We start from the raw sequence: 277,539 nt of genomic DNA on the forward strand, positions 1-277,539 counted from the left end.
AGCCAACGCAGGGCGCCTTGGGAGCACATGAGCGGGAGAGCGAGTATGGGGCCGAGGCTGCTACCAGCTGGGATCAGGAAAGCTCTTCTAGAGTAGCTCCGGTTGATCATACACACTTACTCAGGTTTCCTTGAGGAACGGGCACCTTTTAAAAGTTGCATAGAGGTGGCCTAAGGGATGCCAAAACCTAAGAAAAAAGAAATGACACGTAAGATGTAATATTTGGTTTCAATTACAGGCTTGTCTGGTACAAAACACACTTGCTATATAGCATATTTGTAAATGCATTGTTTAAACTGTACTGAAATGGGAATTCCCTGGCAGTCTAGTGGTTGGGACTCTGCACTTCCACTGCAGGGGGCATGGGTTCAATCCCTGGTTGGGGAACTAAGATCCCACATGCCGCATGGCACGGCCAAAAACAACAACAACAAAAACAAAAACAAACTGTACTGAAAAGGCTAAAGTTAAAAAAAAAAAAAAACTTGATCACAAACAATACTCCATAATGGCCAGGCTGATAAAGCGCCATTGATAAAAAAGGCCACAACACAGATGCGACACTGTCGGTAGACTACAAACGTGCAGTTATGCAATTTCCACGGGCAAAGAAGCCATTCCTATTCCTCACTAAAGCAGCCAGGCCCACAAATGCAATTATATTTCTTCTGTGACATGTTCGTTTCTCTCAAGAAGGAATAAGAGCTAAACTGATTCTATAAACATAAGCAACTATTTCTCTGTTTTCACTGATTGAGCAAGTAGCTTATTTCTCAAATTTTGTATTGTTATAAGCAGTATATGAAATACAGAGAAAAATTATACTTTGAAGATGCTGAGATCAAATATTCTTTTTAAAAACTGAATTATAAGTTATCAAGCTATGCAAAGACATAGAGGAACCTTAAATGTATATTACCAAGTGAAGGAGTCCAATCTGAAATGGCTACTTATTAAATGATTCCAGCTATATGACATTCTGGAAAAGGCAAAACTATGGAGACAGTAAAAAAGATCAGTGATTGGGGGTGAGAAGGGATGAATAGGCTGGCTGGTCACAGAGGATTTTTAGGGCAGTAAAACTATTCTGCATGATGCAATAATGTAGGATACATGTCATTACACATTTGTCCAAAACCATAGAATGTACGCCAAGAGTGAACAGTTATGTAAACCATGGACTTCGGGTAATAATGATGTGTCAGTGTAGGTTCATCCATCGTAACAAATGTACTGCTCTGGTGGGAGATGCTGAGGGCCGGGGAGGCTATGCATGTGTGGGCAGGGGGTATGTGGGAAATCTCTGCATCTTCTGCTCAATTTTGCTGTGAACCTAAAGACCTAACCTAAAGAATAAAGTCTCTTTTTAAAAGTGGATTTACAAGTATCTGGGAGAATCTTAGTACTCACTCCAGAGAAGGGTGGTTATTTTATGCATCAAATTAAATATCCTTGAGTTTAAAATCTTGAACAAAAGACTACTTATACAAGGATAACTTCCGTACCATATGCACTAGCACCAAACTTTAATGCCTAACTTATTTTATCAAGTCCATTCTTAGGATCACTGAATAAATCAAAATTGTAAGTACCTGTTTACTCTTAAGATAACTGTACTCATTTATTTACTTATTTATTTGGGGGAAAATGTCTGATAGCCAATGGTCAACCCAGCTTTTCTTCATTTTACTCTTTATTCACTTTTACCCCCATTTCTCTCTCTCTCATTCTCCTGCGCCCACCCTCTAAGGCAACCATATTGGTCCCTATATGGACTCTTATAAAATATGAAGTATTATTATAAGTTTAGGTACTTCGAATTCACATAAGCTAGATTTCATCCTGCCTCTTACTTTGTTCACTTGCTAGTAATGTTTTGAAGATCTGTTTCTACTTCTATGTCCATAAGTCCAGAGCTTCTAGCTGCTACACAGGATTCTACTATGTGAGCAACCACGGCTCACTTCACCATTTCCGGGGAGATGGACACCCAGGTTGGCTCCAAGCCCACCTCCACATCACACTGCCACGAAAATCCTCAGAGGCTCCCATTATGGGCTTGGGAATGTATTCCCCAGGGCAATACTGCCAGCTGCAGTAACACACGGTCACAGGAGAAACACATTCTTAATTAAACTAAGTGTTACAGGATAACTTGCTTTTTAAATCAACATACAGATATTTCATTTTGTCCCAGAAACTGAAACTGACTTTTCATTGATTCTATCTCCCTGTTCCAGGATAGACATCAATCGTATCCACGCCTCATCCAAGAATAATACACATAACATTCCCACTGTTAGATATTGAATTTGATTTATTGAATTCAATTTTATCTTGAACATGAAGACAACACTGCTAATCGATTTGTACCAGAGTTAGCATTTTTCTTTTAAATGTGATTTTTTAAAAGGTTAGCTATAACAGAAATTCTATGCAAGTGTGCATTTTAGCTGAATTGAAAAATAAAATTTACTGCCCTGTTACTCTATTCCTGGCTCTAGAGCAGATTTCTCACCTTCAGATATACCAGGCTTGTGCCAGGATTGGGGAAATGTGGAGAAGCTGTTTTGTTCAAGAAAGCAATTCTGATGGACCTTTTTAGAACTATGATGAGACCTCAGTGTATTTTTCCCAGAAATGAACCAAAACGTAGCTTCGACTGGTCAGTTCTGAAAGTCTGTCCCAGAAGTGAGAACAAACAGCAGAGTGGGCTATGAATCTGGATGACACCTGTGTTCCATAATAAGATGGTGAGGAAACCTCAGACATCGTGACTTACAAGGCTTATACTGAGGGTATTTCAGATTCTATAAAACACTAGAATGTAAATGTCAGAGAGGCAGGGGTTTTAATAATTTTAAATCATTTTTTAAAACACCTTTATTGGAATATAATTACTTTACAATGTTGTGTTAGTTTCTGCTGTATAACAAAATGAATCAGCTATATGCATACGCATATCCCCATATCCCCTCCCTCTTGCATCTCCTTCCCACCCTCCTTATCCCACCCCTCTAGGTGGTCACAAAGCACCAAGCTGATCTCCCTGTGCTATGCGGTTGCTTCCCACTAGCTATCTATTTTACATTTGGTAGTGTATATATGTCAATGTTACTCTCTCACTTTGTCCCAGCTTACCCTTCCCCCTTCCCGTGTCCTAAAGTCCATTCTCTACGTCTGTGTCTTTATTCCTGTCCTGCCCCTAGGTTCATCAGAACCACAGTTTTTTTTAGATTCCATATATATGTGTTAGCATACAGTATTTGTTTTTCTCTTTCTGACTTACTTCACTCTGTATGACAGACTCTAGGTCCATCCACCTCACTACAAATAGTTCAATTTCGTTTCGTTTTATGGCTAATACTCCATTGTATATATGTGCCACATTTTCTTTATCCATTCATCTGTTGATGGACACTTAGGTTGCTTCCATGTCCTGGCTATTGTAAATAGAGCTGCAATGAACATTGTGGTACATGTCTCTTTTTGAATTATAGTTTTCTCAGGGTATATGCCCAGCAGTGGGATTGCTGGGTCATATGGTAGTCCTATTTTTAGTTTTTTAAGGAACCTCCATACCGTTCTCCATAGTGGCTGTATCAATTTACATTCCCACCAACAGTGCAAGAGGGTTCCCTTTTCTCCACACCCTCTCCAGCATTTATTGTTTTTAGATTTTTTAATGATGGCCATTCTGACTGGTGTGATAACTCATTGTAGTTTTGATTTGCATTTCTCTAATGATTACGGATGTTGAGCATCCTTTCATGTGTTTGTAGGCAATCTGTATATCTTCTTTGGAGAAATGTTGATTTAGGTCTTCTGCCCATTTTTGGGTTGGGTTGTTTGTTTTTTTGATATTGAGCTTCATGAGCTGCTTGTATATTTTGGAGATTAATCCTTTGATTGTTGTTTCATGTGCAAATATCTTCTCCCATTCTGAGGACTGTCTTTTCATCTTGTTTATGGTTTCCTTTGCTGTGCAAAAGCTTTTAAGTTTCATTAGATCTCATTTGTTTATTTTTATTTCCATTTCTCTAGGAGGAGGGTCAAAAAGGATCTTGCTGTGATTTATGTCATAGAGTGTTCTGCCTATGTTTTCCCCTAAGAGTTTTATAAGCTGGTTTGGTGGTGCTGAATTCTCTTACCTTTCGCTTGTCTGTAAAGGTTTTAATTTCTCCATTGAATCTGAGTGAGATCCTTGCTGGGTAGAATAATCTTTGTTGTAGGTTTTTCCATTTCATCACTTTAAATATGTCCTGCCACTCCCTTCTGGCTTGCAGAGTTTCTGCTGAAAGATCAGCTGTTAACCTTATGGGGATTCCCTTGTATGTTATTTGTTGCTTTTCCCTTGCTGCTTTTAATATTTTTTCTTTGTATTTAATTTTTGATAGTTTGATTACTATGTGTCTCGGTGTATTTCTCTTTGGGTTTATCCTGTATGGGACTCTCTGTGCTTCCTGGACTTAGTTGACTATTTCCTTTCCCGTATTAGGGCAGTTTTCGATTATAATCTCTTCAGATATTTCCTCACACCCTTTCTTTTTCTCTCCTTCTTCTGGGACCCCTATAATTCGAATGTTGGTGCATTTAATGTTGTCCCAGAGGTCTCTGAGACTGTCCTCAATTCTTTTCATTCTTTTTTCTTTATTCTGCTCCCTGGCCATTATTTCCACAATTTTATTTTCCAGCTCACTTATCTGTTCTTCTGCCTCAGTTATTCTGCTATTGATTCCTTCTAGAGTAATGTTAATTTCAGTAATTGTGTTGTTCATCACTGTTTGCTCTTTAGTTCTTCTAGATCCTTGTTAAAGGTTTCTTGTATTTTCTCCATGCTGTTTCCAAGATTTTGGATCATCTTTACTATCATTACTCTGAATTCTTTTTCAGGTAGGTTGCCTATGTCGTCTTGATTTATTTGGTCTTTTTACCTTGCTACTTTGTCTGCAACATATTTTTTTGTCGTTTCTTTTTTTTTCTTTTTTTTTTCTTTTTTGATGGGTGGTGCTGTATTCCTATCTTACTGGTTGTCTGGCCTGAGAAGTCCAGCACTGGAGTTTGCAGGCAGTTGGATAGAGCTGGGTCTTGGTGCTGAGATGAGGACCTCTGGGAGGCCTCACTCTGATTAATATTCCCTAGGATCTGAGGTTCTCTGTTAGTCCAGCAGTTTGGACTCAGAGCTCCCACCACAGGAGCTCAGGCCCGACTTCCAGTTAGGGGACCAAGATCCCACAAGCTTCGTGGCACGGAAAAAGAAAAAAGAAAGAAAGAAAGAAAGAAAAAAGGAGCAGTACAATATCAAAGAATAAGAAAGAAAATAAAATTAGAAAGATAAAAAATATATTAGGAAAATGAAACTATAGAAACAACTGCAACAAGGTAAAATAAAAACACAACAGAAAAAAGAGAAAAAAAGGTAGGGGGGAACAAGCCAAAAGGAGAGAGAACTAACAAAGTATAAAGAATAAAATAAAATTAGAAAAATAAAAGATTTATTAGGAAAAAAATATAAAAGAATCAACAACAATGAATCAACAAGTTAAAACAGAACCCCAATCTAAAAGAGGAAAAAAGAAAGAAAAAAAAAGTGCCTTGGCTATGGGGGCGGAGTTTAGGCAGGGGTGGAACTTAGGCAGGGGCAGGGTTTAGGGTGGGGTGGGACCTAGGCAGGTGCAGGGAGTGACGTTTCAGCGTGGGTGGGGCCTAGGCTCAGGACCCACGTAGATGTAAAAGGCCCTGGGTGGGGTGACGTTCAAGCATGGGGTGGGGCCTAGGCTCAGGACCTGTGCAGAAGGGGAGAGGCAGCAGGTGGAAAGGAGGGCCTCTGTAGTGTGGAGTTCTGGAGTTTGAAGGTAGGGCCCTGAGTGAGGGTGTGTGGGTGGGGTTTAGGCCCAGCAGGTTGGAGGGGGTCTCAGAGGGGGTCTCCGAGTGTAGAGGTAGTGCCCTAGGTGGGGTGTAGGGGCGGGGCTTGGGCTCTATGTGGCAGGAGGGAGCTCCGAGGGCAGAGGAGTAGGCCCCAGAGCCCAATAGGCTTCCCCAGTGCCTAAGTGGACAGGGAAAGGCTGGCCCCATTCCCTTCTGTTCCTTTGCACCCCTCCCCCACCATCTCCCCCAGGGTCTCCCCTTAACCTTGGGTGGGTCCCGCTGGGTGTAGGAACTCCTCCCCTCCCCCAGCCGCCCCTCAGGGGTGCTGTCCTAGAGGTCCAGCCTTTACTTTTGCTCCCCCTTCCCTCTCTCCTACTCCCTCAGGACCCACACGGCTGGAGAGGGCCTTGGTGGGCAGAGGATCAGGCCCGGGATCTCAGCAGGTTCCTGGGGGCCCCAGTGGGCAGGGGAAACCTGGCTATGCTCCCTTTTGATCCTTTGCCCTCCCAGCGGTTCCCCAATTTCCTCCTTTGGGTGTGGGATCCCTTCTGCTCCCCCAGCCACCCCTCAGGGGCGCCAGTCCCGTCCCACCTCCACTTCTCCTCCCCCTTCACTCCCCCCATACCCCACATCTTACCTGGTCGCTGGGGATTCCTCCCATCCCCTTAGGTGTCCGTGGTCCCCCACTGGTGCCTGCTAGGTGCCCTAATTGTGAGGAGACGTGAATTCTGGGTCCTCCTAGTACACCATCTTGACTCTGCCCCTTAAGAATCATTTTTAATATATTAAAATAATTTCCACAGACTTGATATACCACGGCAAGAGTTAAATTTTCCAGGGGACAGACAGAACCTCCCAGGGTACCCCAACATCTCCAATTTGCACTCAGAGTTGTCAGCCTTCCAGCCCATCTCTGGATAAAGCCATGTGGAAGGCAGCCAGCTCAATAGGAGCAAACAAACCTCTCACTTTCAGCTTCCCAAGGGCAATTCCCTTTGAAGAACCCTGGGGGTGAGAGGTTAGGGTGGGGTTGGCAGGGAGCCAGGTGGATAAGATCTGTGCGATGGGAGGAATTTGCATGTAAGGCAAATCAGACCTCCATGATGGTCTGAGGATGGTAACATTTTTTTCAGCTTCCTTGAGGTATAATTGACAAAATTTGTATATATTTAAGGTGTACAATGTGACAATATTTAAAAATTTTTTGCCCAGAGATGTTTAGCTCACCATTTAATGTTATCTACATAAATTATTTTTATGGGCATCTGTGGGTTTCAGTGAAACTCAAGGAGATAATGTAAGCTGACCAAAGTCACATCACTCTAAGTAGCTCAGCTTGGATTAAAAATATTAATAATAATAAATCTGATCTTCTCCAGGCTTGGAATTCTCTGCTTTAAGTCCTCATCAGCAAGACTGCCTGGGATACTGGGACAATGTAATGAGTCGCAGAATCGGAGTTGGAAGGGACCTTAGAGGCCAACAGATTTTACCTCCTCTTTCTCTCACACACACACACATGCATTTAACCATACCTCAAGAAAGATGACCTCTCTGCTTGGTGACCTCCAGGAAATGATGTTCATTGCATTATGAAAGAGCCCCTTAGGACTCCCCTGGTGGCACAGTGGTTAAGAATTGCCTGCCAATGCAGGGGACACGTGTTCAATCCCTGGCCTGGGAAGATCCCACATGTCGCAAAGCAACTAAGCCTGTGCGCCACAACTACTGAGCCTGTGCTCTAGAGCCCACGAGCCACAACTACTGAGCCCTGTGCTGCAACTACTGAAGCCCACGCCCCTAAAGCCCGTGCTCCCCAACAAGAGAAGCCACTATGAGAAGCCCACGCACCAAAACGAAGAGTAGCCCCTGCTTGCCACAACTAGAGAAAGCCCACAAACTGCAATACCCAACGCAGTCAAAAATAAATAAAATTTTTTAAAAAAAGAAAGAAAGAGCCCCTTAAAATCCATGTATATTGAAAACATAATAATTCAAAGGAAAAAAAAGCTTAGGAAATAATCTGGGAAAGTAGTAGTTGTGTAATGGAACCTACTGAGAAAAGAATACTAAATATCAAAGAACAAGGTCAAGGAAAGATAATTTGACTATGGAATATTATATAGATGTAAAATGATAACTATGAAAAGTATGTGAAAAATTTTTATTGGTCAAATTATAAAATATTAAGTATATATAAAAATACTCTATTACTCAATGCTGGTGAGGGTACAATGAAATGTATTCTCAAAGTGGACCTTGGGGATATAAATTGGTCCAGGATTTCTGAAAAATAATTGATAATATGGAATAAGACCCTTTAAATCTGTTCAGACCATTCACCTCAGTGATTTCACCTCTAGGAATTTATTCTAAGGAAAGGATCTGAAAATTAGACAGTTTATACACAAAGATATTTAGCACACCATTATGTACAAGAGAGAAACATTAGAAATAACCAAATGTTAAACACTGGGGGAATGGTTAAATTATGGTAGATGCAAAGAGAGGAATATTATGTAAATAAATAAATAAGTGTGTGTGTGTGTGTGTGTGTGTGTATCCCTTTTTGTCATGTGTGAGGATACAATGAGAAATCTGCAACCGAGAAGAGGTGCCTCACCCCAGTAGGCTGACACACTGATCTCTATGAGTTCCACCTCCATAACTAATTACACTTTTCATATTTAAGCAAGAATGGTGAAGGAGCCAGGAATTCTTCTGTTGAAGAGTCAAAGGGAATGCAAGTGACAACCACAAAACTTTACAAAGGAACAAATACAATCAAGTTGCTAAAGGAAAAAATGTTTTTAGTAAAGAAATTAACTCAGATACATGGAAGCTATAAGACAATGAATTATACAAGAATTTGGGGGAAAATGTCTATTTAGACATAAAATGATGGGTAAAAATAGGTCTTCAGTGACATGGGAAAATGTTTATGACAATGCTTAAGAAAGAAAACAGGATAAAAAATTGTATATAGAGTATATCCCTCAACTAGGTAAAATAGGAGGCATATGGAAAAGTCTGGAAGGAATCTCACCCAAACGTTGAGAGCTGCTTGAATAAGCTGCATAGTAACCTCAGGCAACAAAATACAGGGGAATATGTATGTCTGGGTAGCACGTGTATATGTGTTTAATTGTGAATTAAATACCACCATGTCTTCCAGCTTCAGTAAAACTTGTGAAGAGCTGAAACTCTGTTATAAGGTACTTGTATCACCTGTGAAGCAGTATAGTGTCATTTGCAAGTGGACCTGGATGAGTCATAAATATGTATTGCAAACTCTAAGGCAATTTCTTAAAAGAATAAAAATAGAAGAAAAATTGAAATGTTAGAGGAGAGAAATGGAATGATATAAAATGTTCATAAAACTAGAGAAGGCAGAAAAAAACAAAAAAAAAAACACAGAAACAACACAATCAATGAATGAAAACAGTAACAAATATGGCAAACATGTCCACAATCACTTTAAATGTGAATGGCCTTGACATGTATATACTGATGTGTATAAAATTGATGACTAATAAGAACTTGCTGTATAAAAAAATAAAATAAAATTCAAAAAAAATGTGAATGGCCTAAATAAACCAATTAAAAGAATATCAAAATAGATAGTAGAAAAAAAACAAGACCCAACTATACATTGTCTACAAGAAACCCACTTTAAATATAAAGACATACATAGATTAATGTAAAGGGATGGAGAAAGATATACCACGCTAGCACTAATCGAAAGAAAGTTGGCATAGTTGTTTATTTTAGAGCAGAATTCAGAGAAGGAAATTTATCAGGGATAAAGAGAAGCATTATAAAATGATAAAGGGGCCAATTTTCCAAGAAGATATAACAACCCTTAATGTGTATACTCCTAACAACAGAGCAACAAAATATGTGAGGCAAAAACTGATAGAACAGCAGGGAGAAACAGATGAATCTACTATTATAGCTGGAGACTTCAACATCCCTCTATCAGTAACTGACAAACCCATCAGGCAGAAAATCAGTAAGGACATAGTTAAACAGAACAGCCCCATCAATCAACTGAATTTAATTGACATTTATAGACTACTCCATCCAACCACAGCAGATTACACATTCTTCTTAAACTCACATGGAATATTCACCAAGACAGACTATATTCTGGGCCATAACAAAGAGAAGAAATAGCTCCGTGTCACTCAGTCATTATGTTACCCCAAAAAACAGACACTATTAATTTGAATGTATCTTTCTAGCCACGGAAAATGAAGCAGAGTTCGTCTTTTAAAAAGCACAAAATTATACAATCTACCATGAAATAATATTTTTGCTGCCTATTAAAAAAACCCCTAAGCTAATAAGTCTAAAGAAATGGTAACATATTAACTTGAAATCAATTTTTCTCAGAAAAAGAAAGGTTGTCAGTTTTTGCATCTCTACAGACTGACATGAATCTGGGCTGTGTTGTTTTCCCTCCTTGCACAATGGGAAACATCCCTGCTCCTCCGAACACCAATTCCCCCATTATGCTCTGAATCCCAGCCCTTCTCACTCTCCTGTCTTCACTCCATGGGCCACCCCCATCAGTGCACAACATGTCTGATATCCATGATTTTAAGGTTGCCATATTTAGCAAATAAAAATACAGACACAGGGCTTCCCTGGTGGCGCAGTGGTTGAGAGTCCGCAGGCCAATGCAGGGGAAACGGGTTTGTGCCCCAGTCCTGGAAGATCCCACATGCTGTGGAGCGGCTGGGCCCGTGAACCATGGCCGCTGAGCCTGCACGTCCAGAGCCTGTGCTCCGTGACGGGAGAGGCCACAACAGTAAGAGGCCCACGTACAGCAAAAAAAAAAAAAAAAAAAAAACAGACACGTAGGTAAATTTAGTAGGAATAAATGAAACTTTGTTGATGTTCTTTGCCTGTGTTTTAGCTTATCAATATCATTTGTAATTCTGACTGCCACCCATCACAATACCTTCCTTCTACATTTTGAGGCATATCAAATTCAGTAAGTTACTCTGAACTCATTGATGTGAAGAGCATACAAACCCTAACTTCTGAGGTCCAGGGGACAGTAACCTCAGAAGACAGAAACCTTAATTATCCAGAAAGGGGTTGAGACACAGAGGACTTTGTCATAGGCCAAAGCAGACTTTTGACCCTGCAGAAATACTTGAGATATTACTCCTGGTGGGGGAGAAAGAGGTAGGCAGCCTGGGCAGGAAATGCGTTATGGAAAGTTGATGTGTGTGCCAGTGAAGGGAAAGACACCGAAGCAAACACTTTTCACAACGGTCCCCCCAAGGCAGTGTGCAGAAGCTTTTAAGTTACCTGCATTAAAGCCGAGGCTAGAAATGGAATATGGCTTTCTGGACCCAGCCTCCCTGTCCATGAACTCCTCTATCTCAGCTACAAGCACTGGGAAGTCCCTGCAAAATGCCATGAAATATGTCAGGAGGTCAATGGGCCAGTGCCCCCCAGTGGAGCACAGAATTAGCCACAAAGGGGTGGGGTTCTCAAGGTCATGGTGCCACTTCCCTCCAGCAGCTGAAGAACCCCAGACACATTCCCCCACCCTTCTTCCCAGATTACATCCTGTACCAGTTCTAATCCTTTTGCCCTCTTCCTGACCTAATCTATTTAATTATAAGATCAATTAGAAAGCAAATCATCATGATCAGTCCCAATCAACAAACAAGATTAAATTAGCTGTCTGGATGGGAGGGAAGTTTGGGGGAGAATGGATACCTGTATATGTATGGCTGAGTCCCTTTGCTGTGCACATGAAACTATCACAACATTGTTAATCAGCTATACTTCTATATAAAATAAAAAGTTTTAAAAAAGATTAAATTGGCTGAGATTAAAATTTTTTTTAAATTTTGATTGCAGTATCTCTGATGCTGGAGTTATAGTGGTTTTTATTTCCTTTTTTGCTAATCTGAATTCTTCCAGAAAGGGTAAAATTAAATAGATTAGGTTTAATGGGCTACCTATAGTATTGGGTTGACCAAAAGGTTCATTCGTTTTTTTCCATAAGATGGCTCTAGTAGCACTTAGTTGTCTTTTTCATTCAAAACAATTTTGTTAGAGTGTATGTGACAGCTGTCATATGAACATGCATTTAAAAAAAGACTTATCAAAATTGGTGAATATTTGTGTAGCCATTTGAATATTGAAGATGAAAGAAAAAAGCAACATTTTTGACGTATTATGCTTTATCATTTCAAGAAAGGTAAAAACGCAACTGAAACACACAAAAAGATTTGTGCAGTGTATGGAGAAGGTGCTGTGACTGATCGAACATGTCAAAAGTGGTTTGCAAAGTTTCGTGCTGGAGATTTCTCACTGGACGATGTTCCAAGGTCGGGCAGACCAGCTGAAGTTGAGAGCCATCAAATCAAGACATTAACTGAGAACGTTATACCACATGGGAGTTAGCCGACAGACTCAGAATATCCAAATCAAGCGTTGAAAATCATTTGCGCCAGCTTGGTTACGTTAATCGCTTTGATGTTTGGGTTCCACGTAAGTTAAGCGAAAAACACCTTCTTGACTGTATTTCCACATGTGATTCTCCTTAAATGTGACGAAAACTTTCCATTTTTAAAATAAATTGTGACAGACGATGAAAAGTGGATACTATACAACAATGTGGAATGGAAGAGATTGTGGGGCAAGTGAAATGAACTACCACCAACCACACCAAAGGCCGGTCTTCATCCAAAGAAAGTGATATTGTGTATACAGTGGGATTGGAACGGAGTCCTCTATTACGAGCTTCTTCCAGAAAACCAAATGATTAATTCCAACAAGTACTACTCCCAATCAGACCAACTGAAAGCAGCACTCGATGAAAAGCGTCCAGAATTAGTCAACAGAAAACGCATAATCTTCCATCAGAATAACACAAGACTGCATGTTTCTTTGATGACCAGGCAAAAACTGTTACAGCTTGGCTGGGAAGTTCTGATTCATCTGCTGTATTCACCAGGCATTTCACCTTCAGATTTCCGTTTATTTAGGTCTTTACAAAATTATCTTAATGGAAAAAATTTCAATTCCCTGGAAGACTGTAAAGGCACCTGGAACAGTTCTCTGCTCAAAAAGATAAAAAGTTTTAAGATGGAATTATGAAGTTGCCTGAAAAATGGCAGAAGGTAGTGGAACAAAAGGGTGAATACGTTGTTCAATAAAATTGTTGTTCAATAAAATACGTTGTTCAATAAAATTTTCTCGGTGAAAATGAAAAACGTGTTTTATTTTTACTTAAAAACCGAAGGCACTTTTTGGCCAACCCCAAAATATGATGTTCTGATTTAAATTTGGTTAATTACATTTTTCAAGAACTTTACTCCTAAACTTGTCTTGCAAGGAATCCAGAAAGAACAGTAGCAGGGAAATGTAAAACAGCATTCTAAACACATACCGGTTCTTGGACCTCAAATCCAGGCAGTGATTACTCTCTCTCTCTCTCTCACTTAAGCTTTAGGAATTTCTAAAGGGAATAGCTACTTCTGAATTCTGCTACAAATAGAACATCCCGGCCTTTCTTCAAAAGCAGCCACAACGCCGAATTACTCTGGGGGAAAAAGACCAACATTCATTTGTACTAAAATGCAGCAACTCCATTTTAGCTTTTAAGCCATTATTTAAAAAACAAAAACAAAAACCCCCAACTCTTTGTACTCTTTAGAACAATCTCAGCATTGTAAAATGATGAATGAAAGACACCACTGATTTGAGGCATATCATCACATCACAGAATCAAAGTCTAAATACTTACACTAATGCGTATTTTCAGGGTACTGATGTAACCACCTAGGAACCAGTCACTCTAAAACTTTACAATAGCTTTCCAGATATGTTCTGTCTCATGCTTCTGTAATGCTATCCTTTGGCACAAATATGACACATAGTAGTTTAACTACACGAATATGGGCTACCTAAAATTGTGACTACAATTTTACAGTCTCCCAACACCAGAGACATCCAACACACACCACCTCTAATTATTCCCCCAGGTGGGTGTAGCAAGGAAGGTGTGGGAGATGTTTAGGGGAAGAAAGTTACTGGATAAATAGTGCACGGTCCAACAACAATAAAAACATTTCATTAATTATCTAACCCAGGCAGTGGACCAAAGGATCTCTCTTATTTGTTATTGTTTCTTGTTTGCTTTTTACCTTAAACCGTGCTTGGCAGGTGCAATGTGGAAGAGGAGAAAGAGGGACAAGAAATGCCAACTATGGTTTAGTTCACATTCACGTCAACCCAGTGGTCAGGCTCTGGGTGTGGAACCAGCCTGACCTTCCTCCTAAGCCTTAGCTGCTTCTCCTAACTCCTTGTTCTTCCACCATTCTGAACCTTTTTACATTCCGAGCATGTAAAATCTCTTAGGGAAACGAGGTGTACCAAGTAGCCCACACTGTGTTTTTGTTTTAATCTGAAGTAAAGTTATTAAAACATAATATAAAGATATATTAAAACTATGTTTCTTCAGCTATGTCTAAAATATTGGAGTATCTGACACCATTGTGTGAATATATGTATGTTTTTAAATCCCTTTTTCTTTCAAGGATTTTTGGTTTTCTCAAATGTGCTTAAACTTTCCTGATATCCTGTCCTTCTGTTTTGTTGTTTTTTTTAACCTCTGTAAACAGCTGTAACACACATTAGTTTCTTCATAGTGGTGGGAAGTTCTGATTCATCTGCTGTATTCACCAGACATTTCACCTTCGGATTCCCATTTATTTAGGTCTTTACAAAATTCTCTTGATGGAAAAAATTTCAATTCCCTGGAAGACTATAAAGGCACCTGGAACAGTTCTCTGCTCAAAAAGATAAAAAGTGGAATTTTTAGGTTCAAATTCTCCTTTTGGTTGATCCTGTGAACTCTCCTTCATGAAGGCTTATTTTCTGCCAAGACTTGCAACTGTTAACTGTGGTTTCCACTTCAGCAGGAGCTGACTGCCTTGAGAAGCAAGGCAAGTTCTGGGTCATGGATGCCTACAGCAGGCTCTTATTAGCCTCTGCAGGGGCCTATGGGCTTTATCTGTACCAGATTAGTATTTAAATTTTCAATTAATTTTAGATTTAGAGAAAAATTGCAAAAATAGAGTGTTTCTGTATACCTTTTACATAGCTTCCCCTAATATTAAAGTTAGCAGAATCAATAAATGAACCTCTGTACAATACTGCTAAGTACACTATAGACTGTATTCGGATTTCACCATTTCTTCCACTGCTAACTTTTGTTGTTCTAGAATCCTATCCAGGTTTCCACATTTCACTCCTTTGTTGTGTTCCACTGTGTTTTGTAGTTCCTCTTGTTGTTCTCAGTTTCAAGGGGTTTTTATTTTCTTTCCATAAACAACTCCAGGTTTACCCTATTACGTTTCAAGATTATACAAACTTCGATCTTCTCAGTTATCTTTCTAGACTGTAGTCCTAATCTTTTAATTCCAAAATGAATCTGCTCTTAATGGAAGCATCAATTTGATTAGCGGGGAGCCGTAAAGCAAAACAGTTGAGTAGAAAGGAGAGGCACCGACCAATGTGACAATTCTGCAAATTCCACACACTGAATAGACTGCTTTCAACTTAATTCTTTGGAAAATGAAAGTACTAGGTGTTCTCATGAGGGACACGAAAATTAGAGAAAAACATCTCACGCAACTTTCACACTTTGCAAATGAATTATCATGTTGCAAAGGAAATAAACAGAAAATATCACTTGACACCAATTCATAGCATTTATTGACATTTCCATTTAAAATGCTAGGAAAGCTGTATAAATTGTAAACATGGAAACCAAACACTTGCATAAATTATCTCAAAAACTCTACAGCACATTAGAAAACAGTGCAGCTAATTGAAGGGTAGAAACATAACCAGCAAAGGGAGGGTTCGATGACTAAATCATATACCCATACTGAAATTTAAGGGCCCGTTTGAGACCAGCAAACCATGATTGTCAAGTTCAAACTGCAGTATTGAGCCCACGAGTGTCCTCAACTTACTCTGCATATTTTCGTACATTAATATTCATAATCTAGGAATGAGGGTGCAGGAAAAGTCATAAGAACATGGACCTTGACAACGTTGGAGGAGACAAGTAGGCATCTCACAGAGGCTCGGCTAAGCAGCCTTTCCCGTAAGGGCGAGGCTCGCCTGATCCCCAGACTGTGCCCCGGAGGAGGGCAAAGTGGAGAGTTTCTACTCCCCTTTTCTGAAATTAACCCTCTGTTGCTTAGAGCAACCGAGCCCATTGGTGGAGCCTCTGTTCCCCCTAGTGCCCCCTCCTCCTTCCCCACATCTGCAGGAGTAACAGTACAGGGAGGCTGGCTATAAGTTGGCCCTGTACTATTCCGACCTTGCACACTTAGGGAGTCAAGCTATGGATGCTGGAAATCTGCTGGACATGAGAAGGGGCTATTCATGATGTTCCAAATTGTCCAGAAAGATTCCGTGGAATCAGGGACCTCGAGATGCAAATCACTTCAATTTTCGCTGTCCCTTCTACTTAATCCACTCTTTCTTTAAATGTGAAGTGGCCCCAGAGCAGAAAAACAGAGGAAGAAAGAAAAGCAAAGAGCCTGCATGATTATCTACCCTGTGGGAAAGGAATTTGGACAGAGTGCCTCAGAGGGAGACATTCCTTCCTTCTTTCACTTGCTCACTGGTTCCCAACTTTGTTTCATGTTTCCAAGGCATCTGATATTCTTTTCCTAAATGTCGATGCTGCTGCGTGTTAAGATAAATTGTCAAGTGTTCTGTTACACACACAGCGTGGAATGAGGATCGTACCGTGAGGTTTCGGTTTTCAAGTCTTCTTCATAAAATTAGAGAAAGGAGTCCTAGTTTAAACACTGAACATCACCAAGGATATCAAAAGAAACCTGAAATGCACACACTCCTTGTACGCTAGGTAACAAGTGTAAGCCTAATAATACAGTTTATGAGTGTGTTACAGCAGTTGCTCAGAGAAACCCCTCTCACCTGTTACGAGAATATCCATGACGGTGCAGGATGAAACGTAAAAATGAAGTTCAAGTTACCATCCCATAAAAACGTGCTTAAAAAAAAAAAAAAAAACCCCAAAACGTGGTTTGTGTTCAAATGGTCTACATGCAGGTGCAGAAGTAGACTTCTTCACGCTCCTGCCTGGAACAAAGGTGGGTAAGTGGGCTCTGGAGACTGGCTTTGGGGACTTGCTCTGGAGGTAGAAATGAAATGGCTAAAACATCTACAGTGAAAGCGGGCATGGTACTTAACACTGGAGCCCCCTGCCCACCCACCCAGAACCTTAACCAGCTCTCCTTCCAACCAACAGATTCATTCATGTCTAGGAATCTCGTATGAAGGAGATAGAGAAGTGTATTTAATGATTAACTCCTGAAGTACTGCAAATGCAAATCAGTGTCCAAGTGACTGGTTTGGTCACTGGAGCACTAAGTTGTGCAAACACAGTAAACACTGACCCTGTACACAGTTCAACAGGAGGCTCATAAAGCACAGAATTACCTGTTTCAGCCCGAAGCCTCCAGGTGTCCCTTCACCTGTGCCCTGCATCACAGGCCTCATGCCCTGAAAAATCTGGTTGGCAAAAAAACAGCTTAGTCTGCTGCTCAAAAGCCACGTACCACCAAAATGAAAACACACTCTGAAATTAAGTATAATCTGGAGGAAAATATGTAGGCAGCTGTATAGAAGTCAAATATATTTATTTATAACCTACTATGCTCCACAAAGGATTAAATGTGGCCGAATGGCTGACCCTTGAGATCTGCTCTAAGCAGTAGACCTCGGTGGAAGTCTCACTATTTTCACACTTGACATTGGTCATCCAGGAGTTCCCGGGACTCTCCCCTCCCCTTCAGAATGGATCTCTTCCTCCGCCGACCTTCTTCCCAAGCCTGGTCATTTTCTCGCTGTATTCCTGCAAGTGTATCCTCATAGCATCACTTCCTCCTCTTATAAAACTCCCTCGACCGCGCAGTTAGGGATTTTGTCCCCATATTGGAGCAGATCAGGATCAAGGTTATTTTCAGTGGCAGCTTCACCCACTTTGTCCATCCGGCTCTTCCCACACCACCTCATCATGCGCCTGGGAAGCTCCTGTCTTCCTTAAAGTAGCTTCTGACATTGAGTTCTCCCCAAGATCCCACTGTTTCCCTATGTGCAACTTCCATTCCTCCTTCTGAGTGCCTAATGCACTTGTGTACTTTCAGTGAATCTTACTGATGTTTAAACCACGTTATTTTTCCTTTTCTTCCATCTTTTATAGCCATGGGTATTGTTTGATTCAGATTCTAACATCTCAGAAGGCAGGGCTCCTATTGACTTATTTGGTGCCAGCAACAGCAGAAAATCAGGAGCAGAAAGATGCATGATAATTGAAAGTTAACGGTGAAGGAAGTGAATTTAAAGCAAAGCAGGAGAGAGGAAGCGGAGTCACACGGGGCCTCTAGTTTTGCTTTGGTTCCCTCCACGGGAACTCGCTCGCTGGGAGGCCACAGCAGATCAGATCACCCATCCCACCGCAATCACACAGATAGTCTACATTCTCAGTGCTTTGTGCTCCCTCCTCAAGGGACGTTTGCACATGTGACCACATCTGATTCTCTCAATGAGAAATTTCCTGGGAGGAGGGCAGGGGAGGCCTGTTCTCGTTTGGCTGATGGGGAAAATGAGGCTCAGAGACCTGACACAGCCAGTTAGTGACTGTGTAGATTCTGAAAATGATCATTTCTCCAAACAATCTTCTCTAAAATTCTGACTCAAATTTATAGCTCTCGTTATTACCACTAGAACTTTTCAAAGAGGAAAAAAGAACACACGTAAAGTTTAACTTTTCATTTTGTGGTGTTTCAATAAATGGAACTCCAGAGCCACGCATGACTGCCATGAGGACCTTTCGTTACGTAGATCCCATTCACTGAGTGGTGCTCCCCACGACGGCTAGTCTGTTCTGAGTCTCACGATGGTAAAACTGAGTGCAAACTGAGTATGCCTTACGGCCAACACAAAAGTGCCAGGGATCCCACCGGCCTGCTCACACCCACCACACATCACCGTTTGTTTATTCCACGTCATCTTTGGTCTTGACGTCGGTTTAAAAGTGTATCGGTTCTAAGAAGAAAAATATAGGTAGAATCCCCTTATGCTAGTTTGAAAGGCATCAAAACTGCTACTGCAGCCCCGTTTAAAACAGAGGCCCATTCCTGCCATGTTCTAAGGAGGTAATCACGTTCGTACAATCTGCGTGTTAACACTTAGGACGATGAGCAGAATGGGAGGAGAGGGGCCAGCACTTACCCCATCAGCTGGCACTCAATCTGAATTCACCGTAAGGTGTCCGTAATAAAATGCTGCTTGGATCTCTGAAATTCTTAATTACACATTCAAGAAACCTGATATTTTTGAATGACATGCAAGGAGAATCTCCGCTCTGGGCAAGTCTGGTATTAAACCAAGACCAAGAGGTAAGAAATCAAGCCCAGATCAGGGTCTTCTCTCCCCCGCTCTTTGGAGCCTGTGGGGGTCGCCTAAAAAGGAGTTCCCATTCCTTTATTTAGCATCCTCAAGAGACTTGTCCTCCTGCACTCCCCCTTTTTCAGAGGTGCAAAGATGAAAATGGCTACATTTTAATTTCCCAGAACCAACTTTCCCTGGATTGTGAGACTCTGAGTCTATACAACAGGCTTAATTAAGGAAGGGCTGAAACATGACTCTGAAACCCGATGATTACACTTTAGGAACCTATTTTAGCTGCTTCAGGGTTCTTAAAACTTGACACAGATACACAGATATTGACCAGTCAGAACCCCGTGTTCTGCCCATTTATCTGTTATTTAATTAAAGATATTAGTTGATCTACTAAAAAAGGATTCATGGAAATTTGTTATCTTTCTTCTTCATTTCACTCAGGTCCCAGAAAACAGAACAGCCCCTGTTACTTTATTCCTTACTCCACTTTGGGAAGGGGAGAAATGTTTCCTTCAGGGGTCAATCTCAAGTGGGAGGACCCCTCTGTTGGGCCCAAAGACGGTTTTAACAGTCACTAGACGGAATCAGGGACAATAAAATCAGAAATTAGAAGCAACATTTTTTCTCCCTCGTGGTCTCAAAGCTCTTCTTTCCTTTCTTGACTCATTACGAAGAGGCTGAACAGAACTCAGTTTCATTTCCAGGTCTTGAACACAGGAAATGTGATTACCATGAATGCATCCACGGATAACCAACCATTCAGTGGTCCTAGGAATTTTGACAGATCATTTTTGCTTATGTAAGATTTCTCATTCAAACATAATTTGGGAGCAACTCATCAGCAAAGTGCAAGGATTCATGAGGACCTCCTGAAAGCCTCATTCTTTAGGCCTGGCCTGGATGAAGACATGTACTCAAATGAGATGCAATGGGCAGTTACATGTGTCCGATCCACAAACCACAAATACAATTAAGAATGTAAATCTAAACTTTGATATGTATTTTGAATAACCAAATAAATATTAAGCTTCTTCCATTTTGGGAGGCTTTTTTTCTTCCCCTTTCTAGAACAAAATGAAACCTTCCACATATCCTTCCATTGAGAAAGCCAAAGTTGCATTTCACAGACAAGGTGAAGGGCTCTTGGAGCTGTAGCACCAGAAGTAGAAGGAAAATGCAGTTGATGGCTTCGTTTGGAATCACCAGGCTCTACAATCTATCATTTGGTTTCTCACTAGTAGCTTTTTAAATTCCCAAACAGTCTTAGTATTCATGTTGTTAATATTACTATCAAAATAAGTTCCTATGGAGGAAAAGAGGGAAATTAAGTTGTTAATGTCTTCAAATCTCTGTTCTCAGAAAACAAAGCAGCAGGTTCATTGTACAAACCAGTCTGAATCACATCTTCCCACGGAAATACTAGATTCCTTTAATCCCTACACCATCTACGTTTTCATCTTTCACCTTTAAAAAAGAGACTTAGTCATTTCATTAGCTTAGAATTGTGGTTTGTCTTTCGTTAAGTGCTGCTGGCTTTTGGCCAAAAGTACATAAATTTCAACTGAACCTAGGTGGTCACAAAATTGCCAACGTATTAAAAGCATCATGAGCTGTCACGTGACTTATGGCATCTTTTACGATTGCAACTTGTTCCCTCACTTGGGCCCTTAGCCCAGGAGATGCTTGTCCTCTTCCAAACACCTGCTCAGTTGATCTCCTTTTAGTCTTGCTTCCATGGGAAGCGGATACTTGGCAAATCTGCAAGGTGAGGCCAATCAGCTGTGGAAGTTCTGCACGGTGGTCTGCTTCTGGGAGAGCCGGAGCAGTTCTTCGCGGATAGCTTTGATGAGAGAGGCTGAGGAGTGGCTGGGCTGGAGGTCTTCCGTGGAGCTGGCAGGGTAGGCCAGCCCAGAGCCCGGCAGCCCCCTGTGCGGGAGGTTCCCAGGAGGAGCCGAGGGCTCCCGACCTGAAGTCCTTGGCACCTGGAACAGCGGTGACGAATACTCCTGATGTCCGAGCACGTGTGTCTGAAAAACATGGCAAACGTTACTATACTTCCCACGTGAAAACAGGAGGGAAGATCAGATGCAAACTGGCACTGGACGTGCTCCGACCATCTCCCACCCGACAACTCAGCCTCCCAGGACAGGAATGGAGAGAAGTAACTGCAGACAAATTGCTCGAGGGAGAGCAGTACAGTAAAGAAGCCCATGAGCTTAACAAGGGCCTAGGGACTTCCCTGGTGGTCCAGTGGGTAAGACTCCGTGCTCCCAATGCAGGGGGCCCTGGTTCGATCCCTGGCTGGGGAACAAGATCCCACATGCATGCCACAACTAAGAGTTCACATGCCACAACTAAGAAGTCCACATGCCACAACTAAGAGTCTGTATGCCACAACTAAGACCCGGCCCAGCCTAAATAAATAAATAAATTTTTTAAAAAAAAAAGAAAACAAGGGGCTATAAGCACTTGCTTAAAGACAGACAGAAAGAATGAATGTGCAGTCGGCCCCACTGGCTAATCCCTACGCTGCCGTGTGTGGAAGTGAGTGGGCTGCTGGGGAAACAGGAAGGGCCCTAAAGAGCTGGAAAGAGAGGGAGGCCAGAGCAGCCCATGGATGGGAAGGTCGGATGAAGATGTCTGCTCAAAGCGATAAGCACATACTGGCAGACAGACCGACGGGAACAGCAACTGCCTTTGCTCAGAGTCCAGAGCCCAAGGAAGGTATGATGAGAACACAGATTGGGCCCATGGGACAGCAACGAGATCACAAAGTCATCTTCCATCCTATCTGTCCGTGTGTCTGTATATCAGTGCTCCATAGAGCCTTTTCTTTAAAAAGTTATCTGTGCTAAAACATACAATAGTTTTGCTGACGTTGGCAAAATTTAGACTGAGCATTCCTTTGACAAGAATTATACTTTTCAGTGATTTTTTTCCGTATTTTTTCAGTGAAAAATCTGTTTACACACACACACACACACACTACATCTGTGGTTTCACTTGTGCAAAGAGCAACCTGATAGCCTGGTAAACATGACAGTCAAGCCCTAGAAAAACTTCTACATTTCACTTCTCCAAATCATGACCAAGAGGCCCTCTAAAAGTGCCTGTCAGATTTGACGGGAAAACCCAGAACACCTCATGAAACTAAGCTGGGCACAGAAAGAGCAAAATGTCAGCAAATGTAAAGCAGAGACCTGAGGCTATAAGGATAGCCATGTATCTTTCAGGGGAACATTATATTCTAAAGTTAATTTCTTTCCACTGAGTAAAAGCATCCAGTCACAAAGGGAATTTAGTGTATCTGCTGGAAAAGCATGTAAGTGCAACGAAAGTTGAGGCAGAGTGATAAGGATCAAACAAAAAATATTATTTTGGTTTGTGTTTTCAAATTCATTAATTTAATCCCCTTCGGTATAAAATTCTTGAGAAAAATGAAAGCATTTGTAGAAATTACCGGTGCCCATATTGATTCCACTCCTATCAAGGAGTGACCACAGTGATAAGAAGCCTCCAAAAGATGACTTATGTATTGCGATGCCCCATACAGTTTGCTTATGGCAAAGGCACCTACTCACGGTGGTTATAATGGAAATGACATTAACAAACCCACAATAAAGCTCAAATGGAGAGCAAGGAGGTATGAGAGATCATGAATATTTATATAGTGATCACACCAAAGATCAAGTCCAGATTTTATAGGTTCAAACACACTCCTTAAAGGTCAAAATTATAGAGACAGAAAGTAGGATGGTGGTTGCCTGGAGTTGGGGGGAGCGGCGAATGGGGAGTTTGGGTTTAATGGGTATAGAGTTTCAGTTTTTCAGATGAAATGAGCTATGGAGATGGATGGTGGGATTGTTGCATAATATTACGAACGTATTTAAAACCACTGAGGTGTACACTTAAAAATGGTTCAAACGGTAAATTTTATGTTCTGTGTATTTTACCATAATTGAAGAAAATGGTAGGAAAAGTAACTGTTTCTTAGGCCTCTTGCAGATTTTCCATAATGAATATTGCTTTTATTATTTTTAAGTTTTTTTAATGGATCTTTATTGGAATATAATTGCTTCACAACACAGTTTCTGTTGTACAACAAAGTGAATCAGCCATACACATACATATATCCCCATATCCCCTCTCTCTTGAGCCTCCCTTCCATCCTACCTCTCTCACCCCTCTAGGTCATCGCAAAGCACCAAGCTGATCTCCCTGTGCTATGCTGCTGCTTCCCACTAGCTAACTATTTTACATTCGGTAGTGTATATATGTCAATGCCACTCTCACTTTGCCCCAGCTTTGCCCTCCCACCCCGTGTCCTCAAGTCCATCCTCTATGTCTACATCTTCATTCCTGCCCTGCGACTAGGTTCATCAGCATCATTTTTTTTGATTCTATATATGTGCGTTAGCATACAGTATTTGTTTTTCTCTTTTTGACATACTTCACTCTGTATGACAGACTCTAGGTCCATCCACCTCACTACAAATAACTCAATTTCGTTTCTTTTTATGGCTGAGTAATATTCCATTGTATATATGTGCCACATCTTCTTTATCCACTCATCTGTCGATGGACACTTAGGTTGCTTCCATGTCCTGGCTATTGTAAATAGTGTTGCAATGAACACTGTGGTACATGTCTCTTTTTGAATTATGGTTTTCTCAGGGTATATGCCCAGTAGTGGGATTGCTGGGTCATATGGTAGTTCTATTTTTAGTTTTTTAAGGAACCTCCATACTGTTCTCCATAGTGGCTGTATCAATTTACATTCCCACCAACAATGCAAGTGGGTTCCCTTTTCTCCACACCCTCTCCAGCATTTATTGTTGGTAGATTTTTTGATGATGGCCATTCTGACTGGTGTGAAGTGATACTTCATTGTAGTTTTGATTTGCATTTCTCTAATGATTAGTGATGTTGAGCACCTTTTCACATGCCTCTTGGCCATCTGTATGTCTTCCTTGGTGAAATGTCTATTTAGGTCTTCCACCCATTTTTTTAATTGGATTGTTTGTATTTTGATATTGAGCTCCATGAACTATTTGTATATTTTGGAAATTAATCCTTGGTCTGTTGTTTCATTTGCAAATATTTTCTCCCATTCTGAGGGTTGTCTTTTCATCTTGTTTATGGTTTCCTTTGCTGTGCAAAAGCTTTTACGTTTAATTAAGTCCCATTTGTTTATTTCTGGGTTTTTTTTTGCGGTACACGGGCCTCTCACTGTTGTGGCCTCTCCCGTTGTGGAGCACAGGCTCCAGACGCGCAGGCTCAGCAGCCATGGCTCACGGGACCAGCCGCTCCGCGGCATGTGGGATCTTCCCGGACCGAGGCACGAACCTGTGTCCCCTGCATCAGCAGGCAGACTCTCAACCACTGTGCCACCAGGGAAGCCCTATTTCTGTTTTTATTTCCATTTCTCTAAGAGGTGGGTCAAAAAAGATCTTGCTGTGGTTTATGTCAAAGAGTGTTTTTCCTATGTTTTCTTCTAAGAGTTTTATAGTGTCTGGTCTTACATTTAGGTCTTTAATCCATTTGGAGTTTATTTTTGTGTATGGTGTCAGGTGATGTTCTAATTTCATTCTTTTACATATAGCTGTCCAGTTTTCCCAGCATCACTTATTGAAGAGGCTGTACTTTCTCCACTGTTATGTTCTTGCCTCCCTTGTCATAAATTAGGTGCCCATATGTGCATGGGTTTAACTCTGGGCATTCTATCCTGTACCGTTGATCTATATTTCTGTTTTTGTACGAGTACCACACTGTCTTGATTACTGTAGCTTTGTGGTATTGTTTGAAGTCAAGGAGCCTGATTTCTCCAACTCCATTTTTCTTTCTCAAGATTGCTTTGGCTACTCGGGGTCTTTTATGTTTCCATACAAATTGTAAAATTTTTTGTTCTAATTCTGTGAAGAATGCCATTGGTAGTTTGATAGGGACTGAACTGAATCTGTAGATTGGTTTGGGTAGTATAGTCGTTTTCACAATATTAATTCTTCCAATGCAAGAACATGGTATATTTCTCCATCTGTTTATGTCGTTTTTGATTTCTTTCATCAGTGTTTTATAGTTTTATGAGTACAAGTCTTTCACCTCCTTAGGGAGGTTTATTCCTAGGTATTTTTTTTTGTTGCGATGGTAAATGGGATTGTTTCCTTAATTTCTCTTTCGGATTTTTCATTGTTGGTGTATAGGAATGCCAGAGATTTCTATGCATTAATTTTGTATCCTGCAACCTTACCAAATTCATTGATTAGTTCTAGTAGTCTTCTGGTGGCATCTTTGGGATTTTCTATGTATAGTATCATGTCATCGGCAAACAGTGACAGTTTTACTTCTTCTTTTCCAATTTGTATTCCTTTTTCCTTCTCTGATGGCTGTGGCTAGGACTTCCAAAACTATGTTGAATAAGAGTGGCGAGAGTGGTCATCCTTATCTTGTTCCAGATCTTAGTGGAAATGCTTTCAGTTTTTCACCACTGAGTATGATGCTTGCTGTGGGTTTGTCATATATGGCCTTTATTATGTTGAGGTAGGTTCCCTCTACACCCATTTTCTGGAGAGTTTTTTTTATCATAAATGAATTTTGAACTGAATTTTGTCAAAAGCTTTTTCTGCATCTATTGAGAGGATCATATGGTTTTCATTCCTTAATTTGTTAATGTGGTGTATCACATTGATTGATCTGCGTATACTGAAGAATCCTTGCATCCCTGGGATAAATCCTACTTGATCATGGTGCAAGATCCTTTTAATGTGTTGTTGCATTCTGTTTGCTGGTATTTTGTTCAGGATTTTTGCATCTGTGTTCATCACTGATACTGGTCTATAATTTTTTTGTGTGATATCTTTTTCTGGTTTTGGTATCAGGGTGATGGTGGCTTCATAGGATGAATTTGGGAGTGTTTCTCCCTCTGCAATTTTTTGGAAGAGTTTGAGAAGGATCAGTGTTAGCTCTTCTCTAAACGTTTGATAGCATTTGCCCGTGAAGCCATCTGGTCCTGGACCTTTGTTTGCTGGAAGATTTTTAATTACATTTTCAATTTCATTATTTGTGATAGGTCTGTTTATATTTTCTAATTCTTCCTGGTTCAGTCTTGGAAAATTGTATCTTTCCAAGAATTTGTCCATTTCCTCATGGTTGTCCATTTTACTGGCTTATAGTTGTTTGTAGTAGTAGTCTCTTATAATCCTTTGTATTTCTACAGTGTCAGTTGTGATTTCTCCTTTTTTGTTTCTAAGTTTATTGATTTGCATCCTCTCCCTTTTTTCTTGATAAGTATCTTCTCAAAGAACCAGATTTTAGTTTTATTGATCTTTCCTGCTATTTTCTTTGTTTCTATTTATTTCTGCTCTGATTTTTATGATTTCTTTCCTTCTACTGACTTTGGGTTTTCTTTGTTCTTCCTCTAGTTGTTTTAAGTGTAGGGGTGGATTGTTTGAGATTTTTCTTGTTTCTTGACGTGAGACTGAATTGCTATAAACTTCCCTCTTAGAACTGCTTTTGCTATATCCCATAGGTTTTGGGTCATCATGTTTTTGTTGTCATTTGTTTCTATGTATTTTTATATTTCTTCTTTGATTTCTTCAGTGATCTCTTGGTTACTTAGTAGAGCACTGTTTAGCCTCCATGTATTTGTGCTTTTTACAGATTTTTCCCTGTAATTGATTTCCAATCCCATAGCATTGTGGTCAGAAAAGATGCCTGATATGATTTCAGTTTTCTTAAATTTTCCAATGCTTGATTTGTGACCCAAGATGTGATCTATCCTGAGAATGTTCCATGTGCACTTGAGAAGAAAGTGTATTCTGCCACTTTGGGGTGGAATGTTCTATAAATATCAATTAAATCTATCTGGTCTATTGTGTCATTTAAAGCTTGTGTTTCCTTATTTTCTGTTTGGATGATCTGTCCATTGGTGTTAAGTGGAATGTTAAAGTCCCCTACTATTATTGTGCTACTGTTGGTTTCTCCTTTCATGGTTGTTAGCATTTGCCTTATGTATTGAGGTGCTCCTATATTGGGTGCATAAACATTTATAATTGTTATATCTTCTTCTTGCACTGATCCTACGATCATTATGTAGTGTCCTTCTCTGTCTTGTAATAGTCTTTATTTTAAAGTCTATTTTATCAGATACGAGTATTGTTACTCTAGCTTTCTTTTGATTTCCATTTGCATGGAATATCTTTTTCCATCCCTTCACCTTCAGTCTGTATGTGTCCCGAAGTCTGAAGTGGATGTCTTATAGACAGCATATATATAGGTCTTGTTTTTGTATCCATTCAGACCCACTTTATATGGGTCTTATTTTTGTATCTGTGTCTTTTGGTTGGGGCATTTAATCCATTTACTTTCAAGGTTATTATTGATATGTATATTCTTATTACCATTTTCTTGTTTTGGGTTTGGTTTTGTAGGTCCTTTTCTTGTGTTTCCCACCTAGAGAAGTTTCTTTAGCATCTGTTGTAAAGCTGGTTTGGTGGTGCTGAATTCTCTTAGCTTTTGCTTGTCTGAAAAGCTTTTGCTTCATCGAATCTCAAGGAGATCCTTGCTGGGTAGAGTAATCTTGATTGTAGGTTTTTCTCTTTCATCACTTTAAGTATATCCTGCCACTCCCTTCTAGCCTGCATAGTTTCTGCTGAAAAATCAGCTGATAACCTTATGGGGGTTCCTTCATATGTTATTTTTTGTTTTTCCCTTGCTGCTTTTAATATTTTTTCTTTGAATTTAATTTTTGTTACTTTGATTAATATGTGTCTTGGTACGTTTTTCCTAGGGTTTATCCTGTATGGGACTCTGTGCTTCCTGGACTTGGGTGACTATTTCCTTCCCCATGTTAGGGAAGTTTTCGACTATAATCTCTTCAAATATTTTCTGGTGACCCTTCCTTTTTCTCTTCTTCTTCTGGGACCCCTATAATTCAAATGTTGGTGCGTTTAGTGTTGTTCCAGAGGTCTCTGAGAATGTCTTCTTTCCATTCTTTTTTCCTTATTCTGCTCCTCAGCAGTTATTTCCACCATTTGTCTTCCAGCTCACTTACCGTTCTTCTGCCTCAGTTATTCTGTTATGGATTCCTTCTAATGTATTTTTCATTTCAGTTATTGTGTTGCTCATCTGTTTCTTTGTTCTTTAGTTCTTCCAGATCTTTAACATTTCTCCTATCTTCTCAATCTGTGCCTCCATTCTATTTCCGAGATTCTGGATCATCTTTACTATCATTACTGTGAATTCTTTTTCAGGTAGATTGTCTACTTCCTCTTCATTTATTTGGTCTTGTAGGTTTTTACGTTGCTCCTTCATCTGTGACATATTTTTTTGCTGTCTTTTTTTTTTTTTTAATGAGTGGGATTGTGATCCATTCTTACTGGTTGTTTAGCCTGAGCCTTCCAACACTGGAGTTTGTAGGCTATTGGGTAGAGCTGGGTCTTGGTGCTGAGATGAGGAACTCTGTGAGACCTCACTCCAATGAATATTCCCTGGGGTCTGAGGTTATTTGTTAGTCCAGTGGTTCTGACATGGAGCTCCCACCGCAGGAGCTTCGGCCCAGTCCCCGGCTCATGAACCAAGATCCCGCAAGCCACGTGGGGTGGCAAAAAAAAAAAAAAAGAGAGAGAGAGAACAATAACAAAGTAAAAATAAAATTAGACTAGGAAACTAACAGATATGTTAGAAAGAATATAAAAATAAAAATAGATGAATCATCAACCAGAAGGTACAATGGAACCACAATAGTAAAAAAGAGGAGGAGAGAGAAGAGAAAAAAAAAAAAGAAAGAAAAAAAAAAGAAAAAATGGGGAAAAGGCCTTGGCTGTGGAGGGCGGGGCCTAAGCAAGGGCTTGGTTTGGGCAGTGGGCAGGGCCTATGCTGAGGACCCACAGTGCTGGAAAAGGCCCTGGGGGTTGTGGGGGGGCAGGGCTTAGGCTCAAGGAACAAAAGGGGCCCAGGCATGCCCCCCAACCCTGTTCTCAGAGGGCAGGGGACCTCACCTGGGATCCCAGCAGGCTCCCCATGCCCGAGTGGGCAGGGCAATTGTCCTCCGCTCCTCTCCCGCACCTCCTAGAGGGCCCCTCCCGCCTGCCCCTCCTGATCTCCCCAGCCTCAGGGGCACCAATCCTGCCTGGCCTCCACTTCTCCTCCCCTCTCTGTCCCTCCACATCCTACCGGTTCACTTGGGGGTTCCTCCCGTCTCCTTGGACGTCAGGGTCCCCACCAGCAGCCAGCAGGTGCCCTAGTTGTGGGGAGACGCTAACTTGGTGTCTTCCCACACCACCATGTTGACTCCGCCCTCTTAAGTTATTTTTTAAGACTCACTACTTCAAGCCTAAAAGCTACCTCAAGAAAAATTATATACTTTCCCAAATTTCAATGCCAATACTCTCCCACTCTGGTCAGAGGGAATTTACCATCTAAAAACTGCAAGAAAAAAACACATTCAAGGGGGAAAAAAGTGAGGGGAGTTAAAACTTTATGTAGGTTTTAAAAAGAGATCCCCCGAGCAGAAGCAGCAGCAGCTACACTAAGTGATCATGTCTGAATTCTCAACAATGATCCCAACACAAGGTACTCACAGCCTCTCTCCGGCCGGCTTCATCCTCCCCGTACGAAGGCCAGCCTGGTCCCCCATACTGGCTGCCTCTGCCTGGTTGGATTTCCACTGGCTGAGCTCCAATTCTGCTGGCAATTCCCACCTGTGTCAGGTGCTGGATCTGGGAGCCTGGAGGAACACAATGAGTGGCCCAGTGAACACTGGTAGGGGGGTGAGGCTGCCCAGTAAGACACTTCGGTTCTGACCACAGCACACCCCGGGGATATGAGCATTGCTCAAACATGGCACCAATTCTACCCCAGAGAAGACATTTCCTAAGAAAAACAGACCATGAGTTTCTGGGTTTGCAGGCTTTTACTTCCTTTCAATACACTGGCTAATAGTGATGTTCATATTTTCCCGGGCAGACATCAAAGGACTGGGAATAAAGGGCATAACAGAGGGCCCTTCCATTCATTTCTGTAGCGGCTACAAGTAAGGATGACCTTATCTATTAGGAGTGAAAGGTTTTGGAGCCACAAAGAAGCTGAAACCTGGTTCTTGCTTATGGCTTTGAGACTCACAAGGAGCTGAAAACACAATATGCTTTTGTTTCCTTAACAGGCAGAGTGTGAATTCAGAATGTTAAAGTACATTTTTGTTATACTCACATTGTTTTCATAACTTAGTCATATCATAATTAAAAATTTAACACCACCCACACAGCCTTCTCATTGAGGTATACTGATAGCAAAGACAGATGATCTCTAGCACTCATTCTACACTCAGACTCGCCATGGCCTTGTGTGGCTGTGAAAGCCAGGCTTTCAACAACATATTTTTCTCCCCCATCAACTTCGGCATACGGAAATATCTCTTTTCAACAGGTGGAGGGAGGAAAAACAGATCTTTAAACACTGTGAAATAAAATACCAATTTCCAAATGCTCCTAGGATCATCTAATTCATCTGTGATGCTCAGACTGGTCCCACAAAGGTTGAGGGTTTTCACAGAGATAAGGGAGGCGGCCCCCTCTGTCTTCAAGTCTACTCCTACTCTAGTTGCCTAATTAACAGCCTCCGTTAATCAAATACATTTTTAAAAACGTACTCTGCAGGAGTGCTTGTCAGTTACTGAAGATTCATAACAGTATTAAAATTATTAGAACTATCAGTACTGTTTGCCCAACAGACATTGTTTGAGCAAATCTTGCAAAGAACAGAAATGCAGCACAGTGTTCCCCATCACTTATAAAGGTTCAGACAGCTGCACAGGGAGAAAAGCATACCTTTGTGTTAAAACTGTAACAGTAGTTGAGGTCATAGTTCAGACAGGATTCTGTATCTTGCTTTGTTCATTTAACGAGACAGCACAAGCTCCCCCATGATTCAAGTGGCCCATCACCCCGAGCAAGCCTGGGTTTGCATTGCAGCTCAACCACTGACAAGTCCCGCGACCTTGGACACCCAGTAATCACTCCAACTGAGCCTCAATGCCTCACTTTTCAAATGAAGTTAAAAAGTCTACCTCACAGTGTTATTTCAAGGATTAAAAGAGATAAAATAGGTCAAGTACCAAATGCATAGGAGGCAACCAGGAAATCTTAAATTCCCTTCTTCTGGCTCTATCTGAGCTCTTCATTTTAAATAGCTGTACAGTTTACAACTGATGCCCTTATAACTGGGTATTGAGGGAGCTCACAGTTGTTTGCTATTCTGAATAATGCTCCAATAAACATCTTTGTACATGTAGTTTTTCTCCAGTATTTTGCATTTCTTCAGTGAGGGGAGCCTATATTCCCAAATTTACCAAATCAAAGGCTCATGAAGTTACATTGCCAAGCTGCTTTCCAAAAGTTTAACGATTTACACCATCACCGGAAATAATAGTAATAATAATGGCAGCTAATATTTATTAAAATTTGTTATATGCCACGCACTATTTTAAGCACTTTACATTTGTATCTTCTTCAATCATCAAATAACCATAAGAGGTAAGTACTAATGTTATCCCCATTGTACAGATAAAGAAACCGAATGCTAATTTTACCACATCACATTATTATAAAAACAATTTCATGATTGAAATGGTGGCTCATCATGGTTTTAATTTGCATTTCTTTAATCATTTTCAAAACTGGACATTTTTCATGTTTACTTTCATATGATATATACCCATTTCTTTTGTGCATTCCTTCTTTCTGTCCTTTGCCTGTTTATCTTTTGCAGTTTGCCCATTTATCAATTTATGAGCCATTCTCTATAATAAGACTACCTCTTGGTCATATCTGCTGTAAATCTTCCTAGGTACTACTTTCCTTTTGCTTTTGGTAATTTTTAGACATATACATATTTGATAATTTTACATAGTCAGAAAAGTAACTTTTCTAGTATATCTTAGTATTTTTTCCATTTCAAATTTTTACACAATTTAATCTCTTATGGCAAATTATTAGAAAATAACTTCTTCAAATATTTCATACGTATAATTTCTATATTCCTCCAGATTAAAAATGAATATGTCTGAATATTCTGTTTGGTATGAGTGCTATACAACAAGGTTCAAATACAAAACAATTAATAAGGGAAACAAGACCCACTGCAAAGCACAGCACCTGCAAGGTATGGGAAATCATGTAGGCTATCAGGATACATTCTTTGTTTTGCTGATTGACTGACAGACAATGCAAAATACAAGAAAAGACCACACTGGATAATTATCCATCAATTATTGCAAATATGGAATTGGCCTAAACTAGTTACTTGATGACATTATAAAACTGTGTATTCTCCAGAAAATGAGAAAATAAATTATTTAACATGTAATGGCTCCTCTTATTAAAGCATCAGCCTCCAAAAGGAAGGAAATGAACTAGGAAAATAAAAGATGGGCTCTGAGCCCTAGTAAGAAAATGCAGTACGACAGAATAATAATGAACTTTGAGGAAAGAAAGAAATGGAAAGAGCTCGGGGAACACTGAGTGATATGCACAAATCAGTGTTCATAGTATCAACTATTCATGAGATGAAGTTGCATGACATGCAACAGTGATTTGTAATCTGGGGCACAAGACTGGGTCTCAGGCAACCTGGTGGAGGCTAACCAGCCAACTGCCTTGTCAGAATATCAGCTCAGCCATGCTGGGTGCTGTGTGTCAACGACCAGCAGTGTCTCTCATTATGGGTCTGGAAAGGGTCTCTTAGCTGGTCCACTTACGGTTCTGTTGGACTGATTAGGGAAATCAACTATGAGGTCTAGCAGTGTTTGAAAATTTTGGGATTTACAAAGATCTCAGAAAGAATCCCTCATAAACGTCAAGCATCTACTGAACTTGGTGAGGATTTGTTGTGGGTTCAACTATTATCACAAAATTCCCAGGAGACTCTGAGACAAATGTATTTTTTTCTTTTCTTCTCATTTTCTGAAAATAAATTTATTCCTAATCTGGATATAATTATTGAGGATACTCAATTCAGAAACCATTATACCTTTTCTGCTTCACCAAAATTCTAAGGGCTCTTCCTTTCCTCAAATCTCTACATGCATCTCAAAAACTGTCAAAAAAGATTGTTAAAATACTGGTATTTATAGCTTTTTTTTCTAAAAAGGCAAAACTGAATATATGAAAAAATTTTAATCCCTAAATTTTAATTTTGGTCTGAAAAAAAATTCCCTGTATCTTTACACTGAATATACTAAATATTGTAGTTTTACAAGTAAACCACATTATGTGTAATATTTCTCAAACAACTAATTAAAATATATTTTAGAATCCTTTAAAAATAAAACATGTTTTCTCTCCGGCTTCAAGAGCTCCAGAAATTGGGCACTTTATGTTCTTTCAAGAACATAAACTGAGAACTTTTATTTCCTATGTGGAGATAATCTGGTATAGATTTTTATTTGAATTCCAACAGATAATTAAAGCAAACCTAAATACTATGAAAAGCAGTGTGCAAAGACTTAAAAGTTTAGTAATGAATTAGAAGACAACTTCAGAAAATGTGACCTCTCTCACTGTTGAATTACCAAGTAAAGGACTGCACTGGTTACTCACAAATGACACTAAGATTGTTCTTTTAATGATGACTTGAAAGAGGAGGTGGAAAAAAACCTAGAACAGTTCCATGTGGCCACCAGCTTCCCCAGGCCCTCCACTGCCGACTCTGCTCATGTGTGACAGCAGGGAAGGGACAGGCATAGAGGAATGGGAAAATGACAAGGACGTTTTAGAACGAGAAAAAGATGATTATTAATAAAGGTAGAAGGGAAAAAATGAGGGAGGTAAGGCTCAAGGAGAAAACAGTGGTTATACCCTCCCAGAAATGACCAAATAAAACACAAATCTCCCTCTGGTCACTTTCCATCAACTTTTAGGGTGCTTATTACAAACTGGAAAAGTGCCTTCTTTAAAATAAACGCTTGTTTTCGTGCCATTGCAAGCACTCAGAAATAGGTCTTTCAGTTCACTGTAAGACTTCAGAAACGTTTTCCCTGGAAGAGGTGTGGGTGTGAATTCCATGTGAAGGGACTGTTTTCGAGACACTTACTCAGGAATAAATCAGAGGCCATCAGTCCTGGGATCTCAGCCACTCTCTCCTTTCCTACCTCCCCAACCCTACATCTTTACCGAGATCCGAGGGCATGCGGCTCTTACCGGCGGAAGAGGCCAGTAACAGGATGCTGATACTCTGGGAAGTCGAAAATGATTTCTGCAGAAGTTAGCTAAAAAGAAATGCAAGGTAAATAGCCACATGTACCTGTGGTGCCCCCGACAGGCCGAGGCCGGGCCACCGATGGCACCTCCTCAGAGTAGATCCCTCGGGCAGCACACGAGGTGGCTTCAGACGAGGCCTGGGCCTGCTGGGGCTCAGCAGGCAGCAGCTCCGCAGACTGCAGCAAACTGGGGCCAAAACCTGGTCTGAAAGTGAAGCGCACCCAAGCGTCAGAACCACACTTGCCTGACTCTGGCACTTTATTAGGTCCACCCTCAGCCCTTAAGGAAAAATAAGATCTATTTGTCTGTTGGCTTATTATCCATCTCCTCTCCCAGAAGACAGGCTCCCTGAGGGCAGGGACTCTATTTGCTCACTGACAAATCTCCAGTGCTATGAAAAGTATATATACCATCCAGTATACATGCTGGAACACAGCTGATGCTTGTCCAATCTGCTGGATGACTGAAGAAGAAATGCTCTAGTTTACAGACCCAAAGAGGGTGTGGCTCAAGCTCCAGGGCCCGTTCACCTCCAGCGCCCAACTAAAGGGGTGGTTCTCAACCTTGGCTGCATGGTAGCGTTAACTGGGAAGCCCATGCTGCCCCCGAGACCTATGAAAACAGACTCTTTAGACGTGAGACCCAGACACTGGTAGTTTTTAAAGCTCCATTGATGATCCTGAGCTTCATCAAGGCTAAAAACCAGTGCTCTAAAGCAGTGGTTCTCAAACTATTTACTTCTAGGACCCGTTTGCACTCATAAAAATGAGGACTCCCAAGAGCTTTTGTTTATGTGGATTGTATCTATAGATAGTTTTCATGTTCAAAATTAAAACTGAAAAAATTAAAAATTCATTTAAAAATAACAATATTAAACCTATTACATGTCAACGTTTTTCATAAAATTAACTATATTTTCCACTCCCCCCCCAAAAAAAATTAAATGAGAAGAATTCTACATTTAAAAAAAATGTCCTTGGGCTTCCCTGGTGGCGCAATGGTTGGGAGTCTGCCTGCCGATGCGGGGGACACAGGTTTGTGCCCCAGGCCGGGAGGATCCCACATGCCGCGGAGCAGCTGGGCCCGTGAGCCATGGCCGCTAAGCCTGCACGTCCGGAGCCTGTGCTCCGCAGTGGGAGGCCGCAGCAGTGAGAGGCCCGTGTACCACACACACACACACAGCAAAAAAAGTCCTTAAGAGAAGACATCTGGATTCTCATAAACTTTGTATTCAATCAGTTGCCATCAGTTATTTTAAGAAGAAAAGTTCACCTCACATAAATATGTAGTTGGGAAAAGGAGGAAGATTTTAACAGCCTTTCCAGATAATATTCAAATAGTATTTTGGTTAAATATTCTTCTTTGAAACCACATCAGAACTCAACAATATTTCCTTAAGGGTGAGTGGCAATACAGACCCTGAAACAGTATCAATGAACTTTTCATCTCTGTTACATTAAAACCACTGGTCTTTCTTGCACTTTGAATAGAACTATGCATGGTTTTATGACATTGGTCATTTGGAAAATATTGGTTCAATGAGTTATGCAGACTTTTATTTTATTGGCACATTTTATTTTACAGTAACCCCAAATCACATTCATTAATATCACCACTGAGCTCATCAGAGAAGGCTTTAAGTACTAGGAAGCTGTCAATTGCACGGTGGCAGACAAGTTTCCAAAATTCTAATTTTCACCTGAAAGCTCAATTTTATTATTGGCAACAAATGCTGTCAGTTGTTTTCCTTGAAGTAACAGGTTCATTTTCGAGGTCAAACACCCAAGTCCGCTGGCTGTTTGTTCAAGCAAAAACATGGCACCAGTTAGTTCAATTCTCAACTCAAACAACTGAACAAGTGCTTTTCTTCAAAAGGCCATATTCAGCAGAAGTGCTTTACATGCATCTCTTCTTTTGTCACCCAGACTGTTAGAGACTCAAGGGTCTAGGTTTAATAAAATTAATTTTTACTACTTCATCAATGATATACTAACATAAAACTGGCATTTAAAAAAAAACTCTGGGGCTTCCCTGGTGGCGCAGTGGTTGAGAGTCCGCCTGCCGATGCAGGGGATACGGGTTCATGCCCCGGTCCGGGAGGATCCCATATGCCGCGGAGCGGCTGGGCCCGTGAGCCATGGCCGCTGGGCCTGCGCGTCCGGAGCCTGTGCTCCGCAACGGGAGAGGCCACAGCAGTGAGAGGCCCGCGTACCGCAAAAAAAAAAAAAAAAAAAAGCTGTGATTGCCCAGCAGTGAAGAACACTGGAGCGAGTCCTTCAACAGCTGGGTGCCACCGTCTGGATTCATGCTAAGGCACCACAGTTTCACCCACCATTGCTTTCGCACCTTGGTGCAAGGGTCAACGGAATGAGAGAAGTCAGATAACAATATTATTATAAAAATAGTTTCGACCTGACAGACCTCCCTGAACGGTTCTCAAGGGCCTTCTAGGGATCTAAGAATCTCACCCTGAGAACCACTCTTCTAAAGAAATTTAAGAATAAAAAAAAGATGATAATTTAATTACAGTTTCTTGCAAATGACAGTTAACTAGTAATTAATAGATTATACCTGTTCGATGAGAAAGTACACTAACTTGCCCTTATTCTATACTGTGATTTCTGGAGTACAGCTCATAAACTGAAACTCAGGCTACCTATATTAATCTCTTTAAATAACTGCTGCTGTTTTAGATTGACCTCAGAAGCAGATGTCTGACCTCTCTGGCCTTACATATCTAAGAGCTTAGCCAATGCACAATGCACACTCCTTCTTCCAGATCTGTAAACTGGAGCTCACCTAACCTAATCATAATCTCTGGACCATCCACCCAGGAACTATCTCTTGTCCTTTACTTATTTCTGCTTTACCCAGTCAATTAGCACCCTCCTGCCTACATTTGCATCCTTTTAATCCTAAATTGTGTGCTCAGATAGTTCAGTGCACTCCAAATACTCTAGTATCTTTTATCTTGGGTGACAGTAAAATTTATCATCCAAACCAGAACACTTTTGAGAGTGAAATTTATTAATAATTATGCTGAACAACAGCTGTAAATTAGGACTGAACTGGGCAAATCAGATCACCTGGTCCCCCTATCATTAGCTTCTGCCCGGGATCACCTAATCTCCACCTGTTCCCTTTACTTTGTTGCCTTTGGACCACAAAGCACTGCCTTGGTGGGGGAGGAGAGTTGGGGAAAAATAAGAGAAACCCTGCTGAAAATGAGGGCAAATAAAGAAAAAGTGGGTTTCCCTGGTGGCGCAGTGGTTAAGAACCCGCCTGCCAATGCAGGGGATACAGGTTTGAGCCCTGGTCCGGGAAGATCCCACATGCCACGGAGCAGCTAAGCCCGTGTGCCACAACTACTGAGCCTGTGCTCTAGAGTGTGCGAGCCACAACTACAGAGCCTGCGTGCCACAACTACTGAAGCCCGGGCACCTAGAGCTCGTGCTCCCCAACAAGAGAAGCCACTGCAGTGAGAAGCCGCACACCGCAACGAAGAGTAGCCCCCGCTCGCCACAACTAGAGAGAGCCCGCACACAGCAACAAAGACCCAATGCAACCAAAAATAAATAAATAATAAATAAATTTTTTAAAAAAGAAAAAGTAAGGAGGAAGCAGATAACATTCCTACTTCTGTGTGACTTCCGATCATTAAAGGGATAGTTGAATATGATTTCTGAGACTGTTTATCTACAATTCCTTCATTGAAATAAAGCAACTGTCTATTCACATGTGGGTCTGAATTACCAACCCTCTCTTCTGTTCTAATGGTCTATTTGTCTTGCTTTATAACAATACCACACTCTTAATTCCCTGACAGTAATTTATAACATTTAGAACAATCCTAGCATCTTATTCTTCTTTCTCAAAGTGTCTTGGCTGTTCTTGGCCCTTTGCATTTCCACATACATTTCAGAGTGAGTTTGTCAATTTCCACGTATTAAAAAACTCAACAAACTACTGGGATTGTGAATGGGACTGCAATAAATCTATAGATCACTTGGGGAGAATTGACATTTAAAAAATACTGAGCTGCACAATCCATGAATATCTTTCTTTAGAAGGCTTGAATATCTTCAGTTAGATTTATCCTGAGGTATTTTATATTTTTGAATGCTATTTTATATAGTATCTTTAAAATTTTTTATTTTCTGTAACTGCTCATAAACAGATTTTTGTATACCGGTCTTATAATGCTGTATACTGATCTTTGTAATCTTCGTATCCAGCTACCTTGTAATTTAACTATCTTGCTATTTAGCCATCTTGCTAAAGTCGCTTACTTCTAACAATTCATGTGTTCGACATTTTAGTTTTTTCTGCTACAAAATTATATCATCTGTGAATAATAACAGTATTATTTCTCTCTTTGAATTCCTTAATCCTTTTGTTTGTTTTTCTTGCCTTATTATACTGGCTAGGACCCCACAGGGCAATGCCGAATAGAAGTAATGCAAGCAGGCATCTTTGTCTTGCTCTTGCTCTCAAGAGGAAAGCTTTTAACATTTCACCATTAAGCAATATTTGCCAAGATACCTTTTTATCAGATTACTATCAGTCTGCTTCTATCCTGAGTTTGCTAAGATTTTTACCATGTATGGATGTTGAACTTTATCAAATGTTGTATCTATTGAAATGAAAACATTTTCCTCCTTTATTCACTGCAAACTGGAGAATTACAATGATTTTAAAAAATTTTAAATTACTCTTGCACTGCTGGAAAAAATCCAATTTGATTATGATATGATAGATATCCTATTGATTATATTGCTGGATATTCTTGCTAATATATAGTTTCAAATTTTTGGCATCTATGTTCAGGAGTGAAACTGGCCCTTAATGTTTCCTTTCTTGCAATGTCCTTGTCCTTCCCGTCTTTGCTATCAAGGTTATGCTGGTCTCATAAAACGAGTTGAGGAGTGTTTTCTCTTTTTTCTGTTCTTTAGAAGAGTTTGTATGACATTGGTATCTTTTATTCCTTCAGTGTTTGGTAGAATTCCCTGTTGAAGCCACCTGGCCCTGAAGTTTCCTTTGTGGGAAGAATTTTAATAATGACTTCAGTCTCAATAGTTATAGGACTATTCAGCTTTTCTCTTTCTAGGAATTTTTCAAAGAACTAACTTTCAGCTTTGTTGGTCTTCTCTAGTATGGTATTTGTTTTCTACTTCCCTAGGTTTATTAGGTCTTTTTTTAACATTGAGACAGACACTTAGATTATTGATTTTCAGCCATTTTTCTTTTCAAATATATTTTGAGTCTTTCAAGGCATCTAAGTGCCCCAATAGGGCTTCCCTGGTGGCGCAGTGGTTGAGAGTCCGCCTGCCGATGCAGGGGACGTGGGTTCGTGCCCTGGTCTGGGAGGATCCCACATGCTGCGGAGCGGCTGGGCCCGTGAGCCATGGCCGCTGAGCCTGCGCGTCCGGAGCCTGTGCTCCGCAACGGGAGAGGCCACAACAGTGAGAGGCCCACATACCGCAAAAAAAAAAAAAAAAAAAAGGGCCCCAATAACATGGCTTTAGATGTAACACACAACTTTTGATACGGTGCATTTTCAAGACTCCAAGCCTCATGAATCTGTCAAAAGTTTTGCTCAGCTTCTCAGTCACCTCCTCTGGAATCAGCAGGTATCCATGGGAGAAAGGCAGGGCTCATCTCTCTGAATTTGCTGGATCTTGGCCCCATACTGCTTCACCGCCCTGTTAGCCACCTGGTTTTTTGTTTTTATTTTTAAATCTTGTCTAGCTTTTCCAGTTATCATCAGCAAATTATCTAGTCTGTCACTATTGGAAGCAGGACTTAAAGTCCAACTTTTTTCCTCCTCTTCTGGTTAGATCAAGATAACACACAACTCAAGAGTTTTTCATCTGCTCACATTAGCTAGAAGAAACAAATTTGCAAAATTTAAGAAACAGCATATGTGAGAAAGTTCTGATACATTTTCTCCTGAAAACCTTACCTTGGTAATGGGCCTGATGGGGGAGCCATTCCATAGTCTTCATATCTCTGGAAGAAATTCAAAAGAAGATGAAGATTAACATTCAGGGCTTCCCTGGTGGCGCAGTGGTTGAGAGTCCGCCTGCTGATGCAGGGGACACGGGTTCGTGCCCCGGTCTGGGAAGATCCCACATGCCGCGGAGAGGCTGGGCCTGTGAGCCATGGCCGCTGAGCCTGCGCGTCCGGAGCCTGTGCCCCGCAACGGGAGAGGCCACAACAGTGAGAGGCCCGCGTACCGCAAAAAAAAAAAAAAAAAAAAAAAAAAAAAAAAAAAAAGATTAACATTCAATACTTATTATAAAGTGACAACAGCAAACTTACAAACTCAGATTTGCAGGATCAACTTCCAAGAGAATTATTTTCTCATAAAAAGTTAGCATGCTATCAGGGCATTCTGCCATCAAGTAATGCTAGAAGTTTCAGTTTGGGGAACTGGGCTAATAAACACACAACTAGTTTCTAGACCTTTCTTTCTTTTGTGAAAATATTAGTAACAGACAGGGTTTCGGCACCTGCTCTTCTCTGTAGGCTTATCCTCTACAAACCTGTATCTTCTGCTAAAAAGGTGGGGCTTAAATGGCCACATTTAGTACAAATGACTCTATCAACATGGGCCACAGTGGTCACCAGATCTAGCGGGTGCCCAATGCAATTCAAATACACTCAAGAAACTAAACAATGCAAATGCTGTACCATGTTGTAGAATGCTATAAAAAGAGAACGAATATAAAGAGAACCATAAATTAGACCCTAAAAGGTGCAGTGAACACCTTCAGTTTCTGACAGTTTTCTAGTACCAAGGAGGCCCAGCCAATACTCCCCGCTCTTAAATTCCATAAGGTGTCCATGTATCCTTCAATCAACTATTTTTACTTGAACTAACTTGCACTAACCAAGTGCTCTTTGACTGAAACAAGATGGCACCAGAATTTTTGTTTGATTTTTTGGGCTGTGTTGGGTCTTCGTTGTTCTGCGCAGGCTTTCTCTAGTTGGGGCGAGCGGGGGCTACTCTTCGTTGTGGTGCTTGGCCTTCTCATTGTGGTGGCTTCTCTTGCTGCAGAGCACAGGCTCTAGGCATGCAGGCTTCAGTAGTTGTAGCAAATGGGCTCAGTAGTTGCGGCACGTGGGCCCTAGGGCACACAGGCTTCAGCAGTTGTGGCGTGTGGGCTCAGTAGTTGTGGCTCTTGGGCTCTAGAGAGCAGGCTCAGTAGTTGCGGCGCCCGGGCTTAGTTGCTCCGTGGCATGTGGGATCTTCCCCGACCAGGGATCGAACCCCTGTCCCCTGCATCGACAGGCAGATTCTTAACCACTGTGCCACCAAGGAAGTCTCCCAGATTTAAAGAAACCTAGACCTATGTTGCAATCCTCATGAAATCAACATATCTTAACCCTAGCATACATGGGACTCGGATTTTAACACTTCTTTTCAACAACTATGAATCATTATTTTGGAATCAGGTATTTTAGCAGGACAGTAACTCTGGACAGCATCCATCCAACTCCAGTCAGTTTAAACCAACAGGTTGTCCAGGATCAGGAGCTCCAAGTTAAGTTAGTAAGTCAGCCTTGCTTCTGGACCTGCTCTAATATTAGATCTTTATTTTTCTAAGCTGCCATTTACTGAATTATTATTTCGTTATGCACTGTATGAACACTAACTGAGGCCCACAGCAACCCAAAAAAGTGCTCACTATCTCTGTTTACAGATGAAACCAACACACAAGGAAGTTAAACAATTTCCTAATTTATCTTTCTGACATGCTTTTAACCACTGGGCTGCACCACCCATAATTCCTAAAACCAGACTTTCCCTCTTGAATAAATCACTACTTTGCGGGGTCTGGGGGGGAGTAGGAGTTTTGGAGTCAGACACACTGACCAAACTACTCCACTTCCCTTGGTATATTTCCTTAGGCCAAGAAGTACAGAACAATCTCTGTACCTCACAGAGTTCTGAAGGGATTATTAGACATGAAACTGCGCTCAAATTACTTCACCTCTGGCCCTCACTGCTTCCCTTCCCTTGGCAAAGGGAGAGAGATTAGAACCCTGTAGAGTTCCTCAACTGAGGTAAAAAAGCCAAAGGGGATTATGGAAGAAGAGAGAAATAGGAGGAAAAGGAGTGTCAATTTCTTTTCCAAATAATTAAACAGAAATCTGAGACTGGATAAAGATTATTTACATAGTGGCCCTTGTGCTTTCAGCACAGTTTGGACTTTTTAAACATAGTCACATGCAAAATAAAACCAAAAACAAGGATCAAGGCTTAATAGTTTACCTATCAGGATTTCAAAAGATCTAATAAGTGATAAACTAAAAGAAAATCAATGCAAAGTAGCTATCTACTCTTTAACTGTTTTATTATTATAGTGCTAGGCATTTCCAATCTATTGTAGTCAGAAAAAGGATACTATTTTTCTAGAGACTACATGCCCCCAGTGGAAAGGTTTTAAAAAAAATCACAGACAGATGGCAGGCATTTCCTTTAAGTGGGGACGTGTAAAAAAGTTTGGAGGACAAAAGAGAACTTTAAGGTTTCAATCAGCTAGGCGAATAAAAATCCCATTTTAATGCATCCTTTCTTTCTGTACAGTATAAAACAAGCCAACAGAGCAAGAAAGGCAAGTGGTGAGTGGAGTCTGGAGGGGCTGAGGTAAAGCAACCAGACAGTAAGGTCTGCTCGTAAAATATCTTAGCTCAGGTATTCACACCTGCTACTTAGAGGACAACTCCACAGAGGTTAACTTTACTCAGGAAAGCAGAAATACCTATTAAGTGGCCTGACTCACCAACGTATAACTAACATCTTTACGCTGGCAAAAAAGAAATAAAAATGTCATCAGATGGTAAATAAAGGTTCATGGGGTAACTGAAGGCACCTTGAAATCCACATTCCTGTGGTTTTTCACCGTAGTCAGCAGGAGCAAATAAAAGGTGATCAGGTTCCTCCTGCCAACAAACGGTAACTTTACAACCAATTTATAAACACGTTAAAGTTACATTAGATATGCCCAAATACAGCCAATGATTCTGATTTTCCACTAGATTAAGTTGCTACCACTCCCATCAAAATATGAAGGGTAACATCAAAAGTTCACATCAAAATCACTCAATAAGAGTATTTATAAAAATCTTGCCATGGGTCTGCGTTCTTGGTTAAGATGGAGGAGTAAGGCATTATCACTGAATCGTTAATCTGCAACACGCATGAACAATGAGGAAAGAATTAAAATAGTAATACAAATCTGTCAAAAATTACTGTTCCACTTGATCAGCAGAAACCAAACAAGTAAATAAATGGGTAAAATATGCCACAAACTGAGAAAAGCAGTAGCCAAGGGGGGAAAGAAAGATTCTGGCAGCACAATGTGGCCCCTAACTTAATAAGAATAGCCATTCCTCTTTTTAACTTCAAAGATGTGGTAATAAAACAACAAAATGAGAGACCACAGAACTATGGAAATAATGTGAGGACCAAAATAATGCCAGTATGAATTTAAGAAATCAACTAATGGGGAAAAGAACAGATACGGTTTAAAAGCAAATCAATGCCACAGAGAAAAGGCCCAAGATAACCATAATTGAAGGCAGAGAAAAAAGAACAAAGTAGCTAAAGCAACTAGAGATAAATGATAGATACAGAAAAGAGACAAAGATGAGCCAACATAAAATAATTGGTAACTTCAGCTCCAATAAATAGAACACAGTAAGACAATTATTTCAGAAATAAAAGAAAGTTTCCCTGAGGTGAACGAAAGAATTGAATCCAAAGATAAAATGGACGTTGGTTATTAAGGGCGGAAAATGATTCAGAAAAACTGGTTGAATGCCGAGAACTATTTACGCTTCCTAGAGGATATGACATATACATCTTCTATCAGAAAGGGAGAAATTAAGATGGCCACAAATTTCTGCACTGAACAATTCAAGGAGCAAAGAGAAGCAACACGTAGATGCCAGTAGCGAACAAGTTCAGGTCGGGAAGTGAGATGAGGGCTCTCCTTTTGGAAAAACGCGACTAAGCAAAAAGCTCCTGGAAGGTCTCCCTCTTCACTCCAAGTCCTCCTGTCACCCATAGGATGCATCTACTGTGTTAGCCTCTCAGCTTCTTGGTCTGCTCAACACCAATAAACGGCATTTTACTTGTCAGCCACCACCCTGACATCCTACTATCAAGACCACAGGCAGGGAGATGATTAGGACATCTTCCAATAATCTTGGTGAGAGATGATGATGGCTCCAACCAGTGTAATGCAGTGGGTAGATTTGAGAGGAAGAATCTACAAAGCTCCAGCATGTTTAATTGCCCACTACTTTCCCTTTCAGTGTATCGTCTGTCATCACTTCAAATGCACTCTCTGATCTGCACATCTCTTCCCAATTGTCCTTTCATCACATATGCCTGATAAAGCCCCAGCTCCAGATCAGTCCAACTGCCTGTTTTCTCCTTGTCTACACCTGGGTATCTGAATGCTGATAAACAAAACTACAGAACTTTAATTTGTGCCACTATAATTTCACGATCGTCAGTCTGAATAGCGGCCTCAATGCTAAGTAATTACTCCCACGTCCCTAATCTGTTTTCTCTCATTCTCCACAATAAGTGTTTCAAGTTTCTACTCTCCCTCAACCCTGCCTTGCCACACTTGTCTCATTCTCAACAGATGACTCTGCTTTCCCTACTATGAGAACAGAAACCATGAGATGGGTGGTCCTGCAATGTACTGCCACCCAACTACAAACCTGATTGTACTTGCACCCAATTCTTTCTCCCTCCCATCAAACTGGAAGAAATATATCCCTTCATTTCTAAAGATAATTCCTCCACCAGTACTCTGGATCCCCTTTCCTGTATCAGCAAGCTCTCCTCCTACGCTGGCTCAGTGCCATCAGCAATTAAACATGCTGAAGCCATGTTGACTCTTCCTCTCTTGCACTGTGACAAACCACTCTCCAGTGTAAAATGAGAGCAATCTTTCCAAAAGGCACACCTAATGATGTCTCTAGCCTGCTCAAAACCCTTCAGTATCCAGGCACTACCCTCAGGATGAGGTCTAGGCTCCTAACCTCTCTGCTTCTTCCTTTCCCTCTCCTCCCTCACATCTCACCACTTTTACTTCCCACTTCCCATTAGTTCCCCAGAACTAATTTCAAGGGTTGACTGCAACCCTGCTACCAATTACTGAAAGAGGAGTGTTGAAATCTCTGACCAGAGTTGTAGATTTGCTTATACATGCATGCAGTTCTGTCAGTTTTTGCTTCACATGTTTTGAAGCTCTATTACTAGGCACATAAACATTTAAGATTTTTATGACTTCTTTTTTGTTTTGTTTAAAAAGATCCATTTATTCTAAAATTCTTTTTATTTATACTTTTTAAAAAACATCTTTATTGGAGTATAATTACTTTACAATGTTGTGTTAGTTTCTGCTGTATAACAAAGTGAATCAGCTATATGTATACATATATCCCCATATCCCCTCCCTCTTGCATCTCCCTCCCACTCTCCCTATCCCATCCCCCTAGGTGGTCACAAAGCACCGAGCTGATCTCCCTGTGCTACGTGGCTGCTTCCCACTAGCTATCACTTTTACATTTGGTAGTGTATATATGTCCATGTTACTCTCTCACTTCGTCCCAGCTTACCCTTCCCCCTCCCCGTGCCCTCAAGTCCATTCTCTATGTCTGCATGTTTATTCCTGTCCTGCCCCTAGGTTCATCACAACCTTTTTTTTTTTATTCTATATATATATATGTGTGTGTTAGCATACAGTATTTGGTTTTCTCTTTCTGACTTACTTCACTCTGTATGACAGACTCTAGGTCCATCCACCTCACTACAAATAACTCAATTTTGTTTCTTTTTATGGCTGAGTCATATTCCATTGTATATATGTGCCACATCTTCTTTATCCATTCATCTGTCGATGGACACTTAGGTTGCTTCCAGGTCCTGGCTATTGTAAATAGTGCTGCAATGAACTGTCTCTTTTTGAATTATGGTTTTCTCAGGGTATATGCCCAGGAGTGGGATTGCTGGGTCATATGGTAGTTCTATTTTTAGTTTTTTAAGGAACCTCCATACTGTTCTCCATAGTGGCTGTATCAATTTACATTCCCACCAACAGTGCAAGAGGGGTTCCCTTTTCTCCACACCCTCTCCAGCATTTACTGTTTGTAGATTTTTTGATGATGGCCATTCTGACCGGTGTGAGGTGATACCTCATTGTAGTTTTGATTTGCATTTCTCTAATAATTAGTGATGTTGAGCATCCTTTCATGTGTTTGTTGGCAATCTGTATGTCTTCTTTGGAGAAATGTTTATTTAGGTCTTCCACCCATTTTTGGATTGGGTTTATTTTTTTGATATTGAGCTGCCTGTATATTTTGGAGAGTAATCCTTTGTCATTTGCAAATATTTTCCCCCATTCTGAGGGTTGTCTTTTCCAAGATTTTTATGATTTCTTGATGAGTTGGTCACTTTATTATTATGAAATAATCCTCTTTATCCTTGTTAATATTCTTTACTATGAGAACTATTTTGGCTAATATTAGTATAGCCACTCCAGGTTTTGTGATTAGCGTTAGCAATGGTATATCCTTCTTCATACTTTTAACCTACTTGTGCCTTTATATTTAATGTGGGTGTCTTGTAAGCAGCGGATAAGTGGATCTTGCTTTTTATCCAGTCTGACAATCTCTGCCCTTTAATAGGGATGTTAAACTGTTCACATTTAATGATTACCGACAGGTCTGGATTTAAATCTACCATCTTGGTATCTGCTTTCTATTTGTCCCATCTGTTCCTTGTTCCCCTTTTCCTCTTTTTCCACCTTCTTTTGGACTACCTTTTTATTATTTCATTTTTACTCCTTTGTTGGCTTATTAGCTACAATTATTATTATTTTTTTTTTAGTGGTTGCTTTAGGGTATATGTTATATATTTTTCACTTATCACAGTCTACGTTCAAGTGCTATTATTCCACTTTGTGCATGGTATAAGAACATTAAAACAGTCCCCTTCTACTTCTCCCCATTTGGTCTGGGTGCTATAGTTTTCATACATTTTACTTCTACCCCACAATACTTTGTTACTACTTTGCTTTAAACAGTCAATTACCTTTTTAAAAGATTTAAATAATGAAGAAAAAAGTTTCCTATAATTATCCACATATTTACATTTCTAGTGCTTTTCATTCATTTATGAAGGTCCAGATCTTTATCTGGTATCATTTTACTTCTGCCTAAAGGACTTTCTGTAACATTTCTTGTAAAGCAGGTCTGCCAGTGATGCATTCTTTCAGCTTTTTTGTGTCTGAAAAAGTTTTTATTTCACCTTAGTTTTTGAAAGAGGTCTTCACTGGATATAGAATTCTAGGTTGACAGTTTTTGCTTTCAGTTCTTTAAATATTTGTTCCACTGTTTTCTGGACAATGAGAATTCTGCTGTCATCCTTACTTTTGTTCCACTGTATGTTATCTGCCCTTTTTCTCTGGATAATTTAAAGATCTTTATCACTTATTTTAAGCAATTTCATATTTTTGGTATAGTTTTCCTCATATTTCTTGTGCATATGGTTCATCAAATTTTGTGGATCTGCAGATTTACAGTTTCAAATTCAGAAAAAATTATTCCTTTATTTTCTGACACCCTCTCTGCTCCTTCAAGAACTCCAATTACATGTATATTAGTCTACTTAAAGTTGTCCCACAGCTCATTAATGAGTTATTCATCTTTTAGTCTAATATTTACTCTCTTTGTTTCATGTTGGATAGTTTTTATTACTATGCATTCAAGTTTACTCATCTTTTGTTCTGCAAATCAATTCTGCCATTTATCCCATCCAGTACGTATTTTTCATCTCAGACATTATAGTTTTCATTTCAAAATTTGATTTGTATCCTTTAATATTTTCAATGCTTCTAATTAATATGTTTACTCTTTCCTCTAGTTTCTTGAACATACAGAGCTCCATTATAATTCTTTTAATATCTTTGTCTACTAATGCTACCATCTATGCCATTTTCTTGCTTCTCTGCTTGTCTGGTTAGTTTGACTGGATGCCAGACTTTGATTATTAAGTTGACCTTGTTGGATACTGTATATTTTTGGTTTTCTTTATAAATATTCTTGAGCTTTGTTCAGGTTCAGGTCTTACTTTTTTCTGTGTTAGGTAGAATGAGAGCAGCTCTGAGTACTCTAATCGATGCTGCATGAATTATGAGGTCTTTCACACTGGTACAAAAGAAACTGTATTAGTCATCTCAGGCTGCCATAACAAAATATCACAGATTGGGTGGCTTAAACAACAGGAATTTACTTTTTCACAGTTCTGGAGGCTGGAAAATCCACAGTCAAGTTTCCAGCAGGGTTCAGTTGTTGGTGAGAGTTCTCTTCCTGGTTTGTGGACAGCTGCCTTCTTGTGTCCTCACATGGTGGAGAGAGAGCTCCGGCATCTCTTGCTCTTCTTCTAAGGGCATCAGTTCTATCAGATCAGGGTTCCAACCTTATGACCTCATTTAACCTTAATTTCCTCCTTCAGGACTCTATCTCCAATATATTCGCATGGGGGTTTAGGCTTCAACATACAAATTTGGGGGGAATACAATTCAGTCCACAGCAGGAACATATTCCCACGCTTATGTGAGCTCTGAGGATTGTTCCCGCTAATCTTCTGGGGTAGCTCTGTACTTAAAACTGGTCAGTACTCAAATGAAGATTCCATGCAGCTCTCTGCAATTATCTCTCTGTGCATCTCTCTGCTTTCCTGCACTGTCTACTGTGAACTCTAGCTGCCTTTTCCTCCCCAGACTCTCAACTCTGTTTTCTCAACTCAGGGAGACCACTGAGCTCTGCCTGGGGTCTTCCGCCCTGCACCATAGCTAGAAACTCTCTCAAGACTAGAAACTCTCTCAAGATAGTTGGGGTGACTGTAGGGTTCTACTCATCTCTAACGTCCAATGTTGTGAAAACCCATATATTTTGTTCTGTTCTTTTAGTTGTTTCTGGAGAGAAGGTAAATCTAGATCCTTTCCTCCATCTTGTCCAGAAGAGGGAGTTTGTACCAGACACTTTCACTTCTGTGTCTCTGATAGCTTCCCCACTACCTGAAATATTCTTCTTTAATTGATAACCACTAATTACCCTCAGACTTCCACTTAGATTTCATTTTGTCTATAAAATCCTTCCCAAGCACTTTTAGTCAAGTGCTCCCCCCACGTACTTCCCTCTTGCCATGACACCTGCCACACTGTGCTGTACTAAGTTACTGCTTCAATTGTCCACATACCCGCACTGGGTGTAAGAGCTGGAGTTGTGCATCATGCACCTCTGTATCCCGAGCACCCAGAACATGGCAGGTGCTCCATAAATATATTTGAATGAATAAACAAATGAGAGAAGCTTAAACAGATAGCAGCTATAGCCAAATTCATTTTATCACCGAGTTTTGTTCTGTATCATCCATATCCTTAAAGATTATAAACTACCAGCTACAATTATATACAGACTGTAATTATGAAGTAGTTTAATATTTATTGTTGAAACAATCTATATTTTTATATTTAAAACAACAATGACTAGATTGAATATTTGTCCCCTGTATGGTAGCCATTATCTATACCTCAGGCCCACCACGCCTTGAAGGAAACAATCTATTGAGAAGAGCATACTTTCAAAATTCATACCAATTTCAGAGATGAAAATTCTTTTAACATATATTTATTATCACCCAATTTAACCTTAATATGGTTAACAAAATTAGAGGAACCCTGTATAAACACTCCTTGAAGAAGAAATTTAAATTGTAATCTATTAACATCTTTCCAGAGTCAAATGTTTCAGTCTGATCGTTTAATCTGAAATTAGCAAAAAATAATATTTAATGCTACATTTGAGTTCTACTTCTTCTCCGTGACTTGAGAAGGTACATTTGAAAGGTCTGACTGAATATGAAAAAAATAAAGGATCACAAAGACAGATGAAACACTGAAATGTCAACTCCCAAGATGGAAATCTGGTATTTGAAAATGATTGTGCTTGGCTACTTGCGGACTAGCTGCCTACACTCCCAGACCCTCACCTCACGTCTTCAGTCCCAGGTGGCCTACACAAAAAAACTTAACATTCTTAACTGTACCTCTTATGGATACATCAATGAGAATATATTTTGACACATACTCCACCTATATTTCATGATAATGAAGGGAACTCAGGAAGATACCTCCACAAAACACCTGAGTTGCACAAAAGAATGCTTTCAACACTGAGAATTAACCTAGAAGGTAATAAAAACTAAGACTCATCATCCAAGCTTTAATTCCAATCAAATCCAACAAGAGTATTGCAGGGATCCTGAAAATGAGGCAGTCAGGCAACAAAGCTCCGACATCTTGCCCATAAGAGAATTCTAGAAGGTCCACACTTACACTGCATGGGTTGTTGGCCGTCTGAGCTGGGCTGTAGAAGGACCCCCACTGGGTGGCTCGTCTCTCTTCCCGGGAAGGGGTGCTGTTCACAGGCAGGCCGGCTGGGACCCCAGGGCCTGCAGCCACAGTGTTAGGGGGCTGGCTGCTGGGGGCCACGAGGGCAAAAGCATCATCCAGGAGGGAGTGCATGGTCTGCCGCGCCTCCTCGATGGACGGCTGGGGCGGGATGTACTGGGAGGCCGGGAAGGGCAGGCCTGGATACCTCCCCAACTCAGCTGAAGACGGCGTCTGCACATCTGCTGGGAGGTCGGGATCAGACTACAGCGGGGGAAACAGCAAAGTGAAGAATCAGACACGAGCTTCTGGGGAGACCCAAAAACAAAACTCTAGGACTAAAAATGAATTTAACACTTTTCACTGACATTGAGGAATGGGTTTACCATAAGAATTTTTCAAATCACAGCGGAGGAATGTGCATTACCTTTCATGGGAGCAAAAAGATTGAATCAGAAGAAAGAAAAAAGTAAACTTATTCAACAGTCCTTTGTCCAGCAAAACTCAATCAACTCCCTGAAATGTATCCCAGTACCTGGAAGTGCACGTTGTCCTGAAAGCCCCTAGCAACCAAAAATGACATGATAGAGTCTATACACTAAAATACCTATAGTTGACTTTCCCTAGATCCAGAGACCCAGAACTACAGCAGCCTATTGACTATTAACAATAGGAAGAATAGCCCTATACACCCGCAAAGGAGTTCAAAGGCACCACGATATGACAACTATGTGTGTCGAAACCATTTTGATACCTATTACGACTCTTTACAAAGAGTAAGCAGTGCCAATGATTTGTTCAGAAGCTAACTTCTTTTAAATGGTGGTATCCCTGGATAACAGGAGTCAACAAGTTTAAATTATATTCTAGGGGCTTCCCTGGTGGCACACTGGTTGAGAGTCCGCCTGCCGATGCAGGGGACACGGGTTCGTGCCCCGGTCCGGGAGGATCCCACATGTCGCGGAGCGGCTGGGCCCGTGAGCCATGGCCGCTGAGCCTGCGCGTCCAGAGCCTGTGCTCCGCAGCGGGAGAGGTCACAGCAGTGAAAGGCCCACGTGCCGCAAAAAAAAAAAAAAAAAAAAAAAAATTATATTCTATACCACTGTCAAAGAGGCAGGGACATAAGTAACAATTAAGATTTTTTAAAAATCTTATTTCCTGATACTACCTTCTGAGCCAAATGTTGTCGTAATATACACTCGGTAAACTGTAAGAGACAAAGCAAGGGACCAATGGAAGAAGAGGCCTTCCTGGTCTCAGTGGCCCCAGAAGCCCAAACATTACAGTGACTACAACTGACACACTGAAAAGAGAAGAGGTTCTGCTCAAGGGGCTGGTGACTCCATGCCCTCCATGAAGAAGTGTAAGTGTCTTTTTCTGGAATGCTCTGCTTGCCCTACTGGTCCACGGTTTAGCTTTGCTCGTTGGATCACTCTACATGAGGGCCAAAGGAAGGCATTCCCATATCTCTTTGGATCAGTGAGTCCCTTACAAAGAAAATCTCTATTGCAGAGACACGTCCTTCCTCTTAGCCAACTGTCTAAAATGCTTCGTAATGACTATGGTCTGTCCAGCAATGATCCGTTACTATTCACACCAGCGTCAAACACTTAACAGCAGCAGCTGCTTAACTCCAAACAGAGAGAAAACCAGATAGCGGACTGGCAAACCCACCAACAGCTCACAGACTTGTTTTGCATAGCCCGCACCAGTCTTTAAAAAATAGATGGGCAATATTTTTAACATCTGAAAATTTCCTGCTAAAACTCAGAGTTCTGGATTCTCTTGGCAGACCTGGAAGCCCTGGCATCACTGGGGCCCTCACCCTCTACAGAAACAAGTGCCATTGGGTAGAGGCTGCGCCCCTGAGACGGGCAGGTGCTCTGCCCTTCCCAACAGCGAATGGATGGTCTCACTCCAAGGTACAATACACACTTAGTCCTGTGAGGCTGTTTCTCCGAAACACAATATCCCAGTAAAGTTCTACTAAATGACTTAGTCATCAAGGTAAGGAGTTGGGGCCCCTAAGGTCTCTGGTTTATGACGTAGTATTGGAAAGACTCTGTGTTCCTCTCCTTACAAGGTGCAAAAAAAGGCCCACACTCGTGCCTTTCTTCCGTTCTTGGTTTTCTCGAGGAGCAGACGGGGAAGAACGTAGTCAGTAGAGAGCCCCCAACCTAACACTTCATGGAGAAGAGGAGAAGCATGTCTGTAAAAACATCCTACTGGTAAGTAATAGGGTCTCTCCAAAGCCAGAAGCGATGTTCCTGACGGTGGTTCCAGTAGCTGACTGGGTAACCGCACTGCAAGGAAGAGAGCGGTGTGGTCACAGCCTAAACCGAGATTTCAAGGTGGGGGACAAACTACATACACTTGAAGAGAGTCCCTAAGAGCTATAGCCACTGCCAGTCTCACCCTCAGTAGTCATAACTTTAAAGAAGGTTTAACTTTTACAGCAAGAGAGACATGTTGTGAAGGTGTGAAGAGAGGTCCTCTTGGAGTCTCACTGATCCCACGAATCCTGCCAAGAAGGCAAAGAACTACAGAGCCGTGATGTCAGAGCTTCCTGTTCTCTGGTCTTCTTGCTGCCTCCACACTTCGCAGGCTAGACTATTAGCAACCTGCAGGCCAAGAAGAGGTCTTGTTCATTTTCCTATGTCCCAACATCCAGCACAGTGTTTCACATGTAGATGGTACTTAATAAGAAATGAATAACTGTGATCTTCAGAAGCTGAGATTTACCCAAGATCCCTGAGTTGGAATTTGAATTCCATTCTCTTGAATCCAAGTTTGACGACTTTGTTTTAATTTATTTTATTTATTTATTTTTGGCTGCGTTGGGTCTTTGTTGCTGCACACAGGCTTTCTCTAGTTGCGGCGAGTGGGGGCTACTCTTCCTTGTGGTGCACAGGCTTCTCGTTGCTGTGGCTTCTCTTGTTGCGGAGCATGGGCTCTAGGCGCGCGGGCTTTAGTAGCTGTGGCTCGCGGGCTCTAGAGCGCAGGTTCAGAAGTTGTGGCGCACGGGCTTAGCTGCTCCATGGCACGTGGCATCTTCCCGGACCAGGGCTCAAACCCGTGTCCCCTGCGTTGGCAGGCGGATTCTTAACCACTGTGCCACCAGGGAAGCCCCCAAGTTTGACGACTTTGATATTCAACTTGTTTCCTTTGCACAGATACATGTTCACCTATCACTCCACAGAAATACATGAGAACTTTTTTACCTTTAGTCATCAGAGATGATGTATTCTGGTGCCTCTTTGCAATCCTTCGTATTATAAAAGAGTCATCATGCACCATGGTTGGCCCAGGACAAGTTCAGTTCATGCTTGTTGTCCCAGGATAATTAACAGCATCTCCTTTCACCATCACAAGTGTCTGGCTTGGATAATAAATTATATCGGCATTGACAAACTTCCATAAAGGGCCAGAGAGTAAACAGTTTAGGCTTTGTGAGCCATACAGCTACTCAACTCTGCCACTGTAGCAAGAGCAGCCATAGATAACACAAAAATGATGGGTGTGGCTGTGTATTTACAAAAGCAGACAGCAGGCTGGATTTGCCTGAGGGTCAATGTTTGCTGAGGCTTGAATTATAGTGGTAGCCCTAGTTACAAGAAGTCCAGAAATATTTCTTTCACCTCAGGAGAAGAGAGCTCAAAGAAGAAGATATTTTGAGGCAAAAGCATAAAATTCAAGATAGTTCAAAAACATGTATATCTAGGGCTTCCCTGGTGGCGCAGTGGTTGAGAGTCTGCCTGCTGATGCAGGGGACACGGGTTCGTGCCCTGGTCCGGGAAGATCCCACATGCCGCAGAGCGGCTGGGCCTGTGAGCCATGGCCACTGAGCCTGTGCGTCCGGAGCCTGTGCTCTGCAACGGGAGAGGCCACAACAGTGAGAGGCCCGCGTACCGCAAAAAAAAAAAAAAAATGTATGTTTAGTATAACCTTCAAGATGAAATACTACCTAAGAAAAGGTGAGTTCCCCAAAAGGCATTATCTGTGAAGGTATATGTTTCATCAGACTCACAGACTTAGAAAACAAGTTTATGGTTACCAAAGGGGAAAGGTGGCGGGAGGGATAAATTAGGAGGTTGGGATTAACATATACAACAAGGACCTACTGTACAGCACAGGGAACCCTACTCCATCTTCTGTAATAACCTATATGGGAAAAAAATCTGAAAAAGAATAGATATATGTATATGTATAACTGAATCACTTTGCTGTACACCTGAAACTAACACAATATTGTAAATCAACTATACTCCAATATAAAATAAAAAATAAACAAAAATCATACAATATAAGCATTAAAAAAAAGAAAATATATGTTTCAGAATTTTTAGGGAGAGAAAGTAAAAAGTCCATCTGAGGAAGAATTTCTTATTAGGGAATCTTTGAAAAATGGAGCCACGTGGGATGAAGCAGCTGATTGAGTTAGTATTCTCCAGGGAAGGGCTTCTTCCCACCACCTGAGGGAGGAACCTCTGTGCTTTCTACTAAGAAAAAAAGCAAGGAGAAAAAGGATAGTCTGGGCCACCATGAAAGAGGCCTGATTTATGGTCATTGAGAGGGCAAGGGGAGGACAGGTTATTCCCTCACAAAACTCAGTGGCATTGGATGATGGAACTCAGGGCTACTGAAAAAATAACGTGCGGGACTGCAAAGGCTCTCCTACAGATTTGTCTCAGAGAAGGAGCCCTGGGGCTCTGGAAGCTAAGAGGGAAGAATAAATGCTCCCCCTTCTTCTGCTCATTGGTTTCACACAACAGGATCTCTGAGATCCCGTATGAGACAAAAACGAAAGCTCCAGGGGACCATCCTGGGGAGCCAAGGGACCAGCCCTCCCCAGATCAAGCCAAACACCACAGACGCCCAAACACCTGTCCAAAAACATGGCAGCGGCTCAGGAGCGCCATCTACTGTGAGAACTGCCTGAGGTTCCCCCACCTCAGGCATTCATTCTGTTGTGGAGCAAGGCAGCCTAATTTGACTCAATTATACTTAGCCCCAATGTCAGTATGGTATTTGGCACATATGTGTAATTATGTTTAGTGTCTCTCAGTGTTAGTTATTTGTGTAATTTGAGAGATAAAATATAAAACTCAAATAAGGAATCACTGGTTACATAAGCTCTAACTGAAGTGATCATGTACATCACAAACTCCTTCTCCAAGGATGTGTTTTTGCTGATTTCTCTCTAAAAAGGATGGGTCTGTAACTTTGCCTCCAGAAGGAGAAAGGTGGTCTTGTGCAACGAGAAAGGGCTTCACCCTGGCACAGGGCTACAGACGTGCACTGTGTGTCCCGGTGCTGCTAGACACACTGGGAACGTAGGGCTCCTGCTCTGTCTTGGGGTGTCTTTGTGTCTGTATTTCTCATGGCCCCTTGGGGAGGCTGGCCCTTTCTTCCCTGCTCAGTGGGGTCTGTATGTGTCTTAATGCTGTCAACGTCTGCTTTAACACTACAAGCAACTCTGTGCCCCTTTCCTTTAGAAAAAATTGTTTAACTCCCTATTCCTTAATTTCCATTAAGCTCTTTCTTCCATTAAAACTAGATACATATATTAGCAAATGTAATATCCTCTTAGCACTCCAAGAACAGAAGATGGGACAAAACCCTAAATGTCCCTCCTACCACCATGAAATCCAAACAACTCTCTGATGACGGGAAGAAAAAAGAAACCTTCTGGACACTTCTCTCTGTTTTCCAATTAACCTCGAGAAGTTGCCATTCTGAAGCCTGAGAGGACAGGGTTTGCTTATAGGAAGTAAAAACAGAGTGTGTTTCCAGAGGGCTCCCCCAGCAGCCCCTTGGTCTCTATGACTCGAGTCTTTCTTCAAAGGAAGTGCCCACCCCTTCCCCACCCTACATACCTCACAACCTAGCTGGCCCTGGAGCATCACCTACTGGGCATCAACATCACCCAGGGCAGCAGCCATCATTGCTCATTCTCCTCTCCCTAAGAGCAACCAGAAGCAAGGCTCAGCATTACGCACCGGGCAACCAATATAGGCAGAGTTGTGGACACCAGGGGGCCGTTTGTAAGTGCCGTCGCTGTCTGTGGTGATAAGTCTGTCCTTCTCAGCATCTCCGGGGCAGCCATTGACCTGATGTTTCCGGCGTGGTTTAGGAGAACGTTTTATCCTGGAGCTGCCAGGAGAAAAGAGAGGTTATCTTCATAGGAAATAACCTTCCGGCCATGGGCTCATCAACTAAACACCATGTATTTTCTGAGCACCTAGGACCTGCTAGCCACTGTAGTAAACACCCCACAGGATATAAACAATGTGTAAGACACAGTCTCTGCTCTAAGAAAGCTCACAGTCCACCTGGGCAGACTATACTAAACACATGGAACAACAGAGAATAATATCACCGCTGGCTACCTGTGGCCTGATCTAGGTCTTGAAAAATGAGTAGGATCTGCGGACGGGGAGGGAAGTGGGGAGAGTGTGAGGTGCAGGCAGGACCGTGTGGAGGGCCAGAAACAGGAATGCAGATGAATGTTTGGGGCGTAATGAGGCCACCGCCTAGGGGGCGGCAGTTCCTCTGTGCTGCTGGGAGCGGGGGGAGCAGCTGGGTGAAAGGCAGTGTCCCGCTAGGTACAGGAGCCCAGGGTCCACCCGGCAGGCAGCCCAAGCCAGCACAGGAGTGAGCAGAGCAAGACACGAATGAGAGCTGATCTTACAGAAAATGCCTCTGCATTAGGGGGCAAGGGCCTGGGAGACCAAGAGACCGAGACTCTTTGAGAGCGGCTGTGCACCCGGCCGAACTGGTGACCAAGCACGGGAGGTGGAGATGCTGCGGGTGGGAGCTGAAGAAGAGAGGCAGGGAGAGGCAGCCCTGGAGCCCTCTGAGAAGGACGGCGCCACCTTTTCAGAAGTCTGAATTCCAGGAGAAACGAAACCCAGGGAGATGCTCCGGGGCCACTGGGGCGGAATGAATGCAGCCTTCACCACAGGTGACCTCCAGGCGGGATGGCAGCCTCCCAGCCAACCCAGCCTGGAGTCGCTTCCAGAGACTTCTCCCCGCCCCTTCCATGGCCGAGCCCTTGTAGCCCTGCAGCAGGGGCCTCCGGCCCGGCTTGGGGCCCACCTCTTCCTGGGCTCTATGAACACAGAGGGCACACTGGCCGTGGGGTCCAGGATCTTGTCGATCTGCATCTGCGCCCTGCGGTACACGCGGTGCCGCTCCCGCGTGTCTCCCGACGACAGCTCATCCAGCACCGGGAACTCATAGTGCCCGCGGCGCTTGGCGCGGAGCCGGATCTTGTTCCGATGGTGCTCGATCTCTGACTTGTGCCGCAGCGCTGTCTGGATCTGGGAAACGAGACAGACGGAACGTTCTGACGGTCTCTGGGACCACGCAGAGAAAAGCAGCTGGGAGGCCTTCCTGCGACTCTCCTCGGCCCCGCCCCCGGCTGTCCTAGGCTCCCACGAGGCCCCGAAGGGGTAACAGGGACAGGCACACCCACACGGGGCGCGGGGAACCTCCATCATCCGGAGCTGTATCCCCACACTCCACGTGGTGGGTGGGACGCGGGATGCCATGGTATCTGCCCCCAAACAGGGCAAAAGAACTCAAACCCAGGAAACAGGCTAGTGGCAACTTTGAAAATACTGAGGGACAGTGACAACTATATGTCATACTCCCCGAGAAAAGAGTAAATATTTTCCATACGCAATAATATCACTACTTTAGAGATTTTTAAATTAAGACAGAGTGAAAGAAGATATTTGCATTATATAATGCCCATTTACTAATGATGTTTAGTGTTACCAAAACAAGCCCCCTGCCATGAGACACCCCTCCTCAAAGAGGAAAATTGACACGTATGGAAACACATCCTCGCTGGCTACAAGGGGCCTGAACTAGGTCTCCAAGAGCCGGCTGGCTCTGAAGCAGGGCAGGGAGGGAAGTGGGCAGAGGGTGTGCAGGGCAGGTACCAAGGTGCTAAGGGCCAGAAGCAGGAATGCAGATGCAGGTCTGGGGGAACGAGGCCACAGCTCCGGGAGCGGCAGGTCGGCTGAGCTGTCGGGGAGAGCAGATGGGGAATGCTTTCCTTCATGGAGGTGCATCCCCTTGTTTTCTAAGCCCTTAGCCCTGATTCAGAGGACTTAACAGCAAGCAAGATGGAGACAGAGGGAAAAAGGGAAACCAAACTAGGCATCCGACTGGGAGAAGAGAGCAGGAGCAACGTCTAAGACAAGGTGGGACGCTCCTGGCCACAGCACGGTGGACGAGGAGCCACACGCTCCTTGTGACTGCTTGAGGGAGGGTCAGGTGGATGAGATTCTTGACAACTTCCCAGCAGGAGGATGCAGGAAGCCCCTCTTACTCTATCAGGATCTAACTGTTCTTTAAAATATATGAGGTCCCCACAGGAGGACCAAGACATGCTAGGAATCTGCACCAGAACCTCCTAATAAGAAAACATTTCCACTGAGATGTATGGAGCCTATAGGTAGGTGCACCAGTACTGATAATGCTCTTGTTCTTAAGTTGGGTTTTCACTTTATGCTTTGTAATCAATATATATGTTTCCTATACCATATGCACGCATCAAATACATTTTAAAGATAGTAAAAGAAGGGCTTCCCTGGTGGCGCAGTGGTTGGGAGTCCGCCTGCCGATGCAGGGGACACGGGTTCGTGCCCCGGTCCGGGAAGATCCCACATGCCGCGGAGTGGCTGGGCCCGTGAGCCATGGCCGCTGAGCCTGCATGTCCAGAGCCTGTGCTCCGCAGCGGGAGAGGCCACAGCAGTGAGAGGCCCGCTTATCGCAAAAAAAAAAAAAAAAAAAAAAGATAGTAAAAGAAAAAAGTGGCGATGAGTGCTATCCAGTTGTGAGGCCTGGTGAGCTCTTTCTCTTCTTTTTTTGGCCACACGGAGAACCCACTCCAGGGTGCTTACTCATGGCCGTGTGAGGCACGTGCAACACAGGACTGATGGGGTCATGGGTCTAGGCTAGGACCGGGGTCATGCAGGGTCAGGGCTCCTGAGCATCAGTGAGAAGGGACAGCATGTGTCACCTTGAATCCATGACGCACGTTCTTCTGGTCATGTCCTTGGCAAGGAGCCAATGAGGTGTGGAGAGGAGAATGTGTAAGAACTCTTGCTAAGACTTCTGTAAGATGATCCACTTTAAGGATTGAATTGCATCAATTATTAGTTCACCTGGCAGAACTCACAACAGCAGCAGGTACTTCTTACAGGCAAGAAACTGACAGTCATGATGCTACCATGTGTGCAACCCTAAATAGCATTCATTCCACTCATGGTCCAGCCCAGGTCAAACTCCTCAAGTTCAAGTTAACAGTGACCTGACCTGGCCTTCTTGTTCCCCAAATCTTAGGAGGAAAGCAGATCTAACTCACTGTTCCAGCAGTCACTGGAAATACATTTTCTTCCCAAGACTTACCTAGATGTTTGGGGCCAGAGCAGATCTATCAGGGATCACAGAGTCTACTGTGGTCCCAAGATTACCCCACATTCAACGATTCACTAGGAGAACTCTCAGGACTCAGAATGTAAGTGCAATTTATTACAGCAAAAGGATACAAAGCAAAATCAGCATAGAGGAATGGTACACAGGGTGAGGTCTGGAGGAAACCAGGCACAGTTTCCAAGAGTCCTTTCCCAGAAAAGTCACGCAGGATGTGAATTCCTCCAGCAACGAGTTGTGACAACACATGTGAAACGTCTACCAGGCAAGCTCATTAGAGACTCAATGCCCAGGATGTTTACTGGAGGCCGGTCACATAGGAACCCTCTGCCTAGCATGTACCAAAATCCCAGACTCCCAGAAGCAAGAGTTGTTCAGCATAAATCATGTTGTTTGTACAAACAGTGCAGGCACAGCGAGCCACTCCATTCTGGGAATGGTGGGAATCTTTCCAAGATCCAAATCCCCAAACCCCAGCCATGGGCTAAGGCGGACTTTCTAAGGATAGCCGCCCCTGGTCTTTAATCTGCACATCCACCAGTGTGCCTACTAGTGTACTTAAATGGTATCTGATCTAAAAACACTGAGTACCAGATTTAAAATTAAGAACATCTGTGAGCAGCTCGTATCTTTAGCTCATATTTTTGACACTAACTTCATTTTTAAGCATTTTTTTTTTTTTTGCGGTACACGGGCCTCTCACTGTTGTGGCCTCTTCCGCTGAGGAGCACAGGCTCCAGACGCAGGCCTAGCCGCTCCGCGGCATGTGGGATCCTCCCAGACCGGGGCACGAACCCGTGTCCCCTGCATCGGCAGGCGGACTCTCAACCACTGCGCCACCAGGGAAGCCCTTTTTTTAAAATTAATGTATTTTTTCATAAAACCAAATACCTCTTTGTTAATTTTGTTGGTTTCGGCCACTCGGTCGGCCAGTATGGGGTGTGGAACTGGAGGTGCTGGGATGGGCTGCATGGCAATCAGCTGAATCTTATTGGGGACCCGCCGACTGGCCTCCGAGGAGCGGGAGATCCTGTCCACATGCTCAAAGATGGAGGCTGACGAATGCTGCTCATTCCCCGAGCTGGGTGCTGCCCCTGGAACAGAAGGAAAAGCAAAATTAAGAAATAAAGTCACTGTAAAGAAAGCAAATCATCACAATTAGGGATTTCTTAAAGAATCATCAGATGGGCCCCTGACCAAAAACACATCCCCAACTCCATGGCAGAGTACTTGAAATGTCACTATTCGAGCTTAAATTGTCTGGGTTAAGTAGTATCTCCTTCAGCCTCATTAAAAATGACAAATATCCGTAGGCAAGATATGAAAATCACTATGACACTTTGTACCCCAAATGGCCCTGTTTTGTCTAAAGGTGTTTCAAAGTCTTCAGTAAGACACGGTAAAGGACAGGAGAAGCCTGACGTGGGTAGGCCAGTAGCAATTTACAGAACTTGGAGGACAACACTTATGGCAACTCTGAATGTCCATGCTCATTTGAAGTGATATAAATTTAGTTGCAAGGCAATTACACTGTTGAGATAACAAAAGACCAGGGGACTGTGGACCTGCTGGCAAGTACCGGTGAATGATTAAGGCTTCTGGCTTTTCAGTTCTGATGAAGAAAGAAAATGAAGAGTCAGGAGAAGAAAAAGCTGCTGCCTTCACGGAATTAGTTCCCACTTTAAAAACAGATGAAGAGGGGCTTCCCTGGTGGTGCAGTGGTTGACAGTCCGCCTGCTGATGCAGGGGACACGGGTTCGTGCCCTGGTCCGGGAAGATCCCACATGCTGCAGAGAGGCTAGGCCCATGAGCCATGGCCACTGAGCCTGTGCGTCCGGAGCCTGTGCTCCGCAACGGGAGAGGCCACAACAGTGAGAGGCCCGCGTACCGCAAAAAAAAAAAAAAAAAAAAAAAAAAAAACAGATGAAGAGAAGACTGAAAAATGGTTAAAAGGGTAAATTGTATGGTATGTATATTTTACTACAATGAATTATTTTAAGTAACCAGAACTGCAAAGAAGAAAAATATTTAAATGTATAGAGAAAAAGACAGAAAAACACTTTAACAGAGACTGGATCTTGGTATAATGAGTAATGTTCTCCAATTTCTTGTATTTTCTGTAACATGGATTTTCTCTAGTCAGTATTACTTTTATAACAGAAATAATCCTAATAAACTTCAATTTTAAAAAAGCAAAGAGGGTCTTCCCTGGTGGTGCAGTGGTTGGGATTCCGCCTGCCAGTGCAGGGGACATGGGTTCGAGCCCTAGTCAGGGAAGATCCCACATGCCGCGGAGCAACTAGTCCTGTGCGCCACAACTACTGAGCCCACAAGCCACAACTACTGAAGCCCACATGCCTAGAGCCCATGCTCCGCAACGAGAAGCCACCGCGATGAGAAGCCCACGCACCACAACGAAGAGTAGCCTCCACCCACTGCAACTAAAGAAAGCCCGCATGCAGCAACGAAGACCTAATGCAGCCAAAAATAAATTTAAAAAAAATTTTTTTTAAGGCAAAGAAAGAGATGAAGAGGGGCTGAATGGATGGGAAGAACTCTCCAGTTAGACACACTAAGATCCCTCATGCCCTCCCTCTAAGCCACAGGTCACCTCTAGACGCTCTGGACACTGCTTGAAAATAAACGGCCAACAGGCCAAGAGAAGCAGTGAAGGCATGCTGAAACTATTTTTAAACAAAAGCATAAGTTTTGAAACCTCGAGCATAAGTGAAAAATATACAGGTTTCCCCTCAGTGTAAAAAAAGTGTTGAACAAGAGGGCAGACAGCAGAAGCAAGAAGAACTACAATCCTGCAGCCTGTGGAACACAAACCACATTCACAGAAAGACAGACAAGATGAAAAGGCAGAGGGCTATGTACCAGATGAAGGAACAAGATAAAACCCCAGAAAAACAACTAAATGAAGTGGAGATAGGCAACCTTCCAGAAAAAGAATTCAGAATAATGGTAGTGAAGATGATCCAGGACCTCGGAAAAAGAATGGAGACAAAGATCAAAAAGATGCAAGAAATGTTTAACCAAGACCCAGAAGAATTAAACAACAGAGATGAACAATACAATAACTGAAATGAAAACTACACTAGAAGGAATCAATAGCAGAATAACTGAGGCAGAGGAACGGATAAGTGACCTGGAAGACAGAATGGTGGAATTCACTGCTGCAGAACAGAATAAAGAAAAAAGAATGAAAAGACATGAAGACAGCCTAAGAGACCTCTAGAACAACATTAAACGCAACAACATTAGCATTATACGGGTCCCAGAAGGAGAAGAGAGAGAAAAAGGATCAGAGAAAATATGTGAAGAGATTATAGTCGAAAACCTCCCTAACACAGGAAAGGCAATAGTCACCCAAGTCCAGGAAGTGCAGAGAGTCCCATACAGGATAAACCCAAGGAGAAACACGCCAAGACACATAGTAATCAAATTGGCAAAAATTTAAGACAAAGAAAAATTATTAAAAGCAGCAAGGGAAGAACAACAAGTAACACACAAGGGAACTCCCATAAGGTTAACAGCTGATTTCTCAGCAGAAACTCTACAAGCCAGAAGGGAGTGCCATGATATACTTAAAGTGATGAACGGGAAGAACTTACAACCAAGATTACTCTACCCTGCAAGGATCTCATTTAGATTCAATGGAGAAATAAAAAGCTTTACAGACAAGCAAAAGCTAAGAGAATTCAGCACCACCAAACCAGCTCTACAACAAACGCTAAAGGAACTTCTCTAAGTGGGAAACACAAGAGAAGAAAAGGACCTACAAAAACAAACCCAAAACGATTAAGAAAATGATAACAGGAATATACATATCGATAATTACCTTAAACTTGAATGGATTAAATGCTCGAACCAAAAGACACAGGCTTGCTGAATGAATACAAAAACAATACCCATATATAGGCTGTCTACAAGAGACCCACTTAAGACCTAGGGACACACACAGACTGAAAGTGAGGGGATGGAAAAAGATATTCCATGCAAATGGAAATCAAAAGGAAGCTACAGTAGCAATACTCATATCAGATAAAATAGACTTTAAAGTAAAGAATGTTACAAGAGACAAGGAAGGACACTACGTAATGATCAAGGGATCAATCCAAGAAGAAGATAAAACAATTATAAATATATATGTACCCAACATAGGAGCACCTCAATACATATGGCAAATGCTAACAGCCATAAAAGAGGAAATCGACAGTAACACAATAATAGTGGTGGACTTTAACACCTCCTTTACACCAAGGGACAGATCATCCAAAATGAAAATAAATAAGGAAACAGAAGTTTTAAATGACACAATAGACCAGATACATTTAACTGATATTTATAGGACATTCCATCTAAAAACAGCAGATTACACTTTCTTCTCAAGTGCACATGGAACATTCTCCAGGATAGATCACATCTTGGGTCACAAATCAAGCCTCAGTAAATTTAAGAAAATTTAAATCATATCAAGCATCTTTTCTGACCACAACGCTATGAGATTAGAAAGCAATTACAGGGGAAAAAACGGAAAAACACTAGCATATGGAGGCTACACCATATGTTACTAAATAACCAAGAGATCACTGAAGAAATAAAAGAGGAAATCAGAAAATACCTAGAGACAAATAACAACGAAAACACAACAATCCAAAACTTATGGGATGCAGCAAAAGCAGTTCTAAGAGGGAAGTTTATAGAAATACAATCCTACCTCAAGAAACGAGAAAAATCTCCAATAAACAATCTAACCATACACCTAAAGGAACTAGAGAAAGAAGAACAAACAAAACTCAAAACTAGTAGAAGGAAAGAAATCATAAAGATCAGAGCAGAAATAAATGAAATCGAAACAAAGAAAACAATAGCAAAGATCAATAAAACTAAAAGCTGGTTCTTTGAGGAGATAAAGGAAATTGATAAACCATTAGCCAGACTCATCAAGAAAAAGAGGGAGAGGACTCAAATCAATAAAATTAGAGGGGCTTCCCTGGTGGCGCAGTGGTTGAGAGTCCGCCTGCCGATGCAGGGGACACGGGTTCGTGCCCCGGTCTGGGAAGATCCCACATGCCGCGGAGCAGCTAGGCCTGTGAGCCATGGTCGCTGAGCCTGTGTGTCCGGAGCCTGTGCTCCGCAAAGGGAGAGGCCACAACAGTGAGAGCCCCGCATACCGCAAAAAAAATAAAAATAAAAATAAAAAAATAAAATTAGAAATGAAAAAGGAGAAGTTAAACAGACACCACAGAAATACAAAGCATCCTAAGAGACTACTACAAGCAACTCTATGCCAATAAAAAGGACAACCTGGAAGAAATGGACAAATTCTTAGAAAGGTATAAACTTCCAAGACTGAACCAGGAAGAAACAAAATACACACCAATCACAAGTAATGAAATTTAAACTGTCATTGAAAATCTTCCAACAAACAAAAGTCCAGGACCAGATGGCTTCACAGGTGAACTCTATCAAACATTTAGAGAAGAGCTAACACCCATCCTTCTCAAACTCTTCCAAAAAATTGCAGAGGAAGGAACACTCCCAAACTCATTCTATGAGGCCACCATCACCCTGATACCAAAACCAGACAAAGATACTACAAAAAAGAAAATTACAGACCAATATCACTGATGAATACAGATGCAAAAATCCTCAACAAAATACTAGCAAACAGAATCCAACAGCACATTAAAAGGATCATACACCATGATCAAGTGGGATTTATCCCAGGGATGCAAGGATCGTTCAATATACGCAAATCAATCAATGTGATACACCATATTAACAAATTGAGGAATAAAAACCATATGATCATCTCAATAGATGCAGAAAAAGCTTTTGACAAAATTCAACACCAATTTATGATAAAAACTCTCCAGAAAGTGGGTATAGAGGGAACCTACTACAACATAATAAAGGCCATATACAACAAACCCACAGCAAACATCATTCTCAATGGTGAAAAACTGAACGCATTTCCTCTAAGATCAGGAACAAAACAAGGATGTCCACTCTCACCACTATTATTCAACATAGTTTTGGAACTCCTAGCCATGGCAATCAGAGAAGAAAAAGAAATAAAAGGAATACAAATTGGAAAGAAGAAGTAAAACTGTCACTGTTTGCAGATGACATGATACTATACATACAGAATCCTAAAGATGCCACCAGAAAACTACTAGAGCTAATCGATGAATCTGGTAAAGTTGCAGGATACAAAATTAATGCACAGAAATCTCTTGCATTCCTATACTCTAATGATGAAAAATCTGAAAGAGAAATTAAGGAAACAATCCCATTTACCATTGCAACAAAAAAAAAATAAAATACCTAGGAATAAAGCTACCTAGGGAGAAAAAAGACCTGTATGCAGAAAACTATAAGACACTGATGAAAGAAATTAAAGATGATACCAACAGATGGAGATATATACCATGCTGCTGGATTGGAAGAATCAATATTGTTAAAATGACTATACTACCCAAAGCAATCTACAGATTCAATGCAATCCCTATCAAACTACCAATGGTATTTTTTACGGAACTAGAACAAAAAATCTTAAAATTTGTATGGAAACACAAAAGACCCCGAATAGCCAAAGCAGTCTTGAGGGAAAGAAACTGAGCTGGAAGAATCAGACTCCCTGACTTCAGACTATACTATAAAGCTACAGTAATCAAGACAACATGGTACTGGCACAAAAACAGAAACATAGATCAATGGGACAAGACAGAAAGCCCAGAGATAAACCCACGCACCTATGGTCAACTAATCTATGACAAAGGAGGCAAGGATATATAATGGAGGAAAGACAGTCTCTTCAGTAAGTGGTGCTGGGAAAACTCGACAGCTACATGTAAAAGAATGAAATTAGAACACTCTCTAACACCATACACAAAAATAAACTCAAAATGGATTCGAGAGCTAAATGTAAGACTGGACACTATAAAACTCTTAGAGGAAAACTTTGGAAGAACACTCTTTGACATAAATCACAGCAAGAGATTTTTTGATACACCTCCTAGAGTAATGGAAATAAAAACAAAAATAAACAAATGGGACCTAATGAAACTTCAAAGCTTTTGCACAGCAAAGGAAACCATAAACAAGACCAAAAGACAACCCTCAGAATGGGAGAAAATATCTGCAAATGAATCAACGGACAAAGGATTAATCTCTAAAATATATAAACAACTCATGCAGCTCAATATTAAAAAACAACCCAATCCAAAAATGGGTAGAAGACCTAAATAGACATTTCTCCAAAGAAGACATACAGATGGCTAACAGGCACATGAAAAGTTGCTCAACATCACTAATTATTAGAGAAATGCAAATCAAAACTACAATGAGGTGTCACCTCACACCAGTTAGAATGGGCATCATCAGAAAATCTACAAACAACAAATGCTGGAGAGGGTGTGGAGAAAAGGGAGCCCTCTTGCACTGTTGGTGGGAATGTAAATTGATACAGCCACTATGGAGAACAGTATGGAGGTTCCTTAAAAAACTAAAAATAGAATTACCATATGATCCAGCAATCCCATTACTGGGCATATACCCAGAGAAAACCATAATTCAAAAAGACACATGCACCCCAATGTTCATGGCAGCACTATTTACAATAGCCAGGTCATGGAAGCAACCTAAATGCCCATCGACAGACAAATGGATAATGAAGATGTAGTACATATATACAATGGAATATTACTCAGCCATAAAAAGGAACAAAATTGGGTCATTTGTTGAGACGTGGATGGATCTAGAGACTGTCACACACAGTGCAGCAAGTCAGAAAGAGAAAAACAAATATCATATATTAACACATATATGTGGAACCTAGAAAAATGGTACAGATGAACCAGTTTGCAGGGCAGAAATTGAGACACAGATGTAGAGAACAAACATATGGACACCAAGGGGAGAAAGTGGTGGTGGGTGGGTGGTGGTGGGATGAATTGGGAGATTGGGATTGACATGTATACAGTGATGTGTATAAAATTGATGACTAGTAAGAACCTGCTGCATAAAAAATTTTAATTAAATTAAAAAATTAAAAAAAGAAGTGTTGAGCAAAGCAGTAAGGAGTAGTAGTTGATATTGTACAGAAGGAATGCACATCAGTGGTACATAAATCTTTGTACTTCCTCTCAATTTGAATTATATTCATTTGCTATCCCAAGTGATTAGAAAGTATGTGCATAGCTCTGTGAATGAAGACATCTCTCTTGTTGAGGAGGCAAACTTGTCTGGATTCAGGCTATTCTCCAGCTTTCTTTCCCAGCCTGGAGGGAGCCTGATCATTTGCACAATACAAGCACAGCCAGACACCGCCATTCATCCCTTCAGCTACTCAAATTACAGGCAAGAAGCCTAGAAGGAGATAATTAGCTTCACCAGATAAGGCTAGCCTTGCTAACCCAAACTTTTAAAGTGACAGCAAATGTCACAAGGGTGTCCCATTAAGCTACTGATACCTAAGGCTGAGACTGCTTTCCTCCAGGATGGTAACAAGATCAGGGTGCAAAGGTGACCAGGAAGAAAGGCCCCTCCCCGCTGTGCTGTCTGCCTGCCTGGGTCCAGGGAGCTGCAGGCCTCTGTCTGACTCCTGTCCATGCCCCATCCCACTCCCCACCTGGATCCTCGCTCTATAATGCACCAACTGCAACAGGAGAAGCAGGGGACACGCAGAAAACCCTCAACTTCTATACTGCCTGGAACCCAGCCCTTCCAAAAGGCTGAAAAGAGCAGTCTGTTATTTGTCACATTCATATACTATATATACACACATACATATATCTCCATACATATATATAAACAAACTGGGTTATTATACATAGAAATATATATATAATACATATTATAAACACAGTTATTTTTATTGTTTGCTATGCATTGCACAATTTAAAAAAAAAAAACTACCTGGATAATAACGACCAATGGGAAGTACAAGGGCTACGTAGAGATCAATACTGTGTGACTCCTGCCTTAAGGCAAGTAGGGACTTTGGATTAAAGTCCTTTCTCTTCAAATATTATAAAACAAACAAACAAAATATATATATATATATATATAATGATAGAAATTACAGTATAGGATAATGCCCACAAAGCAGAATGACACAGGAAAAGGCAATCTGAATTACTGAAACACCGAAGCAATAGAACATTTTTAAAGAAATAATAATTTCATTATCTACAGGTAAATACATCACACTGCATTAATACTAAGGCCTGTGACCCACACTAATATCCTGTGAGGCAGGGATCACATCTGTCTCTTCGTCTTCATCCTATCCCAGCACCTAACCCATCACAGGCCCTTAATAAACATTTGCTAACTGGATGAGTAAATGACTAGCCATCTCAACTAAGTTTATAAAATTCTACCTCGAAGAGGCCTCTGGGAATTCACTACAATGAAAAGAGGAGAGTTATAATTTATGGTCTCAATCATTTTATAAATGTGTCCTCCACAATTACTTGAGAAACTCTGATGTTAGATGTAGTCAAAATAGTCACTCTACAATGTTGTTAAAAATTTAATTTGCTTTGCAAACTCTTTAGCATGTGCAAAAGTAAATGTCAGCTTAGTTCCTATGTGAGATTCCAGAATCTGGACTTGCTGAATTCAAATTAATGAAGTTCTAAATACTTAAAAATCACAGCCTTGCATACATGCAACCTACGGAGAGCATAAAGAAAATACTCAGCATTTAGCCATCCTTACCTACATGGTTTATTCCTGATGATAAAGAAGAGACAGAGAAAACTAGAATTATGCCTGGACACAGCACTGGTAGCCTGAACGTAGCTGCCTTCACTTAAGGAACGTGTGTTACTCCAAACCTCAGCCGTCTTCACAACTTTGCTAAGGGGAAGCAGTGGTAATGATGTGACTTATTCTAAAACTGCAATAACTGTGAACGCAGGGACACTGAACACAGAGTGAATAATCTCATAAGGGTCTCAAAGGTTGTAAAGGTATGCATCATGGTCTAGCCACCTTCCAAAAATGGTTAGCTGGGAAAGAATAAAGTACAACCTTGAATTGATGCAAAACCAAAACAATGGTCTTTTCTCAGCTTCCATTGCAAGGTGGGTCCTGAAAATGCTGGATGACTTGTGACAGCCATCGAAAGCCTTACCAAGGAGTCTAAAGAGACCCAGCAGCTATGCCACCCGCTGTAGTGAGTGGCAACACTGGTCCCAGGGCAGCATGGAGGAGGGACCCAGAATGGTTCTCAAGCAATCTTCCACCTCCATTAATTTGTATTTCATTAGGATTTGCAACACAAGATGGATTTTTATGTGAATTACAAAATAATTTATAAGCTATGAATAAAAATTCAGAATATTTTTATAGGGTATTTAATTAACTAAGTTCTAGGCAAGCAATAAAACACCTTTATGGCAGCATTAAAATTTTTAAGAAGTAAATAAATTTTTACAGGTGAATTGATATTTGTAGTGAGAAAACCATCTTTCTAAAGTATGAAAATAATGTACAGATTCTGGTGCATTTTCAAATCAAAATAGCGGCATCTGAGCTTCTAGGACCCAGGAGAATATCTAGCCCTCTTGTCTCCTTCCATGGTCAACTCTGAGTTGAGTCCCAACACTGACATGCTTACTACTTGGATTTTAAATATATGTTGAGAGTGATATTTGATTTTTGTTAGCCATGTAGAATATACTGGTTCTAATACTATCAGTAAGGACTTAAAAACAGGAAATAAAAGCAAGATTTTCTCAGATATGCAATTAACAGAAATTAAGAAACTCCAGAGCTGATTTTTCCCCCAAATATTTTTCCCAGAATCAAAATTAGATTTTAATCCTATCTATCTGAAACAGTACACCTGTTACCATAATGCTGAATAATTTTTAAGATTCTATGAAATTAGAGCTAAATACAAAATTCTTTATTCTTCCCTTATTCTAAGGGGTATTTTTTTAACATTAAAAAAGAAACAACAGGGCTTCCCTGGTGGCGCAGTGGCTGAGAGTCCGCCTGCCGATGCAGGGGACATGGGTTCGTGCCCCGGTCCAGGAGGATCCCACATGCCGCGGAGCGGCTGGGCCCGTGAGCCATGGCCGCTGAGCCTGCGCGTCCAGAGCCTGTGCTCCGCAACGGGAGAGGCCACAACGGTGAGAGGCCCGCATACCGCAAAAAGAAAAAAAGAAAAAAAAAAAAGAAACAACTGGAAGGAATTTCAAAAAACCAGCTAGTTTAGTCCCACAGGAGCCCCAAAGACTAAGGGACACACAAAGTCACAAACATGACAGTGATAGAACAGCCCCTCCAGCTTCCAACCGGAATCTATTCATTAATAGAATACAGTTCACTCTGTACTGCATCTTTATACAAAGAAATTTGTGATGAAAATGTAAGTATAAAAATTACTATTAAAAATGATATCCTGGGAACTCCCTGGCGGTCCAGTGGTTAGGACTCCACACTTTCACTGCCAAGGGCCTGGGTTCAATGCCTGGTAGGGGAGCTAAGATCCCTCAAGTGGCGCAGCCAAATAAATAAATTAAAAAAAATAAAAATGATATCCTGAGGCACCCCAATTTTCTTTGCATTACTAAAACACAACCCTGAAGCATAAATAAAGCTCCAGCAAGTGTAAGAGCTGTACTAGCACATTTAACAGAATCAATTCAACTAAAACCAAGCTACCTTGTCATCAGGCCAAAAAATGCTCCAAGTCTACTAAGACCTATGGGCTTAGTTCTACTGCAGGGCATAAGTTTTATGACAATACTCTTTAGAAGGGGAGTGAAGTACATTTCATACCTGGCCTAAGGAGTTACAGCATCTGACAACACATGTAAATACATGCTAGACCATCTAATCACACGCAACTATTTCTGGAAGACAGATCTAGGACCAGGACCAGATATAATGCACTTGGACCTATGAGAAATAATCAACTTTCTAACAGTGACAACTGTGAAATACTTGAACAGGCTCCCAAAAAGGTCACTGAATCCTGGATGCAGTTTTTGAGACTCTTTAGTTTGGTTCCTCCTTGTCCTTCGGAGAGGAAAATCGTTACGAGCTGCCACTAGAGTAGAAGGTGACTGTTAACCTCAAAATATATCAGTGAATCTCTAACTTCTAGCATGGCCCCATCCCAATGCAGACACAAGAACAGTGTTAGATGGTGACAGTCAATCTGAGAAAGTCACTAAATGAACGATGAATATTCTACTGCACAGGTTTTGTGTTTTTTTTAATGTTCTGCATTTGAAGTAGTATAAAACCCTAGTCTATTGGAACCTCATAATTACTTTTTTTTTTTTTTTTTGGCCAGACCGCACAGCTTGTGGGATCTTAGTTCCCTGACCAGGGATCAAACCTGCAGCCCTCAGCAGTGAAAGCACGGAGTCCTAACCACTGGACCACCAGGGAATTCCCTCATAATTACTACTTTTAAAGTGGAGAACAAGAAGGGTCACAGACCACTCTGTAGGGCTCTGTGGGACTTGCCATCGGTCACCGCTCCTGGAGTCTTGTCCCCTGCTTCCCTCTCACTGGACTCTTCACTTACTGTAGAGTCAGCATCTGAGGGAGAAACTCTGCAGACACAAAACAAATACAAACATTAGGAAAAAGAAAGAAAGGGGGGGAAAGGTCACATTCATCTGGATGTGGAAGTCAGGCTTCCAGGCAAAACTGGGAGAAATCAAACAGTCCAAAACACTGTTTCATGGCATGGCATCTTCAAGGACCACATTAATAGCACACAGTCACCTTGTGAAGACAGCTTGACACAGCTGACTAAATGGCTCAGTGGGCTCATTTCAACAAATGGTAGGAAACCAGGTACCCAGTGGAGGATGGTCCCCCAGCTCCCTGGGCTTGGACTGGCAGTCTGGGGCTGGCGTGGGTTGGATTAGAGGATCTGGAGTTCAAGCTTGGTTAGGCGTTAGCTGGGTCTGCAGACTTCCTAGGAAGCCAGGGTAGTTCTGCAGTCACCCCATATAACTCCAAATCTTTGGAAGAAGCCTACACTTACAACACAAAGGCAATGATTATCTCTGAGATTTGATTCTATATATAAAAAGCAAGGGTGTCACAGAACCCAGGTTGCACCAGGCTAGTGAAAATCCTTAATCAGTTAACACCCCTTCTCTTTGGGCTTCCTGAAATGCCGAGACATTCTGGTGCCCGAGACATGCTAAAATATGATATTAACCATGCAGAACATTAAGATGTTGTGCTAAATGTTTAGCATGAAGCTACCAGAGGAGAAAAAAAGACTTTGCTATATTGTACTAGCATATTCAATAATCTTTAATGATTTGATTTACTCTCACTCTGCAAAGTAATTAAGCAAATGATATCTCTCTACATTATTCACCTTCTTTTGTAAAGAGTGTGTTCTAAGATTCATTAAATTCTTAAAACTAGGCCAGAAACCCTGGAGTAGGTTTTTTGTTAAGTCAGAAATTATAAGATCATTTTGAATGTTGGTATGATCACACACTTTCCCCTTCTCAGCAGAAAATCAGGATTTGGAGTTCCTAAACTCAAAGGAAAGCTGATAATCTGAGGCTTCAATACCAAAGCCTGAACATGCTTTGATCTAAAGTCAAGTTAATAAAACCTGATTCTGAACCGTGTCTTCACACAGCTCTAGCCCGTCTCACAGGGTCACAGGGTGATGGTAGGTAGTCTGTTAGCAAGCAGTTCTCTGTGCACTTAATTTTGGTAAGTGGAATGGGAATTATCTGGGAATGGGGAGCTGGCAGGGGGAGGCGATGCAGAATCCACGCATACATGCTAACATGGGGGACAAGAGGAGCACATGGAGAAAAGCCAAGCAAGGAAAGAAGGATATGATGAAGGTCACCTGCAGACTGAGCAAGGAAGCCACAGCTCCAGTGGCTGGCATAACGGACAAGGGCAAAGCTGATACTGGCTGAGTGTGTATCATATGCCATGCATGTTTTTATACATTATTCCTAATATCAGCTCCAGAGGGCCTGGCATGGTCACCCCACAATATGTACCCTAGAGCTGGTCAATCCCTAATGAAGTTCCAGGCGGACCACCAAACCATGTTGGACAGTGATTTATAATCTTAAACACTTTGGGGAAGGAAAGCACACAGGCCTCCTCTGAGAGTCCATTAGAGTGGATCAAGAGCCATCAGGTTCGTTGACTTTGGGCAAATGTTGTCAGTCTTCCAGGCTGCAGACCCAGACAACACTCACCATCAGCCTTTCTGCTACTGGAAACTGACAAATGGAAAACAGAAACGCATGCCGCGATAGAGAACAATACAGAAAGCCCAGTAAGAACCTTCCTCTGTGACGGACATTCTTGGAAGGGACCTTCGCCTTAGGGCTCGGCACATCTCCATTCTCAGAGGGCGTGGTGTGGTCCTTCACAGGTCCTGGCAGCGGTGCTGGCTCGTGAATGATCAGTATATCATCTTTATTGTGCTGACCCAGATGCTGCTTAGCAAAGTCGAAGCCCTTCACACTAGGGATCTGCAACTGAAACAGACATACACAAACACACACACACACACACAGGAAATCAATCTGAATCTGAGGAATATAAGATGAGATTGTGAGGGCCAGCTTCTGATCCAGGAGTGTGCTTGCAATTCTACCCGTCCAGCTCAACATGCATCTCTAAAGCACTGACCTGTGTAAGGTTTATACCTAGAGTTTGCAGAAAAGACAGATACTTGCTACAGATTCAAGTACAAGGATTAAATATTTAGACCATAACACACAAAAGACATCACAAGACAATCCCTGACTGCTGTCAGAGCAGCTACACAATTCCAGAGGGTGACGTGGGTGAGATATTCTTCCTGGAGACTGGGGACTTGTGCCAGACCTCAGACAGGCCGAACTTGGAAATAGAAAGAGGTGGCTACACAGAGATTGTTCTAAGTTGTGTCAAGGACCAGAGAAGACTTGAGGTTTGGGGAAAGATTACATTAGCTGCACTAGAACGGTCAGGATGTAGGGGAATGAGGGAAGGCCAGCCTGTATGTAGATGACTCCACATGCCAGCTTCTAGAGCAGAAAACCACTAAATGTTTCTAAAGAGGCAGATTTCTAAAATGCAAGCATTTAGGACGAAAGGAGACTAGTCAGAGGGCCCAATAGTACTACGTGCACAAAATGACGAAAGCCTGGGCCCAAACCTCAGCAATGAAAATGGGAAGAAATAAAAAGCTCTGGAAAATGGGGAGGAATGAACAGCTCTAGAGACCAGGCAGAAGGACATGGAAGCTGAAGACAGACCCGAGAGGCAAAGGGGAGAAAGACTCCAGTGATGACATGAAGCTACATTCAGGGTATCCCGAACAGTAGACGTGACATTAAGAGAAAAAGGTGAGTTGTGAAGGAATGATGACAAAGAGGTAAAAAGACAGGTTTCGTTCCACACATGCTTAGTTTGAGATGGCAGGAAAAGCTCCAAAGAAAAGTAGCTCAGGGCTTCCCTGGTGGCGCAGTGGTTGAGAATCCGCCTGCCAATGCAGGGGACATGGGTTCGATCCCTGGTTCAGGAAGATCCCACATGCCGCAGAGCAACTAAGCCTGTGCGCCACAGCTACTGAGCTTGTGCTCTAGAGCCCGTGAGCCACAACTACTGAGCCTGTGTGCCAAAACTACTGAAGCCCGTGTGCCTAGAGCCTGTGTTCTGCAACAAGAGAAGCCTCCGCAATAAGAAGCCCGCACACCGCAACGAAGAGTAGCCCCCTCTCGCCACAACTAGAGAAAGCCCGCGCGCAGCAACGAAGACCCAATGCAGCCAAAAATAAACAAATAAATAAATTTATAAAAAACAAACAAAAAAAAAACTTGACCTTTACAAAAAAAAAAGAAAAGTAGCTCAGCGTAGCTGGAAACAAGAGGACAAGCTTGGGGGAACTCTCAGGCTGGAGGTGTGACCTTGAGAGCATCTGTATAGAAGGTGACACGTAGGGGAGTTGAGATTTTTCCAAGATGAAAACAGAGCCTATGGATAAAATGTTGGAGAACATCTAACAGTTTGCAGCTAAGAGGAGGAAAAGGAAGCCAGGAACAAAATAGGCGACTTCAAAGAAACAGAAGAATTTAGAAACTTCAATGTAACAGAAGCCAAGGGAATAAAGAATTTCTAGAAAGCAGTGGCCAATGGAAGTAATGGGGGCACAAAGATGAAGGAGAGAGGAGTCTTCTCAAGTGCACCCCTCACACTGGTGGATGCAGAAGCCCTACCAGGGGATACCCAGTACCAAAAGCAAACCCACAACAAAAACCCTGTGAGCCCTGTGACCAGAGTCCAGGGTCAGCTTCTAGGCCTGTGCTAAGACAGAAAGAGGTCTGAAGAGGAACAGAAATGTGGGCAATAAAGGTGAGGCACTATTTTGGTGACACTGAAAGTACCAGAGGTGGGTGTTAACCGTTTCCTTTATTCGAGCTTACAAAGTAGAGGAAAACAAACCACATATTAGTAGTTGTCCCAAGGGTCTCCTTGGGAGGAGCCCCACATGCAATTCAGCCCCATCGGGCTGAATTCCACACCCACAGAGAGTCCTATCATTCAGAAGACAAAGGCTAACCCATCTAAGGAGCTGTTCTAGACAATATACTGCATGTAGAAGTGAAAGGTTTTGGCGTATTTGTGCTAATTTTATGCACAGATGAGTGACAACATCAGTGGCTTCAGATTTGTGGTCTCTTAAGGTCTTTTAGCACTAAAAATCTAGGCTGGATGGGTAGAAGGAAAGTAGCCTGCAATAATGGCTTATGCCAGCAGAGGGGGACAGAACTTACTATAAATAGAGTTCACAAAGATACTGCTCAGAAACAAAAGGCAAGGACTGGCGTGCCTATATTTTCTAAGTTAATGATATCGTGTTACCAGCAGTCTACTTCACCACACAAGGGCAGATTGTGAGTGGCACGCAGCCCTCGGCTCACAAACGCTGTTTCCCAAACAATGAGCCCAAACCTGCAGCTCCATGACTCCCCCCGACCTACCAGCCATCTTCAGCTGGGCTCCCCAAATCTCTGGGGGTGTATACCTTCCTAGGGGCATGTGGCCCTTTTAAGAAATCAAATTCCAAACAGACAACTTCTGTATATAAACTTTTGGTTTCTCCTTTCTGAAGAATCCTTCTCCTACTTCATAGAAGTAGCACACCCGTCATCCATGTGTCTGCTTTTACCCCAGGTGCACCTCATTTTAGCTCCATAAGGTGCCTCTAAATGAAACAATAGGGACGTCCTTGGTGGTCCAGTAGTTAAGACTCCGCCTTCCAATGCAGGGGGGTGCAGGTTCGATTCCTGGTCGGGGAACTAAGATACCACATGCCACGGGGCAAGTAAGCCCAAGCGCTGCAACTAAGACCAGACACAGCCAAAAATACATAAGTAAATATTTAAATAAATAAATGAAAGAATAACAGATATAATCAACAGTCATTTAATCATCAACATCACCTCTTTTGCAACTTAGATGATTTGCTTTATCAAAATTGAAGGAGGAGCCCCAGATTGCCTCCTCTAAACAAAGGTCTCCAAAGTGATAAGGGAAAAATATGGACAGCACTGCTTCCTTGGTGCAGTCTGTACCCAAGTCCAGGAACTAAATGCCTTCCCTGACACGATCTCAGGTTCATGTAAGAAACATATTGTACATATGTATATGTCATAGGGAAACAAAATTTGCTACCCCCAAATGTCTCTCTGGCATGCGGATTATTTCAAGCTGAAAACAATCAAGGCCCAAAAGACTCAGGAAGAAAGTTTGATATTCCCTTCCCCCACCAACTGCCTAACAGAATACAGACAGAGGACCTATTCCAGAAAGAGAGCTATCACCACTCCTCTCTGCGTCCCCTGTCTCTGACTGGCCCAGCAGGCATTCATTTAGCAAACATTTGCTTTTCCATCTCCATGTGAACTGCCTTCCTCCCCTCTAAAGTCCCAAACCACCACCAACATCTTCTTTTGTCTTTAGCTGAAGGTGATATTTAAGGTGAGGGTTTTGGTCATTTTGGTGAGTTACTCAGTTCTATACATGGGTCTCTCCCATGTATACATGTTATTAAACCTTTCTGTGATTTCCTCCTGTTAACCTGTCTCAGGTCAATTTAATTTGTAGATCAGCCAGGAAAACCTAGAACATTTCTTCCTCCCTGACAATGTCAAAATGCTTCATAAATGCCAAGGCATCATGCAAATGAGATTGACAGCAATGTTATTGCTGTTGGTCAATGAAACGTCAAGCAGTTAATATAGTCAGCTGAGAGTTCTCAGAGACCAGATAAAGCTATAGATATAAATTTAGATACAAAATTTTGTAATTCAGCAACAGGACGTGTCATGTGGTAAACCCTCAATAAATATCTGATGACTGAATGAGTTTCAAAAAGGTCAGCTGAAGCACCAAACTTACTGGATTTTGTGGGGAACCAAGAAAAGGGTAGATGTCATATGAAATATACATCCGTTATAGCCTTAAAGTCCTGCTGGCTTTTGTTAATTCTGACTAGTATCTTTTTAAATTTTGGGGTTTTTTTTTTGCTTGTCTTTATGGAAATGCAGTTAGTTTTCTTTTATGTTTATTTATTTATTATATTTTATTTATTTATTTTTGGCTGCACTGCTGTGCACGGGCTTTCTTCTAGTCGCGGCGAGCGGCTACTCTTCGTTGCGGTGCGTGGGTTTCTCATTGCGGTGGCTTCTCTTGTTGCGGAGCACGGGCTCTAGGCGCACGGGCTTCAGTAGCTGTGGCACGTGGGCTCAGTAGTTGTGGCTCACAGGCTCTAGAACATAGGCTCAGCAGTTGTGGCACCCGGGTTCAGTAGCTGTGGTGTGCTGCCTTCAGTAGTTGTGGCTCGCGGGCTCGAGAGCGCAGGCTCAGTAGTTATGGCACATGGGCTTAACTGCTCCGCAGCATGTGGGATCCTCCCAGACCAGGGCTCAAACCCGTGTCCCTTGCCTTGGCAGGCGGATTCTTAACCACTGCGCCACCAGGGAAGCCCCCCAACTAATATCTTTAAATACGTTCATTAGATCCCTGACTTCTCTCAGGATGGGTGAGTCACCTCCTTCTATAACAATAGAAATTTTTTTGCTTACACACAAACAAAAGCCGTCTACAGAGAAGGAAAAAATTAGAGAAAACACTGTCCTCCTCACTTATGGAATTGGCTCCTTTTGTTTCATCCTTATTTTCTGGAACACTTTTTCTAGTTTTTCCAAGTCTTAAAAAAAATCTAGAGTTAAGTTTGGCTGTATTGTGCCTCCAGCCTCCACATGCAAAATAAGCGTCAATCAGCATTTTATAAAAGAGTCACAATTCATTAGTGCCTTCAATATTCCCATTAGGACCCAGGTTTTCTGAGGAAAGACGGCTCTTTTGTTCCTTCTTTCTTTAACATATCACAAAAGGGACAGACCCCGTTGTCTGTATCTCATCGGAATATGTCGCTGACAAGTCAGGGTGGGCTGGTAGAGCAGGTCAGCCAAGTAACAGGAGAGATGCCTGATGAATTTTAAAACATGTAAGCCATAAATATAATGCGACCCAGATGGAACACGACAGAGTGAAGTCCCCAGTACTCGGGTTAGCCTGAACCCCTGGGAAGGAGCAGTTAAGATGACAAGAGAAACCACAGAGCAAATCCCCAAAGTGGCTGAATAAAAATGTGCAGCCTTGAAGAGAGAGCCATTGTTTAAGCATTTGCTATTTGATGGGTGTGGTGTGTGAAAAGTCACTACAGCCACCATGCTGCTTCCATTCAGGAGGTGAAGACAAGGCGAACCTATTGCCATCTGCGGGTCTCCACTGCAGCCCAGCATGGGGCCACTGGTCACCCTGAGGTCTAGGAGGTGGCGAGCAGTCCTCCAAGATTCTCCTGCCCCCAGGCCGCAGCAAATCACGTGGGTACACTGAAACCACCAACACTTTCGGTGTTACCAGGATCCTTGCAGAACGGGAGATGAACTCAGCTCAGATGGAAGAAACGCTCTCGGAGCTTCGCTTCAACCCGCTGAGCCCTTTCAGTGGCGGTTCCAAACACAGATGTGTCCAAGCCCCCCCCAACCCGAGACCCTCCCCAGTGGCTCCCAGGGCCTACAGCATCCCCTCCGCCCCCTGACAGGTCCCATAAACCCCTCCAAGAATGGCTCTTGCCTACTTCCGTGGCCTCGGTTTGGGCTGTGCCCCTCCTTCCACTCACCTCTGCTCCATCCTTCCTGCCTGGGCCCACTTCACCTCCGCACCCTCCAGACGCAGGGGTGGCTGCCCCTTGCCCGTACTCCCTCAGCGCCCTGGACAGACTTACGCTGCTGCGTGTCAGCTTTTAGCTGCTTGTCCTTCTCCCTTATGAAAGCCCTCGAAGGCAGGGATTGCATGTTGTCTGTGCTTGTCACCCAGCCCAGCCCTGCTTGTCTGAGAGCAAATGCTCAGTGTTTGGTGAATGAACAGGCAGTGGCTGAGGCAGCTCCATCTGGCTGCCCACAGTGCCAGCCGGCTAGGAACCAGGGTCCTAGGCCAACCAGGGGGTGTGGACTGTCCCCGGCAGAAGGAACAAGTTTCCACAGGGCCGGCAGCATCTAGCCAACGCCATTCATGTCTTTAAATAGAACCTCAAAAGGGTGAGGCGGGTCCAAGCTGCAATTTTACTGGGAGCAGTAAAAAAGGGATGCCTTTGGGCTACAGATTAAAGGGAATACAGATAAAAGAAAGACATGGGTTAGGGGTTTTTTTCTTTCTCACTAGAAATTTTAAAAGACCCTGCTTCAGAATAAGACAGAATGGCCTCTCTCATCATATTTCAAAACTAATCTACTCCCAGACAATATGAAGAGGTTTCCTTCTGGTTACAAGAAGAAGGGGGTGTGGATTTTGGGTCAGCAGATTTATCGTTTCCAGATGTTTGCAGCTCTGGGATTTGCTAAAAGATTTCAGAGAGTAGTGGTGAAGCGCCGTCAGGGGGCAGGGTGAGCAGAGCGTAGAGAGAAAACACAGAGCCGCACAAGAAGGAAAAAGAGCTCTTGCAGTCATAGGGAAGACAGTATCTTTGCAAACTGCTCCAAGGAATAGGCTGGAGGCCCTTCACTATTGCCAGATAATCTTAGAAGAAACGCTTATGAAGTAGAGATATTTATTTTTAAACTAAATAGAAATCATCATTTTCTCACTATAAAGACATGACAAGGGGCTTCCCTGGTGGTGCAGTGGTTGAGAGTCCGCCTGCCGATGCAGGGGACACGGGTTCGTGCCCCAGTCCGGGAAGATCCCACATGCCACGAAGCGGCTGGGCCCGTGAGCCATGGCCGCTGAGCCTGCGCGTCCAGAGCCTGTGCTCTGCAACGGGAGAGGCCACAACAGTGAGAGGCCCGCGTACCGAAAAAAAAAAAAAAAAACATGACAAGATCTATATGGTGAGTGCCTTTGCCAGCAAAACAAAGACCCTGCTACGCTCCTAACAGGGTCAGAAAACACCTGTTCTCTCAGGGAGTCCTCCATGCAGAAGACCTTTCCTGCAAAGACGCTGTAAAAGGGAATGCACAAATCCAGGCAGCGCTTGCAGAAGAGAGACTCCAAAGGCTTGAAGTTCTATTGGAAACTGTCCATTTTGATGTACAGCAACATCTGGGACGTGAGACTCTTTCAGAAGTAAAAGTGGGAGAAGGCGAAAGCTTGCGGAATAGTCTGCTGTGAACTCAAGGGATGCTGTCCTCTGATAGTTTACTGAAGTAACAGACAATGGATGGGCTTCCACAGGAGTGTTTATGTTAGGAAGCACGGCACATTACTGACCTAAACATATAACCATCTACACTGGTTAAATCTCTCTGTAACAACACTCTTTTCACCAGGACAAAAGCATTTCCAAACCTACTGTTGATCTCATTACGATGAAATTCACACTGTGAATCACTTGGTATAGTAAGGACTTTTTTCCAGGTTTTTTCCATGCTATTCACCAGTCTAACAACAAAACGACCTTAGCAGACTATGAAAATAATAAATGAAGATAGATAATAAATATAACCTTAGTAGAAACTGCTTCCAAAATACTGGGTAACCATAAGCTTGCAATTTAATCAAGAGTTTACATTTCTTACTTAATTTGTAAGAAAAAGAATGCTCTTCATTTACTTTTACAAACAAAATCAATTTTAAAATAATACTTATTTTTTTCATCCATCAGGTCTAGGTTGATAATGTGCAGAATTTTTTTATACCCAGAAAATCAGAGTAAAATTAAAAGGTTAATAGGGCGATCCTTTACTTCTATTTCTTCTGCCTCACGCTTGCTTTTTCTTAGCAAACTTTTAGAGTCTAGTGAGTCCTCTAAATGTGTGAGACCCATAGTGGGTACATGTTAATAAACAGAGTCCACTACCACCACTTCCCACGCCCTGCGTGTGGCTGACCTGCGTGCTGAGCTCAATGTTTGCACCTAATGAGCTCTTCTCTTACTTGGCATGTTCTTGCTCACCAGGGAAGCTGGATACTGACCAAGAGGCTATGTCTTCGCTCTGAAATTGGTATGTGACAAATACTGCAGAAACTATCAAAACCTAAGTGTGACAAGGGAACTGCTATTACCATAAAAACTAAATTGAATGCCTTGGAAAGACATAGAAAAGGAGCTGCTGGAAAAAAAAAAAAGAAAGAAAAAAGAAACTGCTGTCAAATTAGGTGTAGGAGAATTAACTCTAAAAGACTGCAGAGTAGGGTGGGAGGGGGGGATATTGAAAAAAATCTAGAAAATTTTGTACTCAGGTTGCTTTGCTCTTCCCTAAAGAAACCCAAACAGGAAACTGCAGCTGATGCCTTATGTGCGTTGTTTCTTCACAAGAAAGACCACACAGAATTCCTTTTGGTAGACTAATACTCCAAATTTTTTTTAAAGATTATCAAATAAAGACTAATTATGTGTGTGTGTGTGTGTGTGTATAAAGTTAAAATGTTTAAGGCATGTATTACCATTTTTTAATGATTATGTGGTCTTGATCAAGGTGGACAAGTAGGCTTGCAATATGGTGGACGGAAAATAAAGAAGCCGGCCAGCAGAGTTGCGTATGAAAGTAATAGATACATAGATCAAAGAAAATCTTCCCTGCCTCTTGTTCTCTGAAAATATCCAGGGTTAAAATAGATCAGAATTCATACACAGAATGGATGTGATCTTCTAACTGAACATCTCAAAAATAAAATCACAGTGGAACTCAGAGCCCACAGCATTGCTAAGCCTTTACAAGGCTTCATTTTCTGGGCATGTATTTAATACTACAGAAGACCTGGGTTTCTAAGCAAACATGGAGGCAAAGGGACACCACCACTAAAGCCAAAAGATTTCCTGACCAGCTCTCTCCCCTGTCCTTCAGGACCAGGAGCCTGACCTGTCCTACCCCAGTCCACAAGACACTCACGTGAACGCGGGGGCAGGGGTCTGTCCCTTACCTTCTGACGCTGCTGAATGTTGGCCACGGTGTCAGGCTGAAAGTCCAATTTGTCCGTGCGGCAGAGTTTCCAGTAGAGGATGATGACGATCACCATCACCACCAGCACTGGCACGACCACGCCCACAATGACCCAGAGGTTGCTGCTCTGGGACTCAGGGGACGGCCTCTTCACCCTGTCCACAGCTGCAGATGAGGAAGAAAGGTCTCTCGGTGAGTCCTCTGCATTCCTTTACTGGACAGCCCTTCTGGGCAGTAAATGTGCCCTCTTCCATGAGAAACCCCGAAAGCCCCCGTCATTTCAGCTCAAGACAACTGGGGAGAGACTGTGGTCTCCTGATGACAGGGAATGGGACACAGTAAACAAACACAACACATTCCACCTACAATACAGTAGGGATCACAGTAACATATATGACGTGTCTAAAGGAACATGGCTAATTCAATGGCAAAGTGAGGTTTATTCCACGTCTCCTGATGTCCAGTTGATTCTACCAGGTCCCTCCCTAAATTCTCACTGCAGGAATGTTGCCATACCAAAAACCAGAAGTCCCAGTAAGCCGTCTATGAGCACTGCCTTCATTTCCTTACCCAGATCTCTCCCTCAACCCTTCAATTAAAACATGACTTTTAACTGAAACTGCTATACCAGCTGTCAATTTTTAAATTACATTAAATCAACTTACTTATTTTGAATCCTCCACTCCCCAACCTCCCCACCCCCTCCCCTGCCTCAGCCCCCCATCTTTCATGGCCTTGGACGATCATGCTTCAATTACTGTGTCCTCCTTAATTTCCTTCACCAGCTCCTCTCCCTAACCCGGCCTCCCAGTCCTGGGCCCTCATCCTCTTCATTCCGTACTCAACCTCTCGCAAGATTCAGCTCTTCTTAAAACTGCTTCCCGGGTCCTCTTAAAGCTCAGGATCCAATCACCAGGCTCTGAAAACCAAAATGCCCCCCTTCCCTGCCCAACTCTCTCATCCGTTAGGGCCACTTCACAACGACCTCTCCATGACCACACTAGATTCCCCTTGTCTAAGTTCTTTTGTCCTTGGTTGTCTTGGTCTTGTAAATGGCACCTCGTTATTCTTTTACAATGCATTTTATTACATAAATGTATCATCCTGATATACTATACCACTTTGCTCATTAATATGGTCATGACTCTAAGCCTTGTCTCTTCAAATATGTATCAGTCTTGCTGGGCAGGGACTAACTTTTACACTCTTTTCATATCCTCTAATGGTTAACACGTGCTACGGGATCAGAAAGTTTTTACTCAAAGATGTAACAATAAAAAGATGCTTAGTGCATCTTTAAGTTTGGGTTTAGGCCCCTTAGACAGTGACCAGGGACGGGAGCAAGCCCTCTCAAGCACAAGCACTACGAAAGAAGCACAAATCACAAAGCAAAGACTATGCGGGAAATGGAGAAAGTGGCAAAGGGTTAAAATTTTGCATTTTTTAATTTGACCTGAATATAGTTTGTATATGTAGTTCATTTTGCATGAAAACAGCTGACAATATAGGAGTGACACAACCAAACCGAGGAGCTGAGACAACTGGATCCTCTTCTTAGTTCTAACCTAGTAAAACCCTGTGACTTGTCAAAACGAGGGCCTGACATCAAGTCCGCAGCTCTTTTGGGGCTGGCCCTGGTGTTGGCTTAGGCTCCCAATCCCAGGACTGTTGGTTTTCAGCCTGAAACGGAGGCAAGAGGAGTGCAAGAGCAGATGCAAGGAGTCTTGAAAAGGTGCCCAGAGCCTACTGCAAGGAATCTTTTCTAAAAAGTGAAGTGCTTAGCTGGAGTGGGGCACTTCTCCAACAATCAGAAATGTCATATATGAAGAAATACAAGTAAATGCTTCATTATTTTCTTTCTCACTGCTTTGAAACAGAACACACTAATATACAATCATATCTCAAACACACAAACACCAAGCACCAATGGTTATTTGCTTCAACTCTCCCATCATCACCTATAAAATGGAGAAAGTGTGCCCATAGCCCTCATCCTGGTTAGTTTCCAGGGTCAAGTATAGCTCTTACAAAGGACATTCCATCATGGAGGATAATTTCAAAGCTGTCATTTGTTAAAAACTGCCTTCATTGCTGAAGTTTCTCGGGATTTTTTCAACACTCTCTGATGCTAAATTCCTTCTAAACATTTAGTTATCCCTTTACTGTTGGGAGCAAGTTTCTCTGAGCTCTTACAAGGATTGCTCCCAGGATTATAAAGGAAAAACACCCACATTAAAATAGTAGTCTGATTCATAAAGAAATATTTAGAGAAATATACTCTTCCATGCCTCTCCTTTTCTTAATTTTAAATACCCAAAATCTGTGAGTTGGGGAAAAACGGCACTGAGAGTAGCCATTGCCAGGGGAGCAGGAGCCTAGACTCTTCCAACAATAATAAAGAAATACCAAAATACCTCTTTCTAAATTATGAGTGATGTGAGGACAGGGTGGGAGAGAAACAGGATTGAAAAGGGTAAGAATCAAGGACTTCTTTGTGTTAAAAGACCCAGAAGGAAGCCAATAAATGCAGAGGGCACCTCCCAGCTTCCTGCGTGACTCACTGTCCCCATCAACATTCAAAATATGACATGTAAGATTTTGGAATATATACAGAGAAAACACATTATTTTACCTAAGACAAAATTTTTTTTAAATAGCACAGGAGGAGAGGAAAATTATTAAAGTTAACTCAAGCTACTAAAACTCACTATAACACTATGAATATAAAATGCTGAGTAGGAAAAAGAACAGCGAATGATACAACTGCATGCAATCAAAATAAAGGTCTTGGCAAATTAATTTTAATGACTGACCTCTTGTATCTACTACGCACACAAAAGAATGTTTTAAATTCAGAGTTTATTGTCAGAAGAAGACTAGCTTTTGACCCCAGCACAGCACAGATGACTGTGAGGGGCCACACCTCACCCACTTACGTTGGGCAACAGCTCCTTGAATTCGGTAACCCAAGATGATGGCTGCTCTCTGGATATCTATCTTGTTAATCAGATCTGAAGACTTGACTGCACTGAGTCTTTCTCCATCTTGATCCTCCACAAAGTAGATGAGCTGCACGGGATTATCATCTCCCTCGAGCCTTGACACATTTACCACCTGAAAGATAACAGAAACTGTTAGCATTTTAGAAGCTCACGTTTCCAGATGCCATTTCTTGGGGCACTCAATCTTGACTGTGTTAGTCAGGGTTTATTCCTATCCCTAATAAGGTCATTACACCATTCCAGATCCCAAAATGCCCAAGATGCTCTCTTGATGGGAAGAAGAACAGTCAAAATGAAAGTTCCTCTGTGCAGAATAACAAATGTGCTTTGTCTTGCTCGAAGTCTTCTCTGAGACTAAGGGGCAAGCAGGGTACACAGAACACACCAAGTCCAGCCTAGAATAGCCATCAACCAGCTCCAACAACAGGTCATGGGAGGGCACTGTTGTCCTCCCAACACCAGCCATAATGGTTAGGTACATTCCTGGTTCTCTGAAACTAGTGATGGTTCTAGCCAATCCTTTCTCAAATCTATTAGCATTTTCTCCCTGTTCTTCCAGGGCAGGGTTTCTCAACCTTAGTACTATTGCCATTTTTGATTCAGATAATTCTTTGATGTGGGGGACTATCCCAAGTATAGTAGAATGTTTAGCAGCATCTCTGCCCTCTACTCCCTCAAGGCCAGTAGCAACAGCCATGCCCTTCCTCACCAGTTGTGACAACCAAAAATGTCTCCAGACATTGCCAAATGTACCCTGGGGGGCAAAGTCATCCCCAGTTGAGAACCACTGCTCTTGAAATAATAAATACCATAAATTCTTTAATATCCCACTCTCAAAAAGGGATAGATCATCTAGACAGGAATCAATAAGCAAACAGCAGATTCGAACAATGCTATAGACCAAATGAACCTAACAAACATATAGAACATTCTATCCAGTAGCAGCACAATACACATTCTTCTCACATGCACATGGAACATTTTCTAGGACAGATCATATGTTAGGCCACAAAACAAGTCTCAACAATTCCAAAAAGACAGAAATTATATCAAGTATCTTTTCTGACCACAACAGTATGAAACTAGAATCAATAATAGGAGGAAAGCTTGAAAATTCACCAATACTTGGAAATTAAACAACACACTCCTGAACAACCAGTGAACCAAAAAAAAAAAAAAAAAAAAAATCAAAGGGAAATTTTAAAAATATCTTGAGACAAATTTAAATGGAAACACAATATATCAAAACTTACAGGATGCAGCAAAAGCACTTACAAAAGGAAAGTTTACAGCTATAAATGAAATCAAGAAAAAAGAAAGATCTCAAATAAATAACCTAACATTACACCTCAAGAAACTAGAAAAAGAAGAACAAACTTAGCCCAAAGTTAGCAGAAGAGAGGAAATAATAAAGACTAGCATGGAAATAAATGAAATAGAGAATAGGAAAACAATAGAAGAGATTAACAAAACTAAGAGTTGGTTCTTTGAAAAGATAAACAAAATTGACAATTTAGCTAGACTAACCAATAAAAAGAGATAGGACTCAAAAACTATAAATAAAAGAGATGACATTACATCAGATATCACAGAAATACAAAGGGTTAAAAGAGACTACTATGAACATTACATGCCAACAAATTTGACAACCTAGAAGAAATGGATAAATTCCTAGCCATATACACCCTACCAAGACTGGATCATGATGAAATAGGAAATCTGAACAGACCAATAATGAGTAAGGAAATTAAATCAGTAATCACAAACTTCCCAGCAAAGAAAAGCCCAGGACCAGGTGGTTTCACTGATGAATTCTACCAAACATTTAAAGAAGAATTAATGCCAATCCTCAAAATTTTCCTAAAAATTGAAGAGGCGGAAACACTCTCAAATTCATTTTATGACACTAACATTACCTTAATACCAAAGCCAGGTAAAGACACTATAAAAAAAGAAAACTACAGGCCAGTATCTCTAAGGAATACAGATGCAAAAATTCTCAACAAAACATTATCAAATCAAATTCAACAGCATATTATAAGGACCACGTATCATGATCAAGTGAGATTCAACAACATATGCAAATCAATAAATATGATACATCACATTAATAAATGAAAGATAAAAACCACATGATCATATCAATAGATGCAAAAAAAGCATTTGACAAAATTCAACATCCATTCATGATAAAAACTCTCAACAAACTGAGTATAAAAGGAACATACCTCTACATAGAAAAGGCCATATATGACAAACCCACAGCTAACGTTGTACTCAATGGTGAAAGGTTGAAAGCTTTTCCTTTATGATCAGGAATAAGATGAGACTGTCCACTCTCACTATTCCTATTCAACACATTACTAGAAATCCTAGCCAGAGCAATCAGGCAAGAAAAAGAAATAAAAGGCATCCAAATTGAAAAGGAAGAAGTAAAACCAACTCTGTTTGCAGATGACATGATCTTATATATAGAAAACCCTAAAGACTCCACCAAAAAACTATCAGAATGAGTAAGTGAATTCAGTAAAGTTGCAGGATATAAAATAAACATACAGAAATCAGTTGTATTTCTATACACTAATAACAAAGTATCTGAAAAAGAAACAAACAGTCCCACTCACAATAGCTTAAAAAAAAATAAACTATTTAGAAATAAATTTAACCAAGGAGGTAAAGATCTGTATACTGAAATCTGTAAGACATGATGAAAGAAACTGAAGAACACACAAATAAATGAAAATACATCCCATGTTCATGGATCAAAAGAATTAATACTGTTAAAATGTCCATACTATCCAAAGCTATCTATAGATTCAATGCAATCCCTATCAAAATTCCAATGGCATTTTTTTTTTTTTACAGAAATAAACAATCCTAAAATTCATATGGAACCACAAAAGACCCTGGTGACTAAGGAGCCAAGAATACTCAATGGGGAAAAGATAGTCTCTTCAATAAATGTTGTTGGGACAACTAGATATTCACATCCACAAGAATGAAACTGGACACCATCTTACTCATAAAAATTAACTCCAAATGGAAACACCTAAAACCATAAAACTCCTACAAGAAAACATACGGCAAAAGCTCCTTGACATTCGTCTTGGCAATTATTTTTTGGATAAGACACCCAAAGCACAAGCAACAAAGCAAAAATAAACAAATGGGACTACATCAAACTAAAAAGCTTCTGTACAGCAAAAGTAACAGTCAACAAAATGACGAGGCAACCTATGAAATGGGAGAGAGTATTTATAAATCATTATTTGATGAGGGGTTAATATCCAAAATATATTAAGGAACTCATATAACTCAATAGCAAAAAAAAAAAAATCTGAGTAACATATGGGCATAGGATCTGAATAGACATTTTTCCAAAGATATAGAAATGGCCAACAAGTACATGAAAAGGTGCTCAACATCACTAATCATCAGGGAAATGCAAATCAAAACCACAGTGAGGGGCTTCCCTGGTGGCGCAGTGGTTGAGAGTCCGCCTGCCGGTGCAGGGGATACGGGTTTGTGCCCCGGTCCGGGAAGATCCCACATGCCGCCAAGCGGCTGGGTCTGTGAGCCATGGCCACTGAGCCTGCACGTCCGGAGCCTATGCTCCGCAATGGGAGAGGCCACAACAGTGAGAGGCCCACATACCGAAAAAAAAAAACAAAAACCACAGTGAGGTATCACCTCACACCTGTTAGAATGGCTATTATCAAAAGGACAGGAGATAAGTGGTGGTGAGGATGTAGAGAAAAGGGAACCCTCATGCACTGTTGGTGGAAATGTAAACTGGTACAGCCTCTATGGAAAACAGTATGGAGGTTCCTCAAAAATTTAAAACTAGAACTAGCATATGGACCAACAATTCCACTTCTGGGATTTCCAAAGGAAATGAAATCACTATCTTGAAAAGATATCCGCACCCCATGTTCACTGTAGCATTATTTACAACAGGCAGGACATGGAAAAAACCTAGCTGTCCATCTATGAACAAATGGATAAAGAAAATGTGATATGATACATGATACATACCCACACGTACACACACAGTGGATTATTATTCATCCATAAAAAAGAAGAAAATCCTGTCATTCTCAACTACATAGGATGAACCTTGAAGGCATTATGCTAAGTGAAATACGTCCAACAGAAAAAGACAAATACTGTATGATCTCACACATATGTGGAATCTAAAAAAGCCAAACTCACAGAAAGAGTGTACTGGTGGTTGCCAGGGGTGGAGAGTAAGGGAAATGGATGATGGTGGTCAAAGGGGGTACACTTCCAGCCATAAAGTTCTGGGGATCTAAAGTACAGCATGGTGACTATAGTTAACAATACTGTATTGCATACTTGAAATCTGCTAAGAGAGTAGATCTTAAAAGTTCTCACCACACACACACACAAAAGATAACTATGTGAGCAATGGATATGTTATCTTATTGTGGTAATCATTTCACAATATATACATATATCAAATCATCACACTGTACACTTTAAACTTACACAATGTTATATGTCAATTATATCATAATCAAGCTGGAAAAAATTTCATAAATTCATAATCTGCTGGGTCAAACAGTACTCTGATTTGTCCCAAAATTTATATCCCTCTGGTGTTAACAGTGAAGTACTCTTACATTAGTACTTTAGAATCTAGTACACTCGATATATCACTGTTTTGCATAAATATAGCTTTCTATTTTGTTGCTATTTCTCTTAGTAATATGCAACAACTTTATGGCCCCTTTTAGACTGCAGCAAAATGGTGGACTGACGTTCTGAGAAAAAGATCAACGATAACTCCAAGCCCTCTATTTTGTACACGTAATTTGAATGTTTGGTCTCTACATTTGCCATTGGCAAAATGCACCTGCTACTTTTCTAGCCACATGTACAGAACTGTAATAGTGCCCTGTGCTCTGGACACAGCTGCTGGCCTCCTTCTTCACCACTGGAAACTTCTGTCAAATCAACTATTTCATGATTTCATTGTGAACGCCTACTTCCAGATCATGTATAAAGATCCTTAACACAGGTCCAAACTCTCATCCCTGGAGAACCTGTTCTTTACAACTCTGTATCTTGATAACGGCTCACCTGTCCAGCCCTCTGTTTGCTGTTTCTAGGCCAGTTCCTTGACCACTTCTGCCCCCTAACCACCTACTTCTTTCCCTGGAACTGTGCTGCAGTGGTTCATTTTTATTAGCCTTCAGAATGGAATACTATAAAGGGCTACTGAAAAGCAATAGATTATACCCACCTGTCCCTCTACCTACATGCCTATTTATTCCATTTTAAAGTTCTGATAAGTTTTAGAAATGCTTCTTCTTCCAGAAACCATATACCCAAATATCCAGTGATAGCCACCTTGAGTAAAGATTCTAGGGACTTCCCTGGTGGTTCAGTGGCTAAGACTCCACACTCCCAAAGCAGGGGGCCCGGGTTAGATCCCTGGTCAGGGAACTAGATCCCACATGCCGCAACTAAGACTCAACACAGCCAAATAAACCTATTTTTAAAAAAATTCTATAAGCTTCTCCAATCTGAAAGTAACAGTCAGTAAAATCTAATCCCAGCATCCTTTCTAGATGACTTCTTATCAGATTCATATCTAGAATCCATAAAACCATGGTATAATGGAGTCATCATTTGGGGCAACATTTTCAATTTCATTTTTAAAAATATTTTCTGATTAAAATCACGTGTTCACTATACAAACTATATGCTCATTGGAGAAATTTTGAAAAACATGAAAAATAACTATAAAGAATAAAACAAAAATCACCTGAAATTCAATCAAAGAAAATCATTGTAAGCATTTTGGCATATTTCCTCCTGTTATTTTTTCATGATTTGTATATTAATATTTGGATATACTGCACACATTCTTTTGTAGCCTCTCTTCACTTGAGCTTTTTTCTATATTCCCTCACTAATTAAAAAAAAAAAGATAATGGGATTTTCCAACATAAAAAGATTTCACTACAATTTTTTTGCCCATTCTCCAATTGCTGGACATTTAGGTTGTTCCAGTACTTTCACTTTTACACATTTTGTTTTGATGAAGAGGCCTGTACTGTTGTACATAAATTCTTATCTACATCTTCATGCTTGGTCATTCTAAAGGGGAAGAGACGTAGGGAACGGTTTCTAAGCAATCCATCAGATGGCATCGTTAGTCTGGGATGGCTTGGTTAACTTCCATGAATCCCGCATTTCTATCTCAGGGAACTTGCAGAACTAAACAAGCATCTCATTCTGTAGTTTTATGGTACTCTCTAACTGTTTTATGTGCATAAATTAACCTCCACCCAGACCTTGAGCTCTGTGAAGCCAGAGCCGCTAAATAAAGCAAGGCTTTTATAATTCATTTTCATTTTTATTCTTAGTTTTATAGTTATTTAATATTGCTCTCAATTTTTAAATGAGTTTTTAAATTTCCCTATATTCTACTGCATCCGGCAAGGGAACTATTTTAGAAACCTAACAACCACCTTTCTGGGAGGGAAAATAAAGAGCAACACTTACAGGGGAAAACTTGGTAAAAGGGTTGAGAGATGATGATGATGTCAGCTCTCCATAAACTGCCCAGCTCCCCTACCCAGTGTCAGCTTCACATCTCTCTCTCTAAAGCCTCTAAACCACCAACCTCCCCACCCCTGCACACCAGGGTTTCACCCTGGCTTCCTGTCTCTGAAACGCCATAGCTCTAAATATCCCTTTTTCCTAGCTCTACAAGTCAGCATTTGGTAAAGAAAAAAATCCAAGATAACGTAATTCACATGGAGATGGGAAGAAATTACAGCCCAACCTCCAGCTCTGAGTGTGTGCATTTTTAAAGGGGTCACTTTGGGATTCAAATGAATCTGTCATTTGTAACTTTGTGCCAGTTTACGTAGTGAAGGCCATTTGGGCAATGTGAGACAAGCAGGGCTGGCAGGAGGCAGAGAGGACAGCGTGCCAGAATGGAGGGCGGAACATTTTCCTCCTTCCGGCCTCTCAAGGTCTCTTCCAGCAGCACGTTTGTCTCTATGACGCTATCAACAATGCTTACCATTCCATAAAACTGACTACATTTTTGGTAATTAAAAAACTACTCTTTGAGGGCTTCCCTGGTGGCGCAGTGGTTGAGAGTCCACCTGTCGATGCGGGGGACACGGGTTCGTGCCCCGGTCCGGGAGGATCCCACATGTCGCGGAGCAGCTGGGCCCGTGAGCCATGGCCGCTGAGCCTGCGCGTCCGGAGCCTGTGCTCCGCAACGGGAGAGGCCACAGCAGTGAGAGGCCCGCGTACCGAAAATAAATAAATAAATAAATAAATAAATAAATAACTACTCTTTGAAAAATCAGGTCATCCAATGGTACGGCAACCCACTTATATATTCTTTTGCTGTGGTCCCCACAAGGCCATTTGCTGTACGGACCCTTACTAAGGACTCGGGAAACATCTGTCTAGACTCCAGTGGAACTGAAATGCTGACACGTTCAGTGGCTGCCTATGATAGCAATCAGTCTATTTAGCAGCATTTTCTCCTGGCATTTTCCATTTGCATGAAAATACAGCCCATTTTTAGATGGTTCTCTCTCCTTCCCCTCCCCACTCCTTTGGCCTTCTTCTTCTTACCTGTACCATGCTGTTCCCGGCAGCGATGGTAGCCCTTCTCCACATCCGCCTTCTGGTGGAAACTTCGCTGAGCAGCTGGGCCAGTTTGCGCTCCATCTCAGCTTGAAACACTTCATTCTGGAGCTGCTTCTCAACAACACCCAGGAGGACTACATTTAAGGTGAAACACACAGGCCCCAAAACAAGTTGGCAGTGCAGAGAAAAGGATGTGTGCATAAGAGAAATTAACACAGGATTACTATAAAATGCCAGTTTCCATAGAGGAGACATTAAAAGGGGAAAGAGGCAAGCTGAACGGGGTGCGGGAGAGTCCAGGAAGGGTAGCCCACAGGTCTTATCTCTAAAGTTTACAAAGACCGGTGGCCAGAAGTCCCAGAAGCTCAGCAGTGCAGGAGCTTTGGAGCTCAGAGCTCCTACACAAGATCAAACGTTTTGTCTGCACTTATTTCAAAATTTCTGGAAATGGTTTGAGTTCATATCTTATCCTGACTCAAAATTTAGACTCATTAACTGACTCGAGATAAGGAGGCCTGTCTTCAGACATCTAGATTATCTAAACAGACAACATCTTGTCAGCCTTTACAGGAGAAAAAAGCTTGTGCTTTCCAGCCAGAACTGGCTCAAATCCCCTTTGAGATAGGACCACGGGCAAGTCACTTAACCACTATGAAAATTATCTGGAAAATAAGGCCACTGTACCATGCATGAGGTGGAGCCTTTATATGCGATGTTGTATGTGAAGCAACAAGAGCTGGCAGGGTCTGGGAACCTGTCAGTGGTGACAATCCCCATTCTACAAGTTTCCTCCCCACGACCAGTTGCTTACTCACTGTGCTGCTTACATGCTGGGTACCCGCTGAGCATCCAACTATCTTTTACACTTCTGCATACCAAGTTAGAAAGCCTTTATTTGCAACGCCATAGCTGTAAGTATCTGACCCAGGCCCACAAGACTTTAAAACATGCTTCTTATTGGCTCACCAAGTTACCTTATTTGTCCTTATAAAACCAGACATATGAGGCTTTTAGGGAAAAAAAGAGATCCTTGCTTCAGAACCTTGTCCTATTCTGGTCAGAAGATTGTCAATTCCTGTTAGACTTTGCCCTGAACTTGATGTATGAATTTTAAAGAAAGCCAATCCTTTTTGTGCCATAACTCAGTGGGACACGTTCCCACAGCCAAATTTGAATCCCTTTCTCATTCATTCTTTGCAAGAATCTAAGGTACATTTTGCCCTGAATTTAGGAGTCAGAAACAGGAAAGGCAGTATCCTTCTCAATACCCCCCCACAGACTTCTCACTCTTACAGTTCCCAAAAACATTACGTAAGTTAAACATACCTGTTCTTACCCAAGAGGACTTCAACAACTGCGATAAGTTAAGCTGTGGGTACTGGAAGGCTACAGAAAGGAAAGGGTGAGAAAGGGAGAAAGATACATAAAAAACCTGTTTGCAACAGTCAGAAAGGTGAGTGTTCTAGGGAGCACTGGGTAAGTCACAGCACACTGCCTCTCCTATACTAATTAGCTCTGCCTATGGAAGAACAAAGTGCCACGCTCAGGGGAAGGCAGGGTCAGTGGGAGGGTCCTGAGCACCTTAGTCTCCGGGAGAAAGAGGGAGAAAAAGAAAGAAAGGGCTTACTCAAGTAACACGATGGGACACTACTTCAGAGAGCTCACCCGTAAGTTCCCCTTGAAATGTCATTGTTCCAGAGCAATGAATTTTTCACACCGTGCACCTCAGAGCCCTGGAATTTCCCAGCAATGACTCAGGCAGAGTAAAGTGACAATCTTCTATCTATCACTGAAAGTTGCTATTTGTAAATAGCCATTTTACCCCTATCTACTTTTGCATTTTACAAGTTATTCCTTTCCATTTAATTAACAGTACACGAAAATACGACAAAAACCATTAAACCTTCTGGCTGCTCCATTCTGAAAAAGAATTTGATATCTTTTTTACCTGACTTCAACTCTGGAATCTACTGTATTTGAGGTGGAATCTACTGTATTTTAAACATTTTGAAGTAAACGTTTCCTCTACCTCCACTCCATTTGTACTGTGAATTAAATCTCTTGCACCAGGAAAGAAGGTTTTTTTTTTTTTTTTTTCTTTTTGCGGTATGCGGGCCTCTCACTGTTGTGGCCTCTCCCGTTGCGGAGCACAGGCTCCGGACGCGCAGGCCCAGCGGCCACGGCTCACGGGCCCAGCCGCTCCGCGGCATATGGGATCCTCCCAGACCGGGGCACGAACCCGTATCCCCTGCATCGGCAGGCGGACTCTCAACCACTGCGCCACCAGGGAGGCCCGGAAAGAAGGTTTTGTTTGTTTTCATTTCTGTTTCTTTTTGCTTTTTAAGTGTACACACAGTGAGCCCCACTCCTTCTGGTGTACAGTTTCATGCGTTTTGACAAATGCATGGACGTGTGGAACCACCACCACAATAAAAATACAAGACATTCTCATCACCGCCCCCCCCCGCCGAAAATTGCTTTCCTCGCATCCTTCACCCCTGGAAACCACAAATCTGTTCTCAGTCTCTCTGGTTTCACCTTTTCCAGAACCGGTATAATCTTTGATAGTGCCCTTGGCTCTCTAAAGAGAATAATAAAGCAAGCCCAGTGGAAGAGGAGGGTTCTGGAAGCCCACCCTGGCATGATCTGAGAAGCTCCAATTTATATTCCAGATTTCTGTTAGCTATTTTATTTGAAAAGAAGAGGTCCACCAACACAAGCACTTGCAGCCACGTCCCCGGGAGAGCAGCACTCACGTTCGGCAATCTGCAGCACTGGGTACCCCAGGTAGAAACTGAACTCCACCACGCTCAAGTTCCTCAGCATTTCACTCACTTCAGACCCGTTCAGAAACCCCTGCGAGCCTCTGACAGCAAAGACGATGTTCACTGGGCCCCGGCGAGGAGCAGGCCTTGAAGACCCCACGGTGATGTTCAAGATCTGAAAGGAAGAGATCAGGACAGGCTTCTCAACTAAATTAAAATGTCTAGCCAAAAGCCTGACTATGATTTTGCTCTCACAATTTCCCTCACCAAGTTTTTTTTAAAGGAGCATTTTTAAAGAAAGAGTAATTGGCTTCACAACCTGGTTCCCTTTTGTGATACTCTTAAACCCTTAGCTTATTGAAAATGTTTTTTACATTAAGTGGGGAACTGAGCACATGTATTTAGTCCCTCCCCTTTTCCTTCCCACCCCAAATCCCACTGAAATAACAACAAGATGAACAAAGGGGAATAAATCCACAACAGCACTGAGAACGGAAGAAAACCAGAGATTCTGTCAAATTACTGGAAGATGGAGAGAGGGTGGGATCATGTTGATACAAACCAGAACGGAGGGAACCAAGACCCCAAACACACACAGGCACAGACCACAGGAGACTGAGAGTGGTCTCCCTCAGGGGCCCCAGGAGGCCTCCAGGGCAGAGATCTGCAGGAGCTGAGACCGCGATCCGGGTCACTAACGAAACACTGGGTGCCAACAGCTGAGTCGGTTGCCTCGCTCCCTTCCAACCTCACACCCAGGCCAACTCAGAAGTGCTATAGCAGCCCCACCTTCACCCCAGGAGCCCGAAGAACCGCTGCTGGAAGAAGATGAGCTCCCTGACCGAGAGGCCTGAAGACCCACTGTGGCATGGCCTCCTAGGCAGGAAGGTGGGTGGAGGTAACCGCAGGGCACACAAGAGACAAAGAAAGAAAGAGAGTGAAAGAAAGAGCAGCTCTGCCATGAGAAACACACTAACTCCATCCCCAGGGTACAGCCTCCTCATCTCACACGGCGGGCAGGGGTGCCCACGCTGCCTGTCCATGACCACACATTGCCCGGTACCCAGGGCTCCAATGAATCCTCCCATCAGGAGACAAGGCTTAGGTAGACACAGACTCTACAGCTGAAGTGGAAAGATGAACAAGGTGCCAAAACTAACCACCTGCTTCCTCATTCCTAGAGACAGCCACCAATGGTCTACAGGTGATTACAGAAACCTAACAGCACCAAGGTCAAGGACCAAGATCAACACAGAACAGTGGCCAAGAATGCAGAGAAAACAGAGACAACTTAGTACATGGAAGACAACATATTAAAAATACTCATTAATGTCTCCAGAAACTTTCAAGGAAATATTGTATCATCATTCAAGATAAGCCTGCATCGTAACAGGAAAGGCTGCAATGAAAAAAGAGCAAATAAAAGTGAAAAAACAATGATGGCTAAAAGAAAATTCAGTAGAGGGACTGGATAACATAATGAACACATCTGAAGACTAAATTAATAACTTAGAGGACAAGGTTTAGAAATCTGTAAAAATAGGGAATTTAAAAAAGAAATGGAAAAAATAAGAAATATGGAGGGTGAATCCAGGATCACCAAAATCTACTTAAAATGAATTTGAGAGAGAACAAAGAATATGGAGGGATAAATATCAAAGAAACGTAAAAATATCAGCAGTTTCCACATAATACATACAAAACCTATCTTTTGATTAGTAGCTATATTCTGTTTTTAGAGTGAAGAACTGCATTTCATGGTATTCCATGAAACTAAATTCCATAATATGAAACACTAGTGTATTTAGGCATTTCCCTCATTGGATATTTAAGTTGATACTTAAAGTTGATATTTAAGTTCTTTTCTGGAACATTCTTGCATTTCCTACATAGGCTCATCTCTCTTCAGCTCACCATATCTGAACTCCCTGGTTATTGGGCTCCTCTACAATGTTCAAATATACTTAACCTATTCATGCTCTGTGGACTCGATGCCATGGAAAGAGATGATTTCTAATCCATGTGAACTAAATCTCCTCTGCTGGAGGGAATTAGTAAGAGTTAAGTGTGTCTTAAACAACACATTATGAAACTAGCTCCTCTTGGAAAGAGATGATTTCTAATCCATGTGAACTAAATCTCCTCTGCTGGAGGGAATTAGTAAGAGTTAAGTGTGTCTTAAACAACACATTATGAAACTAGCTCCTCTTTAAAAGATAAAGCATCTTGTTCTGCATTCAATGCTATTCTTACCTGCACCGTGAGGTTATACGTCCCCTGGTGGTGTTTTCTCACTTCAGAGAGAGCTATCATCAGGCCTTTCTCAATGCGCTGGGTGAAGTTGCAGAAGCCCGTATCCACACTCTGAGGCACAAACTGCAGTACTGAAAAGAAGGACAGTATCACAGTCCCATGAACAAGGTATTTCTTTAGTATGAAGTAACGAGGAGAGGGACAAAATAGTGTGTAAATCAATGAACTCTGATCCATAGTACAGGATTAAGTACTATGATGTGTTATTATTTTTTAATTGAGATATAGTTGATGTACATTATTATATAAGTTTCAGGTATATAACACAGTGATTCACAATTTTTAAAGGTTATACTCCATCCATAGTTATTATAAAATATTGGCTATATTCCCTGTATGGTACAATATATCCTTGAAGCTTATTTATTTTATACATAGTAGTTTGTACCTCTTAATCCCCTACCCCTATATTTCCCCTCCCCCCTTGCCTCTCTCCACTGGTAACCACTAGTTTGTTCTCTGTATCTATGAGTCTGTTTCTTTTTTGTTATATTCACTAGCTTGTTTTATTTTTTAGATTCCACATATAAGTGATATCATACAGTATTTGTCTTTGTCTGACGTATTTCACTTAGTATAATATACTCTAAGTCCACCCATGTTGCTACAAATGGCAAAATTTTCATTCTTTTTTTATGGCTGAGTAGTATCCCATTGTGTGTGTGTGTGTGTGTGTGTACACGTGTGTGTGTACATCTTCTTTATCCATTCATCTGTTGAGGGGCACTTGGGTTGTTCCCATGTCTTGCCAACTATAAATAATGCTGCTATGAACACTGGGGTGCATGTATCTTTTCAAATTAGTGGGGGTTTTTTTGGATACATACCCAAGAGTGCAACTGCTGGGTCATATGGTAGTTCTATTTTTAGTTTCTTGAGAAACCTTTATTCTGTTTTCCATAGTGGCTGCACCAATTTACATTCCTACCAACAGTGTACGAGGGTCTATGATGTGTTATTTATATGTATCATATCATGGAAATGTAGAAAGCCAACTGTACCAAATGACTACACACAAGGTGAAGGTGACTTGTATCATTTTAAAATGGAAAAATATCTAAGATAATAATTGGAGCATCAAAAGATGCAACACTGAAACATTTCAAATAGAAATAAATTCATTAGAGATGAATTCTTAAGTATTTATGGGTGAAACGACATGATACCTGGTATTGTTTTAAAACACTCTAGCTTCCTCAAAAAAAGTTTGTGTGAGATAGATGAAACAAAATTGGGAAAATGTTGATAATTTTTAAAGTTTGTACGGGCATGGGTGGGCTAAATATGTTATTCTCTCTACTTTTGTATATGTTTAAAAAAGTCCATAATAAAAAGTTAAATGAGGGGACTTCCCTGGCGGTCCAGTGATTAAGACTCCATGCTTCCACTGCAGGGGGCATGGGTTCGATCCCTGGTCGGGGAACTAAGAGGCCGCATGCTGTGCAGCATGGCCAAAAAAAAAGTTAAATGACATTGAGGAATCACTGTTAATTTTAGGGGGTGTGATAATGATATTGTGGACAGATGTATGTGTATGTATGCATGTATATGTATGTATGTGCATATGTTATGTGTATGTGTATATATGTTTAATAGTCTTATCTTTTAGAGGCATAGGCTGAAATATTTATGAATGAGACGACATGATGCCGTATCAAAATAACATGAGAGGAGGGAGTGTCGATGGGGGTGTAGATATAACAGAAGTGGATAGGAGTTGAAAAATTCTGAAGCCACACAATGAGTACCTGGGGGTGCATTAAACTATTCTGTGTACTTTTGTATATGCTGGAAATTCTCCATAATTATGAAGTTTTTTGAAATTTAAATAACAAATTTTAACATAATCCTCCCCAAATTATTTTGAAACACAAAAAATAAAGTGAAATTCTATTTACAAATCAAAATAACTATGCTCAATTTTCTTACCCGTTTGAACTTGGAACCTGGACTCTGGCATAAGGAAGGAGGGTTTCACAGCCAAGATTAAAGGAGTCTGGTCACGAACAAGTTTACTATTTATAAGTACATTTATGACTGATATCGCTGTGTAAACGAAGGGACCAGATGTTACCAGAAAAGTGAAGTCAGCAAACAGTTCATAAACCTATGAAAATAAAAAATGCAAAAGATGATAATTATTAAATTTGAGGGTACCATAATTCAAACTTAAAGGAAATCGTACTGAGTAGAAAAATCATCAAGTTAAAAAAATAAATAGTTTTAAATGAAGGGGTATTGCTTCAGAGATAATTAAAATTTTATTTTAGTTATGCCTCTTACATACCTGTCAACTTTCTCAAAAACAGCACAAAGTTACAAGAGCAAGGACAGTGAAAAAGAAGAAGAGTCAATAATACGAGCTGAATAAAGAACTAAGGAGAATTCAAGGTGTTTTACTGTACTTCCCCCCATAAGAAGGAGCACTTACTCTACTAAGTAGAGCTGTCCAAAAGAAACATGTGAGCCACATATGCAATTTTTAAATTTCTAGTGGCCACATTAAGAAAAAATAAAAAGAAACAGGTGAAATTAATTTAAAAAACATTTTACTTAACCCAATAGATCTGACATGTCATTTCAATTGTAGGCAATGCAAAAAATTATTGAGCTATTTTACATTCCTTTTTGCACTAAGTCTTTGAAATCTGGTGTGTATTTTGCACTCACAGCACATCTCACTTGGAACAAGCCCCACTGCACATGCTCAACAGCCACACGTGGCTCGTGGCTCTGTTCGGGATGGTGCAGGCCTAGAGCGGGGCTTTCCGAGCTTATCAGGAGAGAGAAGGCACCGGCAGACGTCCAGCAAAAAACATCTAGAAATCTATCTCTATCTCACTCGACGTACAGAAACATACATATGCACTCACTCTAAACTCTAATCCCAGCCCTTCCATGTAAATTAAGGGAAGCGAGATCATTAGGTCACCACCCCAAACTCTGGTCTTAGAGCCCTTTGTTCCAGCTCTGCCAGTACATCCCCGTGATGGACTAAACCTGGCCTCATCTGGGGTCAGAAGGGGCTTCCCTGGAGAAGCAATGTTTGAGCAGAGATCCAAAGGATGAGTACGTGTCCACCAGAAGAAGGGAGGGGAGAGAGGAAAGCAAATGTCCCACTCCCGTTATGATGTGCATTCGACTCGGACTCCCCCACCAGACTTCCGTGCCGCAGGCACCCACCTTGAGCTCCACCACACGGTTGAAGTGGCTCTTCAACACCTCTTTGATGGACATAATGATGTACTCCTGCACAGCTCTGCGCGCCAGCACTGCAAATCAGTTCAGTGTCATTATGAACAGGCAGAGGATCCACGGCCCTCCCTAGCCTCAGCACGGAGAAGAAAGACTGCAGCGCATTCTCCTCCCTCCTCCCTTCCACCTTCCCTGTCCGTCCGTTGCATTTCTGCTCCACCTCTCCTGCCACCTTCTCCTCCTTCTTCCTTTCCGTCCCCCATCCCCATCGACACCAATACACAGAGCCAGGTTACTGATGAACCACATGCTGTACTTAAGTACGTATTAACAGGGCACCGACTTTATGCGCAACTTGGCACTTCTCAGGAGGAATGAGTGGGAGAGTCTGATCAAGGGGCCACAGTCACCAGACTTGTTCAGACATGACATCAAAGGTATTCCAGTTTCATGTGACTAAAGCAGCCGGCAGCTGCAAGGGAAGCTGCTGCCTGTCAGCTGGTGACTCGGACTGCAGGCTGGGGAGAGAAGGTCGAAGTCTGTGACCCAATTCAGAGGATACTGAGCCACTTCATGTCCCTCTGCTCCAAGTGACATTTACAGGACTATATAAGAACAAAGTGCCCCCTCTTTTCCAGGAAAAGTCAGAACAGCAAATTAGTAAGAAATTGCAACGGTGGCCCTTACACATTTGCCCAACTAACTGCTTGAACGAAACATGAAGGCGTTTTGCTTTAACCGTGTCATCGACGCATCCAATGGGTCATGAGCTCCAAAGACAAACATCCTAGCAAACATTTCTAAGGCTCATTTAAATCTCTCCTTTGTTTTCATTGCTACTAATTTCTAATATTTTGTGGGCGCGTCTTATATGCTGGGCACTGGGTTAAATATTTTATATGCATTAATGCATTTAAATCTTTATAATAACCCAAAGAAGTAGGTGCCACCATCATCCCTGCTTAATAGTTGAGGAAACTGAGGCTTAGAGAAGCCTAACTGTCTAACTGTCTGGAGAACTCATGGGAGCTGGCAAAGCAGTGAGGACTACAACCCAGGAGTTGTCTGGGTCCAAAGCCTACACTCTTTGCCACGATGCTATATATCACATAAGCATTTCGTATAAACACTTTTGGAAGATCACCCTAACCAAGAGAAGTGATGTGAAGCAGGGCCTTACCAGTTGTGATCAAATAGGCATCAGGAACCGTAATATCACACACATACGGCGACTTGGTGGTGACCAGCGCTGGAGTATGAACCGTCGCTTCAGGAGCGGGGGTGGTCACGGGATGAAGGGATGACGGGGGGAGAACCGTGCTGCCCTCATGGCGATTCTGACTCACAGTTGTGCTGTTCAGGGTGGTGGGAACAGAATTCTCAGGGACAGCACTGGTATCAGATGTGCTCAGTTCAGTGGAGGTGTTCCTCGGTAAATCTGTGGGTGTGAATGATGGGCCACGCGTACCATCTGGCTCTGTAGGCAGAGGCGAGAGGATCACCTCAGGAAGAAACGATGATGCTGATGGCAGGTACCCAGTGCTGACCAGCACTGTGGTGACAGGGTTGACTTCAGAGAAAGAGGGTAAGACGGACATGGGACTGTTCATAGCACTGATACCATCATCATCAGGTGTCAGGGTTGAAAAGACAGCAGATTCAGTTAAAATGGGTGTAGTAGGAACAGCAGTCCAAATGGGCTCAGAACTGGAGGGCTCCAGTGTGGTGGCTGCAGATTCACGGGACACGAGTGAAAACTCAAAATAGGAGGTAGTTGCAGTGAAAGCTGAGATAAAATGAGCTTCGGCATCTGTGGGTGACACTGTGGGTGCTTCAGAAAACTCTGGAGAACTGGAGGGAAAGCTGGAGAGTAGTGACATTTCAGAGTAACTAGGGAGAAAAGTGAAGGTGCTTAAAGGAAGGTCTGAGCTTGGCCAGAGCTGAGAAAATTCAAGGTTTGTGGAATTGGGAACAGAAAGCTGAGGTGACCGAGAATTGATAGAGTTGGTCAACGAAAGTGTCTCAACCAAGGTAGAAAATGCCTGAGAAATGAAGGTGGACAGATCACTTGAGCTCGGAGACGGAGAAGCAAGCACTTCTGAAGATGGAGAGACCCAGCTGCTGAATTCCAGCGGTGGAGTGGAGAAAAAGCTGGATGTAAAATCCCAAATACTTGCACTTTCACGTTGGGAAAAACTGGCAGGTTCTCGGTCAGGAAAAAGCGAAGGCTGTGCCGACAGGTCCAAACTGTAAGACCTAAGAAGACCTGGGCCTCTGACAGCAAGCGATGGGGTGTTTTTGTTTGCTGTGATGGGGAAAGAAGAGTCAAGGAGACCACCTGGGGTGACCGAGGAAAGCACGGCTGTCACACTGGATGGCATTACTTGAGTTTTGGCGACAGAGGAAGAGGCAAAAGCAGCAGCGTCAGGTGACACGGGCACAGAGAGGTGGCCCTGGGGAGGGTACATCTGTGCGGTCATCACACTACTCCTTTCCCCCTCAGCTGAAATACCGACGCTCGTTGCTGAGATTTCCACAGATGGAGAAGAGAGGGGAACCATCGGTCTTGAGGGGAAAAGTGTATGAAATTCTTGCGGGCCTTCGTCAAATTCAGAGAAGTCCACCGTGACGCTGCTCAGTGGAGAGATGCTGCTCACTTCTGAGAGGGTCAGGGACAGGGTCTCAGCACCATCCCCTGACCCCACGTCCTTCTCCGTGAGGCTCGCTGACAGCACGTGCCGAGGCGACACCGCAGTGCAGGACACGCACCACGTGTACGGTCTGAACGAAGACACTGGGCTCCAGACGTGAGTGTCACCCGCACGACTTGGGACCACTGAATGGCCAGGCAGTTCTGATGCCTCAATGGAGCTGGCAGGAAGACAGGGGTTATATGAAACACCGGCTGACTGAGTAGAGAACAATCCAGACACAAGAGGAGTTGAAAACAAAGCCAAACGTGCACTGCTGCTGCCTAAGGCAAGGGCCGTCTGGGACACAGCCGCAGAGCGGTGTGTGCCTGGAGAGACGGTTTCATCCAGACTTCGACCCAAAGCAGTAGTCACATCAGAGTATCTGTCTGTACCTGCAGCCAGAGCATCCTCTGGAGGAGGCGAGACCTGCCCTGATGGGGGAGGAGGCTGCCGAGTGACACCATCACGTGGTGGTCGAGGCTCAGAATACTGCGAGCTGAGAAGGAGGGTTTCTGTGCCCTCTGCTTGTGAAGCCACGATCTCCGGCAAAGTCCTACTTGAAACGTGCCTGTACGTGTCAGTAGGATAAAACACCAAGTTCCTACTAGGAGTTGGAATTATGCCCTTGGAGGTGGGAAAAGCTGACCGAAAAGCACTGAAATGATTGGGGGATTCAGCAGACATTGTTGGTTGTTGCACTGTGTTTTGCCAGGCTGATGTCACTTCTTCATCTTGTAAAGAAATGATGGGTAACGATGGAGTCGGCACGGAGTCTGACGTTTCTTTGTGCAGCCCTGGCAGACCGAGTGTGACGAATCGTATGGGAGAAACCACGCGGGAAGTGGTCCAGGAAGTCTCTGGCAAAAAGTTATCCATTTCATCATCATCTATGACCTCGTTGCTCGTCACTGACACATAATTTGCCACAAAGATGCTGTGATCTGCTGTACTTTGGGTCCATTTTCCTTGGTTAAAAAAGTTTGTATCAAAAGTACTGGCAGATGGAGATGATCTCACGTGGAGAGAACTGCTTTGCTGGGACCCTGGAGCGGTTTCTGTTAAGGCCACGTGTGCAGTGCCGTGCACGGTGCTTTCCCTTGGCATGAACTCCAAGGAGGATAAAGAAAGGTTGTGCTGTTCCAGAGGGAGCTCATCTACAAAGAAAACAACAGCTGAGTTTAGCTGCAAGGCAATGAAAGTCATACTGCTAACATTTTGTTTCAGATATAAAAATATCCTCAATCAACAGATATCCACTCACTGTGAACAGCCACGATTCACGGTTAGAAGTTAAACAACCAACTGGAAGTCAGAAATTGTCACAGTTACTGTCAGCGTAATACCCGCGAATAGTTGTAAATTTGAGCACCACTTTTACTTAAGCGCGCGCGTGTGTGTGTGTGTGTGTGCGCGTGTACACACTGACACGTTTCTCTTACTTTCTAGCAACACCACAGAACACTATAAATGGAAGAGGCCTTACGGGCCTGTCTTGCCTGTTCTCTCTCATTTATCACATGAGAAAGAGAGGCTCAGAGAAGGTAACTAAATCAATTACATGATCACCCGGACAGAGGTGGAGCTGGAATCTGTGCATAAGCCTGCCTTGACTCCCAAGCCCACGTCCTTTTTCTTCCATAGAGTTGGCTCTTACGAGAAATGATCGTGACCACTCTGACACCATCACTCACTACCCAGGGAAGAGGGTTCAGCAGTTTCCTAGTTATAGGACCTTCCACATCCAGACCTCAGACTACCTCCAGGCTCTCCTCTCATCATTCCCTGCTCCACTCTCACGCCTTCCCAACTATGCTCTGGCCTACCCAGATTCTCTGTGGCTTGGTGTTTTGCACATTCTTCTCTCTCTGCCTGGGATGCCCTTCCCAGGCTCTCCACCTGGATTACTCCTACCGGCCCTGCAGATGCAGCACATATACTACCTCCCTCCTCAATACTCCAAAGCTGGGTTAGTGCCTCTCCCTAGGTTCTACCTGTCCCATCCCTGATCGTGCCCCACTGAAATGAACTGTCTGCTCATTATACTCTGAGATTCTTGAGGACAGAAACTGTTGATCTGTTTCCCCAGTGCCTAGGCACAGTGAGTGACATATACTAAGAGCTCGATAAACATCTGTTAAGTGAATGAATACATCAATGAATGAATGAATGGTGTCTGAGGACCAAGTTCTGATACGTGCCAAAAGCATCCCATCATCCTCTCAAACTTTCATATTCTTCATCCTTGTGACAGCTGTCACTATCATTTAAGTGGCTTAGGTATCTCCATCTGTAATTCAGATACACTGTATAGAGAGGCAGGAAATGTGATGGCCCAGACCCCTGATGAAGGCCCAGGGCACAGGTCCTAGAGGAACACTGAAACAGAGAGCTTAGAGGGATACCGCACCAGACAGCCTGGTGCTCAAGCATGACTGCAAAGTTAAAAATTACAAAACACCTAAGAAATAAGGTATTATGAAAAAGAATCAAGAGAAACCTCCCCCAAAAGTAAAAAAGAAGAAACCCACACAAACAGTATCAGATCTGTAAGGACTTCAGATATTGGAATTATAGGATACATTTTTGAAAGTGTGTTTAATTCATTTAAAATAATAAAGAAGGGACTGAAAACATGAGTAAGGAGCAAGAGGCTATGAAAAATGGTCAGAAAGATTTGAAAAACCAAAAGAATATTTAGAAATGAACAACATAATAATTAAAATTTTTAAACTCAATATACAATATGTAATAAAAAATAAATAGCAATTTAGACACAGCTGAAGAGAGATTTAGTGGACTGGGGGACAGACCTGGAAATTACTCAGAATGTAGCACAGAGAAACAAAAAGAGGAGAAATGTAAAAAAGAGAAGAGATATGAACACAGAATGAGTCCAACACATATATGATCAAAGTTTTTTTTTTTTTTTTTTTTTTTTTTTTTGTGGTACGCGGGCCTCTCACTGCTGTGGCCTCTCCCCCTGCAGATCACAGGCTCCGGAAGCGCAGGCCCAGCGGCCATGGCTCACGGGCCCAGCCGCTCCGTGGCATGCGGGATCCTCCCAGACCGGGGCACGAACCCGCGTCCCCCGCACCGGCAGGCGGACTCTCAACCACTGCGCCACCAGGGAAGCCCTATGATCAAAGTTTTAAAAAACAGTAATGGAGGGAATTGAGCAGAGACAATATTCAAAGAGACAGCGCTAAGAACTGTCCAAAACAGTAGGAGACATGAATCCTTGAATTCAGGAAGACAAAGAATCCCAAATCAGGTGAATTTTTCTTAAAAAACCCATACCTACACACATGATGATACCACAGAACACCAAAGACAAAGAGAAATTGTACAGGCAGTCAGAGAAAAGGAATGGCAATTACACCATGAGATAACTACTTCACAGAACTAGGGGCCAACTGACAATGAAATAACATCTTCAAAGTGCTGAGAGAAGACACTGACACCTAGATTTGAATAAACAGCAATACTCTCCATTTGTTAAAATAAGGACATTTTCAGATTTTAAAAAAGTGGTTATACCAACAGAAGAAGTCTTTCTAAACAAGGATACATTTACACTTCAAAAGAAAAGGTAATTATCTCAGAGGGAAGATCCGAGACCAAACAGAGAATAAACAAATGACAAAAATATGGTTAAATCTAAACAAACATTGATGGTATAAATGAACAATTATACTACGTAATTTGTAAGGTTACAAAAGACATAATATAGAGTTAAAATAGCTTGTTACATTGCACAGAAGCTGAAACGGGGGCGTCCAGAGGAATTTGTGACTCATTAGCAGAGATGAAAATCAAGAGTTAAGACAAAATTCTATGAACAGATTTTGTGTGTATACACCAAAATCTGTTAAGTGATATTTAGTCATATATTTATATAGATGAAATATTTCTAGCTGGTTCCATTAGCATCTGAAAGTTAAAAACTTGAAGCAGATAGAAGCTGCTTATTTTTTATTGGCGTATAGTTGATTTACAATGTTGTGTTAGTTTCAGGTGTACAGCAAAGTGAATCATATATATATATATATATATATATATATATATATATATATATATATATATATATCTCCTCTCTTTTTTGGATTCTTTTCCCATATAGGTCTTTACAGAGTATTGAGTAGAGTTCCCTGTGCTATACAGTAGGTCCTTATTACCTATTTTATACATAGTACTGTACATGTGTCAATCCCAATCTCCCAATTTATCCCTCTCCCCCCTGGTAACCAGAAGTTTGTTTTTTACATGTGTAACTCTATTTCTGTTCCGTAGATAAGTTCATTTGTATGCTTTTTTTAGATTCCACATATAAGTGATATCATATGATATTTGTCCTTCTCTGTCTGACTTACTTCACTCAGTATGACAATCTCTAGGTCCATCCATGTTGATGCAAATGGCATTATTTTATTCTCTTTTATGGCTGAGTAATATTCCATTGCATATATGTAACACATCTTCTTTATCCATTCCTCTGTTGACAAGACATTTAGGTTGCTTCCATGTCCTGGCTATTGTAAATAGTGCTGCAGTGAACACTGGGGTGCATGTATCTTTTCAAATTATGGTTTTCTCTGGATATATGCCCAGGAGTGAGATTGCTGGATCATATGGTACCCTATTTTTTTTTAAGGAACCTCCATACTGTTCTCCATAGTGGCTGTACCAATTTACATCCCCACCAACAGTGTAGGAGGGTTCCCTTTTCTCCACATCCTCTTCAGCATTTATTGTTTGTAAATTTTTTTGATGATGGCCATTCCAACTGGTGTGAGGTAATAATACCTCATTGTAGTTTTGATTTGCATTTCTCTAATAATTAGTGATGTTGAGCATCTTTTCATGTGCTTTTGAGCTGCCAGTATGTCTTCTTTGGAGAAACATCTATTTAGATCTTCTGCCCATTTTTTTGATTGGGTTGTTTTTTTGATATGGAGCTGCATGAGCGGTTTGTATATTTTGGAGATTAATCCCTTGTTGGTTGCTTCATTTGCAAATGTTTTCTCCCATTTGAGGGTTGTTTTTTCATTTTGTTTATGGTTTTCTTTGCTGTGCAAAAGCTTTTAAGTTTCATTAGGTCCCATTTGTTTATTTTTGTGTTTATTTCATTATCCTAGGAGGTGGATCTAAAAAGATCTTGCTGCGATTTATGTCAGAGTGTTCTGCCTATGTTTTCCCCTAAGAGTTTTATAGTATCTGGCCTTTCATTTAGGTCTTTAATCCATCTTGAGTTTATTTTTGAGTATGGTTTTAGGGAATGTTCTAATTTCATTCATTTACATGTAGCTGTCCAGTTTTCCCAGCACCACTTATTGAAGAGGCTGTCTTTTCTCCATTGTATATTCTTGCCTCCTTTGTCACAGATTAGGTGACCATAGGTGTGTGGGTTTATCCTTGGGCTTTCTATCCTGTTCCATTGATTTATATTTCTGTTTTTGTGCCAGTACCATACTGTCTTGATTAATGTAGCTTTGTAGTATAGTCTAAAGTCGGGGAGCCTGATTCCTCCAGCTCCATTTTTCTTCCTCAAGACTGCTTTGGCTATGCAGGGTGTTTTGTATCTCCATACAAATTTTAAGATTTGTTTGTTCTAGTTCTGTGAAAAATGCCATTGGTAATTTGATAGGGATTGCATTGAATCTGTAGACTGCTTTGGGTAGGACAGTCATTTTTACAATATTGATTCTTCCAGTCCAAGAACATGGTATATCTCTGCATCTTTTTGTGTCATCTTGTTTCTTTCATCAGTATCTTGTACTTTTCTGAGTACAGGTCTTTTGCCTCCTTAGGTAGGTTCATTCCTAGGTATTTTACTCTTTTTGATGTGATGGTAAATGGGACTGTGTCCTTGATTTCTCTTTCTGATCTTTCATTGTTAGTGTATAGGGATGCAAGAGATTTCTGTGCATTAATTTTGTATCCTGCAACTTTACCAAATTCATTGATGAGCTTTAGTAGTTTTCTGGTAGCATCTTTAGCATTTTCTATGTATAGTATCACGTCATCTGCCAACAGTGACAGTTTTACTTCTTTTTCAATTTGGATTCCTTTTATTTCTTCTTCTTCTCTGATTGCCGTGGCTACGACTTCCAAAATTATGTTGAATAATAGTGACAAGCGGGGACATCCCTGTCTTGTTCCTGATCTTAGAGGAAATGCTTTCAGTTTTTCACCACTGAAAATGATGTTTGCTGTGGGTTTGTCATATATGGCCTTTATTATGTTGAGGTAGGTTCCCTCTATGCCCGCTTTCTGGAGAGTTTTTTTATCATAAATGGGTGTTGAATTTTGTCAAACATTTTCCGCATCTATTGAGATGATCATATTCCTTTTATTCTTCAATTTGTTGATGTGGTGTATCACACTGATTGATTTGCAGATATTGAAAAATCCTTGCATCCCTGGGATAAATCCCACTTGATCATAGTGTATGATCTTTTCAATGTGTTGTTGGATTCAGTTTGCTAGTATTTTGTTGAGGATTTTTGCATCTATGTTCATCAGTGATATTGGCCTGTAGTTTTCTTTTTCTGTGACATTTTTATCTGGTTTTGGTATCAGGGTGATGTTGGCCTCAGAAAATGAGCTTGGGAGTGTTCCTTCCTCTGCAATTTTTTGGAAGAGTTTCAGAAGGGTAGATGTTAGAAGCTGCTTACTTTAAAGGGTCACACTCCTTCATATGGAATATGACTTAAAAATGAATAGACAATAAAAGAAGAAAACCATTTCTCAGAGATTTTAGGTTATTTCATAGCAATATTATTAGGCATTTGTTGTCTTCCATACAACCTGGCTCTAGGATTTCTTGTCTATGTGCTTTTACTATTTACCTGACACATTCCAAGCATGGGTAAAAGTAAAAATGATACTTATTACAACAACAGTAAAGTAGCAGCTGTTCTTCTCTACAGGAAAGGTTAAAAAGTTATAAATTTGAGAATAAAATGACAATATGTACAACTATGTAGCATAAAGATTTTAAAGTTTTCCTAAGAATAAATTATTTTATGTGTGTGTTTTAAAACTCTGCTATGATACGATTTATTTTGAAATACAAGACCTGAACAGAGAGCAAGATCCCTTTTAAAATGAATCAGAAACATATTCGTAAGTGCACTGGAAAACTGCAAGAGATAAAATAGCAAAGAAAGGAGCGTTTAATGGCTAATTTAAGAGCCCAAGTATCCGATGCAAATTAGAATTCAATCAATTCTGCCTACAAAGGACAAGGAACAGGAAAGGCAAAGTGATCAAAAGAATGAAAAATTCTCCTAGCTAGTAAAACTGAGAAACAAAATCTTCTATTAAGAACTGTGAGGTGAGCCGAGCTGTGAAGGTTTTTTTCCCCCTCCCTTTGGCCAAGCCCCAGGAGACAGAAATCAACTCTAAAGAGACAGCTGCTGAAATGCCATGGGAATCACTTCTGTAGTTAATTCAGGAAGAGGTTAGAAAACCCAGGTGAGTCTCTCCCGGCAGAAAAGGCTTTGGAGACTCTAATTTCAAGCTCTGCAGATCCATTTTCAAGCTCTCAAGCATTAGGTCAGACAAGAGTGAAAGGTTCTCTCTGTGACGACAGAGAGAAAGGAATGGGGATGATACACGCGTGATGGGGTATCTCGTTAAGATGTAGGCACTGTCCAGCAGGGCTGGGGTTGGGGGTGCCTCCGCTGAGCTTCTGCATGGTTCCCGGGGGGGCCAGGCCTAACCACACTCTGAGTAGCAAGCACTAAGCCAGTATATACGGTACAACACGTACGTATCCAGTGCCGACCTTGTACCTCCTCCTTTGCTAGGTCCCTGCCATGCTATATGTAACAGAGCAGGAACTGCCCTGGTGCCATGCAGATTCACGGTGATTAAAAATTCATGAGACAAAACCGCAGACAGCACAACACCAAGGGTGAACCCCCAAAGTGACCTACAAACTGTGGGTGACAATGCTGTGTCAGCACAGGTTCATTCGTTCTAACAAATGTACTGCTCTAGTGGGGATGTTAACAATAGGTGAGGCTAAGCATGGGTGGTGGCAGGGAGTATGTGCGAAATCGCTGTACCTTCCTCTCACTTTTGCTGTGAACCTAAAACTGCTCTTTAAAAAAAAATGAAATCTTCAACAAACAAACAAACAAACAACTTTTTTAAAAAACTCATGAGGATCGAGATGTCTGTCTCTAGGAATTTTTTGGTCTCACTCCCAATGCAGAATTCGGTGTTTTACTGATATTTACCCTTTTTGAAAGTCCTATTTTTCCATCTGGAAATCTTCCCTAAATATAGTAGTCGATCATGGAATCATGAACTTTTCAAGCTGAATGGATCCTTTAAGACCTCGGCAATCCCCTCGCAATGCAAACAAGGCTCAGAGTGTAAGCTGACTTGCTCAAAATAGCATCAAGGCAGAGCCAGGCTAGAAAGGCAGGTTCATAAGTCCTCAGTGGTTGAATATGCTTCACACCACACCATGTTTAGTCACATCAGCCCATTTCATTAAGACTGCTAGTGAATAAATTACATTGAAAAACATGCTAAGTTATGTTATAAATGAGTTGAAAGCATATGCTAAATTCTGTGCTACCAAAACCTATGCAAGGCACGCTTTTTGAACTGTGAGGGCCCACCGTCCACATGGGACAGCTCACAGTTGCAGGCATGGGCGCTCAGAAAACAAAACATCCTCTGAGGGCTGGGCTGGAAAAGCCAAGGGACAGCAGCATCAAAAATCTCTCAAGAGGGACTTCTCTGGTGGTCCAGTGGGTAAGACACCACGCTTCCAATACAGGGGGCCCAGGTTCGATCCCTGGTCAGGGAACTAGATCCCACATGCATGCTGCAACTAAGGAGCCCAAGTGCCAAAACTAAGGAGCCAGTAAGCCACAACTAAGACCCAGAGCAACCAAATAAATAAATAAAATTAAAATATATATATAAAAAAATCGCTAAAGAGCTTTAATCCAAATAGAACCATTACTTTTGCTTCTCTGCTAAACTGTGGCGTTTTCAAAACATGATGAGTCATCTCAGCTCTGTGGATATTAAGTCTACCACAAAACAAGAGCCCACCTGAATTTCCAGGTGTTTAAAAACAAAAGTAGTCAGGGACTTCACAAGACTCCACGCTCCCAATGCAGGGGGTCTGGGTTTGATCCCTGGTTGGGGAACAAGATCTTGCATGCATGCTGCAACTAAGACTCAGCATGCTGCAACTAAGAAAGTCTGCATGCCGCAACGAAAGATCCTGCACACCACAGCGAAGATCCTGCATGAGGCAACTAAGACCCAGGGCAGCCAAAATAAGTAAATAAATACCAAAACAAACAAACAAAAGTAATCAGATAATTAAACCAATACCCAATTTGGCAAATCTTCAGCAACTTTTATCCTTCTAGTTCTCAGGTTGTCCGAAGTAGGATTTTAGTGCCATTATTAAAACCATCCTTCTTCTTTTCCTACTTTTCATTTTTATCTCCCTGGTTTAGAAAAGAGTGTCTCTCTTCTCATTCCTTCTCCAACCCCAACTGTATACTAATACCTTCTACCAGGAAGGTTACTCTCTCCTCCAACTGGTACTGTTTTTATCAAATATCAAGTAGATAGGAACTACTATTTATAAAGATATATTTATCAGGCAGCATATATAGTAATATAAAGAACACCTGAGTTCCCATCACTCAGTTTAAGAAAATCAGTATTACCCTTACTTCTGGCATCCCCCATGTACCCCTTCCCATCTCTTCCCTTCCCACTGAGGGAACCACGATTTGGAACTATGCATCTCTCATATCCTTTTCTTTATAGTCTTACCATATGTATGCATCCCTAAAGAGTATATTCTTCAGCTTTGTATGTTTTCAAACTTTATCAAGATGGAATTATACTGCATATATTCTACTGCAACTTATTTTTTTCACTCCATATTGTTTTTCACCCGTGAGTGGGTTTTTTTGGCATGAAGCTATAATTCATTCATTTTCACTTCAACATGAATTCCATCATATGAATATACCAAAATTTATCTATCTATTGTTGATGGACAGCTGGACTATTGCCAATTTTCATTATTCCAGACATTTCTTATATGACCTTTCTCACCCATCTCCTGGTACACATATGTATATATAAAGTATTATGTATGTTCATGTGTATATATGTGCATTTATGTGCGTGTTTCTGTGTTGGTATATATATGTGTGTACATGCATGTGTGTAGTGCAAGTACATACATGTATGTGTGTTTTTGTGTATATGTGTAAGCATGAGGGGTGTGGATGTATGTGTATGAGTGTGTATTAATGTGTGTGCATATATGTACGTGTGTATGCACCCATGAGAACTGCCAGGTCAGAGGATATGGTCATCTGAAGCTTTTCTAAATAATACCAAATAATCTTTCAAAGTAGTTGAACAAATTTATCCTCCCATTTGACTGCTGAAAATCCTCACCAATACTTAATACTCCTAGATGTTCACATTTTTACTAATCTGGCCTGTATGAAACCTTATGGTTGTAACTTGCATATCCCTAATTACAATAGACTGATCACCTTGTCCTATCTGCTGGCCACTCACGTTGTCTCTTCTAGTGTCTTTTCAATTCTACTGCCCATTTTGTTATGGGGTTGTCTATCTTTTTCTTTCTGATCCAAAGGCATTCTTGATAGGTTTTAGGTACTAATCCTATGTCAGTTATAGCTTCTCCCAGTTTGTGGCTTATTTGATTCTCTTTATGTGGTCTTTTGATGAACAGAAGTTCTCAGTTTTAATATGGTCAAATTTATCAATCTTTTCTATTATTGTTTGAGATTTGTGTGTGTATTAAGATGGAAAGTTTAAGTAATTCTTCCCTACACTAAAAGCCAGAATGATATTCCTCTATATTGTCTCCTAAAAGTTTTAAGGTTTTGCCTCTCTCATTTAAAGTCAAATATGCCTGGAGGTATAAGGTGCATGCATGCACGCACACACACGTGTGTGTGTGCATGCGTGTGTGCACTGCTCCTTCAGAGAGTAGGTCCTGCTACAAAAATAAGACAGCTGAATCAGGCAGCATGTTCCATGCGGGGTCGATTCATGCTCTGGTCTAAGCTCCTTATCTTGACTTGGATGGAAACAAGGGTTTGCAGGCCAGCTCGCTGTGCAGTACTTCCTGGGCAGAGGATGTGGGATCTGCATGAGGCACAGGTTGGGTGGGGTGCGTGGGGGCAGTACTGGCCACTGAAGAACAGAGAAGAGCAGGAATTTGGGAGGGAAGGGAAGGAAAGATAAAGAGCTCCAAGATGGGGTCAGAGGGAGGTGGGGGATCAGAACATGTAAGGCTTGGAAGCCACGATGCTGAAGACAATGAACAATAACATAAATGCAACAGGAAGCCATCAAACCCATTTAAAAGCATGAGAATGGCCGAGACCTTCAAGATGGCGGAAGAGTAAGACACGGAGATCACCTTCCTCCCCACAAATACATCAGAAATACATCTACATGGGGAACAACTCCTACAGAACAGCTACTGAACGCTGGCAGAAGACCTCAGAACTCCCAAAAGGCAAGAAACTCCCCCACGTACCTGGGTAGGGCAAAAGAAAAAAGGAAAAACAGAGACAAAAGAATAGGACGGGACCTGCAACTCTAGAAGGTAATATGAAGGAGGAAAAGCTTCCACACACTAGGAAGCCCCTTCACTGGCAGAGACGGCTTGGGGGGAAGCTTCGGAGCCACGGAGAAGAGCGCAGCAACAGGGGTGCAGAGAGCAAAGCAGACAGATTCCCGCACAGATGACCGGTGCCGACCTGCACTCACCAGCCCGAGAGGCTTGTCTGCTCACCCTACGGGGCGGGCGGGGTTTGGGAGCTGAGGCTCGGGCTTCCATCGGATAGCAGGGAGAGCACTGGGGATGGCGGCGTAAACACAGCCTGAAGGGGTTAGTGCGCCACAGCTAGCCGGGAAGGAGTCCGTGAAAAAGTCTGGAGCTGCCGAAGAGGCAAGAGACTTTTTCTTCCCTCTTTGTTTCCTGGTGCGCGAGGAGAGGAGATTCAGAGCGCTGCTTAAAGGAGCTCCAGAGACGGGCGTGAGCCGCAGCTATGAGCGCGGACCCCAGAGACGGGCATGAGACGCTAAGGCGGCTGCTGCCGCCACCAAGAAGCCTGTGTGCGAGCACAGGTCACTCTCCACACCTCCCCTCCCGGGAGCCTGTGCAGCCCGCCACTGCCAGGGTCCCGTGATCCAGGGACAACTTCCCCAGGAGAACACACGGCGCGCCTCAGGCTGGTGCAACGTCACGCCGGCCTCTGCCGCCGCAGGCTCGCCCCACTTCCGGACCCCTCCCTCCCCCGGGCCTGAGTGAGCCAGAGCCCCCGAATCAGAGGCTCCTTTAACCCCGTCCTGTCTGAGCGAAGAACAGACGCCCTCAGGCGACCTACAGGCAGAGGCGGGGCCAAATCCAAAGCTGAACCCCGGCAGCTGTGCGAACAAAGAAGTGAAAGGGAAATCTCTCCCAGCAGCCTCAGGAGCAGCGGATTAAATCTCCACAATCAACTTGATGTACCCTACATTTGTGGAATACCTGAATAGACAACGAATCATCCCAAAATTGAGGCAGTGGACTTTGAGAGCAACAATGTATTTTTTTCTTCCTTTTTTTCTTTTTCTGAGTGTGTATGTGTATGCTTCTTTGTGTGATTTTATCTGTATGGCTTTCCTTTTACCATTTGTCCTAGGGGTCTGTCTGTCCGTTTTTGTTTTGTTTCATTTTTTTTAGTATACTTTTTAGCACTTGTCATCATTGGAGGATTTGTTCTTTGGTTTGGTTGTTCTTTCTTTCATTACACTTTAATTTTTTTATTTTTAATAATTACTTTTTAATTGCTTTATTTTATTTTTTTGTTTCTTTTTTTCTCCCTTTTCTTCTGAGCCATGTAGCTGACAGGGTCTTGGTGCTCAAGCCGGGTGTCAGGCCTGTGCCTCTGAGGTGGGAGAGCCAAGTTCAGGACATTGGTCTACCAGAGACCTCCCAGCTCCATGTAATATCAAACGGCAAAAGCACTTACAGAGATCTCCATCTCAACTCTAAGACCCAGCTCAACTCAACGACCAGCAAGCTACAGTGCTGGACACCCTATGCCAAACAACTAGCAAGACAGGAACACAACCCCACCCATTGGCAGAGAGGCTGCCTAAAATCATAATAAGGTAACAGACACCCCAAAACACCCACCTGGACGCGGTCCTGCCCACCAGAAAGACAAGATCCAGCCTCATCCTCCACAACACAGACACCAGTCCCCTCTACCAGGAAACCTAAAAAAGCCACTGAACCAACCTTAGCCACTGGGGGCAGACACCAAAAACAACTGGAACTACGAACCTGCAGCCTGCGAAAAGGAGACCCCAAACACAGTAGTTAAGCAAAATGAGAAGACAGAGAAACACACAGCAGATGACGGAGCAAGGTAAATACCCACCAGACCAAACAAATGAAGAGGAAACAGGCAGTCTACCTGAAAAAGAATTCAGAGTAATGATACTAAAGATGATCCAAAATCTTGGAAATAGAATGGAGAAAATACAAAAAACATTTAACATGGACCTAGAAGAACTAAAGAGCAAACAAACAATGAACAACACAATAAATGAAATTTAAAATTCTCTAGAAGGAATCAATAGCAGAATAACTGAGGCAAGAACGATTAAGTGACCTCGAAGATAAAATAGTGGCAATAACTACTGCAGAGCAGAATAAAGAAAAAAGAATGAAAAGAATTGAGGACAGTCTCAGAGACCTCTGGAACAATATTAAATGCACCAACATTTGAATTATAGGGGTCCCAGAAGAAGAGAAAAAGAAAGGGACTGAGAAAATATTTGAAGAGATTAGAGTTGAAAACATCCCTAATATGGGAAAGGAAATAGTTAATCAAGTTCAGGAAGCATAGAGAGTCTCATACAGGATAAATCCAAGGAGAAACACGCCAAGATACATATTAATCAAACTATCAAAGATTAAATACAAAGAAAAAATATTAAAAGCAGCAAGGGAAAAACAACAAATAACACACAAGGGAATCCCCATAAGGTTAACAGCTGATCTTTCAGCAGAAACTCTGCAAGCCAGAAGGGACTGGCAGGACATGTTTAAAGTGATGAAAGGGAAAAACCTACAACCAAGATTACTCTACCCAGCAAGGATCTCACTCAGATTTGATGGAGAAATTAAAACCTTTACAGACAAGCGAAAGCTAAGAGAATTCAGCACCACCAACCAGCTTTGCAACAAATGCTAAAGGAATTTCTCTAGGCAGGAAACACAAGAGAAGGAAAAGACCTACAAAAACAAACCCAAAACAATTAAGGAAATGGTAATAGGAATATACATATAGATAATTACCTTAAAAGTAAATGGATTAAATGCTCCAATCAAAAGACATAGGGCTTCCCTGGTGGGGCAGTGGTTGAGAGTCCACCTGCCGATGCAGGGGACATGAGTTAGTGCCCCAGTCTGGGATGATCCCACATGCCGCGGAGCGGCTGGGCCCATGAGCCATGGCCGCTGAGCCTGCACGTCCAGAGCCTGTGCTCCGCAACGGGAGAGGCCACAACAGTGAGAGGCCCGCGTACGGCAAAAAAAAAGACATAGACTGGCTGAATGGATACAAAAACAAGACCCGTATATATACTGTCTACAAGAGACCCACTTCAGACCTAGGGACACATTCAGACTGAAAGTGAGGGGATGGAAAAAGATATTCCATACAAATGGAAATCAAAAGAAAGCTGGAATAGCAATTCTCATATCAGACAAAGCAGACTTTAAAATAAAGACCATTACAAGAGACAAAGAAGGACACTACATAATGATCAAGGGATCAGTCCAAGAATATATAACAATTGTAATTATTTATGCACCCAACATAAGAGCACCTCAATACATAAGGCAAATACTAACAGCCATAAAAGGGGAAATCGACAGTAACACAATCATAGTAGGGGACTTTAACACCCCACTTTCACCAATGATCATCCAAAATGAAAATAAAAAAGGAAACACAAGCTTTAAATGACATACTAAACAAGATGGACTTAACTGATATTTATAGGACATTCCATCCAAAAAAAACAGAATACACTTTCTTCTCAAGTGCTCATGGAACATTCTCCAGGACAGATCATATCTTGCGGGTCACAAATCAAGCTTTGGTAAATTTAAGAAAATTGAAATCATATCAAGTATCTTTTCTGACCACAACACTATGAGACTAGGTATCAATTACAGGCAAAATCTGTAAAAAATACAAACACATGGAGGCTAAACAATACACTACTTAATAACCAAGAGATCACTGAAGAAATCAAAGAAGAAATAAAAAAATACCTAGAGACAAATGACAATGAAAACACAATGACCCAAAACCTATGGGATGCAGCAAAAGCAGTTCTAAGAGGGAAGTTTATAGCAATACAATCCTACCTCTAGTATCAAGAAACATCTCAAGGGCCTCCCTGGTGGCGCAGTGGTTGAGAGTCCGCCTGCCGATGCAGGGGATACGGGTTCGTGCCCCGGTCCGGGAGGATCCCATGTGCCGCGGAGTGGCTGGGCCCGTGAGCCATGGCCGCTGAGCCTGCGCATCCGGAGCGTGTGCTCCGTAGCGGGAGAGGCCACAACAGTGAGAGGCCCGCATACCGCAAAAAAAAAAAAAAAAAAAAAGAAACATCTCAAATAAACAACCTAACCTTATACCTAAAGCAATTAGAGAAAGAAGAACAACAACAAAAAAAACAAACCCAAAGTTAGCAGAAGGAAAAACAAACAAAGATCAGAAATAAATGAAAAAGAAATGAAGGAAACAACAGCAAAGCTCAGTAAAACCAAAAGCTGGCTCTTTGAGAAGATAAACAAAATTGATAAACCATTAGCCAGACTCATCAAGAAAAAAAAGGAGAAGACTCAAATCAATAGAATTAGAAATGAAAAATGAGAAATAACAACTGACACTGCATAAATACAAAGGATCATGAGAGATTACTACAAGCAACTCTATGCCAATAAAATGGACAACCTGGAAGAAATGGACAAATTCTTAGAAAAGCACAACCTTCTGAGACTGATCCAGGAAGAAATAGAAAATATAAACAGACCAATCACAAGCACTGAAATTGAGACTGGGATTAAAAACCTTCCAACAGGGCTTCCCTGGTGGCGCAGTGGTTGGGAGTCCGCCTGCTGATGCAGGGGAGCGGGTTCGTGCCCCGGTCCGGGAAGATCCCACATGCCGCGGAGCGGCTGGGCCCGTGAGCCATGGCCGCTGAGCCTGCGTGTCCGGAGCCTGCGCTCCACAGCGGGAGAGGCCACAGCAGTGAGAGGCCCGTGTACCACCAAAAAAAAAAAAAAAAAAACCTTCCAACAAACAAAAGCCCAGGACCAGATGGCTTCACAGGCGAATTATATCAAACATTTAGAGAAGAGCTAACACCTATCCTTCTCAAACTCTTCCAAAATACAGCAGAGGGAGGAACACTCCCAAACTCATTCTGCGAGGCCACCATCACCCTGATACCAAAACAAGACAAAGATGTCACAAAGAAAGAAAACTACAGGCCAATATCACTGATGAACATAAATGAAAAAATCCTCAACAAAATACTAGGAAACAGAATCCAACAGCACATTAAAAAGATCATACACCATGATCAAGTGGGGTTTATCCCAGAAATGCAAAGATTCCTCAATATATGTAAATCAATCAATGTAATACACCATATTAACAAATTGAAGGAGAAAACTATATGATAATCTTAATAGATGCAGAAAAAGCTTTCAACAAAATTCAACATGCATTTATGATAAAAACCCTCCAGAAAGTAGGCAGAGGGAACTTACCTCAACATAATAAAGGCCATATATGACAAACCCACAGCCAACATGGTTCTCAATGGTGAAAAACTGAAACCATTTCCACTAAGATCAGGAACAAGACAAGGTTGCCCACTCTCACCACTATTATTCAACATAGTTTTGGAAGTCCTAGCCATGGCAATCAGAGAAGAAAAAGAAATAAAAGGAATACAAATCGGAAAAGAAGAAGTAAAGTTGTCACTGTTTGCAGATGACATGATACTATACATAGAGAATCCTAAAGACGCTACCGGAAACGGACTAGAGCTAATCAATGAATTTAGTAAAGTAGAAGGATACAAAATTAATGCACAGAAATCTCTTGCATTCCCATACACACAGATGATGAAAAATCTGAAAGAGAAATAAAGGAAACACTCCCATTTACCATTACAACAAAAAGAATAAAGTACCTAGGAATAAACCTACCTAAGGAGACAAAAGACCTGTATACAGAAAACTATCAGACACTGATGAAAGAAATTAAAGATGATACAAACAGATGGAGAGTTACACCATCTTCTAGGACTGGAAGAATCAACATTGTGAAAATGACTATACTACTCAAAGCAATCTACAGATTCAATGCAATCCCTATGAAATTACCAATGGCATTTTTCATAAAACTAGAACAAAAAATTTCACAATTTATATGGAAACACAAAAGACCCCGAATAGCCAAAGCAACCTTGAGAAAGAAAAACAGAGCTGGAAGAATCAGGCTCCCTGACTTCAGACTATACTACAAAGCTACAGTAATCAAAACACTAAGGTACTGGCACAAAAACAGAAATATAGATCAATGGAACAGGATAGAAAGCCCAGAGATAAAGCCATGCACATATGGTCACCTTATTTTTGATAAAGGAGGCAAGAATATACAATGGAGAAAAGACAGCCTCTTCAATAAGTGGTGCTGGGAGAACTAGACAGCTACATGTAAAAGAATGAGACTAGAATACTCCCTAACACCATACACAAAAATAAATGCAAAATGGATTAAAGACCTAAATGTAAGGCCAGACACTATAAAACTCTTAGAGGAACCCATAGGCAGAACACTCTATGACATAAATCACAGCAAGATCCTTTTTGACCCACCTCCTAGAGAAATGGAAATAAAAACAAAAATAAACAAATGGGACCTAATGAAACTTAAAAGCTTTTGCACAGCAAAGGAAACCATAAACAAGATGAAAAGACAACCCTCAGAATGGGAGAAAATATTTGCAAATGAAGCAACTGACAGAGGATTAATCTCCACAATATACAAGCAGCTCATGCAGCTCAATATCAAAAAAACAAACAACCCAATCCAAAAATGGGCAGAAGGGCTTCCCTGGTGGCGCAGTGGTTAAGAATCTGCCTGCCAATGCAGGGGACACGGGTTCAAGCCCTGGTCTGGGAAGATCCCACATGCCACGGAGCAGCTAGGCCCGTGAGCCACAACTACTGAGCCTACGTGTCTGGAGCCTGTGCTCCGCAACAAGAGAAGCCGTGATAGTGAGAGGCCCGCGCACCACGATGAAGAGTGGCTCCCGCTTGCCACAACTGGAGAAAGCCCTCGCACAGAAATGAAGACCCAACAAAGCCAAAAATAAATAAATAAAAATAAAGAATTATTCTGAAAAAAAAAAAAGCTGAAAAAATGGGCAGAAAAAAAAAAAGCTGAAAAAATAGACATTTCTCCAAAGATGATATACAGATTGCCAACAAACACATGAAAGGATGCTCAACATCACTAATTATTAGAGAAATGCAAATCAAAGCCACAATGAGGTATCACCTCACACCGGTCAGAATGGCCATCATCAAGAAATCTACAAACAATAAGTGATGGAGAGGGTGTAGAGAAAAAGGAACCCTTTTGCACTGTTGGTGGGAATGTAAACTGATACAGCCACTATGGAGAACAGTATGGAGGGTCCTTAAAAAATTAAAAATAGAACTACCATACGACCCATCAATCCCACTCCTGGGCATATACCCTGAGAAAACCATAATTCAAAAAGAGTCATGTACCACAGTGTTCATTGCAGCTCTATTTACAGTAGCCACGACATGGAAGCAACCTAAGTGTTCACTGACAGATGAATGGATAAAGAAGATGTGGCACATATATACAGTGGAATATTACTCAGTCATAAAAAGAAATGAAATTGAGTTATTTGTAGTGAGGTGGATGGACTTAGAGTTTGTCATACAGAGTGAAGTAAGTCAGAAAGAGAAAAACAAATACCATACGCTAACACATATATATGGAATCTGAAAAAAAAAAAAAGGTTCTGAAGAACCTAGGGGCAGAACAGGAATAAAGATGCAGACATAGAGAATGGACTTGAGGACATGGGGAGGGGGAAGGGTAAATGGGACAAAGTGAGAGAGTGGCATGGACATATATACACTACCAAACGTAAAACAGATAGCTAGTGGGAAGCAGCCGCATAGCACAGGGAGATCAGCTCGGTGCTCTGTGACCACCTAGAGGGGTGGGATAGGGAGGGTGGGAGGGAGAGGCAAGAGGGAGGAGATATGGGGATATATGTATATGTATAGCTGATTCATTTTGTTATAAAGCAGAAACTAACACACCATTGTAAAGCAATTACACTCCAATAAAGATGTTAAATAAATAAATAAATAAATAAATAAAAGCATGAGAATGACACGATCAGAATAATGGTCTAAAAGTCCCTCCTGCTGCAGCGTGAAGAACAGGTTAACCAGGGCCAAAAGGAGATGCAGAGTGATCAGTTATGCGATCACAGCAGTTGAAGCTTGAGATGATGGTGCCTTAGGTTAGGGTGGGGTTTTTTTAGAGTTTTATTACTCAGACTGTGGCCTGTAGACCATCAGCATCACCTGGAGTGTTGAGACATGCAGCATCTTAGGCCCATCGAGACCCCACTGAGTCAAAAATGCTTTTAACAAGAGCTCCAGGTGATTTGTGCGCCCATTACAGTGGGAGGCACTAGCCTAAGATTTATTTTAGAGAAATCCATGTGGAAGTATCAAGTTTGCAAGCGAATATCTGCACCTAGAGATAAACCTGCAAAAAAAGTAAGAAGGGGAAGTCCGAAAGGTGGGGGAACCAGGAACGTGCGAGGACAAGAAAAGAGCAAAGGTGTTCAGGAGCAAGGCGGAGTCACCTGTGTGGAATGACCCTGAGAGGTCAAGAAAAGGAAGCACCCCCTACATATGACAGCAGGGTTCTTTGGCCTTGTGGTGGCAGAAGCCAGGTTGCCACAGGTTGAAGAGTGAATGACACGTGAGGAAACGGGATTATGTGCAGACAACTTTTTGAGTGGTTTAGCTGTGTAGGACAAGGGAGGGAAGAGACGGCAAGTGGAGAGTCCAGGGAAGGTTGTTTGGTTCTCAGACAATAGATAAGAATCACCAAGGAGCTCATGAAAGGTGCTTCTAAAAATGCAAAATGTCAACCTCAACAAGTGAAAACATCAGACAAACCCAGAGACGTTGTATAAAAGACCTGACTCTTGGACTTCCCTGGTTAAGAATCTGCCTGCCAATGTAGGGGACATGGGTTCGAGCTGTGGTCCAGGAAGATCCCCCATGCCGCGGAACAAATGAGCCCATGCGCCACAACCACCGAGCCTGTGCTCTAGAGCCCGTGAGCCACAAGTGCTGAGCCCGCACACCACAACTACTGAAGCCCGCACACTTAGAGCCCATGGTCCACAACAAGAGAAGCCACGGCAAGGAAGAGTAGCCCCCGCTGGCCGCAACTAGAGAAAGCCCGCGCGTAGCAATGAAGACCCAACGCACCCAAAAATAAATTAATTAAAAGAAAAAAAAAAAGATGTGACTCTTCAATGATCTCAAGCTCATAAAAGACAAGGAAAGACTGAGAAACTGTCACAGTCTAGAGAAGACTAATGAGATGGGACACCCAAATGCAATGGGGCTCTGGACTGGATTCCAGCACAGAAAAAGTGGAGGAAAAAGGGGTGAAATCCTGTAAAGTCTGTAATCTAGTTAACAATATTGTACCAATGTTAATTTCTTAGTTTTTATAACTCTAGTATGATTTTATAAGATGTTAATATTAGGGGAAGCTGAGTAACCAGCTTATGAGAACTCTGTTAATTTTGCAACTTTGCTAGATGTCTAAAACGCTTTCCAAATAAAAACTAAAATAACTCAGGTTCTCATTCAGCAGCTTGGGCCTGGGGCTCAGGACTCGGTGTGGGTATTTGTGTTTGCTGCTGTTCCTACTGTCACGGAATCTGTGTTTTAAACCACGCCACGGGTAATTCTAACCTGAGTACAAGGACCTTTCTTTGTAAAAGGTCGGATTAGGAGCAATGCTGATGGAACAATCCAGGAGAGAGGAAGAAGTGGAAGAGACAAAGGATGAGTGATGAGCCCAGGCGGCAGGGAAGGAAGAAGGAAATGGGATCCAGAGGGGAAGTGGCCTTTGATCCTCACCTGGAGGAGAGGGTGAGGGCAGAGAGGACACACCGCACAGAGTTGCTGAGGAGAACTTAAGGGAATTCTGGTCCAGGGTGGTGACGGCAGAGTGACCAGGACAGTGGAGAATGTGTGAAACAAACAGAGGAGGGGCTGCCTCCACACATGAAATGAGATGGGCAGGCTCTACAGTGGGAGCTACAGTCTGAAACCAGAGCGCAGGCTTCCCAGGTCCCATGCGAGGAAAACTGTTGTTCCCAAATCAGTGTTTTAAAGCTGCAGTTGGATACAGGGACTCAGCCAAAGAACAATCACTAAAGAGCTCTCTGCACAGAAAAGAATCAACCCCACGGCAAAAGAAGAGTAACTGACGGCCTATCCTCAGTATTTTAAGACTGCAGGACTATGTAAAAACTTCTTTTAGAAATCTTCCTTTGGGGACTTCCCTGGCAGTCCAGTGGTTAAAACTCCACGCTTCAACTGCAGGGGGCACAGGTTCAATCCCTGGTCAGGGAACTAAGATCCTGCATGCCACACAGCCAAAAAAAAAAAAAAAAAAAAAAAAGAAATCTTCCTTTGACATCCTTTGTTTCTCAACTTTTATTAAGTCACAGACAACATTAAACTGTCTGGATCGCCACAGTTCACATCTGTCATGAACTGAACTGTGTCTCCCAGAAATCTATGTTGAAGCTCTAACCCGCACTGTGACTGTGTTTGGAGATGGGGCCTTTACGGAGGTAATGAAGGTTAAATGTGGTCGTGAGGGTGGGGCCCTGATCCGACAGGACCTGCCCCCTCATAAAAAGAGGGACACCAGAGCTCGCTGGCCCTGGGTGCACTTGCACGGGGAAAAGGCCACGTAAGAACACAGCGAGAAGACACCATCCCTAAGCACAGGAGGGGAGCCTCACCAGAAACCAACCCTGCTGGCACCTTGATCGTAGACCTCCAGCCTCCAGAATGAAGAAAATTAATTTCTGCTTAAGTCACACAGTCTGGCGTTTTGCTATGGCAGCTCGAGTGACCAAGACAACATCTTTCATTCCTGGTTCAAGCAAGAAGCTCTGTGATGGCTTAGAGATTACAGGAAACAAGAGCCTGCGGGCCTCGGGTCCAGCCAGCCCTGCTCTCCCACAAGTTCATTAACTGCCGACCCTGAGTAACTCACTGCCTGATCCTGGGTCTCAGGTCCCTCTTCTGCTCATAAGATACAGTGTTACTGAAAATTACTACCTGAAAAATGGGTGTTAAAGTGTGGACTTTCCATGCACAGGCCTGACATGCGACCCTGTGCTTACTTATTCTGTAAGGGCTTCTCCGTCAGGATTCTCTGCTGCAGTATAAACAACTCTGGCTACATAAGCAGGAGGGGATTCAACAGGAGGACACCAGAGGGGCCACACAACGGACAAGGTGGTTCAGGTTCAGAACAGAGTCGAGAACCAAGTGAGGCTGGGCAGCAGAGGGGCTCACCAGGGTCTCTGCAGGGAGCATCTGCCGATCACACTGAGCTGGGACCGCTGCGGGGCACAGCTGCCAACAGACCTTCCAGGCCTCTGCTTCACAGCATCACTCCCACGAAGTTCAAAGTCCAGCTGGGAGTGCCCCACTAGCCATGCCTAGGTCACATGCCACACTGCCTGTCAACCCTGCAGCCTTATGACCTTCACACGATAGGGATTCCCCAGAAAGGGAAAGAGTGATCCCCAAAATGACAAACAGGTACTACATCAGTAGCGGGGGCGGGGGGGGGGGCTTCAGGTTTAGCTGGAAAAATCCAAGCTAATAAAAAGCATAGCACTGGTATAATACAATCCCAGTCAGAGAGAGAGAGAGAACAGCTCCAGAACCTTCCACAGATAACAGAACTGCGTCCTGTTCTATATCAAAGTTGCTCGGTTCCCCTGAAGAAATCTTGCAGTTAGTCACCCCTTCCATTTCCTCCTCTAGAGATGGCGATACAGATAACGATTAGTGACTTCACTGAACCATGAAGAGAACTAAATGAGCAACTTCAGAAAACAAAACTGCAACCAAACAATACTGAAATAATGGTACCATGAAGCTTTTTAACAACTCATACTATTATAGTTAAAAACACCAGGATAGCTTCCTGCTGGGATTTGGGACGCTATCTCTGCATGATTTTCTCATTTGAGGAAGTAAGGATATTAAAATGTTGGTTTAATTCAAAGCATGTTCCAGAGTATTTATTGGAAGATGTTCTGTTGCACTTTGTTTTGTTTTATTCTTTTCTAAATAAAGTGCAATCCTCTTTTACCAACCTGGAAAGCAAGGCTGTCAGCACTTTAAGCAACCAAAACAAACTAAACTAAATACTCAATTCAGTAAGAACAAAGGTGAAAAAGCTCCCAGTCAGCCATCTGTTTCTAAAATAATTTAATTCAAAACACAGTCCCGTAACAACAAGGAAAAGGACACCACCAGCTTCAAGATAATCTTCCGTCTCCAATTACACTCGGAGCTGGAATGGCACACGACGTCCCATGACTAAGCATGAGAAGGCACTTCGCCCCCAGACACAGGAGCCCGAGGCCAGTAGTTTCCACACAAACACACAAGCCCAAAACCAAGTGACCAGGAGACATCACTGCCTCCTGGGTGGTTCTCCTCCCACCAAACAATCAGGAGCTTATGCTACAGGCTCAATTCCTTAATTCAGCTCTAAATTAAGCTTTTATTTTATATCAAAGGGAGCAGGAGGCTTAAAAGAGAGAGGGGGCCATGCCGGCTGGAAGCAGCAGCGTGGACAAAGGCTCCACGTCTGGACAATGTGGAGTGTGTTTGCATAACAAACACTAGCGGCTCCATTTGGTTGGAGAGAATATTAGAAAAGTTGGCTGAGGAGCGTGAGAATGTTGGTGGACAATGGGGAGCCACTGGATATTTGGGGCAAAGTGGCCTTCTTATCAAAGTTACACTGCAGAAAAATTAACCTGGCAGAGCGGAGAGAAGCACAAAACATCGATCTACCGCACACACAGGTACACGGTCGACAGGGCAAGGAACGAGGAGGGTATGACCAGATGGGCATGGAAAAGATGTTACAAGAGAGACTGCACAGCAGGCTGGTGATAAAATTAGCTACTGATGAGATGGATGGGGCAAGAAAAGAAGAAAAAGTCCAAGGAGATTCTGAGTCACAGATTCAACTGCCCACTACAGACAATTCCATTTGAGTATCTAACAGGCCCCTAAAAAACCCTGATCCTCCCTTTCTGTGCCAGTTAATAAGTCCTTCTCACAGTCAGCTTCTTGTAGTTAACTCTCAAATCCTTTCATCCCCACCACTACTAAAGTCTGGGCCCCTACCACTGCTTGCTCACAGCCTCTGTGAGGAGATGGGCTTTCCAAGGTACTGCAGAGCACAGGACGTAGAGACGTTCTGACACCCTGGACACCAACCCTGCTTCCTTGCTCACCCTGAGTCTGGTTCAAGAACCAGGAGAACCCAGAGCATCCGTAAACAGTCCTCCCAATGACAGAGAAGAGACTGCTTTGATAAGTGCTTCTTGAGTGGTGTGGTACACCCCAGTGCAAAGGGTGGTGGCCCAGTAAGGGCTGGGCACCTCCAATATGACAATTTTCTATTAGTACACAGCGTCCCTAGAGCTGTGTGACTACCCCCTCCCATGCGCCCCAGCCCCTAGGGCTCGAGGGCCAAGGGAAATTGTGCTAGGAAATGTTGTAATTGTAGGAAATTCTGCCTGATCAGAAGTGTGCTCCTGGCCACGGAAATCAGTCGAGGCTGTGGTCTCTCCCTACCAGCCATAACCTACCCTAAACGCCTAAGCCTCTTCTAGCGCCTCCAACCCATCCAGAGTTTTCTGGCATGCAGAAACGATCAATCCATTTCTGTATATCTGAGGTTTATCTAAAGGAAGAAAAGAAATAATCCTTCAATGACATTCCAGTCTTAAGATCCTCCATGGGTTCCTAAGAGCCTCCAGAAATCCAAAGTCCTCAGCTGTGACACAAGAGCCCTCATCTTCCGGTCACTGCCTGTCCTGCTGGTGTCACCTGCCCAAAATCAGCCCACACTCCCACCATTCAGCATTTTCTCTGACCACCACGCTTTTGGAAAAGCTGTTCCCTCTCCTGGAAACACCCATCCCTCCTTTCCCTAACTCCTATCACGCTCCCAGACTTCTTTTTTCCATCATCCCCAGAACCCTGTGTGTGCTTTTCTCATAAAACTTAAATGGCAACACTTGGCTTGTTCATCTCCCTCCCCTAGTAGACTATAAGCTTCTTGGAGGAAAAAACTGTATCTTTCACCAGTCTGCCTCCCAGGTCTAGCCCAAAGCCTGACGTGTCCATTCATTCATCATTCATTCATAAATGCAACAAATGTCTATTGGTCATGTAAGTTAAGTGCTGGGTGTGAAGTGTCAACCAAGACAAAAAGGTGTTCTGCTCATGGACCTCACAGTGGAGAAAGGAGACAATAATTATAAACTGAGAAGATGGCTAAGGAAACAAGCAAGGTGCTATGGCTGAGGATGACGGGCAAAGAAGGTCAAGAAAGATGACTTTGAGGAGGTCATGTGTGAGCCAAGACCTAAAGAACAAGAAGGCAGGAGAAGAAGAGTGGGAGACTGCTCCAGGCCGAGGGGATGGCATGTACAAAAGGCCTGACGCGGGAAAGATCTGGAGAGATGTGAAAAGAGCTGCTGCAAATGGTGCACAGCCAGCAAGGGGGGCCTGGCTCAGGCGAGGCTGGTGTGGAAGGCAGGGAACCAAGTCCAGGGGGGTGGAAATGTGATTCTGGTGCCCAACAGTAATGGGGGCCAAGAATACAGATTTGGTGATTACCTGCAGAAAGATGATAAGTGAAATCAAATGACTCCATCAAGGCAGAGAGGGAGAGAAAAGTTTGATCGCCACTCTCTACAGTGCTACGTTCATCTAAGGGGTGGCAGGAGAACCCCATATTCTACAGCAGCCTGAAGGGGCCCCCTTTAGCAATCATACCAAACAGAGCGCTGTTTACACACACTTCTACAAGCTAACTCAGTCGAGCACACAAATTATTCTCATCTTTACTTAATTTATTTCCATTCACTGACAGTCTTCCCCAAACCCCCTTTTCTGCCTGTTTATTGGTATGAAGAGTCTACTGATTAGCAATTATCCACAGTGTTAACTCTCTAAGTTTCTGTAATTATGACCTCTCTCGGTTTATTTGAGGGCTCCTTGGGACTTCAGGATGAGGAATAACATGAAGTTAATGTAAATACTGATTTGCCAAGAAACTAACCAGACCAAATATGCAGATAAGCCAAAAGGCAATTTTCCAAAACTGAGGTTTCTACCAGCCTGGAGAGTTCTATATTTGTTTTTGCTATTTAAAGTGAAGTGTTTAAATGCCACCAATAAACCAATTTTGGCATTTTTAACTTTTTATTATGAAATTTTCAGACATACACAAAAGCTGAAAGACTGGAACCCATTACCCAGCATGAGCACCAGTTTTCTGCTATGCTCACTTCATCTACACCACCCCCCAGCTTTTTTTTTTTAATGAAAGTAAAGCAAATCCCAGACACCATTTATTTCACTAGTAAATACTTCAGTATCACTTACAGGACTTTTAAAAATCATAACTACAGGGCTTCCCTGGTGGCGCAGTGGTTGGGAGTCCACCTGCCGATGCAGGGGACGTGGGTTCATGCCCCGGTCTGGGAAGATCCCACGAGCCCTGGAGCATCTGGGCCCGTGAGCCATGTCCGCTGGGCCTGCGCGTCCGGAGCCTGTGCTCTGCGGCGGAAGAGGCCACGGCAGTGGGAGGCCCACATACCACACACACACACAAAAAAATCATAACTACAATCATTATCACAGCCAACAAAATTAAAAGTAATTCCTAAGATCATATAATTATCCATTCCACACTTAGTTGTCCTTGATGGCCTCATAATATTTCTGTACAATTGCTTTTTGCAAATTAGGATCCAAAACAGGCACACACATTTCTTTGGTAGATGTATCTCCCAAGTCTCTTTTACTCGATAACAGTTTTCCCCTCCTTTTTTTCTTTTTTTAAGTTCTCACTGTTTACTTGCAAGAGAAGAAGGCTGTTTGTCCCTGTAGATAGCCCACATTCTATATTTGGCTGACTGTATTCTCATGGTGTCATTTAACATGTTCTTCCAAACCTCGGATTTTCTATAAACTGGGTGTTACATCAAGAGGCTTCATTAGATTCAGGATCAATGTTTTTGGCAAGAATACTTTCCAGGTGGTCCTCTGTACCTGTCACTGCATCACCACAGGAGGTGCCTAATACCTGGCTGTCCCACTTTGAGTGATACTAATGTTTATCTAGCTAGGGCTTGAGGTGGTGACAGCCTGCTCTAGTCATTATAAAGCTCCCATCATCTTCTCACCTAATGATGAAGCAGTCAAGATGATCACTGCTTAAATCCATTATTTCATTAGGGAGGTTGGGATTTTTAACCCTGCCTTAATTAAAGATATTCCTAATGCTCAGACATACGATTACAGAAAGAATAATTATCATTTGGTATCTGAAACAATAACATATTTGTGTGTGTTTGAGAACATTTCTTAAGTCACCTAATTAGGAATTCAATACAAAGATGCTGACTTCTAGACTGTTCTTTAGAAGGATTACTTATAAATCACTGACTTTGCACAGACTAAAGCTCTATGTCTGTCTGTCTGTCTGTCTCTCTTTCTCTAGAGTTCAAAGTTCCAAAAAGACAGTGAATAAGGAGTAAAGGAAATCTTGGCAATTACGCCAATTATGAAGGAGCAGGGGAGGAGAAAATAGAAATGGCAGAATACTTCTCAAAGCAGTACATTTATTTCAGTCCCTTTCCAAAGGAGAGATTCATGAAGTACTAAAATAACCTTAAGACATGATGGTTGGGCTTCCCCAGTGGCACAGTGGTTAAGAATCCGCCTGCCAATGCAGGGGACACGGGTTCGAGCCCTGGTCTGGGAAGATCCCACATGCCGTGGAGCAACTAAGCCCGTGTGCCACAACTACTGAGCCTGCGCTCTAGAGCCCGCGTGCCACAACTAGTGAGCCCACATGCCACAACTACTGAAGCCCACGTGCCACAGCTACTGAAGCCCACGCACCTAGAGCCCATGCTCTGCAACAAGAGAAGCCGCTGCAATGAGAAGCCTGCGCAATGCAGTGAAAAGTAGCCACCGCTCGCCACAACTACAGAAAGCCCGCGTGCAGCAACGAAGACCCAACACAGCCAAAAAGAAATTAATTAAAAAAAAATAAAAGACATGATGGTTAAAGTTTCAATTTCTACTTCTTCCCAAAGCTCTTAACTAGAGTTTCTAGGAAACAGCCAAAAAGAATCTGAATCTTTTTCTTCCCTATTCCATACTCATAGAGGTGTTAATAAACAGTATAACACCTGTGTGGACAGAAGCAGGAACCCTCCCCACCTCCAAACCTGGCAATGAGAGTTAATACCGTCTGAAGAATCATTTAGTGCCCCTGAGAAAGCCTCTATTAACAGCCAAGCCTCCCAGGGTGCCTGCATTTCCCTCCACTATGGAACGTGCAGTTCACTGAACTTCACCAGCCTGGGGCGATTGGGAGGGGAGAGGACACGGCACCCTGTCCCCAGGTGTGACCTCCAGGGAGGATGATGAAAGAGCCTTATCTCCACAGAGAAGAAATAAGGCAACGTTAAAAAAACGTGGCTATGACTGCCACTGAGCTGTATACTTTAAAACTATTAAAATGGTAACTGTTGGGCTTCCCTGGTGGCGCAGTGGTTGGGGGTCCGCCTGCCGATGCGGGGTACGCGGGTTCGTGCCCCGGTCCGGGAGGGTCCCACATGCCACGGAGCGGCTGGGCCCGTGAGCCATGGCCGCTGAGCCTGCGCATCCGGAGCCTGTGCCCCACGGTGGGAGAGGCCACGGCGGTGTGAGGCCCGCGTACCACAAAAAAAAAAAAAACAACAATAAAATGGTAACTGTTATGTTACGTATACTTTACCACAATAAAACAAAATGTTGCAATGGTCAACTGAGAGGTTTACACGCTCTTGTCAACAATAACCACCACTGTGCGACAGCCGCTAGGATCTTATCCTTCTCACTTTATTGGTGAAGAAACCGAGGCTCCAGAAGATGAACTAACTTGTTCAAGGCCCACAATTAGTACGCGGTTCGGATCTGAACCTGGATCCGAAAGCCGCCTATGCCCCTTGCTGTCTCACAACACCACGCTGCCTCTCTGGGGAGGTCTGTTGAATTGCACCCAAGAGTTTTCAGGGGGCATTTCTAATCATCATTCTTGAATAGCTATACACAAAAATCTTCATAATTACACAGCAAACAAGAATTCTATATATTAAAAATGGCTTCCTGGGCTTCCCTGGTGGCGCAGTGGTTGAGAGTCCGCCTGCCGATGCAGGGGACACGGGTTCGTGCCCCGGTCCGGGAAGATCCCACATGCCGCGGAGCAGCTGGGCCCGTAAGCCATGGCCACAGAGCCTGCGCGTCCGGAGCCTGTGCTCCGCAACGGGAGAGGCCACAACAGTGAGAGGCCCGCGTACCGCAAAAAAAAAATGGCTTCCCAATGTGAAAAGAAAACTATGCTCACTGCAACCCAATACAGCCCTATCAACTTGGAGGGCATTCAACCATTTTTAAAAGAACCACACAGGAAAAATAACATCTTGACACAAAATCCACAGGGGCATGAAGCTAGCTCCTGGGTCAGCTCTGCATCAGGACTGCATGAAGGTGTTGCCACGGAAGGACCTGTAACTGATTAAGGTTGCTCAGGTCCACGGCAACTTTCCCGCTGACAGGCTTTCCTAGGCTTTGGGCTGGTAACACATTCACTCCCCTACCTGTCAGGGTAAGTTGGAGGTTGGGCTGGAAGCAGGAAAACTCAAGCAATGAATACAGAGGACCGCTACCTCCCCGGGGCCTCATACAGCAGATGGGCAACTACAGTGTGTCCCTCCAGGCTGCCTATCCTCAAAGTTGAGGAAGCTAAAGCAGCTTGCTAGACCCGCAAGAAAGAAGCAGGGATATAATGACAGATCTTCCCACTTGTGACAACGATGAGGACAACAGCTCCAGAGTGCTCACTGTGTGCCCGGATGCTTTAATGGGTCCTTCCTGATGCTCACAAAGCCCTAGGCGGGGAAGGTACTGTTAACACTGCCGTTTCACCAAAGGCAGGCATGGAGAGTTCTAGTTTGCCCAAAGCCTGGCAAGAGTCGGGACTAGGACCCTCCAGCACAAGCGACACACAAAACTGTGACCCTGAATTAAGAAAACGACACCCATCTGAACACATCTTAACTTAAAAGCAATAGAGCTGCCAAAAAGCACAAGAAAAGATGCTCAATGTCATTAGTCATTAGGAAAATGCAAATCAAAAGCACAGTGAGATACCAATTCATACCCACTAGGATGGCCAGGATTTAAGTTAAAAAAAAAAAAGAAAGAGAGAAAGAAAGAAAAGGCAAAACAAGTGCTGGGGAGGATGTGGAATAATTGGACTCCTCATACACTGCTGGTGCATCCACTGTGGTAAAGAGTTTCACACTTACACACAGAATTACCATAGGACCCAGTAATTCCACTCCAAGGTATATACTTAAAAGCACTGGAAACAGGTGTTCAAACATGAACTTGTACAGGAATGTTCACAGCAGCACTAGTGACAATAGCCAGCAGGTGGAAATGACCCAAATATCCATCAACAGATAAAGTGTGGTATATCCATACGATGCAATATTATTCAGCCATAAAAAAGAATGAAGTACTCATACACGCTTCAACGCAGACGAACCTTGAAAACGTTATGCTAAGTGAAAGGCAGCCAGACACACCCACAAAAACACATATTGTTATGATTCCATTTACATGAAATATCCAGAATCGGCAAACTGACAGACACAAAAGCAGATCAGCGGTTGCCGGGGCTGGAGAGAGAGCAACAAAAGTAGACAGTGACGATGGTCACACACAATACTGCAAATGTACTTAATGACACTGAACTGCAGACTTGAAAACGGTTAAAATGGCAATTTTAGGTAATGTGTATTTTACTACAATTTTTTAAAAAGGCAACCTATTCCAGGGCTCAAATACAAAAACATTTGTATTTGGTGCAAAGTAAACATTCTTATCCCAACTTACCTTTGGTAAGTTCTCATTATCTTCAAGCTGTCTTTCCTTTCTACCAGCGCAATGTTTCTCAGAGTGGTCCTGCTCTCAGAATCACCTGAAGATCTTTTTAAAATATGGATTTCCAGGCCTCTCCAAGGGGGCGGGACTCAGAAATGCACAGTTTAACACATGCCCCAGTGCCTTAGCACCACCTCTAAGACTCCCATCCCTGTCCCTCCAGCCAGTAAGCCAGTTGCTGAAGCTTCTCAAAAGGAAAGCGTTAATCACCCCCTTCCCACCTGCTGGCAGCTGCTGTCTGGGTACCACCTCTGAGCCATTAGCATCTGCTGTGTTTAGCACTCAGCTGCACTTTCCAAGTCAAGACACCCCTCCCCCGGCAGAAGCTGACCTTGGCCCCCACTATTTGAAGTTCTTTTTCGGTTCCACTTCTGGTCCACAGAGGTGGCTATCCTGTTTTTGAGGCTGATGAGCCTCATGGCTGATGGGTTTTCTGTGTTTGTACTTCATCTACCAATGTTATGTATTTAAAGTACTGTCCATATTTAAAGCATGAACTCACACATGCCATCTTACCCAAAGACTATGTTTGATTTCTGACTATCCCCACTTTAAAACCAGATTGCTAACATGTTTTCTTCTAGGCGTATTAAAATCCTTCAAAACACACCAATCTTAACATAAAATTATAAAGGGTTTCTTTTAATATATGTAAGTGGCCATTTTAAAATATATCCACAGTCTAGTTCAACAGCAAACGTGGCAAAGAACACATTTAAGCAGGTCCCCCCATCTCTGAGCTCACTAACCCACCACACTCCGTCCCTGCCCCAGTCTCTCTCCATCCTTTGCCAGCCTCTCCCCAGCCCTGTGTTCTTATCTGCCTCTCATCTTCTCCCTTTCCTCAACTGGTTTCACATAAGAATTTGAAAGCAAATAATAAAGTATATTCATTGTTACATTTACAGAGGGAGGTTTCTATTCTCTGCTTTTAAACACTGGTTACAATTTGTTCTTTTAAAAAAAAAAAACTTTATTTTGCTTGTATGTAAGCCTTGGATGACTTCTCTAGAGGAATCAGTGGCCTCTAAAAAGAAAAAGCCTCTTGATTACTGATGCTATTTAAATAAGGAACACAGGGCATCCTCAGTGAGAATTTTAAACCACTCTACTGTCATGATACAATCACTCCTTCTTTTGCTTGGCTATAGGGACAAAAAGTCTCTCATAGACCAAAGATACCCTAAGACACAATTTTAACTTTAAAAAAATGAAAATAAAGGCTTTATAGCAGTCCTGTTAGAGGCACCTGGAGGTCCCCAGTTCTTTGGAATCCCTGACCCCACCAAGTGTCTGTAATCTTCACCCCACTCTGACAATGACAACAAATGCCCCTGCAGTGACCCTGGCCCAGCTAAAAACCACTGCCATGTGCTGCATCTTCACTGGGGAGGCCTGGGGAGGGTAGTAAACCCCCAAGTCACCCACGGCGGTACCCCCATTGCCAACCAGTGTAAGAAAACCACAGCACTGCATTCACTTGGAGAATCAATGAGAGGTAATATCTGTTGACTGCCTGCTATGTGCCAAGCTCTGTGCCTTGCAGGTATCATATCACTTAATCTCCCCAACACCACGTTTTATAAACGAGGAAACTGAAGCTAGAGACGTCAGGGAACCTGCGAAGGCCAGCTGTTCGGTAAGCCGTGGAACTGGGATTTGCACGTGGGCCTCCAGCCCTGTGTCTCTGATCCCTCTGGTCAGACAGTCCAGGCAGTGGTCTCCAAACTGATGGGGTGACACACTCCATTAGTAAATGTTGAACCATGTGAACATATGACATAATAAGAGCTAGATTAATTTTTTAAATTTTTAAACAAAACACAATAGCATGCCTGCTGATTCTGGCTGGAAGCTTGGGATCCATGCTTTAGATAATATACCTACTGGAAAATAGTTAAGTCACTGGTACTAAGAAAACCCACAGTCAAAGATACAAAGACTTTCCTGGTGGTGCAGTGGTTAAGAATCCGCCTGCCAATGCAGGGGACATGGGTTCGAGCCCTGGGCCGGGAAGATCCCACATGCCACGGAGCAACGAAGCTCGTGCGCCACAACTACTGAGCCTGCGCTCTAGAGCCCACGAGCCACAACTACTGAGCCCGTGTGCTACAACTACTGAAGCCCACGCGCCCAGAGCCCGTGCTCCGCAACAAGAGAAGCCACCGCAACGAGAAGCCTGCGCACCGCGACGAAGAGCAGCCCCCCGCTCGCTGCAACTAGAAAAAGCCCGCGCACAGCAACAAAGACCCAACACAGCCAAAAATAAATAAATTTATTTTTTTTAAGTTGCAGAGATTCTGAAAGCTCTCCATTTGCAATCTTAGGAGACTCTTAAACACAAATGCCGAGAGAAGCAAGGGACAGAAGAGTTCCAGGAGTGAACCTCACAAAATAAAGGGCACAGGGTCAAGGAAAGGGGGCCACAGAGATTCATCCTGGGCCCAGAGCCGCAATTCAGGAAAGCAGGCTTGGTGAGGCCAGGTATTCAGTCATTCCAAGAGAAGACAAATCTACATTTTGATGTGAAATCTCCCGATTTTTAAATGTTGGCAATTCTTTCAACATTTAGAAAAAGTAAATGAATCTTCAAGGCAATGAAACCACTTTGCCAGGCTCCAGCTCGAAGGCAGAGTACGAAGAGATGTTTGCATCAAGTTAAGATTTCCTAAAGTTACCTAAGAATCGCCTGTGTTCCCTGCGATGAAGGCAGAGGCCCAGGGGCGCCCAGGACCTGAGACAGATCCCAGAACCGCCTGCAACACACCAGGCTCCTAGAGACCCATGGGTATGTCGCACACATCAAGCTAACACAGCTAAGCAAGCCCCCGGCGGGGCGTGGGGACAGCCTGTACAAGTTCACAAGTGCAAGGAACAGATCTGAAGTCAACGGCCTGTGCCCAGCCATAAGCCTCCTGACTGACGCTACATTTGCAGGGAGACAGCTGAGGCTGTCTTATTTCAAGATCTGCACAAAACTAGTTACCCTGGCAAAACACGCTGTAACCAAATTTGTGTATGACATGAGTGCACATGTTAATTTACTGTTTCAGCTCTTAGACCAGGATAGGGATTACCCTGGGGGAAGGGGACACATGGGGAGCTTCTGAAAGGCAGATGATGCTCTGTTGCTTGAGCTCAGTGTTGTTATATGCCTGTACTGTTTGTGCAAATTCGTCGGGCTCTACACTTAAGAGCACTTTTTTGTGTATACGTTATACTTTTAGTTACAAGTAAAGGTGTAGATAGATAAGTAGAGATAGAAATACAAACAATTTCAAAAGCTAAATTTCTACCAAATTTGTAAAATCCTTAAAACACTTCTAACAGATCCAAACACTCACACTAAGCCGCTCACTTAGTTAAAGCCACTCAACTAAACTGTTAGAAAAAGGAAAGGCTGCCTACAGTCTTCCCTCTGTCTAGCTTTACTAGTCTTCAAGAAAAGAGAATAATACACTTTGTGAGCTTAAATTTGGGTCATGAGATGAATTCTCAAAAAGCTGTATGAAAACTACCTCTGGGATCGGAATTATATTTGAACGCCGTAGGGGACTCCTCATTTAAAGACTATGAAAGAATAATCACTTCCAGTTTATCTTCCTGTGCAGCATCCCCCATCCCTGGTTGCACTGAGAAGGCCTCGGCCCCCCAGCTCAGGCCCAATACTGTGCTGATGTCACTGCTGGGCGATCTGGTCCCCAACACAGCTGCTATGCTCCTGCCCTCCCCTGGGGCTGAAACCTCACACCCCCATCAGATAATCTCTCCTACTTTGCTGAAACTATCAGCAGCATATCACATGAGGTCCCTGCCACCTTCAACCTCACCTCAGCCCACTCCGTCGCCAGTTACCTCCCTATCACTCCTTCATCCCCAAGGTCAGGTGTGCCTCCCCCCTCCCCCACCTACACATCTTCTCCTCCGAATAACCTGAACCCCAAACATGGCATCACAGAACGCAGGCTCCGAAGGACATTCCCTCCACCGGCTTCTTCATCTCTCCCCTTTCCTCAGATCTTCTCTCTCGCCTTCTAATATCACAGGCCTTCTCTCCCTGGAACACTGTCCCCTTAACCCTGTTGCTGCTCCGGGCACCAGTTCTCTTTTTCCCTTCCCTTCCCTGGGCATTTCCTGGAATGCACAGTTGGCCTCCTCTCCCCTCACTTCCTCTTTGTCAGCTCTGCACTCACGAGGCTGGCCCAGGGGACAGTTTACGTCCATCTCCGCAGTTTCTCAAGCAGCTCCCAAATGAGCAACTGCACGGGCTGAAGCTATAAACCCACTCGTTAGATGATAACACCTGCTCTCTCCACAGAACAAATGATTCCAAATAAGTACACCTTTTAACAAAGTACCAAAAACTGAACAAATCATCCCTCTGGGATCATTCAGGGACTGAATTAATCAAATGCTAATCGGAAAACACTCCTGAACCCACAGAAATTCTATATGTCCTGATGAGCAAACTACAGGAAAAAGGAACACAATATAGATGCCTGAACAATAGCCAGGAATTTAAAAGCACTGATGAACTGATGTTACAGAGTTACCTCTGTCAATATTGCAGGATGCCACTGCATTTTTTTTTCATTTATTTTATTTATTTTTGGCTGTGTTGGGTCTTCGTTGCTGTGCGCGGGCTTTTCTCTAGTTGCCGCGAGCAGGGGCTACTCTTCGTTAAGGTGCGCAGCCTTCTCATTGCCGTGGCTTCTCTTGTTGGGGAGCATGGGCTCTAGGAGCACAGGCTTCAGTAGTTGTGGCTCGCGGGCTCTAGAGCGCAGGCTCAGTAGTTGTCGCGCACGGGCTTAGTTGCTCCACAGCATGTGGGATCTTCCCGGACAAGGGCTCAAACCCATGTCCCTTGCACTGGCAGGCGGATTCTTAACCACTGCGCCACCAGGGAAGCCCCACTGCTTTGTTTTAATCAAACAGTCTGGCTCCAAAGCATAACTAATATGTATTGAAAGAACAGTTTCTGGAATCAGACAAACTGGGTTTGAATCTCCACTAATGCTGGGTTGATCAATCCTGTCCTCAGCATTTCCATCCATAAAATGCGGAAAAGAAGACACACTCCAGAGTGTCATTAGATAGACTAAAACAATGCAGGGGACCCTTAGCTGCATATTAATATCATCTGCAGCTCCGAACACAATACTAATGCCTGTGTCCCAATCCCAGAGGTTCTGACTGAACTTTCTGGGTACACACTGGAATTTTGAAACTTTGCAGATGATTCTAATGTGCACAAGGTTAAGAACCAATGAACAAATACGTGGCAAGCCATCCCGCCAAAATGCCAGGTATCAGTATGATCATTCATAATATGGCTTGGGAAAAGAAGAATTCGGGGCTCTAGGTCTAAACAAGATAAGGCGCATAGGGACTTCCCTGGTGGCGCAGTGGTTAAAAATTCGCCTGCCAATGCAGGGGACATGGGTTCGATCTCCGGTCTGGAAACATCCCACATGCCACGGAACAACTAACTCTGTGCACCACAACTACTAAGCCTGCACTCTAGAAGCCTACGAGCCACAACGACTGAAGCCCACGCACCTAGAGCCCGTGCTCCGCAACAAGAGAAGCCACCGCAATGAGAGGCCCGCACACTGCAGTGAAGAGTAGCCCCCACTTGCCGCAACTAGAGAAAGCCCGCGCGCAGCAACGAAAACCCAAGGCAGCCAAAAATTAATTAATTAATTAATTAATTAATTTTTAAAAAAAGATGAAGTACATAAAAGAATCGGGCTAAGGCAAGTGAGCATTTTAATCATCAGGAACCTGAAAGGGAAGACAGGTTTGTTCTGCTCTTCTCAACTAGTAAAATCAGAAAAATGTTCTTAGGAATAAGTTAAGGACTCTATATATCAAGTGATGTTCATGAAGCTCACTCAGGGTAAAGGAGGAAGAACTGTAAGTTGTTGGTGTGAACTCCCAGGGCCTGAAGCTCTAGCCAGCCAGTAATATAATAATCACCTAATGGGCCACTTTAGCAAAATATTTATACTCTAGTCTAGAAATGTATGTTTCACCCACTGAAATTTGCACTTGGCATTAGAGACACTTTTTTTTTTTGGTAATTTATTTTTTTATTTTCTTAACATTTTCATTGGAGTATAATTGCTTTACAATGGTGTGTTAGTTTCTGATTTATAACAAAGTGAATCAGTTATACATATACATATATCCCCACATCTCCTCCCTCTTGTTTCTCCCTCCCTCCCACCCTCCCTATCCCACCCCTCTAGCTGGTCACAAAGCGCCGAGCTGACCTCCCTGTGCTATGCGGCTGCTTCCCACTAGCTATCTATTTTACATTTGGGAGTGTATATATGTCCACATATACACTACCACTCTCTCACTTTGAGAGACACTAACTCTTATCACTTCTGTCACTTTGTGATAATCTTGAGAAGATTCTTGGTTCCTTGAAGAAGAGTTCTAAAAGGTCCTATAAGGCTTTAAAAAAAAAAGTCACCTTTCCTACATGAAGCACTGCCCACCCCCCCAAAAAAAACCTCACAACAAACAAGCTGAAAAATCCATAGTGAAAAACAAAAAAAATGAAAGAAAACATGAGTGAAATAAAATGAGGAAAGCCACCTTAGGCAAGAATGTAGTGCTACATTCAAAAGGGGGAGGTTAGGGCTTCCCTGGTGGCGCAGTGGTTGAGAGTCCGCCTGCCGATGCAGCGGACACGGGTTCATGCCCCGGTCCGGGAAGATCTCACATACCACGGAGCGGCTAGGCCCATGAGCCATGGCCGCTGAGCCTGCGCGTCCGGAGCCTGTGCTCCGCAACGGGAGAGGCCACAACAGTGAGAGGCCCGCGTACTGCAAAAAAAAAAAAAAAAGGGAGGTTACGTGATTCACATTCCCAAAAAGAGAATCTATGGGACTTTAAAATTTTCAAGAAATAAAATTTCAAGACCTTTTCCTGTAATTTCATCTATCTTCCACACAACACAAATACACACACATGAAACAAAATAAACACTTATTTCACATCTATTATGACTCATCCATTCAAAGGAGCGTTTTTTTTCACATTCTAAGACATCTGAAATTAGGATGCATTTGCAACCAAGGGTGTGCCATCATTTAAGTGGCAATGTTTTTTCTTCATGATTTTTCTTCCTCAGAGGTACAGAAAATAACTGGTCCATCGCACTCTTGATGGCATCCTAGCTTCAATGAAATATTATACTAGTAATCAGAAATAATATTACTACGTGCAAGGCAAGGGGTCAATAATCTAATCACAGAGATAGGATGTGTGCAGAGAAAATTAGATTAATAATAATTAAAATTAGCTCTTAACAGGGGCTGTATGTGATATGGATGTAATAAACAGAAACTGCTAAAAGAATATGAAGCAGAAGACATCTGTGCAATTGAACTCTGTCAGTAAAAAATAAGCACTGAACTTTGCTCTGAAGATAGTCAGAATTTAGCAAACTGGGGAAGCCTGGGCAGGTGTTGCCTCTGGGGGAAACAGCATGAGTAAGATGTTAAATGTAGAACGCAGAGGGCCCATCTGGGGCATAATTAACCTGGGTCAGGTGGGCAGTTCAGGCATTCATGTAATGGGAGACAGGGTGGAAGAGGGGGTGAGACTCTTGAGGACCTGAACTGCCAGACTAAGCAGTTTGGAACTGATCCAACAAGCTGGCCTGGCATCCTTAACATCCACCCCCTGCCAAGACGCAGGCAACAGCCGAAAGAAATTCCCCGGGCGCCTGCCCTCTGGCCAAAAATGGTCTGCTTCCTCCCCTACGTCTTTCAGGGAATTTCTCTGCCTCTGGGCCCCTCTATTCCCAAAGGATGCCAGAGTGGGTTTTCCACTTCCGCTTCCCCTCCAGATGTGGTCTTGGACCACCCTTCCTGGCTCACTGAAGCTTCTGCCTCTCTAGGAAGGGCTCTGGACCATGCAGAGCTCCTCAATTTTCGGGAAAAGATGGCCTTAAGCAAGAACCAGGGACTTCCCTGGTAGCCCAGTGGGTAAGACTCGGCACTCCCAATGCAGGGGGCCTGGGTTCGATCCCTGGTCAGAGAACTAGATCCCGTATGCCACAACTAAAACCTGGCACAACCAAAATAAATAAACAATAATAAGTAATAAATAAATAAATCATAAACAAACTTTCAAGTTCCAGCAGAGGAACTTTGGCGGAAAAGAAAAGCAAGAACTACAGGAAGATCTGTGTAGTGCAGAAGAAACTGAGCAGTGTTAGGATCAGGAGATGGGGACTAGGGTGGGGAAAAGGAGAAGCCGCAGATGGAAGGCAGATCCAGCAACCCAGGGTGAGAACAGGGAGACAACAAAGCCATGGAGCATTCGAGCTGCGATGCCCGAGAGGCTGATGACGCCGCGGCAAAGACCCCCAAACAGATCAGCCAGGACTCATTAAGTCACCACCCACGCCGCGCTCCTCTGAAGCGCCCTCAGGTGGCTCCTCCATCCCTTCATACAAACGCTAACAGGCCCCCACCATGTGCCAGAGACAGCACCAGACTTCTGGAATCTGGAGACACTGTCCCTGTCCCCGAGTTGCTCCTAGTCTGAGAGTAAAAACAAAATTAAAAATAAGTCGCTGTGGGCTTCCCTGGTGGCGCAGTGGTTGTGAGTCCGCCTGCCGATGCAGGGGACACGGGTTCGTGCCCCGGTCCGGGAAGATCCCACATGCCGCGGAGTGGTTAGGCCTGTGAGCCATGGCCGCTGAGCCTGCGCGTCCGGAGCCTGTGCTCCGCAACGGGAGAGGCCGCAACGGTGGGAGGCCCGCGTACCGCAAAAAAAAAAAAAAAAAAAAAATAAGTCGCTGTAAGAGTTTCAGTTGGAGAGGATGAGAAGTTCTGGAGCTAGACAGTGGCAATGGCTGCACAACAATGGGAGTACTTACTACCCTGAAAAACTGTACCCTTAACCATGGTTAAAGTGTAAATCTTAGGTATTCTTACCATGATAACCAATCCATCACTGTAATACACCGTGGGAACGGTCAAATAGAGACACTGAACACAGCTGAAGACAAAGAAGGGTCAGCAAAGAGGTGCTTATCAAAGGAAAGACAGCTGGGGCTGGACCCTGAAGGCTGAGCAGAGGGGACGTTCCAGAAAAGAGCCTGTGTTCCTCCAGCTCCCATCCTCCCACCCCCAGATCATACCCTCAGTCCCCCAGGATCACATCCCTGGTGTGACCAAGATTCCCACCGCCAAACACCCTCTGACTCCTGGGCTCTGGATCTTGAAAGGTATGCACAGGGTAGTGACCCGTTTATGGGTGAACACCTGTTCATGATGAGATGAAATAGGAGATAACCAGACAACACGGCTGGGAAGAAATAATAGTCCTGGCCAGGTATTCTCCTTCTGGAAAATTGCTGAACTACACAAACTATAAATCTGTTTCTAAAATCCCCAAACAGAGGGCATATTTTGGAATAGTTATTCTGGAAAGCATTCTGGTGTGTGTATACACACACACACACACACACACACACACATTCTGGTGTGTACACACACACACACACACACACACACACACATTCTGGTGTGTACACACACACACACACACACACACACACCGTTTCCTTTTTGACCCAGTTATTCTCCTTCTATAAACCCATCCTAAAGGAAATAACCAGAAGCTCAAAGGTCTATGTACAAAGAGGTTCATCAGAGCATGGTATAAAATGGCAAAGAATGAGTTACCAATATAGACACCAAACCAAGAATGGCTTGAAAAATTCTGCTCTGCAAAGGACTACTATGCATCCCTCAAGAAATATTTTAAGGAGTATGTAATAGCATAGAAAATGTTTATAAGAAAATGAAAATTGCAATATGGAAAATTATACAGATAGTATGATCCCATTTTATGAAAAAGTCTATTATATATACCTGTATGTACATTTTTTAAAAGATGAGAAAGACGCATATCAAGCTGTTCATGAAATACTATAGATATTGTTAGATGGTAGAAATAAAGGTGCTTATTTTCTTCTAAATATATTTCCATATTTTCCAAAGAAAATATAAATGAGTATTATTTATAATCAGAGATAAATAAACTTTTCTTACCCCAAGACAGAAGGAGTCAACGATATGCAGAAAACTTGGACACTGACAGTATTAAATTTAAAATGACATTTGGGGGCCTCCCTGGTGGCGCAGTGGTTGAGAGTCTGCCTGCCGATGCAGGGGATACGGGTTCGTGCCCCGGTCTGGGAGGATCCCACATGCCGCGGAGCGGCTGGGCCCGTGAGCCATGGCTGCTGAGGCTGCACATCTGGAGCCTGTGCTTCACAACGGGGGAGGCCACAACAGTGAGAGGCCCACGTACCGCAAAAAAAATAAATAAATAAAATAAAATAAAATAAAATAAAATGACATTTGGGCTTCCCTGGTGGCGCAGTGGTTGAGAATCTGCCTGCCGATGCAGGGGACACGGGTTCGTGCCCTGGTCCAGGAGGATCCCACATGCCGTGGAGCGGCTGGGCCCGTGAGCCATGGCCGCTGAGCCTGCGCGTCCGGAGCCTGTGCTCCGCAACGGGAGAGGCCACAGCAGTGAGAGGCCCACGTACCGCAAAAAAAAATAAAAATAAAAAAATAATAATTAAAAAAAATAAAATGACATTTAACATGCACAGGGGTTTCAAGTTCAAGGACTAGGTCTGGGACAAAGACGCAGTTTTGAGGCTCAAATGTATAGAGGTGACTCCTAGGGCCAAGATACTGATTAAAATCTTTAAGAAAGAAAAGAGGGTGTGAAAAGAGTTCTGAGTTAGGATTCAGGAGGAGGGAGCGGCAGTGAAAGATAAAAGAAAGTCTAGGGCTTCCCTGGTGGCGCCATGGTTAAAAGTCCGCCTGCCAATGCAGGGGACACGAGTTCGTGCCCTGGTCCGGTAAGATCCCACATACCGCGGAGCAGCTGGTCCCGTGAGTCATGGCCGCTGAGCCTGCGCGTCCAGAGCCTGTGCTCCGCCACGGGACAGGCCACAACAGTGAGAGGCCCGCGTACCGCAAAAAAAAAAAAAAGAAAGTCTAGCTTTAAGGAGCGGCTGATGAGTCCAGGGTACTGCATTCACTGAGTCATTATTCTGGTTCACTCAATCACTCATACAATCACGTATCCGTTCAATCATTCATTGACAGGATCATTCTTTTCTTCAATCACCCATTTAAGTCAACAAACATTCACTGAGGGCCAGGCATGGTGCTAGGCAGTGAGGACACAAAGACAAAAACTGCACCATTTTTCTACCCTCAGAAAGCTTCCAATCTAATTAGAAACAAATACTGCTCAGAGTGGTCAGTGCCATCAGAGGGGTGCATGTGGACCAATGGCGTCTAAACCATTCTGGGATTCCTGGAAGGCTTCCTGAAGGAGGTGTTATCTGGGCTGAGATTTTTGAGGAGGAAGAAAAATCAGGCAAATGAGGAAGAGAAAAAGCATTCTAGCAGAAGGAACAGCATAGGAACAGCATGTGCAAAGGCACTGAGACATAAAGAACTCAGTGTAGTTCCGCTTAGGGGAATGACCATATGGCCAGAGCAGTGTGGTGGAGAGGCAGGAAAGGGGGGAAAAGGCTGCTCCACTATTATAGGCAGATCGAGAAAAATGAAGATTGAACAAACCAAGGACACTGCCATCTGCGGCATCACACTGCCCTTCTGATCAAATGAACTTAGTGAATACGCTGACGAGGAACAGAGCCAAGAGGCCCATGAACGAAAACACAAGCAGAAACCCAAAGTCAACTGATAAATCTCAGCCAACTACGTTGTTAACGCATGTAACTCTGGACCCCATTCACATCCCATATCACTCGCTGCCCTGACCTTATCTCTGCTGTCCCTCTATTTTCTCTCCCTCTCCCACCCTCTAGTACTCACCCTTCCTTCCCCAGCGCATTTTATCTCCAAGCACCCAGGCACTCTGCTAAAGGCATGGACTCCTGGGTTTGTCTATAAAATTAAACATTTATTTCCATGTATCTATCTATAGGTGTATCGGTATATGTACTGCTATTAACCTGTATACTTGTACACATGAGGCTTCTTTATGTACTCACGTGTCTGTGAATGTTGTATTTGTGAAAATGTCTGTTAATACATATTTCTGTCTTTCCTCATCTTTGCCTGAATGTCTTCCTCTGGGTGTACGTACACGCCTGTTTCCCTGTGAGTACGTGTGTGTATACAGGTGAAAAGACGTGCCGAGCGTGAGTGGGCATGTGACGCACACGCAGGCCACAGGAGCGGGCATCTGCAGCTTCAGCCTGCGTGGCACCCACTCCCCCAGTCTTGCTTTGGGGAACACTCCCTCCACCATGATCGAGGTACCACTGTCACCCAAGATGCCCATTCCCTCATGGTCAAGGGATGGGCACCTAACCCAAGCCCCAGGTTCTCCCCCCAGAATTGGAATCTTGAACAGAATAATAATAAAGGCTGAAATTCATCCTGTTGGCTGTGCCCTAAAGGAACAGTCTCCGACTTCTACAGCCTGGATCGTGAAGGTGTGGGTCCTGGGGCATCTTGTCAGGGCCACAGAAGTAGAAATTGAAACACATAGGAACATTTACATAACTTCCCAGCTGTAAAGTTCTGTGATTCAGGAACTATTTTACAACCTGTCACACACTTCCCATGACAACGGCTTTGCCCGGGATTATTTTTAAAACTGTGTTTCTCCCTCCCCCGTTCAGTTTCTTGCTGCCTCACTCTCCCACCAGTTATTCTTCCTCTCCCAGCTCCAGAGAGGACCGGCTTCTGCCTAGTCACCCTTAACTAATGTGGCCGGCAGACACTTCTGGATCACTCAGCAACAATCCAATATGACCCAAACAATGTGGCAGAGCTCAGAAACTGTTCCTGTTCAGGTAGGCACATACGTTACACTAGAAGAGAAGTACACATTTGTTTTTGCACTGGGGCCAAAAGTTCCTAATTTTTTAACCAAACAACCTTAGTAGTATTATAAAAACCTGGTGTATATTAATGTATTCCCTCTTGGCAATTAGCCAACAATCAAAACTAAAAGACTACCAGAAATCATGACCATGAACAACTAGAAAAAGTACCATTGATCCATCCATTCACTCACTCATTTACTAGTGCTGGGCACTGTGGAATACAGGTGACTCTAACAGGGACCCCACCATAGGAAAAGGGAATGAAGGTGTGTGGCCGAGAGGCCCAAACTGCACAGGGCAAAGAGTCTTTGTATTTATTTCCCATAAAAAGCCTACAATTAGAACCCAGAGTTTATAAACGCAGAAAATGTAATCATTGTTATGATCATTTTTAACGTTGACATTGGTTATCAATTATTTCAGCATGAAATATGTCTTGAATGTTTGGTTACAAAATAAGATTTAAATTTATGTTAAATTAGAAACATTTTTTTCTTGATTAGATGATCCATTAACAAATCTCTTTATAAAATCATGTAAATGTTACTGTCAAGAGTTTTAAGTTAGTAAATTCCAAAGAGCTAAACTGCAGGGTCAAAGTGTATATGATGATCACAGAGCAACTGTGTAGGGAACTGTTGTCTCTGAGCTAGACATGATCCCTCTTTAAACACTCAAGGACTAATAATTTTCAGCTCCAAATGTCATGGCTGTGTTGTATCAGGTCAGTGCTCAGGACTAGAGGACAAAGATAGAAAAGAATGCCAGTTTCCTGACATGGATAAAATCTAGTCTGGTCAGAAGCTTCAAAAGTTAATCCAAGATAGGGTGAATCAAAGCAGGAATTAGAGTGATGTCCCAGGCTCAATTGCTCGAAGGCTGACCAATTGAGGGGGGCTACCAGGGTCCAAGAGAAACAGAATTAACCCCTGGAACTCTGTGGCATGGGAGACAGTACAGATGATGTATCAGAAAATACACACTAAAATGTTTCCAATCCCAGCAGAAGGCTGAACCTCCCAGACACCCAGGCTTGGAGCCCAGGCAGCAGTGGCAGGCACCTCACGGGAGTTTATCTAGAGCCCTCCTGGAGGTAAAGCTGTTTCTTCCGTATGGAATGTGCTTTTCTCAAGAAATGCTTTCTAAGGCACGCAGAACTAAGAAGAGAGGTGGAGGTGCCTTCCGGACTTTCCAAAGCGATCAAACTATTATGAAGATATACTCCTATGAATCAGTCAAAGCTTCCAGGAACATAATTGGTCGGAGTGCTGGGAAACTGCAAGAGCACTACAGACCCCACACAACAAGGGCAATTAAAGGGAATGGATGGACACAAAATGCAGCCTCTCCCTCAGTGCCTTCATAACCAGAGGGGCCCCATGCAGGCCATCAGCACGACCTGAAGAGCGGAAGCCATCTCCCCCTCCCTGTGACCTGGGTGACAGCCAATGCCCACACCCCCCAGCCCACCAAAAAGAGCAGAGTCTCTTCTGGGGGCACAGCAGGTGGCTGAAATCCAATTCTAAGTTGTCCTAAAAGGTGTCTCAAGACTTGAAGTTTGGCACTTGAAGGGTACTTTAAATAGGCACCCAGTTAAAGGGCAAGAAACATCTATAGGGTCAATGCAGGGGGATTTTTTCAAATCACTGATGGAAATGCTGCTTTTTGAGAGCCACCAGGGAAATCTTGTAAGACTGAAGCAATCATAGCAGCAGCTGGATAGAAAATAGATCTATTAAATCAACTATACATCAACATAAAATTAAAAAAAAAAAAGATCTATTATACTCTTATGCGCTGAAAGAGCCACTATGGAACCAGTCCCAAGATGTAGCTTCTCTACCTGACAACCCTGCTGCAGAAATCCCCACGGGACTGAGGGAGGATGCTGCTGTACACAAAGGACCCTCGCCTCCGCGGGCCCTCGACCATCACCATCACCTGACAGCTTCCTGCTCTATTCCTTCTGCTATGGTCCACTGACCCACAAACCACTCCTTGCACAAAGCTCAACCTGCTCCTGCCCCATCGCACTGAAGTGATGACCACCCTACTGTCAAAAAGAAATGAGGCGGGCTTCCCTGGTGGCGCAGTGGTTGGGAGTCCACCTGCCGATGCAAGGGACACAGGTTTGTGTCCCGGTCCGGGAAGATCCCACATGCCGCGGAGCAGCTGGGCCCGTGAGCCATGGCCGCTGAGCCTGCGCATCCGGAGCCTGTGCTCCGCAACGGGAGAGGCCACAACAGTGAGAGGCCCACATACCGCAAAAAAAAAAAAAAGAAAAAAAAAGAAATGAGGCGACCAGACATTAAGTTCCTCAACGGCATCATCGCCCCACCCCTCACCTGCACCCACCCACACCTGCACCCATCACTCCCTCTGTCCCATCTGTCTCAGAGGAAGAGGCACCATTCTTCCTGTCCAAGAACGCTCCGGAGTTCCCTCCTGTCCTAGTTACTAGCTGTGTGACCTAAGGCGAGCTACTTCACCTCCTTGTGTATCAGTTTCCTCATCTGTAAAATGGAGTTAATAATGGTAGCTGATAGGGTTGTTGCCAGGACGAAATAAGTTAATACAATTAATACATGTCGAGTGACTAGAAGAATGCCTGGCATATGTAAGTGCACATTAAATGTTGGTTAGCTGTCATAATTCCTATTGCTTTTATCATTTATTTCTGTCTCTTCTGAGAACTTGCCCTGGTAATTGTACCTTTTTCCCCATTATCTTCAACCAATTTGTGCTTGTGGTAGATAATCTCCAAAGATGACCACCATCAATTCATAAGCACATGCTATTCCATCCACCAATGGGTAGATCCTATTCCCTCCCGTCTCTTGAATCTGGGCTGGCCTGTGACTTGCTCTGACCAAGAGAATGCCGCAGGGGAACTTTCAAGCCCCAGATCTTAAATGAACTGGCAGCTTCTGCTTCGTCCCTCTTGGAAGTCAAATATGACAGCCTACTACCCTGAGACCACTTCTCTTTGAGAAAGCCCAAGACAGTCACGTGGGAAGAGAGAGGGAGGGTATGTGGAAGAGCACGAAGATACTAGACATGTGCGGGAAACCCTCGTGGACCTTCCAGCCCAGTCCCAGTACCAACCACACTCAGCCAAGTCAGGGACCTCAGGCCAGGCTACATGAAGCCATTCAATCTTGATGTGACTTGTTATGCAGTAACAGATAACTGAAACAATGTTTCCCTTCAGCACTAAAAGAATGCTCCATCATACATCCCACCTTAAAACAAAATATCCCACAGTTCTTCCATCCTACATTTACTACCAGTTACTGACTTCTTTATATCACCACTGCAGTCCTCTATTATAACACTTAGCATACTGCTGGATAGTTATTTATGTATAGGACTATCTCTCCTACTGGACTGAGTTCCTTCAGGGCCATGACTGACTGCCATGTTTATCTTTGTATCCCCACATCCAGCATCGCACTCAGCAAGTGGTGGTGAGTGCTCAAAAAGTGTTAGCTGAATAATGCATGCGTGTGTGAATGAATGGGACCTCCATACATCTGGTCTACCTGCAGACATGCATTCTGGCACTGGAAACCCAAGACAAATATGGAAGAAAACATAGGATCCAAGAAAGCAAAATTTCAAGAACTGGATTCAAAAGGTACAGGAAAGAGATAAAGGGAAAGATCAGCATGGTGAAGCCAGAAGCCACAAACTGAAAGCCACTGAGATTTGAGGGTTGTTTCTGCAGCACAACTAGTTTATCCTAAGTGACAGAATACATATTCTACAATTATATGTTGTTTTGTTCTCATGAGGAGCTGAACCCTAAATTGGAAGAGGGAGAAGAGGAAGTTGAAGGATGTCAATGGTCAAAGTCTATATACACTGATTAAAAAAAAAAAAAACGGGGCGGGGGGGCTTCCCTGGTGGCACAATGGTTGAGTCCGTCTGCCGATGCAGGGGACACGGGTTCGTGCCCCGGTCCGGGAAGATCCCACATGCCGCGGAGCGGCTGGGCCCGTGAGCCATGGCCGCTGAGCCTGCCCGTCCGGAGCCTGTGCTCCGCAACGGGAGAGGCCACAACAGAGAAAGGCCCGCGTAACGCGCAAAAAAAAAAAAAAAAAAGAGCAGTTTCAGGCCTAAGATTTCTGGAAATTATTTAGAAGGTTAAACTTTAACACCAGATCCAGGCAAGAATTCAAGGTGTTAAGACGCTGTGTTTTATGAAGAACTAAAAAGGCTCAAGGGGCAAATAAAACAATGGAAGTAGGACAGCTTGGTGCACTGGCTGGGATTCAAACAATGTGTTTATTTTAAGGTATCGACTTCCTCCCACCAAAATTTCAAAGTTAATGAGAAATTAATTTTCAAACCAGTGGTATACACCAGTTTATTAATAAAGAGGATGTATCACAACCACACACTCTGCTGTCAGAAACAAGCTACAGAAAAATAGTACAGTTGAAACAAAGTAGAAATATTATCAAAACCACAAGGATATTATCCAGGACATGATAAGAGAGAGGAAATGCAGGGCTTCCCTGGTGGCGCAGTGGTTGGGAGTCCGCCTGCCGATGCAGGGGACACAGGTTCACGTCCCGACCTCAGAAGATCCCACATGCCGCGAAGCGGCTGGGCCGGTGAGCCATGGCCACTGGGCCTGCGCATCCGGAGCCTGTCCACAACGGGAGAGGCCACAACAGTGAGAGGCACGCATACAGCAAAAAAAAAAAAAAAAAAAAAAAAAAGAGAAAGATAATGTCACTTGGTATTAGGAAAACAATTACCCTCTGTGCTGCAGGATATGGAATATGGGCTCATAATATGAATTTTAACTTTCTGAAATTTTCTATTTTTGAAATTTAAAATTTTTAATCTGAAGTAAAACAAAATGGCACCTTCACATAATACCCTAACTTTCAAAAGCCTGCTTCCTTCATTTCTCTTAACCAATATTTGGTGGGCACCTTCTTCTATGTGCCCGGCCTTGGGTGTGCCTTCACAGCCAGAACTTCTTGACACAGGCAGGGGGCGGGCAAGGGGCCACAGGTGGCTCAACAGCAGCTCTGGATCCACAGAGCTCACTCTACCAAGCAAGCAAAGCCTGTGAGTGGGCATTTCAATGGCAGAGATCATGGAGTCATTCTCTAACATGGACCCAGAGTGAAGGAAACTCCCAGGGTGAGGACTCCTCCCACAAATTGTGTGACCTTAAGCAAGTCTGTGAACCTCTCTAACCTCTATTTTCCTCATCTGTAAAATGGGGATAACAATAGTGCCTACCTCACGGAGTTGCTGTATGGATTAAACACGATACATTGCACCTAGCACAATGTTTGGCACACGGCTAGCGCTCTGTAATTGTTGGGTATTATTATTCCCAGGTCAGCCCTGAGATTTCTGCAAGGGAAACCAGAGAAAGGAACGCAAAGGGGACCTCAATCAAAGGCCTGAGTGCCTACTAACAAGCAAGGAAATGCAAAAGAGATATTTTAAAGTAGGTATTTTTTACCTATGAGTTTGGCAAAGATAATACAGATTGGTAACAGCCTATGTTATGGAAAGGTAGAAGCAAAACTGGCACTCAGATTCATTGCTAGAGAGAATGTTGATTGCTTCAATCTTTCTAGAGAGCAATTTGGCAATATATACCAAGATTTAATACATGAATACTGCCTAATCCAACAGTTCTATTTCCAGGAATTTATGCTAAGGAAATAATTGGAAAAGCGTGCCAAGATAAATGTACAAAGATGCCCATAGCAATGGGGTTTTTTTGGTTTGGTTTTTTTAATTTTATTTATTTATTCATTTATTTATTTTTGGCTGCGCTGGGTCTTCGTTGCTGCACGTGGGCTTCTCTGCGGTGGCTTTTCTTATTGCAGAGCACGGTCTCTAGGTGTGTGGGCTTCAGTAGTTGTGGCTCGCGGGCTCTACAGCACAGGCTCAGTAGTTGTGGAGCACGGGCTTAGTTGCTCCGCAGCACGTGGGATCTTCCCGGACCAGGGCTCGAACCTGTGTCCCCTGCACTGGCAGGCGGATTCTTAACCACCACGCCACTAGGGAAGCCCAGTGGTGTTTTCTTATCACAACAAAAGTTGAAAGCAATATAATTATCCATCAACAGAGAACCGGGTAAATAAAGTATAGAACATCCACAACACTGAGTAAAATCATGATGTGGATCTGTATTTCCTGACAAAGGAAAGGCTCTATGATAAAGTGTGAAGTGACAAAAAGCGAGTCAGCAAACAACACGTACGTAGAAGACAGCACTCTTCCTTCACGTGTATGTGTGTGTGCTTATATGTGTGAAAAAAAAGTCTGAAAGGAGAAACACCAAAACGTCATAGTGGTTATCTCTGAGTGGAGGGACCTGGGGTGATTTTCACTTTCTAACTCACATCTTTTTGTACCATCGGAATACATTAAATGTGCAACAAATCCGATGTGTTAAGCCTCGTCACGTCACTCCTCTCATTCTAATTCCCACCTTACCTGGGGTGATGACCAGTCCCGTGACACCTATGACACTCCCACCCAGCACCCACTTCCTCCCACTCCCCTCCCCGACCGTCTTTGCTTTGGGTGCACTGGCCTCCTTCCCATCCCCCCACACGGGCACACTCCCACCTTTGCGCTGGCTGCTTCATCTGCAGGGAACACCGCCCCCCAAAGGCCTGCCTGGCTCACCCTCTGGCCTCCTTCAAATCTTAGAGTAAATGTCACCGTTATGGCTTGAACCATGTCCCACCCGCCCCCCACCAAATTCATAGGTTGACGTCCTAACCCCGAATACCCCAGAATGTGACCTTATTTGGAAATAAGGTCACCGCAGATGTAGGTAGCTAAGATGAGGTCATACCGGTGAGGGTGGGCCTCTAACCCAATGACTGTCCTTATAAAAAGGGGAAATTTGAACACCGACATGCACACAGAGAGAACCCTACATGAAAACTGGAGTTTCGCTGCCACAAGCCAAGGCTTGCCAGAATCCAGGAGAGAGGCCTGGACAGATCCTCCCCACCACGGCCCTTCAGAGGGAGCACGACCCTGCAGACCTTGGTCTGGGACGTCTAGTGACCAGAACGCTGCCGCAATAAACTTCTGGTGTTTAAGTCGCCGGGTTTGTGGCCCTTCGTTACGGAGGCCCCAGCAGCTAATACAGTCACCCTCTCCACGCAGCCTCCCCCACCACCCAGATTCACACTTCAGCCCCTCACTCCCAAGCCCTTTATTGCTCCATTTCTTCACGGCATTTATCACCTTGTCACACATCATGTAATTACCTTTGTTCACTGATGCATCCCCAGGGCCCAGCACAGTGTCGGCCCAGAGTAGGCGCTCCAGAAAGATTTGCTGCACAGGTAAACAAACAACTCAGAGCCAAACAGATCAAGTCTGGCCTGGCGGAGCTGACTGTCTAGTGGAGGGAGACGGAGAATAAACAGACCCGTGTAAGATGGTGATAAGCGCCGTGGAGACAAATCAGGGTCAGGTGCAAGGAATTATGGAGGAGCTGCTGTTTCTTGAAAAGAGAGTTAGAGAAAGCCTCTCTGATGACGTGAGACTTGAGCAGAGACCTGAAGGAAGGGGTGCAGTAAACCATGGAGATCATATCTAAGATAAGAATGTTCTAGGCAGAGGGAACAGTAAGTACACATTAGTGGAATGAACACATACCATTTTTACAATCAGAAAAAAAATAAAACTATTGTAAGTCTGAAAATGCATCCAAATATTTAAAAGCCCAATTCCAACGGCAAGGAAGAAGAATCTGGTTTTATAAATTCTTAAGACTCTATTCAGGCCCAGGATGAAAACTCCGACCCCTTCCTAGAGTCCCCTTCCCCGGCCCCATCCCCATCTCATCCTCCATCAAATGGCTTTCTCAGCAATACAGGTGAGGTGAGGTGAGAGGTGAGGTAAGAAGCGATGTATGAGGGATAGGTAAGGTGAGGTGAGAGATAAAGTGTGAGGTGAAAGGTGAGGTTAGAAGTGAGGGATGAGGGATGAGGTGACGTGAGATGAAGTGGCCCTGAGGCTGAGAGGCCTGGAGATCCCTGACGGTGCCACAGAGCCAAGTGCAGGAAATGTGACTGCTGTCCTAGCCACCAGCTGCCGACTCGCCCCCACCAGATCTGGCCTCTGATGGTCTGCAGAGGCCTTTCCACCCCAGCCTGTCAGCTGCCTCAGCCGGTACGTTCCCACAGGAGCACCTGTCCTGTGTTCCTGCCCTGCCCGCAGGCCACCGCGGCTCCCAGCGCCGACCAATGTTCATTCCTGCAACCCGACCAGCTAGTTCCTACTCTGCTTCACTTTGGTTTTTTAATAACTGTAGTTTTTTAAAACCCACATAAGGGACTTCCCTGGTGGCACAGTGGTTGGGAGTCCGCCTGCCTATGCAGAGGACACGGGTTCGAGCCCTGGTCCGGGAAGATCCCACATGCCGCGGAGCAACTAAGCCCACATGCCACAACTCCTGAGCCTGTGCTCTAGAGCCCGCGAGCCACAACTACTGAAGCCCGCACGCCTAGAGCCCGTGCTCCGCAACAAGAGAAGCCACCACAATGAGAAGCCCGCGCACCGCAACGAAGAGTAGCCCCCGCTCGCCGCAACTAGAGAAAGACCGCACGCAGCAAGGAAGACCCAACGCAGACAATAAATAAATGCTTTTTAAAAATAAAATTAAAACCCCCATAGCATAAAATTTACTGTCTTAACCATTTTTAAGTGTTCAGTGGCGTTAAGCCCATTTACATTGTCGTGCCACCAATCTCCAGAACGCTTTCCATCTTGCAAAACTGAAACTCCGCTCCCACTGAACACTAACTCCCCCTTCCCTCCTCCCCTCAGCCCCTGGCAGGTACCACTCTACTTTCTGTCTCTGTGATTCTGACAACTCTAGATACCACATAACTGGAGTCATACAGTTTTTGTCTTTTTGTGACTGTCTTACTTCACCTAGCATTAATGTCAAGGCTCATCCATGTTGCAGCCTATATGAGAACTTCCTTCTTTTGTAAGAAGGAATAATAACTCCTTTGTACGGACGGACCACATTTTGTTCATGTCTGTTGATAGGCACTTGAATTGCTTCCACGTTCACCTCACTTTTGACACCTGTTTGCTTCAGCTGCCTCCAGGTGCTTTTGTAATCCTCAGCTGTCACCACCAAGATCACTGCAGGGCAATGCAGGGCTGGCCGAAAGGCCTCCCAACACGCCCAGGCCGAGGGGAAACAGCAGCAGGAGCAGTTCTCTGAGCGACGTGTCCCACCAGACGCCAGCCCAGTTCTAAACCCGCGGCTGCCCCTTCCCTCAGTTTTCCCAACCAACTTGAAACCTGAATGTTTACGAACTAAAGACTCCCCACTAACAGGCAACAACCAAGTCTTGGAAATGCACCCAACCTCAAGGAGACACTGCCTAGGCCAGAGCTTTTCAAACCTTAGTGCGCAGACAAATCACCAAGGAAGGTCCTTAAAAAGTAGATTCAGTAGATCCGGGAGGAACCTGGGTGCGTGCCTTTCTACTGCGCTCCTGAGCACGCAGCACGCAGCACGCAGCACGCAGCACGCAGCACGCAGCACGCAGCACGCAGCACGCAGCACGCAGCACGCAGCACGCAGCACGCAGCACGCAGCACGCAGCACGCAGCACGCAGCACGCAGCACGCAGCACGCAGCACGCAGCACGCAGCACGCAGCACGCAGCACGCAGCACGCAGCACGCAGCACGCAGCACGCAGCACGCAGCACGCAGCACGCAGCACGCAGCACGCAGCACGCAGCACGCAGCACGCAGCACGCAGCACGCAGCACGCAGCACGCAGCACGCGAGCAAAGGTCTAGCCACCTCCCCTCCCCTCCCCCACCCCGTCCACACCTGTCTGCTGGGCTCAGTGCAAGTTCTCCTAGAAGCTGGCTGTGGAAGTCTGTGTGTGTTTGTGTGTCTGTGTGTGTGTCTTCCCCCTTCGAAGGCTCCCCAGAAGGATTTACCCAGCGTTTACAGCAGCCCTTCAGGCTGTCTGGCTCGAAAGTTTTGTGTGTGTCTGTGTGTGTCTTCCCCGTTCGAAGGCTCCGCAGCAGGATTTCCCAGCGTTTACAGCAGCCCTTCAGGCTGTCTGGCTCCAAAGTTAATCCCAGCACCCAAAACCACAGTAATGAAGGGTTCCTTCCACAGGCCCCAACACGAGAACAAAGAAAGGAGCAGGGAGAGTTTCCCAGTGGCTCCACAGGGCCGCCAACACCTGTCCGTCACCACGAGCAGGAGGCCCCTGAGCCCCGACCTCCCGCAGAGACGTGCCACCCACCGCCCAGGACGGCTGTCACCCCCTCACGTTGTGCCCAGGCTCTGGGCCACCAGGGCCGCAGGAAAGGCAAGCAGAGCGCGCCTGCCGGGCCTGCTGCCGAGACAGGCCTCCCAACTGCAACCGGGCCGGACGCCGCCTGGCGATTCGTCCACTCACCTCCTCTCCATCTCCTCCGGAGACCAGTGGTATCTCCTCACGCTCCCGAGCCCCTCTCACACTTGCCTTCTTCTCAGAAGAGGGCATCATCCACCATCCCCACGAACGGGGGGGGGGTCAGTCACCAGCCCATCTCTGCCCCCAGGTCTAGCCTCCTCCGGCTCTCCTCCAGCCTAAAGTGAATCCCTCCACGGCTTCACTGGTGGCGCAGTGGTTAAGAATCCAACTGCCAATGCAGGGGACAAGGATTCGAGCCCTGGTCCGGGAAGATCCCACATGCCGCGGAGCAACTAAGCCCGTGCGCCACAATTACTGAGCCTGCAAGCCACAACTACTGAGCCTGCGCTCCGCAACGAGAAGCCACCGCAATGAGAAGCCTGCGCACCACAACGAAGAGTAGCCCCCGCTCGCCACAACCAGAGAAAGCCCACGCGCAGCAACGAAGACCCAATGCAGCCAAAAATAAATAAAATAAATGAATTTATTTAAAAAATAAATAAAGTGAATCCCTCCACTCTTCCCTGGGTCTCATCCCCTCCAAACCCCCGGGAGCCTTCGCTCCGGCGCTCACTGCCGCCCCTTCCAGCCACATCTGTCTCCTCCTCCAGCCCACCCCGTACAGGCCGATTCCTCCCCTTCCTCATCGGCCCCAGGGATTCCTACTTGCGGCTCCCCCTTCACCCTCCCTTAACGTCCTGCCTTATTTCACCCCCGTGAACAGACACAGCACCCCCCAAAGCAGGACTCGGCCCTCCGGCAGTTGCCGGCCGGTTACCACGGAGCACAAACTGGAGTTGAAAAGCAGCCTCTCTGCGGCTGAGCCTCGATCTGAGGAGGGCAAGTCTCAGGCTTCAAATCCTTTCACTTCCCCCTCTCGTTGGCCCTTTTCAGCACCAACGTTCTGAATACTCAGCACCCGCCGCGTCCTAGTCCCCGCTCCCGCCCGCATGTCCTACATCCCCGCTCTTCTCCCATTGCTCCATCCACTGCTTCCCCCTCCATCCTTATCCGGCCCAGACTCCACAGGGCGGCATCCCCACCACAGATCCTCCACTGCCCTCGGCCCTTCACCGCGTCTGCCCAAGATTCCCAGCCCTGACTCAAGCCAACCGCCCACCTTCCCTGGCCACACATGGCCAGTCAGATGCTACAGGACAAACGGCATCACATGTGCACTGGCGACGCTACAGATTTCTCCCATCACCTTAGGCTTCACTCCCAACCTTCCACCAGTCAGTCTCCTCCGATTCCTCCCCGCATTATTATTTCTCCCCCACTCGCTATGGTGCGCCAGCCTCTGCCCACAGGAGCTTCTTCACTTTGCAGGAATTACCCTTCAGTTACTTCTACTCTTTCTTAAATCTTCAACCACTGTATCTTTACTGATTCTTCCTTGAAGCCTATAAACATGACCAAGTCTATACATGTTTTCAAAATTTCCATCAACCCCACGCCACCATGAAGTGACAGGTGGCAAATCTGGTCACGTCACTTCCTTCTTGCTTAACCACCTGCAGGGGCTCCCGTGGTTCTCATGACCCTCCGAGTCTGACTCCACAGCCTGTGCTCTCGGTACTAGGTTTATGAGGTGGGGTGGGAGTGGGGATCTAGGATGCAAGGGATCAGGAGAAAATGGACATGGTGGGTGTCCTGGGGGTGGGGATGCAGGAGGGAAGAGTGGAGGAGGATTTTTTTAAAAAAGAAGTATTGAATACAATGGCCTCAGTAGGTCACTGGGCTAGAACATCTACACGACAGTGAGACGGTGACACTCACAAACATTCGGTAGAAGCAGGACAGTTGCTATAACAAGTACATTCCAAGGTATCCAACCTGTGGACCTGAAATATAAGAGCTAAAAGGAACTTAGAGATCATCTCAGCGACCCCTTATTACACTGATGAAATAACCCAGGACACGGTGACCTATCCACAGTCACACAGCAAATCACTGGCTGAGAAGAGCACGTTCTGGTTTGTTAACTCGCAGTTCAATGTGCTTTCCAACAAATCATGCTGCCTAAGCACATGAGAGACAAATCATGTCACAGTGAGCTGTAGATGAAAGGTGGGTGATCACAACTTGGAAACAAATTAGATCAGTGAGAACAGCATCTTCCTATCTGGGACAATCAACCTAGTGTAATTATAATTACAGTAATTAGCTGCCTCTAGCACCCAAGGCACTGAGAGAAAACCTGTGGCTCCCAGGTCCCCGGTGACTTTTCACAACCCCTGCTGGGTTCTGTTTTCAGGATTAAATGAGGAATTTCCTGACAAAGACTGCAGCAGCTGTTCCCAAGGGGCCAGGAGGTGAGGCTTTAAAATGACGTCCTCTATGCCCTTTGATTCTCAACCCAAAGACAACCAAGCAAACAAGATATAACCAAAAACAGTTTCAATGTCACAATTTTAAATCAACTGTTCTAACAGTTAAAAGACAATTGCAAGATATTAAGTGAAATGCCATTAACTTTCAATTAGGGGTTTATGGTATCTGGATCATTGGTTCCAAGGTGAAAGTGCCTAAAAATCAGCTGTGAACTTGTTAAAAAGGAAGATTCCCAGTTACTACCACCGAAGATTCTAATGTAGGCCAAGGGTGAGCCACAGAAATCAAGCACCTACACGTCCCAAAGAGGCTCGAGGGATCACACCTTGGAAACATTTATCTAAGTCTTTGTTTATAGGTACTAAACCACTCAAAAAGTATAACAATATTCACCTCAAAAAGCTAATAATAGGGCTTCCCTGGTGGCGCAGTGGTTAAGAGTCCGCCTGCCGATGCAGGGGACACGGGTTCGTGCCCCTATCCCGGAAGATCCCACATGCCGCGGAGCGGCTGGGCCCGCGAGCCATGGCCGCGGAGCCTGTGTGTCCGGAGCCTGTGCTCCGCAACGGGAGAGGCCACAGCAGTGAGAGGCCCGCGTACAGCAAAAAAAAAAAAAAAAAAAAGCTAATAATAAAATAGTGCATTAAGATAAAAATTTAACATGCCATGAAGCATAAATGCAATGAAAAAAACAAAATGGCAGATTTTGCTAATCAAAATAATCAAATTTCAAGATTATATAAAATTTAAAAGAAAATCCATTTGGAGGGGGAGAACACAACAAAAAGGAGAAAAAAATGTTGCTATCTTTAATATATAAAGAGAAATTTTAAATATATATGTGTGTGTGTATATATATATATCACAGGTAAATAAGCAAAAACAGAAAATTTGCAGAATACAAATACAAAATAAACAGAAAATATTCAACTCAAGGGACTTCCCTCGTGGCAGTGGTTAAAAATCTGCCTGGCAATGCAGGGGACACAGGTTCGAGCCCTGATCCAGGAAGATCCCACATGCCGCGGAGCAGCTAAGCCTGTGCACCACAACTACTGAGCCTGCACTCTAGAGTCCGCGTGCCACAACTAGTGAGCTCACGTGCCACAGCTACTGAAGCCTGTACACCGAAAGCCCAGAAAGCCCGTGCTCCACAACAAGAGAAGCCACCACAATGAAAAGCCCGCACACGGCAACAAAGGGAAGCCCCTGCTCGCCACAACTAGAGAAAGCCCGCGTGCAGCAACAAAGACCCAACACAGCCAAAAATAATAAAATAAATAAATTTATATTAAAAAATTCAACTCAAAAGTAATAAAAAATTAAAGCAACAAGAGTTTTAAAAATAATATTCCATGCTGGTTATGACGAAGTGAAACAGTGAACTGCATAAACTGCTTGGGTTAATTTCAGCATTACAGCTTTACATAAAAAGTTGATTCATTCAACAACCACCTACTGAGACACGTATTAGGCACCCAGCAGAGCCCACGCACAAAGAAATATAGACAAAGCCTTACCTACATAGCTATTCATCCTAGCATTATTTATAACAGCAGAAAAAGCTGGAAATAATAAAAGAATAATTAAGTAAATTATTAAGATGGAAACTGTTTTTGAACAATATTTAACGAATATGGAAATGCTTAAGTTAAATATTGAGTGAAAAAAGTAAATACATATAATTCAGTTTTCTTTTTTTTAACGTTAACAAAGGAAAGACAAAATTATTTACAGTGTTAGCTATAGGTTATGGGATTATGGATACCTGTTTTCTGTACCTTCCAATAATTTCCGAAGTTATCAATTTCATAACTATTATTTTAAGAAAGACACATCCCTGAATAAGATGAAGAAATGGGCACAACCCTTTCTTTTAGTATTGTGGATGTAGGGTCTCCTAAAAGGACTCCATTCAAAAACAAGTCCAAAATATTACAATTTGTTTCCAAAAGACCAAACTTATAAATGTTTAAACAAGCAAACAAAAAAGGGCACAATCAAAATGCTGAATGAAATAGAAATAGACAAGAAATCAATAAAACAGAAATTTAAATAAAGACTCAAATAAGGGGACCAACTGGAGGGTGGACTCCATTTAACAAAAGTTAACAAGGAAAGGCAAACCTGCGGAAGGAGGCGAGAGTCTGCAGGCAGCCACAGAAGGGACTACAGCCTCCCCTAGGAGACCCAAGGCAGGAGTAAGACATGCCACTTTCTGACTAATACCACTTACTCTTCAGAAAGAGAACTACCACGGCAGGTTTGGCAAAGCCTCCCCCAGCCCCACTCCAGTGATGAAAATACAACACTCAGGAAGAGGAGCCAGAGGGTCCTGGTGGCACAGAGACAAGACGTAGACTGAAATGCAGCATCTCCTCAGGATCACCTGCCACTCACCAGGCCCAGCTATCCTACATCAGGAAGCCACCCTCCACCAATATCACTCCTCTCAGCCTTCAAGTGGACGGGGCCACCTTTAAGAGGTCTTCTTTAAGGAGCCCTTTCACTCACTGCCTTTGCTGCCCTGGGACAGTCCGTGCAGGGGTCTGCACCTGCTTATGCGCTGCTCTGGGTCTCCACCTGGATCCTTGAGGACAGGTGCTGTGTCCCTCCCCTTCTCAGTTCCTATCCTATGACCCAGCCTAGAAGCAGCTTTATTATTATTATTTTCTGTGTGCCTCAACCAGGGGAGCCCAATACACCAACCCATGAAATGATGACGTCTCCGTGCTGAAGACGGCTTCTGTGTTGTCAGCTCTAGAGCGGAAATACAATTTCAAGTCACCAGGTTGCATATTTGTATTGGGGGTTAAGGGGGAACAGGAACAGACTTGTACCGAGGGACAGTACAAACAGCTCCATTTATTCTAAATTTCTCAAGAGAATTACTTATATTATCCACAACATCTGCAGCACATCCAGATGGCCATGTTCACATGGGGAAGCTGAAGAGAGGTTACAAGAGTAGAGTCTGGAGTCAAACTAACCTAAACTCCTGAAGCCTTAGTTTTCTCATCTGTAAAATGAGTGTGATTGGATCATGTAAGTAAAATGCAGCACCTGGCGCACAGCAAGCACTCAGTAAATGGGAACCATTAGCTTGCCCCAGCAGATGAATCCATGAGTATCAGATGGGCTTGCTTTGTTGACTAACGCCAAGAGCCCTCTTCATGATTACCTCTTCTCATGGAAAGCCCTGGGTCTCCGCTCCTCTGGACACACAGGCTAGAACACTCAGAGGCAGGGCTGAGAGCTGAGGGGCTAGGTCAGACAAAGCTATTTACACTCTCTGTGTACTGCCTGAAAGAGACCCATTTTGTCCCCCCAGCTCTGGTGTGACTCCCTGAGCAGGGCTCTACCCAGCTATGGGAAATCTATGAGGAGGTCTCAGGTGTGCTTAAGTCCACGGGTTAAGAGCCATAAGGAGAATGGAAAAGAGATGAGTCTGCACCAACTAGCCTGTGACCTTGAGCAAGTCACTTCTCTTGTCAGTTTCCTCTTCAGTCAGAGGAGCAGTTCCATTCTATGATCCCTTAAGTCCCTTCCTATGCTTTTTTGTCCCATCCTCTATCTGGCACTGGTTAGAATTCCGACAGTGAGGTCCAGGGACACCTTCAATGTGTTCCATTTCCTTCCAAAGCCACTTGCCAGTCCTCTGGCACTGCTCCCATGAGAAGGGAGGATTTGGAGTGGCTTCCACGGCTTTCTGGTTTTGTTCAGTGTGCAGCAGCTCTGCGCACTGCTCACTCCACCTTTCCTGCCCCCAAAGTGGTCAAGTGTGTGTGTGCTGGGGCAATCACTGGCTTGCAGCATGTCATCTCAGAGATGGTTTCCAGACCATCCTGTGTGTAGGCTCGGGGTGGACAAATAAACATTTCAGAGAAGCAATATGAATTAAATCATTTCCTCAACAACAAAACCCGCCCACAGGCTTCTTCATAAATCATGCCTCCTAATTCCACGCTAACATTCACTAAACTGCATCTATTATAAAAACAACCCTTACTCCTTTCATGCCCTGACACTTAAGAATCACAATATTTTCACACTCTGTTGTATTAATGCCTTTGCAGAAGTAACAGCAATAGCTATTTCCCTGGAAAGATCCATGGCCAGGGCGCTTTCCAAGAGATACTCTTTGAATGTTCTTTGTGTCCTGGTGCACTGGGGGACACCGCCAGCTGCCTGCATCGGGGGGACGCACGGCCACCCAGAGTAATGCAATACTGTTTTCAAGCAAACACGCCGAATGTACCCCTTCGCCCCGACAATAAAGTATTTCCGAAAATTTGATGTAACCACATTCATATAGGCATGCACAATACAATTCCAGTGCCTGCGTTTTGCAGGGAAAATAAAGGCACATTCTGAGATGAAGCCACCAGACCCGCCACAGGCTCCCTGGATAACAGAATAGCTTTGCAGACCTTCAGCAAGATTGGCCAGAACCCGCTTGCTTTTTCGTATTATTTTCTGCGTGTCTTTATTTGCTGGGCCCAAAAAGAATGGAAAAGCATCTCAAGAAAGGAGGGCGAGGGAGCGGTGGAGAATAAAAGAGGATGGGCGGGGAAAGCAGGATTTTGAAAATAGCAGCAATGAAGGAAGGCAGGGTCGCGCCGGAGGGTCTCCGCGGTGCTTACCTGGGGCGCACGAGGCCGGCCGGGCCAGCAGCAGCAGCCAGAGGCCGGGGAGCAGCAGCCCCGAGCGGCGGCGGCGGCGGGCGCGGCGGGCGGAAGGCCCGCGGCCGCTCGGCCCCGGGACCAGCGCGACCCCGGCGCGGGTCTTCCCCTCCATGGCCGCGCCTCGGCGTCGGCGCCGCGCCTCCGGCTGTCCCGGTCGGCGCCCCGGCCCGGCCTCGCGGCTCAGCGCTCTCAGGCCCGGGAGGGGCGGCCGCTGCGGCGGCGACTGCTGGGACGGGGCGCCGCGCACCGGCGCGGAGAGAGGCCGGCGAGGCGGGGGCTGGCCGGGGGCCGGAACCGCGGACGGACGGGGGCCGCCAGCCGCACGCCGGCCTCGCCGCTCCGCCCCCTTCGGAGCCTCCAAGCCGCTGCCCGGCAACGCGCGGGCCCGGGCGCGGGTAGGCGAGCACCACCTCCCGGCCGAGCGGGCTCCTGCCTGCGGGGCTGCCGGCGGCAGGCGCTGGGCGCGGGCGCACGGGGGCTGCGCGGCGCGGGGTCGGAGCCCGGCCCGCCCCCGGGATCCGCCTCCTGGGTGGGGACGCGCGGGACGCTGGAGGCCTGGGCCCGGCCGGCAGCCGGCGCCGCCCCGACCCGCACGGAACACCCGGTCAGCGCCCTGATGGCCCGGCGCGTCCCGCCCCCGGGGGCGCCCGCCGGGAGGGAGGCCCACGAGGAGGGGTCAGAGCCGGAAAACCTGGCCGGCGCGAACGTGACGGGCTTCTCGCTCCTCCTCAGGCTCGAGTCTGTTCGGGGCAGCAGGTGTGAGTGGGGCGCCTGCGTTGGTAGGACAACCTTCAGGGACAAAGCAAGGGAAAGGTCGGGCTCCCTTTCCAGGAGCTCGACGTGCAGTAGAGGAGGCGAGAAAAGGCGCACACAGCTCTACCCATCCTGTCTCCCGTCTAGAGGTCTTGCCTCCTGTCCAGGTCATTGGGAAAGGAACATGCAGGATGCTCTGAGTTTGGGAAACCCGCAAACCGCGCACGTAGTATGCCTGCAGAAGGCGCCTGCAGAATCCAATTGAAGCAGAGCTGGAGAGAACCACACACGTTTAGGCCCTTTTAGGGAAAGCAACGCTCTTGGGAGGTGAAGAGAGTGTCAAAGGATCAGCATTTGGCGGGGTAGAGTTCGGGGTGGGTGGCTGGGATCAGGAAAGCGATGGAGGGAGTTAACATTTGTCGAGTACCTGCTATGCGCCGGGCATCGAGCTCCGAGGACGCCCGGGGGATTAAAGGCCTTGGAACATGGAATTGGCAGTTTTGGATCTTGCCAGCCCATTGGAATGCTTGCACCAATCAGGTTATGAAAGGTGTGAATTGGGAACACTATGGTATTGCCAGGAAGCTATAGTGGACAGTGGAAAATGTGAATCATCCACATTAACAAAAGGATGCACGTTGCTCTCCAGTCCGCTTTCCCTGCTGGGCCCAGCCTTGCAGCATCAGCCCAACTAGGCTTCTTGCCTGGTGGTAAGATTGTTGGAGAATCAGAAATAGCCCTCCCTCAGAATATGGCTGAGGAGCTTCCCTGGGCTTCCCTGGTGGCTCAGTGGTTAAGAATCCGCCTGCCAATGCAAGGGACACGTGTTCGAGCCCTGGTCCGGGAAGATCCCATATGCCGCAGAGCAACTAAGTCCGTGCGCCACAACTCTTTGGTGAATATCCAAAGAAAATCACTATTGTGAAGAGATATCTGTACTCCCACGCTCAGTGTAGCATTCCTCACAATAGCCAAGACCGGGAAACTACCTAAGCACTCATCAACAGGTGAATGGATAAATGTACACAAACACACACACACGTACACACACACAGAGGAATATTATTCAGCTATGAAAAAGAAGGAAATCCTGTCATTTGCAGCAACGTGGATGGACCTTAGGGGCATTATGTTAAGTGAAATAAGTCAGAGGAAGACAAATACTGTATGATCTCACTTATTTATGAAATCTAAAACATGGAGCTCAGGGGACTTCCCCAGTAGTCCAGTGGTAAAGACTCTGCCTTCCAATGCTGGGGTCACAGGTACAATCCCTGGTCAGGGAACTAAGATCCTGATCTAGAAAAATGATAAGACAGACACTTAGGTGAAGTAGAGAAGAGAGGAAAGGGAAGCTGGGATAGAATAGGGACTCAGACATCTGGCTGAAGGATCTAGATTTAACTTTGTAGGCAATGGGGTATCATTAATGATTTTTGGAGATATTAGAACTAAGCACAAGAAGGATTACTCTATTAACAATATATAAGATGATTTGGAGAGAGAAAAGACTACAAGTGGAGAGACCAATTAGGATAAGATCTTAGCAGTGCATGACTGAAGTATCAAGAATCATAAGGTTTTTCACCATCAAATAGACAGACATTTTAAAAAATTGATTATATCCATTTGTGCCAGAGTATGGGGAAATAGGCCCTCTCAGATTCTAGTGGTGGAGGTGTAAATTGGTATAGCCATTTGGGAGGATGATTTAGCCTTATCTATCAGAATTTAAAATCAGCTCACCATCTGGTGCAGAAAATTCCACTTCAAAAAAAATATATATATATATATTTTTTTTTTTTTTTTTTTTTTGCTTTTGCTTTTGCTTTTCTTTCCCTTCCGTCCTTCCTTCTTTTCTTTTCTTTTTAGCCAGGCTTAATTCAGACAGGTAAATTCAACCAAATAATAATTCAATCAGATAAAATTCACCTTTTTTTAAAGTGTACATACAGCTCAATGAGTTTTTTTGTTTTTGTTTTTGTTTTTGTTTTTTTGCGGTACACGGGCCTCTCACTGTTGTGGCCTCTCCCGTTGCGGAGCACAGGCTCAGGACACGCAGGCTCAGCGGCCATGGCTCACAGGCCCAGCCGCTCTGCGGCATGTGGGATCTTCCCGGACCGGGGCACGAACCCGTGTCCCCTGCATCGGCAGGCGGACTCTCAACCACTGTGCCACCAGGGAAGCCCCTCAATGAGTTTTGACATGAGTAACTGCCACCACATTCAAGATATGGAACTTTTCTATTGCCCTAAAAAGTTCCCTTGTACCAGCCTACAGTCTATCCCCTGCCCCTACCCCAATCCCTGGCAACCACCAATCTGATTTCTGTTTCTATAGCTTTGCCTTTCCCAGAATTTCATATAAATGGGATAACACAGTATGTAGCCTTTTGTGTCTAGTTTCCTTTACTTAGCATAATGTCTTGTGATTCACCCAAGTTGTTGCATACATCTGTAATTTGTCCCTTTCTATTGCTAACTAGTATCCCATTGAACGGCTATACCACCATTTGTTTATCCACTCACGAACTGATGGACATTTGGGTTGTCTTCAATTCTGTTTTGTTTTGGCTGTTATGAATACAGCTGCTATAAACATTTGCTTCCAGGTCTTTGTGTGGCACATTTTCATTTCTCTTAAGTAAAAACCTAGGATTCGAATTGCTACGTCATGTGGCAAAAGTATGTTTAACTTTATATGAAACTGCCAAACTGTCTTCCGAAGTGGATATAATATTTTACATTCTCACCAGCAACGTATGAGAGTTCTGGTTGTTCCACGTCTTTGTTAGCTCTTGGTTTTATCAGTCATTTTAATTCGAATCATTCTAGTAGCCATGTAGTGATATCTTGTTGTGGTCTGTAATTTGCATTTTCCTGATGACTAATGATGTTGAGCAATATTTTATGTGCTTATTTTCCATTAATATTTCTTTTTTGAAGTGCCTGTTTGAATCTTATACTAATTTTATAATTGCATTGTTTTCTTATTATCAAGTTGTAAGTATCTTTACATATCCTGGATATAAACTCTTTTTCAGATAAGTATTTTTGCAAATATTTTCTCCTAGTCCATAGCTTGTCTTTTTTTTTTTTTTGGCCACACCATGCAGCAGGTAGTATCTTATTTCCCCAACCAGGGATCGAACCTGTGTCCCCTGCAGTGGAGGCGCCCAGTCTTAACCACTGGACTGCTAGGGAAGTCCCCATAGCTTGTCTTTTTATTCTCTCTTTTTTTTTTTAAGATTTTTTAAAAATTATTATTTTATTTATTTATTTTTGGCTGTGTTGTGTCTTCGCTGCTGCGTGTGGGCTTTCTCTAGTTGTAGCGAGCGGGGGTTACTTTCCGTTGTGAAGCGCGGGCTTCTCACTGCGATGGCTTCTCTTGTTGCAGAGCACGGGCTCTAGGCGCGTGGGCTTCAGTAGTTGCAGCATGCGGGCCCAGTAGTTGTGGCTCACGGGCGCTCGCAGGCTCAGTAGTTGTGGTGCACGGGCTTACTTGCTTCGCGGCATGTGGGATCTTCCCAGACCAGGGCTCCAGCCCGTGTCCCCTGCATTGGCAGGCAGATTCTCAACCACTGCGCCACCAGGGAGGCCCGTCTCTTTATTCTCTTAACAGTATCTTTTGAAAAGCAGACGTTTTTAACTTTGATGGCGTCCAATTTGTAATTTTTATTTTGGCTTATACTTTTTATGTCCTATTTAAGAAAATTTTTATCTAACCCAAGGTCACAAATATTTTCTCTTATGTTTCCTTCTAGAAATGTAATGTTTTAGCTCTACAACTCATCTGAGTCAATTTTTATGTATTTTGCTAGATAAAGTTTCAAGTTAACTTTTTGCATAAGGGGTCCAGTTATTATAGCACTATTTGTTGAAAAGACTACCATTTCTCCATTGAATCAATTTTATACTTTTTCAAAATTTATTACAATGTACATGTGGGTCTATTTTTGGACTTTCTATTCTGTTCCCTGTAAAATCTATCTATCATATGAGGGAGGGGAGAAAGCAAGATTACAGTATAGTGTAATTCCACTAATGAAAAAAGAAGTATTGATTGGAAATCCACTTTCCCACCGGGAAAAGAAATAGAATTCGGAGAGGGGTTGAGGAGTAAATATTTGAAGAGAAATGTTCACTTTCATGAAGAGGGACATTCATTTGTTACTCTATATCTGAATACATCTGACTCTAATAATATTACATCATTTGCATTTTTAACACAAGCATACTGCTTTTGTATTTAAACTTTTTTTAACTAAACACTTTGTGAGTTTGAGGGGAAATCAGAAAATGGATGAGATACATTCTGGATGTTGAATCAGCTGATGACATATGAGGAGAGAAAAGAATAAAAGATGATGCAGAGGTTTTGAGGCCATATGTGCAAGGGTAGATCAAAGGAAGCCAGTGGAGAGGCTGGGGTGGAGGATGAAAAAGGTTGGGTGTTGAATGCGCTGCGGGGAGCTGGGCCAGCACCCAGGGAGTGATGTTAGCACGAGTGGTGGGTGGTGGAGGTGAGCCTCAGGCTTGGGAGATAAGGCAGGTAGGGCTAAAAGTACAGATATGGAAATCATTGGCACAGAATTATTAGCTAAACATGTGACAGTGAATGACGATGCCTGGGAAGAGAGGAAAGCAGAGAAGAGGGCTGAAGAGAGGCCCTTGAGAAAGAACTTCATGTTGGCAAAATGGAAGAGGAGGCAATGAAAAAGGCAGGGAAAGACTCTGAGAGAAAGTTGAGGAGAATGACTGAAATGTGATGTCACCAAGGGCCTAGAGGGCCGTTTCAGAAGGCCATGGTCAATGTCAGGGACAATAGGACGGAGAAGATCTCTTTGGACTCGATGACATGGTCATTAAAAAGAAATTTTCTGTTGAAATGGGGATGGAGAAGGGTAATAGAATGAGCTGGTTGGGAAATAATGGAGGCTACAGAGAAAGGTATCTGGCAGGGTTCAGGTATGTTTTAGGATAGATAAGCCTGAACATCCCTGTAGATAGAACAGAAGGTGTCTGAAGACAGCGAGAGAATAAAATGCAAGGGAGGGGCTTCCCTGGTGGTGCGGTGGTTAAAAATCCGCCTGCCAAGGCAGTGGACACGGGTTCGAGCCCTGGTCCGGGAAGATCCCACATGCCGCGGAGCAACTAAGCCCATGCGCCACAACTACTGAGCCTGCGCTCTAGAGCCCACGAGCCACAACTACTGAAGCCCGTGCACCGAGAGCCCGTGCTCCGCAACAAGAGAAGCCACCGCAGGGAGGAGCCCGCGCACCGCAACGAAGCGTAGCCCCCGCTCGCCGCACCCAGAGAAAGCCCACCCGCAGCAACGAAGACCCAACACAGCCAAAAACAGATAAATAAATAAAATCTATTTTAAAAAATGCAAGGGAAAGATAATTGACAGAGTAAATTCTCAGAGCTCAGAGGAGATGGAATTAAGAGAAACATGTAATTCTTTTGAAAAGTCAGAGCCAGCAACCCGCGGTCCAGTATCAGGACAGTGGCTTGATACAATTAATTACATTACAGTAACAAGAGGCAATGTTACATTACAGTAACAAGAGGCAATGTTATGCGTCTGTTACAATAACTGTGAGGAAACATAAGATGTGTTTGGGTTATAATGTTAAATGGAGAAAAACTAAATATAAAATGGTTTATGAATTGACATAAAGCGATGAGTATGACGAAAGGAATTGTATAAAACTTAAAATTGCTGTATTAAGATGATGAGATTATGAGCATTCTGTCCTTTGATGTTGTTATATTTGTGCTTTCAGTAAAAAAGTCTTCCTCCAAGAGAAGACAGGAAAGGACAGATGATGATGGGGCAAGATGAAGGGCTTCGGTGGTCTTTAAAGTGACTTCTCCCTCTTCAGCACCCTAAGTCTCAGTGTTACCTGGCAGGATTTGGACTATAAATTTAGGATTTTTTTTTTTGGAAAATTGAAAAAAAAAAAGGAAAAGATCAGCGTGGCCTACAGTAGGTAGGGAAGTTTTCATGGACTACATGGGGCTTAAGCTGGGTCTTGAACAATGAGAACAATGGTAAAGTTTGTGAAAGGAAAGAGGAAGAAAAGGAGAGAGGGTATTGCAGAGAAAAGAAAGGTGGGGAGACAAGGCAAAGAAAGGCAAGGTAGAAACTGCAAAGGCAAGAAGGTAGAAATGAACAGAATGTGGGCACAGGGTGGGGCCACTTGCTTAACTGAAGAAAGCGCTATTTAGAGATATTTGGGAAAAGAGCAAGTATGGTCAGATTGTAGCAAGCAAAGAGTTTAAACCTGCCATGATCCAAACCAAATAACTACCTCGATTTACCTCAATCCCTAGGAAAGACCTCCTGCCTATCAAAAGGGAAGCCATGGGGCTTCCCTGGTGGCGCAGTGGTTGGGAGTCTGCCTGCCGATGCAGGGGACACGGGTTCATGCCCCGGTCCGGGAAGATCCCACATGCCACGGAGCGGCTGGGCCCGTGAGCCATGGCCGCTGAGCCTGCGCATCCGGAGCCTGTGCTCTGCAACGGGAGAGGCCACAACAGTGAGAGGCCCGCGTACCGCAAAAAAAAAAAAAAAAAAAAAAAAAGGAAGCCAATGGAAAAAGAGAGATCCACAAAGTGCCCATGACCGAAGATACAAGGTTTAAAACCAAGATCCTTGTCATGGATGGATTGGACTGGAGACGTCTGTCCGTCTTGCACAGTCTGGTGGCCATAATGGCAAGTAAGAATGTCCCTGAAGCAGGTTTCCAGGCCTCACCTCTCTGTTGCATTTTCCCTTACCTCCTTCCCCCAGTCCCCTCCCCGCCACACACACAAACTGTCACAGATCAACTGGCTCAATCCTCTGCGCACACCCTCCATGGCCGTTTCCTAATATAGCCCCAGACCCACGGGCAGCTCTCCTAAGACGTGCCAAAACTCCATAGGAGAATCGTGGCAGCAGTTGGTGAAAGAATCACCCTCCTTCTCTGGCATTTTACTAACTGCAACTCACATCCGACTGCGTTCTAAAACTCATCGACTCTGGCTCAAGTTCAGAAGGAGAATAATGATGATACCCTAGCTCAGTTCCTTGGTCTTCCCTCTGGTCATGAGTGCGGATCAAGTACATGCATAAGGAAAGCCAAACCCACTCTATGGATCTCTCTTAATCTCCCCGCTTTTCTGGAAAACTCTTTCCTCACTCAAATCCCTAGAGGGATACCCTTCCTAGGAGAGATCTCTGCTCTTGAGCCTCCTGTAGTTGTGTCCATTGCTTCTCCACTCATCCGTCCCTGATCTCCCCAACCCGGGTGTGTTGCCCTTCCTCTGTGCACAGCCCCTTGGGATACCTCGGTCACGGCACTGTCCATGTGGAGTAAATCTTCATATGTTTGTAAGTTCTTCAAAGGCAGAGACCTTCTTGTTTTCACCTCTTTATTCCTGGGTGTCTAGTGCAATGCTTGGCAGGTTGTAGGGCTCAATTAATACTTGGAGGTACAAGAACCAAGTTCAAAGCCAGTCTCTTCCCTCACCTCACCCCTCCCTGCCCCCATTAACAATTAAGCTAATTAATTAATTAGGGGAGCATGAGTTTGTCCATAGTCCTTTGGTACCAGAGCCAGAAGAATGTACCACGGCATCTACTTATCCATTCTTATACTGACAGAGTAACTTCACAGACTTCAAAGTATGTCAAGAAATGCTGATTCCTGTGCTACACAGTATGAACGAGCAACAAGAGATTGATTAAAGGGACTTCCCTTGTGGTCCAGTGGTTAAGAATCCACCTTCCAATGCTGGTCAGGGAACTAGGATCCCACATGCCGTGGGGCAACTAAGCCTGCAACGCAACTACTGAGCCCGCGCACTCTGGAGACCGCATGCCACACTAGAGAGAAACCTGCGTGCTGTAACGAAGAGCCCAAGAGCCACAGGGAAAGATCCCGCGCGCTGCAACTAAAACCTGACACAGCCAAAAATAAATAAATAAAAGAGATTGTTCAAAAAACATAAAAGGGGGCTTCCCTGGTGGCGCAGTGGTTAGGAATCCGCCTGCCAATGCAGGGGACACGGGTTCGAGCCCCGGTCTGGGAAGATCCCACATGCCACAGAGCAACTAAGCACACGCACCACAACTACTGAGCCCTGTGAGCCACAACTACTGAAGGCTGTGCACCTAGAGCCCATGCTCCGCAACAAGAGAAGCCTGCGCACCTCAATGAAGACCCAACGCAGCCAAAAATAAAATAAATAAATTTATTTTAGAAAAAACATAAAAGGTCACTTCAGACATGACATTAGCTCAGCCTCGTGCAGAGTTTAAGCTATAGTAATTGGCATCAGCAAAAGTTTATTAAATTTAGTGAATAAACTTAAAGGCTCTTCATGGAAAAAGAGAAAGAACACAATATCTGCCCTTTAGGAAATGACAATCTCCAAAGAATAAAATATGCTTACAAAATTTGAATTTTATAGGCTCTGGATGAAAATTGTGAGAAGCTGGATGATAAAATTACCTGCCCACAAACAGCTCTGTGTGGAGCTCATTCACCATTTAAAAGAGGAAATTAAGAAACTTCTAGATCAGCGCTGTCCAGAAGAACTTTATGCAATGATGGAACTGTTCTGTAAATCTGTGCTGTCCAGCGAAGTAGCTGCTAGACACAAATAGCTATGAGCACTCGAAGTGTGGCCAGTGTGACTGAGGAGCTGAATTTTTTAATGTTGTTTAAGTTTAATGAATTTAAGGTTGAATATCCACATGTGGCTAGTGGCCACCATATTGGACCGCACAGCTTGACCATGAAATAAAAGTACAATGACTGCCATGTGGTAAACTAAGTATACAGAAACTGCCAATGTAGAACTCGCTATTCAGATTCAATAATAAATCCTGGACTTGGTCTATGATGGCCATTTGATATCTATGGCAAACACCACTTTCTGTACCTGAGTTTCCTCATCTGCAAAATGGGAATAATTATAATAGTAACTATGTCATACCACCCTCAGTACTGTGTCCCTCTAAACTTCTGAGAATCAACTTCAAATCCAGGTTTGGGTGTGAGGGGCTGTCTGTCTGAGACTCAGGCCAGAGCGGAACTCAGGCACCATCACCCATGACCACAGAAGATGTTGGAGTGAGTCCCATGTGCAGGACGGATTAGCCATCAGGTGAATAAAAAATAAAAGACATCTGCAGATGAAACATCTGTAGTGAAAACAAACACTTCATTAATATAAAAACAAAACTTCAAAAGCTCCCCATCACTCTTCAAATAAAACCAGTTGCTCAGCATGACCTGCAAATGTTCACAGACTCCTGCAGGGACATCCAGCCGCTGGGACCATCCTTCCAGGCACCGTCCCAGGGCCTCTTAACGGGCTCTCCCACTGGCCCTGGCCTTTCACCCACCCTTCATCTGATGGGCTCCTCCTCAGCCCAGCCTTCCCTGACTGCCCTGACCCCATCTAAGTAAGCGATTCCTGTTAGTCTCTTCTTCCTTAGCATTTACTATTTGAAACTGTGTATTTAATTTTGTGTTTGGTTTCATGTCTTTGTTTGCCATTAAATCATAAATCTCCCTGAGGACAGAGACCATTACTTCTTGTTTAGAGAGGGGTATTTACACAATGGTTAATTGCTTAGACTCTTAGGCTAGGACTATCTGTATTTTGTGTCACAGCCCCATCACTTATTAGCTATGATGCATTAGCCCCTCTGTGCCTTAGTGTCCTCATCCATGAAATGGAACAATTGTAATAGTAACTGCCTCATGGGGTTGTATAAGGATTGAACAAGTTGGTATATCTAAAGTGCTTAGAAAAAAAGCTAGCATATAGCAAGCTCTACTTTAATGTTAGCTATTATTATCCTTTGCCACTAATTGGTCAATGCCTGGTCCAGTGCCTGACACATAGTATGTTCCCAGTAAATATTTACTGAATTAATGACTGAATTTCCATCAGGCTACTAGACAAATGTTCTGATCTTTTTTTTTTTTCCTAACCACTTTTGCCACCTTAAAGCAATGACAGTAATCCCTAAAAGTATTCTAAATAATTATCACAGCGACCAGTTAATTTATAGTGTGATTGTTGACCTTTTTTTAAATTGAAGTATAGTTGATGTACACATGTTAACTTGTTTTTAAAGATATAGATGCCAAGTTAATAAAGTATCTACCTGCTTCTATCTTTTGAGAGTCTGTTAAATATTATACAATGCCTGTGCAGTGGCTATAATCTTCTGATGTTCACTATTCATTCTGTTGTTGACATGAAGTAATATACTCAGAGTTTTCTTTGTGATCTGCTCATCTTGTAAGCTTGGAGATAAGTTCGGCTTAGTCACAGTATGGCTGACAACACAGGGTTTAGGTAAAGACAGGGTTTATGACTTTGAATACTGTTTTATCATTTAACAGCCATGTAACTTTGGTCATGACTTTTCTGAGCCTTGGTTTTCCCGCCTAAAAATGGAAATGTTAATACCTACTTCATAGTGTTGTATGAAAAAGATAACCAGGTAAGTCACTCAGTATTATAATTGGCACCTAATTATATACAGTAATTATTATTGCTCAATTCTTTGTTGGAATTTCATTTAAGAATTTTGTAACTATGTTCAAAAATGAAATTGGCTTCTAATAGAATTTTTAAGGATTTTTCCTTGTCAGTGTTAAGGACAGCACCTATTTAACTCACAGAATTAATTTGGGATTATGCCGTATTTCTCATTTTTCTAAAAAGGAACCTTAATTTTTTTTATTACACATTGTAGAAAAAGCAGAATATACCAAGAAGCGAAGTTATGAATATTAAAATTATCTGTAATCTCACCACTCCAAAAGAAGCACTGTTAACATTAGACCATATGCTCTTCCAGACACTTCAAATTCATAAATATGCGCGCGCGCACACACACACACACACACACACACACACACACACACAGAATACTGATATAAAATTGGGATCAGATTGTATATAAAATTGTTTCATTCAACAATATATTATGAGCATCTTTTCACCTTAGTAAATACTTCCAGGACATCATTTTTTTTTTTTTTTTTTTTGCGGTACGCAGGCCTCTCACTGTTGTGGCCTCTCCCGTTGCGGAGCACAGGCTCCGGACGCGCAGGCTCAGTGGCCATGGCTCACGGGCCCAGCCGCTCCGCGGCATGTGGGATCTTCCCGGACCGGGGCACGAACCCGTGTCCCCTGCATCAGCAGGCGGACTCTCAACCACTGTGCCACCAGGGAAGCCTCAGGACATCATTTTTAATGGTGGCATTGTATTCCCATATATGAACCTATCCTAAGTTGTTCAGCAAATTCCCTAATGCTGGACACATAGGTAGTTTACAATATTTTACCACCATAAGCAGTGCTGCATCAGACATTGTGTTAGATATTTTATTAGCCCATGTTCATCCTCTACCCGTCCCCACCATGCTATTTGCTTCAGGAAGCTGACCTTTGCAAGACTGCCTCGTTGACCTTCCTCCCTCTCCTGTGGGTTTGATCAATGGGAGGCACGAGCAAGAAATTAGACAGCAGAAAAAGAGGGACACAAGCGTATTTATTTCCCCAGGTCCTCCCTGAAGGGTTACTAGTTGGTGGTGTCCATCAACATAAGAACTTGAATTCATCTGGTGGGAGGTTCTGTCCTATGGCTACTCTCCCTGGGCTCCTGTAACAGTCCCTCCCTTTGCACCTTCATGCGTAGGGTGGCGTCCCCATCACTGCTAGCCCAAGTACTCCACCGACCCTTGTAGGCTTCCCTGAATCTGACTCATGTCTTTGTAAATAGTCCTTCGTTACATTCTCCCCACTTACCCAGTTTAAGTGTGCCATCTGTTTCTTGCTAGGACCCTAAGAAATATAAACAATTTTGTAAGTAAATCCTTCTACATATTTTTATTATCATCACATGATAAATTTCTGAAACTGGAATTACTTGATCAAAGAGATGTATATTTTTAAGATCTTTTACGATCTTGCCAACTTGTCTTCAATAGCCTCTTCCTCCAGCAGTGCATGAGAATGTCAGCCTTCAGACCCCTTGGCCAACTGGGTATTATTGTTTCTTTTTGTCTTTTGTTGTGTTCATAAACACTGCTATAATATGGAGTCATATCTTCAAAAGTGTGTGTTAGGGGGAGATTACCTATTAATCATTTTAGTCTATTTATTTTGGACTTCAGTGAAGTTGGTTGACTTGTGACCACGGTTCTCCTGGGCTCAAGAAAAGTTGTGATTTTGTAGGTTACCTAGCTTTTTCTTGGGACTTCCTACATCATGAGGTGAAGTACAGCTCCCCGTTTAATTTTTTGAAACTTTAATGAAATCTTAAGGATGCTTTTATAAAAGCAAAACATCAAACTATCCAATACCCACATTCAATATGCTAATAGAAAGAACTGATATCCTGCTTCTCACGTGCTAAATGGAAAACTACTTATATAAATGTTGAAGAGGAGTATGAATTGCTTAATAACGAAAAATGTTCCCCAGCTGCCATGTGCACTTGCAGCAAACACTATACAATTTGTGAGTATCTCCAGAACACAAAGAGGAGGGAAAATGGACACTGGAAACTACTGGGAAAAAGATATTTCGTTTTGTAAGATTCTATTGAATCCACGCTATCTGAAAGGCAGGACTTGATAAGTTCATTTGTTTTTGTTTACCTGCATGTTTACATCAGTGAAATCCCCTGGAAAGTCTAAAACCACGTTTCCAATGTTGGCAGGGGTACAACCCAAAGACCTGCACAGCTTTCAGAAGCAATCACCTTTTGTGTTGAGGACATAGTATAAGAGATGTGGAAAAACATTTCCCTGGAGCCTAAATGGTAAATCATGAGCAGAGAGAAGCTTCTAAAGTAGAGGCCCAGGCAGAGCCCTCTTGCCCAGGTCTAAGGGCAGTATTGATCTAACTCATCTATGTTTTGATAATTAAATGAGTAAGAGGACTTAGAACTGTACTTGTCACATAGGTAAGGTACAATGAATGGAAGCTGTTATAATTATCACTATTTCTCAACATTGATGAGACATATTAGCTTTATGTATCTTAAGGATACTGATTTAAGTCCCTGTGGCCTTTTATTTATTTATTTTTAATTAATTAATTTATTTTTATTTTGGGCTGCGCTGGGTCTTTGTTGCTGTGTGCAGGCTTTCCTCTAGTTGCGGTGAGCGGGGGCTACTCTTCCTTGCGGTGTGCGGGCTTCTCATTGGGTGGCTTCTCTTGTTGCAGAGCATGGGCTCTAGGTGCGTGGGCTTCAGTTTTTGTGGCCCTTGGGCTCAGTAGTTGTGGCTCGCGGGCTCTAGAGTGCAGGCTCAGTAGTTGTGGCACACGGGCTTAGTTGCTCTGCAGCATGTGGGATCTTCCTGGACCAGGGCTCAAACCCGTGTCCCCTGTATTGGCAGGCGGATTCTTAACCACTATGCCACCGGGGAAGCCCTATGGCCTTTTATTTAGATTCCAAGTTCCAAAATAATTTTATTTGTTATTTCTTTAAATGTTATCTATACCGTCTTGGTTGCCAAAAACATTCTTTATTATTAAAGTTCAACAATTTAAAATATTTATTCAGATTTCTTGTTTTAAATGATAATATCTGACAGGACACTGGGAACACTTTTGAACTTCAGGCTCGGCTTATTTTTGTTTCCAATTCTAGGAAATGCTCCTCATTACAACCCTGATTAAGCTGCTAGTCTAGTACTTCCTCAGAAATTCTTTTTAATCTACAGTTGTTGGCACATACATACAATGGAATATTACTCAGCCATAAAAAGGAACGAAATTGAGTTACTTGTAGTGAGATGGATGGACCTAGAGTCTGTCATACAGAGTGAAGTAAGTCAGAAAGGGAAAAACAAATACTGTATGCTAACACACATATATGGAATCTAAAAAAAAAAAGGTCATGAAGAACCTAGGGGCAAGACGGGAATAAGGATGCAGACCTACTAGAAAATGGACTTGAGGACACGGGGAGGGGGAAGGGTAAGCTGGGACAAAGAGAGAGGGGTAGTGTATATATGGACATATATACACTACCAAATGTAAAATAGATAGCTAGTGGGAAGCAGCCGCATGGCACAGGGAGATCAGCTCGGTGCTTTGTGACCAGCTAGAAGGGTGGGATAGGGAGGGTGGGAGGGAGGGAGACGCAAGAGGGAAGAGATATGGGGATATATGTATATGTATAACTGATTCACTTCGTTATAAAGCAGAAACTAACACACCATTGTAAAGCAATTATACTCCAATAAAAAAGTTTAAAAAAAATCTACAATTGTATTGCTGTGTCCGAATGCTTAGGTCAATAATTGTGCTGGTAATACTATAACTCTCTTACTCAGTGCTTCCGTGTCTTGAATTTGGTTTTTCAATTAATCTTTGGCATTACTGATTGGCTATAGTATAGACTTAATTATATAGTTATATACTTTTACTAAGCATAAAACATTTAAGTATTATCTTAATTTTTATAGCACTTACAAATACATTAAAGTAGTTTTATCCTAATCTGTTTTTCCTCTAGTATTTTCATGAGATCCCAAGCAGATCTAATATTCTGCTTGAAATTTGTATTTCTACAGTTGGTTTTGGTTTTGCTCTTTTTGTACTATTACATTTTTTTTTTAATTGGTCTCAGGCTATTTTCTCCCTTTCCTCTTTCTTTGAGTGTTTTTCTACTGATTTTTGATGTTGAAGCTTTTGTTTCTGATGCTTTCATTTGTATTTTAGAGAATTTTGTCAGTTCCAGTAGATACTACAAAAAAGTGTCTTTGTACTTTATAGGTCATCCTTTTTTTTTTTTTTTCGGTATGTGGGCCTCTCACTGTTGTGGCCTCTCCCGTTGCGGAGCACAGGCTCCGGACACGCAGGCTCAACAGCCATGGCTCATGGGCCAAGCCGCTCCGCGGCATGTGGGATCTTCCCAGACCGGGGCACGAACCCGTGTCCCCTGCATCGGCAGGCGGACTCTCAACCACTGCGCCACCAGGGAAGCCCATAGGTCATCCTTTATACCTTAGAAACAAGCTCAAAAAATGTGAATTTACATTTAGGGCAGCAACCATGTTAGAAACCTTCAATTCACATAAATAACCTTTGATATTAAAAAAACAAACATAGAATCATTAATGTATTGTTTTCTTAATGACATAATTATATCAGTATCTTTATCTATAAAATATTTGAATTAATGAAATATGAACCAAGAAGCAAAGTTTAGCAGTTAGCCTCATTTTAATGAGGCAAATGTTATGGAAAATGTTTTCAGCTCTTTTCCATTTAAGCACAGTCTTAGTTTCCTCAATAAGGTAGCAAATGAGAACTGGCTCCTTGTGCCACCTACTTACTCAGGTTTCTTTCCCTGAGAACTTCTACCAGTAATTGGTCAATATCAGATTGATCTTTATTGAACTGTGCAAGGAAAATCACTGGGATAAATCTCCATGTCCTACTTGTGAACATCTAGTTCATCACGCTCAGTAGACAGTGACTGCCAGCATTGTTAGAAATTTGTTGGTTTTTTTAAATTTCACATTATTAAAAAATTTTATTGTGTTTATCAAAGTAATACTTATAATTAATTTTTTTTAATCATATAGATCATAAAGAAATTGAATCCATAATAATAACCTTCCAAAACAGAAAGCAACAGGCTGAGATGGGTTCATGGGTGATTTCTACAAAACATTTAAGAACGAAATTATACCAATTCTCTACAATCTCTTTCAGAGAACAGTAGAAGAGGGAATAATCCCTAACTCATTCTATGAGGCTGACATTACCCTAATAGCAAAACCAGATAAAGACATAATAAGAAAAGAAAACTACAGACCAATATCTCTCATGAACATATGTACAAAAATCCTTGATAAAATATTAACAAATCGAATCCAAAAAAGTCTGAAAAGAATTATACACCATGACCAAGTAGGATTTATCACAGATATGCAAGGCTGGGTCAACATTTGAAAATCAATCAGCATAATCCATCACACTGACCAACTGAAAAAGAAAAATCACATAATTGTATCAATAGATGCAGAAGAAGCATTTGACAAAATCCAACACTCATTAGTGATAAAAACTCTCAGTAAACTAGAAGTAGAGGGGAACTTCCTCAACTTGATAAGGACTATCTACAAGAGAACTACAACTAATATCATATTTAATGGTGAGAAACTCAAAGCTTTAAGACAAGGATGTTGTCCCCTCTCAGCCCTTCTTTTCAACGTGGAACTGAAGTCCTTGCTAATGCAGTAAGACAAGAAAAGGGTGGTACAGCCACTTTGGAAGACAGTTTGGTGGTTTCTTATAAAACTAAACATTCTCTTACCATTTGATCTATCAATCATACTCCTTGGTATTTACCCAAAGAACTTGAAAACTTATGTCCACACAAAAACCTCCACATGGATATTTATAGCAGTTTCATTCATAATTGCCAAAACTTGGAAGCAACAAAGATGTCCTTCAGTAGGTGGATGGATAAACTGTGGTACATCCAATGAAATATCATTCAGCACCAAAAAGAAATGAGCCCCCAAAGACATGGAGGAACCTAAATGCATATTACTAAGTGAAAGAAGCCAATCTAAAAAGACTACATACTGTGTAATTCCAACTATATGACATTCTGGAAAAGGCAAAACTGTGGAGACAATAAAAAGATCAGTGTTTGCCGGGCAGGGGAGGGGAGATGATAGGCAGAGCACAGAGACTTTTTAAGGCAGTAAAAATACTCTGTATGATATTATAATAATGGATATATGTCATTATATTTTTATCTAAACCCATAGTATACACAACACTAACAGTGAACCCTAAGGTAAACTATGGACTTTGGGTGACGATGATGTGTAAAAGTAGGTACATCCTGGGACTTTCCTGGTGGTGCAGTGGTTAAGAATCTGCCTGCCAATTCAGGGAACATGGGTTTGAGCCCTGCTCCAGGAGGATCCCACATGCCGCAGAGCAACTAAGCCCATGTGCCCCAACTACTGAGCCTGCGCTCTAGAGCCCATGCGTCGCAACTACTGAGCCCGTGTGCTGCAACTACTGAAGGCTGTGTGCCTACAGCCTGTGCTCCACAACAAGAGAAGCCACCACAATAAGAAGCCTGTGCACCACAACGAAGAGTAACCCCCACTCACCACAACTACAGAAAGCCTGCGTGCAGCAACAAAGATCCAATGCAGCCGAAAATAATGAATAAATGGATTTGCCTTAAAAAATAAAATAAATAAATAATAATTTTTTTAATTTTTAAAAATAAACATCTAAAAAAAAGCAAAATAGGTGCATCCTTGCTAAAAAATACACCATTCTGGTGAGTGATCTTGACAATGGGAGAGGCTATGCATGTGTGGGAGCAGAGGGTATATGAGAAACCTCTGCACCTGCCTCTTAATTTTGTTATAAACCTAAAACTACTCTAAAAAAATCAAGTGTGGGACTTCCCTGGTGGCACAGTGGTTAAGACTCCGCACTCCCAATGCAGGGGGCCCGGGTTCAATCCCTGGTCAGGGAACTAGATCCCACATGTATGCTGCAACTAAGAGTTCACATGCCACAACTAAGAAGGCTGCATGCTACAACTAAGGAGCTGGCGAGCTGCAACTAAGCAGCCCGCCTGCCAAAATTAAGATCCAGCGCAACCAAAAAAAAAAAAAAAAAAAATCGAGTGTACTAAAATGTAGCAAATAATAAATGCCCAATCATAGGACTATGATTAATAAATGATACATTAAAAAATATAATGCAGCTATCAAATATAATTGTGAATGCTTTCAATTATGTCGGTAAATGCTTACAAAACAATATCAATCCAGAAGGGCATAATATGAAATTGTATTTATAGTACACTCTCAATATTTAAGAATATGTACATGGAAAAAGACTGAAAGAAATATCCTACATTATTAACAGTGATTGTCTCTACACAGTCATATTATGGGTGATTGATTATATGACTTCCTTCTTAATACTTAATTCCTGTATTCTCCAAAATTTCTACAATATTATAGTATTCCCCCCCCCAAAAAAAATCTTTTGGAAAAATATTCCTAAATAATAAGAGTAATTCAAGGATACATAATACATTATTTTAAAACTAATAATGAATGTGAGGGGATGGATGTGCTAACTAACCTTACTGTGGTAAACACTTTGCAATATATATGTGTATACAGATGTATCAACTCATCACCTTGTACACCTTAAACTTACACAGTGTTATATGTCAGTTACATCTCAATACAGCTGGAAAAAATTTTAATAGAAATTATAATAGGGCTTCCCTGGTGGCGCAGTGGTTGAGAGTCCGCCTGCCGATGCAGGGGACACGGGTTTGTGCCCCGGTCCAGGAGGATCCCAGGTACCGTGGATCGGCTAGGCCCTTGAGCCATGGCCGCTGAGCCTGCACGTCCGGAGCCTGTGCTCCGCAACGGGAGAGGCCACAGCGGTGAGAGGCCCGCGTACCGCAAAAAAAAAAATTATAATAACATTACAAATCAATTTACAAAAACTCAAAACAGTACCTAGAATAAAATTTATATTTTGAGAATACAGCAATAAAAAGGAAATTACTACATACACACATAACATATAAATGAAATTTATTTATGAATGTTTAGATGCATACACTTGCAAGTTACCAAATAGGATAAAAAATACATTAAAAGAATATATGGCATTATCAAGTGGAGCTTACTCAAGAATTTAAGGATGTTTTAATATGAAAACCATGAATATAATCATATTAGGTAACTTAAATGATTAACATTATATGATTATATCAAAAGATACCAATTCCTACCAAAAGCTTCTAATAAACAAGAAAAAGGATGTTATTTCCCTTATTATAATAGAGAATATTTGTTTAAAACCAATAATTAACTTCATATTAAATGAAGAAATATCCAGAAATATCTTATTACAATTTTATTTAACAAAAAGATATAATAGAAGTACATAAGACAAATATTTTTGCAGCTACAATTTTATATTTAAAAAAAAAACCAAACAAGCCATCTAATACTGTTAGAACAAAGACAACTCACCTAAAGACAAATATTTTGAAAATCAATAGCATTCTGAAGATAGAGATTCCCATACTTAGTAGCAATACAGATATATTTAGCCAAGAAAGAATTTATGCAATAAGGGATATTCATGACCTAGATAAAAACATGAACAAATTATAATGAAAGAAATCAAGAAATATGTCAACAATGAAGACTTAATTCCTTGATGGAAAGGATTAGTATCATAAACATAAGTCATAAAGAGTTAATTTTAGACCTAGACAATGCAAACCGAAGCATCAAAAGGATGTTTACCTTATATAACACATTCCTTAGGGAAAAAAAGATTCTTTGAATACTAAAAATATGTGAGGAGAAAGAGAATCAATGAGAGCAATATGATACTTATTCAACAGATTCAAATGCAGAGTTTAATTCATTATACGGCAAAAAGTATTTAACTACCAAGTGTTATAATTACCAAAAAGAATAAATAATGTTTTTGCTCAAAGCCGGGGAATAAAAGCATTGCAATGCAATGTACTAAGTGCTAGAGCTTTGAGAACACTAGGAGAGCTGCCTGTCTTGGGGTCAGGAAAGGCTAACCTGACATTTTAAATAATCTAATTTTGCCAGGTTTTGAGGCAGGAGGAGGGAAGGAGTGGCACTTAGAGGGAGCATCATTTACAAATAGAGTCTCAAGATAAAATGGCACATTCCAAAAACTGCAAGTAGGTCAATACACGCAATACTGGTCTGCATTTTAAGAACTCAATTAAAAGTCAATATTTTAGGGCTTCCCTGGTGGTGCAGTGGTTGAGAGTCCGCCTGCCGATGCAGGGGACACGGGTTCGTGCCCCGGTCCGGGAAGATCCCACATGCCGTGGAGCGGCTGGGCCCGTGAGCCATGGCCGCTGAGCCTGCGCGTCCGGAGCCTGTGCTCCGCAACGGGAGAGGCCGCGGCAGTGAGAGGCCCGCGTAATGAAAAAAAAAAAAAAAAAAGGCAATATTTTAAAATCAGAAAATTTCTCATAAAAATTTCTGGATTTGTGGCTGCTTTTGACAAATTGGATGATACGTCAAATTGGGCCCCACATTCCCACGTGGAAGCAAGAGGCAGCTGTCCCTTTTAGATAGGACAGTTTGCCACAGCACTTCCTCTCTTCCCCCATTCTTCTCACATCCACCTCACTTTATCCATTTATCTTAACTTTCTAGTCCCTGTAAGGATTTGAGTTTTATGACTTCTATCCTCCGTGATGGGGACCAATGAAGGTTATGGCAGAAAAAAGCAATACGATTAGGTCTGCATTTCAAAGGGTCAACCAGGCAGCAGGGGGAGAGAAGGGTGGTAAGGAGATCAATGACATCCACAAAAGCCTATTATATTAAAAATTACAATGGGGGTACCATCCTTGAAGTGGAACAGAGGTCCATCTCGCACTTCCTACAAAAAACTCTCACAAGACAGACTTGAAAACCACTGAGTTAAGAATCTGTAAAATAAATGTAAGAGGTGATGAGGGTTTAGAAAAAGGCAGTGTGTTGGGGATGGAAAGAAAGGGGTAGAGAGGATAAAAATTTGCAAGATTTTTAAAGTGGAAAATTCTGCAACACAGGGTAACCAATCTGACACAGGGAATAAGAAGAAAGGAAAAGTATAGGACAATTTGCAGGTCTGGGGCTTAAGTCATTTAGTGCTGACACTCCAAAATAAAGAACAAAAGGAGGAACAAGTCTGGAGGAAAGTCAGTCATTCAATTTAGGGTATTTGGAATTTGTGAAGCCTACAGATGTGCAGCTTCATCTCATAAGCCCTGATAAATTGCCAAAGAAACTCTAATCTGATAACTCTCTAACAGGTGAATCATCAAATTAAAATAAGAGACAGGTATGATTACATAAAATGTTTTTATAGGATGAATACCAATGGAACTAAGATTAAAATGGAATATTATAGGGCTTCCCTGGTGGCGCAGTGGTTGAGAGTCCACCTGCCAATGCAGGGGACACGGGTTCGTGCCCCGGTCTGGGAAGATCCCGCATGCCGCGGAGCGGCTGGGCCCGTGAGCCATGGCCGCTGAGCCTGCGCGTCCGGAGCCTGTGCTCCGCAACGGGAGAGGCCACAACAGTGAGAGGCCCGCGTACCGCAAAAAAAAAAAAAAAAAAAGGAATATTATAGAATTGAATAAAATATTGCAACAAAGATTACAAAGGGTCAATAACTTCATATATAAAGGCATAATTATAAGATATATAAAAAGAACACAATAATGTAAAAATCTACTAAGTCTTTTAATGTAAAGAATATGCATTTATACACTATACTGTTTCCATTAAGGATTTAACATGGCTTACAAAAGAAATATAACAGTAAAAGAATAAAACGTAAATAATAATAATAAAATATAAAGATAATTTTTTAATTAGCACCAGAGAAATCGTAACTAAGAAAAAAGAAGCAAGACACACAAAACATAAGAGCTTTCAGAAATACTGCTGTTGGCAATCAAAATGAAGAGATTCACATAAGTTGCGTGACTCTTACTGTCCATTAGGAGAAAACACAGCACCTTCTCACTTTAAAAAGGACAGTTTTGCACACCTCCCCCAATGGAAAAGAAAAGTTTCCATGATTAAAAATTTTCTAAATTAAATAAATTTAGCTTGATGAAAAGCTCACTACTTTGACCCTATTTCTCAAATGTTATGTTATTGCCAGACAGTTAAATTAAAAAAAAAAACACTTTACACACCAATATTTGTGGTTATTAATACAACAAATACAGGAAAGAATTTCACAAAGCTGCTTCTCTGTGGTACCCCTTGATGAAAACAAGGAAATAAACACCAGGTACAACTAAAAAGAGACAGCTGGGTGGGCAAGGGCAGAGAGAAGGGGGGAAGGGAGAAGTCAGTATGGAATGGGCGAGGTATACAGATTTCTGATGGTCAATCCTGATCACAGAAAGAATGGGTACAACTTAGAGGAATGTATGAGCTATGCATCCTTCATACTACAGGAATCTAAGACTTTGGTAAAAGTTTAATAAGAAATGGAGAGTACACAGAGTGAGGTAGAAATCTCTGGTGAGCACCCGTAAGTTATATACTCTGCGGTGTTGGCTGAGGATGGATCCACGAGAGTTGGATATCATATCATATACAGTCAATATGCTTTTACGAAAATTAAGGAGCCGATTAAAGGCCAAGTCACATCAGCACAGAGGAGGGCCCCAGCAATTAAAGGGCATGTACAAACTACACAAAATAAAGACATATAGAAAGAAGACATACGGAAGAATATTTACTTGCATATATATATATATATTTTTTTTTAACCCATGCCCCCTGCAATGGAAGCGCAGAGTCCTAACCACTGGACCGCCAGGGAATTCCCGCATGTATTTTTAAAGAAATGAAAATCAAGAGTATCATTCAGCAACTGTAAGTGAAGCAAAAGTAAAGAATAACGTAAAAATTTAATATTGTGTGGATTTTAAGAAAAGAGTTATGTTCAAAATTTGTTAGAATCAAAATACCCCAGAATGGGGCTTCCCTGGTGGCGCAGTGGTTGGGAGTCCACCTGCCGATGCAGGGGACGCGGGTTCGTGCCCCGGTCCGGGAGGATCCCACATGCTGCGGAGTGGCTGGGCCTGTGAGCCATGGCCGCTGAGCCTGCGCGTCCGGAGCCTGTGCTCCACAGTGGGAGAGGCCACAGCGGTGAGAGGCCCGCGTACAAAAAAAAAAAAATCCCAGAATAATGGAACTAGTTAAGCAAACGATGATATATTAGTGTATCTGTGCATGAAAATGATTACGCATGATAAATGTGAACAAATATGGAGAGATGCTTATGGAATATTAAGTAAAAAAAAAAAAAAAGAAAGAGCATAAAGTGTATGTACTCCCTGAATACCACAATGTAAAAACTATGTGTATGGGCGTACAGAAAAGCACTTGGCTGGGTCCCAGAACAAGTCCGCAGGAGCCTGCCTCTTTAAGAGCTCTGGCCAGCCAGCCCGGGGAAAGCTCTCAGGAACTGCAGGATTTGCCCAGGACTGACCTCATCTACTCTCAGGTTTTACTCTCCCTTTGCCTGTTCAATGTCTAACCTCATCCTCAACCACGCACCCCCAATTTTATCCTCCCAATCTGGCATTTTCTCCTTTTCCATCTTCTTTAATTCTCACCACAACCTGTGAGGTAGGTATCATTATGGCTATTATTAATAAACGATTAAATGAATGAATGGTTACAAATTGAATCTCAACAGAAGCTTTGTTTTCAGACCTTCCAACTGGACAACGTTCTTCTTATTTCACTGACGTCCTCTAAGGTTTACCTGCACATGGCTTCTTGGCTGACTCAGCAGGGCCAGAGACCAGAGGACCGGCCTCTGCAGCCCTAGCTACAGGTACTCCTTGTTTCTCAAGGCTCTGGGAATGCTCAGCAGAAGAAGCTGAATTACCTAAAAAGAAGAAGAAAGAGATGAGGTTTCCTGACATACCCCTTCATCACTCTAAATTTCATCCTACGTTGGGAGCATCAGCCCAGCTAATCAGATCACAGATAAAACTCCCAACACTTTGCATTTGGAGAGTTCGTGTCTTCTGGAGGAAAATATACATAAATATTTATATATCTCAACAGCAAGCAGAAAGTCACATTTCATAGCTAGGAGAGACCCACTAAACAAGACCAGATGAAGAGAATAACAGGCCCTACCCACAGGGCAGAACGTCCCTGCCACCATTTAGGGACACACCTACACAGCCTCTGACACTGGTACACGCAGAGCCCTCCCTACCTTCAAACCACACTCATAGTCGGCCACTACCACCCCAACACAAGAAAATTCCATATTAAAGCTTAGGGGCTCTGACTTTGATGATCTGGTTTTCCTATCAGGAATTCTCCAAAGCCCACCACCCAATGAAACTGATTTTCAGCTATAAGCAAATCTAATGGAATAAGTACTCTCGCATTGTAATTTAAGAAGACCAAGCCACACTTTATAGACCTTAAAAAAGGACAGACTATGTGGCAACATGAGAAGATATTTATGATGTTGTAGAACGTGAAAATGAAAGATACTAAACTAATGCAGACTTTGACCACCACTGGACTAGTATTTTCTAGTAACAGGACTGAAGGGCCTGTAATTAAATACTACCAATTATTATGGATTAGAGTGAGTGGAGTCATAAGTGATTTTTATTTTTACTCTCTATTTTCCAAATTCTTCTGTAATGTGGTTAAAATTTCCTAAAAGTTTAAGAAAAAACTTTAACTCAATTTAATAAAAGAAAGCCATCCCTACATTATCCTTACCTAGATTCTAGTCACTAGCCTACCTCCCTCCTCTTTCCTCCTACCAAAGCGGTTAAGACTGTTCTTCCTACTTCCTGACCCCCAACTTACCGAGGAGCTACACTGTTCAAACACTTGGGCAGAGGCTATTAGCTGGCAGCACTGAAAATAAACTCCATCCCTTCCCTCCTTTGGTTAGAATCACAGTTCCATATCATAGAATGTTGACTGATGAAGCTTCCCCAAGGACAGAGCAGCAATTAACCTAGGAAAGTGCTTTTTCCCCAGACTCACTTTCAGCTCAGCACTACACTGTTGACAGTGTTTTGTCTACCTCTGAGAGTCTCACCTTTATTTTCAAGCATCTTGTGCAGCTTCATGTGCTTGTAGGTAGCAATTATCTGAAAATTAACGACACTTGGAATATTCAGTCCTTGGTCCTGCAGCAGCTGCAGGGATGTAGCGTGAATTAGCTGATGAGACCGCTTGCACTTCGGCAGCCTGCACTCTCCCCTGACAAAGGACTTGCACACGTGAAACTTGTTGCATTTATCCTTCAGGTTGCAGTAACCATACAGGGCTTCACCTTTGTTGTAGAGCAAACAGACCTGGTACAGAAGTGAAGCAACACTTAGGACATTCATTTTCACTGTATCTCTTAAGCCAATAAAGGACAGCTTCTCTAAATGGCACCTTCTGATCATCAGTGGCTATTAAAATCATCATGGGTGAAAGGCAGATGGGTATATAATAGTTCCTCCACCTACATCTCCCCTAGCTGTTACTAATGTTCAGCTGCCCCTCTCTGACCTTGACTCTCAGTTGGCCCGCCCTCCTATCCCAGAGCCTGTAGCCAATGAGTGACGTCTATGCAGGTATAAAAGGCTGGCTCCCTTGCCTCAAGGCTAGAACCATTCTTCAATGTGATTTTTGCTCTAGAGCCCCGGCATGAATCAAGTCAAGGCCAGACTTCACCTTGCTTGTAGCTCTCCCTTCCCTCTTTTTTTTTTTTTTTTTTTTTGCAGTACGCGGGCCTCTCACTGTTGTGGCCTCTCCCATTGTGGAGCACAGGCTCCGGACGCGCAGGCTCAGAGGCCATGGCTCACGGGCCCAGCCGCTCCATGGCATGTGGAATCTTCCCGGACCGGGGCACGAACCCGTGTCCCCTGCATCGGCAGGCGGACTCTCAACTACTGTGCCACCAGGGAAGCCCCCCTTCCCTCTTTTTTACTTTACAGATTTTCCCCAAGCATCCCTCCTTCAATATATCACATGCACCTAAAACACTATGTCAGGCCCTGCTTCCAGGGAAACCAACCTGGAAGCGTGAACAGATAATTTATTATCCAAACTAGGGCATTTTTCAGGGAGCATTATTAATGTTTGCACTGGGACCAGACATTGTGTACCTCCTGAGGTGATGCAATAGGAAATACAACTTTCCAGGTATTAGCATGAAAGTCTGACATGGCTGGAAACTCCCCAGTCCCAGGCAAACAGGGACCGTTAGTCACCCTAACAATATACCAAATATACAAAAAATTCTTGGGCTTCCCTGGTGGCGCAGTGGTTGAGAGTCTGCCTGCTAATGCAGGGGACACGGGTTCGAGCCCTGGTCTGGGAGGATCCCACATGCCGCAGAGCCACTAGGCCCGTGAGCCACAACTACTGAGCCTGCGCGTCTGGAGCCTGTGCTCCACAACAAGAGAGGCCATCATAGTGAGAGGCCCGCGCACCGCGATGAAGAGTGGCCCCCGCTTGCCACAACTAGAGAAAGCCCTCGCACAGAAACGAAGACGCAACACAGCAAAAATAAATTAATTAATTAATAAACTCCTACCCCCAACATCTTAAAAAAAAAAAAAAATTCTTGCTACAAAATCAAGCCCAAATCCAATCGAAGGTCTAGATCTATCAATTTACAGTAAATACAGGGGATAGAGGAACATGTTAAATGATATTAGAGGAACACAATTAGTCAAACCTAAAATGTGGGAAAATTCCAGTGGACACAAATGACCTGGTTTAAAACAAAATGATATCAGAGAACAAATGGTTGCCAGAAGGGAGGTGGGTGGAGGATGGGTGAAATAATTGAAGGGAATTAAGAGGTACAAGCTTCCAGTTATAAAATAAGTCATGCGAGATTCATTGTAGTGATTTTTTCATAATGTATGAAAATATTGAATCACTACGTTATACACCTGAAACCAATATAATATTGTAAATAATTATACTTCAATAAAAATTTTCAGAAAATAAAAAAATAATAAGTCATGGGATCAACCAACAAGGGATTAAGCTCCAAAATATACAAACAGCTCATGCAGCTCAATATCAAAAAACAAACAACTCAATCCAAAAATTGGCAGAAGATCTAAATATTTCTCCAAAGAAGACATACAGATGGCCAAGAGGCACATGAAAAGATGCTCAACATCACTAATTATCAGAGAAATGCAAATCAAAACTACAATGAAGTATCACCTCATACCTGTCAGAATGGCCATCATCAAAAAATCTACAAACAATAAATGCTGGAGAGGGTGTGGAGAAAAGGGAACCCTCCTACACTGTTGGTGGGAATGTAAATTGGTACAATCATTATGGAGAACAGTATGGACACTAAAACTAGAGCTACCAGATGATCCAGCAATCCCACTCCTAGGCATATATTGAGAGAAAACCGTAATTCGAAACGATACATGCACCCCAATGTTCATTGCAGCACTATTTACAATAGCCAGGACATGGAAGCAACCTAAATGTCCATCAACAGAGGAATGGATAAAGAAGATGTGGTACATACATGCAATGCAGTATTACTCAGCCATAAAAAAAAAAGAATGAAATAATGCCATCTGCAGCAACACGGATGGACCCAGAGATTGTCATACTGAGTGAAGTAAGACAAAGATATCATATGATACTGCTTATACGTGGAATCTAAAAACATGATACAAATGAACTTATTTACAAAACAGAAATAGAGTCACAAATGTAAAAAAAAAAAAACAACTTATGGTTACCAGAAGGGAAAGAAGGGGGAGGGATAAATTGGGAGATTGGGATTGACATATACACACTACTATATATAAAACAGATAACTAATAAGGACCTACTGCATAGCACAGGGAACTCTACTCAATACTCCATAATGACCTACATGGGAAAAGAATCTAAAGAAGAGTGGATATATGTGTATGTAAAACTGATTCACTTTGCTGTACAGCAGAAACTAACACAACATTGTAAATCAACTATATTCCAATAAAAAAAAATTTTTAAGTCATGGGGATATAATATACAGCATAAAGAATATGGTCAATAACACTGTAATAACTTTGTATGGAGACAGATGGTTATTAGACTTACCACGGTGATCATTCCATATGTATTTAAATGTCATACATATGAAACCAACATAATATTGCACATCAATTATACTTCAATCAGTAAGCCAAAAAATGGTATGCTGCCTATGATTGCGATGCCAATTTTCTAAAATGAACCCATAATTTTAGTGCAATTCCTACCTCCCCCAAAGAATTCCTATAAAATAGTTTTAGGAATTTGAATGATTCCAAAGCTCATCTGAAAAAGGAAAGAAGTGAGAATCAATTAATGAAAAAAAGAAGAGGGTTTCCCTGGTGGCGCAGTGGTTGAGAGTCTGCCTGCCGATGCAGGGGACACAGGTTCGTGCCCTGGTCTGGGAAGATCCCACATGCCGTGGAGCGGCTAGGCCCATGAGCCATGGCTGCTGAGCCTGCGCATCCGGAGCCTGTGCTCCATAACGGGAGAGGCCACAACAGTGAGAGGCCCGCGTAACACACACACACACACACACACAAAAGAAGAAACAGGAAGCCAGAACAGTTTTTTGAAAAATAAAAGCATTAAAGTAAAAATGTAAAAAAACTCACAAAATGAGTATAAGTTAAGGCTTCTACAAGACAGTATTAAGCACATATGGTCTTATTGCTCAGCTCTAGTAAATCTTGAAGCAATAGATTATTCTGACTTGGGGGCTAGGTCTAGGATCTGTTTTCTTTGATCTCCTGTACATTCTGGAACCAGTATCACACTGTTTAATGAAAGTAGTTTATATTTTAAGATATGATGGTACGAGTCTCTATGCCCAGTTTATTATAAAAGGATATATAACTCTCAGGAATAGTTGGATGGAAGAGATGCATAGGGCAAGGTATGTAGGAAAGGGTGTGGAGCTTCCATGCTTTATCTGGGCGCCACTCTCCCAGCACCTCCACATGTTCACCAACCTGGAAGCTCTCCAAAGCCATCCTTTTGGGTTTTTTATGGAGGCTTCATTACATGGGCACGATTGTTTAAATCACGGGCCATTGGTAATTGAACTCAATCTCTAGGCCCTTTTCCCTCCCAGGAGGTGGGAGTGGGACTGAAAGTTCCAACTTCTAATCACATGACTGGTTCTTAGGGGAACCAGCTCCCATCCCTAGGTTACCTAGAGGCTTTCCAAAAGTCACCACATGAACATAACAAAAGTCACTTTTTATCGCTCTCACGTTTGACATGTACACACCGCTATATTTAAAATGGATAACCAGGGACTTCCCTGGTAGTGCAGAGGTTAAGAATCTGCCTGCCAACGCAGGGGACATGGGTTCGAGCCCTGGTCCGGGAAGATCCCACATGCCACGGAGTAACTAAGCCTGTGTGCCACAACTACTGAAGCCCGCGAGCCACAAATACTGAGCCCAGGTGCTGCAACTACTGAAGCCCGCGCACCTAGAGCCTGTGCTCTGCAACAGGAGAAGCCATCGCAGTGAGAAGCCCGCACACCACAACAAAGAGTAGCCCCTGCTCACCACAACTAGAGAAAGCCCACGCGCAGCAACGAAGACCCAACACAACCAAAAATTAATAAATAAATTAATTAATTTTAAAAAAAGTAAAATGGATAACCAACAAGGACCTACTGTATAGCACAGGAAAGTCTGTTCAATATTATGTAACAACCTAAATGGGAAAAGAATTTGAAAAAAAATAAGATACATGTATATGTATAATTGAATCACTCTGCTGTACACCTGAAACTATCACTACATTGTTAATCGACTATACTCTAATATAAAATAAAAAGTTAAAAAAAAATTTAGGAAATTCCAAGGGTCTTAGGAGCTCTGTGCCAGGGGCAGAGACAAAGACCAAATATGTATTTCTTATTATAAATCACAATATCACAATACTTGCCCCTTATTGATTTTTTATGTGTACTGTACCTATATTACATACTGAATCTTTAGGAGTGTGGCAGAAAGGAATCACCAGGTATTTTCACACACGAGATGTGAGGTACACTCCTGCCTCATCCACTGTGCTTGTCCACGGTCCCTGCTGTCTAAGTGGCCGTGTTTTGTGCCACGTGCCACGCACCTCCAGTTCCAGATGATTAGACAGAAGGCAGGCTCCTGTCTTAAACGCAGCCAACCCATCAACTGCTCACAGAACACTGATATAGTCTAACATGACAAGATGAGGTTGGACCCAGGGTACTCGGGTAGAAGCCATAAAGAAAAAAATGCAATAAGTTTAACAACAGAAAAATGTTAAGCTTCTATAAGTCAAAAAAATTCATAAACACTAAAGGTAAACAGAAGTTGCACTGCCCCTTCTCTCGGAGACAAAACAGAACGCCCCCCCCCACCTCCCTATAGCTGCCGCATCCTCCTCTCCCTTCCTGCCGAGATCTCTTGTAATACTTTCTTTGGGGATTCCAACCCTTCTGTTTAAAAAATTCTTTGTGTATAGCTAAACAGATACAAACGTGCTAATTCTGCCATTATAGCAGTTGTAATGGGCACCTTTGGAACAACATAATGTAGTTCCAAAACAATTCAAATTAATATCTAAAGCCCCCAAAAAGTAAATGGGGGGGATATTTGTAACAAATGTGACCCAAAAAGGGATCTGTATCGTTAAAGACATCTTATGAATTAACAGGAAAAGACAAACGCCTGGATAGAAAAGTCAATAAAAGTATAAACAGGTAATTCACAGAACACAGGCTTCGTAATCAGTTAAAACTAAATTCAAATCTGCCATTTTCTATGTGATCTTGGGCAAGTTATTTAATCGAGCCTCAGTTGCCTCACCTGTAAAATGGGGACAGGCATACCTCACTCATAGGCTATTAATCAGCTAAGGTATATGAATTACTCAACATTCAGTAAGAACTCAAAAAAACCAGTAGCCATTATTATTATTTCTACACCACACTTCTGTGTATCAAGGCCCAATAAAATCATAGGCTGCAGAAAGGCCAGCACTGTATCATACCCACCCCCCTCCCCCTCAGGCTGTCCTCTGTAAGCAGACTGTTGATGTTCTCCCCTGACTTTTTTCAAGGTGCAGACAATATGAGGGTGACTCCTTAGTGACTCACCTCTGGTAAAAGGCAGGGGTCATTCTGTAAAAGAAGGATCCGAAGCTGGGCCTCATTGAGACCAAACAGTCCCTGGTTTTTCAGGACTTGGATGTTGACAGGTATGTGGATATCATGAGAAAGGGTGCAGGTAGACCTAGAACACAAAGGTCTGGGTCAGAGGCCCAGATGAAGAAGGGGCCAGACTGTCGAATCCCTTCCCTAGGGTCACTTTCAACTTGCAGGTGAAGTTACACAATTTTCCATGAACCCATGGATACTACAGTCTAATAAGCTCTGATAATAAGAAAGCTGGGATGAAGCAACTCCCCTCCCAGAGCCATTTAATTCTGAATGAGGATGCTTTAAGGCCAAAGGGACCCCCTCCCCCAGTCACCTGCCTTGACAGAGGGTGCCCGTGGGTGGGTTCTGCAGAGGACCGCACTGGGCCTTCTTCACCCTAAGCGGCTGCGCACCCCACCTTCCACCAACCTTAAACAGAATGCATGCCTCCTCGCCCCACCCCGCTTTGGGGGGGCTAGAGGAAACCGAGGAAGACTGGAGTTAGGAGGCCGCCTCAAACGACCTCTTCCAAATCATCCAGCCCTCAGTTTTCCTGGAGGGGGGTGTCAAACTAAATCGCGCTTTCTAAACCTAGAGAGCACAGACTCGCGTCTGTAAAACTCTGTGCTCAAGTGGGAAGGGCCGATCTCTGGATAAAGGATCCGTGAATCTCATGGGGTCCGCAAATGGCCCCCAAAGGGCCACTGGTGGAAATGAACGCAAAAGTCCTAACCTGATTTATCCCGGCCGTGCTGTGGAGGATCTCGGGGGGCGGGGGAGAGGGGAGCAGAAGCTGCAATCTGGGGCGGGGGGAGGCTGTTGAGAAGTCCAAGTCTGGACGATCTTCCGCCTCATTCCTAAGCTGGGAGCGCGAAGGACCCGGAGGGGCCCCTTCCCGGGGCTTTCCTTCAGCCCTTACGTTGGGGGGGGGGGGCGGGCGTCCGGCCCGGACCAACGACCCCTTTTCTTACTTCTTAGCTGGGTCCCGCTTCCGGCTGGCCAGGCCAGGCCCGCGGCCCGTGCGCCCTGACCGCCGCGTCCCGCCCGCCGCCCCGACCCGCCCGCAGCCTCACCAGCAGTCGCGGTTCGGGCACTTGCCCATCATGTGGCGGCGGCAGAGGTGCAGCTGGTCGCAGGCCTGGCACTCGCCGCGCTGGTAGCGAGCGCAGAGGCGCGCGGAGGACACAGCCACAACCCGCCAGGCCGAGGGGCCGCCGCCGCTGCCCGCGCCGCCCTCGCCGGCCGCCACCTCGGCCTCGGCGTCCCACGGGTCTTCCCGCACCTCCACCTCCTGCAGCAGGAAGCGGTCGGGCCCGGCCTGGCGCAGCACGTCCCGCAGCCGGGCCTCCGAGAGTTCCACGTGGCCGCGCAGATCCTGCAGGAACATGCGGCCGCCGTGGGCGCACAGCACCTTGGTAAGGAACGAGCACACGGTGGGCTCCGCCATGGTCGCGGCCCGGCTCCCTGTGCGGAAATCCGAGGCGGGCAGACTCCTCCCAGTCACGTCCACGACTACAAACCCCGTTCCCGGGGCGGGCTGGGGGGAGGGCGGGCGAGGGGCGGCCGCCCGTGGGCCGCGGCGCAGAGAGGCGGGTCCCGGGGCCTGGGTCCACCCTGGGCGCGGATCGGGCGGGGACAGACTTGATTGAGCGCCTGCTCTGCGCCAGGCACCCTTCAAGGTTAAGTCCTCGCCTGGAGGGGCTCGTATAGTCGGGGGGAATTTGAGATACTGGTAAGGGCTACAAAAAAGATGAAACAGGGAATGTGGTAGAAGGTGCCTAGCTGGACGGCGTTAGGTAGCTGGGAGAGGAAGACTTCAGGATGTAGCCACTAGCCACAGTTGAGCATTTGGAATGTGACCAGTTCGAGTTGGAATGTGCTTCAAGTGTGAAATACACATACACCGGATTTGGAAGCTTTAGAATGCAGAGTGTAAACTTCATATTCATGATGTTAAACTCATAATATTTAAATAAAACGTTATTATAATTTCATGTTTCTTTTACTTCTAATGTAGCTATGAGAAAATGTAAAATGGCTCACTTTATATTTCTGTTGGACAGCACCTGTTTAGACCTGTACATTTATTAAGGAGCTATCTTTTTGCCCAACACCATGCTGATTTAATGACTATTTTTTGAGCCAACCGCTAATGCAGCAACAGAGTATAAAGATGAATAAAACATAATTGAGGGGCTTGCCTGGTGGCGCAGTGGTTGGGAGTCCGCCTGCCGATGCAGGGGACGCGGGTTCGTGCCCCGGTCTGGGAGGATCCCACGTGCTGCGGAGCGGCTGGGCCTGTGAGCCGTGGCCGCTGGGCCTGCGCGTCCGGAACCTGTGCTCCGCAACGGGAGGGGCCGCGGCGGTGAGAGGCCCGCGTACCGCGAAAAAGAAAGAAAAAAAAAAAAAACATATTGAGGAACTCAACTAGCCGAGTTGCCGTCTTAACAGGGGCGGTTGTGAGGATTAAATGAGTTAATGTCACATAAAGAAGCCAAAGAGGAAGCCCACTTTAGCTTCCAGATGCCAGAAGCCCTTCTCTGCCGTGTTAAGAAATTTGGACTTACGGAAGACTTTGGGAAGCTACTGAAGGAATTTCCGCTGGCGAGTGACGGTGGTCCCTCTGCCTAGAATGCTCCCCCGCACCCCTTTCTAGATGTCTCCTTTTTGTCATTCAACTCTGAGCTTAAATGTCTTCTCTTTAGCAAGGCCTTTCCTAAAGTCGCACCCAGGTCTCTGCATGCAACTTATCACTCATGTTTTTCTTCTTACTTATTTATATATTTGTAGAATTCAAACGTGTGAAAGCAGGAATTTTGTGTGTCTTATTCCTTGCTGTATCCCCAACACTTAAAAACAGTGCCTGGCTATATTGTAGGATAGGTGTTTTTTATTTTTTATTTTATTTTTTTTTTATTTTGTAGTAGACAATTTTTCAAGCAGGAAATTAGAAGACAGTGAAATAAGCACCCATATATATCTATTTCCTCGTGTTACAAAATCTTAACACTTTGTCCTATTTTATTTGCCCGATTGTTTTGGCTGAGAATTTGTAAGTTTCAATTTCAATTTCTAGATAATTCAATCCTAAATACTTCAGTAGGCATGATTTCTAAAAATGGTAAATTTTCCTACATAATCCTAACATCATTTTCATAATTAACAAAAGTAACTGTAACTTTCCTTAACACTTCTAATGTAGGATCAGTGTTTTAGAAAGATCCCTGGCAGTAATAAGAATGAATTTCTAGAAAAGCAAGACAGGATAAGGAATAACAGAAGAGAAACAGAAGTTGAGGGATTATCATCTCAATTTTTATTGTGTTGTTTGTAGTGGACAATCCAAGAGAAGATACTCAGTGGGCAGTTGTATTTACAAGTCAAAAGCTTAAGAAAGATTGAAGAGACTATCTATTTGAGTGGCATCACAGTACTAGTAATTGGAGCTGTGAGAGTTGATAAGGTCACTCAGCACAAATAAAGTGAAGAACAGAGATGGGAGGATAGAACCTTGGGGAGTAGCAACAACAAACATTTCTGAAAAATTGAGAGCCTGCTATGGCAAAGTAAATAAACAAATGGAACAAATAACTAAGTGGAAAAACTCAAACATCTGCTCATGCTTGGTTTGATGCCACTTTGTATATTTGAATGTAGGTGTTTTTGACAGCAATGGGTTGGCTATACATTGTTTTATTTACATTGAAGTCCATATCAAATGGCAAATTTTACCTTCACTTTAATCATATCTATGTTGCCATATAAAGGTTATCTCTCTCCATCCAAAGCTTTATGATTAAAAACGAATAAGTGGGGACTTTCCTGGTAGCACAGTGGTTAAGAATCCACCTGCCAATGCAGGGGACACGGGTTTGAGCCCTGGTCTGGGAGGATCCCACATGCCGCAGAGCAACTAAGCCCGTGCGCCACAACTACTGAGCCTACACTCCAAAGCCCGCGAGCCACAACCACTGAAGCCCGCGTGCCACAACTACTGAAGCCCATGCGCCTAGAGCCTGTGCTCCGCAACAAGAGAAGCCACCGCAATGAGAAGCCCATGCACCGCAACGAAGAGTAGCCCCCACTCGCTGCAACTAGAAAAAGCCTGCGCACAGCAACGAAGACCCAACGCAGCCAAAAATAAATATAAATAAATAAATAAATTTATTTTAAAAAAAGAGTGAAGGGCTTTTGAAGGAGTGACTGATAGGACAATTCTGCTGAAGACCATTTACATTTTTTTAACTTTTGTGCCTCAGCCTGGCCCTGTTCCCACCCCTAAGGTGCGTCAGCAGTTTCCAGCGTCTCCCTGTCTCAGCCCCTAGACAAAAGATGTGCCAACCAACTGCAGGCTTCGGCATCACAGCCACCCCACCTTCCCCTGGCAGTGTGCTAAAGGCTCCTTGGTCATTGAGTCCTGGAATGATGAAGCTGGAAGGGGCAACACACATCCTCTATCCCCCACTGAATAAACTGGTGTCTGCAATTGATTATCTTTTTGGAGATACCTGGAAATAGAGCAAATAAAAGCAGCGGAGCCAAAATTAATATTTATTTCCTTTTATTAGATAATCTCAAATGGAGCTTGGAGAAGAACAAGAAGGAATACAACTACTGAATTATAAGAAGTTGAGCTTACTTTATTCAACAAAATTTATCCAATGTATCAGCATATCAAGCAGTCAGCTAGGTATCTGGGGTGGCACAGTGAACAAGACAGGTTGACTCAGCTCTCATGGAGCTCACATTCTAATATGGAAAGCAGACAACTCCAGGTTGGATAGATGCTTAAAATGAACAAAGCAAGGTGCAAAGTGTTTTAAAAACCAGAGATCCGGGAGGCAAGCATCCAATTTAATCTATAGAAGGACTCCTTATGGAGGTTAGTAAGCTAATCTAAAGATGCTAGGTGTTAACTAAGTGAGTGGTTCTCACTGTGGTATTTTAGAAATTGATGGATTGTTGGCTTCACGATAATTGCTGACTTTTACTGGCATTGAGTGGATGGAGCTAGGGAAAACAGATGCCCTGCAGTGTATGGGTTAGTCCCACACAAAGAATTATTCGGTACCCTATACGACTTTCTAATGTCCTGTTGGACATGTATGTAGGACTTACAGCTCGCCTGAGAAAATATAATTCATTTTTTCCTCTTCGACAATCTGTAATTTGTCTTGTCCTATTATCCTTATTTCAATTAACGTAATTCCGCTCTTTCCCTTACCACATACGGAGAAGGTATATGGTCCGTTATGACTTACCCTAATACTGGTTTTCATGCTGGTGTCACCCATACTAATAAGCTTTCCTTCTCCTGTACTTCTTTACAGGAAATAGCCCCTGATCGACTCTTAAGTCCAAACCTATTCACTGTAAGTAGAAGTAGATATCTATTTCATGATGTCATATAGCGTGGTCATGCTGGAGTATTTTTACACATTGATATTCATTTTATCTTTATTACAAACTTCTTTCCTTCTGTTTCTCCATTATAATAGTTGGGGCAGTAAATTGATTTCTTAAGAAATTCATGTAGATTGTAGTATCTGAATCATCTCAGGACAGCAAAGGGGATGTTACAAATTGCTCTGAAAAAGGTGAATAGATCTGATAGGGTTTGTGGTTGCCACCATAATGGCAGTGGGGGAGAGGGCGCTACTGGCATTTAGTATGTGAGAGCCAAGTATGCTGAATATATTGCAATACGTTGGACAGCTCCTCACAATAGGTAATTACTCTGCATGCTATACGAATTTTGAATGTCTCACTAGACATTCGTGTATGACCTACAGCTCGCCTGCAAGAATATAGTTATTTCCTCATTTTCTCCATTTCGACAATCTGTAGATTTTCTCTTTTTTTAAGTTTATTTTATTTTATTATTTTTTTTTAATTTTTAATTTTTTCATTTTTTTGGCTGCACCACACAGCATGTGGGATCTTAGTTCCCCAACCAGAGATCTAACTACTGCTCCCTGCATTGGAAGCACGGAGTCCTAACCACTGGACCACCAGGGAAGTCCCTAGATTTTCTTGCATAGTATCTTCATTTCAGTTAAGGTGGTTTCGTTCGATGACAGGCCCCTAGCAGGTGCGAGGCTTGTTTGGGGCATTGTTCTCTTATAGAACTAAGTATTATCATATGCAGAAAAGTTACTGTATCACTAGTTTTTATTCCAATGTCCACTCGTATCCCTGCTTTTTTATTTTCCCATACTTCTTTAGGCAGAATAGCTTCTGATCTCCTACCTTCTGTTAAGTTCAAATTTATTCTTTATAAGTAGATGTAAACGTCTGACTACTTAATGAGGTCTTGTAGTATAGTCGTGCCCAAGTTATGTACCTTTCATTCCCTTTTATGTTGATATTAATTTTATTTAATTTTTAATTTCCTTCTAAAATTGTTTATAGGTAGAGTATATTACCGCTGAATTGCATTTTGAGGATAATGAAGAGGATGTTACAAAGTATTTGTCATTAAAAAAAAAAAAAAAAAAAAAAAAGGCAGGAGTGCTGGGTGAGAACCACCGAGCTAGGTTAAAAGGGGCACCGAAGAACTGAAAGAAAGCCAGGGTGACTGTGAAAGAAAATAAATGAGAGGACAGGGAAGGGAGAGAGCCTGTGGAGCCATGATGATGATTTTGAACTTAATTCTAAAGGCATGATCAGATTTGTGTTTCGAAAGTAAAAAGTTTTAAATTCTTGCTGCTAAGCAAAGAACAACTTAAAAGGCAACAAAGAGATATTTAAAGAGGAAAACATGGGAACTGCTTAGATGTGCAGGGGGAGGGAAAGAAAGGATGACTTCTGGATTTCTGCTTGAGCAGATGTTTTTCTGGGGGAGAAACTGATTTGTTTGAGATAGGTAGATGCAGAGCTCAATTGTGGACATGCTGAATTAGAGATGGCTGTGAAAGATTCAACTAGAGATGTCCAATGGGCAGTCGGAGAGAGTTGGATAAATAGCATCTCTCAATGTGAGGGTCAAGATCAGGAAGTGAAAACTCCAAAACAGAAGCTACCATGAAAAAAATAAGTGAATGAAAATATTTTTGGCAAGCCTCTCAAAAAATAACCCTACCCTAAAACATCTTATACATTTGTTACTGTTGGAGTCCTTTAAAGCCAAGGAGCTGTAGAGATCTCTGCACTGCTCTAAAATCTAGTATAAAATCAACTCTAATGCTAGTTAATTTTTATAACATACCTGCTGGAAGGAACTATAACAGGAAATGTTGGCGACTCGTATGCAATGTTGAAAACGAAAATTGGAAGGAAAACCCTGATTCATAATAAGAAAGGAACTCTTGGTCCAGGCACCTCAGCTGCTCTAAAAACTGATTGTGCTGCAATTCCACACAATCCGTCATATTTAGAAAAAGAAGCCCCTAGCAGGTGCGAGGCTTGTTTGGGGCATTGTTCTCTTCGTTCTGATTCTGTCTCACTAGGACACTCATCTCACCTCCTTAGGGGCTCATCCTTCAGCAGATGGCCCTGCTCCTAATTTCTTGATGAGCCTCAACTACCACAGCGAACAACTACAACAGCACTCAGATTTCTCAGTCGTGCTTGTGTGAATCTGGTTACTGTAACTCAGGCCCCCAAAATACCAACCAACACTTCATGAAAGTCTGACCTGAAAAAAGCCTTCTCTGTAATCATATTAGTTAGAATATAAACGTCTACTTTGCCATAATTTCATAGAGCCCAAATGGGCAGTTAACTCCAGTTGGTTGATTCTCTCTGAGCCCCACTTAGCAGCTTTTTTTATTGAATTTCAGAAAGAGTCAACCTGGATGGAGTGTCCTAAATAAATGTAGAGATAAAGAAATGCATGCCCCCAAATCAGTTTCACCACAAAGAAAAAGTAGAGTACTGCAGTTATGTCCGTGCTAGCATTTAAATTGCCCTTACATTTTTTTCCCCCAGTGTATCCCTAAGAATTTTCCACCAACTTTTCACAATCTTCCATCCAAGATTTGCTTGTACTGTCTTATGTCCTTATTTCAATAGGCATTTTTAGATTTCTCTCAAATTTCCCAAATTAATTTTCTTTCAGTTTAACCAAAACAAAACCATGTCATGCAATAAACTAAACGAGTAGTTGGGAGAGAAAGTTTGCTGCAATTACAGAAGTTTTAGAAGTGAGTCTTTACCAGTTACATCTAAGGCAGTGATTTGAAAACTTTATGACACGTTTCAATCCTCTTCCTGGCTCTCATCCCCAGAAAAAAGTGATTTAGTTGGAATGGGGTGAAATCTGGACAGTGGAATTTTTTAGAGCTTCCCAGATGATTCAAATGTGCAGCAAAGTTTGGGAACCACTGATCAAAGGCATTTATAGGAGAGGAAATGTAAGTTTATATCTGGGGCAGTCTGATTCTATAAGTGAACAGAATGGTTATGGCATCCTTTATGACGCTGTAGCCACCATTTCTAACTAATCACGCAGGCTTTGTCTGTTTCCGTATATTCAATCACATATTCTGGGTAAATCTGATCTTTCTGAAAGATGACAAAAACAGAGGGATTCAACCTTGTATCCACACAGCTGTCATACCGCAGAGGAGGGCTCATGTAAGCCTTATGTCCTTCAATAAAATCTCCAACCAGGACTCGGGCTACAAACATAACGATGTCTTTGGGATCACACAGGCAATTTTTATGGGAATTAATGGCATCTTTTGTGAAGTAATTTCCTAGAAATAATCAGAAAAAGAAAAAGGTTAAGAATTATTATAAAAGAAGGTATATAGTTTATAAGATCATTTACACATAATCACATGATAGGCATTGACCAAGTATATATGTCAGCAATACCTTACTGATACTTATAACTTTCCATTGTACTTAAAAAAATGTTCATTACGCAAGTAAACTTGAATACAGTGTATAACCCTACTGAAATAACAGAAACATTTGTTACTCTGCAGGATCCACAGGTATGGTGTTAAGCCACCGGATACAATGAGCAACTGCTGATATCACAGTGGCCCAATTCATGCAAGGCAAGTTGAATTGTAACTGATAAACCAAAGATACTCTAAGAGTATTATATTGTGTACATTCTAAGGAGGAAAAGTCATTTACTACTATGGGAAGGTTCTGGAAAAAGAGAAAGGGAGACGAGATGTAGCACGAGCAAACAACTGACCCTGGCAGAGCTCTTCAGACAGTTGATCCATCATCCTCAATTCTAAAACAACCTCTGATAATCACTGATGTTTCCAAACTCAGCAGATCAACAACCATTTCCTGACAAATTAAAATTTCCTGTTTTTATTTTTATTATTGCCCAATGTTTTTCTGCTCTTTAAAGGAAAGGAGTATATATTGCAAAATCTGATTTTCTATGCAAAAATTAATAAGTAAAATGAATTTGCTGTATTTACGATGACACATGTTTAATACATTTTTCTTTTTTCTTTTTTTTTGTGATACGCGGGCCTCTCACTGTTGTGGCCCCTCCTGTTGCAGAGCACAGGCTCCGGACGCGCAGGCCCAGCAGCCATGGCTCACAGGCCCAGCCGCTCTGCGGCATGTGGGATCTTCCCAGACCGCAGCACGAACCCGTGTCCCCTGCATCGGCAGGCGAACTCTCAACCACTGCGCCACCAGGGAAGCCCCATTTTTCTTTTATTTTGCTTGGTGTTATTATTGATTTTTTTTTCATAATTAAGATGTTTGAATTCCAGAAATATTGCTTATCCTGAATAAGTCAGATACAGGCCATTCTGGGTAAATGATGTTCAGCTATATTTAGAATTAAAAACTAAAAGTCTGGCTATACTGACCTACCATTTACACTCCCACTCTCCTTCCCAAACACAGTTAATGGCCTGGTGGGAATACTCTCACACTTGTTTCTATGTATTTACATACACATATGTACATAAACTCTGATAAGTTTTATGTTTATTTGTTCCTAAATGGGATCATGCTATATGAACTGTTCTACAACTTTTTTTCCCACTTTAGTCCAAGAAATCTTGCTATGTCAGTACATCTAACCCCAACTCATTCTTTTTAATGGCTGTATAGGATTCCACTGTAAGAATGCATCATAGTTTAATTACTCCTGAAATTGACTGATGAAAATGTAGGTTGGTTTCACTTTTTTTTGTCTATTACCAGTAACACTTCTAAATAAATGCTAAAATATCCTAGTAAAAATACCTTTGAGAACCCATATAAATATTTCTGTAGAACAGACTGCAAAATTATAGTGGCTGAGTCATAGGATACGAGCATATTAAGTTTGATATCACAAATTGCCCTCTAAAAGTGATCTAAAAATGTTACCACCAATAATAAGATCATGTTTCTCCACATTCTTGCCAACATTGGATATTATCTATCCTTTTAATTTTTGTCAATATACTGGGCAAAAAGATCTGATTTTAATATGCATTTTCTGAATACTAGTATACTGAGCATCTTTGCATATGCTTATTGGCATATTTCATATATGCCAATATATGAACTGCTTTTTCATCTTTTTTTTCTCTGAACTGCTTTTTCATCTTTTTTTTTCCTGTTGTATTGTCTTTTTCTTACCGATGTGTGACCAAAACAAGCTTAAATTCAAGAACTAGTAGGTCCATCAAGATCTCTTTACAGTCTTATGCAGTGAGCCAATAGGTACTTGGAAAATGACCAGGGATACAAACAAAAGAAAGTGGCACATTTCTATTGTGCCACCCAAGACGCTCCTTCAGCTGCATTCTGTGCTGCTCTGTTATAGCCTCCGCAAGCAAACTAGGACTGGAGGCTGTGCCCTCTTTATTTGTATTATTTCTCACTGTGATGGACCCCCACTACATATTCTGTATGCACTGCCCACCTCTTTGCATCACAGGACAGTCACACTTCATTTCTTAAATGTCTACAAAGAGCAATTCCTCGTATGTCAATTTCTAGAACTTCTAAACAATTCAAGCTGTTTTGGAATGAAATCTTTCTAAAGCATACACACCTCTCTGCTTTTAAAAAAACAGAACAAACTCATTTTACCCTTTATTTTACTAATACCTCAGATGCAGATATTAATTCTGACATATGGTGTTATAACAGAGGGATGCCCTGTTGAGTTACTAAGGTGGATAGAGCTGTTTTCTCCTATACTAATGACTCCAGCATGAGAAAAAAAAATTGTGTTTGTGCCTTGCAGATCATTTTTCCTCCTTCTCCACTTAAAAGCTATTAACTTTCTTCTTGCTGCCTGCCTCTAGTATCTCTTTATTCCCACTCCACACACGTGCTGGGCTGAGAAGAAAACACTGTTATTGGCATAAGACTAAATGGATTCTGGGGAGCTCCCAAGGATAAACATACATGATCTTTGGCACAGGAATTTTATGACAACATGGGCTACTTATACACAGTTGTTCACTCTTTCAGACCCTGAGAGACATTCCAGAATGCTAACATTTACAGATAAGTGAATTCCAGTTATGCATGTAAAAGGTGTAAATAGTATGGAATTACTGGTAAAAACGGATTTGACTTAAAGCAATTGGAATTAACCATAAAACCTATTTTTGACATTCAGGGATAGCTGTACATATGTCTTAATGGCACTGAGTTTTTTTTACAGTTGTTCAATTAAATTTTTTCTATCTTCTAAGAAAGTCTGTGTGCTAATATGATTATTTTTGTTTATCAATGATAACTGAATGAAGAATGCCTCTTTATACAGGCATTATAGATCTTTGGAGGATATTTTTATCATTCTCCATTGAGAAAAGAGTAGCCATCACCCTAAAAAACTGATTTTTAAAAGAAAGCATCCGAGTTTTTTCTCCTTTCTTTTCTTTTCTTTTCTTTTTTTATGGAACGCTTCACGAATTTGCATGTCATCCTTGAGCAGGCGCCATGCTCATCTTCTCTGTATAGTTCCAATTTTACTATATGTGCTGCTGAAGCGAGCACAGCATCAGTTGTTTTTAAATCATGCTTATATAATCTGGAGTCTACATAAGCTTAAATGATCCAAACCAAAGACCCAAGCTTTTAGCCCACTCTCCTAAGACCTGACTCTGTCTTGTTGCAAATACCCCTTTCAAGGAACAGATCCTTTGAAATCCAACATCCTCTTCCCTCCTTCTGCCACTGCGTGGTTGTAGGCCACCCTCATTTCTGGCCAGGACTCCTGAAACAACCTCCTAATTGTTCTCTCCACCTGCAATCCTGGTCCTGCCCATCCTCTCTTCACACTGTAGCCAGAGACATGTCATTTCTTTCCTAAAGTCATTGGTGGTTTGCAAGTGTCCTCAGGATAAAATCCATCATCCCTTTAGCATGGCTTGCAAGGTCTTTCAGGATCTGACCCCAACCTACGGCTACAACCTCATCTTTCGTCACTCTCACCACACCTTAAGTGTGCTGTGCTGTGCTGTCCACAGCCTCCCTGGCCTTTGTCAATCTCTCGTCTTCATAAACACTCTTCTCTCAACTTTTTTTTTTTTTCCTAGCTAGCTTTTGTTTGTCCTAGAGATCACACTTAGACTTCACAATGTGCTGATTTTCTAGAGTCTACTGTGGTTCATTTTTTCATTCATTCAGTATAACTGATGTAATGGGATAATACTGTCAAAATATTATGCTTTTTTCCCTCCAATTCTCTATACACAACTATCCTTCATTTAGCCAGACACATACTTTGCCTCAAAGAGAATTAGAATCTTGGAAGGAATATATAAGGAGAAAGAATTATGGTCAGCTTTTGATTACCAAAATAGGATCTAGAAATACATTGCAAAAAATGGCAGACTTTGTTAACTAGAAAGAACTCTGAATAGGACCAGGAGAAGGAACCCTCTCCCGGTTGAGAGTCAAAAAGGGCCAACTTGGCTCTGACTCAGTCTTTCAGGGACCTTGGGTCTGGGCCCAGAGGGTGATCAGTGGCTAAAAGTCAGAGATGACAGGGGAGTCCAGGAGCAGAGGAATGCGTGTGTCGCACTCCCTGGTAGAACACCAACATTCCAATGCCCTGGAGACTCTTTGGAGTTTTCTACATAGACACTCAGATTGTCTTGACATTTTTGTTTCCTTCTGTCTAACCATTTGGCATCCTGAGGTACCTGGGTTGCAGAATCTTGCACCCTGGATCCTAAACATGTTCCCTGACCTTATACATGTCCCGTCTAGGGTCTTGAATCCAGTTGGTACCAGGACAGGTCCTTCCTTGCTTAGCGGCCCCCCAAACAAGTGCTTCTTTTTCTAATTTCACTTTGCTTCTGCTTTTTATCCAAATTTGAGTTTTTATAATCTCCTCTGCTGTTAAGGTGGGTGGCTTTCACCTAACTGCTGCAGTTCTTCTCCTCAATCCAGTCTGATCAGTTCTGGGCCACCTTCCAGCCTGTAGGAACTTGCTTACTCACCTGCCTTCCACTCTTCTCATCTACGTCCTGTTACATGCCTGGTTTCCAACTCCAGTTTATCAAGATGTAACCCAGAGCCCTTCTATCCTTCCAGGCATGTCTTACCACCTCTTACACATAGTCATGTATAAATTAGACAGACAACAGCCTATCCAGAGGGGTTTCATGCATGCAACAGGGGTTCTTTTTTTTTCCCTCAGAGAGTAGCCATCTCTTTGAGATCTGCCCCTTGGCCTCTTTTAAGATAACTGCCTGATCTCTTTAAGGTTATGGGCCCAGTGGTTCATACCAGTCTATCTAGACCGTATTAACAGCATCATGGGAGACAGGACTGGAAAGCCAACATTAAAAATAAACACAAACAGGGGCTTCCCTGGTGGCGCAGTGGTTGAGGGTCCGCCTGCCGATGCAGGGGATGCGGGTTCGTGCCCCGGTCCGGGAAGATCCCACATGCCACGGAGCAGCTGGGCCCATGAGCCATGGCCGCTGAGCCTGCGCGTCCAGAGCCTGTGCTCCGCGACGGGAGAGGCCACAGCGGTGAGAGGCCCGTGTACTGCAAAAACAAACAAACAAACAAACAAAACACAAACAGAACAAAAACACCCCCTAATTCCATGTAACTGGAGACAGGCCAAGGAGCAGGACCCCTCCCTGACCTTCACAAGGGAGGGTGGCATGGGGAAAGGTTCCTTGAGGAACACCCTGCACATCCGGAGAACAAGGGGGGCCCTCCTGGCCTCTTGCATCCATGCTACACAAAGGCGTATACTTGGCCATGAACAACTCTCCCCTTTCACCAAATTAAAGGAAGAATGACAGCCAGTGAGTAACACTGTCAAGCCATCCAAATACATTTCAGAGCGTTTCAGCACTCTTCTGTTCATAAAAGAGGAGAAACAGACTAAGCGTCCAAGAATGTCACTATCAGAGCCAGTTATGGCCAAGACCTGGGAACATGTATATATATATATATATACTGTATTTCCATTTTCTAGGAGAAATATTTGTTTGACTTCTGACATAAGAGACTCATGAGAAACTGATGGGTTTAAATGTCACACATGTTATATTTCACTCAAGATGGTTACTCCGCTTTCTCCAAACATTTCTCAGTAGGTTTTAGTGATGTGTTTAAACTTAAGAAACTTAAGAAATGCTCATCTAGTCATTCCCCGGCTTAAAACCCTTCATTAGCTTCCCATGCCCTGGGGTCAGGTCTATTGCGTGGCCATGTCTTGGACCAATTATTCCTGACTCTTTGAGGCTGGTGAACACCACCTGTTCTTAGGAATACCTCTCCAACCTGTTCAGGTGTCCACAGGGCCTGTTCTTTTCATCTACAGCAGGTGAACATTTGCAATCATTAAATTATGTGAAGTAATGGTGGGGGGGAGCATGTCTAACTTGTTCGCCACTGTGTCCCCAGCATGTAGCACATAGAAGGCACTCAAAAATATTTGTTCACTGACTGATTGGCTTCTTGCTTTTGGGGGGGGGTGTTGAATTTAATCTTAGTTATATGAGTTGAGCCCCCTTTGAAAATGTGATAAACTATTACTTGTTCCCTTAAGATGAGTGATTCTTGGACTTGCCTGGTGGCGCGATGGTTAAGAATCCACCTGCCAGTGCAGGCGACACAGGTTCGATCACTGGTCCAGGAAGGTCCCACATGCCAAGGAGCAACTAAGCCTGTGAGCCACAACTACTGAGCCCACATGCTGCCACCATTGAAGCCCACACGCTTAGAGGCCGTGCTCCGCAACAAGAGAAGCCACCACAATGAGAAGCCCGCGCACCACAACAAAGAGTAGCCCCCGCTCGCTGCAACTAGAGAAAGCCCGCATGCAGCAACAAAGACCCAACGCAGCCAAAAAAAAATTTTATTTATTTATTTTTTTGCGGTACGCGGGCCTCTCACTGCTGTGGCCTCTCCCGCTGCGGAGCACAGGCTCCGTTCGCGCAGGCTCGGCGGCCATGGCTCACAGGCCCAGCCGCTCCGCAGCATGTGGGATCTTCCCGGACCAGGGCACGCACCAGTGTCCCCTGCACCAGCAGGCAGACTCTCAACCACTGCGCCACCAGGGAAGCCCCCAAAAAATTTTTTTTAAAGAAAGAAAAAAAGATGAGTGATTCTTTGGTTTTTGTTTGGCTGGGTTTTGGGTTTTTGGTTTTTGAGTTGCATGAAGGAAGTTAGGAACAAAAAGAAAGAGCTGAAAAGGTTTTGTGTGACCACTGGTGTGGCCTGAGTTGGGAGAGGCCTCATTTCCCATCTTTGATTAGAACATAGCAGTGGCAGTAGGATGGGCATAGGTCAGGAAGAGCCATGGCCGAAACTGAGTAGCAATGGTAGACAAAGTCATCAACAAGGGTGCAAGATGCATCAACAATTGCAAGATGTATGACATGCCTTGGTTTCCCCGCCCTGCCCTTCCCGCAAAACACAGAAGACAGACGGGAAGCAGGGCTAAGGTGCAGTAATCAAGTCCCACGGCAATTTCCCACTCTACTTTGGACATTTCAGGTTAACATGAGCTTATTTTGTCTCCATGACTGTAAAAGTCTGGATGTGCTGGTTAATACAAAATAATTACATATACCTCATAATAGGAGCATGTGTAGAGCCTGAGCGATGGTTCTACTAGTTCGGCTTCTCTATCCCATACAAACCTTTTCCATATTTGGTGTCACAAATTCCATGTAAGACCCGGTCAAAATTATTCTCACAGATAGACTCTACATGGGTGAGTCTCACTGCACAAAATAGGATTTGCTCGTCTCTCTTCATCTCCTTTTTCTTCCTAATACAGGAAATGTGAGACTTAGTATCGGGAACGTTCCTCATCCACTCCAGTTAATAACATTAATCCCAAGTAAAGTCTAATCATCTTAAAATTTTATTCTGCTAGCTTTCAGAATGGAGCTACTAACATTAAGGCAACAGCTGTAAAAAGTAAATATATGAAAACTTTTAAATGACAGACACATGAAAGCATTTAATTGTAAAGCTAAAGCTGAAAGAGAGAAGCTTGAGTGGACACAATGAAAACACAACTAGAGATGGAAGAAACTGTTGACTACTAAAATGAACCAGTGAATATAAATCTTAAAAGATAGATCTTCACTAATCCTCTCAAACTTTATGTCAAGACACCTGATAATGTGGCCACCAACCTTTCAAAAGCCTTCAAGAGCTTTGCGTTCTGGATCTTCCTTATCTTTTCAATCTTGAAATTTTTCATGGAAGCTTTAAAACGCTCACTCACTTTGGCAAATTCCAGAGAGCCATTATTGATCGCAAACAACTAAAAAAAATTAAAAATATATGAGTGTGAAACAGGAAACATTTAAGGCATGATATGTCCAAATGTATGGCTGCCTGTGCCATGGAGTATCCTTGCCAGGCCTCTGACAGCAGATGGAAGAAGCTGGCTTAGGCTTTCCACATCTGGCAGTCCATTCCAGTGATGAACGACATGGCATGGAGCCCGTCTGTTCAGGCTGACTTCAGGCTAACAGAGCGGCCCCACCCCATCCCCAGGTGTGTGACTTAGTTAGTCCAGTGACCTGGTGAGTTCTCTGCCTAAAGCCAGTGCAGGGGCAGAGGCATTGGAGGTACCCAAGGAGCCCAAGCAGAGCTGCCTACACCCAAAGCTGGAGTCTGATGTGGAGGCTAAATGATCCAGGAAGAGTCTCGCCCCAACCAGGCGAGGTGATGAGGTAAGGCACATTTCAACTCCCATAGAAACTTGTTTGATAACTCCAACTAACGACAAGTCGCTTTTACTGTAAGTTCCAGTTTTCTCATCTGTAAGGTAGGGAATCGAATATCTATTTTACAGGTTTGTTGTGAGGATCTATCCCAAGGAGATCGTGTATGCCTGGACTCTAGAAACAATGACATGCTCTGGAGAAGACTTGTTCTCTGGGAAAGTGGCACATGACACAATCACCATTTAGATGTCAGCCTTTGAATCTTGATTCAAGGGTTTTGCAGAAGCGATTCACTCACTCCTTCACTCATTCATTCATTCAAATACACACATTTGTAGCAACGTACTTTGTCCCATCTTTAAACAATTCACCCACTAAAAAGTAAAAACCAAGTACCTCATAGCCCTTCGAGGATGAGACGCACGTGTCCTGTTGAGGAAGAAATACTGAGACGAAAGGCTCTGGTTGGGTCCTCACCTGCTGATGGCTGCAAACAAGACAGAGAAAGAAATTCACCTGGCTCCCTGTTTCATGTGCCCAAATCACTTTCTGTGCTTAACTTCAACTAAGGTGAGGTTCCTCAGAAAACTTCCCCTTTGTATCTTCTTTGGACTACATCCCTGCATATTCCTGGTACACACATATCAGTAATCATGCTTTTAAAAAAGGTGGTAATCATTCATAATTTGGTAAATTGTTATTTTCCCATTGATTTAAAATGTAAAAGCCTTGACTCTTTTTTACATTTCTACTTAACCTTCAAAGGTCCTAATGTGTTAGCATTAAGTAAGTTTGTCTTACAGCTTCTTTGTCAAGTGATAAACACTAAAATAGGGGTACAGGGGAAAGAATCCTGCCTTTCCTGGATGAACTGTATTTCAGAGAAACCATACACGTGGGCGTTCTCTACTAACATGTACAATACATAGGGATTTATTGTACAATTTTAAGTTTGAAATTTTCCATAATGAGAAAATTAAAATTTTAAAAATGCTTTAAGGAAAAAAACTCTTTAAAGACCCCCTTCTGGGGCTTCCCTAGTGGTGCAGTGGTTGAGAGTCCGCCTGCCGATGCAGGGGACACGGGTTCGTGCCCCGGTCCGGGAAGATCCCACGTGCCGCAGAGTGGCTGGGCCCGTGAGCCATGGCCGCTAAGCCTGCACGTCCGGAGCCTGTGCTCCGCAGTGGGAGAGGCCACAACAGTGAGAGGCCCGCGTACCACAAAATAAAAAAATAAATAAAATAAAATAAAAAATAAAATAAAGATCCCCTTCTGTAAAATGAAGATTCTTTTGGAATGAAAGAAATTGGCCCCAATTTATATTTTAAGCTCTGATTTCCATACTATGCCAGTACAGTGCAGAACAAATTCAATTAATACGTTGTAAGGTGCTCATCAACAACGCTATAGTTCATTTCTCTTCGGGCTGTTCAGAATAATACTCACAGCCCTGAGTCTGTCCTAAAGCAGTGTGTCCCCTCTGGGCTCATGACAGCAGGATTCAAGCTGGTTCTCTCCACAGCCACCCACGAACAGTTTTCTCAATTCATTTTATTCACTCACTCACTTAGCTGACTATTTAGTATCACTATGTACCATTCATCATACAGAGTATTTCAAGAGCTTTGAGGAGCTGATATTTGTGGAGGGGAGGGAAGAGGTGGAGGATTATGCTAGGGGAGACAGGTGGGAGTGTACTTGACGCCTCTCAACCCTGCGATATTTTTACTTTATTCATTTGAATGTTAAAAGAACTGGAGGGAACCTTAGCTGGCTAGGCTGATCCGATTCTAATTCTTGGGAGTTGGAATTAAGAAATTCAGAGAAAATTGGGTAGTAGCGGCAGAAGGTACAGCTGAAGGGATATAAAGATTGGAATAGAGTCCGCCTGCCGAGGCAGGGGACACGGGTTCGTGCCCCGGTCCGGGAGGATCCCACATGCCGTGGAGCGGCTGGGCCCGTGAGCCATGGCCGCTGAGCCTGCGCGTCCGGAGCCTGTGCTCCGCAACGGGAGAGGCCACAGCAGTGAGAGGCCTGCGTACCGCAAAAAAAAAAAAAAAAAAGATTGGAAAAATGAGGTTAAAATTGTCAAGCATTAGCCGGAGAAAAGTCTTAGGAGATATAAAGACAGATATGCACATATAGATAAGGTTGCTGAGTCTCTTAGCAGGGGAATAAGAATAAGAAGAAAAGCAGCTAAGATTTACTTGACAAATGTACTAGGATCAAGCCCATGTTACAGATGGGGGGATGCAGAGTGATTAGTTTGTCCAAATCTAATTGTCCACAACTAATAAGCAGCAGGCAGAATCTGAGCCTAAACATGTAGCTCCAGAGTCCGGCCGTTAACCTGGTCACAGGCAAAGATCTGTGACCCCAGGCTGCTCAGGCCCTAAAGCAGCACTGGACCCAACTCCCGGTCCTAAGGCCCTCAGAGAGCTCAGCTCCCCAGCCTTGGCTTCTTGTAAGACCTTGTTTTCCCTACTACACCACGTTTATCCCTTTAGTAACTTCCCGTTTCCATGCAATAATTTAATTCTTACAACCAAAAGGACCTAATTAGAACACCGACTTCACACCTGCATTGACGTCTGTTTTACATAATCACTCATGACCCAGGAAAAAAAAAATCCAGCTCCAAAAACGTTCATGAGCGATGTAGGTTTGACTGAGTTTCATGAGCTGACAGAGACACTGAATCCCCACAGCAAAACGGCCTTTACAAATCCCCTTTCATCAACTTTATCTTTCCCCAAAGCCTTTACTCAGGCAGTTACCACATCCCTTTTTCTCTCCATTTCTTTCTCAGCCTCCCACCCCCTATAAATCCACTCAACAAAACTAAAGATCCCCAGAAGAACCCACAGCAAAACAAAACCCCAGTAATTGTGCATTTGATCCTTTCCTAGGAACAACCAGCCGTTCACAGCTGAAGAAGCTGAGCCCAGAGTAAGAGATCTGCCCCAAGTGCCCCGGGAATTGGAGGGAAAGACAGACTTCCTGCTCTAGAATTCTTTCAGTCGCGCTGTACCGCTTAGCAAGTACCTCACTCGTTAAAGCAAAAGGAAACTGCAGTGTTATGTGAGCAGGAACATTTCAGAAAACAGGGTTCAGATTCACGAGCGACTCAATGAGATCAGCGTGTTGACATCTCAAACGTGTGCCAGCAAGCGGCGTTCCAGACACTCACGCTTGTCCACGTTTCACCTGCTCCACATTCCAGTAAGACACAAATGTCGGCCTTCTGACGATATCCTTTTGGGTCTTGGAAGCTATGTTTGTCTGAATCATCCCTTTAGACAGAAAAAAGAAAACACAAATCAAGAATCAGTCCTAGGAAATGATTTATTATTATTTTTCAGAGGCTAGTAACACAGCAAATATTCATGACTCAACTGGACATGTATGAATCGAGAAAATCCTTTTGGATGGAAATTACTCATGATAAAAACTTGTATTCTTCACTGCCCTTAGTATAAGACCCAGAAAAAACAAAGGGGTGAATGAGCATTCCTGAATTAATCTAATCTTTAAATCAAAGTCAGGTGGTAAAGAGAGCTAGGGTGGCCAGATTACAAGACGTCACCCATGACAGGCATCAACGATTATGGGTTGGAATGTGGTAGCTGTATCTTAGAAGTTTTTTCCTACCTCAAATGTGAAATGTCATTTTCAATTCACACATGTTGTACACCTAAGTCTAAGCTGCAGCCAGCATGAGCTCTTTAAAAAGTAAATCATCGTACATTGCTAGTGAAAGTATAAAACGGTACAACCACTTTAGAAAACAATTTGGTAGTTTCTTATAAAGTTAAACATACACTGCCTATGCAATCCAACAACCCCACTCCTAAGTATTTATCCAAGAGAAATGAAAAGCTACATCCACACAAGAACTTGCGTTTGAATGTTCCTAGTAGCATTATTACAAGAACCAAAAAGTGAAAACAACCCAAATACCCATCAACAGGTTAATGGCTAAACAAGCCATGGTATATCCTTTTTTAAAAAAATTTATTTCATTTATTTATCTTTGGCTGTGTTGGGTCTTTGTTGCTGAGCGAGGGCTTTCGCTAGTTGTGGCGAGCAGGGGCTACTCTTGGTTGCGGTGCGCGGGCTTCTCATTGCGGTGGCTTCTCTTGTTGCGGAGCACGGGCTGTAGGCGTGCGGGCTCAATAGTTGTAGCTCGTGGGCTCTAGAGCACAGGCTCAGTAGTTGTGGCGCAGGGGTTTAGGTGCTCCACAGCATGTGGGATCTTCCCAGACCAGGGCTCAAACCTGTGTCCCATGCATTGGCAGGCGGATTCTTAACCACTGCGCCACCAGGGAAGCCCCATGGTATATCCTTACAATGGAATATTACTCAGCAATGAAAAGGGAAGGACTACTCTATATGCAACAACATAGATGAGTGAAAAACAGTATTCTGAGTGAGAGAAGTGAGCCATATGCAGAGTACACACTACAGGGTTCTATGTATATGGAATTCTAGAACAGATAAAACTAATCTATAGTGACAAAGTAAACTGGTTGCAGAGGAGAGACCGATTGCAAAGGGGCATGAGGAAACTTTTTGGATTGATGGGAGCGTTCTAGATCTTGATTAGAATAGTATTTGCACACACTTGTCAGCACTCATCCAACTGCACACTTAAAATGGATGCATCTTATTGCAGCAATTATGCCTCAGTATAGTTTTACATCAACATCAACAAAACAAACAAACAATGACAGAAAGAGCAAATCAGATCATGCCACAGCTCTGCTCAAAACCTTCTCAAGGTTTCCAGCTCATAAAATATTTAAGTTTCAACGTCTGCTCTCATCTCTTACACACCTCCTTCCCATGTGCATGGGCTGCCCCCTCCCTTCCAAAGTATCCTCCTCAGATAAAAGCAGGCTCCCTCCCATGATTCCTCCATTCTCTTTCTGCTTCATCACATTGCTTCATTTTCCCCGTAGCTGTAATTATTTTCTGAAGTTGCCTGGTTTGCCAGCATCCAGAACAGGGCCTAACACACAACTGACACTCTAATACTAGTTTAATGAATAAGAGCAAATAAGAAATAGAAAGAAAGTAGTCTGGAACACTGCAAACTTCTCTGAACTGGTTTCTATGAACCAAGTGAACAAAATTATGGGGCTAAAATTGCTCCAGATTCAGGAACAAGGTATACTGGTTCTCATCTCTCCACCACCTTTCACCACAGAGAATACCACCAAAAAAAATTTTTTTTAATTTAAGTGCATTTTTAATTTGACCACCCAACAGAAGAGATTTTTATTTTTCTCTATTGCCTTCTAGTCTTGGTCCACATGCATACATTGCTGCACTTATCATACACATTAAATTTTTTAAAAATTCATTTCTGTTTTAAATATAACATAAAACCCAAAAAGTACAGAAATACAAACTTGGGGTTCTGTTTTCTTCATTGAATAACATCAAATTTTGCTTTTACTGCACAGTTTTCATAATTTTTAACAACCACCCAATACTCCACTGAAATTTAATACCTTAATGTGTTCAGTCACTACCTTACTGGTACACGAGCTATTCCTCTACTTTAGTACTATAAGTAAGTCTTTAACAGAGACCTTTATGCCTATAGCTTATTTTTTTCTTGTGAATTACTTCCTTAGAAAGATTCCTGAGAAAATAAAAAAGCAACATATTTTAATATCTCTTGATATGTATTGCCAGGTTGCTTTCCACAAAAGTTGGTATAATGGCCCTTCAAAGCTATATGACTTAACACACCATAATTGGTACAGGACCCAAATCTCAGGTACCACCTGGGAATGTTAAGGACCTGACAAAATCTCCTTTACCTCTTTCAAAGCACCTACAGGGCTGGGTCCTGAAAAGGCAAGTATCTGACCACACGCAGGGGGTGTCCCATGGATGCAGCCGATGGGACCATACATTCAGAGGGAGAGCAGTTTCTGCCCTGGTTTCTTACTAAACACAACAGACAGATGGGTAGAAGGTAACCAGAAAATGTTCCTATGGAGGCTCAAATAAACATGGCGGAAGGCAAAGTCTTTAGAAAAGGTGATGGATAAAACCACTGACCTAGATGATGAAGCCTAAAAGGAAGAGCAAGGTTCTAAAATTCAGAAGGGGGACTTCCCTGGTGGCGCAGTGGTTAAGAATCCACCTGCCAGTGCAGAGGACACGGGTTCAAGCCCTGGTCCGCGAAGATCCCACAGTGAGTCCGCATGCCACAAACTGAAGCCCGCGCGCCTAGAGCCCGTGCACCGCAACGAAGAGTAGCCCCTGCTCGCCGCAACTAGAGAAAGCCCGCGCGCAGCAACGGAGACCCAACACATCCAAAAATAAATACAATAAAATAAATAAATTTTAAAATAAATAAATGAATGAATGAATAAAATAAAACAAAACTCAGAAGGCACCCACAGGCCCAAGGTCTCTACTGCAGTCATCAGCACCTGAAAATTCTGCCTCAGTCTGGGAAGCAGCTCACCTAGAGTCAGAAATTAAGAATGGCAGAGCTGGAAGTACCCCCAGAGACCACGTAATCCAATGCCCCCATTTTACAGGGTGCTCGGTGCTGTCCCCAGCTACTCTGTGTCAGAGCCGAGACTCCAGAGGACGGGTCTTCTGACTGCCACTGGCTCCCAGCCACTGAACTGCCTGCCTTGCTAAAAAGAACCCGGGTCCTGAGCACAGCACGCCAGGCTACTCCATTCCCACTCCCACGTGGATGCCACAGGCCGGATTCCAGCAACAGGCACCACTGCCAAACACAAAGACTTACCTTGGAAACTCAGCTCGTAGTTTTGTGAACCCGCCTGAAATGGCACAATTGCCCCGGGACAGGATACAAAAAGAGACTCCAGGTATGAAGAGTCGATGTTTGAAATTTGCTCATTGTCTTTCTAATTAAAAAAAAAAAAGGTAAAGACTTCAGGGTAGGCTTTTAAGAAATGTCTACTATGATATCTTATATGACTTTATTTTAGCCGTGGGATTTGAACAGGAATGCACCCTGCCTCTCAAATCAGACTGCCAAGTTTCCCGGGTGGGACCACGTCACACCCTTCTGTAGTCTCCACCGCGGGGCTGAGAGCACGCTCTACATTGCAGAAACTGACCATACCCTTGGTGGAGGCCTGACAAGCAGAGCTCTTTGCAAGTCTTTTACACCTTCCATAAAATATGACTCAAGTGTACAGAGCAACTGGTACCCGACATGCAGACATGATGTCTAACAGAATCCAACACCCTGCCATGAAGTAGAATGTCACAGCTATCAGCCCATCACACGATGAGAAAGCACGTTTAAAGCTGGTATGAAGGCATGTAAAACTCCAACAGGTGTACTGCTGTCCAAATGAGAGTGATGTAGCCCTTCTCCTCCGGCTATAATGAAAGGGGCACCCCCAAAATGGAACGATATAATCTCCAGCCTCAAGGCACATATGATGGGTCTCAACACCAGAAAGGCTGCGTAAAGGGAAGTGTGTTATCCTAGGAAGGGGGCAGACTAGGCCACCATTCCACTGTCCCCACCCTATGTCAGGGATGACAGACCAGATATAAGCCCCCAAGAGCAGGGGTTCCCGATATCTAATGGTAAGGAGTTCTTGTTCCCCGTGATCTAGAATGGAGGATGACAGCAAGATCCTGTTGGCAGCCGGTGGTGGGCAGGGGCTCCCGGTCCCTTTAATGACAGGCCAGACTCTGCAGGCTTCAGCTACATCCACAGCATTCCCCTTCCCTAATGGAAATGCCTGCAGGATGTAAGGGGGGAGAACCAGAACAAAAGCTTCCAAGGAAGGCGTCCCAGATAGAGAGGTCTCTTAGCCTGGGGAGGAACATGGTGGCACAGGAAAACTGGGTTCAAGTATTTGCACACAGTGCAAAGCAGGAATAAACTTGATGTGTTTCTGGAGGTAGAACCAGGACAAATGGGAGGAAGGGACAAGAAGGCTAACTTCAGCAGAACTTTCTGAACTACAGTCGTGAACAGTTATGTCATACCACACGATGTTTGTTGCAACGGCTGCTGGGACATGTATCGGGATGACCGTAAGAGAGACTGCCATCCAGGGTGCGCAGTAGGAAACTAAGTTTCCATGATTAGATGATTCGCTGGGAAACCATATGCCTTCCTCAGACCCCAAAGAATGGCTGAAGTGGGCAAACACCTGCGAGCAAGGGTGGGTGAAGGCAGCCATCACTTCTGGGCACCCTGGATTTTTTCGGGTTTTCTTTGTTTGGGGTTTTTTTCTTTTTTTTGGCTGACCACGCAGCTTGCAGCATCTTAGTTCCCTGACCAAGGATTGAACCCATGTCCTCAGCAGTGAAAGTGCAGCATCCTCCACTGGACCACTGGGGAATTCCCTGGGTACCCTGGTTTGATGACTTGAATCTCTGCCTTAATTTTCCATCCCCACAGTCCTGTACCCCTCAACTGCCTGCTCAGTTCTGCAGAACCCTGTTCCTGGCTGGAAGGAATCTGCAAACTCTAGGTCAAAGCCTTTCAAACTTGAATGTAAATGCGAATCACCCAGATCTTGTTAAAATTTGGATTATGATTCAGGGGAAGTGGGGGAAGAGTTTTGGAGCCTGCATTTTTTAAAAGTTAATTAATTAATTTTATTTTTGGCTGCATTGGGTCTTCACTGCTGCACGCGGGCTTTCTCTAGTTGTGGCGAGCAGGGGCTACACTCTTCCTTGCGGTGCGTGGGCTTCTCATTGCCGTGGCTTCTCTTGTTGCGGAGCATGGGCTCCAGGCATGTGGGCTCAGTAGTTGTGGCTCGCAGGCTTAGTTGCTCTAGAGCACAGGCTCAGTAGTTGTGGCGCACGGGCTTAGTTGCTCCGCAGCACATGGGATCTTCCCGGATCAGGGATCAAACCCGTGCCCCCTGCACTGGCAGGCGGGTTCTTAACCACTGTGCCACCAGGGAAGTCCCAGAGCCTGCATTTTGAACATCTCCCAGATGACACTGACATTGCTGGTCTGCGGACCTGACTTTGACCAGCAAGCCTTTAGGGTCTATATCAGCCATATTCACTAGAACTTTCTTTGACAATGGAAATTTCTCTGTGTTGTCCTATACGGTAGCCACGAGCCACATGTGGCTCTAGAGCACTTAAAGTGTGACTAGTGTGACAACAACTGATTCTTAATTTTATTTAAGTTTAATTAATTTAAGTTTAAAATTAAATAGCCCCAGAGACATTGCTTTGGGAAAGATCCCCAGTGTTCTTCTTCCTTGCTGCAAGAAATAAATCCTTCCTTCTCTGGGAAAAAAAAAAAAATCAAATAGCCACATATGGCTAGTGGTTGTCATACCGGAGAGAACGAGGCCATTAAGTCAGTGTCTGAGCATCTGCACAGCCTCTCATGGTTCACGGGGACATTCCTCTGGCTCTGCCCTCACTGTACTCCAGTTCTGAATGGGTGAGTGAATGAATGAATGGTAGAGCCTTCAATTATGCATTCTCCCAGAAGACTTGAATTTATACCTCAGTTTCAGTTACCAGGTCTTGGCTTTTGTCTTGTGCCTACATGTTTGCCTTGATCTTGGCTTTCTAGAGCTATGGCTTGCCCTTGCCCTGGGCAATTCCCTCAGGTCATGGACTCCTGCCCCAAAAGGCCAGCTTTCACAGCTACTAAGCTTGGCTATCTGCTGGTAAACATCTTGAGGGTCTGGATCTGCACCCCCTGACGGATGCAAAGCCCGTGACTGCTACCTGGCTCTGCCCTCCCGTCACTCCTGCTGTAACTCCATCCTGCACCATGGTTGCCCACCATCCTCTCCTGGTCCACCAAGCACCTGAACTGCCATATATCAATTCTACCTTCCAGAGGGTTCACTGTCAAACATATGCATCTACCCTTTGTTGGCAAAAGTTTCTATTTCTCCCAGTTCCTACCAGAGAGGTTCCTAACCCGGAAATCTCAGTTGCCCAACTCTTTTTTTTTTTTTAACATCTTCATTGGAGTATAATTGCTTTACAATGGTGTGTTAGTTTCTGCTTTATAACAAAGTGAATCAGCTATACATATATGCCCAACTCTTATTAAACATTCAGTTGCAAGAAATAAAACCTGTAGGGCTCTGTCTGAAAGCTATTCAGTCCACTCTTTTCTCTAAATATTCTAACCTGTACACTGGATCAAACCAGGTCATCAAACAGCTGTAAACTTGGACCATAATACATTGAACTATGAAAGAATCCAGGCTGCAACGTATGTTTGTGTTTCAGATCTCCCAGTACCACCATTTTTATTTTACTTGGATGACCAGCAAGGAAAACACCAAACCCAGGGCCTCTTTTTCCTTCCTTCCTTTCTTTTTTTTTTTTCCTTTTATAACAGAAGTGCCCACTCAATTTATATAATGATGGGTCGAACTAATATGAGACCATAAGAGTTTATTCACATCCTCAGAGAACACATTCCATTTCTTACAACAGACAAGTGCCACAGATTCAATGGCTATAACATTTTTTGTGTTCGTAGGTAGAACGTTACATTCTAGAACTGTGCATTTAACACAGACTGAATATCCCAGGGAGAACTTCATATTAAAGAAGTTTTATCAGGAAGTTTCTTGATGTTTTACTAGGGGACATGAGGGACAGAACTTGTGTAAATTTAAACATGACCTTTTACCCCTTAAAGTTCCTTTTGGTCTCTGGGATCATGATGTCACTAGAATACAAATATTTTCTAACCCTTCTCCCCTATCTTACTGAAAATTGCAAGTATTTGACCTAAGAACCATTGAGACCTATAGTTTACTATTTTAATTTCATTTCGTTTCGTTTTATTTAATTATTTTATTTAATAACCAAGGCTCAAGAATTTGAGTTTATAATTTCTATTTCCACAGGCACCTCACAGAATCACTTTTATGGAACTGCGCTTTGACATCATCCTCGGCTTAAATATGAGAAGAGCCCGTACAAAGCTAAATATCACAGGGGTTTTCATGCCGAGGTGCTTGATAGGTCACTGCAGGAGGGGAAAGAAAAGAGCTCTGAGCCCCGTCCTCTTTGCACAGGGCAGCTCTGCTTCACCCTAGTTCGCTCATTTAGGTTCTGTGAAAGCTTGTTTGATAGCATGTATCTGCCGCTAAGACCGCTGGGAAACCGCCATGTACTGCACGGATGGTGGGACCAAGGCTGAGGACCTCACTCACCACAGCACACAAGGTCCCCTCTGTGTGGCCCCATAGGAGACCTTTTTCTCAGGCCTCACTAACAGAAAAAAAGCCGTGCTTCTCCTGAGTAACTGGAATGGTCTTTTCATGGAGGCACAGGGGACCATATAACAGATAGTGTTCCTTTGCTTGCTTTGGCAGCTGGGGAGCACAGAGCCAAATGTATAGCCCATCCACTTCTAACCCTAGAGAATCTGACGCTGGCCTTTCCTCATCCCTACTTTGTCTTTGGCTTCATTTTCATCTCTTGCTTTTCTTTTCTCTTTCTCATCACTCTGATTTCATTGCCTACTTAAGCTTACTCCCTCCCTCTCTCTCTCTCTCTAATCCTATGAATCAAAGGAAAGAAAGGATACTAGACAGAAGCTCTGCTTATCTAAACTTCTCTCCCGAGTGGCATGGACTTATATACACTACCAAACGTAAAATAGATAGCTAGTGGGAAGCAGCTGCATAGCACAGGGAGATCAGCTCGGTGCTGTGTGACCACCTAGAGGGGTAGGATAGGGAGGGTGGGAGGGAGATGCAAGAGGGAGGAGATGTGGGGATGTATGTATATGTATAACTGATTCACTGTTATAAAGCAGAAACTAACACACCACTGTAAAGCAATTATACTCCAATAAAGATACTTTTAAAAATTAAATTAAATTTAAAAAAATAAACTTCTCTCCCTTTACTATGTCCCTGTGTGGGTAAGTCTAGAATCTTCTAGTCCATCTGAATCCAGACTCTGACTGCATCCTAGTAAACATCTCTATCAGTCTTCTGATTTCTCAGTCTTGCATCCTCTTCTGGCTGAAAGCAGTAGTCTCTGTACATTTATGTACTAATACATAGAAAGCTATCTCAAGGTTCCAACCCAGTCCCCGATAGCGAGGAAAGAAGGATATTTGGCTGGCTCACGGATCAAGGAGTTCCTTAAAAATAATTATAATTTTTTATGATGCAATTGGAGTCCATGCTTGCTGGGTATAATGTAAAAAAGCACCACTTCCTCTACCATGTCCTTGCTCCACGGGTAACCACATAGGTGTCAGACACTGTACTACTAGTTTCTTCTGAAGTTGGCAAGTTTATACAAGAGCATCCACAAGGAGGAATGGTACTCACCTTCTCTCCATATTGAACCCATTTGTCATTTCCATTTCTCCAGTACCAAATCCATTTTGTGGTGAAGAGAGAACTGGCCGGCATTGTGACAGATGAAGGCGTGGACAGACGTCGGATGGGATTATAATTACAAGTCATCTTCTTGAAACTGATTTTATAATTTCCACTAGAAAGGCTGAGAGGGAAAAGTTTAGTGTTAACAAAATGCTTCACTGAAACAAAATGCTTCTGTTTTCTACACTCTGGTCTTCCCTAATAAGAGGATAGAATTAAACCTTGAGAGCTGAAAGGGATCTTTGAATTTCCCTTATACAGCTTTCGGTCTTACACATAGAAGAAAAAACTGAACTACAGGGAGGTAACGTAACCTGCCTACCCCACATATTCAACGGTGTCACAAAATGTGTTTTTCCCTCAAAAAATATCCCCCATGATGCAGGGGACACGGGTTCGTGCCCCGGTCTGGGAAGATCCCACATGCTGCGGAGCGGCTGGGCCCGTGAGCCATGGCTGCTGGGCCTGCGCATCCGGAGCCTGTGCTCCGCAACAGGAGAGGCCACAACAGTGAGAGGCCCGCGTACCGCAAAAAAAATAAATAAATAATAATCCCCCATAGACAACTGTGCCCACACAAAACAATGGATTGGCTCAATGTTTGTTAGAAAGTCAGTTAGAAACTCACAGTAGGTCAGTTTCTTTCAATTATTATTAAAATAGTTATCAAAGTGTGGTTCAAGACCTTTTCAGGGAGGCAGCAAGGTCAAAGTTATTTTCATAATAATATTAAGACATCACCTGTCTTTTTCACCTTCATACCCTCACAGGTGCACAATGGAGTTTTCCAGAGGCTACATGATGTTTGATTTCACAATAAAGAGATTTTCAAAAATATATAACTATTTCAGTCTTCTCAGTGAATTTGGTTTTGTTTTGTTTTGGAAAAGTTATTTTTATAGTTTTACTTACATAGTTATATGTGCATATAACTATATATAATTTAGATATATAATTATCTAAAAATGTTATGTTAACATGAATGAGTTTATTATTGTTATTTTTAATGTATCAGTAAATATTTAATTTTTCTCAGTTGTGATTTTTAATATGGTAAATATCAGTAGCTATAATCCACATAAACAGAAGTTCTTTGAGATCCTCAATACATTTTAAGACTATACAGGGCTCCTGAGACCAAAAAGTTTAAGAGTTACTGCTCTATTAAACACCTCCTAGATCAGTGATGTTCAACCAGGAGTGATTTTGTGACCCAGGGAACATTTGACAATGTCGAAAAACATTTTTGTTTATCACAACTGGCATGCAGTGGGTGGAAGCCAGTAATGATGCTAAACTGCCCCCCCAAACAAATAATTATTTGGTCCCCAAAGTCAATAGCGATAAGGTTGAAAAACACTGCTTCAGATTTACCTGGGGGGGAGAAATACACCTAGAAGCAAAACAGCTGACGCCACCCTCTAGTGGCAAAATGCAGCAACACAGAATCTCCACCAAAAATTCACTAAACTTGCAGACGACGACACATCCATATTTTCCCCCCAAAGAATTTCCTTGTAAAACAGGATGCAGCTTATAAATATGGTCATGGGTGGTATCACCCATATAAGCCCTAATAGAAGCAGAAATATAAGGTAGCCTCTTAGAAACCTCCAGGGTAGAGAAAATAGCGAACATAGAGGAAGGTATAAAATGCTAAAGTATACAACAAAATCCTGCCCTAGAACTATATGAAATGACTCAAATCATTCTCTCAAACTATGAAATTAAGTCAAAGCTCTTCTGAGCTCATCATTTAGTACTTGTAATAGTCCTACGATGAGCTGATAGGAATACAAACCAACCTACACATTGTGCTGTTCTGCAGGACACACTGACAAATATAACTAAACACATATTTGTGTCCCTGTTTATTTCACCTGAGTTAGCAAATACTCCCAGAGTCCCTTGTATTAGCCAGGCTCTGAGTGACTTCAAACCTGCCCCACTTACGTATTTTTCCTCATTAACTCAGCAGGCATTTGCCATTTTTATCTCAAGAGTTAACCTGAATGGGATTCTGAAGGAAAACTGCTTTTTCTTCTTCCCATAAGCATAGCACTGGGCTTTCTTTTGATGATGTTGTGCATCTCACAAGCCAGACCAGCCACCAACTTACGTGCAGACTTTGGGGTCACAAAAGGCCTTCTCAATATCCTCCATGAGCGGGAGGTCCATCCAGGTGTTTGCATCTAACATCTGCCACCGATAGGGCAGGTGGAAGTGAACTTTGTTGCACCTCTCTAAAAAGACAGAAAAGAAGGCTGAGCAATTCGGCCAAGTTCACTGCTGACTCTCCCCATCCTTTCACGGCCTGCCTTTCCCATCCTGCCTGCCCTGCGGGCACATTTCCCAGCTACACCTGTGCTCAAGCTGGCCCCTACCTGCATTGCCCCAGTCTCCATTATTACCCATGGAGACTCATCAGAAAACAAAATTCTCTGCTCCCCAAAAAGCCATGTTACCCACATGGAAATCTGAGATTATAAATTTACAGTTACCCTTTCTGCACCCCACATGTGGATTTACTGAGACAAACTGCTCTCCAGCATAGGCAACTGCTTTTGTGTTTCCTTGAAGCCCTGACCTAAAATTCATCTCTCCCAGAAGAATTCCCTCACTAATCTCGCACTCTTCTGAACTGAAAAGTCCTTAAGTAAGTTACTCACTAAGTTGACAACCCTTATACAGATGGTCAAGACAAATTTCGTCTGAGCCATGTTCATCCCTCGTAGAACATATGGTACTCGCAACATCAGACACGGAATCTACAAAACAAAAGAGGATGCATGTATGCTGATCCTAATATTTAAACTGAAAATCAAGATATCTGGTCTTACAGTGGGGCAGAATATCTGAAATGGGGGCCACGTTCAAGAAAATTCTTGGGCTTCCCTGGTGGCGCAGTGGTTGAGAGTCCGCCTGCCGATGCAGGGGACACGGGTTCGTGCCCCGGTCTGGGAAGATCCCACATGCCGCAGAGCGGCTAGGCCCGTGAGCCATGGCCGCTGAGCCTGTGCGTCCGGAGCCTGCGCTCCGCAAGGGGAGAGGCCACAACAGTGAGAGGCCCGCATAACGCAAAAAAAAAAAAAAGAAAATTCTTATGATTCATGTGCTGCTCATGAGAGCCTAGACATGAAAGCAAACATGAACATCTGGGTCACCTGAGAGTTATGTTTATTTCTTAAACCACAGTTGAACTATTCCTGTTCTCAATAAATGTAGCACTTATTCTATACAGTTCTAGGGTGGGTCCTTCCACCTTCATATGTCAATCTCCTCATCAGTAGCACTCCTTAACCAAAACCCCTTTGCCCTTTAATACTGCTAAGGGACATCCAAAGGGAAACCACTAGCCCTAGCTGCTCTGCTGCAGACATGAGACATGGGGCCCCTCTCCGTCCCTCAGTGACTAACACAGAGCCCAGCCTGAGCCCTTGTTGTAATCTCGCTGGCAGGGGGAAGAGAGATTTGAGCAGAGTTCCGACCATGGGCCCCCTAGGCTGCAGCTCTGTTGCTTAAGGAAGGTGTATAATGAGGGACCCTGGGCAGAGTCAGTGCTGCTTTGTGTCGGGGCAGTGGTCTCTCCATGTGTGGGCAGGACCTGGCTTGTCAGCCTCTGACTTTCAAAGCGTAACACATCTTTCTCCCTACTGACTGCCGATGTGAAGCCAAAACTAGTGGCACCAGTTTTACCTACACGGGTAGCTTCATCTGTCACTTTACTAGAGCCATTTGGTGGCACTGTGGCCAGACTAGCCCCGAATGTCTTCTCTGTGTGTTTACCATTAACAAAGGCCATGGCCCCATCGTCGGCAGCTGTCATTTGGCCAGCGGCCTGCAGATGACTGCGAGTCACTCCGGTGTCCTGACCCCTAGGTAACGATTTTTCTCTCTGCCTACTGGCTGTGGTTTTGTAATTTAACGATCTCACGGAAGTGGCATCTGTGGCCATGCCATCGACGTTATTATGAAAAAGCGGGAAGTGCTGGCCGTCTTGATTCCCACGTCTGCCCTCCGTGTTCACGCAGTCCGAGGAAAGGATGGCCGTGCTCTTTCTGGTGGTGATGGTTTCAGGTGTTTGTGGAGAACCAAGAGGAGAGAAGGAGACAGCCTGACTGGGAGAAAACAAACTCTCTCTACCAGTGTCTTGGTCATTCTGCCAGGATGCGGGGCCCTTCCACTTGGGAGCTGATGTCGAATCAAAAGTGAAGTAAGCATTGCTGTGATTCCCACAGAAGAGATCCTCTGGACCGCCATTCTCTGCAAACCTCTGGCTTGCTCCCCCTTGACCGGTTCCTCCAAGACCGGCCGCCGCGGACGAGCCTGAGGAAGGCGGAGGGCACTCCTGACTTCCCAAATGCGTGAACTTGTGGGTGAGATCCTTGACAGGCCCATCGTCCACGGGAGACCCGCGGCCGGTGGGATCTGGACTGGGGGGGCGGGACCTCTGGGCAGAAGCCGCAGCAGAAGGAAGAGAGTCCCCGCCGCCCCGGTCTCTGCTCTTGCTTCGGCCTCTGTATGCCGCATCTCTGTGATGTGAAGGAGGACCTGGGAAAGAAAAACCAGACGATGGAAGTTGGTGTTAACGTGACTAACTTCCCTGCCCTGTTCCGCCTCAGCTCTTTCAGGTTTGCTACCGAACTTCTATCAAATTACTTTTGTGTGAAAATCTCGAGAAGGTGCTTATGACAGTGCAGGAATCTGTCATCCTGCCAGCCCTGCAGAAAACACCACCTATGACCTAGGATAAAGGTCCAACTGACACTGGCTCTGCTTGGCTTCTCTCATGGGACTTAGATGTAGCCCCCAAGTGCCCACACTCTTAGGTGGGGCTGTCCACAATTCTCTAGTTCAAGTCACTCACCGCTAGGGTAAATGGAGAGACAGACTGGTGCAAATCAGGGAGGAGTTCCCCGAAATCATTTAGAGTTTGCCCATATTGTGATACAGGCGTACCTAAGTTACGGATTCACGATACTTAAAACAACAACAAAAGAAACTACAATAAAGGTCTGATTTCACTGAAGCTTGAGAATTTTCCAGAGTTGTTCATCCAGCCCCCCAAATGCCCAAGCTTAAATGAGCAATATCCAAAAAAGAAAAATTGGCCTCTCTCTAGAAACGTGGTAAGTCATACCCCCGGGAAGCAGAGAGGAGGGAGGGAGTGAGCATGTGTGTTCGTGAGTACGTACAAAGTGCGGTGTGCATGTGTGTGATGTTTATATGTGGGGTGTGCTGTGCTGGGTGTGTGTGCATGCATGAAGTGTGTGTGTGACACGCATGTGTGGTATACACGTGAGGGGTGTATGTGTGTGTGTGGTTGCATGCATGGTGTGTGACGTGTGTCGGTTGGTGAGATATGCATGTATGGTGTATGCAGCATGCACAAGTGTGAAGTCTGTCTGTGTGCTGTGATTGCATGTGTTTGTGTGGCATGTGTGAAGTGTGTCCTGTGCATGTGTTACACGTGTTGTGCGTGCATGAAGTTTGTGTATGTGTGGGGAATGTATGTATGCAAGTGGTTGTTTTTATGTGCATGTGGCTGGAGCCTGTGTGTGTGTGTGTGTGTGGTGTGAGTTGTGCTACTGTGTGTGGGAAAGAGGAGGAAGAGAGGTCCTTTCTCTTCCAAACCCAGGGGGCAGCAGGAATATAGTACAAGCAAGCATCCTCCTCCTATCAACTAAGTAGATTAACTAGAAGTGACAACAAAAGAAAATCCCCCCTCTGGGCCTCCCTGGTGGCGCAGTGGTTGAGAGTCCGCCTGCGGATGCAGGGGATACGGGTTCGTGCCCCGGTCTGGGAGGATCCCATATGCTGCGGAGCGGCTGGGCCCGTGAGCCATGGCCGCTGAGCCTGCGCGTCCGGAGCCTGTGCTCCGCAACGGGAGAGGCCACAACAGTGAGAGGCCCGCATACCGCAAAAAGAAAAAAAAAAAAAAAAAGAAAATCCCCTCTCACATACAATAAATTTATATTGAGAAACTACACCAAAACCCGTCCATCCAGATGTTCCCGTCGAGAGGGCATTGTCATGCAGGAGAAAAAACACGAGATGTGGAATCAGAACACGTGAGCCCTGCTCCTCTCGAGTCCTGTGAGGCCCTGAAAACATTACTTTTCTTGATTCATAGCATTACCCTTCACTCTTCTAAAAATGATTTAAGGCTGCTCACAATAGAAGTCACTTAAGGGACTTCCCTGGTGGCGCAGTGGTTAAGAATCCACCTGCCAAAGCAGGGGACACGGGTTCAAGCCCTGGTCCAGGAGGATCCCACATGCCGTGGAGCAACTAAGCCCGTGCGCCACCACTACTGAGCCTGCGCTATAGAGCCCATGAGCCACAACTACTGAGCCCACATGCCTAGAGCCCGTGCTCTGCAACAAGAGAAGCCACTGCAATGAGAAGCCCGTGTGCTGCAACGAAGAGTAGCCCCCACTTGCCGCAATTAGAGAAAGCCCACGTGCAGCAGTGAAGATCCAACGCAGCCAAATAAGTTAATTAAAAAAAAAAGTCACTTAAAATGTCCAAGCCTCAGTTTCCTTATCCATTAAGTGAGGCCAATAATACACCTGCCCTGCTTCACAGTTTTGCTGTGAGGAACAATGATGAGATATTTTAGGTGAAAGTCCCTTGTAAATGATAAAGCATTTCTCAAATATAAAAAGATTCTCTCACAGAATCTTAGTTATATATTCTACTTGCTTCATAAAATTCATCTCCTCTATATCCTCTTCATAAAGACATTAAAAAGTGCAAGTGTTAATTCCATTAAACAACATCAAAATGCTTAAGAAATTGTACTGATCACTTCACTGATCATAATAGGATGGCTATTATCCAGAAAAAACAAAATAACAAGTGCTGGTGAGGAGGTGGAGAAATTGACACCCTAGTGCTTTGCTGGTGGGAATGTAAAATGGTGCAGCCACTGTGGAAAATGGTACGGCAGTTCCTCAAATATTTAACACAGAATTACCATGTGATCCAGCAATTCCACTTCAGGGTATATACTCAAAAAAACCTGAAAGCAGGGTTTCAAAGAGATATTTGTACACCCACGTTCATAGCAGCATAATTCACAACAGCTAAAAGGTAGAAGCAACCCAAGTGTCCATCAGCAGATGAATGGATGAACAAAATGTGGTATATCCATACAGTGAAATAGTATTCAGCCTTAAAAAGGAAGGAAATTTTCAAACAGGCTACAACGTGAATGAATTTTAAGGACATTATGCCAAGTGAGGTCCCCGGTGGTCCAGTGGTTAGGACTCTGTGCCCTCACTGCCAAGGGTGCAGGTTCAATCCCTGGTCGGGGAACTAAGAACCCACAAGCCATGCGGTGGAGTGCCCCCCACCCAAAAAGAAGGACATTATGCCAAGTGAAATACGCCAGTCACAAAAAGACAAACACTGTGTGATTCCACTTCTAGGAGTTCCCTAGGGTCGTCAGATACATAGAGACAGAAACTAAAATGGTGGCTGGCACAGGGCTCTAGGGGAGGAGAGAACAAGAAGCTGTTTAATGGGAGCAGAGTTTCAGTTCTGCAAGATGAAGAAAGTTCTGGAGATTGGTGGCACAACAGTGTAAATGGACTTAACGCTACTGAGCACTTAAAAATGGTTAAAATAGTAAATTTTATGTTCTGTGTATTTCTACCACAACTGAAAAAAATTATATGTATGTATGTATTCTTTTTTTTAAAAGGCAGGAAATTCTAGCATGCTACAACATGGATTGCATGAACCTTGCAGACATTATGGTAAGGGAAATATTCACTCACAAAAAGACAAACACTGTATGATTCCACCTGTATGAAGGGGCTAGAGTAGTCAAATTCATAGAGACAGAAAGTAGTATGGTAGTTGTCAGGGGCTGGAAGGAGGAGAAAACAGGGTTATTGTTTGATGGGTGCAGAGTTTGGGTTTGGGAAGATGATGAAGTTCTGGAGCTGGATGATGGTGATGCTTGCACGACAACAGCAACATAATGCCATCAAACTGTACACTTTAAAAAGATTAAAATGGCCACTTTTATATTTTACAATATTTAAAAAATAAAAATAAACAAATCTCAAAAGAATAGTACTGAAGACTGTAAATTAAATTGTATACAGTGTTGCATTAATACTAAATGTCCTGTGTTAGTTGTAGCGTGGTTATGTAAGAGAACAGCCTTGTTTAGAGGAGGCCGATGCTGATACATTTTAGGTGTGAAGTCTCCCGATGACCGCATACCTCAAATGCTTTAACCACAAAGATGTGATGTGTGTGTGAGTATCTAGATGTCCACATATATGGAGAGAAAATGATAAAACAACCATGTCAAAATATTAACACCTAGTCCTTCTGTTAAATTTTTATTATTTTCCTCTTTAAAAAATTTTATCAATTAGCTTTTAGAAAAATGGTAAACATTTAAAAAAATCTGATGGTGGGGGGAGATAGTGCTTAGCATGAAAATCGAGTTTCAAAATCACACATATACTATGATCATAATTACGTAAAAATTGTGTATGCATATGGACAACGTATGAAAGTGAAAACAGAGTTTTATGTGATGAGGTAGAGTGAGTATAGGTAGAGTTTCTCTCTCCTTGCGATTTCTGTTTATTTGTTGGTTCTAGTAATTAAAAAGTAGGGCTTCCCTGGTGGCGCAGTGGTTGAGAGTCTGCCTGCCGATGCAGGGGACACGGGTTCGTGCCCCGGTCCGGGAAGATCCCACATGCTGCGGAGCGGCTGGGCCCGTGAGCCATGGCCACTGAGCCTGCGCGTCCGGAGCCTGTGCTCCGCAACAGGAGAGGCCACAACAGTGAGAGGCCCGCGTACCGCAAAAAAAAAAAAAAAAAAAAAAAAAATGTAGACCGCATTTACCTCTCCACCCAGAGGGTTTCTTCTGGCGGTGCCTGCTGTTGCAGATGTCCTGGATGTTCTGGACCACACTTGAGCTCAGCCCGTGCTCCCTCATGATGGCCAGCACCTTTCTGTCCATCAGGTTATGGGACCGGAAGCAGTTGCTATAACCACAATTCCCTCGGGTGAAGTGTTCACAGACGTGGAGCCTTTCACACGGTGGCTGCTGGTTACAAGTCTGTCTTCCACCCTCTCCCTTATAATTTTTGCATATCTACAGAATGAAGAAACAATAGCCAGAGATAAAACATAAAACAGAGATAAAATAGCCAGAGAAGAAACAATAGCCAGAGTTTCTCTATGTGCCACACGTTAAGGAAAGTTTATATAAAAATTTCGGCTGGGCTTCCCTGGTGGCGCAGTGGTTGAGAGTCCGCCTGCCGATGCAGGGGACACGGGTTCGTGCCCCAGTCTGGGAAGATGCCACATGCCGCGGAGCAGCTGGGCCCGTGAGCCATGGCCGTTGAGCCTGCACATCCGGAGCCTGTGCTCCGCAACGGGAGAGGCCACAACAGTGAGAGGCCCACATACCGAAAAAAGAAAAAAAATTTCAGCTGTAATGACCTATATGGGAACAGAATCTGAAGAAGAGTGGATATATGTATATGTATAACTGATTCACTTTGCTGTACAGCAGAAACTAACACAACAGTGTAAATCAACTACACTCCGATAAAAAATAAATAAATAATAAAAATGCAGCTTTTCTTACTTCCTGATAAGAAAAAAAAATCAGAAGCAAGCAGACATATATCAAAGGAAAAAACTGCATGTGTATTCCACAATCTTTGATGAGTTCCATTCAATCGATGACTTATTTGCAGCAGAAGAGGCCTACAAACTAACTGAAAGAAACTTGAATTTGATTAACCTCCTTTGGAAGAATCAACATAAGACGGCTAGCTACAGATAGAACCAAACAGGACCCAAAGGGAACCCTACGTTATAAAGGAACCCCAAAGAGGAAGGCCTGTCTTTGGATATCAATTCATTGTTCTATTAAAAGGACATGTGGAGGAACTTCCATGGCGGTCCAGTGTTTAAGACTCCACGCGGTTCGGTCCCTGGTTGGGGAACTAAGATCCCGCATGCCGTGCAGTGCAGCCCAAAAAAAAGGACATGTGGGGACTTCCCTGGTGGCACAGTGGTTAAGACTCCGTGCTCCCAATGCAGGGGCCCCAGGTTCAATCCCTGGTCAGGGAACTAGATCCCGCACGCGTGCCACAACTAAGAGTTAGCATGCCACAACTAGGGAGCCAGTGTGCCACAACTAAGGAGCCTGTGAGCCACAACTGAGGAGCCCACATGCTGCAACTAAGGAGCCCGCCTGCTGCAACTAAGACCCAGTGCAACCAAACTAATTAATTAATTTTTCAAAAGAGGACATGTGGGTCTTATCTACAACTGCTGGGAGTCTAGAATCTAGTCTCAGCTAGGCAGAATGTCAGTTTCTCAAAAGATCAACTGAAGCAGATAATTTGTATATTCCTATGTAAATAGGTATGTCTACATATCTAGCTCTACAGAGATATAGTCTTTTGTTTGTTTGTTTGTTTGTTTGCGGTACACGGGCCTCTCACTGTTGTGGCCTCTCCCGTTGCGGAGCACAGGCTCTGGACGCGCAGGCTCAGCAGCCATGGCTCACGGGCCCAGCCGCTCCGCGGCATGTGGGATCTTCCCAGACCGGGGCACGAACCCATGTCCCCTGCATCGGCAGGCGGACTCTCAACAACTGTGCCACCAGGGAAGCCCAAGATGTAGTTCTTACTGAAAGGAGAGCAGAAGAAACACTGTCACTGAGGCCAGACCAGGTGATGCAGGACTAGAAGATGCTGGTTGAAGTCTGCAGCCCTGGAAGCAGCTACATGTGACCTCACATCTGAATTACTTACTTGCTCCCAGCCTCTCTTTCCTTTGCTGTAAAGAAGGAAAATATTTGCTCTCCTCACCTAACCAAGTTGTTGAGCAGATTAAATAATAAAATACATAAATGTGTTGTGCAAAATATGAAATGTGATGCAAATGTTTGAATCATTACATGAAGAAGCTTAAAGATGAAAACGTTTATAAGTTGTTTCAATAGACTCTGAGCAAACTAGGTCAACATGGGCCACTATGATGTATCCAAGTGGCAAAGACATGGATTCAGACTCTAACAACCAGGACTTAAGCCATATAAACAACTTCTAAACCTGATGCAAATAGATATCATTGCGATAGAGCCTATGATCCAGATTCAAGACTCTAGACCAACAGTTCTCAAAGTGTGGTCCCTGGACAAGCAGCATCAGCTCCAACTGGAAACTTGTTAGAAATACAAGTCCTTGGGCCCTTCCCCATGTCTACAGAGTCAGAATGGCCAGAGGTAGGGCCCAGCAATCTGGGTTTGACAAACCCTCCAGGTGATTCTGACACACATTTAAAGCTTGAGAACCAGTGTTTTAGAGGCTTGAGTGAAACAAGAATAATTAGTAACTTCACAAATGATACTAGGAATGGTTAACATTCCTAGTTCTATGCTGATGTTTAAGTAAGAATGCTCCTGCCAAAACAAATGAAATCATTTCTTCCTTTTAATAAATACATCTCAGTTACACAAGTTTCTATACGAGGAAGTCAGATTTGCCTGATGCTTTTATGTTCTCACGGGTCAAGGCAAAGTGGAAGAGTGTGAACATTTTAAGTTTTTGAGGGCAGGCAGTGTGTCTTGTCCACTGCTGCCTTCAGAAGCCTGCCCTTGTAGGAACTCCTGAGTGTTAGTTGAATGAATGCAAAACAAACAATAAGTAAAGTGAGATGCAGAAGGATGAAGTGCCTTGTCCAAGACCACAGAGGTGGTTAGTGGCAGAGTCAGGACTTTGAGAGACATGGAAGGATCATCGTTGACCAACTATGCTTGGAACTAGCTGAACTCTGGCTGACCCCCTCCTGCTAAAACCTTGAAAATATTCTGCCCTACTCACCCAAGTTAAAACACTCCTTGAGAGACCACTCTTACCCCAAATTGTCAAATAGAGACTTATGTTATTGATGCTCTGGTCGATTTTCCACTACAGGAACCAGCGCCTCAGACCTCTGGTTCAGGAACCAGTGCAGTCTGCCAGTCTGTGATCCTACCCCTGACAAGTGGTAAATGGCAATTAAGTTATTGGCTAAAAATAAACTTCAAGCACAAGCCTTCCCACCCCACCCACTAAGCATGGGTACTGAATTCTTAAAAGGGAAAGAGAACCTCAGATGACACTTCAGACTCTCTGTGTGATAAAGGATGACAACAGCATTTTCCTACGAGGACCCTCCCAGCTCTTTTGTCAATGGGCTTTTCTGGGATCCATCAGCAACACCACCTTCTAGTAGGTTCTTCCCTAGAGAAAGGAAGAGCTGTCACTCCCCTTATTCTCCAGGGACGTGATACAGAAAGTCCTTGGTGATTTTGGAGAACAGAAGCAGACAGCAAACCTGATGAGTGACCTTTCCAAACTTCCAAGCTTGACACTAGACTAAGGTTGGACCCCAGGGACACTCCTCTCAAGGGTCATAACAAGACTTCACCTGTCGTCATCCCTTCACATGAAAGGAAGAGGAGGGGGTGGGTCTGTTAGTCAACGGGACCTTTAACGAGTTGGTGTGTAAGGCGTCTCCCCATGCTGGTAGCCAGGAGGGACTGAGCTGGCACACAGGCCAAGGGCCATAGGGATCCCAAGACAAGACCTCTAAACCTAGGCTCCTGGAAACAGAGAGAGAGAGAGAGAGAAATCCAAGTACCTAAATGAAAGAATGCCTGCGGAAATGGCATATATAGTCCTCCTCCACTCTCTCCGTCTCTGAAGACATTTTTACAGACTGCCTTTCATTCCTATCTCTCTTGAGCTCAGTGATCAACTCAAAATCACCCCTCATGTCCTAAGGTTTCTAAGTCCTCAAGGGAAACACACTGAGCTTAGAGTCAAAAGATGTTTAACCTCCCAGATATCCCTGATAGCTATCTTGTCATATATAAAAGCACATCTGAATTTCAACCTTGCTTATCTTTTAAAAATATATATATATATTTATTTACTTGTCTATTTTTGGCTGCGTCAGGTCTTAGTTGCGGCATGCGGGCTTCTCTCTAGTTGTGGCGTGTGTGGGCTCAGTTGCCCCACAGCATGTGGGATCTTAGTTCCCCGACCAGGGATCAAACCTGAGTCCCCTGCATTGGAAGGCGGATTCTTAACCACTGGACCACCAGGGAAGTCCCCACCTTTGCTTATCTTAATCTCAGTCCCTTCCACCCATTCCACTTGAGTCTTCCATTATGTTTCTATGCCTCTCTTTCAGTGTGAAGCTAACTTCTCTACACAAGGGTTTTTCTCAGGTCAGATAGCATTCTTTAAACAGCATCCTCTGATTTTCAAGTCAATAGTCCTGTGTGGATGAGACTGTTATTATCTGCCATTGTCCTTACCTTTCTTCTAATGATAGAAGCTTCCAAGTTTTAGCTGGACACCAAGTTACCCAGCCAGAAACTACATTTCCCAGCCTCCCTTCTACCTAAGTGTGATCATATGATAAGTTCTGGCGAATGAGTTGGAGCAGATGCACTTTTTACAATGTCCAAGTCGCATCTTTTAAAAAAGAAAGCTGCTTGCCTTTCACTTACTCCCTCTCTACATTCCTGTTGGTTAGAAAATGATGACAGTGAGAAGAGTCTCCTTGTACCTGGAGGAGGAAGCCACATGTTAAAAGAGAACAGAGATTATCTACTGGTCCAATAATAGAATGGATATATTATATATAAGATAATAAGGCTGACCTACTGGCCTGAGTCCCTGCATGACATCGTGGAATCCAGCTGCCTGACCATCGGATACCTACCTGCCTACATCTGGGCAAGACCAAAAGTCAGTAAACTATTTCTGTAAAGGATCAAATGGTAAATATTTTAGGCTTTGCAGACCATTCAGTCTCTGTTGCAAATACTCAACTCACTCTTGCATGAGAAAGCGGCAATAGACAATATATAAATGAATGAGGGTGGCTGTGTTCCAATTAAACTACAAAAACAGGTGGCAGGGGCTTCCCCGGTGGCGCAGTGGTTGAGAGTCCGCCTGCCGATGCAGGGGACGCGGGTTCGTGTCCCGGTCCGGGAAGATCCCACATGCCGCGGAGCAGCTGGGCCCGTGAGCCATGGCCGCTGAGCCTGCGCGTCCAGAGCCTGTGCTCTGCAACGGGAGAGGCCACAACAGTGAGAGGCCCGCGTACAGAAAAAACAAACAAACAAACAAACAAACAGGTGGCAGGTGGGATTTGGCCCATGGACCATGGTTTAATGACCCCCGATCCAGACTGTCAAATGATAGAGAAAAAAAGTAATATTTTATTTGAATCACTGCACTTTGAGGTCCCTTTGTTCCAATAACTTAGCCTCAACCAATACACCCTGTCATCTTCCAAAACCTTGCCTCAAAGCCCACCTCTTCCAGGAGGTCACTCGGATGCAAGGCACCAATTAGTCCTACTGCTATTTCTTCAGATCACACTGGCTCACACAGGGTTCCCTAGCAGCCTGGCAGGGAAAGCATTCCAGACTCCAATTCTTGTAAAACTTCAAATAGGAAGGAAATTGTTGGAATCTCTCAGATAACTCAGCAACGATCATCTGTTGACTGCCACCTGCAAGCCCTGGTGCTCAGTTTTCTCTGCTCCCATTCCAACACACCCACGATGCCACGCTGCCAACAGCACTCTCCCTGCTTTTCAAACTAAGGAATTAGAACTTACCTCTGGCATAAAAAAAGGGTCATTTTGGAGAAGGAGCACTGCTAATTCCTCTTTGTTCAGTCCAGAGAGTGCATGATTTTTCAGGACCTTGAAGTTATCTTCTGAGAGAACATCGTGAGAATATTTGCATAAATTCCTGGAAATAAATGACAATGGTCAGTGTTTCCACTTCACAGAAAGAAAAGAAAAAGCAATCATCCAGGGAACTTTCAATGAAAATCAATGCCCACATCCTTTGGTGACTAATACAGGTTGGTCCTGCTTCAAGAGTACACTTTAAAAATATAAATTGATGGGGCTTCCCTGGTGGCGCAGTGGTTGAGACTCCGCCTGCCGATGCAGGGGACGTGGGTTCGTGCCCTGGTCCGGGAAGATCCCACATGCCGCGGAGTGGCTGGGCCCGTGAGCCGTGGCCGCTGAGCCTGCGTGTCCGGAGCCTGTGCTCCACAACGGGAGAGGCCACAACAGTGAGAGGCCCACGTACAGCCAACAAAAAAAAAAAAATAAAATAAAATAAAATAAAATAAAATAAAATAAAATAAAATAAAAATATAAATTGATGAAACACCTAGATGGGAAAAGGGAATATGAGGATTTTTTTCAGAAATCATACACTTATATACTTTATTTATTTATGTATTCATTTTTGGCTGCATTGGGTCTTCGTTGCTGCCCGCAGGCTCTCTCTAGTTGCGGCGAGCAGGGGCTACTCTTTGTTGCGGTGCACAGGCTTCTCATTGCAGTGGCTTCTCTTGTTGCGGAGCACAGGCTCTAGGCGCACAAGTTTCAATAGTTGTGGTGCGTGGGCTTCAGTGGTTGTGGCGCGTGGGCTCTAGAGAGCAGGCTCAGTAATGTGGCACATGGGCTTAGTTGCTCCGCGGCATGTGGGATCTTCCCCAGCCTCTGCGGCATGTGGGATCTTCCCCAGCCAGGGCTTGAACCTGTGTCCCCTGCATTGGCAGATGGATTCCCAACCACTGTGCCACCAGGGAAGCCCCACACATGTATACTTTAAATTATTGCAATACTTCTTCAAACAATGTCTCCTCTAGTATACGTTAATAATGTAGGACGAGGAAAAAATGGCAAAGAAACTGATACAAATTTAGTGGAAATGACTGCCCATTGAGAGACAAAGAATAATTAGGATAACACATCTATGGATTGACAATAAAATCAATGCGAAAAGAGAATTCCATTGATCAAACTAAATTAGATGAAATTGTTCCTTGCTTTCTCTCTTCTATGCCTTACATACCAATGTATACCTATATGATTTGTGACTACAAAGGAATGGAACAAGTTCAGAATTGTACATTTCAAACAACTCTACAAAGAAAGAGATAAAAATCCTCTTCACTTTAAGACTGATGATTTAGGTCTGATAGTACTTTCTATGATGATGGAATTGTTCTATAATCTGAGCTTCCTAAAATGTAAGCTATACATGACTAATGAACACTTGAAATATAGGTAATAAGACTTAAGAAACTAAATTTTCTATTTTACTTTACTTTAATTAATTTAAATTTGAATAGCCACACATGACTAGTGGCTACCATACTGCATGGCAGAGATTTAAATCTTTGCTATTCAAAATATGGCGGGAGAACCAGCAGCTTCACCATTATCTGGGAGCTTGTCACAAATTTAGAATGTCAGGCCCCACCCAAGTGCTACTGAATCAAAATCCGTCTTTCAACAAGATCCCCAAATGATTTAATCACACTGAAGTCCCACAAGCACTGACTTAGACCATTGAGAAACCCAGACAGTACCGATGTTTTCATTAGACAAACATAATGAGACAGTTATCAGTGTTCAGCTAACAAACTCGTTCAACTTCTTAACTTACGTACACTCCCTATAATATCGCCAACATCCTCAGATTTATGGTTTTAACAGTTGCTAATATGATGGGATCTTAATATTTCCTGGTTTGCTCAACCATTATCAAATTGTCAGGAGGTTAGGTAATGGCCAGATTTTCGCTATATTACAACCTCTGTACAAACAACCTTTCTTCTTTTACATTATTTCTGGAGATTTAGTCCTTTGAGAGTATTGCCTCAAAGGACACAATCAGTTTCCCTGCAGCTTCTGTTTCATTTTGACCTCCTGCTCTCCAGAAAACATAACAGCAATCTGAGAGCATGTCTATTTCCCCGCCAGTACATTAACATAGAGTTTTATCACTTTTGTTCCTTCAGTAAGTAGGAAATAGACTTATGGGGGACTTCCCTGGTGGTCACGCAGTTAAGACTCCGTGCTCCCAATGCAGGGGCCCCAGGTTCGATCCCTGGTCAGGGAACTAGATCCCGCATGACACATGGTGCAGCCAAAAAAAAAAAGAAAATTAAAGAAATAGACTTATGCTTTTAATTTGCACTTTAATTATTAGCAAGACTGAAATATTCCCAAATGTAGGCTTGATGCTTGCATTTCCTCTTACTTATAGTATTTGTTCATATCTTTTAACTGTTTATCTAGTGGAGAATGGGTACTAAACTACTGTTTATATATATATATATATATATATATTTGTTGTTGTTGTTGTTGTTGTTGCGGTACGTGGGTACGAGAGGCCACTGTTGTGGCCTGTCCCGTTGCGGAGCACAGGCTCCGGATGCGCAGGCTCAGTGGCCATGGCTCACGGGCCCAGCCGCTCCTGCATTGGCAGGCGGACTCTCAACCACAGCGCCACCAGGGAAGCCCTGTTCTTTATATTTTTTAATACTAATCTTTACCAGCCTTGTGTATTTCAAATAGTTTTGCATTTTTCCCTTTTGATCAAGAACTTATTAAGGTTGTCGTTGTTCAACAATCTGATTGTTGTTCTATACAATCATATCCTTCCAATTCGCCGTTCGTAATTTAGCCCACTGTTTTAATACTTGAGAAATTAATTCCTCCACCACAGCTAGATAACTATACCATTTTGTTTCACCTTTAAAAGAGATATTTTCAACTTTAATTCTTTAAAATATCTGGAGCTTATTTTGACAACCAGCATCAGAGGAGGACAGAAGTGCTTTATATCAACTTTTCTCAATAACGTCTATTTTTTTTTTTTAAAGAAGATGTTGGGGGTAGGAGTTTATTAATTAATTTATTTATTCTTGCTGTGTTGCGTCTTCATTTCTGTGCAAGGGCCCTCTCCAGTTGTGTCAAGCGGGGCCCACTCTTCATCGTGGTGCGCAGGCCTCTCACCATCGCGGCCTCTCTTGCTGTGGAGCACAGGCTCCAGACGCGCAGGCTCAGTAGCCGTGGCTCAAGGGCCCAGTTGCTCCGCGGCATGTGGGATCCTCCCAGACCAGGGCTCGAACCCGTGTCCCCTGCATTAGCAGGCAGACTCTCAACCACTGCGTCACCAGGGAAGCCCAATAACGTCTATTAAATTGGACTCCTTTCTTACTATTTTGTTATAGAGGACTATTGTTTGTTAACTTTTTAGCAAATTTAGAACTATTGGAATCCTTATTATGTTTTTATCAATCTATGGTTCTACTTTGAATCCAATACCATACAACTGAAATGTCCTTTGCACTGTATTTTAAATATTAACAGAATAATTTATCCTATTATTGGCTTATTCCTTTTCAAAAATCTCTTTAGTGTGCTTAACTATTATTTCCTCTATAGAAATTTTATTATGGCTTTGTCACTTTCCACAAAAGATCATATTGTGAATCTAATTTGTGTTAACGCCATACATTAGATTGGATATTATGTCATCTTAACTACATTCAATCTTCTGATTCTGGAACAGAAAATATCTCTCCATTTATTCAAGTCTTATTCTATTTTTCTTACTGAGAATTAAAATCTTTCTTTTAATAGTTCTCTCATTTCCCAAATATTAAACATGAATCAGTTGCCACTATTATGTTTTAGTTGTTTGTCACTAGTAAACAGAAATGCGAGTGACTGCAAAATTATCTTATTGAAATTGACAATGATTTTTTAAATGTAAACATCTACATAAAAGTTATTCTCTAAGAATTAATCTTTAAAAGCCACTATTCAAATAGTGACTTTTAATAGTCCCACACTGTTCATGCTGTCTGCATGTAAGACATTTCTGAAGCCCTCTAGAATTGCCTTCTTATCTAGCCGTGGAACCTCATGAGAAAAATCAGAATCAAGAACCATGGCAGCCACTGCCCAAGTCCTTAAAACCCAGCCAGCCCTCCCCACACACCCTGCTTCATGCACAACTCAAGGGCAGTTGGTCAGGCTCTGGCAACAGCCTGTACCTTAGCCGTTTTCTCAGGCGTGCTCTCTCCTGGCTTTCTCTACCAGGAGTTCTGGCTTCTAGTGTGTGTCTGGCACTCCTTGATAAAGCTGACCTCAGCTCTCCACTTGCTCTTGGGGTCTGTGCTTTCAGATAACTGCTCCCCAGCAGCCACCACGACCCAGAGCCCTCAGCAGCTGGGCTGGGACTCCACCTTATCACTCCTCCAACCACCAAGGGAGGGGCGATCTGTGAAGAGACTCTACAGCAGGAAGGGGACCAGCCTCCTGCCCAAAGCAGGAAATCCCTCTATTAGAGCTTTACCAGATACCTGCGAGCTTCATTACCTCACAAGGCATCTCACTCCACTGGGTACTGCCTTTAACGATCCTCTTGATATGGAACAGAAAATGACCTTGTTGAAACACCCTGCTGCTAGGCAGGTTCTACCCTCTGGCTCCGGGATATCTGACAACTGGGAGGAATTAAGAACCTTTCTTCCCTTTGAGCTCCAGCCCAGATATTGTGATCACAGAGCCAAGACTATGGTACCTCTCCTGTGGCCAGATTAGGGTCACAGATGAGGACCCAGTCCCTCTCCAGGTCCCAGCAAGATACAGCATTGGCCATATCTGTCCTGTGCCTGCTCTGTCCTAGCCAAGGAGCAGTGGGGCACTTCCAAGGTGGAAGTCAACATTTCCTCTAAATAACTGAAGGCAGCCAGACAAGTCTAATAAGAACCCCTCTGCCTGGAGCCCTGAGTGTCCAGGCTTTGCCAGCCTCACCCAAGACACTCATGCCTGTAGGAAGAGCCCGCCCAGCACACGCTGCGCTGCCTGGGTCCTTGACGTTGCCCATCTGAGAGCCCAGATCGCTTTTTATTTCTCATCTCCATCCTCAGGCAAACTGCTCGTTCCTCTAGATTCTATAATACTCACCTTGAACTCAGCTTCAGACAGCAGCATGTCATATCTAGCCTTGAGTTCTGACCTGCAGCCCTGTCCCTGGGAGGCCCTGCTCAATTTTCCCACATTCCCTAGACTTTTCCAAACTTGTTAGAGGCTTTATCTCCACCCTAATTTCAACATATTGTTCAGGGCGGGGCAGTTTGTGCTCACCTATTTGGGGAGTAAGACCAGAAGTACAGACACTAACATTTATCACATATTTACTAAGTGACAGGAACTTGCATCTGTTATTTATAACCTACGAGGAAACAGTTTACTTTTTACTTTGGGAAACTGAGGCTGGGTAAAATGAGAAATCAAAGGTGACTCAGATAAGAGGAAGAGCTGATAACTGAACCCAGATCTCAAAAAGCAAATAAAAACATAATCTGGAAAAATGAACAAAAACAGACATGTCTGAAATTTTTCCAAACCAGAAAGGAAAAAAAAATGCCATTCTGGATTATTCAAACTATTGTTCCCTAGCACTAAGTAGAAAATTGAGAGTAGGGTATGAGGAGAGAGAATGCATATAAGTCACATATGCGGGCTTCCCTGGTGGCACAGTGGTTGAGAATCTGCCTGCCAATGCAGGGGACACGGATTTGAGCCCTGGTCTGGGAAGATCCCACATGCCGCGGAGCAACTAGGCCCGTGTGCCACAACTACTGAGCCTGCGCGTCTGGAGCTTGTGCTCCGCAACAAGAGAGGCCGCAATAGTCAGAGGACCGCGCACCGCGATGAAGAATGGCCCCCGCTCGCCGCAACTAAAGAAAGCCCACGCACAGAAACGAAGACCCAACACAGCCAAAAATAAATAAATAAATAAACAAACAAATAAAAATTTTTTAAAAATCACGTATGCGGTGTAGAAGGGACACAATAAATGATAGGACTCTATGCTTCCACTGCAAGGGCACGGGTTTGATCCCTAATTGGGGAACTAAGATCCTGCATGCCGCCTGGCAAGGCCAAAAAAAGAAAAGAAACTGTTTCTTATGATTGGCATTGCGGAGAAAAGCTCGGCAGCAGCACTCATCACGGTCAGGGCTTGATGGAGACCATGTTCAGGTTTAAGATGCAGAAGCTTCCTTCTCACTTTCTTCTGATCACCCTGTCCCAGCTCCAGGTCCCTAATATTCGCTAGGAGGATTTAGCCAGGAAATAGTGTGAAAGTCTCCCAAGGCCTCTTGGGAGTTCTCAAAGCCAGTGGTTCTCAAAGTGAGGTCCCCTGATCAGCATCACCTAGGAGGTTGTCAGAAATGCAAATTCTCAGGCCCCATCCGAGACCTGCTGGGTGAGTCTCAACCTTCTAGCTCACATCAGAATCATCTAGAGCGGGCTTCCCTGGTGGCGCAGTGGTTGAGAGTCCACCTGCCGATGCAGGGGACACGGGTTCGTGCCCCGGCCCGGGAAGACCCCACATGCTGCGGAGTGGCTGGGCCCGTGAGCCCTGGCCGCTGAGCCTGCACGTCCGGAGCCTGAGCTCTGCAACGGGAGAGGCCACAGCAGTGAGAGGCCCGCGTACCGCAAAAAAAAAAAAAAAAGAATCATCTAGAGGGTTTGTTAGAACACAGATGGCTGGGGCCCACCCCAGTTTCTGATGCAGTAGGTCTGGGGTGAGGGCTGAGAATATGCATTTCTAACAAGCTCCGAGGTGATGCTGATGCTGCTAGCCCAATGAGCATACTTGGGAGCAAGGATGCTCAAGGCTACCTTCTCCAGCAAAGAATAATGGGCTCGGCAGAAGGTTGATTCACAGCCACAGGGACTCCCCACCTCCCTGCACGGATTGCCCACAAACCATTATGAACTGCCCAGGGGAAAACAAGTGTTTGCAGAATGCTGCCTGCACTTGGAGCAGATAAACTTAAAACAGCATGAGCTGGGAGAAGAGGTGATAACTTTTTTTTTTTTTTTTTTTTTTGCGGTACGCGGGCCTCTCACTGTTGTGGCCTCTCCCGTTGCGGAGCACAGGCTCCGGATGCGCAGGCTCAGCGGCCATGGCTCACGGGCCCAGCCGCTCCGCGGCATGTGGGATCTTCCCAGACCAGGGCACGAACCCGTGTCTCCTGCATTGGCAGGCGGACTCCCAACCACTGCGCCACCAGGGAAGCCCGGTGATAACTTTTTAAAACAAGAGTGAAGATGGCCTTGGAAGAGGCAGGAATGTCTCTCAGGAATCTCAAGCCAAAAGCCTAAAAACAAATGACTTTTTCACTCTTCTCTTCCAGTCACAGAACAAAATGTTACTTTAACCCTGGCAATAAATGCTCCCCCAATCACAGATGAAGTCTAGCTTGCAGAGTGGTTCTCATCCCTGGTTACACATAATAATCAACCGGGGAGTGCTCAGAAATACCTAAACCTGGGCCACACCCTCAGAGATTGATTTAATTTGACAGGACGTGAGACCCCAGATGATTCCAATGTGCAGTCCAGGCTGGGATTGCTGGCTGGGCCTGTCAGATGCAATTCTAAGCTAGGTTCCTGAACTAGATACTCACACGTGTGAACTCCAGCACTTCACAAGTCAGCAAACACAGGGCCAACCCTGGGCTCCACAATCAGACCAGCGGGATAAAAGATAACCTTAAGGAAAGTCTTGTTTTTTGACAGTCATTTGTGTCAAAATACCCCTTCTCTTCTCCTGTTCACCTGCTCTGTTCCCCAACACCTCATGTGGGAGGTGGACAAAATCAAAGAGCTAGTCAATTTGTATAGAAGACAGGAAATAGCTCATCATGATTCAAGCCAGGCAAAAAAAAGGAACCAGGATGTGTGAAAGATAAAATCTAGAGAACACTCATCTAAAGAATAAAACGTCACCAATCAAAACCAACCCTGAGGGCTTCCCTGGTGACGCAGTGGTTAAGAATCCGCCTGCCAATGCAGGGGACACGGGTTCGATCTCTGGTCCGGGAAGATCCCACATGCCGCGGAGCAACTAAGCCCGTGCACCACAACTACTGAGCCCGCGTGCCTGCCTAGAGCCTGTGCTCCGCAACAAGAGAAGCTACGACAACGAGAAGCCTGTGCACCGCAATGAAGAGTAGCCCCCGCTCGCCGCAACTAGAGAAAGCCCGCGCACAGCAACAAAGACCCAACACAGCCAAAAATAAAAACAAATAAATTTTAAAAAAAACCCTGAAAGTCATGAGACGCCTGTCCTCTATATGTTTGTACTTCTGACGTTCGAGATTAAATTGCCAGTTACTAGAGGCAGGGATGGTTCACTGAATCTGGAACCCCTAGTCAGATGGGGGAGAACCAGAGTAGACCAGCAGAGAGCACAGGAACAGGGTAAGGAACAATGTCAGGGAAGAGAAAGGGTGGAGCCGAAGAAATCGACCTGCTTGAACCACAGCTGTATTACCCAGAACACATTACGTGGGAAAAAGAGGTCGCCCCCTGACTGCTGATCGTGATTAGCCCTAGGTGCAGACGGCCGAGGACCCTGGCCAGGCGAGGGGAATGCAGCTGGTAGGCTGCAAGACCCTGGGCTGCAGGGGGCAACAAGAAGGGACCAGGCCCACCGAGGATGGGAGAGGTGGGGGGCCGAGGAACTGATTGTAACCTATAACTGTACCAAGAGTAAGGCAAACAATGCAGGTGCCACAATATTGTAGACAATCTCCCCAGTTTGACTTATTTCTCTGGTCCTTTTAATCAGTGGTTCTCAAACTCTACTGCCCATTAGAACTACCCGGGGACTTTTTAAAAACCCTGATGCCCAATTAAATCAGAATGTCCAGGGGTAGGAGTTGGGCATCAGTATTTTTAAAAGATTTCTCAAGTGATTCCAGTGTGCAGCAAAAGTTTGGGACCATGGCCCTAAGTCCGCATCAGGACTGAGAAAAAGCACAGGAAGTGAAGAGAAAGTGAAGGGTAGGAGATGCCGCAGGGTATGCGGGATCTTAGTTCCCCGACTAGGGATCGAACCCCTGCCTCCGGTGTTGGAAGCATGGAGTCCTAACCACTGGACCGCCAGGGAATTCCCACCAAAATCTTGATTAGAGACAGTAAGTCACCAAGGCTCCTCTCCTTGAACACGCTTCTTCTCCTTCTGCCACACTTCCCAACATAAATCCCTTTGGAAGTTAAGAAGAATATTAAACTAGGGAGAAAGATGAATTAACTGGTTAATGGTGTTTGAGGATTGTTTCAGTGAGAAAGGGGCAGAAGCTTCTAGAATAGCCTACTTTTGGTGACACAATAAATATTTGTTGGGGCTTCCCTGGTGGCGCAGTGGTTGAGAGTCCGCCTGCCCATGCAGGGGACACGGGTTCGTGCCCCGGTCTGGGAAGATCCCACTTGCCGCAGAGCGGCTGGGCCTGTGAGCCACGGTCGCTGAGCCTGCGCATCCGGAGCCTGTGCTCTGCAGTGGGAGAGGCCACAACAGTGACAGGCCCACGTACAGCAAAAAAAAAAAAAAAAAAATTTGTTGACGTAGTGGGTAGAATGTCTGATGTTTCCTGTATGTCTTGTGGTTCTATCATATAAGAGTAAGAGACATGTCACCCTAACCTTGGAGGAATGCAACACTTTTTTCATCATTTGCTCACTCAGCACTAAAGAATGCATTTCACTTTGACTCCCTCAAACTCTAAAGCCACATAAAACTTGCATTTGCAATCTGCCAGGAAGCACATCTGCAGATACCGTTTCTGAAAGTGTGGTTCCTGAACCCCTGCAAGAGAATCCTTAGGGTGATGGTTAAATACAAATTCCAAGGCCCCCATTCACCCCTTCTGAACCAGAATTTCTGTTGTGTGAAGCTCTACCCAAGTGATTCAGATATACTTCAAAGCCTGAGAAGTACTGCTCCAAAGCTGGGTACCTACTACACCACCGGGGCAACCCAAAATCGACCCATCAAGGTGTGGGGAAAAAATGTTACAACTGTTTATATTTATTTTGTATCTAAGAAAGTAAAAAATTATTGCCTGGGCTGAAAGAGGTGAAGGATTAGGGAGGATTAATTGGTTAATTTAGAAGGGGCATAAGAGAACCTTTAGGACTGATGAAAATTTTCTGTATCTTGATCATGATGATGGTTACATGGGTATATCCATTTGTTACTACTCTTCAAAGACTCTTCAAACTGTATGCTTTAAATGGGTATATTTTATTGTATGTAAATCATACCTCAAAAGTTGATTTTAAAGTTCTTTTAAAAGGTAACAAATTAATAAATATTTACTACACAAAGTAAAAGTTATACATCATACGGTTTTTAAATAAATAGATACATAATAGGAGTACATGCTGAAAATGGTCTCTAATGACAGGGGTGAGGAATCAAAATGTTTGGAAACTACTTCCCCAGATGACCTCTCTTAACCTGAAGCTCTGAATTGGTCTAAAACATTCTTTTTTTTTTTTTTTTTTTTTTTCTGGCCATGAGGCATGCGGGATGGAACCCATGCCCCCTGCAGTGGAAGCGTGGAGTCTTAAGCACTGGACTGCCAGGGAAGTCGCTGGTCTGAAACATCTTAAAATCTCTTCTTAGTGGGGGAGCATTTAAAGATCATGAATTAGGTCTCCACTTTCTTCTCTCAAACTGAGTCTAACTCTCGTGCCCCAATTTGGTTAAATTGATTTCTCAATGGACTTGAAATCCTAGGTTCTTCTAGATTCTTTTACTCCTTTTCCACCACCATCTTGGGGCCTTTCTCAATTCCAAAGTAGCCTGTAGGTAAAGATCACAGACACCAGTTTGGAAATAAATGTGATCAGGAGCAGTAATCAAATCAGAAACTTTTTATGGACAGAAAACGAGTCTATACTTATTTTAAATCATTAATTCTGCCATCTCCACATTATGTAAAAAGTAGAAAATATTTTGTTATCAGATGCTTACTTGTCACTTATTTAAGATTGTTTATCATGAGTCACAGTATCACTTATTAAGTTTCTTAGTTTAATTTTTGCAGAAGGCTGCAGAAATTGAAAGTCAAATTCGATCAAATTCAAATAAATCTGAAGCAAATCTGAAAGGAGAGCAAAAATTCCCAAATGATTCTTATGGGGCACACACCCCTCCTTGCTGTGACATCACAGAAAGCAGCATGTCTCTAAGGGCATCAGCCTGACAAGGAGACTCCGTGGACACAGCACAATCAGGAACAAAGGAGACATCCAAGAAGACTCCTCCTGGGTAAATACACCCCCTCAAATGACACGCAACATGCAAGAGTAAAAGGCAAACCTTGAACACATATGCTAAGTGAAAGAAGCCAAACACAATGGGACAAATACTGGATGATTCCATTTAGAGGGAACATCCAGAATAGGCAAATCCATGCAGACAGAAAGAAGACTAGAGGTTGCCAGGGGCTGGGAAGAAGAAATAATGAGTGCCTGTGGATGGGTGTGGGGCCTCTTTGGGGGATGATGAAAATGTTCTGGAACAAGATAGTGGTGATGGTTGCACAGCATCATGAATGTACTTATCGCCATTGAACTGTATACTTTATGATAAAAAATTAATTATAGTAAAGGCAATTATAGACAAAAATAGAGTGCTAAGAGGACAGAAAAAGAAAAATGCAAACAGAAGCAACAAGTAAGAATTAGACACCACATAAGACAAACTTGAAAAACAAGCACTGGGAATTCCCTGATGGTCCAGTGGTTAGGACTCTGCACTTTCACTGCCAAGGGCCTGAGTTCGATCCCTGGTTGGGGAAATAAGATTCCACAAGCTGCCTGGCACAGCCAAAAATAAATAAATAAATAAAACAAGCATTATGCTGCAGCAATTTTTTTTGGATCTGTCTCCTAAAGTAAAGGAAATAAAAGCAAAAATAAACAAATGGGACCTAATTAAACTTAAAAGCTTTTGAACAACAAAGGAAACCATCAACAAAATGAAAAGACACCTACTGAATGGGAGAAAATATTTGCAAATGATATGACCAATAAGGGATTAATATCCAACATATATAAACAGCTTATACAACTCAACATCAAAAAAAAAAACCAACCAAACAACTCAATTAAAAAATGGGCAGAACTGAATAGACATTTTTCCAAAGAGGAAATGCAGATGGCCAATAGGCACATGAAAAGATGTTGAACATCGCTAATCATCAGGGAAATGCAAATCAAAACCACAATGAGATATCACCTCACACCTGTCAGAATGGTTTTCAAAAAGAACACAAATAACAAATGTTGGTGTCGAAGTGGAGAAAATGGAACCCTCATACACTGTTAGTGAGAATGTACATTGGTACAGCCACTGTGGAAAACAGTATGGAGGTCTCTCAAAATACTAAAAATAAAACTACCACATGATCCAACAATTCCACTACTGGGTATATATCTGTCAAAAACAAAAACACTAATTTGAAAAGATAAATGCACCCCAATGTTCACAGCAGCATTATTTACAATTGCCAAGATATGGAAGCAACCTAAGTGTCCATCAACAGATAAATGGGTAAAGAAGATGTAGAATATATACACAATAGAATACAACTCAGCAATAAAAAAAAATGAAATTTTGCCATTTGCAGCAACATAGATGGGCTTGGAGGGCATTATGCTAAGTGAAATAAGTCAGACGGAAAAGACAAATACTCTATTATATCACTTATATGTGGAGTCTAAAAAATATAACAAACTAGTGAATATAACAAAAAAAGAAGCAAACTCACAGATACAGAGAACAAACCAATGGTTGCCATTGGTCGGGGGGAGAATATAGAGGTGGGAGAGTGGGAGGTACAAACTATTGGGTGTAAGACAGGCTCAAGGATGTATTGTACAACACAGGGAATACAGCCAATATTTTGTAGTAACTATAAATGGAAAATGAAAATAACTGTAAAAATTGTATATAAAAATATTTTTTAAACTTTAAACAAGTGTCACGACTTAAAAGGGCCAGAGACCGAGAATATATAAAGAATTGAAACCACAGTGAGGGAATTCCCTGGTGGTCCAGTGGTTAAGACTCTGCTTCCACTGCAGGGAGCGTGGGTTCGATCCCTGGTCTGGGAATTAAGATCCCACATGCCTCACAGCATGGCCAAAATAAATAAATAAATAAAAACACAATGAGGCACAATTTCACATTCCTTATATTGGCACAATTTGTAAAAGGCTGATGACATCAATTGGCAAGGATATGAAACACGGGAATACTCATATTTTTCTGGTGGGAGTAAAACTTGGTATACAAACCTGGAAAACAATTTGGTATTGTCTCCTAAAGCTTAAATATGGGAATTCTGGTACTAGATACCTAGGTAACTTTTGCACGTTTACACAAGGAAAGATGTACCAAAATACTACAGTTTGTAATAGCAAAAAAACTGAAAACAATCTATATTTTAATAACAAGGAAACTGACACATAAATTGCATACGTTTGTACAAAACAAGGCTATTGTTCATAAAAGAAAGAACTAGAGCAGTCTCTCTCCTAAAATTTGTGGGGTTTGAGGCATGATAAAATGGAGGCCCATGGGCTTCCCTGGTGGCGCAGTGGTTGAGAGTCCGCCTGCCGATGCAGGGGACACGGGTTCGTGCCCCGGTCCGGGAAGATCCCACGTGCTGCGAAGTGGTTGGGCCCATGAGTCATGGCTGCTGAGCCTGCGCGTCTGGAGCCTGTGCTCCGCAACGGGAGAGGCCACAACAGTGAGAGGCCCACGTACCGCAAAAAAAAAAAAAAAAAAAAAAAAATGGAGGCCCACGCACCAAATATCTAAACACTTCAAAGTAATTAATCAAGCTAAGAAATGGTTCAATAAAATATGTTCTAATATATATATACATATATATATATATATATGTATATATATATATGTGTATTCTCTCTTCCTATCTTGACAAACATACTTTCATAATGACCCGGAAGGCCAAGTTAGAATTTAGAATGCTCAGACTCCTTTGAGCTCTATGAATAGGATGTAGTAAAATGAAGAAAGAAAGCCCCCGGGACTTCCCTGGTGGTCCAGTGGTTAAGACTCCGTGCTCCCAGTGCAGGGGGTCCGGGTTGAATCCCTGATCCGGGAACTAGATCCTGCATGTCACAACTAAAAGAGCCTGCATGCTGCAACTAAAGAGCCTACATGCCACAACTAAAAGATCCTGCATGCCGCAGCTAAATATCCCACGTGCTACAACTAAAGATCCTGCATGCTGCGACCAAAAAAAGATCCCACGTGCCACAACGAAAATTCTGCATGCAGCAACAAAGATCCTGTGTGCCGCAACTAAGACCCAGCACAGCCAAATAAATAAATAAATAAATAGTTTTTTAAATTAAAAAAGAAATAAACACATGTAGAAAAATAATAAATGTGTGGGAAAAATAAATATCAAATGCAGAACAGTGTTGTGGGATTGTAAATTGGTATGCCCATTATGGAAAACAGTATGGAGTTCCTCAAAAAATTAAAAATAGAACACTATATGATCCAGCAATCCCACTTCTGGGTATATATACAAAGGAAATGAAATCAGTATCTCAAAGAAATATTTGCACTCCGAAGTTCAATGTAGCATTATTCACAATAGCCAAGATATGGAAACAACCTAAGTGTCCATCCACAGATGAATGGATAAAGAAAATGTGGTTTATATGTAGAAGATGAAATATTCAACCATGAAAAGAAGGAAATTCTGCCATTTGTGACATGCTTGAACCTAAAAGACATGATGCTAAGTGAAATAAGACAGACACAGAAAGATAAAACAAAACAAAAACCTGCATAATCTCACTTATACATGGAATCTAAGAAAGTCAAACACGTAGAAAAGGAGAATAGAATGGTACTTGCCAGGGATCTGGGTGGGGGAGAGGGGATGTTGGTCAAAGGGTACAAACTTTCAGTTATAAGATGAGTAAGTTCTGGAGATCTAAGGTACAGCATGGTGACCATAGTTGATAATAAATATTGTATACTTGAAGTTTGCTAAGAGCATTGATATTAAGTGTTCTAACCATCAGGGACTTCCCTGGTGGTGCAGTAGTTAAGAATCCACCCACCAATGCAGCGGACGCGAGTTCGATCCCTGGCCCAGGAAGATCCCAAATGCCGCCGAGCAACTAAGCCCATGCACTACAACTACTGAGCCTGCACTCTAGAGCCTACGAGCCACAACTACTGAGCCCATGTGCCACAACTACTGAAGCCCGTGCACCTAGAGCCCATGCTCTGCAACAAGAGAAGCCACCGCAGTGAGAAGCCCGTGCACCACAACGAAGAATAGCCCCCACTTGCCACAACTAGAGAAAGCCCGCATGCAGCAACAAAGACCCAACGCATCCAAAAATAAATAAATAAATAAATTTATTTATTTTTTAAAAAGTGTTCTCACCATCAAAAAAATGGGAGTAAATAGATGAGGTGATAAATAGGTTAACTGAGGGAATCACTTCACAATGTATACATATAACAAACTATCTTGATTGAGGGAATCACTTCACAATGTATACATATAACAAACTATCACATAGTACACCTTAAATATAAACAATGTTTATTAGTCAATTGTACCTAAAGCTAGTATGTTTATCTCTAGTTATCACCTCTAAAATGGGGGAGATGATCAAAGGTGAGAATTCACGGGGTTTTAACTGTGTAATATTTTATTTCTGAAGCTGATTTGTGGGTACACAGATATTCACGGTATGCTTTATACATTCTCGTAAGACTTAAATATCACATAATAAAAACTTCAATGAGAAAATTCTTTTAAAATTAAAAAATAAGATACCATTGTATACCCTTCAGATTGGCATAAATCAAAAAAATTTGATAATACTAAGTGCTAGTTGGCTATAAAATGGGGAAACTGAGACATCAAACATGAAAATGTAAATTGGTACAACCTTTGGAGAAATGCCTATTTAAGTCTTCTGCCCATTTTTGGATTGGGTTGTTTGTTTTTTTGTTATTGAGCTGCATGAGCTGTTTATAAATTTTGGAGATTAATCCTTTGTCAGTTGCTTCATTTGCAAATATTTTCTCCCATTCTGAGGGTTGTCTTTTGGTCTTGTTTATGGTTTCCTTTGCTGTGCAAAAGCTTTGAAGTTTCATTAGGTCCCATTTGTTTATCTTTGTTTTTATTTCCATTTCTCTAGGAGGTGCGTCCAAAAGGATCTTGCTGTGATTTATGTCATAGAGTGTTCTGCCTATGTTTTCCTCTAAGAGTTTGATAGTTTCTGGCCTTACATTTAGGTCTTTAATCCATTTTGAGCTTACTTTTGTGTATGGTGTTAGGGAATGATCTAATCTCATACTTTTACATGTCCCTGTCCAGTTTTCCTAGCACCACTTATTGAAGAGGCTGTCCTTTCTCCACTGTACATTCCTGCCTCCTTTATCAAAGATAAGTTGACCATATGTGCGTGGGTTTATCTCTGGGCTTTCTATCCTGTTCCATTGATCTATCTTTCTGTTTTTGTGCCAGTACCACACTGTCTTGATTACTGTAGCTTTGTAGTATAGTCTGAAGTCAGGGAGCCTGATTCCTCCAGCTCCGTTTTTCGTTCTCAAGATTGCTTTGGCTATTTGGGGTCTTTTGTTTTTCCAAACAAATTTTGAAATTTTTTGTTCTAGTTCTGTGAAAAATGCCAGTGGTAGTTTGATAGGGATTGCATTGAATCTGTAGATTGCTTTGGGTAGTAGAGTCATTTTCACAATGTTGATTCTTCCAATCCAAGAACATGGTATATCTCTCCATCTATTTGTATCATCTTTAATTTCTTTCATCAGTATCTTATAATTTTCTGCATACAGGTCTTTTGTCTCCTTACGTAGGTTTATTCCTAGATATTTTATTCTTTTTGTTGCAATGGTAAATGGGAGTGTTTTCTTGATTTCATTTTCAGATTTTTCATCATTAGTGTACAGGAATGCCAGAGATTTCTGTGCATTAATTTTGTATCCTGCTACTTTACCAAATTCATTGATTAGCTCTAGTAGTTTTCTGGTAGCATCTTTAGGTTTCTCTATGTATAGTATCATGTCACCTGCAAACAGTGACAGCTTTACTTCTTCTTTTCCGATTTGGATTCCTTTTATTTCCTTTTCTTCTCTGATTGCTGTGGCTAAAACTTCCAAAACTAAGTTGAATAAGAGTGGTGAGAGTGGGCAGCCTTGTCTTGTTCCTGATCTTAGTGGAAATGGTTTCAGTTTTTCACCATTGAGGATGATGTTGGCTGTGGGTTTGTCATATATGGCTTTTATTATGTTGAGGAAAGTTCCCTCTATGCCTACTTTCTGCAGGGTTTTTATCATAAATAGGTGTTGAATTTTGTCGAAAGCTTTCTCTGCATCTATTGAGATGATCATATGGTTTTTCTCCTTCAATTTGTTAATATGGTGTATCACATTGATTGATTTGCGTATATTGAAGAATCCTTGCATTCCTGGAATAAACCCCACTTGATCATGGTGTATGATCCTTTTAATAGGCATTTCTCCAAAGAAGATATACAGACTGCCAACAAACACATGAAAGAATGCTCAACATCATTAATCATTAGAGAAATGCAAATCAAAACTACAATGAGATATCATCTCACACCAGTCAGAATGGCCATCATCCAGAAATCTAGAAACAATAAATGCTGGAGAGGGTGTGGAGAAAAGGGAACACTCTTGCACTGCTGGTGGGAATGTGAATTGGTACAGCCACTATGGAGAACAGTATAGAGGTTCCTTAAAAAACTACAAATAGAACTACCATATGACCCAGCAATCCCACTACTAGGCATATACCCTGAGAAAACCATAATTCAAAAAGAGACATGTACCAAAATGTTCATTGCAGCTCTATTCACAATAGCCCAGAGATGGAAACAACCTAAGTGTCCATCATCGGATGAATGGATAAAGAAGATGTGGCACATATATACAATGGAATATTACTCAGCCATAAAAAGAAACGAAACTGAGCTATTTGTAATGAGGTGGATAGACCTAGAGTCTGTCATACAGAGTGAAGTAAGTCAGAAAGAGAAAGACAAATACCGTATGCTAACACATATATATGGAATTTTAAAAAAATGTCATGAAGAACCTAGGGGTAAAACAGGAATAAAGACACAGACCTACTGGAGAATGGACTTGAGGATATGGGGAGGGGGAAGGGTAAGCTGTGACAAAGCGAAAGAGAGGCATGGACATATATACACTACCAAACGTAAGGTAGATAGATAGTGGGAAGCAGCCGCAGAGCACAGGGAGATCAGCTCGGTGCTTTGTGACCGCCTGGAGGGGTGGGATGGGGAGGGTGGGAGGGAGACGCAGGAGGGAAGGGATGTGGGAACAGATGTATATGTATGACTGATTCACTTTGTTATAAAGCAGAAACTAATAAAAAAAATTAAAAAATAAATAAATAAATTGGTACAACCACTTTTACTACACTGATTTGTCAGAATCCCGAAAAGTTGAAGCTGTGCAAGAACTGAACCCAGCAATTCCATTTCCTAATGATCTACCTTGGAGAAGCTCTTGCCATGAGCACCAAGAGAATGTATAGTCTTGGCAGCATGCTTTTTTGTAGCAAAAAATTAGAAATATTCTAAATGCCCATTATTGCAGGAATAGGTGTTGAACTGTGGTGTAAATCATATGGTGAAATACTATTGAACTGTGGTATAAATCATATGATGAAATACTATATGACTATTAAGATGAATAAACTAGATCCTTATAACAACATGAATAGATCTTCAAAACATAACACTGGGTAAAAATTCTAAAACACATAAAACAATACTACACTTTGTATATGAATACAACTATATATGAGGGGAAATTTTTAAATCATGGAAGGGCAGGACACACCCCAAAATCATGATTGAAGTTGCTTCTGGGGAAAGAGGGAAATGAGACTAGGGAAGAGAAAAAAACAATAACCTTAGGCCTGTTATGGTATTTATTTTATTTTAAAATAAAAAAAGCAAAAATGGAAATGTAAATATTTATTCTGGGAGGTGAATTATAAGCTTATTATACTATATATTCTTTTATATAGCATAGCTTTCATTATATACTCAGAATATATATACTCTGATGCTTGTTGTACTACTCTTTGCATTTTTTTGGTTGTTTTTTTTTTCAATTTATGCAATCCTCAATTAGTTTTCTTCCTATCTACCCACCCCCACCCAAAGTTTCAGTTATGCAAATGAGAAAGGCATACAAACAGGAAAGAGTCCAGAGGAAACACCCACATTAGCAGAAACCACAAAGCTAGTTGAAGACAGACAGCCTGCTTTAAACAGTTAAACAGAAATCATGCTTGCAAAACAATATCTTGACCTTGAATTAATGAAAGATCACAATTCATACAGCTACTTGATGACACCAGTAGCTAAGTTAAGAAGTCATGCAGATCTGGGCTCAACACTAACTTTGCCAGCTATCGGCTATGTGACCTTCGGTAAAATTCTAAACAGCTCTAGGCCTGAGTTACCTTACATTAACATGGGACTTAGGGACTTCCCTGGTGGTCCAGTGGTTAAGAATCCGCCTTCCAATGCAGGGGACATGGGTTAGATCTCTGATCAGGGAACTAAGATCCCACATGCCGCAGGGCAACTAAGCCCGTGAGGTGCAACTACTGAGCCCGCACATGCTCTAGAGCCCGCACGCCACAACTAGAGAGAAGCCCACGAGCTGCAACGAAGAGCCCACATGCCACAATTGAGACCCGATGCAGCCAAATAATTTAATTAAATTAATAAATATTTTTTAAAAAAAGATGGGACTTACAACACCTACCTCAGGAATCATAGTAGAGATGAACTTGGATACCATCTCTAAAGTGCTTATCATAGTACTTGGTAGACAGTTATTTGTTCAACAAATGGTAGTTATTATTTGTGCCAGAACTGGGATTAGAACTCCACGTGTGGGCGTATGTTTCAGCAAAGCAAATAGAAATACCCAAAATGATGGACCAAAACTAATTATCCAATAGTGAAGCAAGCCCTGTTGTCAACTAAAATGTATAGTTAAAAGCAACATCAGAGAGACTTCCCTGGTGGCACAGTGGTTAAGAATCCGCCTGCCAATGCAGGGGACACGGGTTCAAGCCCTGGTCCGGGAAGATCCCACATGTCAGGGAGCAACTAAGCCCGTGCACTACTGAGCCTGCACTCTAGAGCCTGTGAGCCACAACTACTGAGCCCGTGTGCCACAACTACTGAAGACCGTGCGCCTAGAGCCCAAGCTCCACAACAAGAGAAGCCAGCGCAACAAGAAGCCCACACACTGCAATGAAGAGTAGCCCCCACTCACCACAACTAGAGAAGGCCCACGCGCAGCAACAAAGTCCCAACACAGCCAAAAATTTTTTAAATTTAAAAAATAAAAGCAACATAAGAGAAAAGACCAGAACAGTAGAACTGATAGGAGAAAGCCCATCTATAAGTAATAGTACTACAGAGGAAAATGTAGAAGTCCAGCAAAAGGCAAACTATCCTCATGCAAACAGAGAACAGTTACCAAACTGACTGGTAACCTCAACATGGGTATCAACTGGTCAACAGTGCCCACCAACCTATAATACACAAAGAAAGCCCTTAGACTCCCACGTGTCAAGTATTAGAAGATGAGGATTTATAAGTTGCTAAGAAAGGGAAAATATTTTAAAACATACTTGGGGAAAAAATATGTTTCCTAGGCTTTTAGGCAAAAGAAAAAGAATTCTCCCAAGGGTCCTTATTATGAGGACACAATGTACATTAATGGATTAAAAATTTGTAATTCCCAAACTCAAAAGTGATATAAAAAGATCTTAAAAAATAAGACTGGACCCATACATTTAAGAAATAAGAATTTATCACTCAACTAGAAAAAAAAAAAAAGGACTTTAATGAATTCTCCAGAGAATCCACCCAAACTTGCATAGACCAAATTATTCCTACAGACCATATTATTCATATAGAACATATTATTCCTCTTTTAAAATATAAAAAAGTGCAGGTTAACTACCGAACTTACGAGCTTAAAATGGTTTTGAGTTGCAAACAACAACAACAAAATAATAACAACAATAATAAAACAAAAAACTAAAGTTTCTAAACCTACTGCGTGTAACAAATTAAAACAGTTTCTAAATATATTAAATATATAACATATTGAAACAATTATGAATTATGACTGTGTAGGTTTTTTTCCCTGAAAATGAAAGTCCAAGTATAGCGCAATCAGAGAAATTTGAACACTAACTGGATATTATATGATATTAAAATTATAATCGTAGGGACTTCCCTGGTGGCGCAGCAGTTAAGAATCTGCCTGCCAATGCAGGGGACACGGGTTCGAGCCCTGGTCTAGGAAGATCCCACATGCCGCAGAGCAACTAAACCTGTATGCCACAACTACTGAGCCCTTGCGCTACAACTACTGAAGCCCACGCACCTAGAGCCGGTGCTCCGCAACTAGAGACGCCACTGCAATGAGAAGCCTGCGCACCGCAACAAAGACCCAACGCAGCCAAAAATAAATAAATGAGTAAATAAATTTCTAAAAAGAAAATATAATCATAAAAAAGTGATCATTGTACTGTGGTTATACTAATAAAATAGAGTGTTTAATCTTTGGAGATACTAAAGTATTTACAAAGCAAATAATCTCTGGCTTTTGGTTTAAAATAACACGTTTGAGTTGAGGACAGGGATGGGGAGGGAGAATAAATGAACCAAGACTGGCCTTACTGTACTTTGAAAACTGTTGAACCGATGGGCACGTAGGGGTTCATCATTCTCTTTTCTTGACTTTAGTGTATGTTGAAAATATTCATAGTAAAAAATTAAAAGATAAGAAGCCTATGTATTTAAAACTAACAGTCAACACTAACTGGTGAAGAATTTTTCACAACAGAAATGACAACAAAGCCTTCCATCTCCATTGTTATTCGGTAGAGTGCTAGAATGTTCCTTTCTTTTTTCTATTCTCTACCCTCTTTTCCTCCTTCCTGATTTTATTTGCCGACTTACATGACTCCTTCCATACACATAACTTCCTGAAACCCAGAAATAGACTTTCAAATTGTTGCCTCACGACATAATAAATATTTCTTTTAATAACAATGGAGCATATTTTTAAAATCTTAGTTTTGCTCTAAACAATTTTTTTTTAAATTATCTCATCTACCACATCCATTTAAAACATCTGTCTTTTGTATGTTTTATCATACAAGTATTGTGAGTGAGTAATCTAAAGTTTTTCGCTAATAAATGCATGCTGGAAAGTTTGATGACCACCATTTTGGACACTAAGACACCACTTAAAGTCTTTAAGGATGGAGGAAGTGTGACAAGTACTACATCAAGAAAAATAATTTAGCAGAAGTACATACGGATAGGAAAGATGGGGAGAAAGACTATGGTCAGAGAAAATCATTCATTAATTCAACAAGGCATTCACTTAGAAGTGAGATGCGAAGTAGGAACCAGACAGGGAAGGGATGGGATTGGTCAATAAAAGAACTTGGTGCTTAAGGTATTATGAAGGAGGAAGAAGAGTTTGGGGGTTGGGGGGGAATGTCACAGACCCTGCCCTGGGGGAAAGAAGATGAGTTCGACACAGCCTGGCAGGATATTCAGGGCAGATGCTCCTCAGACCCCTGGAGATGAAGAACCTAGAGTCGGTAGGAAGGCCGGGGCAACGGATGTACACAAGGAAGCCATCTTTATAGATGTGACGACTAAACCCGAGGAAGTGAGGGCTCTCGGGGAGAGGCCTGGAACACAGGTACATCAAAAGGCTTCACTGAAACCTTGGGGGCACACCTATATTCAGGAGGCAAAAAGGAACAAGTGGGAACACAGAAGCAGCTGCCTGGGAGATACGGCACACTGTTTCAAAGTGGTCCCAAGGGTAGGCGGTCAGCGGTGCAGGCCACCACGGGGCCCACGAGAAAGGAGCTCTGGAAGAGGGCCCATCATTTGGTTACCTTGAATAGAACCATTCTGGTCTTGGTGGTGCGGGCTAGAGTCAGATATCAGAAAAGTGATAATGAGGGGAAAGGAGGCGCTTGGAAAGGAAGGCCAAGCAGAGACCCGCAGCTCGCAGCGATGGAGACAGATCCCGGGATCGAGCCGGCTGGGGGGCTGGGAAGACCACACAATACCTAGGGGGTAAGGTAGCAGAGAGGGAAAGACTCAAGATTCCAGAGAATGGAGGCATTTTCTTTCGTTCCCAAACCTGCATCCAAATTGTCTAGGCCCTGGCTTGCCCAAAAGTACTTTATCCTTATGGAGGTGGGGAGTTAATCGTAGTCTTCACCGGGGCAGTAGCGCGCTAGCCATATTCGAAGGAAGGTCTGAAGGCGCTGGAGGGAAGGGAACCTTCGAGAGCAGAAGCGCGGGCCCAGCAAGAAGGGAAGCAGAGGAGTGAGCAGCTGGAGGAAGAGGCATCGGGTGCGAGGTCCCCGCGAGGGCGCGCCCCTCACGGAGCAGCAGCCGCGACAGTCCTCCCAGACCGGGACCCGGGGAGACGCCCCTCCCTCCCAGGGCACTCACCGCTCCGACTGCGAATAGTGGCACCGGCCCAGCAGGTTGAGCTTGCAGAGGTGCAGGTTTCCGCAGGGTTTGTTGCAGAACTTGCGACGGCAGACCCGGGCTCGAGTGGTGGCCACCACGGACCGGATGACCCCTTCCTTGCCGCCAGTCTCCAACACCACGAAGCGGTCGGGCCCGGCCTCTTCCAGCACCTCGCAGAGCTGCGCCTCGGAGAGCTGCATCTCGTCGAGCAGCGCTTTCAAGGCCATGCGGCCCCCCTGGGCGCACAGGATTTTGGTGATGAAGGAGCATACCCCCGGGTCAGCCATGGTGCGCTGTGCTGGCCTGGCCGCGGCGCGGGACTCTGCTCCAGGGAGAATCGAAACTTACTTAGAGTCCCGGGGGCGGGCGCGGGCGGCGCGCGGGCTGGGCGCGCCCCGGGCGAGGGAGCGTGCGCTCTCCGCCGCCGCTGCTAGCCGAGCCCAGCGGTTTCGGTTTCCCAGTAAGCTTGGGTCGAGAGGCCAAATCTCACCGTCCTGTGTCAGATTTAAAGTCAATCGCGACGGTAACCTAAGGGCGAACAAGCGCGGGCTAATCTGCCGGCGACCGCGGCGACTACCGGACGGCTCCTCGAGGGTCAGGTTCCCCAGCTGGGCACCGAGAGGCTTCTTCGGAAAGAAGAGAAACTAAAAACTGATCTCGGGGCTCTGGTGGAGTTTTTATAAGCCAGCCGAAGTGACGAATGACGCAAGTCTTGGGAGCTTTCTTGAGGAGTCCTAGGTTCTCTACCCCACCCATTCCCGGAAACAACAGACCCAACTGAGCGCTTGCTCCGAGCCCGTCGCCCTGCCTCCGGTATTAGTGAATCTTTACAACTCCAAGAGTTAGATATTGGCATCCTCACTCTACTTGAGGAAGTAATCTGAGTAAACACAGCCTACAAGCTGGAGCCTGGGAACCTGAGGTTCCCCAAATCTGGCCCCCAGATCGTGGTCCGCCTGGCCAGGACCGATGTGAACTTTCTCTCACACCACCCTTCCTTCTCAAAGGACAACGATGATTGCTCTCCCTCTTTTTTGCCTCCTTATGAGCTCTTTGAAGAACCACTTCTTGACACATTCTTGCCTGTCTATAGTCGCTAACGGAGGTGCCCCAGACACCGCTTAATCCCTGATAGCAATCAGTCACAGTCGGGCAGGCGTGCTTAGACATATCCCAAGGCTTCAGATAGGTTTCTCTCTTTGGATATTTGGACAAGACCTTTTCCCCCAGTGGGGACTCACTTGGACCCCCAGAGTTGGTATAAAGTGAGGACATTTGAACTACAGAAGTTACACAAAGAAATTTTATCTGAGTTTCTCTTAATCCGACTAAAGCAAAGCCTCCTGAAAACACAGCTACCTTTAAACCCCTTCCAAGGGAGTTTCCTGCTAATTCAGTTGCCCTGGAGGCAGAATGTCCATTGCAATTAGCATCAAAAAGCCCAGTAGAACCTTCCATCCTCTCCCACTGAAGTCCTAAAAACCCCCCTTTTGTTAAATTGAGATATATAAAGTTACTTCGGGCTATTCCAGGAGGTTTCCATTATTGGAAACTACCCCCCCCATGCTAAGTGAATCTTTTCTTTTCTTTTTTTAATCTGTCTATTGTCAGTTAATTTGCAGGACCCAATCACTGGACTCAAATTGGAAGAGGCAAAAGGTTTTCCTCCCAACACTCCCAGGTGAAATGGGTCATTGATGGGATAAGTAATAAACCTTTTTTTTTTTTTCTTTTGCGGTACGCGGGCTTCTCACTGTTGTGGCCTCTCCCATTGCGGAGCACAGGCTCCGGATGCGCAGGCTCAGCGGCCATGGCTCACGGGCCCAGCCGTTCCGCGGCATGTGGGATCCTCCCGGACCGGGGCACGAACCCGGGTCCCCTGCATCAGCAGGAGGACTCTCAACCACTGAGCCACCAGGGAAGCCCCGTAATAAACCTTTTTTTAAATGATAGAATTCAGTTGTCAAACTAGAAATTCTTCAGAATGATTAATGGGCATTCTCCGATTGGTAATTCATGGTTGATGATCAGAGTCTCTTAGGAATACAGTACTTTGGTATGAAAACCAGCAAAAGCTAGGTTCTCTCTAGCTATTACTTTATAGTTTCCTTTAATCCACTTGGCCTGATTTGTGGTCTGACAGGTTCCCAGGGACTGGGCTTTCAATATCAAATCGATTAAATTCACCACAGTATCTTCTGTGTGGCCCTTACTTTAGCTAGTCACTCTGAACATACAGAAGTTTAAGAAATAGTCCCTGCACTCAAGGAGCTTATGTTTGGGAAGACATGAAAAAACATTAAAACATAAGGGAATCTGTGGTTAAGTGCTGCAACGGGGTATAAAGGAGGTTGGAGAAGAGTACAGTTTGGCTAGAGCGGTTGGGATTAGAGATATAAAATTCCCCTCAGGGCTTCCCTGGTGGCGCAGTGGTTGAGAGTCCGCCTGCCAATGCAGGGGACACGGGTTCGTGCCCCGGTCTGGGAAGATCCCACATGCCGCGGAGCGGCTGGGCCCGTGAGCCATGGCCGCTGAGCCTGCGCATCCGGAGCCTGTGCTCCTCAAGGGGAGAGGCCACAACAGTGAGAGGCCCGCGTACCGCAAAAAAAAAAAAAAAAAAATTCCCCTCAATTTGAGGCCCTGAGAAACAATTTAAGGGGTTGTGGAGAGGAAAAAAGCAGAGATTTAGGAAATTTGTGGTGTCACAGGTTGGGTTCTCCAGGGAGCAGACACTGATATAGAGTTGAGAGTACAGATTTCCTGGAGTGTAACACCAGAGAAAGTCAAGGGAAGAAGCAGGATTGGTCTGTGAGGGCTGTTAGACCACAATGCAGACCTCACAAGGCCTCTGCCAGCCCAAGGGGAGCAGGAGACTAGCCTCGGGCAGAAAAGCCTAGGCCCTTGTACCACTGCCTTGGAATCCTGAAGGAGCTAAAGCTGGAGGCGCTCAGCTAAACACACTCCTTGCAGCTGGAGAGCAAGCCCTGCCTTGAAGGGAAATCTGAGTGACGCCCTGTGTCCGCTCTAGTCCACCTTTTGTGCCACGTGGATCTCTTTCAACATCTGTACTCGGGAAATAGCTTTTTCAGCACTCTGATGGACCGCTATTCCTGAAAAATAACTTAGAAGAGGGAAGTTAATGGAATGAACTATAGCTTCTGTCACTGCACCTGGTTGTAGGACCACAACTGGTCCTCATCATTTCCCTCCACCACCATCCATTTCTTTTTCTTCTTTTTTTTTTTTTTTTTTTTTTTTGCGGTATGCGGGCCTCTCACTGTTGTGGCCTCTCCCGTTGCGGAGCACAGGCTCCGGATGCGCAGGTCCAGCGGCCATGGCTCACGGGCCCAGCCGCTCTGCGGCATATGGGATCCTCCCAGACCGGGGCACGAACCCGTATCCCCTGCATCGGCAGGCGGACTCTCAACCACTGCGCCACCAGGGAGGCCCCTTTTTTCTTTTTTTATTGAAGTATATTTGATTTCCAATATTGTATTAATTTCAGGTGTACAGAAAAGTGATTCGGTTATACATATGTATATATCTATATTCTTTTTTTTTGATTCTTCTCCATTGTTGTTTATTACAAAGTACTGAATATAGTTCCCTGTGCTATGCAGTAAATCCTTGTTGCTTATCTATTTTATATATAGTAGTGTGCATCTGTTAATCTCATACTTCCGACTTATCCCTCCCTTCCCTTCCCCTTGGGTAACCATAAGTTTATTTTCTGTGTCTGTGAGTCTATTTCCGTTTTGTAAAGAAGTTCATTTGTACTATTTTTTAGATTCCACATATAAGTGATATCATATAGTATTTGTCTTTCTCTGACTTATTTTACTTAGTATGATAATGTCTGGGTCCATCCATGTTGCTACAAATGGCATTATTTCATTCTTTTTTATGGCTAATATTCTATTGTATATACTACATCTTCTTTATCCATTTGCTGATGGACACTTAGGTTGCTTCCATGTCTTGGCTATTGTAAATAGTGCTCCTAAGAACATTGGGGCGCATGTATCTTTTCAAATTAGAACTTTCATCTTTTCCAGGTATATACCCAGGAGCGTGATTGCTGGAGCATATGGTAGCTCTGTTTTTAGTTTTCTAAGGAAATTCCATACTGTGTTCCATAGTGGCTACACCAATTTACATTCCCACCAACCGTGCAGGAGGGTTCCCTTTTCTTCACACCCTCTCCAGCATTTATTATTTGTAGACTTTTTGATGATGGCACCACTATCCATTTCTAATTCCTCTCACCCTAAGGTGGTCTCAGTAGATCACCTGGGTGGGTACCCCTAAACCCTCATTCCTAAGAGGTCCAAGCACCTTCTCAGACCACCGTTGCTGCTCTTGTCTTGTCCATTCACAGTCACAGTTGGGCAAAAGAGTACCAACTGACACACAATTGGTCCCTGGATTACACACATATTCCTCCCTTTCCCCTCTAACAGCAGCCCTACCTCTTCCTGCTGACCAGGTCAATTACCTCTGATAAGACAGTGATTCCTTCCTTGTCTTACTGCCGGTCTCTCACCATTAGGAGGGCAAAGTGCCTGGTGGCAGCCATAACATGTAATCCAATGGGATCTTTGCTGTATCCCCAGGCAAGAATGTGCCCCTTTTGGGGACCAAGACCTCTAATTTTGCAGAGCCCGGACTTGTGGGGACAGGGAAGCTCAGTGGATTTGTAGGAGAGCAAAACTTGCTGCCCCACAATATCACTTTAGCATGTGGATTATTTCCAGCTGAAAATAATCAAGGCCCAAAAGATTCAGGAAGAAACTCTGACCTTCCCACAGCTGCCTAAAAAACTTTTAGATAGAGGGTCTGTTCCCAAATAGAGCTATCACCAGAGATACCTGCAAAGAATATGGGCTAGGGGTGGTAGGGGAAACACTAAACAGGGCCTAGAGATCAGAGTCCACTCTGTGTCCCGTTGTTTCTGCGTGACCCGGCAAACATTTATTTACCAAACATTTGCTTTTCCATCTCCGTGTGAATGGCCTCTTCCCCTTTGAAGTCCCAAACCACCACCCCCAACATCCTCTTTTGTCTTTAGCTGAAGATGGTATTTAAGGTGAGGGTTTCAGCTATTTGGGGGACTTAGTTTTCCTGGGTCTCTCCCATGTATACGTGATATTAAGCTTTGATTTTCTTCTGTTGATCTGTCTCATGTCTATTTAATTCTTTGACCAGCCAGAAGAAACTGGAAGGGTAGAGGAAAATTTCTTCCTCCCCAATGGGTCATTGGAATGATGCTAACTGGGGCCACTCATGCTTCCACCCATTGTGGAAGACACACCTATTCTTTCTACTGGGGACAAAGCACCATACTACATTATCTGACTGAAGGATTATACTACGATGTCCTGGAGGAAATGTAATCACTGCAGTATATTGCCTCCATGCTGGAGCTTCAGCTGCACCTCTAACTGACCATTCCAATATTTTATCTATCCAGCAGCTTTGGTATTACACTGTGTGTGATATGACCCGTAGATCCCATGTTCATGGGCCCATTCCTCTATTTCGTGTAATGGAAAGAATCTTCTGGTCAGATACTGTGTTATGTGGGATCCCATGTCTGTGGATCAGGCAATCTTTAAGCCTCCAGAGTGGTGCTACTGAGGTTCTGCAGGCAGGAAAGGCAACCCCATACCTGGAATCTGTTTATTCCTGAGACAGTAAACCTCTGGCCCTTCCAGGAAAAAAGATGTCACAATGTCACAACTGGTCACCAAGTATCCTATCGGTCTCCTTAAGGAATAGTGCTTAGCCTTGGTCTTAATGGCTGGCACATTGGACATTTAGAGGTGGCAGTAACTATATTTGTTTTGGTAAATGACAGTCCACGCTGTAGGTTTTTGTATTGCCTCCATATCTTTTGCCACTGTAGGCTCTTTGTTTGGTACCCATCACGTAGCAGGGGTGGGACAGCTGCTCCAACAAAGGCTGGCTACATTAACTGGCCAAATTACTTTGTCTGGTTGGTACATCTTTTGTAATGGATATTTACTAGTGGGCTTAACATATTATACAAACAACTTCCCACTTTGCGTCCACTCCTATAGTTCATCCATGTGCCTCAATTCCAGCTCTTCTTGTCTCTGATTTTACAATCTTTTCCTTTCAGGTCCTCCACCCACCAGCCAGGCCACACATCACTGTCCATGAGTCCACATTTGTTCTAACCTTGGGCCATTCTCCTTCCACACAACGCAGATGACCTGGTGCACATCTCAAAGCTCCTCCATTGGGGAGATTTTCCTTCACCACCGTTTTTCAAGGCCTCCCCTAAGTATGACTGTAATGTAGCTGCCTTCCATTTTCAGCTTGTACCCACATACTGAGGGGACTCATCCATACTCCCAACTTGGTCTTTTTCGTCTTCCTTTACTGGTTACATGGGACCCCCCTCATATGGCCATAGCTATAAGCTGGTGGAGGGGTGCTGGTGCAAGTGTAATGAGTGACATGGAGATCTGGGCTACTTGTTCATACAGTTTCCTTGTACCCCCTTAATCCTGTATCCTGAGAGAGTACTCTTTTGTCAATAAATTCTGTGTACAATCTTATATTCCAACTTACTCGATAGAGAGTTCTCAGAAGGGTCAGGTTGGAAGTCAAAATACAGCACTCATTTTAGAGGACTGACAAGGAAAGGAGAAGACAGGAGAGGAATTACTTGGGTAGCTAGAGAGATTTTTTGTTTGTTTGCTTATTTATTGCTGTTATTTTACTGGAAGGTCTGGGCATATTTGAAAATTTCAAAGAAATATATCTGGGGAGAGTGCAAAGATGCAGTTACTCGGACACATTAGCGTGATATCAGGCTATGTGAATCAGTTGAACCACCAATCAGGGAGGGAAGCAAAACATACACAAGGCAGTGATGAGTTAGCTATGCCAAGTCATAGAAACTTAAAGTACATAAACCTTGGAGGGTTGAGTCAGATGGAATGTCCAAAGTCCATGGCAAACAGATGCTCTCCAGGAGATACGGGAGTCAGAGGGGGGCATGAGTCAGCCAGACAGGGGAGGGCAGAGATGGGGAGCAGGCAGACAGGATTTTCCTGCATTGAACTTGGCAGCAGCAAGGCTCCCTGGGAGGAAGAGAACTGGGACGGGATGAAGCTGGAGTATACAGGTGGAAGGGTTGACTTCAGAGTGAGAAGGGTCATTTCCCTCTTTGAGGATGAATTTATAGACTTTGCTTTGGTGGTGTTAAAATGAGGAACTTCAGGCTGCAAACCTTTCGATAACGCTTGTCTGAAGGCACAGGCCACAGGCTTGCAGACAATGGCTTGATGTGGCAGCCAGCTAGTCCCCAGCAAGTCTCACCTCCTGATATTTATACCCTTGTATAGTCCCCTCCCACAGTGCATATGACTGATCTCTGTGATCAGTGGGCTATGACAGCAATGACAGCGTGAGTTTCAAAGCTACGTCATAAAAAACATTGTGACTTCCTTGTTCACTCTTTTTTTTTTTTAAGGAATTTTTCCTTTTTTTTTTTTATGGCTGTGTTGGGTCTTCGTTTCTGTGTGAGGGCTTTCTCTAGCTGCAGCAAGCAGGGGCCACTCATCGTGATGCGCAGGCCTCTCACTATCGCGGCCTCTCTTGTTGCGGAGCACAGGCTCCAGACGCGCCGGCTCAGTAATTGTGGCTCACGGGGCTAGTTGCTCCACGGCATGTGGGATCCTCCCAGCCCAGGGCTCGAACCCGTGTCCCCTGCATTGGCAGGCAGATTCTCAACCACTGCGCCACCAGGGAAGCCCCTTTGTTCACTCTTTTATCACTCGCTGTAGGGAAGCCAGTTGATAAGTTGTGTGGACCCTCAAGAGGCCCTATGGAAAGGCCCATATGACAGGTAACAAACGCCTCCTGTCCACAACTAGCACTACCTTGCCAGGCATGTGGATGAGCCCCTTGGAATGGGCTCCTTCAGCTCCAGCCAAGAGGTCCAATGACTAGATCCCCACAGCTGACAGCTCAACTTGAACCTTGGGAGAGACTCTGAGCCAGAGCCACCCAGCTAAGCTACTCAGCAGTATGAGAGCTACTCAGTAACCATGGGAGATAAGAATATTGATTGCTTTAAGCTATTAAGCTTGGGGGTAAATTGTTATGCAGCAATGGATAATTAATACAACATCCCCAAATACACAATGTAACCAAGGTCCCAAACACAAAGTAATGTGGACTGTGTAAGGAAACTGGGGAGGTAATCAGGACCAGAGGAGGAAAAAAGAACAAATTAAGTGAAACGAGCAGATGAGAGGGAGTGGGAATTACAACAGGTTATCAGGTTGTGCGTGACTGGGAGAGACAACGGGGAACTCGTGATTTCTGAGACCATTTTATGGAAGGTCAAGACATGGCTGGGCATGGCAGACAGAGAGAGGCCCATAGCAGGCTGCATCAGGGTGGCCTTTCATGGCTTGGGCTTCTTCCTTGAGTACTATTCCCCTTGGGATAGAATAGGACCCTGGGGCTGTGCCCTGAACCCTATGGCACTGGGTGGAATGCTGACAAGACCACCAGGCCCTAAGCATTTACTATGTGTTAAGTGCTTTAAATAATATGAAGACTTAAACAAATGTGGCATTCATACCATGGAACATTATTCAGCCATCAAAAGGAATTAACTACTAGTATATCCTATAATGTGAATGAGCCTGAAAAATGTTATGCTAAGTGCACGAAGGCAAAGATAAAGGGCCATATACTGTATGATTCCATTTACATGAAATGTCCAGAATAGGCAAATCCAAAGAGACAGAAAATAGACTGATGGTTGTCAGGAGGCCAGGAAAAGAGTGAATAGGGGGCTTCCCTGGTGGCGCAGTGGTTGAGAGTCCGCCTGCCGATGCAGGGGACACGGGTTCGTGCCCTGGTCCGGGAAGATCCCACATGCCGCAGAGCGGCTGGGCCCGTGAGCCATGGCCGCTGAGCCTGCGCGTCTGGAGCCTGTACTCTGCAACGAGAGAGGCCACAACAGTGAGAGGCCCGCGTACCGGCCCCCCCACCCCTCTGTGATTCATGGGGGGCGCTTATCTATTCTCCCCCCAGCATGATGCATGAGCCTGTGAACCACACCCGAAAGCAATTTGCAGAATTAAAGTTTAAAAAAAAAAAAAAAAAAAAAGAGTGAATAGGGAGTGACTGCTAAAGGGCACACGTTTCTTTTGGAGGTAACGAAACCGTTCTAAAATTAGATAACAGTGACGCACATTCTCGTGAATATACAAAAACCCCATTAAACTGTACACTTTACGGGCTTCCCTGGTGGCGCAGTGGTTGAGAGTCCGCCTGCCGATGCAGGGGATACGGGTTCGTGCCCCGGTCCGCGAAGATCCCACATGCCGTGGAGCGGCTGGGCCCGTGAGCCATGGCCACTGGGCCTGTGCACCCGGAGCCTGTGCTCCACAACGGGAGAGCCTACAACAGTGAGAGGCCCTCATACTGCAAAAAACAAACAAGCAAACAAAAATTGTACACTTTAAAGTAGTGAATTTTATGGCATGTAAATTATATCTCAATAAAAAAATAATATGAAGACAGAGCACACGTAATAGCATTGACTGTGTGCCCAGCACTGTTCTAAATGCTTTCTGTGTATAATTTAACTTTCACAACCAATGGACCTAGGAGGTAAGAACTATTATCATCTTCCATTTACAGGTGAGAAAACTGAAGCCCAGAGAGGTTAAGTGATTTGCTCAGGTCACACAGCTAAAGCAAGTACTAGAGCCAAGAACTGAACCCAGGCAGTCTATCTCCTGAAGCTACAGGCTTAACCATTATGTTATACCACCTTTCACTTATAAATGATCTCAGGTGAATCTTAAACAAATCAGTGAGGCAGGTTTTAGTACCTCTATTTACAGTACCTCTATTTCACCTCAGAGAAGTTAAGTAACCCGCTCACACCAGTAGGAGCAGGGGAGGCAGGATTCAAATTTAGGACTTGCTGACTTCAAAGCACACAACTCTATGTCACCTGCAGCTCTTGCTAGCAGCTGCCTTCAGCACTAGGGGATGAACTAAAACGGACCTTCCAAGGATCCACACCTCAGCAGCTGGCTGACACAGGGAGTTTCTTCTTTTAGGGATCATGGGATTGTAACACCTAGTATTTTTCCTGTGTACATGTTTGTTTGTTTTGTTTTTTGCCGTACGCGGGCCTCTCAGTGTCGTTGTCTCTCCCGTTGCGGAGCAAAGGCTCCGGACGCTCAGGCTCAGCGGCCATGGCTCACAGACCCAACCGCTCCGCGGCATGTGGGATCTTCCCGAACCGGGGCACGAACCCGTGTCCCCTGCATCGGCAGGCGGACTCTCAACCACTGCGCCACCAGGGAAGCCCCCTGTGTACATGTTATGATGTCTATATTGCTTTCTGATTTTCCAATTATCTTTTCACCAAATAAACAATTACATTAGCAATCAGAAGTTGAAAATTCGTTTGCTCAGTATCCTCACATAGACTTAGTTTTAACTAGGATAAATGCAAGTTAACTTTTATATTGAAATAAATATTGACT

The 277,539-nt window shown here is 43.3% G+C and overlaps 3 protein-coding genes across 5 annotated transcripts; all 3 read right to left on the bottom strand.

Annotated features, from left to right (window-relative positions):
- Positions 1–15,683: 15,683 nt before the first annotated feature.
- On the bottom strand, positions 15,684–167,696 carry KIAA1549 (the record flags this gene model as incomplete). 3 transcript variants are annotated; one of them, XM_081244459.1, is made up of 20 exons in its annotated part: positions 15,684–21,377; positions 29,928–30,073; positions 34,645–34,805; positions 40,564–40,610; positions 51,029–51,346; positions 57,082–57,235; positions 58,181–58,404; positions 61,421–61,623; positions 73,007–73,122; positions 74,852–75,048; positions 83,987–84,171; positions 86,943–87,120; positions 94,638–94,786; positions 95,979–96,038; positions 97,409–97,592; positions 99,671–99,801; positions 101,660–101,837; positions 102,914–103,002; positions 104,106–106,772; positions 167,522–167,696. In XM_081244459.1, the coding sequence occupies 20 exons, from the start codon at positions 167,673–167,675 to the stop codon at positions 21,126–21,128; spliced, it is 5,793 nt and encodes a 1,930-aa protein (XP_081100585.1). In that variant the 3' UTR covers positions 15,684–21,125. The 3 variants fall into 3 exon arrangements, with proteins under 3 accessions (XP_081100585.1, XP_081100584.1, XP_081100583.1); XM_081244458.1 differs by having other exon boundaries at positions 73,034–73,122; positions 97,409–97,616; positions 167,522–167,675; XM_081244457.1 differs by having other exon boundaries at positions 97,409–97,616; positions 167,522–167,675.
- Positions 167,697–187,266: 19,570 nt separating this feature from the next.
- On the bottom strand, positions 187,267–200,664 carry ZC3HAV1L (ZC3HAV1 like). Its single transcript, XM_081244707.1, has 4 exons — positions 200,217–200,664; positions 199,102–199,237; positions 193,027–193,285; positions 187,267–191,835 (listed from the first exon to the last, which is right to left on the bottom strand). The coding sequence occupies exons 1-4, from the start codon at positions 200,588–200,590 to the stop codon at positions 191,699–191,701; spliced, it is 906 nt and encodes a 301-aa protein (XP_081100833.1). The 5' UTR covers positions 200,591–200,664; the 3' UTR covers positions 187,267–191,698.
- A 3,023-nt stretch (positions 200,665–203,687) lies between these two features.
- ZC3HAV1 (zinc finger CCCH-type containing, antiviral 1) lies at positions 203,688–267,815 on the bottom strand. Its single transcript, XM_081244706.1, has 13 exons — positions 266,966–267,815; positions 243,281–243,416; positions 237,479–237,731; positions 232,391–233,155; positions 231,274–231,372; positions 230,724–230,847; positions 228,551–228,725; positions 223,018–223,138; positions 219,427–219,529; positions 216,633–216,723; positions 215,697–215,827; positions 215,193–215,323; positions 203,688–207,842 (listed from the first exon to the last, which is right to left on the bottom strand). The coding sequence occupies exons 1-13, from the start codon at positions 267,271–267,273 to the stop codon at positions 207,580–207,582; spliced, it is 2,700 nt and encodes an 899-aa protein (XP_081100832.1). The 5' UTR covers positions 267,274–267,815; the 3' UTR covers positions 203,688–207,579.
- Positions 267,816–277,539: the final 9,724 nt, after the last annotated feature.

The sequence above is a fragment of the Mesoplodon bidens genome, assembly GCF_964165515.1.
Source record: "Mesoplodon bidens genome assembly, chromosome: 9".
Lineage (NCBI taxonomy): Eukaryota > Metazoa > Chordata > Mammalia > Artiodactyla > Ziphiidae > Mesoplodon > Mesoplodon bidens.

Coding starts and splice junctions, on each gene's coding strand:
- ZC3HAV1 (XM_081244706.1), bottom strand. CDS start 267,273: ATGGCTGACCCGGGGGTATGCTCCTTCATCACCAAAATCCTGTGCGCC. Junction 223,139..228,550: donor GGGTTCAATATGGAGAGAAG/GTGAGTACCATT, acceptor TTTTTTAATTAG/AAAGACAATGAGCAAATTTC. Junction 219,530..223,017: donor CTACGAGCTGAGTTTCCAAG/GTAAGTCTTTGT, acceptor TTCTGTCTAAAG/GGATGATTCAGACAAACATA.
- ZC3HAV1L (XM_081244707.1), bottom strand. CDS start 200,590: ATGGCGGAGCCCACCGTGTGCTCGTTCCTTACCAAGGTGCTGTGCGCC. Junction 193,286..199,101: donor ACCCCTGCCTTTTACCAGAG/GTGAGTCACTAA, acceptor CTTCTGTACCAG/GTCTGTTTGCTCTACAACAA. Junction 191,836..193,026: donor CAAGATGCTTGAAAATAAAG/GTGAGACTCTCA, acceptor TCTTCTTTTTAG/GTAATTCAGCTTCTTCTGCT.